This window comes from Equus asinus, chromosome 20, assembly GCF_041296235.1.
Source record: "Equus asinus isolate D_3611 breed Donkey chromosome 20, EquAss-T2T_v2, whole genome shotgun sequence".
Classification (NCBI taxonomy): Eukaryota; Metazoa; Chordata; class Mammalia; order Perissodactyla; family Equidae; genus Equus; species Equus asinus.
Genome location: NC_091809.1, coordinates 95,515,093 through 95,734,887, shown reverse-complemented (window position 1 = coordinate 95,734,887; position 219,795 = coordinate 95,515,093). Strand labels below are relative to the sequence as shown.

The window sequence follows — 219,795 nt, the reverse complement described above, 5'->3', positions numbered from 1 at the left end:
TCGCCTCCCGCAGACTCACGCTAGACCCTCTAACCTGGCTGTTGTGAGGGTGGCAGGGGCCTTCTGGTTGCCAAGTCTACATTCTATTTCTAGCCTTCATCCTCCTTGATTTTTTTTGCAAAATATGATGCTGTGGACCACTCCCCCTTCTTGAAACCCTCTCTCCTTTGATTCCAAAACACCACTCGTCCTCTCTGGCCGCTTCACCTCAGTGTCCCGTCCTGGTAGCTGCCCCTCCTGTTCTTCTCCCTCCACATCTCTCCTCGCATGATCGCACCCATTGCCCCTGCTCCCACTACCGTTCAGACACCAGTGACTTCCAGCTCTCTCCTGAATTCCAGATTCGTATGTTCATCTGCCCATTGGCCTTCCTGCATGTCCTCAAGACATCTCCAATGCCACATGTCCAAACTGAATTCTCCAAAACCCATTTAACAATCTATAGTCCTAATCTCACTAATGGTATAGCAACAACCCAATTTCCCAAACTAGAATTTTGAGAGTCATCGGTGATTCCTCCCTCTCTAAATCTTCTTTTCCAACTGGATAACAAATCCTGACAGTATACTTCAGAAACATCTCTTGAGTTCCCTCCCTCCTATTTACCCTCATTGCCACTTAGCTCAGGTCCCCAACATCTCTCAGCAACTACAATAACCTTTTCTCTTAAGTCACATAAATCCTTTCCATAACTGTCAGAATTGTATTCTTAAAATACAAAAGTGAGCATCTCATTCTATTTAAATATTTCTATCTCCTAGAAGACACAGTTAAACCCGTCCCCCTCACCCTCGCTGGTACTGATTACCTCCTCATGCTCAGCTCCCAGAACATACCAGACCTGTCACAAAGCCTCCACTCCCCGCCATGGGCTTCTTGGCGAAGCTGCCTCCAATTCCTGGCCCCAGAGGTGGGACGTACGACCCAGGCTGAGCCAATCAGTAGTCTCTACCTCACTGGCCCCAGCAATTGGTTCAGGTCGAAGTCAGAGCCAATGAAACACAGTTCTGGGCTTTTATTTGAGCTATGAGGAAATCAGACCTCTTCTTTGCACTGGACATGAAGAAGGAAGGTGCAGACACTGGACCTGCTGCAGTTTGCAACCAAGGGGAGCCTGAGAGTGGAGCCATCACTGGGGAAAGAGGAAGACCTCACCCTGGTGCCATCTTTTGAGACCTGGATCAAACCCTACCGAAAGCCATATAACCCTTTGTCTCTTTTAGTAATGTAGGGCAATACATGCCTGTTCCCCACGCCCCACCGTTTTTCGCTTAAGATAGTTTGAGTTGAGTTTTGTGTTACTTGCAAACCCACTCCCTACTCATTACCCTTTAAGCCAACATTTCCCAAATTTTGCCGAACCTTAGAATTGCCTGGGGATCTTTAAAAACTCCCAGTGCCAATTAAATCCTAAAGTCTAGGGTTGGGAGCCAGGCGTCAGTGGTTGTCAAAGGTCTTAGGTGATTCCAATGCATAGTGAAGACTGGGAACCTCTGCTTTAAGCAAAGCAAGCTGCTTCTTGCGTGCCTCCCCAGCTCCCGCCCGCTGCTTACCAGAGCTCTTTCACACCACGTTACTGCCTCCTCCCTCCTTGGGTTCTGAGCATCTTAATGGCAGATATGTGTCTTTATCCCTCTGCCTTGCACACGGTAGACCCTCAGTAAGGCTAAATAATCAACAAATGAATGCATGAATGCATGGGACACGTCCACGCCGTCTTCTCCTGTGCTTTTTCCTTCAAGGCACCTTGCATTGGGTACAAAGCAGAAGAACATTCAGGCTTTGGAGCCAGAGTGCCTTTGCCCTAATCCTGATTCGATGTGACCAGGGCAAATACTCAACTGCTCAGTGCCTCCTGTTCTCATCTGTGAAATGTAAATAACAATAGTATTTACGTTACTATGTAATGTAATGATGTTACCTTACATTATAAGTGATGTTGTCAGGATTTCAGAGTTAATACAAAGTTAACGAAAAATTCTTAGAATGTTGCTTGGTACATAGTAAGCACATAACAAATATCAGCCTCTTCCTTCCTTCCTTCCTCCCTTCCATTCTTCTTTCCATTCTTCCTTCCTTCCTTGCATCCACCCATCCGTCTTTCCTTCCATCCATTCTTCCTTCCTCCCTTCTACTCTTCTTTCCATCCTTCCTTCCTTCCTTGCATCCATCCATCCATCTCTCCTTCCATCCATCCTTCCTTCCATCCATCCATCCTTCCTTCCATCCATCCTTCCTTCCTTCCTCCCTTCCATTCTTCCTTTCTTACTTCCTTCATACACAGCTGAATATTAAGCATAGGATGCCTGGGCTGGTAAAGAGGTACATGGGAGGTGAGGTGGGGGACACAGTGAGTACAGATGACTGCTTGCAGAACATACAATGTGGGAAGAGGCAGAATAGAGGGGGGCTTCAGATGTTTTAAATTTTAGGCTGAAAGTCTTGGGCATGTTTAGACACTGAAAGGAAGAGCTAGGTGAGAGGGAGAAGCTGAACTGTCAAGAGGGCAAATTCAACCTGTGATGGAGCCAGATCCGCAGGAGATAGGAGGAGATGGGGTCTTGACCAGAGGGGGCTGGGTCTGTCTCGGAGAGGGAGGAAGCACAGAAAGAATGGAGGCAGAGATCTTCGCACCTGTCTGCGCTTTGGAGGCTGTTTTTCTCTGCACGCAGTTGGTTAATGTAGGTGAATTTTGTTCAGGTGGCTGGAAGTTTACTATGCTGGGGTGGAGAGCCAATTACTGCTCGGTGGCTGAACAAAAGACTTGTAAAGTTCTCCCTACTGCAGGGCTTGCACTGCCCACAATGCCAACAACACACAATGCCAACAGCGCACAATCGAGTGTTTTCAGAGCCACCTGAATAGAGGCTGTTCTTTGGTCTGAGGCCAGGCGAAGGGCCATTGTTGTGTATTATTCATCTCAGAGAATTTGTTCTGCTTTAAAGGAACTCTTTCTGCCTAAGGGGAAGGGAAGCGCTTCCTTATGAAGGACACAGCTCTATAGCAGGATTCGGTGTAATGGAACTTTACCTGTCCAGCTTTGTCTTCAAAAGCCTGTGTGCTCATGAATGTGTTAGCAGAATGGCCACTGGGCTCTTTGCTGTTTTAGAGAAAGACAGGAGGCTTCCAGCTAAGGATGTTCTTGAAAACATCACTCCCATCTCCAGCTCTCAGCTTTCTTGTCTGTAAAAGGCGGGGTCGGGCCTGGGGGCCTGCCTGCTGCTTCCTCCCTCCCTTCCATCAACGGGTGTTCCTTGAGCTCCTATCAGATGCAGGGTACAGCTGTAGGCGCTGTGGGGTACACAGAGATAAAGCCCAGTTAAGCCATTACTCAGTTAATTCGCAGTTTTCAGGGAAACTATAGCCGAAATCACTGAGTTGTAGTTGAGGTTTTCATCTCCTCTCCCTGACACACTTTCAATGGCTTCCTAACAAGTCTCCCTGACTTTGTTGGGTTTTTCCATCCTTTACTGCTGCCAGAGCATCTTTCTGAAGCACATGTCCAATCTGGATGCTGCTCTCTAGCCCCATAATAGAACAGGCGTGCCCTTGCCTTGTTTTCTTTACTCGCACTGTACTCTCCTCATCCTCTATGTCTCGCAAACTCCTACCCAAACTTCAAGGCCCAATTCCTTGCTTTCTCTCTACCCACCTTCTTGGCAGAATGAATTGCTCCCTCCTAATGTGCTATCCCAAACGTTTTTAAACACATCTCAGTTGTGGCATTTGTCACAGTATGATCAATTACCTGTCTGTCTCCCCTAATAGCCTACAAGCCTGTGTATTGGGGAGGAATGGACCTTCATTGTTCCCCAGTGCACGGCACTGAGCCGGTGCTGAATTGATAACTGTGAAGTCACTGAATGTCATAGGTGAGAAGTGTGTTGGGAGAGGCACAATGTCTAGGAAAACTGCTGGATATACACATAGGTGCAAAAACATTTCTGCCTTTTGCTCTCCCAAGCCATAGCCATGCATTTGGGGGGAACCCAGAGACCAGGGATCTGGGGTTTTTTCCTAATATTTCAAACATAAGGAAACAGAGCCTAACACAGCAAACACTCACTTAGCCACTGATAAACAAATGGCAAGCAATAGGATATGCTGGAGTATATGAGGAGGGCATTTGGTGTAAACCTAATTTGGCCTGACCTTGTTTTTCCAAAAAGACCTGACACAGTTGAGCATGCATTGTATATCTGCTTAAGCATTTGCTGTGTCCCAAAGACAAGAACAAATGTCCTTAAGATAAAGATGCAACTTCCCCCACATTGGCATTTCCTTCAGGATAAGCTTCTCTCCCTAGGCCAGGAACTGATTGCTGCGCCCACCTGTGACCACCCAGCTCAAGACAGCTAGACATGCTACCTGCTGTGTCCATCAATCGCTGTGCCAACAGGGCAGTCTCATTAGTATTGTGAAAGGGACATTTCAATCTTATGTGATACATGCTCTTTGACGGTATATAAGCACTCTGTACACCCCGACTTCTTTTGTGCCCTTCCTTTCTTGGGGAGGGAAGGCCCCAGGCTAAGCTAGTCCTCAGATCTGGCTCAGAATAAACTCACCCCAATTTTCATTTATAGATTGATTGTGGACTGTTTTTGTCGACACCACCATACAGCTTTAGCCGGTCTTGTCACTTTGCCGTATTTTCTTCACATATTTTCCTTTTTCTTTTTTTAGAAACAAACATTATAGTTCATGCATGCTCTGTACCCCAAAGAGACCCATTCCCTTTACTCCTGAATTTGGTGTTTATCATTCTAGTGTATGTTTTTACACTTTTATTACAGAGGCATATATTTCTAAATAATGTTTTGCACTGTTCTTCATGTTTTTAAACATATTAACTTGATATAGACTCATACTGTATGTACAAAATTACAGTGTAGTTTTCCCCTTAGCATTATGTTTTTGGGATTTATTCATGAGGATACTCTAATTTGTTTTGACTATTGAATAGCGTTCCATTAAGTGAATACACCAACTTTATTTGCTCATTTCCCTGTTGATAGATGGGGTTTTTTTTGCTATTATAATTGACACCACAAAGTTATCCTTGCACGTGTCTCCTTTTGTACATGTGAGAGAATTTTTCCTGTGTATCTAGAATTGGTGTTGCTGGATCTCAGGGAATATTCATTTTCAGCTTTGCTGCCTGGTCACACATTGCTCTCCCAGGTGGAGGTGCCAGCTCACCCTCCTCAGTGCTGTTTCATCCACATGCCCCAGCCGTCCACGCTGGGTGTGCTCAGACTTTAAAAGTCTTGCCCATCTGATGGGGATGAAATCATAGCTCACTGTGATTTTAATTTGCATTTCCCCAGTTTCCCTGGAGGGGAAGCTTCTTATGTTTCTTGGACTTTGGGTGTCATTTGTGAATTTCCAATTCATGCCCTTTGTTCATGATTCCACGGGGTGGCCTTTTCCTTACAGATTACAGGAGTTCCTGATATATTCTGGATATAGTCTTTGACTAGTCTTTTTACTTGATTTATTGTGTCTTTTCTTGAACAAAAGTTGTAATCTTAACTTAGGCTAATTGATTGTTTCCTTTATGGTCTGCAGGTTTGTTGTTCTTCTCTTCTTTAAAAAATATTTCCTTACCCCAGTGTCATAAATATATTCTCTTATATTTACATTCTCTTCCCAAAAGCCTTACATTCTACTTTTATTTTTTTTCATTCCATCTTGAATTTTAACTTTTCCGTATGGATAACCAATTACCCAACACCGTTTATTGAGCAGTTTGTGCTTTCCTTGTTAATGTCACCTCTGTCATATATCAGGCACTCAGACACATGTGGGTCTATTTCTGGGTTCTCTTTCTATCCCATTGGTCTATTTGTCCAGTCCTGCACTAACTCCTTCATATCAGCGCCTTCATAATAGCTCTTAATAGCTGGCAGGGTCAGTCTCTCCTCCTTGTTCTTCTTCAAAATCATTTAAGCTTTTCTTTGACCTTCTCTCTTCCATATGAATTTTAAACTCAGCTTGTAAAGGTCTGGGACAATTCTTATTGAGATTTTGATAGGCATTTCGTTAACTTTATATGTTATTTTAAGAGAAATTCTATTTATAATACTGACTCTTCCAATCCATGGGTCAAGTATAGCTCTCCATCTCTTCGGGTTTCCTTTTGTGTGGGATGTGGCAATGAACCCCAGAGCATCACTCCCAAAGGAATCCCCAGTGGAAAAGTAAAGAGCATCTGAGAAAGCTATCACTGGGCGTGTGCAGAGCCGAGCCAGCAGGAAATGAAAGTAGTCTGTCCAAACCGATTGCCAAGGTTTGGCTGACCACCCAGGGATGGTAAAGAAGTTCTCGCTTCCTAACCCCTCTGTGGCAGGTTCTGCTGGTCGCCCGTGGCAGGGCTTCTGAGCCTGGGGTTCTCAGCTTCTGTCCCAACCTGGCGCTTTAGGCGGCCCCCCAGATTAGTCAGAGCTGGCATGCCAAGGGAAACCAGCCTTTCTAGCAGACAGGCATTTGCTGGGATCCTATGACACCCCAACACTGGTGGCTCCTGGGTACTTCACAGGCCTGCCCAGGGCTCTGAGCCTGCGGCCTTCCACAGACAGAAGGGCAGCCACATCAGACATGTCACCTCGTCCCGTTTTAGAGATTGCTTTCCCCTGGAGAAAAGGCAGATTTCTAGATGAACCGATTAGCTGAATAGACTGAATGGAGACCTGCTTTGCCGAGGGATCTGGTTTTGACTTTTCACTCCGGCCACCAGGCTGCTCTGTGTTTTAAAGTGTGCAGAAGCCCTGAAGTCTGGTCCCTGAGCGCCTGGCAGTGGAAGCTGTTTGTGTTTCTCTAGGCCTTTTATGGGAAGAAATCATTAGAACGTATTATGAAAAGATTACGACAGAGGTTTCTTCAAGGGTCTCCACCTTGCTCCCTTCTGTCCCTTTTGCATCTGGCGCACAGTAGGCGCTCACCTGACGCAGATTAGAGTCAGTCTACATTCAGTAAGAATCTGTCCTGTGTCAGGCACTGAGTTAAGTGCTTAGAAGACAAGATCCCATTTGTCCTCACCACAGTGGTATTGTCATCTTTGTTTTGAGATGAGAAACAAAGGCTCGGGAAGCTAAAGTGACTTGCCCCCTTGTCCCCTGGAGATCACATGGCCAGTCAAGGATAGAATCGCAAGCCTAGCTCTGTCTATCCCTGACTGAGGAATCCAGGTCCAGTGCCACATACCCACTTCTGCCTGTCATGGAAAGGAAGAGAGGAGGGAGGAAGGGCAGAAAAAGGAGAGAGGAGTGAGAGGGGCAGGGAGAGACAATGGAAGGAAGAGGTGAGAAGAAGGAAGTTGAAGGAGGGGGCGGGAGAGCCGAGGGAGGGAGGCTGGTGGAGTTGGAGACTCCAGGCCCGCCCTCTCCTTCCCCCCCAACCCCGGGTCTGTGTCCTGGGGCCCCTATGGGTCTAGCAGCCCCCCTGCAACAATCTTTCCAGAGTGTCCCTTGGAGGAAGGAGAGCAGAAGGAGGAAAGGAGGGCAGAAGTTTCACAGCTGAGGATCCTCCACAAAGGGGGAGGCAGGGTTCTCTGAGGCTGGTGGGTGTGGGAGAGGATCCTGAGACCAGTTATGAAGGTGGCCCTGCCCTTTATGACCAGGCAAGAAAAGCCACAGCAAGCCCATGACCTCTGTCGCCTGGGAGAGCAGCTCAGTTAAAGACCAAAGGGGGCACCAGAGGGAGGATCAAAAAAGTATAATTTGGTTAAACATTAAAAAAAACCTTTTCTTGAGTATAGAAGATATTTATCTCTAGCGGTGGAACTCTGGAAATTTTCTGGTTTCTGTTCAAATATTCTATTATAAGCACGTATTCCAGTGACTATAACTCCCTTTCTTTTGCTTGATTTGCGGGATGATGTTCAAAGATCACCTCCCCCTCTCAGTGGTTGGATGTGATGGGACCAGGTACGTATGGGCAGAGGGCGTAACTGTCACCCAGGGAGGCCACTGCAGGGAGGGGCTGGCACTCCTGTGAGCACAGATGCTCAGGTGAGCTACCCCTTACATAAGACTCATTCCTGGGGATTTATCTCAGCCGGGAAGGAACCACTCTGGACTTTTGACTTCACTTTCTCCTCCCGCCTTCCTGCTCCTGGCTCCCTAGACCGCCTCTCTTTTCTGAAGGCTTCTGAAGGCGTTCTATGAGGCCATCTCTTCCCCCAGGCTCTCTAGGGTATGGACTTAATTAAAAACCCGTCCAGTTTGCCCCTCAATAGGAAATCGGGCAGACAGGATGTTGGTGCCAAAGCAAGCCAAAACCCCAGTCAGCATAGGAGGCATCCGCAAGCTTCCTGTCCCGACCTGCTGGGCTCAGCTACAAGGCACGCTGGGGCAGGAGTAGCCAGGGCTGGGGCCCTCAGGGGAGTTGACTAGCTGGCTATAGACCTGGCACGGGCTCCCAGGCCGGTGGGCGGGGCTCTGACAGGAAGAGTCTCTGGTATTTGCCAAGGATCCGTGTCCTCAGGTGGGCAGCAACAAGGATCCGTGTCCTCAGGTGGGCAGCAGCATCTCACCTCTGAGGTGAGACAGGAGCTAGTTCTGGATTCAGGAACAGAGTCCAGCCAACAAGGGACAAGATGGGAGAAATTAACAAGGCCTTGGGATCCCAGCCAAATGGGATCCAGGAGACTTCCCATTCAGGGGGAAACCTGTAAGAATTGGAGCAGAAGTTCAGTCACACAGCCTGGGCTGGGAAAAGGCTGGAGCTGAGAAGGTAGGTGGGAGCCCCATGAGGGGGCTTCCTCAGGAACACTTGAGTCATGAACAGATCTAAATCCTCTCTCTCCCTCTGCACAGATGGGGCTCCTACTACTGAGTCAGGCCTGGTTTCCCAGGCTCACGAAAGGAGGTAAACGGCAGTTAAAGATCTCCCGCCACTGCAGATGGTCTGGCTGGGGGTGAGCAGAGGCTGACCTTCAGCCTCACTGTGTGCGTAACAACGTGCGAATCTCGACTTGGACCTGTTAATCGCCAGATTTTTCCCTCCACCGCACCTGGTATTGGCAAAGCCCTCGGCTGCCGTTGCCTCTGTTCATTCACCTTTGAGATGAGATAAGCGCATTTTCTCATTGCCATACCGAAGACCCCTTAGAAAAATGAAAAAGAGGAAACCGAGGCACAGAGGCTAAACAGTCCCAGCTAGTACGTACCAGGGGGGCCGCCTCCTCCCCTCCTGGGCCTCGCCAGGCAGGGATCACCACGCAGTCGCTGCGATCCCTCCCCCTGAGTCCAGAGAGCTGACAGGCTCCGCAGGGCTCCCTCTCCTGCTGCTCAGCCTTTGCCCATCCCCGTGTGATAACATGAGGAGCCCGGGAGGATGGGCCATGCAGAATAAAGCGTAGCTGCCTCCGTTCCTCTTTGCCATGATAATGCTGTGCAACTGTGGCAGATCTTTCCCGAAAATGGTCCCAACAATTTCTCCCATCCCACCTTCTCTCTTGAAATATGATCTTGCCATTTCTGCATCAAGACGTGGCATCTATTTCTTGACCCTCTTGAATCTGGGAGGATGCTGTGACTGTTTTGACAATAAAATAGGGAGGAAGTGATGTGCATCAGAGCTGGCATAGCCCTTAACTGGCCCAGCAGCTTCCTCTTCCTGCCTCTTGGAAGCCAGTGGCCATATTGTAAGAAGCTCATGCAACCTGGAGAAGTCATGTACAGTCCATAGCCCCAGCTGAGACCCCAGACGACAGGCAGCATCGAGTGCCAGCCATGTGCACAAGCCGTCTCAGACACCCGGTCTAGTCAAACCTTCAGATGACTGCAGCCCCCACTCACATCTGACTGTGATCGTATGAAAGACCCCAAGTGGGATTGCCCAGCTGAGGCCAGTCAATGCCCAGAACCATGAAAGGTCATAATAAATTAGTATATAATAAATTGTTTGAAGCCACTAAGTTTTGGGGTGGTTTGTTCCCCAGCAGTAGGTAGCTGGAACAGAAACAGACTACCTCAAAACATACGCCTTAAAGCCACCACCGCCTATTATTTCTCGTGAGTCTAGTGGTTCATGCGTCTCCAGTCAGTTGGGAGGTTGGCTGGGAGCTGCCTGATCTGGGATGGCCTCAGCCAGGCCAACTGGGCTCGTTCTCAATGTGATCTCTCATTCCCCAGCAGGCTAACCAGGGCCGTTCTCATGGCAGAAGCAGAGGTTTAACAGACAGAGTAGAAGACACAGACTCCTTAAGACTTAAGCTTGAAGCTGGCCTACTGTTGCTTCCACTAAATATTGCTCAAAGCACATCTCAAGGCCAGTGCACGTTCAAAGGGTGGGAAAAGCAATTCTGTCTCTTGAGGGGAGGAGTTACGAGGTGACATTGTAGTGGCTGTGGATACTGGAAGGGGTGGAGAACCGTAGCAGCTTTTGCAATCAGTCTATCCCAATAGCTGACGAAAACGTTAAGAAGTCTGCTGAGGGTCGTGAGATATAAATCCCCCCTCTGTTTTGATGGATGTCTTTAGTTAAATCCTCATTGCTCAATATTACTTTGCACTATTTTAGCTTTCCAGCCTCTGCGTGGAGGAAGGTAAGGAGTAGAGGGACTGTGAAGAGCAGCTTTGAAGTGGCCGCCACACTTGTCAAGTGCTCTTGTCCTGTGGTTTTCAAACGGTGCTCTGTGAAGCCCCAGGATCTGTAGTGGCTTCTCAGCAGCAGCCGCGAGGGGAGTGGGTGTGTCTAAGAGCGTGGTTCCCACCTTAACCAGGACAGCTATGCTCTTTCGTGTGACTTCCTTTGGAGAAATGCTATGCAGCTTTGAAAAAATAAAGGAAAAGATTTGAAGTGCGTGGAAATAGATCAACCTCTCAGTCTTAAAGAGACAGTCTTGGCGAAGTCGAGTGTCTACTCCAAGTTGCTCAGCCCCTGCGTGTCTTGGCTGGTATTAGAACCCCAGTCTGCCAGCCTACCACTCAGTCAAAGGCTGGAGCTTCTAGCTTCCTCTCTCCTCCCCTTGCTGGGTTCAAGATGGGTAAGGACTGCTGTAGCCTGATGGATAGGGGGAAACTGAGGGAAGCAAAGGGACATTCCTGACACTTTTGTAATTCCCTGCTTCCCCAACAAGTGAGACCATTCATAATCCTTGAGCCCTGAGTCTCGGTGACCCGCACGCACACACATGCACACACACATGCCCTCATGGGGTCTCTCTAAGGCTCGATCCCCAGAACCATAGACAATCCAGGGCAGTGTATTGGCAGGCGGACTGGGCTAAGCAGGGTACACTTGGTGGAGCTGACTCCTACAAGGGCAGAGGGAGCTTGAGCTAGAAGAAAAAGCTCATTTCCCAGGAGAATCCTGGTCCTACTTGGAGCCTCTGATCTCCTTGTTCTCCTCCCAGCGTGTTAATTCCATTTCTTCTCAAGTTAGATTTTTAGGACATGGGCTATTTATAGCTCCTCCTAAGCCCTTTCCAGTCTGTTTCCTGTTCAAGTACTGCATTAGTCACCAGAAAGTGTCTCAGGCGATCTCAAGTCCCCGCTTGATCTCAGCAACAGGGAACAGGGATGCTGGTCAGACTCAAGGCGGGTCCCAGTGGGGAGGAGGCATGCAGGAGGCAGGAGGCCGGGCAGAGAGGCAGAGGGAGCATCTCCTGTGTCCATCCTCTGTGACATGAGGCCCTGAGGCCTCACAGCTTTCTGGAGTTTACTCAGCCCTTGGAGACACAAACCCTGCAGAGCCACCTCCATTTGGCTGCATATTTTTGCCATTACTTGATGACCTATTTGCATGCAGCTCCTTGCAGAGAATTTCCTCCCAAGCCATATACGGTGATTTCACTGCACCACAAACTGAGGCTTCTATTTGCAGTCAGTGATAGAGGCTCCTTCCTGGCCTCCCCCAGCCTGTCCCTGCATCCCTCCCTTTTACTGTAGCCTGCCTGGGCTGCTCTGAGCTTTCTCCAAGCTCAAGTCTCGCCAAGCGTGTTTGGTCCCAGGAATTTATCAGCTTCAAGTGAGGAGAGGGCCCCTGATCTGAGCAGAGCTTTCGTATCCACAGCCCAGGGAGCAGTGACTTCTGAGGCCAAGGGGAGGAAGAAGCAACATCAGACAAGGGAGTGGGCAAAGGAGACAGCCACCGAGCCCTCCATGCCTTTCACCTTCCTGTGCCTTTGTTCACGTGGTTCCCCCAGCCTGAAATGCACACCCTAGACTGGGTGAATGTATCAAGGGATCCATTGCTGAAATCTTCAGCAGGCCATCAACATCGCCTGGCCACCCTGAGTGCTTTGATCAACCTCTACAAACCCCTAGTGCAGGAGTGGAGCATGGGGTTTCTGACCCTGCCTTGCTGGGGACAAAGGAGGGAGAGGTGGAGGGATGTCGGAGCTTCTGTTTTCATAGCAAGTCAGCAGGTGGCCAGCACCCCAGAGACTAAGAGCTTTCCAGCTGGAGCTTCATCACTTCTTGAGCCCCAAACAAGGGGGCTCATGTGCCTTGAACACAGCTCCAAGGGCTTCAGAGGTGACTCACTCCAGGCTCTCCTCGGGGACAGTGGCTTTCTCAGCCCCAGCCCAGGGTTGCCCAACTCAGGGCAGCAAAGGACCACCTACGACCAGCCGGTCACTGAGCACCTGCTTTATGCCAGGCTGCCTGCTGAGCTCTATGGAGACAAACACTCTGAACACTCAGAAATGGTCTTGGTGAGAAGGTGCCGCAGCTAAAGGCGACCCTCCTGGCTCACTCAGAGAGCTGGCATGCACACCAGCGTCCTGAGTGGAGGAGGAGGGGGAGCAGGAGGAGGAAACTGGATGTGAGACATGCATCCCAGGTGCCAGCCCCAGCCCAGGCGTATCAGGGCTACTCCTGAGCTGTGCTGCTCACCGGCAGTCTGGCACAACTCTTGATTTCCGTTCAGTTCCCATCCTAGGAAATTCATACAGACTGTCTCCCCACAGACCATGCTCAGTTACATCCTCGGGATACAAGCGCCCAGAAGACGCCATCAGGGATGGCTGAGTCAGGCTTAGTCAAGGAGGAGGTTGCTTCTGCCAGCGCTGGAGACCTGGGGACCAATTTCCAGGGCATGGGTGATCCAGGAGCAGGGTGAGAACGTTAGGACCAAGCAGGCACATCCCTCTTCCGGGACCATGATGGTGGTTTCTAAAGCAGAGAGCATGGGATTGGGAGACCCTCATCTAAGATCGTCTTAAAACAAGGCCTCCTCTTGCTTCCATTTTTTACATAATGAAAATTAGCACACATACAGAACAGTGCGTAGAATATCATATATCCTATTAAATATCTATAAAGCAAATGCCCACGTACTCACCACTCACATCAGGAAATGAGACACTGCCAGCGCTCTGAAGCCCCTTGGGTATCCCTCCCTGACCATACTCTCCCTCTCCCTTAGACTTTCAAAGCATATACTGCCTTCTCTTTTAGTCTTACCACTTAAGTCTATATCTCTAAAGAAATAGTTTTGTTTTGCTTGCTTTGAGCTTTATCTGAATAGAAACATGTTTGGAGTTTTTTTGTGTGTGTCTGGTTCTTTTGCTCAGTTATGTTTATGAGATTCATCCATGTTGTCATGGGTGGCTGTGGTGCATTCATTTTCATTGCTGTATAGTATTCCACTTCATGGGTGTGCTGTATTTATTTATCCATACTACTGTGGATGAACATTTGGGTTGTTTCCCAGTTTTGACTACAATGAGCAACACCACAATAAGCATTCTTAGTGCAAATATGCATGAATTTCTCCAGGGTTTATACCTAAAAGTGGAATTGCTGGGCCAGGGGATATGCATGTCTTCACCTTTGCTAGATAATAATAAATGGTCTTCCAAATGGTTGCACCGCCCCTTGCTCCCTCTCTGTTGCACAATCGCAGCAGCTGTGCTGAGGGAATTACTGGTCCCACAGAGCTGCTTCAAGGGGAAGAACTTCTGTTGAGAAACAAATCCATGTGCGCCTTGTTTCTTTCTGTCTCATGCATGGGGCCCGTCAGCCCCTGCCTCACTGTCCCAGCCTCTGCTGTGCCAGCTCCCCACGGCTGAACCCTTTACGCCCCAGCCTCAGCCTCACCTCACTGTGGTTCCCAGACTAACCTGGTCAAGCATGGTGGGCGGTTGTCATCTGAAGGTTAGCGCCAGGTTACTGGGACTCCAGCCATCAGACAGGAAGCCTGAGACGATGATACAGAGTGGGGGCTTGAGCAGGCCTGGTGGCAGGATGGCACTGCCAAGTCTAGGATCTGAGGCATGATGATTCCTCATGGCATCCTGGAACAAGCAGGGAGCAGGAGATCTTAGGACCCTCAGCAGGCCCAGAGGCCTGGGGCAGATCCAGGACTGACTTCAGCATAGCATTTCACTTATGACTCTTATATTGCAACGAAAACCCAACTTGAATACTCCTAAACAAAAAGAGGATTTTATTGGCTTGTAACAAAATGTAATGATAATCCTGCCTTCAGGAGAAGCTTGATCCAGAAGCTCCAACATCATCAATGGAATATCTTGCCTCTGCTTTAGGAGAGTCAGTAGTTGCTAAGAAGGGTAAGCTGAAGCTCCATAGAAAAGATTAGATTCTGGAACAGGAATGGAAACCAGCAGCCCTGGCTGAGGCCAGGTCCCAGCAGGATCTATAACTGGGGACAACTCAGGGAGTTAATCCTTGTGTCTGGATGCAGTGGGTGCCCCACAGTGTTCCTGGTGCCTAGTGAACCGCTTAAACTTGGGGACTGGCAGACTCACACAACCTTATAAAGACATGTTTGCATCCTCAGATTCCTGAAAAAATTAATGTATTACTATTCTGAGCATCTGGGAGGGTCCTCTCAGAAAGGAAAGGAAAAAGTGAATGCTCTTGCTAGATGTGAAAATTTTGAACGTATTTGCTAGAGTAGAAACTGGGAACCGAGGTCTGACTTCAGATTGGCACTCCTTCCAGGTGGGTGAGGGAGTTGAGATCCCAAGAGGCTGTGAGAATTGCTGGAGCATCTCTGTGGTGTGTGAGACCAAAGGGGCGGGACATCTGAACGCAGGGCTGTCTGGGAAATCTTACAGGTCCATAGCTGCATTGATTTTTAATAACATTTATAAGTTTTTTTAATACAGAAAAAAAAGTAAAAGTCTATTGGCCCCAGATTTCACTGATAAGAGAACCTCTTTGGCATGTTTCAAAAATAACACCTCTGCATGCTGTTTACACAGAAAGGCATAAAATGAAACAGTGAAATCCGCTTCCTTAGTGCCCCTTTCCCACAGGGACCCACTACTCAGAGTTTCTTAGACACTTTCCAGAATGTTATTTCTTCAGCAGTCAGACCCAGGGAGAGAAAGGCTGGAGAACTGCTCTGTTAGCTGCCCCACCTAGATGAGGGGAGGACCAAAGCTTTCCCCGCCCCCGCCCCCTCTCTAGCGGGCCAGCAGCCCTGGCTCCAGGTGAGAGGGGCTCAGCTTCCCGGCTCCAGGTAGCCTCCTCATGTCATGTGCGGCTACCCTGACGCGCCTCCCCCTCCAGGCCCAACCCCACCCCGACGCCCGCCCCACCCCTACCCTTCACCAGAGCACCCCCACTGAGGAATCTCACAGCAGGGGAATGTTTACTGAATGAGAACACCCTGAAGGGAAAAGTTTTCCTACTGATTACATGTCTGGCTCTCTAGAACATCTTCTCTCTATTTTTTCCCTGGTGATTCATCCAGGATCACCAGAGACAGCCTGCTGGGGAAGATGCCATCGTCCCTCCCAAGCTTTGATCAGGGTTATACAACCCTGTGCTGATTTGCGCTTAGAAGCCGCCCCGCTTCCCCGTGGCCACTTGTCCCCAGAATTTAGGGAAGAAGAGGGTATAGTGCCTGGGGTTTTCATTAGCATAAAGTCCTTTTGCTTAAGCATCAAGTCATGTGTATCCATAAACACGACTTTGCATGACATTGAACCTGGAAGAAAGGGTCAGGTTCTCAAACATTCTCATTTATTCCTTCATCGTATAATCACTGAGAGTTTACCATATCCGAGGCACTCGGTACCTCTGTATTAGGCACTAAAAGAGACCCAAGGTTTTCTGAGGCCGAGAAAGACAGAGAGGCAGCCCAGGCGTAAGGAACGGCATGCTCAGAGGTGCGAATGTCTCAGGGTAAATGCGAATGACTCCTTCAATGAGATTCTAGAGTAAGTGAAGGCCAGCGGCAAGAACCAGGCTGGAAAGGTAAAGGGGGGCTGGAAGGTGAAGGACTTTATTTATTTTTTAATTTTTTTGTGAGGAAGATTGGCCCTGAGCTAACATCTGTTGCCAATCTTCCTCTGTTTGCTTGAGGAAGATTGTTGCTGAGCTAACATCCGTGCCGATCTTCCTCTATTTTATGTGGGATGCCACCACAGTGTGGCTTGACGAGCAGTGCTAGGTCAACGCCTAGGATCCCAACCTTCGAACCCCAGGCCAAAGCACACAAACAAACCACTACGCCACGAAGCCAGCCCCATGCAGGACTTTATTTTAAAGGGTGGCAGGAACCTTTGAGGGTTTTGAGTCAGAGAATTGAATCATTCAGGGACCCAGCAGAAAGAGATGGCACACTCAGTGAGGATAATTTAAGGAGTGTGAAATGAAGGGACTGCTTACTAAGACTCGGGCAGCATGAGGTAAAGCTACAGGCTGTTGGGCAGGAAGGGGTGAGGGGAAGGAGCAGCTGCTGAGAGTCATGCAAAGTCACCTTGCAAGGAGCTGTGGCCTTTGGTTGTGGTGACTCCACAGCAAGGGAGCCAGGGTATAAATACCCCAACCTACTCTCCTCCCTTTTGACCTCCTGCTGGTGCTCCCCATTGGCCAAAACCAACCAGAAGCCAGAAGCTGAGGGAGGCCATTGTACTGGTCCGTACGCGTCAGCTCCCCGGGCCAAGAGCAGGATAGAGTGGATTTGCAGGGACAAATGGAAGATGTCCCGCACAAGAGTGGTGTGATCAGACGAGCTGTTCGACAAGACCATCTTGGGCAGAACGGACATGAGTTAGAGGCAGAAGGATGAGGACAGGAAGAGAGTACAAGGGTTGGAGCTAACATGGGGAGGAAGAGAAAGATTCCAGCAATATTGAGGAGGCAGAATTGTCACGACCTGTTGAAAGGGACTAAGGACAAAGGAGTGTCTAGGGTAGGCTAGGTGCATGGTGACACCCGGGAGAGGGTGCAAATCCAAGGGCAGGCAGTGCTACTGGAGAAAAAGAAATCACTTTTTCCAGTGGCAGTAGCAACCGTGGGCAGAAAGACAGAGGGCTCCGAGTGCCTGCTCTGGGCGGAATGACAATGGCTTCTGGCATCCTTCTCTTTCCATTTCTGTATCCTTTTTCTCTACCACTTAGCAGCCCACAAACACCCACTTTCACAGGAAGTGTCCGGGCTGCAAATCGATTCTTGTCTCTGCTGCTCTCCACTTCCCACTAGTCAAAAAACCAGTCCTACTAAAGGGGGAAAAATTGCAGTAAAAAGTGACTGATGCTAGCTCTTTGTGGAGAGAGATGTACATTTTTTAAAAATCTGCTGGGATGAATTTCTAATCCATAGACCATGGGGGCAGAATTTTATTTTTAGCTCTGGACCCACCCAGGGGCACGCTGAAGCGCCAACTCCACCCAGCCCCTCCACCACTTAAAAAAAACAAGGTAAGCAAGTTAGTGCCTCCTTTATAATGCTGGGAACCCCTAATCTGGCATTATGTATTACTCAGGACTTTCAATGGTGGGTGCAAATTTTAAGTTTGGTTTCTAAGAAGCGTGTGGTATGTTTGGGGGTAGGGTAGGCCTAAACACATTCCAAAACACACAAAGCAGCTTGAGAGAGCTTTGTGAACAGGGTCTCCAGGAGTGCCCTGGGCCTCCCCAAGGGAAATCCAATTGTCCTACCCAAGGAGAACCACCTCGAAGGGGAGAGAGCCCCACACGGCAGAGGGGTAATGGAAGGTGAGTGCAAGGGAGGCGGCGTTGCTAGGCAGCCAGCTGCTGTCCCGCAGTTGCCCTGGTGATGATGGTTTGTGTGCACGAGGGCGGTGCTTGTGGGCACTTGCTGAGTGTCTGTATAAGCAGGCTGGACTTTTTCACCACAAGGCATTCCTGGAAACCATGTCGTAATGCGGTTTGTCAAAATTTCCCAGAGGAACGGCGTTTGTTCTCCTTGCGGGGTTGCGTTCCTCACTAAATACGCAGCCAGAGACAAATCATAACTGTGATCGACAATCTGTCATAAGCAGAAGGCACCAGTGCCCAAATGTCCTCAGTGTGCTCCAGGGCTAAGATGGCACTCCCAGCCACACCGTGAAGCTGTCACTGGACTCCACCTGAGGCCCCACGTCCATGTTCACTCATTCTGTCATTCATTCATTTGAGGGCTGTCGGGCTCATTGTGGTTCAGTCGCAACATTAGTTCCACTTCAGGTGATTGGTCTTCCGAGCCAACGTCATGAGTTGTGGTCCCCAAAAAAGATACGTTGACGTCTTCAGCCCCACTACCTCAGAATGTGCTCTTATTTGGAAATAGGGTCTTTACAGAGGTAATCAAGTTAAAATGAGGCCTTCACCCAGGATGAGTGGTGTCCTTATAAAAAGGGGAAATTTGGACAGACAGACAAGCACCAAGGAAAGAGGAGGTGAAGACACAGGAAAGGCCGTGTGAAGATGGAGGATTGGAGAGATGCATCTACAGGCCAAGGAATGCCAAGGATTTGGGGCAAACCACCAGAAGCCGGGAAGAGGCAAGGAAGGTTCCCCTACAGATCTCAGAGGGAGCCTGGCCCTGCTGACACCTTGATTTTAGACTTGTAGCCAGAATTGTGAGACGATAAATTTCTGTGGCTTCGTGCCACTTAGCATGTGGTACGTCGTTACAGCAACCCCGGAAAACTAATACGGCCAACCCGGTAATCGCACCCTCTTGGCCCAATGCTGGCCAAGGAGTATAAGAGGAAGACTGCTGGGCTGGATTCCGAGGAACGTTTCTGCTTTTCCCTCTGCGTATGCCTGGATGCGACCCTGGGAATTGCTGCAGTCATTGTACCATGTGCCTACAGGGCACAGCCTCCCCGAGGAGGCCAGAAAGGAGATGGAAAGGGCCAGGACAGGTGACCCTGTTGAGTTGCCATTTCCGCTGAGCTGGAGCATGCCTGGCCTCTGACCCCTCTGTTATGTGAGATGATATGCTGCCTGTAGCTTAAGGCAGAATGGGAAGTGAAGCCTCCTCGGTGACACCAGTGTCCTCCATGTGTGGACCGACTGTCACCTGTGCTCAGCCTTTCCCCGCCACCTCCCTCATGCTAACTGAGCCTCCAGCCCCTCCCAACCTCTGTGCTGCATCTCAGCCTTCACTGGGGTAGATCTTTGGTGAGGATGGCTGCAGTAACTCCTCCGAGTCTGTTCGCTTTGCAATGTGACCTTGCCAGCCCTCCCATCAAGAGGAGGAGCTTGTCTCTCCACCTCTTGAATCCAAGCTTGGCCATGTGACCTGCCCTGGCCAATGGGAAACTAGCAAATGAGACACAAGCAGAGGCTTCAGAAACACTGGGGAATTAGGGCTTGCTCCTTTGGTTGCAGGAGGAGAGCTCCGAGGCTCATGCAAATGGGCCTGAGCTAGCCTGCTGGAAAGGCCACGTAAGGGAGACTGAAGCATCCAGCTGACAGCCAGCACCAACAGCCAGACGTGTGAGCAAAGCCATCTTGGGTCATCTAACTTTAGCCAACTGCCCATAACTGCAGCCGCATGAATGATCCCGGGTGAGGCCGGCAGAAGATCCACTGAGCTGAGCCCAGCCTCATCTGCTGACCCACAGAACCACAAGCAGATAAAATGGCTGTTGTTTTAAGATACTCAGTTTTCAGCTGGTTTGTTGCACAGCAATAGCTAACTGACACACTGACAGATAATCCGCAATCTGGCACAACCGTCTCAGGCTCATTCACATGCCAGGCCCCGTGCAAGGCACTGTGGATACAGTGGAAGAAAGAACACCAGTCTCTGCTCTCTTCGGAGCACTTACGCTATTACCATGTGCCAGACAGTGTGCCAAAGGCTTTCGATGCGTTAACCCAGGTGAGTGCTGTTACAGTTACTGCCACTGTCTTCCTGCTAAGGAAACCAAATGTCAGAGAAAGCAAAGAAATTGCCAGATGTGGCAGGTTGTGTTTTCCAAAGATGCTGCAACAGTGTCGGCCGTCTGCTGTGCTCCCCTAGAACACAGCCGCTCCCCCATCGAGAGCAGAATCCAGTGCCCCTCTTGAATGTGGGTGGGCCCGAGGTTTGATTGTAAACCAACAGAATGCAGCAGAAGAGACGCTGCATGACTTCCGAGGCTCAGTCTTATGAGAAGCCACAGGCTCTACTTTAGGAGCTGGGGCACTTGACCTTGAAGCCCTGAGCTTCCATGGAAGGTCATTGTGCCGTGAGGAATCCTAGGACATGGGGAGAGGCCACGTGTACATGTTCCCCCTGACAACTCCGGCTGAGGGCCCAGCTGACAGCCAGCCCATATCAAACTCCAGAGGATTCTAGCCCCCAGCGGTTGAGTCATTCCCAGCCTTGGAACTTTCCCCCTCGAGGCCCAGAAATCACAGATCAGAGACAAGCTGTCCCCACTGTGCCCTGTCCAACCCACAGACTGCATGAGCATAATAAAATGGTTGTTTTACACACTAAGTTTTGGGTGGTTTGTTAGACAGCAATAATAATGGAACACCGAGATCACACAGCTTGGTGACAGGAAGGGCGTGAGGCCAGACTTTGAACCCTTGAGATCTGACTCTAGCCCCAGCTCTCCACCACTACCCCTTCCTCAAAGGAATGGGCATGCCTCTAGGCCACCACTGCCCGTGGTTCCTCCTTTTTGGAAGCCCGGCCCCCTCCTTTCCCTGGGCTCCATGACAACACTCTCCCAACCTTTAGACACAGCCCCACCTCCCTTGACGACTTCAGCTCCTGCTTCGCAGGTCTGCTTGGCTCCCTGTCAAACTCCATGTGCCAACGCACCAACTATGTGAACCTACTGTGGACCAGGCACACAGTAGGGATACAAAGTAGAATGAGCCCTACATTCGCTTCCTATGGCTCTAACAAGTTGCCACAAACTTAGTGGCTTAAAACAACACAAATTTATTCTCCTACAGTCCTGGAGATCGGAAGCCCGAAATGGGAGTCACTGGGCTAAAATCAAGATGTCTGCAGGGCTACATTCCTTCTGGAGGGTCTAGGGAAGAATCCTTTCTCTTGCCTTCTCCATCTTCTGGAAGTCACCTGCATTCCTTGCCTCATGGCCCCTTCCTCCCTCTTCAAAGCCACCAGCGTAACATCTTCAGATCTCTCTCTCTGACTCTCCTGCATGCCTCTTCCACTTCTAAGGACCTTTGTGATGACACTGGGCCACCCCGATTATGCAGGAAGATCCCCCCATCTCAGGCTCTTTAACGCAATCGCATCTGCACTGTCCCATTCGCATGTACGGTGACGTCCTCACAGGTGCTGGGGATTAGGACGTGGACATCCTTGGGAGCCGTCATTCTGCCGCTTCCAGCTCTTGGAGGGAGCTCACACTTGCATGAGGTTATGTAGCCGTAGCAGAAATGGCACTCCTCACCAATATTCATCTTCTCTTCTTACTGGACACAGACATCATTTCCTTGCGTTCAGGCGTGACGACCGTGCGATTGGGTTCCGGCCAATGAGGTGTAGGCAGAAGTGATGGACACCCCTTGCAGGCCTGGCCCACGCAAACCCACTTACAGGCCTGGCCACAAAACCTCTCATGTGAGCTCCTGACTCTTCCTGTCCATGAACTAAGTGAAGACGACTCTGAGGACCCAGAGGAAGGTAGAGCCCCCGAGCGAAAGAGTCAGGGTCGCTGAATGACAATGGAACAGTCTCCCTGTTCGCTCATGTTGCATTTTTTTTTTAAAGATTTTATTTTTTCCCTTTTTCCCCCCAAAGCCCCCCAGCACATAGTTGTATATTCTTCGTTGTGGGTCCTTCTAGTTGTGGCATGTGGGACGCTGCCTCAGCGTGGTTTGATGAGCAGTGCCATGTCGTCGCCCAGGATTCGAACCAATGAAACACTGGGCCGCCTGCAGCGGAGCGCGCGAACTTAACCACTCGGCCACTGGGCCAGCCCTCACGTTGCATTTTGACATAAATTAAGACATTGAAATTTGAGGGTTGCTCGTGACAGTGATTAGTCAACACTGATAATATACAACTATGGAAAGGTACTTTAAAAGAACTTGTATAAATGTATTTCATAAATTTTATATGGTATTCAATTTTATAAGAAAATATAACACTTGCTTGTTATAATAATAGGTTGATCTGTGACATAGACTCTATGTGAACAAGAAGGTTGCTTGACAAACACAAAAAACCGAAATCAGGGACTATGCTCTCAGCTGCTGCAGTCCTCTGCTCTGACTGACTTCTGTGTTTTGTATTGACAGGCTGCACTGGGGAAGCCTCATTAACACAAATAAGTAACTGCATATGATAACAAGTATATTTTAACCTCTTGAAATCTCTAGAAACTCTTCAATAAACAAAGATTACCAGAAAAGCTTGATTCCCAGGTCAACACAGAAACTAGTTAACTGGGGAGCACAGGTTACTGTTTTGGAGAGCTTCTGCATGGATTTATTTCTATGTTGTTTACTTTCAAAAGTATCAATGGCGATTTACCCAAAAACCTGCAGGATAAATGAAACCAAAACCAGGCAAACCAGCACAACAAGATATGAGCCCAGTGGTCAAGAAGCTGGAGTGAGGAATTTCATGGGCCAAGAAGCAGGGGAATGTATGAGTGTGTGTGTGTGTGCGTGCATGGTGGGGACTGGAGGAAGGGGGACGCCAAAAGATCCTGTGGCCTTGGAAACATGTGACCTATTTTCCAAAGTGGTCCTTCCGAGCAAATGATTGCAGGGTCCCAAGTCTAGATGGCCACGTGCCCGGCTGGAGTAAGAGCTGAGGGTTCCTGTGATGGTTCAGTCAGAGAACAGAGCCTGGGCCCCAGTGCTGGTGTACACAAACATTGAGCGAGAAGCTGGGGAGAACTGGGATCCTGGAGCAGTTACTTCTAGACAGTGGTCAGTATCTGGACCTGTGACACATTATGGGACGTTGGGTCTGTGGCCCCATAGGGACTGGGTGGAAAGTGAGGCTTGAGGAGCCCCTCTTCCCTCTGGCACCAAAAGAGTAGAAGGTTCTGGAAGCCCAGCTAAGAACCAGGCAAGGCAAGTCTGAGAAGTGGCCCCACTGCGGAGCCCAGGACTGCAGGAGAAGACAGCTTCTCCCAGACTGGCCTGGACAGCCCACGCCATGAAGGAGCCCTCTGGGGGAAGGACACTCTCATTGACCAAGACATACTCCATGCCAAGCACCGTGCTCTGCCCTTTACGTATAGCTCAGTTTGAACAACAACACTGTGTGGTAGGTACTTTTAATCCCCAATTTAGAGACGGGGGAATTGAGTCTTAGCAAGATTAGGGAAGTCAGCCCCAAGAGCACTTGGACATTCCATTCGAGGCAGAGCTGACATCCGAGCCCAGCGGAGACCATGAAGCCAAAGTCCCTGTGCTCGGACACCTGCTGAGAGGGCATCCGCGGCAGCCCTCAGGCTGGGCACACGCCGCTGCTGGCAGATCCCTTCTCTGCTGAAAGAGAGCACCAGAGGGACGCATTGTGGCACTCAGCACCACAGTGAGAGCTATAAATATCACCAGGGAGGTGAGACCACTGACTCTGGCTGGGCAGGAGGGAACCAGGGAGCCGCGAAGCCAGGGTACATGATGTGCACCGCAGTGCTCACCCCGGGCACCAGGCCGACGGGCACAATGTGCTCCCATCTTCATCACCTTTCGGGCCTCAGATTTCATAGGTCTCCATGCCACCGACCTTCTGGAACAGCCGAGGGCCCTCAGAACACTCTGAACTGCACACTGTTTAGACCACAGTGGCTGCTGTGAGCTTCCCGAGGTTAATCACTGTGCAACCACTCATGCGAGAAGTGGGGAGACTGAGGCCCCAAAAGGTTTGTGCCTAAACTGGGATTCTGAAAACAGTGAGGGTTGATAAACAGGTGGGCCATGGCCTCCTAGCATGTCCATTAATGTCCGATGCACTGATTGTGGGCTCCAACGAATAGTAATAGCGTTGGTAGTGGCAACCATCTTCCAAATAAAAGTTTGACTTCACTTCTCTGAGTCCTGCCATTTGCCGACCAGGAGGAGAGCAGTGGGTGGACGGGCAGCGCTGAGCTCTGGACATCGGGGGTTCACTGGTGGAAGAAAGGGCTCTTGTCCGCTTCCCGAATCTAGGAGTTCACCTGCCAGAACAGACGCTTCCCATACCCACCTGGCCACGTACACAGAACGGGCTCCTCTCTTCCTTGGCACAGCAGATGCAGGTCCGCATAAGCTCCCCAACAACAACCGTTCAAGTTTCTGTTCATGTGTGTTCATTTTGGGACCGTGTGTGATTGTAAGTCACCTTTTCTTTCTAAGTGACATTGACGGTCACCTGAGTCCCAGCAGCCCAACCAGGGTTCCATGGATGATGAAACCCATTCTGTTCTGTTCTTTAATAAAGTTGTGGCCTAGACCCCTTTCCCCTGCACTCTGCCCTGTAAAACAGGTCAAGCTGTGACGATTTTCAGAACATAGACGTGCCATGAGAAAGGACTCAGGGCTTTTCATTAGACTAGAAATTGTCAGGAATGTGGACTTTTCTACAGAACTCCACTTCTGGTACTTTATTATTTAAATAAAAAAAATTAAACAGCATTTATACACAGTTGGCTTTTCCTAGGCATTTAGTTTTTATTGTTGAATATTTTATTTAGAAATTTCCACAGATTTCTTAGAGAAGGAGATGAAGAAGAGGGAAGGGTCCTGGAGAGAGGGGACCAGCCCAGGGCCTGGCTGCAGTGGACCCAGAACACGTGTTCACTGAGTGAGTGAGTGAGTGCATGGATGAATGAATGAATGAAGTTATTATCAAGCAGTGAATCTAATCCTGTGGATCTGATGCTTGCTTCTCCCTCCCCTCCTTGTCACCTGCAAAATAGTGTCCAGAAATCTTCTGTACTTCACCCAAACACCCACCTATTCAGTCCTCAGGCCCATCTTGAGAGAATGGGGACTACCTGGGGCCCAGGCCGAGAGCAGTGGCTGCTGTGGGCCAGATGCCCCGAGGCAGCCACAGCCCTTCCCCACCTGGGCACCTCCTGGTTTTTCAAGGACCTCCCTGGTTTCCCTCCTGGGCTCCGAGGATCCTTCTTGTTTACACTTGGGGTCCCGCCCCCAGGGCTGAGAGGGCCACAGTGGCCAACTGGAGGTGGTGCTGCCAGGATGGACATACCAAGCTGGACGGCAGCGTGGTGAGTCCGCCCCAAGCTTAGGGCAGCTGAGCGGGTGCAGAGTCCCAGCCAGCTTCCCACCCGTTATAAACTCACTCCCCAAAGATGCTTGCACTTCATTTTCTCTCCCAAACAGGAAAGAAAAGTGTACTGAGTTTAGCCTTGTAGATTAAGTTATGAGAATAATAAGAGTGCTGTATATTCATTTTCAAATAATACATCCCCTTCCTCTCAGACTCTGGTAGCACCCCCGAGGGTCCAGAGGACCCCACTTCCCGGCCCTCCCCAAGGTGGGCTTGCCCTTGAAGGAGAGAGGGGCGCTTCCCTTCTCCTCTGCCTTCGCTTCGGCACCTCTCTCCCTGGTCCTAAGAGGTATTGGGGGAGGGGTCAAAGTCAGTAGAGCCATTTGGCCCCCAAGATCCCGGGGTGTCCTATTTTAGGCTGCTGTTCACCAGGAAATTTGGGCAGAGGAGCTGCGTGAGGACTGGCTAAAACATCAATCCTCAGTTAAATCCACTGACTCTTTTTCTGGCTAAAACATCTAAGCATGAAGAAGCCATCTAAATGGGGGAGGGGTGTCTCAAAATCAGCACCCTGCCAAGACTTGCTCAGGGTCTTAAAGGGGTTAGCCTAACTTATTGAGGGCCAGTGACCCACTAGAGCCCTTCAGAGGTGGGTGACTAGGATGGCAGTGGATGTGAGAGACAGCCCCAAAAAAACGATGACATTCATCTTGGAAAGCTTGTGGGCAGCCACTGTTTTCAACTCTCTGCAGGGCTCCTATGGGGAAGAGGAGTGGGCTTGTTAGAGGCCCGACAGTGAGGACAATGAAAGAAGGCCACATGGAGGTGGAAGGCAGCAAGCTGAGGAAGAGCCACCCAGACACAGGACAGGCTGGCCTGTAAGGTGGTGAGTCCCCCACCCCTGGAGGTATCCAAATATCTATTTGTTCATTTACTCTGTCAACATATATGTATTGCACTCCAGTAATGATGTAAGTGCCAGACAGGCAAGCTTCCTGCTGTCAGGGAGCTTACAGTTTAGTGGGGAAGACAAACCACAAAAAACTAAAAAAGAAAAAAACTCGAAAATATATATTCAGTAGAGATAGGGTTATGCAAAGAAATTAAATAGGGTCATGGGAGAATGCATGCTGGGTGTCTCCTTTGGACTGGGTGGTGGGGTGAACATCATGCAGAAGCAGAATGGCCTCTTAGCAAGGAAGGGGTTAAGGGAGCATCAGGTGTGGACCTTCCACTCTGAGTCCAAGATCTCACATAATACAACTCTCCCATTTGCTCACTAATAACTGTAGGTGGCCCCTCCCCAGAAGGTGCATATGGCTGAAGGAACCTTGAAGCAGGGCCCCCATGGGTGCATGGCTGGGTCCAGGGGTCCCTGGCGCAGTGCAGTCGTGGCTTCCCTGTCTCCCACCTGCCACCCCCTCGCATCCTGCCTGCCTCACAGGCTTGATTGCATAACTGCTGGGCCTGGATTCAGAGTTCACCGCCGCACGGAGCTTGTAAATCTTCTCACACATCATGAAATGCCAGCAATTTCACAGCCAGGGATTCCTGTTCTCAAAAAGTCCCCACACCAGCAGACTCGCATCTAAAAGTGTCCTCTGGACTGATGGATTGATGTCAGAGCCGCTCTGGAGCCAAACGCGTGGGCAGGCAGCCTCCACCACCTGCTTGGCTCTCCTGAAGCCCCCAGAAGCCAAGGTCGTGATTGCCAGGCCCGGGGGCTGGGGCTCTGCCTGCACAGCGACCCTCAACACAGCTTCCCCAGGAGCAGAGGGACAGTACCGGCAGCCCCATGCTGGGAAACAAGGCCACATTTGTGTTCAAGACTACTCGAGGGGCAAAACATACTCCTAAGGAATATGCACAGCGGTAATCCACGGGGGAAAACATCCTCTTATATTTATATTTGCCAATGACTCTCAACTTTGGCTTCCTTTAGAATGACCTGTGGAGTTTGTAAAAGACAGGCTTACAGAGCGAGGCAGTTCTGAACCCAGGGAGATCCTGCCCCAGTCGAATCTAGAATCTAGAAACGGGCCCCTGCATCTGTGCGTTCCACAGGTAGAGATTTGCCACCTAATTCACAAGAAAAACAGAAAACGAACAAGAAGGACATCGTAGCAGCCTTCTAAATTGGTCCCCAGTGATCCCCACCTCCTGGGGTTCACACACTTGTGTAATCCCCTCGCCTTGAGATGGGCTGGACCTAGTGACTCACCTCTATGAATAGAACAGGGCGCCAATGATGGAATGTCACTCCTAAGACTAGGGTACAAAAAGGCTACGGCTTCTGTGTGGGCACCTCTCTCCTTTTCCTGCTCTCAGGGAAGCCAGCTGCCATGTTGCAGTTGCCCTCTGGAGAGAGGCATGTAGCAAGGAATTGATGTCCCCAACCAACAACCAGCGAGGACTCGAGGGCTCCCAACAGCCACATGGGTGACCTTGGAAACGCATCCCCGTTGAGCGTTGAGATCACGGCTGCCTCCCAACACCTTGATTGCAGACCTGTGACTAAAGGCACCTCGACTGCTGCCAGATTCCTGATCCACAGAAACTCGAAGATACTAAATGTGTGTTCCTTTAAGCTCTTATGTTTTGGCGATAATTTGTTACACAGCAATAGATAACCAATACAGACACATGCAACAGAACATGAATCGCGGCTTGTCTCTGGGCAGCGGGGTTCTGAGTGATTTGTATTTTCTTCCTCTTGCTCATCTCCATGTTCTGATTTTTTTATATTACCAGGGGTTATATTCAAAATGAGAAAACAAATAAAAGATAAACAAATGAAAATCATTTTCAAATTATGTTCAAGAAAACTTCCAGAGGAAAACATAGAAAATCTTTGTGACCTTATGTTAGGCAAAGCTTTCTCAGGCAAGTCATGCCAAAGAGTGATCCAAAAAAAGATAAACTGGACTTTATCAAAATTAACAACTTTTGCTCTTTAACAAACACCATTAAAAAAATACGAAAGACAAGCCCCAGACTGTGAAAAAAGATTGGTAAGTCATATATCTGATAAAGGACTTGTTTCTGGAATATATAACAAACAACAAGAAGACAAACCACCCAATTAAAAAAAGAAGCAAAAGATTTGAATAGACATTTCTCCAAAGAAGACACAAAAATGGCTAATAAACACATGAAAAGATGCTCAGCATCATTAGTGATTAGGACAATGCAAATTCAAACCACAAAGAGATATCAATACACAGCTATTAGAATGGCTATCATCAAAATGACAAGTGTTGGTGAGAATGTGAAAAAGCTGGAACCTTCACATGTTGCTGGTGGGGATGCAAAATGGTGCCTCCACTTTGGAAAACAGTTTAACACAGAGTTACCATATGACCCGCTCCTAGGTATCTGCCCACGAGAAGTAGAAAGATTTGTCCACACGAAGGCTTGTAGGCAAACATTCAGACAGTATTATTCTTTTTTTTTTTTTCTGGCTGATGGTATTTTGCTTTAGTTTTTAAATTTTATTGCAGTAACATTGGATTATAACATTACATAGCTTTCAGATGTACATCGTAATATATTTTGAATTCTGTGTAGATTACATCGTGTTCACCATCCAAAAATTAATTATAGTGCATCCCCTCACATATATGTCTAATCACCCCTTTTGCCCTCCCCACCGTTTCCCCCATGGTAACCACCAATCCAATCTCCGTTGCTACGTGTTTGTTTGTCATTGTTTTTATCTTCTACTCATGAGTGAGATCATATGGTATTTGACTTTCTCCCTCTGACTTGTTTCACTTCGCATAATACCCTAAAGGTCTATCCATGTCGTCACAAATGGCCGGATTTCACCATTTCTTATGGCTGAGTAGTATTCTATTGTGTATATATACCACATCTTCTTTATCCATTTGTCCCTTGATGGGCACCTAGGTTGCTTCCAAGTCTTGGCTATTGTGTATAATGCCGCAATGAACATAGGGGTGCAGGTATCTTCATGCCTTTGTGTTTTCAAGTTCTTTGGATAAATATCCAGCAGTGGAATAGCTGGATCATATAGATCTATTCTTAATTTTCTGAGGATACTCCACACTGCTTTCCATAGTAGCTGCACTAGTTTGCACTCCCACCAGCAGTGTACGAGAGTTCCCTTCTCTCCACATCCTCTCTAATACTTGTTGTTTCCTGTCTTGTTAATTATAGCCATTCTGACTGGAGTGAGGTGATACCTCATTGTAGTTTTGATTTGCATTTCCCTGATAGCTAATGATGTTGAGCATCTTTTCACATGCCTGTTGGCCATCCGTATATCTTCTTTGGAGAAATCTCTGTTCAGATCTTTTGCCCATTTTTCTAATTGGATTGTTGGTTTTTTTGTTGTTGAGCTGTATGAGTTCTTTGTATATTTTGGATATTAACCCCTTATCTGATATGTGGTTTGCAAATATCTTCTCCCAATTGTTAGGTTGTCTTTTCGTTTTGTTGATGGTTTCCTTCGCTGTGCAGAAGCTTTTTAGTTTTATGTAGTCCCATTTGTTCATTTTTTCTTTTGTTTCCCTTGCCTGGTCAGACATGGTACCTGAAAATATGCTGCTAAGACCGATGTCAAAGAGCAGACTGCCTATGTTTTCTTCTAGAAGTTTCATGGTTTCAGGTCTTACATTCAAGTCTTTAATCCATTTTGAGTTGATTTTTGTGCATGGTGTAAGGTCATGGTCTACTTTCATTCTTTCGCATGTGGTTGTCCAGTTTTCCCAACACCATTTATTGAAGAGACTCTCCTTTCTTCATTGTATGCTCTTGGCTCACTTGTCAAATATCAGCTGTCCACAGATGTGTGGATTTATTTCTGGGCTCTCAGTGCTGTTCCATTTATCTTTGTGTCTGTTTTTGTGCCAGTACCATGCTGTTTTGGTTGCTATGGCTTTGTAGTATATTTTGAAATCAGGGAGTGTGATACCTCCAGCCTTGTTCTTTTTCCTCAGGCATCCTTTGGCTATTCGGGGTCTTTTGTTGTTCCATAAAGACAGTGTTATTCTTAATAGGCAAAAATGGAAATAATCTACATGTCCACTGACAGGAGATAAACAAGATGTGGTATATCCATACGATGAGATCCTACTCAACAATAAAGAGGAACAAAGTCTTGATTCACGCTGCGACATCGCTGGACCACAAAGGCAGTAAGCTGAGTAGAAGCGGACACATGGAAAAGAATACAATTTGTGTGATTCTGTTTATAGGAAATGTCCAGAAAAGAGAACTCTATAAGGACAGAAAGTAGACCAGTGGTCCATCTACAAATGAACACACGGCAATGTTCGCGGGTGATAAGTGTGTTCTAAAACTGGATGATGGGGATGGTTGCATGGCTGTATAAATTTACTGAAAATCACTGAATTATACACCTACAATGGGTGAATTTTATGGTATGTAAATTATACCTCAATAAAACTGTAAAAAAGTTATGTTTGTAACCTTGGACCCAGTAATTTCATGCTAAGGACGTAATCAGAAATGTACACAGACTTACGTCAAGTGTGCTCATAAAAGTGTTTGTTTTTTAAAGTTAGTGAAAACCTGGAAACAACCTGAGTGCTTAGTAATAGATACTAAATGATTCATAACTGGTGATCCACTCGATAGAATAGTATGCAGCTATTAAAAATGCTACTTACAAAGAATTTTTAATGAGCTGCAGAAATGCTTAGGATAGAGTACAAAATTGTTCCTATGGCCAGATTTCTCTAAGAGTAAAAAAAGTGTATGTAGAAATGTTCGTTTTTAACCAGAGTTGAATTTGTTCTCTGAATGTATGAGTCTATTACGCATATAACCAGATGCGTATATGGATATTGGTTTTTCTCCTTCTGGACATTTATAAACAGTAAACTGCTGGTGGCTGTATAAGTAATTTAAGTTTTCTTCTTTGTCCTTCATTTTCTTTTCTGATTTTTTTTTTTTCCAAAAGCACGTATTCACTTTAAAATCAGGGGAGAAAAGTGATTAAGGAAAGGGAAGCAATGGGAGGTCCCTCCTCTCCTGGTCAGAGGAGAGGCTGTGGTTTCTCCAGTGAGGGATGCACCCTGGCCTCAGCAAAAGGATGCAGAGGGTGCATCAGGAATGCAGATGTAAACGGCAGGGAGCACACCTGGAAACAGCTGTCTGAGTCCCCGTCATCCCACCTTGGACTCACCAGGCCGTCAGAGATGCAGGAACGGGGCCAGGGCTGAGGCAAGGACACTCCCTCCACATTAGCCAAGAGGAGGAGGGGCTCCTGCCATCGAGAGGCCCCAGAGCTGGTTTCATTGTCACTGCAGGGTGACAGGCATGGAAGGCAGCAATGACCTTAGAAACAGAAGTCTGGGACTTAAGGGAAACCCAGGCCTACAGGATGCAGCTGGGGCATCACGGAGAAAGCCTAAACATCGCGGATGGAGAGACCAGGGTTTGAGTCCCGGCTCTGCTATGGAAGCCATGCTCTGCAGGGCCTGCGGCAAAGCACTGATCTCCACGGAATCTCAGTTTCCCCATCTGCAAAGTGGGGACAATTAGATGGCCCATTTCTGAAAGTGGAAATCTATATGTGTAGTTAACAAGATTCAAGGAATAGCATTAGTTCCCCACACAACTTGGGTGACGTAAACAACAAAAATTTATTCTCTCAAGTTCTGGAGGGTAGAAATCCAAAATCAAGGTGTTGGCGGGGCTGTGCTCTCTCCAAAGCCTGTAGGGAAGACCTCATCTGATTTGTTCATGACAGAATCCCCGGTGACTAGAACAGGAACCCCTACATGCTAGAAGCTCAGTAGAATCCGTACAAAGAACGAACTGGTTAATAATTCAGAGGACAGTAGATTCTTTTTTGTTTTATTTTATAACTTCTTTTTCCTAAAAGTGACATGTATTCATTTTATAAAATATCAAAAACACACACAAGCAGAAAGATTAAAACGTGCCAGAATCACACCTTCTAAGCTACTGCTAATATTTTTGCATACAGCTATCCAACAGTTATATCATATTTTTAAAAATAACATCATACTGTAAACACATTTTTGTAATCTGATTTTTACACTTAACCTTTTATGAACGTCTTTCTGAATGATTCTATTTTATTTGACTCTATCAATTTTCTTGGTTGCATAGCAGAATGACATTTCGAACTATTAACCAAGGTTCCCCTATGAATCTGAATGTCCTCTTTTTCTAGGACCCTCCACCCAATCACAGGGCAGCTGAACAGAGCTGTTGTCATTGCCTCAGGAAAGAGATGATGTCAGAGAGAAAGACAGACCATAGTCAAGCTTTGGGATGGCAGAAAATCTATTCCTTCTCAGTGGGTGCAATAGATTAAAGATGACTGCCAATTCTGCGCCGCTGCTCCCATGAAGAGCCAGGTGAGTTTTACGACTGCTTGACCAATAGAATAAGGTGAAAATGACCTTGTACCAGTTGTCAGGCCCAAGACTTAAGAGACTGACAGCTTCCATTTCCTGTTCCGGGGGCCAGGTCCCAGAGCATCCCTGGAAGAAGTCTGGCTAACCTGAGGCTGCCTTTCTGAGAATCCTTCCAGATGTGGAAAAGCCCTGGAGGAGGAGACTTCAATGTGAAGAGAGGCGTGAGGCCATGGAGCACCGAGGCACCAGACATGTGCATGCAGAGCCACCAGAAAAAGCATCCCCAGCTCACCAAACCCTACCCACATCCCTGACCCACAACACTGGGGCCAGAGTAGGATGGCCAGATCCAGCAAATAAAAATACAGGACGTCCAGATAAATCTGGATTTCAGATCAACAAGGAACAATTTTTAGTATAAGTATGTCCCAAATATTGCATGGGACATACTTATACTAAAAAATTATACATTGTCGATCTAAAATTCAAATTCAACTGGGATTAAATTTTTTATCAGTGCAGTATTTAAACATAAATTTTGATTTTTTAACATTTAAAGTATTTGTGGGCAAAATATCCATCATATTTTGTCTGGCAACCCTAGACCAAAATAAAATGTGTGTGTTTATACCACTAAGTTTTGGGGTAGTTTGTCGTGCAGCAAGAGACAATCAGAGCAGTGGGAGGAGGACAGATCTGAGATGGATAATACAGCAGATTTGGAGGCCTACAGTTGCTAGACAGAGCTGTTTTTCTCACCTGTGAAAGCGAAAAAAGAAAAAAGACTTCCTTGATGGGAGAAAAGGAGAAATAGACTAGGACAAGAGCGAGCTGCTGTCAGTTTCCTGAAAGGGGCTCCTGCACTACCTTCTGACCCCACTCCCCTCCCTTTCCCAGGCAGAGGCCCTTCATGGGACATGCCCCCATGTCATGGGGACATGACAGCGGTCACAGAGAGATGTGGCCATTGGTCTCAGAGCACAGAGGGAAACTGAGCCTTAGATCTCAGCACGGCCGGGGCGTCAGGGTGATGCTCCTGCCTCCCAGAGGGCCTGGGAGTATGCTACAGAGCCAGCAGCCCCCAAGAGGACCTGGTCAGGATGGGGAGATGGTGTGGACAAGTGACCCAGCAACAGATGGCAAGGGGGCCCTCTCAGTGGGGACACCCTCCCACTGCCTTGCCTCGCCCCCAGTGTCTGACAGTAAACACCCTCCTTGGCCCTAGGAGAGGGTCAGGGCAGCCCCTGCAATGACCGAGATTAACTTCCTTCATTCAGTGAGATACATCTGAAAAGAAAACTCACTTCAGGCCACGGAAATTATGAAATGTATGTTTCTAGCCCAACTGAGTTAAGAGATTAAAATTTCTACCTGCTATAGCCATAAGCCATTTTGTACCACACTGCTGTTGATATATTCAAATTCAAAAAGCCTACATTTTTGTACATTAATACCGACACCCCTGAACTCCCTTTCCTACGCCACAGTCAGGCTGTCATCAGGCAGCTGTGAGGCTATTTCTAGGAGTCGCTCGGGCATTGCCAGGCTGGCTGATCAGGAGCATGCACTCAGGAGCTGCCTAATAGCTGTGTGTCCTCGAGCAAATCACTTAACCTCCCTGGGCCTCCACGTCTTTCTCTGTCAAATAGTAATAACAGCAATCATAACTACCCCATAGCCTGCTGTGAAGAGGACATCAGCCTAGTCCATAGTACGTGTTTGTAAGCGTAGCCACTGTTGCTATTCTTCGTGCACTTACTTGGAGATTGCACTGGGTACTTACTATTTTCTAAAAACTAATGGAAAACAGAAATGTAGGAATGGTGATGCAGCAATCATTCAACTGTGACAAACGTCAGAACTCATGGTTCTCAAATGAACACCCTCCGGATTGGTTTGCTACCTGTAGGTTCAACAGTTAAAGAAAAGAGCAAGATTAAGGAAAGTGTACAAAATCTAGAGACACACCTTAGCAGCACCACACCACACCACTGGTGTTGAGAATTTGCACAGCACTGCAGCCTGGCTTCCCACCACCAACCCCGCCGCGACTCGCCTCTCGGCTTTCGCGGGGCCACAGAGCCTGCTCTGCCCGCATGCGCAGGACAGGCAGGAAGTGCTGGGAAGCCACGCCCCCAGGAGCACGCCCCCCCCAGGAGCAGCCGCAACCAATGGCTGGTGGGAGGTGGTGGGTAACTACCCCAGCTCCCCCGCCCCCAGGAGAGGCACGCTCTGCACTGTTTCCAGGAGCCCTTGGAGTTAAGCTCCAGGTGTCTGCGGTGGTAAGTTGCTGGACCAATCACCCTGTATCACCTGTCTTTCCTTCCCTTTTTCGTTTCTCTACTCCTCCATCAGCGTTTCCTGGGATCACCTCGCAGATAAACTACCTGCCTTCAACTTTTTGTCTTGGGTGTTAATTTTAGGGAAACCCAAATGAAGATGTATTATTAAAGATAGTATCTAAAAAGTTAGGCGTATTTAGTGATTTGATGTTTTAATTTGGGGGATGGAATATAAACATCTCTCATAACATGAAAAGCTACTGTTAGCTTTAAAAATAAGCTGCTGTCGAAGTTTCCAACATTTGACATTTGGATGGATTCCTGGGAACACTCACTACGTGTGAAAGTCGAGGGCAGCCTCGCCTCCGTCTCTCCTTCTCCTGATGGACTTTTGGTTTATTCTCAGCTGTTGCTAGACAAACAATGCTTCAACTCATATCCTTGTGGCAACATCTGTGCATACATTCTTGACTTTTCTTTTTAAGATTTTTTATTTTTTCCTTTTTCTCCCCAAAGCCCCCCAGTACATAGTTGTATATTCTTTGTTGTGTGTCCTTCTAGTTGTGGCATGTGGGACGCTGCCTCAGCGTGGTTTAATGAGCAGTGCCAAGTCGCACCCAGGATTCGAACCAACGAAACACTGGGCCGCCTGCAGCGGAGCGCGTGAACTTAACCACTCGGCCAGGGGGCCAGCCCCATTCTTGACTTTTCTTAAGCACAAATTCCTTGGAGTGGAATCATTGTGTCAAAGGAAGTGTATCCATATTGCCAAATTGCTGTCCAGAAAGGCTGTCCCAATTTCTACTCCACCCCTTCCCCAGGTCTGGTTTCAGAAGTGTTTTCTCAACTCGATTCTCTGCTCAGCTGTGGCTGTGCAGACACTGCCTTTGCCCCTGGCTGAGGACTCTGAAGGGCAGGCAGGCTGCAGGCAATGAGCTCGTTCACAGGGGACACCAGGCAGGGCAGCAGGTCAGGGTCCAGCCCCAGGGTTAAGAGGCTGAGATGAATAGGAATCAGGGCCCAAGTCAAGGCTGACCCCAGGAGCAGGGCTGTAGCTACTAGGGAACTGAAACTTCACCCCGTGACACGGAGGGTGAGGCCTCACCACACAGGTGGTGCCTGCAAAGGCTGCGTCTCCCCGAGCCAGGGCAGGGCCCTGCTGGCCCCTATGGCACCTTCATCCAAATTTGGAAAAGATGCCCCTTCGTCAGGTTAAAAAAGAAAGTCTAGTTAGTATACTTCTTCATAACCTAAACAGCTCTGCCTGGTGGGGAGCAGCCCTTGTTCCACGTACACACACACCCCGGGGGCACACTTGTGGCCAGCCGCAAACACACTCTGAGCGCCACTCTCCCCTCCCCAACAGAGTAAGCAACCATGTCAGGTTCAAAGTCTCAGGGGCCTGGGAATTAGGCATTGAAGGGCATCAGGAGGCAAGATCAAAAAGCACAGCTGGAGTACAGGCGGGACAGGACGCACATGTGCGCAGAGAGTTTGTGCATAGGTCCAAGTGCCATTGTGAATTTAGGTCAAAGATGGCTCTCCTCTGCTACCTTCTGGAGACTCAAAGTCTCTGTGCCATCCAGTGTGCTCTCACACAAATTAGTGTGCATTTACCATGTGCACAATGACCCTTAGACATAGTACCTTTGAGCAGTGCACAACCTGAATTCCTGAACATGAGCTGCAAGGCATTGTCCATTCAAGGTCTATGACCTGCACCTGGAGTCACAGAACCCACCTGAAGGTGGGCTGCACCTCCTGGAGACCTCCTAGCCCGGCTCAGCATAAGCCCAGGGATGGAGCAGAGACTTTCGTGACTTGAATAGGGCGAGGCTAGGGAGGCAGAATCCATTCCAGTCCTCAGCAGTCTCCTAAGGTAGTTCTGTGGGCTCAGACCTGCCAATTAAAGGTCTCAAAGATGAAAGGAAGTTTTCGTTGAGCAGCTGGGTGAGATGAAAGCCGAGCCATGCCACGTGGTGTTTCGGGCTTTCTAATGGGAGGATTCTTGGTGCTCCTCATTACGCTCCATCATGAGCTTGTGATGACAGAAGCCCAGGAGACTCTCACCGAGGCGAGGCGGCGCCTGGTCTTGGCTTTCACTCCTGACTCGCTTTGACAAATCGTATGTTCTCATCTCCTCCCCAGCAGGTATCTGGGGAACACAGAACTAGCCCCAGACTGCGGGCAGCAGGCCCCACGCCCTGCCACACCTGACACTGCATACCCGCCCCCTCCCAGCCTTAGCTGAGCCTCAGACCAGGTCTGCAAGCATCGGGCCGGAGCAGCCCCCGGCCGCCCCTCAGCCGTGGGGGCATGAGGAGTGGAGGTGCCCGTGCCTGGGGGACAGCAGACTGACAACTCCATCCAGCGTGCCCCCTGCTGCTCCGTCTGTGCTCCCTGCCCCGTGGGAAGGAGAGGGAAGGCCAGTCCCACGGACCTGGATCTGTCTGTCTCCTGGTTGTCTGTCTCCCCTGTAGAATGTGAGCTCCATGGGGATGGTCTTGCAGTCGTTTCTTGCTGCTGCTGTGACAAATTCCCACAGCCTTGGGGCTTAAACCCCACGGATTTACCCTGCTGCCGTTCTGCGGGTCAGAGGTCTCACTGGGCTAAAATCAAGGGCAGAGCTACGTTCTTTCCTGGAGCCTCGGGGGCAGAAGCCGTTTCCTTTCCTTTTCCATCTTCTATAGGCCACCCTATGCGTCAGCTCGTGGCCCTCCACCGTCTTCCAAGCCAGCTCTCGCCTCACACATCCTCTCTGCCTCTGCCTCTGCCTCCCTCTTCTACTTAGAAGGACCCTCGTGACTCGACCCAGGGAATCCAGGAGAATCTCGCCATCTTTCCGGTCAGCTGATGAGCAACCTTAATTCCCCCTGCCGTGTCACATGACATATTTACAGGTTCTGGGATCAGGACGGGGACGTCTCTGGGGGTGCCATCATTCTACCGACCACAGGGCTTATTGTCTCTTGTTCACAGCTATTATCCCAGCACCACAACAGTGTCTGGCACATAGTAGGCCCTTAGTAAATAGTTGTTGAATGAATAAGTGAATGAATATGTGAATAAATTATTAAGAATAATATTTAACATCATAGGAAACAGTAATCATGCTTATTAAGGGCCAGACATGGTTCAAAGTGCTTGACGTGTATTAATTCATTGAATCCCCAGCGGTCCTATGAGTATGTTTGCTTATTACCTGCACCCTACAGATGAGCAGCCTGCCGCGGGCTGCACAGCTAATGGGTGGGGAAGCCGGATTTGATCTCAAATTGATTGAGTGCTTACTGTGTGCCCAGTCCTGGCTGGCACATTGCATTTCTGATCCCATTTTCTCCTCAAGAGAGGCCATGAGGATGGTGGTGGGACGTGAACCCTGGCATTAACAGGCACAGAATTAAGTCACCCACTCAGCTGAGCGATTCTGAGAGTTGGGGCAATGGGTTGTGTGTCGTTTCTTGAGTGTCCTTTGATGCCAGTCAGACCCAGTGGCCCCAGGAGATGGTGGTGCTCCTCTCCCCACCATGGTACAGTGCTCCTGCCTCAGACGCTGCTCTCTGGTTCTGCTCTTACTCTATGCAACCAGGCCCCAGGCCCCGGCAGGCCTCCAGCAGACCATGACCTTCACCTGCAGCTGAGCCAGGCAGCCCTGCCTCCTGGGAGCCTGTCCTCCTCCAAGAGACAGGAGCCTGCTTCAAACCTCACCCCGAGCTGAAGTAGCATTGCCCATGCCCTTGATGACAACTCCAGGGACCCCCATAGCTGGGTCCCATCCATGTTTTGCACGTGCTGGAGCTGCTCACTCTCTGCATGCTGACCCCTGTCACTGGCCCTTACGACAGGCTGGCCCTCCCCGGCTGCTGTGATTTCCCTTGCCAGCCTGCTTTTCAAGGCCGGGAGCACACAGGCCTCGGCTCCCCCCATCTCTGCAGGCAGGGTGCTGCTCAGGCGGGGAGGCGGCACTGCCGGCTCTCACTTGCATCTTAACCTTTGCAATCAAAGCCAAGAAGACAGAGACTCGCGTGTGCCTGCCAGCACAGTGGGGTATCGCGCTTTCTGTGCCCGCCAGCACATTTTTCTAGGTCAATGTCAGATCAGGGAAATCCAATACCACATGTCCCAACTTTTTATTTGAAAACAGAGAAGTTGCTTTCCAAAATAAATAGTGTTTACAAGCAAAGCCTGGAGAAGCCTCCATCAGAAACGCACTCAGTGCCCAGGCAGGACAGACGCGTCCTGGCCTGGATGCTGAAGCCCCAGCGCCAGCCCCAGCCCCAGCCCTAGAAGCCTAGGCTGGGTTGGGGGAGAACACGTGTATATACACATGTGTGCTGACGTGTGCATTTGCACGATTGTGCGTCTGCATGTTTCCTTAAGGGTCTCTGCGTACGACTAGCATGCATGTGTAAACTGGGGGGTTATCCGTGTGTGTACAGGCATGTGCACATGGGTGTGTGTGTGTGTTTCTGCCTGATGAGTTTGCACCCCACCCTGCTTCTCAGACACAGTTCTGTCTACAGACACCTTCCTCCTCTCCTCACTGCTGCCTCCAGTCTCAGCCCGCGTCCTGTTCTTTTTCTCAGCTGACTGAGGAGCTGGGCTCAGATTTTGATAAGCTGTAAATGCACTTCCCCATCCTGTCCTCCAGGTGCCCACCCACTGCCTACCCCCGGTTAGATGTGGGCTTGTTCTACAGGCCGCCGGGGCCGTTTCTGGTTACTGTGTTGGGATCCAGCAATTTGAGCTGACAGTATGTTCACAGCTCTCGGTCAATGGCACTTCATGCTGCCCCAGGAAGGCCTCTGGTGTCACATCTCTCTGACAGTCACCCTGACTTCAGGGGCTCCCTCACAGCCCCTCCTACCAGGCTGCCAGCACAGTGTTCCCCTGTTACTGCCTGTGTCTCAGCTCAAGGCCCCCCCTGCCTGGGCACCACCTGCTCCATCAATATTGAGCTACTCAGCCTGGCTTCCGAGAGCTGAGCAAACCCTCCTGGTTTCTCCAGGGAACCCTCTGCCGGCCTGCCCCTCACTGTGCGTCGCCCACCTTGGAGCCTGTCTTTGCTCATGCTGTCCCTCTGCCACCACACCATTCTCCACTGCCACTTCTCTGCCATCAGCCCTGCTGGTCCACACCCTCTGTGGCCTTTTGGACCAGTCCTATTCTCACCCTCCCCCATGCAGCCTCCTCAGATGAACCTCCCGCACCATGAAATGCCTTTCCCGTTGGGCCCTGTTTCAGGGGTGACACACTGCCCTGTGGATTGCCTAAGAATTGTTTTCAGGTTGCTTCATGGCCCTTATCTCGGCCTCCTGCCTAGATTGCAATCTCCTAGGTAGGACTCAAGCCCTGTGCTCTCACTGAATAAGTCATGGGACCCAACACAGGTCTGGACACAGTGTAGTGACAAGGGCTTGTGGGTGAGTGGATGCGAGAAGATGAATTGGGGTGAGGGGTTGTCAGGCCGTGAAACTGCGTGCCAGGCCCTGTGTCCGATGACTCATTGCCCTACATCATTTAATCTCTGGATTACCGTGGGAGCTGGGTAATGCCACTCCCATTTCATAGATGAGAGAACGGAGGCCAAGAGAGGCGAAGTGACTTCTCCAGGATCAGAAAACTAGTCAGTGGCAAAGTCAGGGTTTAATTCCAGGTCTGTCTGACTCTGTTTCTCTATTACCTTGGGACAACCATAGCGGAAAGCAGTGTGCCAGAGAGCGGAGAACTTCCTGGAGCTCTGAAGCACGCCTCTCCAGAGGAGGTCGGAGCAAGCTCTGCAGTGGTGCTGTCCAAGAGGACTTCCTCCAATAACGGAAATGTTCATTTCCATGCGGTCCCACATGGTAGCCACTAGCCACCGTGTGGCCGCTGAGCACCTGAACTGTGGCTCGTCTAACTAAGGAACTGGATTTTGAATTTTATTCAGTTGTAAGTAATTTAAACTTAAGTAGTCCCCTGTGACTAGTGGCTACCCTGTTGGATGATCTAGCCTGAGGTAACTGCTTCCCAGCCACGTTCATGCTGGGCAAATATGGAAAATAATAACAATTGTACAACGAACGAGGCTGCTTGTTGCTGGGGGCCCTTCTGGCCCCACCCAGCCACCCTGAGGGTTATGACTCGTAGGATCAATGTTGCAATAAACTTGTAAGCCGTTCCAGGCACACCGGTTCTTAATGATGGGATGGCCCCGTTCCCTGCTGGCTCCAGCTTCTAAACCTAGGACATGGAAGTCGTCGTGGCGATGAGAAACCCCAGCATAGGAAGGACACAGGACCTTGTCAGTCCTTACATGGCGTCCTGTTCCTCCATTCCCCGCAGTCAGTGGTGGGCCCTGGGCAGGGGCTGGGGTACAGAGGGTGACAGAGTCCAGCCACGCTGAGCACGGACAGCAGTAAGGAACGGAGGCTTCCTGGCCCTCCCGGTCAAGGAGCCTGCAGCCCATATTTGTCGGAGAGCAGGGCCCCACCCACAGCAGCAGAAGCCCAGGCCAGCCCTGGCCCGGTGGGATGCGAGCGCAGGCAGCCAGCGATGGAAGGATCCCAGCTCCCGGCCGCCCTTCCTCTTGGCAGCACTTTGGCGCCACCTCCTGGGCACCTTGCAGAGTGCCGGTGAGTACAAACTGCCAGGAGGAAGCCAGGACTGGACACTGCTGACGGATGGGGGCTCTCAGAGGCCACCCGGGCCCCCCTGGCCGGCAGAAGGGGAATGCCTGGCCGCTTGCCTAGGCCCGACTAGGGCACAGCAGCGGGGTCAGCCCCCTTCCTGCAGGGCAAGGGCACTCTGGGATGGAAGGGAAATGGGCGAGGCCAGCAAAGCAGAGGTAGCTCCAGTGCTGTGTGTGTCTGGAATGGAACATTCCAGAACCCAGGATCTTGTTCACACCTCCGTCATTAAACTGAGCCAGCCCTGGAGATACAGAGAGAAACCAGACATGAGCTTGGCGGTGGCCGTAACAGGGTGACTGCAGGAAGCAGGGGAGGGCGTGATGTCGGGGCTGGTCCCCGAGGGTGAGGAGAGGTGGCTGAACAGAGAGGAGTTTCTGGAGGAGGGAGCAGCCTGGGGGAGCGAGCCCTGGAGGTGAGAGGAGGATGGTCTGCTGGGGAAGTGAAGTGGCTCAGGGCGTCCGCAAGGTGGAGAGTGCGTGGGGAAGAGGCTGGAGGTGAAGCAGCTGGGATGAGGCTGACGGGGCGGCAGAGTCCAGCTCACCCAGGCTCTTGTTTTCTGCAACCCCACCCCATCCAGCAGACCCCAGGGTCAAACCCCCAGGGACTTCTGAGTTCAAGTGGTTTCATCCATGGCTACTCATGACAGACCCAGAGAGGCCAGCAAATGCGGCAGCTGGGCACAGGCCTCACGGTTTGATGCTGGGGAGGGGTGCGGGGCGGTGAAGGGAGAGCCCCAGGATGGGAGACAAGAGCTCTGTGACCTGGCTCTGGGCCTCAGTTTCCCCATTGGTGAACTGCAGGGGTCGACTGATGGTCTCCATCAACTCCCGCTTAACCAGTCTGGGTCCTAAGGGACAGGAAGGGAGTGAGGTATGGAGAGGTTTGTGCCCTGGGAAATGTCCCCCTGCCCAGCAGGTGTGTGGGTGAGGGGCTGTCCAGCCCGGCTCCAGTTACATGCACATACTGAGGGGGCTTCTAGGCTAACTGAGTTCTCCCAGTGGGAGAGCTGGGGGGTGGGGGGAGGGGTGCCATGGAGGGTTAGACACCTGGCTGACCCACAGAGGCTTGTGGGGGAGGTGTCTCTTATTCAGACTTCAGCCTCTCACGACTTCTCCACACCACAAAAGAGGCCTTCTTTCAGGGTGCTCGGGGGGAGCCCAGAGCTCTGTCTAGCTCCAAAGGACAGTGGGGCCCACTACAGATTTCTTCCCAAGATTCCCAAGCCCAGGAAAGAGGGAAGAGGCCCCTGGAGGAGCCTGGGGAACCCTTTTCTGGGAGTGGCAGAGTCAGCAGCATCTTTAGTGCTGGGGTCTTCAGGGAAACAAGTCAGGACAGCTTCTGGCAGTCCTCTGGAGACACAGATAACCGACGTCCCTCTCCTTCTGAGACACTTCCTGGGTATCAGCAAGCTCTCAGAGGCTGGCCACCCTGCCGAGCCTCTTATCAACCCCTGAGGGAGGCAAGGCCGGGCTGGGTTAGGCCTCATTTCATGGTGTAAAACTTCCCTCCGGGAGGAAACATCAAAGGTCAGCTGTCTAGCCCCATGTTTCACAGAAAAAGACAAGACCCACGTTAGGGGGCAACCGACGCTGGGCCACAGGGTATGCTGGTGACTCAGTGACAGACAAATAGCCCCGATCTCCTTCGGGCTGGGGCGGGAAGGTCCCAGCAGCCTCTGCTTAGGTGAGGCGGAGGGAGGACGGCTGCAAGTGTGGACACAGCATTTCAAAGACTTAGTACAGGAAAAAGGGAGAGAATATCTCCTTATTGACTTTTATTTTAATTACACGTTGAAATGACAAGATAGATATTGGATATGTTGGGTTAAATAAAATGTATTGTTAAAAGGCATTTCACCTGTTTCTTTCTGCTTCTTTTCACGTGCGTGGCTACTAGAAAACGTAAAATGAAATGAGTGGTTTGCACTTGGGGCTCATGCTATGTTAGTACCGGGCAGCGCTGCACCAGGCTGTGAGTTCTCCTGCTGGTTGTGTGGGCTCCTTGTTGTCACCCCGAGGTCCAGTCCCCGGAGTGGGTGAGGGTGGGGCGGGACATGGGAACCTTTGAGGACTTCCCAGCACCCAGTGCGGGGCGTGGGGGGGCAGTGAGAGGCACAGGGCAGGAGGGCTCATTCAGGTCCCCGGACCGGGGCCAGGGTGAGGTCACCGTGAGGGGTCGAGCCCTCTCTTGCTTTCATGGTCCTGAGTTTCTGGAAGGGAGGTGCCTCCTCTTGCCCTCCTTACACGTACTTTCTGGTCCACTGTCGTCCCCCCTTTGGCCTCAGCCGTGTCAGCTGTGAAATTAGTCCTCTCCTCTCAGGCTCTGCTCTCCTCTTCCGGATCCAGACCCTGTCCCACCAGTGACAGCACACATCCCCCAACCACCACCACACACCCGGTAGCCTTCACGGGCCCGGGCAGCGCGGCAGCTTTCCGAGAAGGGGTCCCCAGTCGTCAGGCAGCTGGGCCTGCTGCTGGGCAGGGGCCTGGGCTCGAACGCGGGCTCTGGTCTCGGAGAGCCTCGGGCCCCTTCCGGGCCAACGCCGCATCCCCAGTTCCAGGAGCGCCACCCTCGGGGCCGCCCTTAGCTCTGGGGTCCGCCAGGCCCTGCTCAGGAAAGTGACCACGGGAACCACAAGGGGGCGCTGTTCCCACAGCGCGCCGCTCCCCGCTGGCCGGTCACACCTGCCCCTAGAACGCGGTCCAGCGTTTGGAAGAAGAGGTTGCCCTGGACCGTGACTGAACGGCTTACTCAGCCTTCAGCTGCCAAAGGTTATTCCGACTCAGGAACGCTGCTACGAAAGACGGTCATCTCTGAGTCCGACCCAGACGCCCCCTCGCACACCGCACACATCCAACAGGCACGCACACACGTGAAGCAAGAGCACACAGGCCCACGTGAGTGTGAACACGAGGCCAGAAGGATGGTACGGATTCGTTAGCAGTGAGGGGTTGTTCTTTTAGCTCTTGGATTTTTTATTCAAAAAAAAAAAAAAAGAAAGAAAAAGAAAAGAAAAGAAAAGCTTATATAGAAGCCAAATACGTAAAGTGAGGGGAAAGAATTTTAAAATTGTGGCTGCTCTTGTTGCCAGATGTGGAGTTAGAAGAATCTCTTGCCAGTGAATATTTCTCTGGAGCATAGTTCGAAAACCATCAATCTGGTCCGGCTGCCTTATTTCACAGGAGAGCAAACTGACTCAGGAAGGAGAAACGACTTGTTCAATGTCACACAGCTACTTTCAAATGTTTTCATTTTAAATCTAAGTCCTGATGACCTAAATGAAGAGGTAAACTGAGGCAAGCTGTAAAAGATGCATTTTTTCAGAAATAGCAGAGGAATTGCAATCGGGGCCAAGCAAGCTTTAGCAGGCTACAGGCGAGCCCGTCGGGGCTTGGGGGTGGGTTGCATTTATGGGCAGGGAACGTCAAGAGGAGGGAGTTCAGTTAGAGTCAGTTAAAGTAAAAAACAAACGGATACCAGCCTTGAAAACTTCCTGAGCAGACAAAGCCTGTCGGGTCACACAGAGCTCCATTCAGCCCACTTTGTGAGACCGATCCCACCTGGGTCGTCTCCTGTCTACGCCGCCGGCAAAACTTCCCAAGGGTGATGTGCAACAACCTGTGAACAACGCCCCCTCATCCAAGAAAATCCCAACGTTATCAGCTTTCTGTAAATCAGGCATCTGTGGGAAATGTGTCTCTTAGTCCTCAATTTTGTCTTCCTGGGGGCACATGAGTGAGACTCTCCGCTTTATATCCTCCACTTTAGATTGAAATTCTTTCATGGTCCCGAGAAGCAGGTGTTTCCACTGAGAAATAAAAACAGTTTCTATTTTCTCTGACTTCTGTCCAGATTCTCTTCAAATTGTGGTGACAACCCAGGACAGAGCGAAGTCATGCACGACACTTCCACCCAGCTCTATTCATCCCCAGCCCTTTTGTACCCCTTGTCCTGCACAACCCTCACAATGCCCCTGGAGGTGGGAAGGGCAAGTAGACACTCCGTGGATCTGAGGAGAAACCGAGGCATAGCTAGGCAACTTGACTTTCTCTTCAGCACACAGTGAGTGAGTGTCATTGAAAAAAGTAAAGTAAAGGACAAGCACCCAGGACTCCCATGACAATTCTACACAAGTCTAGAGTTGAGATTATTCTTGGCTTGGTGGAAAACATTTAAAAAAAATATTAAAGGAAGAGGCTGTTAGATATCGGTGCTCAAGCCGGAGAGAAGGAAAAGTGAGGACAAGAGACTGTCCTGAAAGACAGGACCTTGACTTCTTGTTACATCTTCAGCGCCAGGCAGAGTAGCTGGTACGTTGTAAGCCTCTAAATATTCAAATGAATAAATACATGTGACATAGATGCAAAAATAGATACATTTGGTTCCTGAGACAAGTAATTAAGATTTTGCACAGGTTAATACCATTTCCAAAATCCACATTGACAAAAAACCCTTGACAGATGTCCCGAGAGGAGGACAGCTTGTAGCACACAGGCGATTGCTGGTCTGTCTCTCCTGTCCCTCTGGACAGCCAGCCTCTGGGGAAAGGCAGGCTTCCAACAGTGCTGGGCTCCTGCAGCATTTTTATTGCTTAAATCATTCATTTAGCTAATATTTTATAGCCACCTACTAAGGATCCCTGTGCATTAGGTCCTGAGGGGTATGGAATAGACAAGTCAAATAGCGTATTTTTAATAGTTTAATATTTTAGGATTTAGATTTAAAGAGAGCTGTGTGATCTTGAACAGGTCATGACTTACAGTGTGGGAGGTGACAGGGGAAGCAATAATTAGCAATCCAATCCAGCAATGATTTATTAAACCCTAACATGCCTGAGAACAAGTGCTGGGTAAGTGGGGAAACGGATGAGTAAGGCAAGCCAATGGGGCTCTCCAGGTAGACGGGACAAGTACGTCAATAACGACTTCATATATCATTTATCCATGTTGGAGCATGCGCCAAGACTTCATTTCTTTTTAGTGCCAAATAGCATCCATTGTATGGATACGCCACATTTTATTTATCCCTTCATTAGTTGATGGACATTTGGGTTGTCTCTACATTTGAGCTATTATGAGCAATGCTACTGTGAACATTCATGTACAAGTGTTCATTGGACATATGAGTTCATTTCTCTCAGGTGGAGTAGAATTTCAGGGTCCTATGCTCACTCTCTGTTGAACCATTGAGGAGCTGAGGCTTTTCCAAAGCCCCTGCACCATTTTGCATTCCCACCAGCAGTGTACAAGGGTTCCAATTTCTCCCCGTCGTCTCCCACACTTGTTACTGTCTGTCTTCTGATCACGGGAGCCCGTTTGAGAGTGCCCTGGTCAGAGATTTTCTCCCGCCTTCTGTGGGGCTGGACACTGAGAAGGGACACCAGCCCACAGGTGGGGAGGTGGCTCTGGAGAGGACCTGCTCGTGTTTCCGTGGTCCCGGCCCATGTGGTCAGGTGGGGGCGGCTACCCAGGGCTGCAGTCCCTGGCTGGGTGTAGACCCGCCTCACCTGTGAATTACTGGGGTCTGCAAAGCCCAGATGATGGGCATCCCCTCCAGATGGGCAGGGGCAAGAAGGCAGCTGATAGAGCGGCCAAAGAGAGTGGGAAAAGGCTGGTTCTAGAAGGGCCCTACTCAGGCAAGGACCAGAGTGGAAGAGATCTTAGATTCTTTATGTCTGTTGCACAAACCGTATCCCCCAGGCAGGACACACCCATTATCTCATTTAATCCCCACCACAGGCCAAGGAATAAGAGTTAAGATCCCTTCTCAAGATGGAGATTCGGACTTCTTTATCTGCTCCAGGGTTTCTCAGACTTTTCTATGATGATGATGATGATGATGATGATGATGATGATGATGATGATTATATCCCTCCAAGAATCTTTTTTAGGCAATGTTTTCTAACTATCCCCCGTGAAATTTTAATACGGCAGATACACTGTATATCTGTTCATACACTGCAAGTGTATCTGTGCTTTATACATAAACTTAAGATATTTTTGTCCCCCAAGAACCAATTCTTGCCCCCTCAGGGATGACACTGCTTATGGGGAAGGTGCATCCTCTCACACTGTGGACTGAATGATAAGATGAGGCCCCCACCCCCAAGATGCATGTTGTCCAGTGAAGGTGATCACGCAGTCACAACCCAAGGGACGAGTTCCGAGCACCACAACAGGAAGGGAAAATGGAGCAACCATTTGTGCTGGAAGTCAGAGCCTGGACACCAATGGCCAGCAGAAGCCACAGATCTGCTCTCTTGGGAGTCCCCTGAGTCACCCAAGGCTACATTCAGCCCATCCTTCCTGATGCTCTCCACACTTCCCAGCTGCTGAGTAAGCTCCTCTCTTTCAGGTCACTCCCAGGATGCTGATTTAGCAACACAGCAGAAAGTCCAGGCCGATGCGGAAGCATTTCACGCTGGGTCCCAGGATCAGGAGGATCAGGGGGCAGAGGATGGGCCTGTGTTCAGAAGACGGCAGCTGCAGGAGTCCCTCATGCACAGCAAGGCTGGTCCAGCCAGCCCTGTGCCCCCCGCCTCGGGCTTCAGGAGTACAGCCAGGCTGGGCAGCAAAGAAGGGCATGTCCTTTAAACTCAAGTTGATTTTAAAGCAAAGTTGGCTGGCTTTCTCAGTCCCTCTTAAAAATATTTCCATGTCCACCTGGCTACAGTTTGGTTTTACTCCAGTGTGCGCTGGCAGCTCAGGATGCCAGCCGTGGCCACCTCTCCCAGCCTCAGACTGCATCTCTGCAGCATCTCTTTGTCGTTCATTTTTGCCAGTTTTACTACTAGGTACCTTGCAGTAGGTCTTTTTACATTGACAAATCTAGGAGATCTGGAAGCCTCTTCCACACTTATTTCCCTCTCTATCTCTAGATTAGGGAAGTTTTCTGCTGTTATTTCTTTGAACACACTTTCTGCTCCATTCTCCTTCTCTTCACCTTCTTGAATACCTATAATTCTTATGTTGCATTTCCTCATTGAGTCAGACATTTCTTGGAGACTTTCTTCATTTCTTTTTAGTCGTAGTTCTCTCTCCTCCTCTGTTTAGAGCATTTCAACATGTCTGTCTTCAGTTATCCTGGTTCACTCCTCTATGGTGTCCACACGAGCATTCAGGAAATCCATATTTTGTTTTATCTCTTCCATTGTGTCTTTCATCTCTAATATTTCTGATTGATTCTTCTTTATAGTTTCAATCTCTTTTGTGAAGTAGCTCCTGAACTCATTGAATTGTTTCTCTATATTCTCTTTTACCTCATTGAGTTTTTTGATGATAGCTATTTTGAATTCATTTTTGTTTAGCTTATATACTTCTGTGTCCTCAGGACTGAGTTCTGGGTGCTTGTCGTTCTCTCTCTGGTCTGGAGATTTGATGTGGTGTCTGATGTTGGAAGGTCAGCTCTTTCTCATTCTGATATTATTTGATTGCAGTTACAGCCTATCACCACTGGGTGGGGATTGAGACTGCCTATTCTGAGCCCTCCACCTTCAGCCGAGATTGGGTTGGGGGGGCAGTGGGTGGGGGCGCTTTCTCCTGCATGCACTCTGGGATTTCTCCATCAGTTTAGCTATCTGCTCTCCTGGATCTTGGCTTGATGAGGTCACCCCACATGAAAGCTTTCACCCCATTAGAGGGCTTCCCTCCAGGCTGCAAGGGTCTGTGGGAGTCCTGGGTGATCCCATGGACATGCGACCCCTCCCCCAGTCCTTCCCTCATGGGTCCTCCTTTGGTCCCTATTGCAGTCTTTAGGGGAGGGAGCAAAGATCTCTCTTACTCTATTCCTGCTCCTCTGAGGGTGGCTGCAGCCTCCAGCCTCTCCAGCCTCCATCGTGTGACTGCATCTCTCTATGAGGTTTTCATGTTGTTAGAATGTCTTCTATTGGAGTATGGATGTCCCTTTTTGTTGTATGTTGGAGGGGAGAGAGTTCCAGGCAAGTTCACTCCGCCATGATGCTGACGTCACTCTCTCTGAAGCGTCTCTGATGTGTGACCTCACCTTCCTGGCGGGCAAAACCTCAAGTGCTCTTCCCCCAGTGCTCCTAGCAAAAGCAAGAAAGCTGCTTAGATTTGAGAAGCAGGGTTTAAGTTGTGTTTTTCCTGCTCTCTTTTCTTTGTTCTTTTGACCATCTGCCTAATAACCTGTTGTACCATGGGAAATATATATTTGGTCTTTGTCCTCACTTCTTGACACACAGCTCCAAAAACTCTCAGAATCTCCAGAGTGATAAGATTGCCTTTTGTATGCTAATGAGATGACTGATGACTGGGGGACCCTAGGTAGCTTCAGGATGAGGGCTGATCACCAGAAAGACCAAGCCACAGTTAGAAGGTTGGAACTTTCAATCCCACCCCTTGACCTCCAGGGAGGGGAGAGGCTCCGATTGGGACTGAGTTAATCACTAATGATCAATGATTCAGTCAATCAAGCCTCAGGAATGAAGCCTCCATAAAAACCCTTAAATGACAAGGTTCAGAGAGCTTCCAGGTTGCTGAATACATCAAGGTGCTGGGAGAATGGCATGCCCAGAAAAGGCAAGGAAGCTTCACCCCTTCCTACATACCTTGCCCTATGCCTCTCTTCCATTTGGCTGTTCCTGTGTTGTATCCTTTATAATAAACCAGCAATAGTAAGTACAGCTCATTCCTGAGATATGTGAGCTGTTCTAGCAAATTATCAAACCTGAGCGAGGGGGTCATGGGAACCCCCAATTTATAGCTGGTTGGTCAGAAGTGCAGGTGGAAACCTGGGACTTGCAACTGGCATCTGAAGTGGGGGCAGTCTTGTGGGACTGAACCCTTAACCCGTGGGGTCTGCACTAACCCAGGTAGATAATGTTAGAATTGAATTGAACTGTAGGACACCCAGTTGGTGTCCAGGGTGTTGCAGAATTTGTTGTTGTCAGAAGTGGTGTGAGTAAAACCCCACACATTTGTTGTCAGAAGTGGTGTGAGTAAAATCCACTCACCATTTATTCAGCATTCACAGTGTCCCATGCGCTGTGCCCTCCACATGCACAGTCTCACTAACGTACTTGACAAACTGGGGAGGAGGTACAATCAGCGTCCCCTCTTTACAGGTGTGGAACCTGAGGCTGAGAGTAACACCAGCTCATCAGCTGGTGCCTGTTTGAGCTGGGATTTCGACCCAGGTGTGACTCTGATGTCAGCACTGTGTTTAAAAATCATTCATAGGACAGCCCTGATGGGCTAGTGGGCAAAGGTTCAGTGTTTGCTGCTTCAGTGGCCCAGATCCGCTTCCCAGTCATAGAACCACACCTGGTCTGTCAGTTGCTGTGCTGTGGCAGCAGCTCACATAGAATGAGAACAACTTACAGCTAGGATAGTAGAAGCTGTTGAGGGTCTTTTCATGTGATTCTTGGCCATTTGTTTATCTTCTTTGGAGAAATGTCTATTCAAGTCTTTTGCTCATTTTAAAAACTGGGTTGTTTGTCTTTTTGTTGTTGAGTTCTGAGAGTTCTTTACCTATTCTAGATTCTACCTATTCTAGACCTTATCAGATGCCCTTCCTCACTTTCTTCATGTCTGCTCAACTGTCACCTCATCAGAGAAGTCTCTCCGAAGCACATATAATATAGCCACGCTCATTCATCCTTCTCAGTCCTCTTTCTGCCTCATTTTTTTTCATAGCATTGATCATTATCTAAAATATAAATATAAAATATTGCTCCTCTCTCTCTTTGTACATGTGTGTAGGTTTGGAGGTCTCTATCCTGTGGAAAGTAAACTCTGTAAAAACAGAGACTTTGCTATTTCATTCATCTCTATTCCCACCTTCTAGAATAGACCCTAGCACATGGAAGCACCCAATAAATATTTGTAGGATGAATGGATAAATGAATGAATGAGAATAGATAGAGCTGCCTCATTCTTTTGATAGGGGAAAATACTATCTCATTGGAGCTTTATAAAATATGATTCTTAAAACATGATGTCTCTGCTCATCTAACTCTAAGTCTTCAGAGAATTGTTTAGTCCTGCCTGGTCCCTCAAACCATCAGCAGCCCCCTCAAGGATTTATCTAGCCATCGGCTCATAAAAGCAGGTTGCTCTCTAGCATCCATACATCCTTTACCCACTTGGGCCTGCACTGCCTGTCCTAACCTGTGTCAGGAACCACATCCGAACCTGTTCCTCATCTGCTCACTTTTTATTATTTTCCTGTTTCTGACCTCCCTTTACCTTGTATGGGACACTCAGCACTGTTTTTTCAGCTCTGCCGTGTGAATATCAGTTGTGTTCTGTCAACATCTTTCTTTGTCCAGCTGGCTTCTGGGACTGTCTTCAGTGGTGCATTTCCTTGAGCAGATCTTTTACCAAGTCCTCCTTTCTTGATCCTGTAATGTGAACCTGATCAAGAAGGTCTGGTGGGGTATATGAAAAGATGCTCATCATCACTGATCATCAGGGAAATGCAAATCAAAACTGGACTAAGATATCACCTTATACCTGTTAGAATGGCTAAAATAACCAAAACAAAAAATAACAAATGTTCGAGAGGGTGTGCAGAGAAGGGAACCCTCATACACTGCTGGTGGGAATGCAAACTGGTGCACCCACTATGGAAAATAGTAAGGAGATTCCTCAAAAAATTAAAAATAGAAATACCATATGACCCAGCTATCCTGCTACTGGGTATCTATCCAAGGAACTTGAAATCTGCAATTCAAAGAGATCCATGCACCCCTATGTTCATTGCAGCATTATTCACAATAGCCAGGATGTGGAAGCAACCTAAGTGCCCACTGACCGATGATTGGATAAAGAAGATATGGTGTATATATACAATGGAATACTACTCAGCCATAAAAAAGAATAAAATCATACCGTTCACAACAACATAGAGGGACCTTGAGGGTATTATGTTAAGTGAAATAAGCCAGATAGAGAAAGACAATCTCTGTATGACTGCACTCATTTGTGGAAGATAAACAAACATGTAGATAAAGAGAACAGATTAGTGGCTACCAGGGGAAAGGTGGAGTGGGGGGTGGGCACAAAGGGTTAAGTGGTACACCTACGATATGACTGACAAATAATAATGCACAACTAGAATTTCGCAAGATTGTAAACTATCATAACCTCAATAGAAAACAGAAAAAAAAAAAAGTATGTCTGGTGGCAGCTGCCAGCAGAAAGTAGAATGGAAAACACTTCCGTTTTCCCTTTGCTTTTATCCACAGTCAGAATCTTTTAGTTGGGCCATTTTGCTACCAGCAACCCTATCGCCCTCTTCTGGTCATGGCTGAAGCTTGTTCCCTCCCCCAAGAATCAAGAATAGAAGTGCTAAAGGTTTGGTGCCCGAACTGGGAGTATTAGCATCACCGATGAACTTGTTAGAGAGACAAAGTCTAGGGCCCCACCCAGGGGCCCCCCGCCCCCGGTGCTGCTGGCCAGCCTCAGGGCCAGCAGGATGAATTTTCAAAGCAGCACAAACTAGCAAGGGGTTATGGTCTTTCAGTATATTAAGCAAATGGACCCACCCCAGTGTCTGCTTCAGATCAAGAAGGAACAGACAGAGCATGACAGTGACAGAGTAATAAAAATGAGGAGATGCAGTTTTAGCAGTATTTATAGAAATTGCTCCAATCGCAGGAAGTCTTCCCCTTGTTAACAGTAGGACTCTGAACAAGGCCCTTCATTTGAATCTTGCTCACATTTCAGCAGAGGGCTGGATGGAAACCATATTGTAGGAAGGGATGTGCAGACCCCGAGTGAGAAAAAGAGAAGGAGGCTAAACCGTGAGAGCCTCAGCTACAGGATCTCAGCAGAGACGGGAGCATGTTCTGGGAACGGAGCGTGTTTATTCTGTGAACTTCTTCTGACCCAGCCTTGCTGGCGGCCCTGTGCACCAAGGCAGATAAAAGGTTTGCGTGCACAAACAGAAAGAGCTGTCTGCACCACGACCCTCTCTAACCCTCTGTGGTCTGAGCAAAATGGCTGTGGACACTGCCCTCGCCCTGCTTTCCCTTGAGCCCCTGCTGAGCGGACACAAAGGCAGCTCTGTTCTCTGCTTTGTTGGCCAGACCTGGTAATGATGCTGAGGATGATAATATGGTAACAGCTAACACCCACTGATGCTCATTAAGCACCAGGTGCTTGCTAAGTGCCTTATGGAACTATTTCTTGTTAGACCCATGACAGTCCCATGAGATCTAGTTCCTGTCCTCCTTCAATAGACGGTCACCTGGCTGGGGTGGAACACAGGCTGGGGTGGCCCCAGGACCCCTGCCCTTTACAATGACACTGCAGGGCCCCCCAACAAGGACTTGTTTCTCAAGGTCAGCTTTCATTGCTGTCTTTTAACAAGGGAGAAATTATTTAAAAGATGAGAAAACCAGAGTTTAGAGAGAGAAATGAGCTTTTCCAAGATTATAAATCTAGAAAGCAGCGAAACCATGACTAGAACACAGTTCTTTTCCATACCCCATGATGTCCCCACCCTGGCTTCTTTGTCTGACGTTCCTGACCCCAGACAAAGCCCCTTCCACTGTGGGGCTGTCTGAGGTCTGTGAGTGGCCCCACTGCAGAGCAGTTCAAGTCTGGACCGAAGAGCTCAACACGCCCACTTGAATCCCTGGCACTGAGCATGGGCAAGCTACTTTACCTCTTTTTTTCCCCTATTTTCTTTTAATTTGGGTATAATTTAGGTATGTTAAATTTATTCTTTTTACTGTACAGTTCTACGAGTTTTGACATATGTATACCAATATTGTGTGCCTACCACCACAATCAGGGTATGGAATCCCCCAAATGTCCCTGTGCCCTTTCACAGTCCACCCTTCCCCATCCTAGCCTCTGGCAACCAATCATCTATTTGCAGTCTCTATAGTTTTGCCTTTCCTAGAGCATCATCTAAATAGGATCAGTACATAGCCTTTTGAGTCTGGATTCTTACACTTAGCATAATGCATCGAGATGCATCCATGTTGTCATGGGTATAAGTAGTTCGTTCCTTCTTACTGTTGACCAGAAAAGATCTTAATGTCGCAGAAACCCACAGCAGCTACCCCACTTAACTGGACACACCCTGCCAGGACGTGGAGAACATCACCTGATAAATGCTGGCTTGTTATCTTCAAGATGGCGCAACTATTTTGGAGATGGTGGTAGAGGAGGCCACTGGAAACCAGGACTGAATCTCAGAGGCACAAACACATTCCTTGGGGACTTCCCAGATTATCTTATTAGTGACAGCAGGTGTGGGCTAAGAGCCCTGTGGTTTGGGCAGTAAGGTGCCTGTAAGCTGGAGAATCCTGGGACATTCAGGTCACTGCAGGGAGAGTCAGAGCCACAACTCAAACCCAGGACTGTCTATCTAGCTCCAAATCCAGCCTTCTTTCCACCACTCTAGCAGCTTCCAGTGACTTCTATGGGAAAGCAAGCACTGCTGGGCCTGACCACGCTGTCTTGCAGGTTGGGAGAAAGCTTGATGCGATGGGAGGAGAGCTTTTTGGTGAGGCCTGAGGATAACAGAATCCTTAGCAAGGACCACTTCAGAGTGTAGCCTGAAGGGGTCCATCTCTTACCTACTGAAGCAGCCTCTCCAAAGATGGCACCCAGGCATCTGTATTTCTTAGCAAGCTTCACAGGTGATTCTGCTATGTAGCCGGCATTGAAAATTGCTCCAGGGAAGAGATCCACACATCATTATGTAGCCAAGCAGTGGCAAGAATTGCATGGAAATACATTTCTAGATATTCTTCTTTCATAGTTGCCTAATAATATCAATTCTTTGCTTTTCCTCTTTTGGCACTGGCTCTGCCAAAATTCTCTTGCTCCTTAGTCATCCTCTACTTTAGCCACACTTGCACGAATCTACAGAGCACATGAATCCACCTGCTAAATAAAAAAACAAGACAGCCAGGCTCGGGGCTCACCCCTCCTGTGCTGCGTTCCAAGCGTGATGGCCAGGAATATGGTCCTCTGGGTCTCTTTTGTTCACCCACCCATGGAAACTTGGCAAATTAAATGTATGTTTTGGATCTTCAGTGGCTGTTACTCATGGAAACCCTGAAGCCATGCGAACACTCTTTCCAAAGCCAGATGGAGTTTCCATTCAGAAAAATCTTGGCACCAGTTTCTTCAGAACAATTATAAGTTGTAGGCAGGACCTGGGAAGGCTCGATGAATTTGGTGGCTGGCACTGTGGGTCAGAGGTCAGCTAGCACAGGGGCAGATGCCCCTGGCTGACATTTCCCTGTCCTGCAGGACCTGGTGGCCCTGTTTCTAATTCACAGGTCTCAGAGAGGGGCAGTAACTTCCTCTAATAAAAACCTTCCTCGAAGAGGACTGCCCTGTTAAAATATAGGCACCCCCTCCCCAGACATTTAGAGCAGTTTGGCAGCCGGCAACAGAAAGTCACTAAACCCAGCTCCAACAAAAAGGGAAGTGATGAGAAGAATCCAAAACCATGCCACAGTCTCAGGGCAGATGGTGTAGCTGGATCTCAGACTCACGAAAGACTAGAACCAAGAACCAGAATGACATCACGGAATGAAGCAGCCACTCTCTTCCTTCCCATCCCCCCATTTCAGGCTGGCAGAACCTCATTTCTCTAAATGTCTCTCTCCCTCCCTGTCTCTCTTTCTTTCTCCATATTGACTTTTGTCCTCAAGCAGATGAATGGTGTCTCTAGCATCAAAATCCAAGAAAGAGCTGATGGGTCAAGAATCCGGTGGGTTAAGAAAGAATCTCTCTGGTCCAACCAAAGGGATGGGAGGGGTGGGTCATCCATGTGGATACCACATGATCTCCCCCTCCCACCAGAGTCAATTGGACTAGGGATGGGCACCCCCATGGACATTCTGGAAAGAGTCAGCTTTTGTTATTTCTTCCCTTTCTTTAGTTGCCAGTTTCTCTCTGTCTTTTTCTCCATCTTATTGTCCTGGCATTATCTGCTTACTTCTCTGTTTCTTCATACACTGTAGATTCCTCGTGGCCCGGGACCCCAGCCCCTAGCAGGCCCACATTTTTTCGGCATATCTTTACTGAGTGCTAACCCTCTGCAAGCCCCCAGCTGGACTGGAGATGGCTGCAGGAGCAGAGTCCTGTGCAGGAGCGGCGTCCTGTGCAACCTCCTGTGGCTTACATTCTGGCAGGGAAAACAGATACTAAATAGCCTTGCAGGTACGTTATCTCTGAGCCAACTCTACATTTTTTTCCCAGGTCATATTTAGTATAGTCTATTTATGATGGAAGGGAAAGAAAAAAAGAGAAATGTGTACCAAACCCTCCCTGATGTAATTAATTATTCTGAGTGGTTAAAGTTTTACAAATCCGTGTGTAACAGTCGCCTCTGCAGACTGACTGCCTGTCTGCTCTGGGTCTTGGGTTTCCCTTGTTTGAGTAGGGTTTCCTCCCACGGTGGTGGGGGGGTCGACAGATAAGCCCCATCTACTGCCCAGAGCAATTACCTGGCTCCAGCTTCGCGATCCTTCCACCCACCCCAGGAGGAAAGGTCCTAACCCTCCGAGCAGACAGAAGGGCCTTTTATGAAGAGAGATGCCCCTGCCCCGGGGCCTGAGGGGGACTGTCCCATCCTGCATCTCACCTCACAGCCAAGGGGGCCACTGCTGGACCTTGTGGAGGAGAGCATTTCTGTCAAGAACACATCAAAGAAAAGTCTGTTTGGCCATAAGAGTTTTTTGTTTTGTTTTGTTCTGTTTAGGGCGGGGGAGGAGGGGCTTGCCTTTCGCTTTTTTTGGTTTCAATTTATTCATAAACTATTTCAAATATACTGAAAATAATACAACAGACGCACCCATATGCCCACATGTAGTTAATCAACTGTGATGGTTAAACAGACGTATTTGGACACCTGCTCAGAACTCCTCCACGCTGGTACACTCTCTTTCTTAAAGAAATAAAATGCTATGAGTACAACTGAAGACTTTCCTCATCCCTCCCCCGCCTTCCGCCTCAGAGGCAGCCTGCGTGGCTCTGTATTTTTTACTGTATTTGTGGCATATACAAACAATATATACCGTTGTTTTGTGTTTTCTAAAGATGCACAAATAGTATTCTGTGCATATCATTTTGCAAAGTGCCTTTTCCACTCCACATTATGTCTTTTGAGATTTATCCATGTTGTTGCACAGAATTTTGCTCATTACTTTAACTGCTATAAAGTCTTCTGTTGTTTGCAGAAACCAGCATATCCATTCTCCTGCTGAGCAACCCTAATAAGCGGTTTCCAGGCTTTTGCTACTGTAAGGCGTGCTTCAGCAAACATCCATACATGTGTCTCCTTAGGTACCCGGTCACGAGTTTCTGGAGGGTGGACTGCCAGATGTGAAATTGCTGTGGGTGCTAACTTTGTGGTAATTTTCAGCAGGTTATAGCCACTCTGCTGCCACTTTCTCCACCACGAACTGGGACCCGATAGAGAAAATGTGAGAACTTAGAGTTTTTAAATGATAATTCCAGGAACTGCTTCCAATACTCTAAAAGAAAAACCACATGTCCTAATTGATATAGAACTTAGGCCAGTGATATAATGGACACTGTGGAATTTTGGAAACTTCCCCTCCCTAAAGAGGATTGATATGGACAGCTCAGGACGTCTCTGCCTGCTTTGTGTGCCCCTGAACCCCTCCCCTCAGAATGCCATCCAGAATGTGACCCTTTCTCAACTCAGGCCCCAAACCCACAGGGCTTCCCCTTCCCCAGCGCCCCGGCCTCTCAGAGCCCAGACCTCTTGTGCATCTGGCCGGGGCCCGTCTCCGCAGCTGACCCAGGGCCTTTTCTCATGCCTGTGGATGCCTCCGGCTGGGGACAGGCCTGGCACGAAGCTGAGCAGGAAAGGCGCTTATATTTGAGGCCTGTAGGTCTTCTTAGCTTCCCTTTCTTTTTTCTCTCTTTCTTTGCTGGTAGTTTCACTTAATAACATAACTATTGATACATTCCTACATTTAGGAGTACACAATTGGGACCCCATAGGAGAAATCACGTAGCCCTTCGCCTGACACTTGGGGCAGCTCGACAACTGTTTTTTAAGTTCAGTCTGAAAGTCAAGACCTCCAGGTCTCATGGCAAAGGCGTAAGGCAGAAGACAAGTCTTACTTGGGGGAAATTCCTGGTCCTCTAAGCCAGCACTGTGGAGGACTGGAAGAGCATGGTTTGCTGTGTAAATTTGCACCATGGCAGCTCTTGGCGTGGCCCCAAAATGTGCCTCCTGGCAGCAGCCTTCAGTTCTGCTTTAGTTTCTTCCTAGAGTACGTGCCTGGACTGGCAGCGTGGGGCATCTGGAGATTCAGCTCCAGGTTCCTTGCATCGGCTCAGCCAACCCCAGAAAGCTAAGGAGCAGCTGTGCCAGGAGTGCCAAATACCCAGGAAACAGGGCAGGGCACGCTGGCGCCAGGGGGCCTTTCCCTGGATTTTCAGGAGGGCTCGGCCCAGAGGCCCAGAAGTTGAAGAGAACATGGCTAGAAGCCACATCTTGGTGATCAACGGTGATTTGGAGAGTTCTGCAAAGAAAAGCAGTCATGAGAAGTAAGGCACGAGAGCCCCGACTCTAGAGTCAGCCACACTCGGAGTCCACTTCCAGAGCCACCGTGGACTCGCTGTCTGGCTCTGAGGGCACGGCCTGACTTCTCTGGGTGTCCACACCTTCACCGTCGACTTGGGTGTGTGCAGCGCCCGATGCCAAGAAGGCCCCCACATGCTTTCTCCCCAACTGACACTCTGCCGTGGACTCGAGTGTGTGAACACAACAAAGAGGCTGTGGTCCCCTGAAGGGAGGGGAAATTTCTCCTCTCCCCTCTCAGGGCCTCTGGCTGGGCCTACGAGTTAAACTGACATGAGACAGATTAACGGGAGAAAAGCACGCGCACTCTATTAAAACTCTACATGTCCACGGGGGCCTTCACAAGAAAATGAAGACCTGAGCAACTGACCAGAGCAGAAAGCTTATATATCTTTTAGACAAAGAAATGATAAATTTGCAAAGAAATGACAGGCCAAGGGGGTTTGGGTGACGGACAGCAAATTGTGGGGAAGTGACTGGGGATGTATGAGGGGAAACTAGTGGAAGATAAGAGTTAATTTAGTAGGTTGGTTTGTACAGCTCCCTTCTGGCACTGACTCCCGGTCTCTGGTGACAGGCGCGTTCTTCTCCTCCTGGTACGGAGAGGGCATCTCGCTCATGGGAAATTTTGCGGCCTGTTTTTAGCTAGAAAAGGCCAGAGAGCCCTTCCTGCATCAGTTGTTCCTCAAACGCCTTCAGCTCGAAACAATCAACATGCCAAAGCCGCATATTTTGCAGTGGCATGTCCTGAACTTCTTCCCCAGACACATGTTTTCCAGACACAGACATCACTCATCTCCTGCTCCAAGTAGCCTCCAACACCTCCTGGCAGGTTAGCAGCCGAGAAGTTTGGCAGTGACCGGTGAAGGCTATGGAGCCAGAGTCCTGGGCTCAAATTTCAGTTCAACCACTTACCAGCTATGTGCCCCTAGCAAAGTTTTCTTATTTGTAAAATGGAAATAAAAGTTGTAGTACTGACCTCGGAGGTTGTTGAAGAATTAAATGAGTTAATACCTGTTCCTGGTCCATAGTGAGCGCTCAGTAATGGTACTGCTATATTGAAACTTCAGTAGCTATTGTTATAACGGTTAGCCCATCCATTTTTCAGGGACCAAGTGTGTATTAGGGCTGCGGCCCTGGTGACACAAAGGTGAGCGAGGCAGTCCCTGACTCACAGGAGCTCCTGTCTCTGGCAGAAATGGGTCGGTGAGCAGACAGACCCTGGCAAGTCATGGCTGGGATGGAGAAGCACGTGGTGTTGGGGGAACCTCGAAAGAGATGAGGAGGAGTGGGCACTGGTCAGCAGAGACTCTGAGTCATGAATGAGGGGGAGGAGTTAGCCAGGCCAAGGGGAGGAAGGACGCTGTCCAGACAGGAGGAGTACTAGGAGGAAATACGAGGTTTGACAAATGGAACACCCATTTGTTCAAAAAATATGTGAGTGCTCCCTGTTGTAGGCACGCACATATTTTAAAAATTATTCAAAAATAGTGAGCACCTCCTGTTCTAGGCATTGGGGGAGACTGCTGGGAGTAAGACAAAGTTCTGCTGTCCTTGGGACAGCTAACACTTGTATCCCACTGACCACGTGCGCCACGCTGCCCTGCACGTCACATGCTTGTTAACGACGAGGTCCGCTTACCGCTATAACCTCCATCTTACATTTGCGCTAACTGGAGAGCAGGCAAATCTGGAAACTTAGCCAGATTGGTAAGAGCCTAAGGAGCAGAGCTGGAATTGCACCGGGCGGTCTGGCTGCGGATGTCTGGTCTTAACCACTGTGCTGCACCGCCCTCAAGGAGCTTGCTGACATTCTCAGGACCTGTTCCCGGAGCTACAAGTGGGTTTTCTTGGCGGAGCACGGCGTCAATCGTGGCAGACAGATTAAGGCCAGCCTGTGATGAACCTTGAACGCCAGGCTGAGGGGCTGAGATTTTATCCCGCAGGCTGGGCAAGGTGGGAAGCAGGAAGAACTACCCTCCCCCTGCCTCCCAGAAGCGGATGCACCAAACCAGGCCGGAGATGACAGTACACTGGGATGCCGCAGGGCAGTGGGATGCAGGGAGGGGGACGGCTTCCTGTTGAGTCGACCGCGAAGGCAGAGGAGGCAGGCCCGGGGCGTGAGGTCGCCGGCGCCCGGCCGGCCAATAGCGGCGGGCTGGGCCGCGGCCCCTCCCGCGGGGCGGGGGCCTGGCGGGCGGGGCGCGCGCTGCCGGCTTGCTCGGGTACCAGCGCTGCCGCATCCCCGCCGCGCTCCCCGCACCCGGCCCGCCCACCGCGCCGCTCCGGCTCGCGCAGCCCTACGGCGGCCCCCCGGCGAGGCCTAGCAGGTCCAGCTCGGAACGCAGCTCGGTCCAGTCGGGGTGGGTGAGGGGCGGCGGCGGGGATGGGGGATGGCTCAACTCGGTCTCGCCCGGGTGGTTGAGGGGCCAAGAGCTGGACTTGGTTTCGCCCCCGAGCGAAGGGTGCGGACCTGCTCTCTGACCGCCCCAGAAGGGGACTGGGGTAGGGTTGGGGTGGGAGTGCTGCGTTCTAACCTGGTCCGGGAGGACTCAGGGCTGGAAGCCGGGAGGGAGCTGGGGTGAGCTGAGCTGGGGGCAGTTAGCGTGGAGAGCCCAGGTTCCGATGCTCGGGGGAGGGAGCCATCACTGGGGGCGGGGGTAGAGCTCAGCCTGTGTACTAGGATGGGGGTAGGGGTACCGCGGGGATCGGGGCGCTGGGGCGCGGGCTGGAGCGGGTGGGAGGCTTCCCTGTGCCCGGCAGCTGCGTCCGGAGGGGACTTGGTTTCGTCCCATCTGGGGGTGGGTGCGGGGAAGAGGGACGCGGGGGGCGGGCGGGGCTCCGAGTGCCCGGGGCAGCGGGGCGGGGCGGGGCGGTGGGGCAGGCGAGGGGGTGGTCGGCGGCCTCTGATCGCGTTCTGGGACACACGCAGGCGGCGGCGGCGACGGGCGCAGAGCGGAGATGCGGCGGCTCGGGGGCACCCTGCTGTGCCTGCTGCTGGCGGTGGCCGTCCCCACGGCCCCCGCGCCGGCTTCCACAGCGACCTCGGCTCCCGTCGAGCCCGGCCCGGCTCTCAGCTACCCGCAGGAGGAGGCCACCCTCAACGAGATGTTCCGCGAGGTTGAGGAACTGATGGAGGACACGCAGCACAAACTGCGCAGCGCGGTGGAGGAGGTGGGTGCGTGCGGAGGGCCGCGGCAGCTGGGGGAAGCAGCGCTCCGAGCGCTGGCCAGCGTCCTCGTCCCCTCGAAGGGGCTGGGAAGGGCCGGCAGCAGATTCGGAGTAATCAAGAGACAGCGCAGGGTGATCCCAACTCCCACCTCTTTCTGCCTTCCTGCCAAAAAGATCTGGCTCTGAGTCTGTCCACCGAGAACCTCTGGCTGGACCCACCCAGCGGCAGCCAGGCCGCCACCTGCTTGCAGGCTCGCGGCCACCACCCTGCAATTGTCTGCGAGTGTGCAGTTGTCCCCGCCCACTGTGTAAGCGGACGCTTGCGAGGCCCCTGGTTTTCCAGCGCTGCGGTTTTGCAGAGAGGGTGAGGAAGCTCCGGGCATCTCAAGTTCTAGCCTGTCGCTTGGGCTTTGAGCTTGTACCATCTTCCCAAGACACAGGATGCCGTGTGGGGACAGAGCCCTGAGCTTTGCTAGTGATCTGTCTGGGCTTCCCCAAATGCATAGAGGGGAGGAAGGAAAATTGGAATCCTATCTCCCGGTGGGGTACATCGACAGAGGGCGTCAGAGAGAGGAGGGGCAATGCGAAAGACATCGCACCTCCCCTGAAGGGTGCTTTGGAGTTAGTCTTGGGCTCAAGGTCCTCCTCTGCCACTCACTAGCAGGCTGACATTGGGCAAATCCCATCACATCCCGTACCTCAGTTTCTTGTGAGAATTGAATGCCATGATATGTGTGGGCACCTGGCATATAATAAGTGGGCAATAGATAGCAGCTGTTAGTGTCAGATACCAGATACCTTAGCAAAACTTTGTCTGGCTTCTTCCTTCCATCACCTCCCGTGTCCAAACACTGTGGATGGCATCCTCTGTGGTAGGCACCTGAGGATTGCCAGGGCTGCCTGGGCAGGAGGTGCAGCTGGCCCAGCTGGCCCAGCCCGGGTGTGGGGAGCTGTCCCTGGTGCCTGGGGTCGGTGGGCATGGTCACTGTTGGACCTGGCTCTAGCTGCAGCCTGTCTTTGGAGAGAAGCCAGCCATCCCAATGAAGGAGTCAGCCAGGGACCAGATGTCCAGGCTGGAGGGTCAGGTGTCTCTGCATCCCTGTTTCTCCACATTCCATTTGGGCAAAGCCTTAAGTGCTAGCTCTGGTCGACCCGAAGAGGTTGCTTTCTCCCCCCATCTCTGAGTAGTTTGGGAATATTTCCCCTTCCTTCCCACAACAGTCAACCTGATGGAGTGTGCCATGAAGGGGACTCTGGATTGGGGGGCAGCTGCTTGGGCAGCTGTACCTGAATATCCACTGGACAGGCCACATTCCAAAACCCATGGACGTTCTGTTTCCTGTGGAAGCAAGAACATGGAACAAGACATGGAACAATTAAAGCGCGAGGGGAGTCACACCCGCTCCAATGTCTCTTAACTCTGCACCTTCCAACTAAATTGAGCCGTCACGTTCCAGGGTAGGTCATCTGCTTTCCTCATCTGGGCTCCAGGACTTTCCCTCCTGCACACAGATTCCCGATGAGACTGACTAGCTCACCTCTGTGTTTTTGTTCAGTGTATAAAGGACCATGCGGCATGGTCCTCTGACAGTAGCTCCTGGTGAGGGAGAGCAGCAGGGACTGCTTCAGTCTCTTCATTGAGCAGAGCATCTGGGGGTCCAGTGGGACCTTAGTGGCAGTGTCCACTCCTTGGGAGTTGTCCACATTGGCTCTACCAGGGCCCTGGCCTTCCCCCCTCAGACGTGGCTCTGCTTGAGTTGTGCACATGGACTGGTTGGCCAGATGGACTGGTTGAAGTTTGCCACCAGGGGACACCTTGGCTGCTACCTCTGCCCCACTTGTGGTCATGTCCCGAAGAGTGTCCTTGCTGCCGTGGGCACAGGTTGAGAGAGGCTGAACACCTGTGTGGCAGGAGAACAGGCCATGGGGACCGACCTGCCTTCATGCGATCCCAGCTCTGCTACTTACTAGGCACCCATGGGATTCAGCTGTGAAATGGAGGAAATGTCCACCCCGCAGGGTAAACGGGAGGATTAAATGAGGATGGATGCAAGGAAAGCAGGTTATCGGGCCATCTAATACAGGGTGGAGTAAAATCGGTGTGATATGAGCAGCTGCCTCAAGAGATTGTTACAGGGGATACAGGAGATTGCTGGTTCTCAATAAATAGTGGCTATCATTATCATCATATTAATAGTACTAGTATGAATGATAACAAAGAGCCATGGGTATCCGATATGTAATAGATTCTCAATAGACTGTGGCTATTAGTATTAATTTATTTTTTATTTTCCCTTCTCCCCAAAGGCCCCGGTACATAGTTGTGTATTCTAGTTGTGGGTCCTTCTAGTTGTGGCATGTGGGACGCCGCCTCAGCATGGCTTGGTGAGCGGTGCCATGTCTGCGCCCAGGGTCCGAACCAGCAAAACCCTGGGCCGCTGAAGCGGAGCATGTGAACTCAACCATTTGGCCCTGGGGCCCGCCCAGTATTAATTTTTTTAAAAGAGACTGCCAGAAAGTCCCTTAAATCTCATAAACACAGGATAGTTGCTATTTACTTGCTGGCTGGGTAAGAACCAAAAAGGACCAGACCAGATGCATTAATTGTTTACATAGTTGCGTCATGAATCTGCTTTCAAGTAACTTCCTGACATTTTAAATATTCCAGCTGACTCAAGCCGTTGATTTCTCTTAAGGGGAAAGATGAAGTTAACTCTACTTCAAATGTTCAGATGGTTCCATCCAGCTGTTCCTATTTTCCTGTCTTATTATTTTATATGTTACTGATAAATGTGTTTTGAGGATAAAACCACTGCCTCCCCCTGGCTCGTTGCCATGTCTGGAGTAACTGGCCTTTTTAGAATGTTTTTATCACCTCCCCTATTCCTAGGAAGAACCCCAATACAAGCCTGGCTTTATCTCTCCGGTTTTTCCTACTATGCCCCTTTAACAGACACACAGATTCAACCAACTAAAAATGCCATTTTTAATAACATTCGCATTCCTCCTCTATGAGACAAGTCCTATTGCTTCAGGCTTAAATTTCTCTTGCTAGTGGCAGTAATAGTTGTGGTTGAAATTTCCGCTGTAAACTGTAGTTTGAGTTCATAGTACCATTAAAGAGCTGTTAGGTCATTCGGCTGATACAACCACTGGTTGAAAGGGAGGAGGTTTTAGAAAGAGACTATCTGCTCAGCCCAAATCAAACTCTAGATTTGGTAACTTGTCAATTATTTGAAAGCCAAACTGGAGGATTCAGAGTCCAATGGGAATTTTAAAGACACGAAAACATTCCCCTCTCCTTCTGGATAGAGCCTCTGTAGCGTGTCCAGTCTCCTATTCTTGTCCAGCTGTATCTCTTCCATCACTAAACAACATGCCAGGATCTCTCGCTTACAAAAAAATTTTAAGTCCTTTTCTTGCCCATCCCGTCTCCCATCTTAACGCCATTCCATTTCTTCTCGTTTCGTTAGCAGATTCTTCAAACACATGATACCTACTGTGTGCTCTTTCCACTTCTCCCCAGTCATTCGCTGGCAAGCTGGCTTTTTCCAAACCTTCTTTCTTAAAGGACAATAGTATGAAAGTGCCTGTTTGTGACGCCTTTGCTGGGTGGCAGCTACTGTGCAAGCACTTGGATTTTGTGATCCTTAATTCTTATATCCACTCGGCAAAGTAAGATCATCCCGATTTTACAAACAAGAAAACTGAAGTTGAGAGACATGTGGTGTCTTGCCCAGAGTCACACGGCTGCTTCTCAGTGGCAGAATCGGGAGTGGCCCCACCTCATCTGACCCTGGAACCCCGGGACCTGCTCCCGTGCTGCCCTCTGATGCTGGGGGCACCTTCTTGCCTAACCCACTGGCTCGGTCCTTTTAGACTTATTTGGAGGCCCCTCCCCAGATATCACTTCCTACCCCCACACCCGATTCTAGCCCATCCCCTGACTCCCCTCTCTTCCTTCTCTAGACTCTATATTGTTTCCCAACTAGGCTTCAGAACTTGCTGCAACCCCCCATTGCCTGGAGCCGAGGTCCTTTCCTGGGGGCAAGTGATATCTCATTGATATCTGAGGTTCAACCCCCAGAAATTCTAATGTGTCGTGTCTGGGAAAGGATCGAGGTGTACATATATTTTTAAAGTTTTGGGCGTGACTTTGATGTACTCTCCTGGTTGAGAACTAGGCCAACACCCTCTGCTTTAGAACGGCCGCTGCATCTGCCTGTCGATCCCTCTCTCCATCATCTTCCACCATTTTCTCCTGTGCCCAGCCTGGACCCTCTGCGCTAGCCTGCAACACGCACCCTTCTTGTCCAGGCTGCACAGCTTTGTGTCCCCTATGCTCCTCTCTGTCGAGATCCTATCCGTCCCTTGAGACCAGCCCAGTCGTGCCTTCTCCTCCTTCTGGAAGCCTTTCTTCTCTCTTCTTTGAACCCCTGACTTGCTTCCTGAGACCATCATAATCATCCTCAGACTGGTTTGCGTGGGGCTCTCCTGTCTCCCCAGTGAAAGCATAATCTTCTGGGAGGACGGAATCATGTACAGGGAAGGGCACGTAATTTGGAGTCAGGCTGACCTGAGTTCTAATCTGAGCTTTGCCGCTTTCTAAGAAGGTGATGACCTTAGGCAGATCCCTCTGCCTCTCTCAACTTTGTTTTCTTCATCTGCAAAATGAGGGTAATAGCACCTTCCCCACAGGGTGGCTATGAATATTCAAGGAGATGTGGGAGGTGTCTAGTGCAATGGCTCAGACACAGCCGATACCCAAACATGGAGGCTACTGTGGTGATGATGATGATGGTGGTGGTGATGATGATGAAGCTAGTGATCAAGTTCCAAGCATCTCAGCAATCGTCTCAGTCACTGACCAAGTCCTTATTTGATCATTCGAGCCTTTGTGCTTATCACACTTTCTTCACTCTTCTAGTTCAGTGTTTTTGTGCTGCATTGGGACATGGGACTTCTTTCCCCATAGCCACCCAGCTCAGCCAGTCTGGTTGGGAGAAGTGGAAAAAGAGGGGCCTCATCTAGTACATAAGGGGATAGAGGACAGTGATTTTTTTTTAAATAGAAAAATGAGGATTAGTTTTAAGAAATAAAAATAGCCCAGAGTCAAAGATAGCACTGTTAGGAAATTGCCAACCCCCAATTAGAATTTCTCTTGGTATCTCTCATTTTAAATTCCTAGAGAGAGTATGTGATTGGCTCAACTACTCCATGACGTGGCCTTTCTTTGAGTCCATTCAAGTGTGAAGGGATCATTTGTCAACTGCCTGCCCATCAGGGCTGGGGTGGGACAAAACATCTGGGAGAGGAGATGGGTGCAGACGTGAGTTGACTGACGTCTGGTATAGAGGTCATGAAGGCTCATGAGACTGGAGGACTTGAGGACAGCAGCCTCAGAAACCTGACACCAGCGAAGGACATGGGTCAAGAAGAGTCAGAAGGAGGGTAGACCCCAAGAACTAGTCAGCTGACCCTCTACAAGGGTCCCTCTTGTGCGCAAGAGGTGGGATGGGGAAGGAGATGGAGCAGTGGCCCTACCTGCAGGGGTAGGGCACTGCCTTAGTTTGGGTCCCCCTCCACTGCCACCAGACCTGGCAGTGAGAGTTTGGGAACAAAGAGTTTATTTGGGAAGTGATCCCAGAAACACTAGGAGAAAGAGGGAAAGTGAGAAGGAAGAGGGGAAAGGCAATAAAGGCTGTGCTCATGAGCACGTAGCTGCCAGGTCAACTGGGACTCAATCCCGCAGGGTCCTCGGGGAGATGGTCCATTGAGCGGGGAGAGAGCTGGGGTACTCACCCCCACAGCCTGTCCCTCACTGGATGAGGATTGTTCCTGGGGTGTTAACTCCCTAGCACCTGGGGCCTGTGCAGACTGAGCATGCTTTTGGTGCCAGAGAATGCCCTCAAAGAGAGACAGAGTTGGTTGCTGGCGTGTAAGGAAATCGAATGCAGGTGACCCCGGTTCAGGCCACAGGGAGATGGCCGGGGCACCAATAGCATTTGTACAGGGGCCAAGAGTATTTGATGAGGACATGCTCAGACCCCAACTGTACTCTTCACTGAGAGTCTTGGGAAGTTCTCTAGTCGCCCTGAGCCTCAGTTTCCCCATTTATAAAATGAGGACATGAACACCTGCCTCACAGGGAGTTTGTGAGATTTAAGGCTGTAATATATGTGAAACATTAGCACAATGGTTTGTCCTAGTAGGTACCTGTCATTACCACCATTATTTGTAATTTCAGAAGAGCAAAAGGGAGGTAGTTCTTTTTTTCTAACGGACTCTGATTTGTATCAAGAGAAAACCATTTTGCTCATTAAATTCCTTGATTTAATAGATGGAGGCAGAAGAAGCTGCTGCTAAAACATCATCAGAAGTGAACCTGGCAAACTTACCCCCCAGCTATCACAATGAGACCAACACAGAAACCAAGGTTGGAAATAACACCATCCATGTGCACCGAGAAATTCACAAGGTAAGGGGGTCCCGGCCAGCACTTCCTCCTTTCCGTAGTGCCCAGTCCGGTCAGAGAGCTAAGGTCTTGTTTACATGTTTGAGACACAAGCCCAAAATATAAATGAGGATGTAAAATATAGATTAAAAACCAGAGGGAGTGAGGGAGTATTTGAAGGAGAGAGATATGCATCAAAACCGGAAATTGCTTTTGCATTTAAGCAATAAATTGAACTCTAGGCTTCCTGCCAGTCCAGTTGCAAAGGAATGTTCAGCAGTCTTTATCATTTGAAAAAAAGGAAGCCAACAAATGTCTAGAGAGATGCTTTCCTAGTATCGACTGTGAGGAATTGGTCTCCCAGGTTTTTATGTTTGTTTCAGTAGAGTTGAAATAGAGTCCACGTTGTGACAAGGAGATCATCACCGTTTCCTTAAGAGGAACTCAGATGCCATATACTCCATCTTCAGAAGGGGCAGGCTCCACTGCCACAAGATTAAGCGTTCGTTCGTTTGCTGGATAGTCATTCAAAATTCTCTAGCAGAGTTTTTCCCAACCTACCACATGTCTGTATGAAATAGGGATAGCACTATCCACATTACATCGTTGTGAGGGCCAAATGACCTTAAATGTGTGAGAGCTCATTGTACACTATAAAGTGCTATGCAAAAGCTAGTTGTGCCTATTGTTACTGTTGTTATTATAGCAAAGCTATGTTATCAACACAGTGCCGTAGTTCCCAAGTGGGTCCACGGAGCACCTGTCTTGTGCAAAGCTTCATGAAAGGGGGCTTAGTAGTGGCGAAACGTATTTGGAAAGTATTGTATGTATTTCTCCTTCTAGATACACAAAAACACACATTAGTATAATAAAGGCGCTGAGAAGTCCTGCAACCTATATGTACAGGGCCATAGAATTTTTTAAAATACAACATTGGTTAATCTTGTAAAAATCTGGCATAGAGGAAGAAGACATCATCTTTTTGCTGGGGAGAGGAATTATTTAGATAAAAATTTTAAAGTATGTTGACAGACATGATCCTGACTTCCTCAGAACTGGAATTTGATCCACCACTGCAAATTAAGCTAAGCGTTTCCACTTTGTTCTGGCTGCAGGCGCCTGTAATGTTAGACCTGGCAGGAGCTTTAAAGATGACCTAGAAATGAGAAAATTGTGAATCAGAGAAGAGAAATGACTTGTTCCAGGGTACATACTGGATGCTTGTTGGCAGCTGAGCCAAGGCTCACAGAACACAGATCCCCCAGCTCATGGGGCTGGCGTCCTTTCTGTTCTTTATCACCAACCCAAACATTAGACATGGCCTTGGGTGGGGCAGGAATGGCCTGGGTTCTGTGTCAGGATTCTAAGACTCAGCTTTGAGGTGCCTGTTCCTGGTTACAGATTCAGAGGCAGAAGACAAAGAGAGGAATATTGGGCCAAGTAAACACTTTACTGAGGAGAGAAAACAGTTTGCCAGAATGAGGAGTGGGGCAGAGGTGGCTCCAAGCTGCTTGTTCCTCATGGAAGATGTTGGATTAGACACCCACACCTGCAGTTGTTGAAAAGAAAGTTGACATTGAGTTTCCAGTGACGAGCCGGATAAAAATAGCGGATGTTGAATATTTTCTGGGCGATAGGCTGTGTGCTGAGTGCTTCACACGGGCCACCCCGCGCTCGCATAGCAACGCCATGAGGTCGCCTCATTACATCTCTTATCGCTGCTCGCTGCTCCAGGGAAGCTGTCTGACGGCTGCTGGTGGAGCTCAGACAGAACGAGAGGGGGAGGGGCACTCCGTCTACGGCGGCAGATGCTCCTGCTTCACAAAATGGGAAAACAACAAAACTTCTATGTCACATTCACTGTCCCTGCTCTCCTGTAGGTCACCAACAACCAGACTGGACAGACCGTCTTTTCCGAGACAGTCATCACCTCTCTGGGAGACGAGGAAGGCAAAAGGAGCCACGTGAGTTATCTTCCCGGTGCTCACCTCCCAGTGCTCACCCCCAAGGCACACACAGCCTTGTTTGGCCTGCCTAGGGTGATCCAGATCTTAGCCCCTGGGCAGGAAGGAGCTACCTCGGCACCTCCCCTGCCTCGTGCCTGCCAAGATCCCCAATTCCTACTAGACCGATGTAATCTGTAACAGGCTCTGCCTACACGCATTTTGTATCCGAAACGACAGAGAAATTAATTCAGCTGTCATTTGCATGGCTTCAGCACAGCCTTGAGAGGGGAACAAGGGAGTACCAGGTACACTGATTAGGGACCCTGGTAACAAAACCCGGTGCGTCCGACTGTGGGATCCCCTACAGCCTCGGGCCTGGCCCCAGCCCTGGTCAGGCAGATTGCGAGCAAACCAACCTTAAGTGGAACCCAGTGGCCTAAAGGGAAAATGCTGTCCTGCTCCAGGCTTTGCGCCCTGGCCCCCTCGTGATTGCACCTGCCCCTCTGTCGCCTAGTCCAAAGGTGGGGTTGTTTTTGTAGAATTATAGAATCCTAGAATTGAAAGGGGCATCATTTCACAGAGGGAAGACCCAGGCACAGGTCAGGGGATGACCCAGTTGGAGTCACTGGTGTCCAGACTCCCAGGCCAGAGGTGACTCAGCTGCACTTTATCTTCTCAAAGAGGTGGCTGGCCTCAGATGCAGATGCCTGGTGAGGAGTGGGCCAGGGCACTGCCGCACGACATGGTCGGCAGCAAAGATGTACCTCCTCTGTGGGGACTGTAGCACCAGCCTCTCTGTACCCAGGCGCCTATGCAAGCTTCCGGCTGTGAGCTCCTCCTCTCTGAGGTGCAGAATGCGTCCCTGCATCCCTGGCCTTCTGAGCGGATTCAGGATTCTTCCTCACCTCTTTGGCCTTACCTCGGGAAGAGAACCAGAATAGTCAGGGAGGTGGTGCGGACGTGGTTGGTGAGAGACTACTCAGGATGCCAAGAGCATGCCTGGCTCACGGAGCCCCTGCCTGCACGTGTGGACTGCAGCCAGTGGGTCCATTCTCCAGCTTTCCCAAGTGTGCGTGGCCTTTGTGCCTATGTGTGTCCATGCTTCAGACTCTGCTAAGGGCCCAGCATCCCCACCCCTGCCCACTCAGTCTCACATGTCCATCATGTGATGGACATACATTCAGTATCCTTGTGCAGTGCCGAATCTGCACTCCTGTGTACGATGGTCATGAGGATGCAGGGGGTTGACAGGGAGAGACAGATCCAAGAAACCCAGAAGGTAGACCCACTAAGTTTTTCTTGATTTCTGCTCAGGCTCTTGGGATATTAACTCATTGAGTTTCTCTGTGAGAATAAATTCCAGTTTGATTGGCTGGAAGGGAGATGTGGGGCATCTGATGCTTGACTGGCCAGTGTCTGGCCAATCCTGTGAGTCTTTAGAGAACAGACTGGAGACCTTTCAAGCCACCTTGAAAGGGATATCACATGGTAGAAATGGCGGCGTGTGTACCTTGCGACAGAGCCTCGCTCGTTGGCAGTGTGGCTTGCCAAGAGTCAGAGAAGAGAAATCCAGTTTCAAGTGCCCACAGAATTCTTCCATTCACCTCCCCTTTGGTTCCTGGGCCACCATCGTCCCAACACAATTGAGCTGGGGCTCAAGTATCATCTTTACAGAGAGACTGGGCTCCTTTTACTGGGTAGGACACTGGAAAGACTAGATTGCCTTCAAAGGCATGCAAAGGGTGGAACATTGTCACCACTGCCCCATTCTGTAGTTTTGTAATTTAATGATTTTTACAGTTGGCTCTGAAATGTATAACACGCTGAAGAAACTTTCTCTTAAATAGAAAAGGGGGATTTGCCATTCAAAAGGACAAAATCATATACTCTTCAAACCTTAAAATACTGTAAAAAGGGGCTAAATTTTCAGGATTTAAAATTCCCAGATGAATTCAATTGAAAATAATCACGAAGCACCCCGTATTTTCCTTTCTTCAAATGCTGGTATGTGTATTAATATGTATGGTAACCCGAGGAGGTTCGTGGAAAGTTACAGACAGTAACATTATATGCCTGTCTAGAAAACTGAGCGGGGTGTGTGCAAGGTCTCGGTCTGTTTTTACATTCAGATGGGGAAGGGGAGAAGGACATGGCGGCTTGTTATTGCACCTGAGTGCGCCGGCGATGGTGATGGGGTCTGACGTCTTTCTGTGGGGCTTTTGTGCTGCGCCCTCGCCTGTCTCCCTTCACGGGCCAGTGGGTGGGCTGACTGATGTTGTGCTCCTTCTGTGCAGGGGGTTAGGAGGAAAGTGGCATGTTGGAAGCTGGAGAGTGGACAAGCCATTATGCATAAAGCGGACGCTTTTATTTATAGCGCTGTGTCCACAAATATGAAGAATCTGACCCAGTTAGCCAAGGCACCATTCTAAGGGACATCTAATTAAAATAGAGCTCACAGCTACCGAGCTCGGCACGCCATGCATTTGTTGTCTTTTCTGTTTTCACATTAGAATATGATATAAATGCGAAGGTCCCTTGGTTTTTCCAGCTGAATATACCTAGTTTGAACCTACAGGTTCAGTCACATGCAACCAACTTGACCAAGGTATTGCCAAGACTTCTGAGGCCACAGGTAAACAAATTTCACAGCTATCATCCAGGTAGTAGCCATTCGAGTGACCCAGCGATTTCCTTGACCTAGAGAATGATGTGCGCAGACAGTGCCTTTTTGACTGGACACGGCAGACTGTGGACAGTGACGATGGCATTCTCAAGTGTGAACCAAATGTCTTCTCTGTTGTGAGGATGCTTTGTCTGGTATTTGTGTTGAAGCCTGGGGGAAGTGGGAAGGTAAACTGGCTGAACTTTCGAAGATTAGTGTTTGTTTGTTTCCCACTAAACAGTACGCCTCCTGTCACCTCACAGCCCAGAGCTAGCCACCGAGAGTGAGGGAGGAGAAAGGGGTTGAAGGACCTCCTTCTCCATTAGGCCTCGGTGCTTCCTTGCCTCCAACTTGTCCATTCATCACTGAGTACCCTCAGCTGGGGTGCTGGCCTCGTGTGCTCCCTATGCCCTGATTTCTGATGCTGGAATCGCTCTTAGCAATTTAATGGAATTGCAGAGAACGCTATGATGTCAAGTCATTGGGGGGTTATTTTAACAGAAATGCACTAGGGGAGGGCATGGGCCCCTTAGAGAAACTCAGTCAGTTCCCAAAGGCCCTGCCTCCTGGAGTCCCGCTGGGTGCAGGGAGGCAGGGCTGGTCTCGTCCCAGGAAACGCAGCCCTTCCCTGGCTGAGTGAGGTTGTCCGACCTGGTCCGAGGCCGACCTGGGCTCGCACCCTGCGCTGGCTCTTAGAAGCTCTGCCTTCTATGATTTGGTTTCTTCATTTATCAAATGGGGTTAATAATCCCTGGTTCACAAAATTGGGTGAGAATCTAATAAGGCAAAGTTTGTAAGAGCTCTTTGTGTAAGGCTCATTATTATTGAAAAGTAATTAAAGCTGGATTCTCATTGGCTTCTTCCCGGTTCCCAGGCAACCTGCTGCACAAAGGCTGGAATGTGCCTGGAAGCTGGGATGTGTTTAGGGCTCCACAGGAGTCTTCTGTGCTGTTTGTAGCCTTGGGCTGAGTTCTGCAGAGCCCTGCCTCCCCTCTGAGTAGTGCATTTCATCGGGAGCTCTGTGCTCTGGCCACAAGGTTGACTCACCCTGCTGGTCTTGTCCTGACCACGTGGGGTTTGGGTGTTGGGGATACAAGCAGAAGGGAGGATGGGCTGTAATGAACAATGAGAAGCACAGGTGACGGTCAGGTGCTGAAAGTTCCAGGACGGGGCCCAGGTTGGCAGGATGTATACTGGTTTCTACAGAAAGCAGCAGACTTGTGGTTCTCAGAGTGATGACGGAGTCTTGTGGGAATGTACAGTTCCACAGTCCTAAAACCAGACATTTGGGTACATTTGGGTTTCTAGATTTATATTTTGAGTTGATTTTGTGATTTCTGGCCAAGTATAAGGCTCGCATGCTTTAATCCAGTGGGAGTAATTATAGGGAAGATGGGAGAGCCCTGAATCATCGTGAGAAATGGATAAACAGTCCTCAAATAAGTAAAGTTGATGTGGGTGAGCAATTTTTAAGGAGTAGGCATTTCCTTTTGAGCTATAACCTGGCTGTATTAAATTGTACTCTCCTCAATTTAAATATCCTTCAAGAAGGAATCCATTAAAGATACATGATTCCAGATCCCAAATCAAAGTGCTATGAAGTTAATAAATGAGTTTCATATAGGTTTCCTATAAGTTGATATAAAACAATGTCTTCGGTAAAATGTTAAGTGAAAAAAAGCAATTGCAGAGCAGTATATATAGTATACAAACTTTATGAAATATTCTTTTTTTTTTTTTGAGGAAGATTAGCCCTGAGCTAACTGCTGCCAATCCTCCTCTTTTTGCTGAGGAAGACTAGCCCTGAGCTAACATCCGTGCCCATCTTCCTCTACTTTATACATGGGACGCCTGCCACAGCATGGCATGCCAAGCGGTGCCATGTCCGCACCAGGGATCTGAACCCGCGAACCCCAGTCCGCCAAAGCAGAACGTGCTCACTTAACCGCTGCGCCACCGGGCTGGCCCCTGTAAAATATCCTTTATATATACATATAAAATATCTCACTTTTAGAAAAAAGTATGCATAAAAAAGCTTGGCAAAATATATCCTAAATCATTAATGGTAGACATCCCTGGAGGAATTGAAACTAGCAGAGACTTTTCCTTTATAAATTTCTATATTTCTTGAATGTTTTAAAAAGAGCTTGTGAATTATTTACACTTTTGCTCTAAGCATCTATCTATATTTTTGAACGACTTTGCAAGTATTTTCATTGTGTAAATCCTAGAAATTAAATTGCTAAGTCAAAGTGGGTGCATATCTAAAATTTTGAAAGACACTGGCAAATTTTCCTCCAGAAAGAATGTGCTCATTTTACTCTTAACAGCAATTTGAGACCGTATTTCACCAGCCCTCACCTGCGGTGGGTGCTACTGTGGGTGGTCTTTGGTCTTTTTGTTTATATTTCTTTGATTATCAGTAAGGTCAAGGGCAATGGCTGTTTAAGAATTGGGAGTTGTCCGCAAATTTATCTCATCCCTTCCTCCCCGTTTCAGGGAGAAAGGTCAGTTTTGCATTCCAGGCAGTTCCAAAGACCAAACACCATCTGCCCAGCGTGGGACAGATTAGAAAGGTGTGACGTTCCAGTAGGAGGTGGCTGATGGGCTGTGAGTCACGCTGTGGAGTAGGTGATGGTGACAGTGACGGGCAGGCTGGTGCCCCCGCCCCGGTAAACACAAAAAGAAAGCCACTCCTTCCTTCCTTCTGCCACCTCCACAAACACCGCCCCCCCTCAGTGGAGGGGCTGAGGGCTCCGGCACAGGCACATCCAGTTCTATTGTTTATGAGCCGTGTGACTTTGACTTCTCTATATGTACCGTTAATAAAAGTACCTTCCATATCGTGTTATCATGAGGATAAAATAAAATAACCGGGGTAAGAATCCCCATACAGTGCCTAGAATGTAAGAGTAAGCAATCACTAAATGTCAGCCATTTGTTATTATGATTATTTGATCACTCCCAAACCATGGCTATCCCAATTCCTAGTCTTCGTTATTTGACTCGTTCATTCATTTGCACATTCATTGAGCATTACTGCGTGTCTCATGGCTAGTGTAAAAGACAGTCCCTAACATCAGAGAGCACCCAGGCTAGTAGTGGACCAAAAAAATAAATAGGTCGTTACACTGTGGATTCATATTTCTGAAGGTGGAGGTTGCCCAGGGCACGGTGGGAGCATTGTGCGGGCACCAGATCAGGTAGCCGTGGAAGACTTGGTTGGGAGACAGTCCTTCATGGTCTCTGGCATTTCTGCCCATTTTATAAGCAGAGGCACTAATTTCCCTTTGGTTCCAAACCGTCTTTTCAAGGATGTTTATACAGCAGGCAGCCCTGGAAGACAGAGCTCTTCCTCCTTGGCAGAGGGCAGGATTAATTGCAGCCCATTGTAAAAGGTTTGGGTTCTCTAAGCTTGGCACTCCTCAGCTGTGATGCACACCGACTGCATGCACAGCATCCTCCTGGGCCCTCCACGTTGCCCCGTGTCTCTGACCCAGGAGTCTCCTGTCTTCTGCTGGCATCTATGAAACTGGAAGGCTCACTTGTCTCCTTGCAAACAGAGTAAAGTCTCAGACAGTTCGTAATCCTCGGCAGGCTTTCTGGAAGAGGTGTCAGTTGAGCTGTCTTTTGAACATCGCCTGGGAGTTTTCAGTGGTGGGGAGGAAGGGCATTCGTTGCCGAAGCATTCTTTGCTCAAAGTCAAGGAGGCATGTGGAATAAGAACATGTTTGAGGCCCACTAGCTCGTTTAGAGTGCCAGAGCTGGAGGTGCGCTTAGGGGAGCAGCAGATGAGCCTGGGGAGAGGCGGGAATTAGATCATGAAAGACTTTGAGAGCCCAGCCAAGGAGTGAGAGACACATGCTGAGTCAGGAACATATCCTGCATCTGAAATGTTTTAACGTGCCCTGAACCGTGTGTGTAGCGTGTTGAGACCCTGCGAAATCCCCAGAAGGAAGAGCCAGGAAGCCGTGGTTTGGACGGCAGAGACGTTGGTGGAGAGAGGGTTCCTTCATCCTGCTGACGCTGGAGGCCTAAGTCCTTTGCGTCCTGTAAAAAGCCTGGCTTCAGGGCTTGGAATCTGGAAACTTTTACTTAGAAATGGAACACTCTGCCTTTGCTTGGTGCGAGTAGGCAGGCCAGATAAGTGACAGTGATTGCACTTGAAATCTCATTAGGCTGACGGCTGCAGAACAAGCTGATTTCTGAGCAGCCCTAGCACGGCAGGAGCTGAAGAGTCCCCTCTGCAGATGTGCGGCTGTCCACTGCTATTAGGGCCTGGGGATCCGTCCAGAGCTGCCTGAACAACATTCACCACGGGACCATTGCATCCTGGCTGTAAGACATTTGGCCCTGCCCTTCCTTGATTTTTGGCATCGTTCTGAAAAACTCACAAACCTCCTGAGTCAGTTTTGTTTTGTTTTTAAAATAACATCAAAGACCACAATATTCCCTCATTTGGTCACTATGACTCAGAAAGTGACCAGATTAACCACCCCCTCTGCAAAGCCGCCTATTTCTCATTTCCAGGGTAAATCCTGGTAGCAGTTCAGACCAACCCATCGGTGCTGTGACATGACTGAGAGCTCGATAATTAATGATCATAATGACATTAACAGTAACAAATGATGATGATGACGGTAAGAGCTGCTGTTTATGGAGCCCTTGTGTGGCAGGCATAGTGCTTGGGATCTGACCAGCTTCCCCTCGTATAATCTGCATGACGACCTTACAAGGGAGATACCCCAGGGACCCCATTTTGTAGGTAAAGTAACTGAAGCTCAGAGAAGTCATACAACAGAGCCAGTTGGCAGAGCCACTGCTAAAAGAAAAAAGCAAAACAAATCACTTAGGTCTTATCAATTTCACAACTTCCAAAACCTGTTTTCCTAATGGAACATTTTTTTTAATTGTGATAAAATATATATAACATAAAATTTACCATCTCAACCATTTTTAACTATATAGTTCAGTGGTAAGTACATTCATGCTGTTCTGCAGCCGATCTCCAGAACTCGTTTCATCTTACGGAACTGGAATGCTTTACCCATTGAACAGTGACTACCTACTGCCCCCTGGGCCCCACCCCCGGGCACTCACCCTTCTACTTTCTGTCTCTGAATTTGACTGCTCTAGGTACCTCGTACAAGTGGAATCGTACAGTATTTGTCTTTTTATAACCGGCTTATTTCACTGAGCATAATGTCCTCAAGGTTCATCCATATTGTAGCATGTGTCAGACTTTTCTTCCTTTTTAAGGCTGAACAATATTCCATTGTGTGTGTGTGTGTCACATTTTATTACCATTCTTCCATTGATGGACACTTGGGTTGTTTCCACCTCTCGGCTATTGTGCATAATGCTGCTCTGAACATGGGTGTACAAATATCTCTTTGACTCCCTGATTTCAATTCTTTTGGGTATATACCCAGAAATGGAATTGCTGGATCGTATCGTAATTCTCTTCTCCATTTTCTGAGGAACTGCCGCATCGTCTTCCACAGCAGCTGCACCATGGTACATTCCCACCAGCGAAATGCGAGGTGGGATGTTTTCTTAACTCTTGCTTTCCATGACTGTAGGCACTAGGGGACTCAAGGGCCCAATTTGAGCTGAAGGGCTGTACAGAAATCCCCAGGCTCTGCTGGCCTTGGTCAAGGCAGTGCCTTCCCAACACTGTCCCAGCGGTCGCCTCTGCATGTGGCAGCCACAGTCTCAGAGGATGTCTCTGAGGTGCAACGGATGCCACTAACCAGGGGTTCTCACCCAGGCCCCAGCCTCTAGCCAACATGCTGAAAACTGCCCCCAGGCTGGGTGTACAGGCTCAGGCTGCATCCTAGAGATTCATCTCTAGGATCCAAAGATGTGATTTTCTTGACCGTTAGGAATCCACGCCCTCTCCACGCTCTCCTTTGTGAGGTCTCCCCTCCCCCCCCCCCCCGCGGTCTCCTAAAAGAATTTCGGAGGCTTTGGGGGCCTCCCACTTTCCTGTTAGGGCACTGCAGACTCCCGGGGGCTCAGGCCTCCAGGGAGAGGGTTGTGTGGTGGTGGCAGCGGTTTCTCGGTGGTGAGGAGGGCTTCCCGGGAGGAGAGCCAGTGGACAGTGCCCGTGGAGGCCTTCGTCCTGCACTCTCCTCCTTGGGGGTCAGAGGCAGGACCAGGGGAAGGGGATGGGGTCCGGATGGGGGTTTGCGATGCAGAGGGACCTGTTTAATGCTTTCAGGAAATTCACAGTCATGCCCCAAATCTGATGAGCTGAGCTGGCCTCCCAAATCAGGCAGGAACGTCTACTCTTGGTCCCATCCCCAGCCGACTGGAAGAAAAATGATGGATGGGGACTGAGTCATCTAAATGATTGTCCAGATCTCATCGCTCTGTCTAGACCTGCTGTCAGTTTCATTTTGCACCTCTGCCTCCTGGAAGAGAAAGAATAAACAAGACATTTGGGTACATTTTAGGGGAGCAGGGTGCAGTGGGGTTGGGGTTCGAAGTGCCACGGCTGGAATGCCTGCTCTTTGAGCACTGTCCCTCACTGCTCTGAGCACTGGCCCCTGCTCTATGAAAGGAGGATGGGGTGATGCCCCAAGGGTGTTTGAGAAGTAGGAGACAATGAGTGGAAACCATCTGGCACTTAAGAGATGCTCAATAAATGTAAATTCTCCTTTCTGACGTAACTTCCTGGACTCCTGGGGGCAGGAAGCAGTAATGTACTGAATATGAGTGTGGTAGGTCAGTAATGTGTTTATTTTGTTGTAAGGTTGCTGTGGCTTGAAACACAGTAACTGAGAAAAGGTGCTAGACCAAACCGATGAAAAGGCTGCTGTGTGTGAAGAAAGGCCTCTTGTCAAAGATAAAGGAAAGCAATATTTCACTGAGTCACGGAATTATAAATGGCAGAACTCACAGGGTCCTTTAAGCTCTTGTACAGCAGGGATGACAACCTGTGGCACATACACTGCCCTCCACCAGCTGCCATGCCTGTGGCAGACATCACTAATCAATTGCAGTTATTTCCTAATGAGCCCAGATGGGAACCTCAGAACTTGAGACAACACAGCACTTCAAGCACCCGCTGATAGTGGAAAAGCAGTGTCCTTGAAACCCATTTCTCATCCCTGCTCCGACCAAAACTCTCATTTCACAGGTGAGAAAACAGACATGGGGATGCATAATTTTCTCCACATCGTGCAGCTGTGGGAGATGGGACCTCACATCCAGTTCAGTTCGGATTGTAATACACTGTGGACCTAGAGGGTCCTGTTCAGGAAGCAGGGTCTGGCTGCCCCTGTTTTTGTGACATCTCGTAAGATTGGTACCTGGAAAGATGGTCTACCGGATGCTGAGAAAGATGGGGAAGCCGCCGCGGAAGGGACTTCACGGCCCGGGGAGCAAAACCGGAAGTTCATAAAATGGCGGCCGGGAGAAGCGCCCAGAAGACCTTGAGCCCCGGGGAGGCAGGGACTTCGTCTGTCGTGTTCCCGTCTGTATTGACATGCGGTGGGCACTTAGTAGTTGAACGGATGAGTCTCATGGACGAAGGCTGTGTGATCAGGGAGTTAACGGGAGCGTAAACAGAAGCAGAAGTCCTTGAAGGTAAGATGCAGCCCAGAGCCTCAAGGATGTAGATGAGGTTTATTTACTTGAAAAACAATCCTATGTTTTTCTTGCCTTCATTCTTTCATCTACATTATTAAACAGATTGTTTGTTGGGCTGTTTTTACCTTTTATTTTCTAATTCTTATACTGAGAAGTAGATATGATTTTACAGATGAGGACACTGGAGTTTAGAGAATTTAAATTCCCCAAGTCATGGTAGATGGTTGAATGGTAGAATATGAACCCAGATACGAATTTTGGCCCTTTCAATAAAAAGATATATTTCTGAAAGAAAAAGGCATAGAAGTTTGCAGCCACGATTCTGGGTTCCTTTGAAAAGGGTCTCACGAACCTTCCACCACCTGGTTACATTCCTGTCATTTTATCGAGTCGTTAAACACCCAATGCCCAGGTGAAAAACCAAAGTCACAAAAGGACCATATGTGGCAGTAAACACGGAATCTTTCCCTCCGGGGGTGGCAGAGCCCCAGGGGCTCCGGAGAGGACACCCATGGAGGGTGGTTCGGAGACTGTGGAATCTCTCACGCGCTCTCGCTTGCTGTCGCCACTGATTGGGACTGAGACCTGGCGCCAGTGAAGAGGAGAACGTTCTAAACCACTGAAGAGGAGCATTTTAAGTGGGTGGCAGGCACCCGGATCCGAAGCAGTTGGCCACTGACACATTTCAATGCTGTGATGTGGAAAATACGGCCACAGGGAAACAGCCTGAATTTTCCATAGCCTCATAATTCGGGGCCTCCATGAAGAGGAAACACGTACAAAAGGCAGAGAGAGCCCACAGCTTCGCGGGTAGTGGTGAGGACGGAAAATGGAGGAGGGCCAGCAGGTCCCCGGTGGCTCGAGGTGGGCAGAGGCCGGCGGACTCCATCCTTTCCAGCGCTGGAAGCAGTGGGACTTAGCCTGGGCCCCACAGGCACAAGTTTCCCCTTTTGCGTTTTCCGTTGCTTTGGGGGTCCTGTTTTTCCCGATGATGTCTACAGGGACCTCCTTCCCCAGAGGGAACACACACCCCGTAGCAGAAAGGCCAGATCGAAGGCCAGCAGTCATCCTCAGCGCCCGCCTTGACAGAGCTGCTCCCCTCCCCCACAGCTTTGCTGGGAGGATGGGAGAAAGACAAGAGAACTAAGATCTACTGAGCACCTACGGTGTGCCAGGTACTGGGTGACCATTTCATAGAAGCTCTTTTTCTTAACTCTTACCAAACCCACCTAAAACGGGGGTACTCGCCCATTTTAAAGAAACAGAAGCACAAAGTGACTTGCCAAGGTCACACAGCTAGTAAGTGGCAGAGTTGGGTCTTGGGACACAAGTCTGTCTGACTCCAAAGTCTGGACTCCTTCTACTGTATAACACTGCTTTACAAAGGGTCAGATGGGACGTAATTGTGACAGTAATTAAATGTCTGGCACATGCCATGATCTGTGGACACACTTATCATCCTAATTTTCCCGGCAACGTAATTGGTTAGGTTTTATCATTCCCATTTTACACATGAGGACACTGCGGCCCAGTGATGTTAAGTGACTTCCCTAGCCTTGCCCAGCAGGGAGAATGGAGGAAGGAAACACCCTTGGGGAGCCCACCATGGGGGAGTGGGTCCTTTTGACAGCCCGTGGCCTGGGTCTTGGCTCGGAGAGCTGGAGTGACTGGTGGTGGGTAGCACTGGAGCCATTGTGATGATGGTGGCTCCAGGGTGTCTGGGGCAGGAAACCTGGGTGTGCCCAAACCACCTTCCCTACACCGCTGGGCACAGCTGCAGCTTTCCGCGTCCCCCGCCATCCCACCAAAGCAAAGCGAAGTAAGACGCTGCCACTTGTGGACAAAATGAGGCTGAAGCATATGTTTTTGCATGCCTGAAACATATTCAGGCTTTTTCCAGGCTCATTAACATAAATGGTTCCACTTGAAAGGCTTAACAATTCCACAAGCCGCTGGTGCCATGCTCGCTGCAGTAGAACTCAGTGGGAGTGTTGGGAGGAGAGAAAGAATCATGACTAAGGGCAGGAAGAGGCGAGGACGAGGGGAAGCTCATTCGAGGCCTGGGGCGAATGCCAGGCTGGTCCCCCCCGCAGCCACCGGGCTGTGGGCTGAGGAGTGACTTTTTTCTGCTTAGGGGGAAACAACTCTGAGTTTATTTTCTGTTGTTTTAAATTTTCTTCTTTTCCAATTTTTTTTTTGAAGGAAGTTGAAGGAATTCTTTGAGATGCATTTTAAAAAGAGGGCGACAGATCGGAGGCCTGAAGGGGTGGTTCTTCACCTTGGATGCGTATTAGAATCCCCTTCTTAACCTGGATAGAACTTATGGGAAAAGCTATACTCCTTTGTTTTCACTAACTTTTAAGTTGAACTGGCACTTTCTTCAGTCTTGAATGTGGATAGCACACCTCCGTATCATTAGCTGTGCCTTTGTTCCCAACAGCAATCATAGCTATTTTCATGTTCTCTTGCACTTGTTGCAGATGCCTTGAAATTGCATTTATGCTCATCATTACCTAGAAATTAAGGTTGTTGTTAGACCTGCCAGTAGCCCCTCTATTCAGTGTGTTAGTCAAGAAGCCCATAAAACACGGCATCTTAACTGTATTTCAGTGCAATTTTTTGTAATCTTGCATGTTTTCCTTTATTCATCTAAATGCATGATTCTGAGCTGGAGTCCATAGGCTTCATTTAGCTGCCATAGGAATCCATGGGACAAAAAGGGTTAAGACCTCCTGTTTTAAAAAAGGCCACTGGGGGGCCTGATGGCGTAGTGGTTAAGTTCTCGCACTCCGCTTTGGCCGCTGGGGTTCGCAGGTTCGGATCCCGGGCGCAGACCTAGCACTGCTCATCAGGCCGTGCTGTGGCAGCGTCCTGCAAAAAGAGGAAGATTGGCAACAGATGTTAGCTCAGGCCAATCTTCCTCACAAAAATTTAAAAAGTAATAATAATAAAAAATTTTTTAAAAGACCAGTGGCCAGTGCCCACACTGGATGGGGTCACCCTCAGAAAGCAAAGGCGCCCCCCCAACCTGAATCTCGGCTTTCACAGTGTGAGTCTTGGCAAGTCTCATAAACACCTGTCGGGTCTTTGAGCCCAAATGTATTCCTCTCTCCACTCGCCTGTTACTGGGGTGAGTGCTGAGGGCGGGGTACCTAGGAGACAGGTGCTAGCTGCCCAGTGGGGAGAGTCAGGGAGGGCTTCACTGGGGAGGAGACGTTTGTGCTGCTGCTGAAAGGTGAATCAGTGAGGGCATTCCAGAAACAGAGACCAAGACTGGGTCTTGGGAGGATCAGGAAATCAGACTGGAAGGCAGGTTGGGAACTGACCGTGCAGGGCTCCATGTCATGCAGAGTCTGGGCTCCAGGTCGTGGCTGGCAGGGAAGGTGGAAAGACAGTGAGCTGCAAGGTAGAGTGTCCTCAGGGAGAAGGTCTTGCGGAGACTCAAAACCTCAGTGAATTTGCTAGAATCCAGGACCCCTGAGGCCTGTAGATCCAGAGATTGGGTATTCCCTGCCCTCTTGCTAACTAAATTCAGACCTCATGATGCGTAACCCATGCATGACCCATCTGGGACACCCTCTATGCGGTGTCAAGGTCCTGGGGAGCCAGGCTGGTTGTCTGAAGGTTGCTTGGGGCGAAGTCAAGCCATGGGAGACCAGTATCATTGAGGGTGGTTCACGGGTTCCAGGCACTGCCTCCCGCAGCCAGAGCAGAGAGCTCCCCAGTGACAGAACCCCAGGCCCCCTCCCAGGTCACTGGCGGACACAGCTGTTTTTTTCCTCACTCCTCCTTGTCACATTATTTTATTACACCGGTGTCACAGATGCAGTCTGGCTGTTCCCCGGGCCCAGAGGGCGGCCTGTCTCCTCCCGTTAGGTGTCGATTGAGTTAGTATGACCTTAGCCTCCAGACTGGAGCAGCTTGCAGAACAATTAGGATTAGAGACGTGTGTCATCAGGTCTGTGTTTTAGGAAGACAGTTTGGGCTGCGGCGCGGAGGCTGGTGGCTGGAGACCAGCCTCTTTGCTAGAATGAGGTGTGACCGCAGCCGGGGGAAGGGATGGGCCTTCGAGGGCAGCCAAGCCCTCCCCGCCCTGGGAGGCAGCCCCCTCTTGTGCCCCAGTCTGCGAGTGAGCCCCTCCCTCTGGTTTCCAGGCCCCGGCAGGAGCTGGGCAGGAGCTGGGCAGGAGTGGGGACCTCGCCGGAGCCTGGATGGGGACAGGAGTGAGGCCCGCTTTGTTTCTCCCTGGCACTCAGCGTCTCCTGGGATCCAGAATGGATTCAGTTCCTGGGAACCTGGCAAGCCTTTGGCTCTCTGCCCGTTACTGGAAGCGTTTCTCCGAGAGTCCCGTGTGGGACTTCAGACCCACCAGGGCCCGGCCCCCTGAGCGGCCCCCAAGGACTGTAGGCACCACAGGGCTTGCAGCAACCACGAGGCCTGTGGGTCCTGAACAGAAATAGCAACACCGAGAGGGGCCCAGCCTCCACTTCCCTGACACACAGGCAGTTGGGGCCCCCTGTGGATGGAAAGCCCTGGGCGAGGGGGTGTTACCCCAGCGGGTGAAAGAAGACTGAGCAGCGGGAGAAGTTAGGGGCTCACTTGCATTTGTGCTTTTCTCTGGGACCGGGGATTCTGCCCCATGTTTCTGTTGCGGCTCATTGTACCCCACGGGGAGGTGCTCATGGGCAGAGGGCAGGGCTGGTGGGGAAGGGCGGGCCCTGCAGGACACTCAGCCTGGGCGGCTTCTGGATCCCGCACCCATTTGCTGCTTGACCTAGTGGAGGAGCCAGCAGGTCTGGGTTCACATCCCAGCGCCGCCACTCACTACCTGCGTGACTTTGGGCAGGTTACTTCAGCTTTCTGTGCCTCAGTTTCCTCATCTGTAAAATGGAAAGGAATAATAGTACCTCTCTCAATTGTAAAGATTTCATGAATCAATGCTTAGGATGTAGGACAGCTCTGGCGATATAGAAAACACGATATAAGTGTTGGCTGTTAGGATGTTTATTATAATCACTAGCGTCATACGCAATCCAGAGGCTTTTCTCCAAGTTCAGAAGCTGCACCTGTGCACGGAGCCCCCGATGGACAGGCCAGACTCTGGCTGGTCTTCTGCTCCTAGCTGAGGGCCCAAGGTCACGAGGCCTTGTTGGCTTATCTTCATAGATGTCTTTGAGGCCACTCCTCTGCTGTGGTCGCTGGCCCCTCCGCTTGTCCTTCTCCTGTCTGAGGCCAGCCCCACTCTCTCCCTTCCAAGAGACACACCTGTTCAGTCTTCCCCTGTTGATGGGGTTGACAGATAAAACACACGATGCCCTCATAATACTAACATAATGTTTAGTATCAGTCTGTCCCATGCAATATTCGGGGCATTCTATACAATTATTCATTGTGTATCTGAAATTCAAATTTCACTGGGCATCTTGTATTTTTATTTGCTAAATCAGGCAGTCCTATTGTGAGAGCCCCAAACTATGGGGTCTCTTGCAACCCCAAACAAGAAGATGTTGGGGGGTCAGGACTGGGCCCTTTCCTCGTCCTGGGAGACCTGGAGGTGTGCAGGATCTGGCGCCGTCACATTCTCGGTGCTCTTGGACCCAAAGTTCCCGTCAGGCTCCCGGAGTGTTTGGTGAAGGTCAGACCCAGGCGAGGCCCAGTGGTTCCTCCCCACTGTCTGCCTGCGGAATGAGGGGCGAGGGCTGCGCAGACCCAAAGGCCCCGGAAATGCTGGGGGGTTGGGGGGGCTAGCTCCACTGCTTCCAACCCAGGCCGGATGACAGCCCGCATTTGGTTAGAGGACTCGGGCCCATGCAGAAGTTTCCTTTGGAATTAAACACGGTGTCAGTTCTCCAGAGGAAACATCGCTCAGACTGAAAGAATGTGCTGGGAAGTCCTGTGAGTGTGGGGCTGGCTGTCTGTGGCCTGGCAGCAGGACAGGGTCCTGGGGGAGGGAGCAAGCTTTTGCCTAGAACGCCCCCTACTCCATCCCTGAAGACGTGGGTGGGAAGGTCTCCCGGGGAGGCTGGGTCTGGGGGCCGGCGCCGGAGGAGAGAGAACTCCAGGCCTGTTTCCCGAATGATCCAGGCACTAAAGGGTAGGGAGCGGGCGTTCCCGTGCCTGCTGCACGAGCCCAGCCGGGGGATGCGTCCTCCTCTTCCGTGGGCCGTGGGACTTGGGACTTGAGGAAGGAAGAACTGGCTCGAGCGGCCCCCAGAGACCCAGGCTTTTGCAGACCTGGGGCCTTCAGGATACTAAAAGCTGGCGCCTGCCTGGGTTTTCCCACAGGGCAGTCTCTGCTTTGGGGGTCAGGCCAGACCCTTGGTGAGATGTGGAGCCCCCACCCGCCCTGAGCTGGCTGAGTCTCCAGTGCAGCGTCCAGGAGAGGCTGGGGGTGCCCGGCTGTGTTCCAGCCAAATGTGCATTTTACAGGCCCCTGTGATCAGCCTGTTTTAAGGTCCAAAAAGAACTCTGAGGAACGGGACAATCTGACTTGGAAATCCCACAGAATGAGCGGAGGTGTCCTTCAGCTCCCCCTCAGCACCTCTCCTAACTCTCGGGCCCCTGCCAAGATGCCAGTCCCCAGGAGCAATCAAATTGTATTTTTCCTTGCCCCTTGAATGCCCACTTGTCCTCCTGGGTCAGATGGCCATCCCTGGAGCCCCTCGTAGTTCATGTGACTGTCCTCCTTTCTCCTGTCTTCCCCCCATAGCAGAGGACTCCAGGGGAAGCAGGAGGTTGCCTTGTAGAGCTCGAGCAAGAGATCTGATATTCCAGGCCTTTTCAGTGGAAAGGTTATTCATTGATAGAATGGGATCCACTGGCCCAAACTTAAGCTCAGAAAGTCACTCAAGCCTCCCCAGGGCTGCCTTTGGAGCACCTGCTGTGAGTTAAGTTGTGCATAGAGGCGTGCCCCGGGGGTGAAATCCTAGGGGCCAGGCACTGATCCAGGCGCATGCTCTTTTCATCTCATGAGGTTCCCCATTTTACAGATAAGGAGAAAAAGGCACAGAGAGGCTCAGTAATTTGCCCAAGATCACCCAGCTTGCAGTGAACCTGTATTCAAACCAGGCCTGGGCTTCGAAGCCTGTGTCTCACCCTCCTGCCGCCCCCGGTACGCTTGGTGGTGCCACACAGTGACCCCCAGTGTGGTGAGGGCAGCGACAGGGTTGGAGAGGGGTGTGGGAATGTGTGCTCCACAGGGCGACCTGCTCTCCCGGTGTGCCCAGGACTTTCCCGCTGTTGGCACTGCAGGGCCTGAATCCCGGAAGCCGCCGGTCCTGGGAAAATCAGGACAGATGGTGTGCACAGCCCGCTTTTCTCTGTGGGACCATCTCTGCTCAGGAAGACCAGGGGTCAGAGAAGAGCCCACATCTGGGAGGGACGGTTTATCTCAGACTAGACCTCCGCTCATCCTGGGAGCGTTCAGGGCCCGGCACACCACCCTACACCCAGGCCAGGAAATGGCCATACACCCAAACCTTGAGTAACCAGAGTGTGGACCTGGGGAGCCAGAGCCTAGAACTTTCTGGCTGATGGGGGGCTCAACCAGGAAACCCTGTTCTGACCCCTGGGTTCAGCACCCCTCACAATGCGCCCATGTCCTCCCTTGGCCTCTGCTCCATTGCCTCCCTCCAGGGAGAAGCTGGAGCTCAGGAACTGAGGCTGAAGGTGTGTGGAAGTTCCAGAACAGAGGGGATCCGGGCTGCAGGCTCCTGGGGTGGGGCAGGCATTAGACTCCTAGTGCTGCCGGAACAGAGTCCCACACACTGGGTGACTCAACAGTGAGCAATGCACCGTCCCACAGTTCTGGAGGCCAGAAGTCTGGAGTCCAGGTGTTGGCAGGGTTGGTTCCTTCTGAAGGCTGCGAGGGAAGGGTCTGTGCCAGCCCTCCCTCCTTGGCTTGTAGACAACTGTCTTCCCTCTGTATCTTCCCTCCACGTGTGTCTGTCTCTGCGTCCAAATTTCCCTTTTTTATAAGGACACTAGGTGTACTGGATTAGAGCCTGATGACCTCATCTTAAGAAATTACATCTGTGATGACCCTATTTATTTACAAACAAGGTCACAATTCAACCCATAACTGGGCATTGGGAGGCAACAGGGTGCAGTGGAAAGAGCGAGCTCGTCTTGGGGGTCTTAACGGACTTGAGTTACATCCTAGCTTTTCAAACTCCCATCAGTGACCTTGGGCCCTGAGCCTGTTTCTTTATCTGCAAAATGGAGATTGATCAACAGTTCATCTGTTCGTCTCTTCATTCGTTCTTTATTCTTGTAGCGACTTGCAACTATGCACCAAGCACGCGCTGGGTGATGCATAGTCAGCAGCTGACCTCACAGGGTGGCACCGAGCAGGTGCAGACAGCACCCCTATCTGCTGGAGCATGCAAAGTTCTGTGGGTGAGCGAGTTTCAGTTGGTGGAGGTCCCCCGGGCCTCCATTCCATGTGCCCTCGCTTCTTCCCCTGAAGATGTTCTTTCCAGACCCTTGGGCTTGAGACTGCAGATGCCCTGGCCCTGGATGTCCACCTGGGTGGCCTCCTCCTGTGGGCCTCACGATATGAGAACGTCTGGATGGCCAAGGAGTGTGGGCAAAGTGCCCCGGCCCGTGTGAGAAGCGAAGTGTGGCAGCAGAGGGGCCACAGAGAAGCCGGTGCCCCCGCGCCCCCCACAGACCCTGAGGAAAGCCTCGCAGTGTCATGTGCTGCCTTCTGCCCTCCTCTGGGCTTCTGCCTCCTTGGGGCTGCTCTCCTCTGATCAACTCTGAGCTGGAGAATCAAAGACACAGAACGGCTCCTTTGCCGTTTTCCACTATTTCATGAGAGCGTCGAAGCACCAGGGCCGTTTCCAGGCCCAGCATCCTGCCAAATCCACGGCGAGTTCCCCGCCAGCCCTGCTCCCGGCCGCCGGCATCTGAACACAGTGCTGTGGGGCCTTGGGCCAGAGCTGCTAAATATAGCTCCGTCCTCGGCACCACAAAGACCAGATCCTCTGGCGGCTGCCGTCCTGACAGCCGGCTCTAGGCTGCTTGTCTGACTTCCCTACAGGATGGCAGGGAGGAGTGGGGACACACAGGGAGTGGCTGGGACGGGAGAGGAGCTGTCACTTACGAGGCCTTTATGAGGCCGGGTCATAGGAGACATTGAGGCCCAAATGCCCAGGGGCCATGGCGTTGGCCCTGAGTTCCTCCCTCTGTCTCCGGGCCGGGTGGTGCCAGGGGCCCTGTCCCAGGCAGGCTCTGCTGAGCTGTGACCGAGGGACAGGAGACTGGTTAACATTGAAGGGAGAGGAAAGTGATGATTTTTCTGGGAGGAGATGGAGAGAGCCTGTCTTTAGGGTCAGACTGACTGTCTGGACTCCCGTCTCCACCTCTAAGCTGGGTGACCCTGGGCAGACCCTTCGCCTTAAACCTCAGTGTCCACACCTGTGAAGTGGGCGATAACAAGGCCCAGGTGGAGGGAATCTGTGCACCTCATCCTGCCTGCTCGGTGGCGCTCGGGGGACCCCTGCATTCTGCACTGGTGTGTGTGCGTGGCCTTCATTTCGCCTCCGTGTAGCACGGAGTCCCTCTCCCAGTCCTAACCTCTAAGAGGTGCCCCAGACCTGGAACCCCCACGGCCCCTTAGACAGGAAGCAGCCCAGTCTCTCCCTCCCCTCACGGGCCTCCTACTTCAGCGCTCCCCTCCTCAGACATCCTGCGCCCAGCTGGGTGCTGAGGCCCCTTTAAAACATCAGCCCAAATAGGAGCATAACCCTTGAGCACCGGTAAGAGAAGCTGGAATTCCTGAAGAGGATGAAATCCTGGATTTCCCACCTCCAGGCCTGGCTCTGCGTGGGGGTCACCAACCGTGTCCTCCCTTCCCACTCGCTCTGTTCTAAGTGGGAGGGTCTCTAATGCCGGGCAAGGTGGGACCCTGCCCCCTACTACTAAGAGGTCCTCAGGAGAGACCCCAAACTAACAGCCTTACCCTATGGAGAGCCTGGTCTACATAGAACTGGAGGCCACTCTGCCCCAGGGCTTTCCTCCTATGGCCTATAGGCCGCTGCCCACCCATGTGACGCTCTCTGCATAGAGGGAAGTCAGGACAAGGTGTGAAATCCCCACGGTTGGCAGAGATGGAGACGGAGAGCCGTTGGTGGAGACAGCATCTCCTGTGATCTGGACCTGCCCTTCTGCGTTCAAGCTGGTCCCCTGGCAGGGGCGCCCCGCGGGGATCAGGCCTCGGATGGGCGTAGGAGCAGATGCACAGCTCCCGTTGCCATGGCCACCGTGCAGGGAGCACTAGCTCAGCACCACGGCCCTGTGAAATAGGTCACACGGCTTTAAGTGACAAAACCAGGATTCCAAGTTTGTGCTCTTTTGGCCTCAAGTGTCTCATCACACTTTGAAGTTTGAAGGTTTCCAAAATGGTCACAATGCTTCAAGAGCGCTTCTAGGGGCTGCTGGGAATGTCCATCCACAACAAACGAGCTGGCAGACGATCAGAACAAAAGCTCCGAGCTTTCTCAAGGGCAGGTCACGCTGAACTCACCCGTCAGGGCTCTTGCGGGTAGCGAAAACATGGCGGCAAAGGATGCCAGGAGCTTTAGGGCATTTAGATTTGTCAAGTCTTTGGCAAGGTTCCATGCCAAAAATTTTTTCCATATCTAGAAAAAAATTAATTGCTTCACCGTGGCTTTGCAAAGCGGGCTTTGTCACACGTCTAGGAGCCAGTTTAGGGCAAGGAGGATATCCTTAAAGATGAACATGTATTTTTCTTGATGGAGGATTGTAAACAGCAGGGCCTCACAGGGATTGGTGCTGGAAGGGTCTTAGCTCATGTTTTTTTAATTAAGGATCTGGAAGTGGAAGCAGATAGTGAAAATTCCAAGTCTACAAGATGCTTGGGAAATGAAAAACCAAATTAGTGGAATGTGTGTTTCTGCTTTGGTTCCCAAGTCACGGCCAATGCTCAGCATTTTGTTAGCCTGTTTGCCACAGTGACAGGGAAGTGGCCTCAGCCATTCAGCGCTTGTCTGTCGTGTGCCCGCCGTGGGCACCTGCTTTACAGCAGTGGGGGTCTGTGGGTCCTCTACTTGCTTGTTTTACCTGCTGATGTATTGTAAACATTACAACACAAAGGACTAGCTCATTCTTTTCAGTGTCTGCCTGGCGGCATGTCCCCGTGAAATGACTATACCATACTTTAATCAGTTTCCTCTTCTTGGGTATTTCCATTATTTCTGGATTACAAATAATATAACACGTAGCCTTAAACATCCGTGTACACAGATATTTACCCATACGGACAAGGGTTTCTGAGGATAGTCACCTGGAAGGGAAATGAATGGGTCAAAGGATATATGCACTTAAACTTTTGAAAGATGCTGATGAATTGCCCACAAAAAGCATCTCCTTCAGCTTTACCCCCAATGTGTCTGGCAATGCCCGTTTCCTCAAATCCTTATCAACACTGGATATTATATTAGTTTTCTGTTGCTGTGGTAGCAACTTCCCCTAAATTGAGTGGTTTTAAAACAACCCAAATTTAGTATCTTACAGTTCTGGCAGTCAGAAGTCCGACACCAGACGCCGGTCTCCCTGGGCTGAGAAAGAAGTGTGGGGAGGGCCGCGCTCCTCCTGGGGGCCCCAGGGGAGGGTCTTTCCTTGGCTTGTGGCCCCTTCCATCTTCAAAGCCAGTGAGGCCTGGATGACCAGTGGAGTCTGTCTCACAGGGCATCACTCTGACACTGCCCCTTCTTCTGCCTCCTTTTCCATTTTCAAAGCCCCTTACAATTACACTGGGCACACTGGACAATCCAGAATTCTCTCCTATCCTCAGGTCAGCTGACTAGCAACCTTAATGCCACCTGTGGCCTTAATGCCCTCTTGCCATGTCACGTGACACATCCACAGGCTCCACGGAATAGGATGTGGACATTTGGGGGGCCAGGGCTCTGCCTACCATGGAGGTTACCAGCCTTTTGAATTGTTTCCATTTTAAGTGAAAACACAATACCTTGCTCCTTTAAGTGGCATTCTCTTCATTGTCACCAAGGTCGAACATCTTTTTCTGTGTAAAGAGGCAAAACGATTTCTGTTATTGTAAGCTGTCTGTTCGTATCCTTGGTCTCCTTTTCTATCGGGTGCATTTTTTGGTTGTTTTCGATGGAATTATGGGTTCTCGAGGGCCAGGACCTCCTCATATTCACGTCTGCATCCAGTGCCTCAGAGAAGCCACTCGCTGCCTGTGGGCCTCCCCTCCCACCCCGTTCTCTTGCTCTTCTGCTTTGGAAGAAAGGTCAGAACGCTTCCTTCCGGCTGAGTGGCTGAGCTGAGTGTGTCTTCGAGGGCGTGGCGGCCGAGACGGGGCGTCGTGTGGGTGACCTGCAGCCCCGTGGACTCTCAGGCCGTCCAGGCTCTGAGCGCCTGGACCCCGCTCAGCCCTTATCTTGGGCAGGGCCTGCGCCCCCTCTGAGCCTGTTTTCTCACCCGTGAAATCGCTGACGTTTAAGGGTTGCTGGGATGGGAGCAGGACGAGCACTGACCCCTCCTTCTGCGAGGGACGCCCCACTGGCTGAGCTGCCCCACTTGGCCGTGGTGATCAAAGCGGCGGGCAGCACGGGAGGGGCTGCGGGGCCGAGCTGAGTGGGACTCGGGGGAGACAGAAAGAGTGATTTTAGGTCATTTTGCAGGGTGTCAGGCAATGTGCTCTCCTTTGACATTTTTAAAGAAGTTACAGTAAAGATTTCAATTGCTTTTCAGTTATTCTGGGTGTCAGCCCTGGTCTCTGCTGGAGCCCATGGTGAGCACAGGGCGTGGCTCATGGGGCTGACTGGAACCAGCGTCTCCGAGGTGGCCTCTTGCCCGTCATCCTTCAGAGGGGGCTGTGGGAAGATGGTGTCCAGTGGGACTGATGGTCTTCCTGGCCGGCTGAGTCTGGCCTGGTGAGCAGAGCAGGACCCACGCTCTGAGCTGTGCCGGGCTGGGGTCCGTGCCTGTCTGCGGTTGCGACGGTGCTGTGCAGAGGCTGAGCCTGCAGCCCCCTGAGCAAATGCCCATCCTCCCGGGCCTGCAGCATTGGCCAGGGGACAGCCAGCCCTGGACCAGGGACACAGCACTTCCCAGCGACAGAGCTCCTTTCCCTAGGTCACCCGGCCAGGGCCTCCCTGCTGAGCCCCAGGCCTACACACATGCTCTGGCCCCCAGGGTCCCTGGAAGGCTTGGTGGCAGTCTCCCTGTCCACACCTGTTAGCACTGCTGCTTCAGTTCACAGAGCAGGAGTTGGGGCCAGCCCCGGCCACTCAGCCCAGGGCCTGCCCATCCAGGCCTTTCCAGTCCAGCTTCACACCACTTTCAGGATGGAGCATGGCCTGGTCAGAGGAGGAGGCAGGTCCCCCTCTCCCCCTAGAACCTTCTGGAAGGTGTGCAGAGGCCCCAGAATACCTGCCTCAGGAGAGACTTTCTCATCTACACGTCTCTGAGGGCTGTGTCTGGAGCCCTGAGCCCCTTCATCCTAGGGCTGGTGGTGGTCAGCATCCCCCGACGCTGAACTAGCTGTGCCATCTGGGCGGCTCGTGCCTCCTCTGAGCCTCCATTTCCCCATCAGCGGCATGGGGAAAGTAATCCCTGCCATCGCCTGCTGGGAGGAGGCCCGAGGTAGACTGGGGAGTCAAGCCCACCCAAGGGATGCTGGCACCAGGACGGGGTCCTCGGTGGGGGTTCCTGTCACGGCCTCCCACTTCTCCCGCCCTTCTTTCCCTCCGCTGCTGTCGGTTCCCGGGCCCGAGCCTGATGCAGCCCTGCTCCTGCAGTGAACAGTGACCAGGGCAGGGCCGTAGTGGCCTCTCTCGTGGCCTCCCTCTCTCCCCCATTTCTCCGCCGAGCAGCGCTGGCAGCCATGAGAAGGCACCCAGGCTGGAGGGCCGAATGCCAGCCATGGCTTCCTCCCATTTGGATGCTGGCAGCTGCCATGCCTGACAGCCCAGGACCCCAGCCTGCTACCCTGCGGAGGGTTCCCTGCGGCAGCCAGCTGCACGGCCCCTGCAGCCCTTCTCCTTCAGTCCGGTCGGCAAGGCCGCGGGCCTGGACCCTAGCCTCCTGTGCAGCTGCCCGGGGCCTGGAACTCATTAGCTCCTTTGATGACATCCATCTGCTCTGTGCTGAAAAATGGCCCTGGGGCTCTGTGCACCCGCCCTGGGTGTGTGAGGGGGAGGGCTGCACACGGACAGCGAGTGTGTGAACTGGGTGTGGCATCCTGGAGGGCAGAAGCCCAGGTGTGCTGTGTGGGGAGTGGATGCTGCACAGCGTGGGCTGGGCGGGGCTTGGAGTCAGGAGTCTAGAGACAGTTCCTGCCACCCTGGAGCCTGTGAATCGAGACCGGGAGTTGGGGGGCACTAAAATGGGGCTTTGCCCCTCCAGGGCACTGTGGGCTTGTTGTGCTGCCTTTCACTGACACAGCTGCCCTCTCCCCTCCTCCCCAGGAGTGCATCATTGACGAGGACTGCGGGCCCAGCAGGTACTGCCAGTTTTCCAGCTTCGAGTACACCTGCCAGCCGTGCCGGGACCAGCAAACGGTGAGTGTGCCCAGGGGCCTCTGGGGCTGCAGCATCAGGGCCATGGGGACCAGAAAAGGGGCCCTGGGGAGAAGGACAGCATCCCTGTGGTTCTCGACTGGGCTTCCCAGAAGCCTCCTATGGGGCTCCATCACGTCCGTGCTTGGAAGAGCCCCTCCGTGATGCCCAATGGGGCTGAGTCCAGGAGTGACCAGGAAGTCATCCCAGGAAGCCATCTGCAGACCTGCTGCCACCACCCCTCCCACCCCCGCCCTGCCCAGTGACCTCTGGCTCCATTGCCTGCCTCATGGATGACAGAGCTGGAGGAAGGGCAGAGGAGGCCGCACACCTGTCCCTTCCCTCCCTCCCTTCCTTGGGGAGGACCCTTCCCAGGCGACACAGCCAGTGACTCCCCCCAGCCTGCAGCCCAGATCTTTCTCCCAGTCTGCCCAGTCAGAGAGGGAGGTTCAGAAGAAGCCGGAGCGCTTCCTGGATGGAGATTCCACGGAGAGGCACGAAGCCAGGGGAGCGGAGCCTCTCCCTCCACCCAACAGATGTTTTGGATGAAGCCATATGGGCTCACAGACTGTTCTTGTCCTTTTTCATTATTAAGACAATAACACAGCATGACAATAAGTTTGGGCTTCCACATGCTAACCAGTGGAGGGTTCTTACTACCCCGCCCAGCCCCATCCTGGTTAGGCAGCCACAGTTCCCGCTCCTGGTGGGCCCCACTCGGCGCCATCGCTGAGCACGGCCGTGGGAACCCATTTGCTGTCCAGTCACCAATCCCTGTGTGTGACTCCAGGCCCGCAGTGCCCACGTGCCCGCCCCACCACATGGCCTTCCAGGGCTTGGGCCTTAATTTAATCGACTTATCAGAGTCACACTGTTGCCTGCATCTGTGGGCCCTAAGCCAGCTTCCTTCCCACCCTTCCTGACCTAATAAAAAGGATGCAAGGCACAAGTCTGTGGGGGGACTGCAAGGACATGGTACCATCCTTTGCAAATCTCAGGCTGCGTAGGAAGACTCAGACACATGACTCCCCCCGGGGCCATCTTTCCAGTGCTCTGACCCCTCATGTCTCACCAGCCCAGCTCCCACCTCTGTCCCTTGACTTCCTCGAAAAGCCCCACGGACCTAGGACCTCAGTTCCCTCCTCTGTACAATGGGAGGATGTGGGTTAGCCCACCTGTGGTCTCCAAGCTTTCCTGGGGGGGTTGGTGGTGAGCTGGGGGGCTCTTGTGTGGCCCACCTCTCTGCAGCTCTGCACCCGGGACAGCGAGTGCTGTGGAGACCAGCTGTGCGTCTGGGGGCACTGCAGCAAATCGACCACCAAAGGCGGCAATGGGACCATCTGTGACAACCAGAGGGACTGCCAGCCTGGGCTATGCTGTGCCTTCCAGAGAGGTGGGTGGCTCCCCTCGGGGAGCAGGGCATGCCCTGTCCCAGGCTCCACCAGCCTGGGCCTCCTGGGGCCCCCGTCCATGCCAACCACACCTTTCCAGGGCCCCGCCTCCCGCCAGCTCCCACATGCTCACTCCGTGTGTCCCAGCCCCACGACCCCGCCTGAGAGCTGGCCCCACAGGGGCTGGAAGACCATCTCTTTTCTTTTCCCTGTTGATGCCTAGAAAAGTTAAATTCCTTCCGGATGTATGAGCCAGGGCAGGGGGAACACACCCAGACGGGTGGGATTTGAGCAGCCCCTCCCCAGCCCAGCCCCCGCCCACTCCCCAGGCCTGAAGGTACACCTGGCCCCATCCTGCCCCTGGGAATGGCCCCCTTCTCCCCTCTGCCATTCTCACTGCTCCCCCCGCTCCACCTCCCAGCCCCTAGCCTACCTGCACCTGCTGCCCCAGCTCCTGTCCTCAAGGATGGCTTCTGGGCACCGCTCCTCTGGATGCCTCTGCACCCACTCCTGCTCTGTCACTTCAGCTGGACTCCTCTGGCCCTCCAAGCCCTCGGCTCACCTGTCCTCCTTTACTCTCCATCACTCTTCCACCCCTTTGGGACTCTCACTTCCCCAGCCTTTTCCACCCAGCCCAACCCCCGGCCTTGGTTGGTTCTGTGCCTCAGCCTCAAACGCCTTTCTTCCACTCTTCATTTCTCTAGACCTTGGGCCTTAAAACCCAGCACAAGCCCACCTCTTCCAGGCAGTACTCCCTAACTGCTCCAGCCCTCCCCACTCCTTGCCTCCTGAGCCCACGCTGCCCTTCTGGTTTCCTCTCATTCCACCTCTTCAATCCTAACCTCCACTTTGGGGTGGGAGGTGGGAGGTTGTGCCCCATCTCTTGCTCCCTCCCCTGGTGCCTGCCTGTCTGGTGCTGGGTGCACAGAGGTGACTTTCTGCTGGTTCCAGGCCTGTTGTTCCCTGTGTGCACACCCCTGCCCGTGGAGGGTGAGCTCTGCCACGACCCCGCCAGCCGGCTTCTGGACCTCATCACCTGGGAGTTGGAGCCAGAGGGCGCTTTGGACCGATGCCCATGTGCCAGTGGCCTCCTCTGCCAGCCCCACAGGTGAGGCCCCAGCTGCCCTCCCTGTCAGGGTGAGAGCGGATGAGACGCCCCTCTGTGGGGAGGCAGGAGTGGGGATGTGGACTCAGTGTAGGGTAGGTTTAGTTTGAGGTGTCCTCGGGTCTTCCAGATGGAGGGAGGGGTCCAAGGGCAGTCAGCTCTGCAGGATGAGGGCTCAGGAGGTGTGGCCAGAGGGTGCAGAGTCGGGGCTCATCTAGAGGGTGGCTGGAGCCCCGGAGTGGATGACCAGGGGACAGGGTGTGTAGGGAGAGGTGAGGAGCTCCGAGGAGCAAGGCCAGCCCATCGCAGTGAAGGGCAAGCTGAGAAGGAGCCGCGCCATCAGACCCGGAGAGCCGGCCACCGAGGTGGGGGCACCACCCACGGTGCAGGGGCTGCCAAGGGAGTGTGAGGCGTCAGGGCTGCGCCTGGCCTTTCCCAGTGCACATCTCGCTGGATGTCTCAGCAGCCGCTAGCCATCTTTTCACCCAGCAGAATCCAGAGTGGCAGGGCAGACAGAACTCCCCTCCCTGCCCCACGGGCCCACGGCTCCCATGGGCGCAGCAGTCAGGCCGGGAGGCCCCCCACCGTCCACAGCTGCTCCTGCCCCGAGGCCCTGGGTGGGCAGAGGCTCGGAGAGGGGCACCCGGGGCTGTGAGCTCTCAGAGCCCCATCCTCAGGGCCTGCCCCTGGGATGCGGAGCCCCGGAGAGTCAGCGGCAGGGAGACAGACCTGCAGCTCGTGGTGGGGGAGCCACCCCTCGAGCCCCTTCTCCAAAGGTGACCCTCCCGCAGCAGTCTTCAAGGTAAGATGTTGACACGAGGTGAAGACTCCTTTGAAGAGGTGTTAGGGGAGGTTTGTGAAGGTGAGACCCACAGACCCACAGACAAAGGGCGCTGCCTCTGTTCCAGGCCTGGCCTCACGCCCAGGCTCCCCCACCTTGAGATCCCGGCTGTGCCCCCAGGGGAGACATGTGCCCCGAGTGGAGACATGGCCCTCGGCTGAGCCACAGCCCCATCTCTCCCCAGCCACAGCCTGGTGTACGTGTGCAAGCCGGCCTTCATTGGGAGCCGCGACGGGGATGCAGAGAACCTGGTGGCCAGAGAGGCCCCCGGCGAGTCCGAGGCCGGTGGCCTCATGGAGGAGGTGCGCCGGGAGCTGGAGAACCTGGAGAGGAGCCTGTCGGTGGAGATGGCTCTCGGGGAGCCCGGGGCCGCCTCTGAGCTGCTGGAGGGAGAAGAGATTTAGCCCCTGCCTGTGCAGCGGGTAGACGTGCAATAGAAGTAGCTAATTTATTTCCCCAGCTGTGTCCTCTAGGTGTGGGCTTTTCCATGGTCTCTTCCCAGTGCCTCACCCTCTGGCTTGAAACACAACGAGATCCTGCACCCCTGTCCAGCTCCCCGAGACTCTACAGCACGCATCCCACTTCTGGGGCCTGGGAAGGGCTGGGGGCGGGAGGCTGACGGCGGAACAGAACTGCTAAACTGGTCCGAATCATCGGCCACTCTGCCTCTGCTGGCTGGCAGATGGCACGTTGCATTTTGTTCTATATCGCCTCAAGAACTGTTGGAGGGGAGGGGATGGAAAAGGATACAGAATTTCCCCGTGGTGGGTTTTGGGGAAATGTTGACTCTTACACTTGTGGAGAAGAGTGCCCTGCTTTGCTCACAGAAACCTGGCGAAAATGCGACAGATGCATTTTTCATGCAGTCCTGCCCGCTGCCTGGGCAAGCTGTGCCTTCTGCTGCTGCGGCTGACACGTTGTGCTCGCTGCGTGTTCCCTGCATGCATCCTTCCAGCAGTTTTACTCCGCTCCTACCTCTGCGCCGGGGCAGCGGTTTTATATCTGTGATTGGGTCATGCCCTCACCACAGCCGCGAAGGGCACATTGTTCCCCGTCCGTCCGGATCTCGGAGGCTCAGAGATGTCAAGTTGCTTGCCCAAGTCACACAGCTAGTAAAGACCAGAGCAGGATTTCACCCAGGTGTGACGCCAAGCCCAGGGCTCCCCACCAGCCTCAGTGCCACCAAAAGTACCCCCTAAAAGGAGGAAGGATGAGATTTTTCTTTTTTTGAGGCACATCTGGAATTATGGTCAAACTAGTTCACTCATCCCTGTAAGACTAAACTTGTACCGTTAGAAATAGCAGCGTTCTCCCCAGTGTGGGGGCGGTCATCGTTCTAGTGGAGACAAATGATACTGACACCGTCCCCTCTGGCAGTTAGTTACATTAGTAACTCTGAAGGTACGCGATGGAGCATGATACATAAGTTAAGTTGCCAGAAACATACTTAGGTAATTGTCGGGCCAGGATGGTAAACGAAATTTGCAAAATCGCTTACTAGCAACTGAGGACCATTATCGTCCACATGGAGGAAATCAAACAAGTGAGGCCCTATGAAATACGGTTGTAATATCCAAACTCAGCGCTGGCTGCATGCTGTCCCACAAATGATATTTTCAGGTGCCATGGACCATTTCCATCATGTATTCATCCAGAGTTATTAAATTTTAAAATTGCACACGATTGTATAAGCATGCTTTCTTTGGGTTTTAAATTATGTATAAACACATATGTTGCATTTAGAAATCAAGCATAAATCACTGTAACTACTCTTTCATAGTTTTTGGACTTCTTTTTTTTCTTTTGACTTTGAATAAATGTAAAACACTTTTAGCCAGAAAACGTAAAATAGAATGACCTGCATTGTCAAAAAAAAAAAATCCCTTCCTTATAAGTAAATTTTCCAGACAACGGAAGCACATCTCTTTTAGCATCAAAATATTTAGAAAGGTTAACCATTTGGGGATGGAATTAGTCTTAAGAGTGTCAGTGCATCGGTCTCCTGAAAGAGAAAATGGGTGTCTATGGCCCTTTCCTTGGGAACCCTCTTTAATTAATGCAGTTCTGGGCCATAACACAGCAAGAGCTCCAGGGACTGTAATAATAAAGCTACTTTATATTCAGGTCAGCTGGGTGGCAGGCACCGACCAGACAGCCTACCTATATTAACTCAATTCATCTTCCTTGAATCCATGAGGATTTTCTTCATTTAATAGAGGAAGTAATGGAGGCTTGAAAAGGTTAAGAGATGGAGCTGGAAGTCAGACAAAAACAGTGTCTGGTAGAGTATGCCCAGGCTACACTGAGCATCTTAAGATCAGATACAGAGCCGTTCTCTAGTCAATGTCAAAACCCATCCTGCCCACTCGACATCCTTATTTTTCAGCAGCTACTTCCTGAGAGCCCGCTCAGAACCAGGTGCTGTGATATGCTCTGGGGGTGCCAAGGTGACCCAGAGAGCGTCCCTACCCTGAGACATTGAAGCCTACCGAGGGAGATGCAGCGAACCCAGCACCAACAAAAGCAGTCAGCCCGACATCAGAACACAGTGTCGTGGAGCCTCAGAGGGGCACGTGGCTTGGGACAGTTGGCTCCCGAAGATGCCAGGAGTGTATCAGGAGGCCAGAAGGAATAGGAAAGGGCATTCTGGGCCATGGGCAGAGGGAGGGAGCCAGGAAGGAGGGATGGTATGGAGGGGAAACTGCAAGTAATACACAGTGGCTGGAAGGCAAGGTAAATCTGAGCAAGTGTTTGGAGAAGAGGCTGAAAATTAGTTCATTCAGAAAATTTATTGAGCACCCACTATATGCCAGGCCCTGTATTAGGTGCCAGGGAGCCAGTGAAAATGAGATGGAACTAGGTCCCTCCCTCATGGAGCTTACAAGTGGGTCTATTATCTTGCTCCACGTTGTTGTCATAGCCACAAAAATGTAAGAACATGAGAGGCTTTGCCAAATCCTTGGCTGAAATCCAATGGAGTGGCTGGTGTATATTCTAATGGCCTGTGGTACCGGGCAGGTGGAGGTTGGTACTTGAATTTTACTGTCTGCCTCTCTCTGGGATCCAGAGCTCCTGCCAAGGAAGCCTTGGTGGACGCTGTCGTTTCAGCTACCCGACAGCCGTTCCCAACCCTCTTTCCTTGCCCTTGTCCCACCACCAGAGCCTGGAAAAGCCAGCCCCCCTTGCAGCTGGGATGGCCCCGCAGCCCAGTTCTGGCCCAGGAAATGCAAGGGGAAGGCTGCCAGAGAGTTTCTGAGAAGGATTTTTTTCCCTGAGTGACAAAAGGGAAAAAGGATACATGAAGAAGACCCCTGCCCTCCGCCCTCTTTGCTGGTTGCCTGCCTCTGAGCACAGCACAGGCGTTTAGGATGCGCCGGTTGGCGCTGGGGCAGCCATCTTGCGGTCATGTGATCGAGATCCAGGCGCATCAGCAGGTCGGCCTTCTACGGAGGCTCTGGGGAAGAAGCCATTCCCTCGCCCTTTTTAGCCTCTAGAGGGCGCGCTCCACTCCTTGGCTCCTGGCTCTTTCGTCTTCAACGCTGGCCATGGCAGGTCTGGTCCTCTCTGGGTGCCCTCTCTCTGGTTCCTGCGGCTGGGAAAGGTTTTCCACTTTTAAGGACTCATGGGATTAGATTGGGCTCACCTAGATAATCCAGAATAAACTTCCCACGTCAAAGTCCTTTACCTTAATCACATCTGCAGTCCCTTTTGCCGTGCACGGTAAATGTTCACAGGGTCCGGGGTTTAGGCTGCCGACATCTTTCAGGGGCCATTATTCTGCCTGTCACGGAAAGGTAAGACTCCGAGTCCTCGATGACATTGAGCCATCCTGCCATCAGCCATGTCTGGACTCCGTTTTAAGTAGACCACCAACATTCTTATAAAGTTGCTGTCAGTCTTTTCGTCATTTGAAGCCAGTGGCATTCCTGATAGAGGAGATACTTGCATGACGAACAGTAGCCCAAAGGGGAACAAAATACAGCCTTATCAGTCCCAGCCCACCGGCTTCCCCACCCGCAGTGTACAACTCTGGAAAAGCAAGATTAGCAAACGAAGCGTCTGGGCGGGTGGGGCAGCTGTGAGTCTGTTCCCGACCTTCCGCACAGACGAGTGGCCCGTCCACCCCCACGGCCTCAGAGCCAACAGGAAGAGCAGCGCGATGGGGCGCAAACGGGTGCTGCCGACTTTTCCCAGCTTCCCCTCTTCCTGATCAGTCCCTGCGCCCTCTCTTTCGCTCCAGGTGTCTGGCTTCTCCGGCCTCACCAGCCTGGTTCTTTGGGCCTTTGACACCGACAGGAGAAGGGCTGCGGGCGGAAGGACGGAGGTTGAAGAGGCAGCAGCGGCCTGCTGGGTGTGAGGGGAGAGGTGGGTCGAGGGAAGGGGCCTCCAGTATTCCGGCGTCTGTGTACCCCCTCCAGATAGTTCATGCAACTGGATTACTTGAGATTGCTTTTTCAAAGCTAGACTGGGTTTCTAAGAGGCCAGCCGCTGTGGGGCTGGGCACCCTCGGACAGGGCTTGCCAGAGGTGCCACTTCAGCAGCAGCAGCGACACTTGCCCTATATAAAGACTAGAGAGGAGGTGAGAAATCCCTTTTAGGGAGATTGCAGCCTTTGGAAAACAGGTTATTCCTCTTTCCGACCTCCCACGAGGGAGGGGAAGTTAGACTTATTCCTCTGCCTAAAACCTGGATGGGGGGAGCTTTTCGGAGAAACGCTCATAAAATTTGTATGGGAGCTATTGACACGTCTGCTTGGAGGTGAGTTCCTGCCTGGTGGGACCCGCAGGGCATCCGCCTTCAAGTCTGCAAGAGTTAACAGTGCCCAGTGGAGGGGACAGTACTGTCACCATGCCCATCAGGACGCTGCGCACGCGAGGGGACGTCTCCCCCTCCTCCTCGCCTCGCCCGCTGCGCGCAGAGCCAGTGCAGGAAGAGGCGGGCGATGGGAGCACTGACCACACCCGCTTCCGTCTCCTGAGAGCAGCGCGTCTAGTGGGCCCTGGGGTGGGGGTGGGGGTGGGGGTCTGAATCAAATACCTGAAACTTTAACAAGATCAGACTGTTTTCATAATGCAAAGTGACTTGAAAGTTACAGGACTGCACTTAGAACTTGATAAGAGCCCGAAACCGGGTTCGACAGAACACGGGTGGCACAGTAACTGGAAAAATAGAACCCCTGTGTATTTCTCTCTCGACAAGTTGATGCTCCATTGAACAGGTTGCTTAAGCATTCTAAAAGAAGCTGGAAACTAAGTGGGCCCTCTGTCCTGGGGGAAGGGGCAGGCTGGGAGCAAAGAAAGCAGAGGGGGAGCCTGGTCCCCACCTTTCAGGCAAGGCCATAGGGTCCACTAATCACTCCCGGCCTGGGGAATCCTCGGGCTCTGCCCAGTCAGAAGACCCGCTGTCCTGTACCGTTACCTGGTGACGGGGAGGCGGGCTGCTGTCCCCGGAAGGGGCGGAGCATTCCTCCCCCTGCTTTTCTGGCGGCCCGGCTCGGCCCCTAGGGATGGCTGCCTTCTTTTCTGAACAGTCGCCCAAGCTTTAACGCACTCTTTTGTCAAGTACTCTTGAGAGCTTCTGAAAGCCAAGTTTGGAAGTTCACACTCCATCTAACCAGACGATCACAGCCCGCCCCCGGCAACGCGGACGACCCTGAAGCAGCATCTTGATTTCCTGTGCACTAAGCCTAGGTGGCCGCAAGCTTTGTTCGGGCCGTGAACTCCTGGGCAAACCTGATAGAAAACATTTTACTGGCCCCCTAGAAAACTGTACGTATGTACAATTTTGCATTTAAGGATTCATGGCCTTATAAGGCTTTTGACTGCTAGTGACCAAAATGTTGCCGTTTTTCAAAAATTACACAGAATTGTTTAGATGGAATAGTTTTATTTAGCAAACACAAAATTTGCTAATTCAGATTATCTTCTATTCCATATACTTTAGACTACAATTTGCAAGTCACAAGTGCGAAAGAGTTGGTTAGGGTTTTGACGCTCAGCAAAGGGACAAAATTCAGAGGGAGAATTACAGTAGCCAATTGAAAAGGAAATACTAGCGAGAGAGCCAGAATAAAAGACTTTATTGTATTCCATACATTCACAGGTCACTTCCAGGGTCAGTAACAACACTGCAATGCTGTGAGGCGGCGCCTCGTGTAGCTTAGACCACATTGTAGGTCTGTGGCTCTCTCCTCCTCTCCTGGCCTAGAGATGGGCCACAATATGGCTCCTAACACTGCAGCCTGGCAACCAGCAGCTGCTTGGCTATCTTCTAGCTGTGGCACACGTTCACCCCATTTTCTCAGAACTTTACAGTACTTTCCATTCCAAGAGATCACCACACACTCTAGTGAGGGCTCCTTCACTCACTATTTTTCTCTCATCCCGTCTACTATCCCTGACTGACACTTCCTTAGTTCGAGCACCTTCAACTAGCAATCTTCTGTGCAGACCAGCTAAACACGGCCCGGTCCTGAACCGGTAGCCGTTGCCCCTTAGGCCGGAACACACACTCGCCTTCAGCACCCGCCTCAGCTACGCAGGTACAGGTTTCTCCAGCTATCCGAAGGCAGAGCGTTCCTATGAAACCTTTCCTAAGCCGAAACGGCATAAAGCGAAGCGCCAATGATCACTAATTTATATGGGAAAAACTTTTGAGCATCCTCAGGTCCACAAAATAACCTGCAAAATAACCCGCGAGGAGCACAGCCGCTCCCAGCCGCGGCGGCTCACGCGGAGGCGCTGAGCGTGGCTCCCGGGCCGCAGCGGGGCGGTGCCACGCGGCTCGCCGCGCGACAAATGCTGAAAGCGACTTGCACTTTTAAAAGCAAAAATCCTCCTCGGATTTCTTTCGGTCCGTGAAAACAGGTACTAACGTAGGCCTTTTGTAAAAGCGAAGTGGCGTAGAGCGAACTGTCGGAGAGCGGAGGAAACCTGTACTTGGTGCTCCTGGGGCGTGCCCGGTCGTCACAAACCCATCCGCCCCAGGGTGAAGGCTCCTCCAAACCTTGGCGTGAGCCATGGGGACCAGGGTCCCAGTCCCTTGCCCGTGGCCCGCCCCAGCCTCAGGAGACTGAGCGGACGAGCGGTCAGCGGCCGCGCTGCCCTCGATGCACAGCGTTCGCGCTCTGCCTCCGGCTGCCAGGCGCCCCTGGCTCTCTGCGTCCGCGGGAGGCGGGTCCGCACGCACCGCCCTCACACCCGTTTCTGTTCCCCTCGCCACAAATCCAGTTTGAAAAGTTCACTACCCCCTTTACGGAAATCATTAAAGTGCAACACTGGGTTTCACTCTTTGAGGCACTGAAAAGCTAGAAGCTTTAAATTTTTCTTTTCTATAATGAAATATTTTCTTTACTCTTGTTATCTGTAATATGCCTGCAATTAGCAGCAGCAAATGCAAAACAAAAACTGGGCTGAAGGCACAGGAGGAGGAGCAGGTGTGAGAAGAATTTTACTATTTACTCCTAGAGGAACACAAAACCAAACCAAGCCCCATTTGGTTTACAAATCGGCCTCCTCTGCTCCACACACAATCAGTCCTTGAAAGCAGAAACCCGATTTATTAACCCCTATTTTCCAAGTAAGCAGGCCTGTATGGAACCAAAGAGCTGTCATGCTACATCAGAAAACCCAACGATCCGAAAGGCAATTCCCACAAACGCTCTTTTCCTCTGAGGACACCACCAAGCCCACTGATGCAAACTCAGAACAGCACTTCGAATTTAGCAGAATGCCACAGTTTACAGGGAATGAAAGCCAGAAAAATACCTTAGAAAAGATTTTTTTCTTATGGATTCCCAGAGACTTTTAAGATATTATGGAATTCTCAATCATTATATTCAAACTGCAGAGCCAACATCTGCTAATACTATTTTCTAATTACATCTGGGTAAAAATCTGATTTTGAAATATTGACAGGATCCTCCAAAGTTAAATATTAACATCTCTTATGAGAACTTTACTGTAAACATACCTTATCATAGAAATAATTTAATACACGTTACAAAATGTTATATTTAAAGAAAACAAGTCTATTCTTAACCCAGAGTCTTCATCCACAGAGTTTAATGACTAAAATAACACAACAGAATGAACAAATGTTTTATTGGCGTGTTCATTGTTGTAAACAGCATCTGGCATGAAAAAGTTTTACCAAAACCTTTTTATTGATTTTTATAAATTAGATGGCATTTTCAAAATTTACGTAGAATTGTGTTCATTGAATAGTCATATTCAGCAAAGCAAAAACTTGCCGATTCTGATAGATTTTGCAATGAAATCATGTTGACTGCGTCAGCCTGTGCCACGACCTGACTTACCACCAAGTTTATTCAACACGATGTGAAGACCTTTCCCCAAAGTTAAACTACATGTAACTACAAATCAACTCCAAAAATTAAAGTGGGACTTACAAGGGTTCTAGAAGATTCAAACTTGAAGTAAATCTTCAAAAACAAATGTACAAAAAGAAAAAAACTTGAAGCTGCTGAACAGAACCACCTCATTAACAAGGGCAAATACAATCGTATGGGACCAGCACTGAGGAGCCTCACTGCGGATGACACTCACACGGACTGCGCTACTTCTCAGTGGACTCACGTGTCAGTCACGAATGATATGTGAAAAGAACAGCCGTGGGAAATAGCTGAACTGCACTTATGATACCTCAATAGGATCAATTTTATTTACATGCTGAATGAACGAGTGAAATGTATTCTCCACATCCATAACTTAAGTACAATCACTTATAATTACAATATTGCAGCAATGTGAGCTGCCACCTGCTGGGAGCCGTCTAAGGGAAGTGTTTTGATGTTCCAGAATAATGTTCTTCATACTCTGCAAAAAATGAAACAAAACAAAACACAACTTCACAATTCTTTACTGGGTTACGGCTGGTTCTAAGAATTTCTTTTTTCAGCTCCTACTTTTGCTGCTTTCCAAGAGTCAACACACGTTGCATTTACTTCCGAATTGTCAATGAGGTAATGTGTGTATCAGTGAAATAAACAGAAAATTCATTCATTCATGGCCTTTGCACAGCTTTTATTATTAAGCTATGAGCATCCTGTTTGAGGCTAGTTTTACTAGCGGCTATGTGCACATTTGTCCGCAATAAAAGAAGTTTACTCATTCCCCTTTCCCCTTTTCTAGTAGCAAGTTTTGCTTTTTGTTTTTGTTTTTATTTTTTTGCACATCCCTTTTCACTTTACAGTACATCGACTATAGTGCACAACATGATTCCAAGTCAAAACAGTGGCCCATTGGGCACTGAGCTTCTGATTGGTGAAGGGCAGTCCAATCAGTGCTGGTGTCACGGGGTGACCCCTGACCATGTCCGGCCATCACGGCACTACACAGTAGCAGAGAACCGTCTAATTAAAACCGCAACTCCCCCAGGGAAAATGCTCCACTAGCAGAGTCAGTCTTGAGCCAGATCTTTATTTGGTGCTCCATCCAGATATATTTTTAGTGCTTTCTCTTTCCGAGGTGAGTATGTTACACGATGTCCGGTCTTCTGGAGTCGACTGCTTTCTTTTTTCATCAGTTCGTTTCTTTGCTCATCCGTCAACTCCATTAATTCTTCTGTTTTATCCCTACATTTAAAATATTGATGACATATTAGACCAGTATAGCCATTTGCCTCTATTAATTTATGCTTCAGTGTTACAATGCTCCTCGGTGAGAAAATGAAATCTTACTGTCATGAGTGAAGTCAAATAATCCCATATACTAAGATGTCCTAGACTTCTAATGTGTTTATTCTATTAACATAGCACTCACTTCTAAAAATGGCATAGAATAATTTCCACATTATTGTTAGTCTAACAATAGCTACTTATGGAACATCTATTTATAACAGGCACCGTGCCAGTATTTTTTAATGCAATAGCACTAATTCTCATAAAATCCTGCAAGGCTCACATCATTGTCACCATTTTACAGATGAGGAGCCAGGTAAATAACAAAGCTAGATCTGAACCCGTATCTGCCAGCTCCAAAGGATATTCTTTTCCCTCTATATCTGTGTTGTCCAATACAGAGGCCACTAGCCACATGTGCCTATTAAACACTTGAGACATGCCTCATTCAAATCGAGATGTGCCGGAAGTGTAACATTCACACAGTATTTCTAATACTTACTGCAAGAAACAGAATATAAAATATCTCATAAATGATTTTTTATATCGATTACATGTTATAATGTTAACATTTTGGATATACTGGGTTAAAAATATTTTATTAAAACCAATTTCACCTGTTTCTTTTTACTTTTTAAAATGTGACTTCTAGAAAATTTCACAATGTAATGTGTGGCTCTTGCGCAGCTGCTGGTCAGAGCCACTCTATGTCACAACACAGTATAAAGGTATTTATGGAAAACAAGATATTTAGGCATAACAAAAATGTCCCATCACTAGAAATAACAAAAACACTGAGCGGTACCTATAAAATATGACGGCACCATCATCACAGATGTAAAGAGGCCAGACGTTCAGGGTAGAGACTTTAGGGTTCCAGTCCAAGTCCTGGTGAATGTCGAGGACAGAAATGTCGCAGGGGAAAGTTCCTCTACCCTAAGGAAGAGACAAAGGAATGAGAAAACTGCGCCCTTGGCCACGTTTATGGAGCTCTAGTCTCCAGATGCAGGCATTCTCAGGGACTTACCTTGACAAATTCAATATCTTCCAAAGGAATTCCACTGATTTCAGAAAGCTGGAAAAGGAAACATTTTATAAGAGTTCATTTCAAAACTAAATTTGCTTAGAAAAGTTATTTTCCTTTTATCCCACGAACATAGAAATAGCTTCATTTTTTCAGTTATATCTTTGATATAAAAAATTAGAAAAAAAAGCAGAATGCCATGTCCCAGAAATATCAACTTAGTATATTCCTTCCAGACCTTTCCTATGCGTATATAAACTATATACACACATTTCCAAAATACGTAAAATTATACTTATGAACTATCTCCATACAATAATTGTATATAGCCATTCTCTTCAATAGCTGAACAATAGATCATTTTATTTCCTCTTGATGGATAATGAGCCTGTTTTTAATTTTCCTAGTTACAATGCTATACTATATACCTTCAAGAATATCCTTTCATATTTCTGCAAATATTTCTTCAGACTGAATTCTTACGTGTGGAACTGCACATCTGAAATGCTGATAAACGATGCCAAACTGAACCCTAAAAAAATTATATCAATTTAACCACTTATCACAGGTGTATGATATTGTCTGTTTACCCCAAAACTTGATGTCTCAAGGTCTTTTTCTTTTTTCCTTTGCTGAGGAATATTGTCCCTGAGCTGACATCTGTGCCAATCTTCCTCTATTTGTATGTGGGTTGCACCAAGTGGGGTAGGTCCACGCCCAGGAACGGATCCTGGGCTGCTGAGGCGGAGTGTGCTGAACTTAATCACTAGGCCACGGGGCCAGCCTCTCTAGGTATTTTTTGAATTTCTAAATCTTCACCAATTTGAGGTGAAAAATGCTATTACTCTTTTAATGTGTATTCCTTGTTCTGTGATTTGTCTATTCATGTTCTTTGCCTATTTTAACATTAGATTGTTCACCTTTTTCTTATTAATGTAGTAGCTCCTTATATATTATAGACATCATGTTGCATATATTTTTTTCCCTTTCTTGGATTTTACCTTTGTTTATGGGTTGTTTAAAAAAATTTGGGGGCGGGGGGCACTGTGCAGAAGATTTAACTTTTATGTGGGTCTTTCTCTTCTTTTTTAACTTCTACCTAGTATTACACTTACAAATATCTTTTCCTTTCTGGGATTATAAAAATATTTTCATCTAGTACATTTATCATTTTACTGTATTTTTTATATAAATTTAATACATTTAGAAATTATTTTTGTGTTTGATGTGAGGAAATAAATTTTTTTCCCAAATGCCAACTAGCAGTTCTAGTACTGCTTATGAATAATTCCCCTTTTCCCAAGAGATCCTTAAAATTCCCACCTTTAAAATGCAATATGCAAAAGAGCCCTTCATTTCAGTTCCTTTTTGAATTCTATCTCATTTGGTTTTTTTAATACATACAGCAAGTTACTTTAGTAATTTCTAACTAATGCTAACTACTTAGGACAAAGCTGATCCAAGTAACAGAAAGTGAGGGTCCACTCCTGGATGGACAGAAGCCAATGTAATTTTTCAAAGCATCAGGAGCCTGAAGAAACGATGAGTGGGTGACACAAGGTGTGGCAGAGACAAAGAAAGAAAGGATGCCACATCAGTGTTTGGCACTCGCTTCCTAGGCTCTCTCTTATGCAGCACAGGGAAAAACGTGTATTAGCTTACTTGTGTAAAAGGAATTTACCTTCTCTCGCAACTCATCAACACTGCTGCTCTCCAACACGACCTCCTGGAAGGGATCCAGCTTCATCTCTGAAGGCCTCCACCGTCTGGACAAGACTGCAAGCTGTGACATGGATTTCATCTTCTCCACCCCTAGGAATATGCAAGATTAGGCCATCATTCTATTTTCTCTAGAGGTTCAAAATTTGACTTTTCCTGTATTGCATGACTAAACAAAAAGGTTTAAGTGTTATTCTTAAAAACTGGGCATTATCCCAAGGAGTTTTTGAGAAGGAAATATTTGCTCTCTTCCGTCTGGTCTCAAAAGATAATTAGCACTTTTGCAAGCCCTCCTTCCATCAGGGCTCCTAACTCCACTCCCTCCTGACTCTTGCCGGACTCTGCTCTGCCACCTGCTCTCTCCTCTGGATCTCCAATCTCTGCTTCTCTGTTGGCTACCACCCCCCAATCCAATCATAATCAATCATCTTCACTTCGCCTTCTTTTTTCACTCAAGCTCTCATTAATCCTTCTCTTTTCATTTACTCCCAAACTGACTGATCCTGCAAACCCTGTTCAGCTGTCACCTTTCCCTCTGGTGTCCACACGAGCAAACTGTACTGACGTGGTCCTTAGCAGCTATCATTTTGGAATTACGGGTGTGCAGTTCTGGTTCTCCCATAGAGTGTGTGCATCTGGAGGGCAATCACTGGTTCTCATTCATTTCTGTGGCACCAGAGATTAGCAGTGTGTGGTAAATTACAGGTCATAAATGTTTCTTGGATTTAATCACATGACTCATTTCTCACTCAGCTAAAACACATACAGTCAAGCATCGCTTAATGATGGGGATACTTCTGAGAAATGTGTTGTCGGACGATTTTGTTGTTGTGCGAACATCATAGAGTGCACTTACACAAACCTAGATGGTATAGCCTACTACACACCTAGGCTATATGGTACTAATCTCATGGGACCACCATCATATATGTGGTCTGTCATTGACCCAACACTGTTATGTGGTGCATGACTATACTGAAAGGATGCTGATGCAGGTGCCCACCATCCAGTAACATTTTCTGGCTAATCCATCTCTGCTAATACATACTCCATCCTTCCTATGTGACTTCTATGTCCTTCTTGATGTCTTCCTGGCTTACCCAGACAGTCATTCTTCTCTAAGGCCCCAGACACTCAGAGAAGGAATTCTAATCTGGAGCACCTGCCTATACACCATGGTAGACATGTCCTGGTTGTTCCTTGTTTCTCTAGTTAACTTGTCAATTAATCAGAAATTCAACCACCAAAATTTAAATCAAATTAGATCTGAAACAACCTAAAATAGGTGAGGTGTTGGTATTATTGAACTTTCTGAAAACTATCATAATCTTATACAAAAATATCCAGGACTTATGACCTTTTATTCAGTGGAAAAAGAAGGAAAATCAAAATCTTTCTAAGCAATAGTAAGTCACAAAAAAATACAGAACTAGTTGCTTCCCTTGATACGATCTCCCCAAAGCCATTTCTTCCCCTACAACTTCCTCCAGAAAACAGTATTTTAAATGTACCAAGTTCATCATTAAAACCAGAGGCATGATAGACACGAGTGCTCTTCTAGGTCACTGTTAGGAGTTGAGTTGTGTCTCCCCAAAGACATGTTCAAGTCCTCACCCCCAGGACCTCAGAATGTGACCTCATTTGGAAATAGGGTCGTCACAGTGAGAATCAAGTTAACATGAGGTCACTTGGGTGGGCCTTAATCCAATATGACTAGTGTCCTTATAATATGAGGAAGTTTGGACACAGACAGACAAGCCTACAGAGAGAACATCATGTGAAGATGAAGGCAGAGATCAGGATGACGCATCTACCAGCCAAGGAACACCAAGACTGCCCACAACCCACCAGAAGCTAGGAGAGCAAATTCTCTCTGGCAGCCCTCAGAAGGAACCAAGCCTGCCAACAACCTGATCTCAGACTTCTAGCCTCCAAAACTGAGAGAAAATAAATTTCTGTTGGTTAAGCCACTCAGCTTGTGGTACTTTGCTGTGGCAGCCTAGGGAAATTAATATAGTCATTGTTTTCGAAATCGCTGATAAGTTATCAGTACCACATCCTCAAAATAAAATAAGCCATAATGAAAAAAAAAGTAAATAACAAACATAGCTAAGAAAATATTAGCAGAATTTCCTGTAAAAAGTACTAAAAATACAACTTGAAATTGCAAATTCTCTGTAAGGAGGAATTAATCTTCTCAAAATTACAGAAAAGAAGAAATATTTAAAAGGCAAATGGGACCCAGAGAAAAGATAGAAGAAACTCATGATTTGATAAAAAATTATAGGCTTCTATTAGTTTTAGAGCATTTCTAACTGATATTTCTCCACAAAAATATTGATTAATACCATCAAGAACTTCAAGGAAAACCTCCCAGTTGCTGGAAATATTAATATCTTCTTCATAGATATGATAATCCAAAAAGACAGTGCCAGGATTCTTCCATGTTTTTTTCCTTAGACGAAACCTACAAATGTGATAAGACATTTAAAACTACTTTAATTCGAAATTCTTAACTTTAATAAAATTACACGAATCTGACATCAAGAAAAAATGAAGTACGCTCAAATACAAAAGTCAAATGGTTAGTTCATTAAACTTTGGAGAAAATATAGTGAAATGCTCCCAAGACTTCACATTTAGTATCCTACAGAGGAAGTTCAAACAAAGTCTAATATTTTTGCTTAGTTCTATTAAAGTACTCTGCAGTACTAAAATTCTGAACAGTACAGGAATTTTTAATCCTTCTGGTTTTAGAAAATCACACCAATCCTTGTCAGCCGCCCACAGTCTTTCTTCAAGCTGCTGGCGGCACTGTAATTTGTACTCTACCTGTCAATGCTGAGCTCTAAGCCACATTGCTCCCTGAGTTGAGGAATTAATTCCTCTTTTGATTGCCGTACAGTCATTCCTTTAGCAAACACAGCATCGAGCAGAAACTTGCATGGCTGGGAATACAAACATAAACAATCAGAGCCTGAATTAAACTTTAAAATAAGGATTAATAAGACATTTTATTTACACTTTGTAGTCTGACAGGGGCCTGAGTTTAGGGGCCTATCTCCTTCCTAGGTTCAGATCTTGGCTCTACTACTTAACTTTGCTATCTTGGGCAAGTTTGCTTCATATTTCTGTGCCTGAATTTTCCCATCTGTAAACTGGGGACAGTGTCTTCTCACAGAGTCATTGTGAAGACTAAATAAAATAACACATTCATATTTCCCTTCTTATAATAAAATGATCACAATTTTGAAAGAAAAAAGAATCACTTTTATGGACTAAAATGAGGGAAATGCAGACTAATTCTCCAAATACATTCATGATTTGTCTCAAAAGAGACACAGTCCCCACAAGCCCCAAACTTAGAAGAAACATATCAGTCAAAATAACTGCAGTGGATCACATGTAAGAGAGAGGCTGGGTGCCTTATAAATATTTGTTGAATTTGAATGAAAACGTTTTATGAAAAACGTCTCCCCTTATTTGCTATGTGGTTTTCACATTTGTCTAGGTCCTCAATAAGATGTTACAAACATCCTGAAAACTGGGTCTCTGCCTTATTCTCCTGGGTATTTGCCACAGCCTTGTATATCACAAGAACTAAGATATTTTACTTATTATTGCCAAAACACATGGCCTGTTTAGATCCTTAATCCACCATTTACAAGTTGTATGACCTTGAGCAAATTACTCAACTTCTCTGTGCCTCAATTTCTCTATCTATAAAATGGGAATAATAAATAGTTCTTATCTCACAGTTAACTGATGAGGATTAAAGGAGCGAATACTGGCAAGCAGTTGGAGCACGTGGTCAACACTGGATAAACGTCTGTGGACTATCGCCATGATGCTCTGAATGCGGGGCGCACTCACTCTCCCCGTGCAGCACTACACAATCATTCCCAGAAAACCAACACCAGCAAACCCCTTTAAAGGCAGGAAATTACTGCCTCACTTCAGAATTTGTAGCAACACTTTAGAGCAGGGCAATGACAAAAAAACGGCCCGAGGCCCACCTGTATCCACTGCCTGTTTTGTAAACAAATTTTTGTGAGACATGGCCACTCCCCATTGGTTCCTGTACTGTCTGCGCCTGCTTTTGTGCTACAATGTCAGAACTGAGTAGTTGCAACAGAAGCAGTGTGGCCTGCACAACTAACAGATTTCCTAGAAAAAGTGTGCCGACCCTGCTTTGGAGAAAGAGAAAGAAATGACTAGTAATAAACCTCTGCACTGTATGTTTTTAATGACGACCAAGAGAGACCTTACCGTGCTAAGAGTCTCACGTACCTCTTGCTCATTGACTAGAAGCTGGTACACTTTAACTCGGTACTCTCCTTTCTTAAGTGCTCTCCCCAGTCTAATCGTAATCTAGAAATTAAAAACATTTGTTTTTCAGATGGTCTGTCGCAGCAGAATAAACAACCCATCCTCACCCCATCTTTAGTTTGTTTTCCAAAATTCTCTAGATTATGGCTCTTTGAGAACAGGTCTATCTTTTACCTCTGACTCCCAGCACCTAGAGCAGTAACTGACACATAGTTAACACTTCAATGTTTGTTAGATGAAGAAAAACAACAAAAAAAGCCAAATAACTGCTAAACATCAAAGAAAAAGGACCCTTTTAGGGTGTCTATTTCACCTTACTTGGAAGTAGTGCAAGATGTTCTCAAATCTATCATTTAAAACAGACTCTAATTATTCAAAATTATTGTAATCAACCTTATTGTCATCTGAAAATGACGACAGGGTCTCATTCAGGCGGACACTCTCAAACTCTTGATTGCTGGCATACACTCGAAAGACCTTGAAGTGAGAGGACAAAACTCCAACAAAGGGCTCTAAGTGTTGTTTGAAAGCGGCCAGAGTAATTCTCTTATCAACGTGCACCATCAACCCTAAGCACAAAACCAAAACAAAACAGAAACAAAAAGGTGTAAGACGACCTCTGAGCATGAAGAGAACAGATCATATACTTATCACACTGTACGCAGGAAAAAGCACCCCTTTTCAGTTACTCATATCCAACACTGAATGGACAGAAACAGACACTGACTATAGGATAGGGATGATCTGCCGGCTGCACATGTGCTGACAGTGCAGTGTTTTTTTGTTTTTTTTTTTTTAAGGAAGACTAGCCCTGAGCTAACTGCTACCAATCCTCCTCTTTTCGCTGAGGAAGACTGGCCCTGAGCTAACATCCGTGCCCATCTTCCTCTACTTTATATGTGGGATGCCTGCCACAGCATGGCATGCCAAGCCATGCCATGTTTGCATCTAGGATCTGAACCAGCGAACCCTGGGCTGCCGAGAAGCAGAACATGCGCACTTAACCGCTGCGCCACCGGGCCGGCCCTGCAGTGCTTATTTCTTTATTTGACTGCTGAGTTCAAAGCGAAACTTCTAAGAATCCTTTTCAAATACACACAGTCTAGTTCCACTGGACTCTGGCCGTGCCTCTTCTGCTTCCTGACTGGCTATGAGCCCCAGAGCAAGTCCCCAGCTTCTAGACCTCTACCTGTTCATTTGAAAAACGGACGTAATAATAGCACCCCCCGCAGTACTGCAGTGTGAATTCAGTGAGGTAAGATATTTACCATGCTTTTAGCTCAGTGCCAGATATATGCTAATTGCCTCAAAAACTGTTAGTCTATCCAGTTCTGGGATTTCTACTAGGAAAAAAATGTCAATACTAGCACGTGAAGATGTCTGTTTTATCACGTGGTTGGACTGTAATAGGAACAGTGTCTAAATGGATCAGAAGTTTCCATCTCCTTCAAGCTTCAATTTAAGCTCTTGGCATTGTAATAGGATTATCTTTAATGAGCTTAATTTTTTCTAATGCTTCTATTTTAATCTTTTGTCCTTTATTTTCTAAGCCGCTCATGAGCATACTTCTGGAATATATCTATTTACTCTGGTCTTCCTATTCTAGTAAAGAGCAAAAACTTTACTCATTTTTCTTGCTCTTGCAATAGGCAGTGCGGATATGCGAGCTGCCACGCCGCCTCAGGCCGGGCCCCTCTGCAGCCCTAAGGCTCTCTCTAGGGTTAGCCTTGGTTTGCTGTGAATGTTACACCAAAAGTCAGGGATATGACCCTAAGACGCTCGTGCTTTATGTTCTCAGGTCATCCCAACTCTTAGGTTGATGAATTTTTCTGGGTGGATTTTTTCAAATAAATTAATGTTCATTTACTGTTTTCCTGATTATAAGACACAGGTTCACTACAGAAAATGTGACAAGTACCAATCAGAAGAAAATATAAACAGGGTAATAAATTTTACTATTATATATACCTTTTGAGGCAGCATTTCTTTTAATTTGTTTAAAATGTCCATTTCTAAGCTTTAAGGAGTGCCCCTAAGTATTAATCATCCAGCTTTTGGCAAACAGGTCTTTATTTACGTCATCTGTCAAGGTACTGAATTTCTTGAGGGAAGGGTATAATGAAAGAATTACTTGATTAGAAATCCGAAGTCTGTGGCTGGATCTGTTTTGCCGCTTCAGTCTGAGAAGCGGCTGCAGGGCGTCATCCAGCCCCCCTGGGCCTCAGGTCTCTCATGGGCTCATTACACTAGTCCCACTGATTGTTACAACAAAATTCTGAAGTGCTACTCAAATGCGAGCTATTACTGCCATTTTGGTCTCTCTCACAACTCGTAGTAACGTTCTACCACAGGAAGACACAAACGGGTTTGCTTATTGATTTAGCTCAACATGGTGATTAGGACCGAGTGGTTCCGGAGCTGGACGGCCTGGCCTGAATGAATTCCTGGCTGCTCCGGGTACACTAGACTAGTAACTCTGACTTCTTAACTTCTCTGTACTTCAATTACCTCTATTAGTAAACGGAAAAAACAGTATTTACACCTCATAATGTGTTTTTGGATCAACACATGTAAAACGCCTAATACAGCCCTGGCAAAAAGTGTCAGCTTAACTGGTTGGCTATAATTATTTTATAGTTTTAGAGCTTACCATTGTACCATTTTTCCTATCTACCTCTTCAAACTGAAGAGTTCAGTCTCTTTACAGTGCAACCTCAAAATATCTTTAGGGTTTTTCTTCTTCTTTCCTTTTATATATTTCTGGGATGAGGTGGTAACCAAAACTGTATAAAGAGATTTCAGTGCAAAAGCACTACCATTTTTATTACCTTGACCTTCCTGTTTATACCCAAGGGGCTGCAGACCACAAGTCGGTCACACTGGAAGAGTATTTTCAGAGGAAGGTCTATAATTACTCCCTGAAACAATTCCTGGATTCTAACGGCTTAAAGACCATTACTTTAAGTGTAGTTTGGTTAGTCCCTAAATGAATCGCCTATACTGTGCACAGAATGTTACTCTTCAGACATCAAATTCTTTGTTATTAGACCTTGCCATGTCATCCCTTTGAAGACTGTATTAGGACTCGTCACCCACATGTCGCAGGCACCTGCTCTCAGATCACTGAGGACTGTGACGAGCCAGCCCTAGCACAGACCCCTCAGACACCCGGCTGCTGGCCACCATCCTTGCTCCTCTATCTCTAAGCCAGTTTTCTAAACATGAAAAGGCATTTTCCAGGGTTTTCACTTTTTCTTTCCCAACAAGCCTTGTGTAAGCCTAACTAAATTGTAGTAAACGGTTTCTCTTCATCACCATGTTTACCATTTCAATGAATGCTAGTAAATTAGCCCGCTATAAATTTCCAAAAAGGTTAAAATGGCCAGCAGTCTCCTTTTTAAAGATGTCATTAACCATTCTAAGATGGAAACGAGACTCTTCAGACTATAATTCTAAGCATCCCCACTGAATTCTTAAGGTTGAGACTATCATGCAGTCAAATTTTCAGCGCATGATTCTAAAATCAACCACTTAAAAGAAATTTCTAACCTTTTCCTAAAGAGGAGCTACTTTTAATTTCTCCAACGCCCCTGAATGGGTGAGGATGGTGAGAAAGCAGAGTAGCTCCTGGCTACTTTTCCTTTCCTAGGACTGAGGAAAGTAAGGAACGAACAAGACAGCACTTATGGGGTGGGGGAGTACATACCAGGCTTACAATCAGAATGCCTGAGCTTGATCACAACAGTGTGACCTCAAGGCAAATTATTTAAGCTGTTTGAGCCAGTTTCTTTATCAGTAAAAAGTGTCTATCAACATTAATTTCACACAGCTGTTGAGAACTAAATGAGATAATGTAAGTTAATGAGCCCTGTCAGGTAAGAACTCCATAGAAATTGAAAGTATGATTATAATAGAGTTTCTGTGTCTCCATTTAAGCCCACCAATCCACATTTTCCCACTTGAGTTTCTGCAAGATATATGTGTAGCTGTCACATGATTCCAGCTTTACTTGGACCTGGATAGTTAAAACACAAATTTACGTATTTTTACTACTGATTTCATAATTTCTACCACTTCCTTTTAAAAGACAAAATTTTGAGAGTATAAGCATCATAGCATTTGTGGTTGATTGTGCGCCTTCTCCCCACTGGATGAACCACAAGGCTGCATCCCAGTCATCTCTACTTCTAATAGCCACAGAGGGCCTGGCACCTAGCATACATTCAGGAAATATTAATTGGGTTGTTGACCAATGGATGGACGAAGAGTGGGACTCTCTTCCAAAGGTAACAGGAGCAAGTGTATTCAATCAGAAGACTTAAATTCTAGTAACGGTTCCACTACTTTCTACTGTGTACTTTGGGCAAGTCATTCATCCTCTATGAGTTTCAGTTTTCTTATTCGTCAAATGAGGATATCAATGTTTGCTGTATTAATCTTGAGAAACTTCAAGTGAGAACAAAAAAGTGTTTTGAAAACTAAAATATACAAATATAAGGAGTAATATTAATATTTGCCTTGGTGAAGACTAATGCAAAGTATTTAGTTTTTCAGCTATGTCCCTTTCATACTTGAAGAAAGATTTTTTATCTTGACCCTGGCTGTCTTGCTAATTCTTTGGCTGGTTTCAATCTAACGTTTTATAAAAGTTGTTTTATACTAATTTTAATGTTGGTGTGCATTTGTTGTTGTTAACCTGTCTCAAATGCACACACTGATAGATCTCTTCCACCTTTTTGAGATTACATAATTCAGACTTTCTTGTTTATACCCTGCCTGGAGCTTACTTCAAAGTATCAACTTGAAAAAAAAAAAAAAAAGAGCCTCTTTCCTTTCTCTGACTTTCCCCGTCAGTTATGGACTTTTTAGGGGTGTGGGAAGGACCTGTTTGCATTGGGGGATGGAGGAAAGGGAGGGGATGCACAAACAAAAATTTTCCTGGGCACTAAATATCAGCTTTTCTAAGGCGTCTAGTCTTTTTTTTCTTGGTATATTATTTACTTTTTAAACTATTTCTTAAATTTTTACTTATTACTTTTATCATAATTCTTTCCTTTTTTAAAAAATTCTTTTTTACTTATCTCACTAGAGTTCTGACGTCATGCCTGTCATGGGTCTGACGTATCTAAGAACACTGGTCACCATAACCACATCAAAAATGAAAGCAACGGCGACAGAGAAGACTCATGGTTCAGCAAGCTACAGGCGGTCTTAGAATGAAGTACCTAACTCTTAGCTGATTCTTTTCTTAACTGAAAACTTAAACTGAGAAAAAACTGACGCTGCTTCAAGGAGCCTTTTTCTGTTCAAGTACATACATTTGTGTCCTTCCCCAGAGCCTGCATCTGCAGCATAGGGCTCTGCTTTGAAATACATGTACTGTGTCTCGCCCCTGCTCTTGCCACTCTCATCATATTCACTGTCAGTTCCAGAGTCCTCTTCTGCTGTATCCCACGTCTCTTTTTTCCCTTCATTTGCTTTAGTTCTTCTGCTACTCGTGATGCTGTGGGAATCAAGTCCATTAGCCAAGGGGATCTGAGCGTTATCCGCGTTGCACAAAGTATCACTGCTATGACTGGAGCTGAGGATGTCACTGTCCACTGAACTTGTACTCCTGTCATTATTCACATCTGAGTCAGATCGTTCTTCAGACTGAAAGTTTTCAGGATCAGAGGTTTGAATATGCTGTTCAAGGTCTCTGTTCTCCACCGATGCTGAGGAGTCCCTCTCATTGAGAGGCGATTCGATGTTTTCAAAGTCACTTGTCTCAGTACTTTTGCTGCTATCCCCATTCTCTCCATCTTGCTGCTGCTGGAGTGACAAGCTTTTGAGTTTTTCAGTGCTTTCTTCTAGAATAGCTTCCACAGACTTCAGGCTCCCCACAGGCCCTTTGACTCTTTCACAGTCATCATCCACATTACCAGAATCGCCCCCTGCTTTCTGATATGCTGTCCTTTTGGAATAAGATCCTGGGGATTGCTCAGGTAACAAAACAAATAATCTGATTGTATTTGCATGCCGATCCAGGAGTTTCCATAAATGAGAGTCTGTAAAGGCCATCTGGTAATCCAAAGTCTCTGAACTTTCAACAAACACCTAAACAGTAAGGCAAAGGGTATATTACATCATTAATTTTAGTGACCTTCTCATTCATCATAAGAGTAACATCACATCAACACACGACAGTGCATAATAAGTTATAAAATTTGGGATGGTAATGTTTCTAAAGCTCACGTGCACTGTTTTTGGAGACTAAATAAAATAAATATTCTCTTCATGTCTCTGTAATTAGCCATAAATTGTGCTATGACAGACGGGACACACACACATACATGCAGATATCTTGTTTATTAGATTGCCTATTTTCAAAAATTTTTGCATTCCACATCTTGCTCTTTAGGAAATCAAAGCTTAGTATGAATATAGATAAAGAAACATGGATAAGAACATCTTGGGAAGGCAACATCAAAATGCAGATTGTAGAAAAAGTCTAATGGACAAACGACTTGGTTCTACAGCAAATAAACTGCACAGAAACAAACAAAACACGCAGGGGAGCCTTCAGATGGAAACAGTCTGGAGAGAGACATTATGGACTTTATTTGGATCCTGATTGGAACAAATAAATCCCATTGGAAAAAAATCTTGTAAGATTATCAGGGAAATCTGAACACTGACTAGATACTGCTTGATATTAAGGCATTCTTGTTAATTTTTTAGGTGTAATAATGCAATTGTGGTTACAGTTTTTAAAAAAGATCTCATCTTTTAGAGATATACACTCATGTTACTTATAGATGAAGTGACATAATGCTGGGGATGTTTGTCACATAATCTGGGTGAAGGAGGTGGTTAAACACAGACGAAACAAGAGTGGATAAGTGTAGAAACTGGGTGATGAGTACATGGGGTTCACTATACTATTCTCTCTACTTCTGTGTATGTTTGAAGTTTTACATAACAAACTTTTTTTGAAAAAATGAAATGAATATACACAAATCTGGCAATCATGAATAGCATTTTGAGTTGAGAATAAAAAGATCATTATCATTCAATCAATATTACACATCAGGACTTACAGCTAACCATTTAAAGAAAAAAATAAAGGCAGATCCCTCCCACTCCTTACCCTAAAACAATATTAGGGTGGATCAGAGATTTTAATGTTACCCACACAAGCACTAAAGTATTAGAGGAAAATAGAGGTAAATAAAAATTACATACTAGGATTAATAAAACAATACTAAAAAAGGTTAAATGAGATAAAAGACTAGACTGCACCAAGTTGAATGAGACTGGAAAAGGGGATAATAAAAGAGGACAAATAAGGAAATTTTGGATGCAATTTATCCTGAGTAAACCAATGGGGTTAGGAAAAAACACATAGGAAAAATGATAAATGATGGAACATGTAACAATATCAAGAGATGAAACAAAAAGATCAACATGAACTTTCACTTTTCTAACAGAGATTAATGAGTAGGCAAAAGGGAATAACGTTGGGTGAATCCAAGATGATAATTTTCTCTGTACTAGGCATGCCTCTGACATTCACTATGAAGCAGTGCTTTGTGGGAGGAGCTCAAGAACGAACAAAATTCAAAGGACAGAATCACTGTGGACGGAAATAGTCATACAGGCTTCGCCAAAGAGACAAGACCAATCTGGGGCTGAAGAAAAATTCAGGGAAAGGGGGAAGAAAATTCCAGGTGAGGGTAGCTCATGAACAAGGCAAGGAGAAGACCCAGCAAGACTAACTCAAAGGAGAGAAAGAAGCCTGATCTGAGCTGACCACAAAGGAAGATAATTAATTGTTGGCAGGATGTGAGAATTTAAAAGGTAAATTACAGACAGATGGTAGATAGCTCTAGAGGCCAGGCTTATAATAGTAAACAATTTCATTTACTCTTACCAGCATAGAAAATAGTAACGAAAAAATAAAAGACATACCTTGTTACTTCTAAAAAACCCTTCAGCTTTCAGGGTCTTACTGGGCGCGGTGAGAAGACGCAGATCATTGTAGCAGCGCTCCAGCACTATTCTCATCGTCTCCGCAGGTAAACGGACGACGGTCTACGAGGAAAGCGAGTCAGTAAAAAAGGACTCTCCCAAGAGTAATTGTGCTTGACTTGGAAATATGGGAAAATAAGACACTGCTGAGTTTCTCTTAAAAACAGCAGAAAGAAAATTAAGAGGAAAAATATTTTTAGTAGAGGTTTACAAATTTTTAAAGAATCTATGGGAAAAATTATTAGTCCCACCCATTAATTATGCTATAAATGAGAACAAAGTATTACCTATAAATATATGCTCTGAAATTATTTTAAAGGAAACGGTTTTTCACTGAAAATTCTATTCCTGTCAAATTTGCAAAGTAAATGAGGTGATTTGGTTCCAAAAAAACTGAATAACTGACTTGTTGAGAACTGATGTCAAACCAACACCTATTTAACTTCTTGACTTTTGACAGGTTCTTTTGTATTCTGTGAATATTTATTAATACTTTTACTAAGTCAATTTTCTTATGTGTAAAATGAGATTAAATTAGGCAAAATTTAAAGTTATTCTAAAATTCCACATCCTTAATTTTTGGTGTCATTTTATAAATTTTACGTGAAATGATCAGATAAAAATAACTTACATTTTAAAAAACATAATTTGTTCTCAACACAACTAGTGATAACTAATTCTTAGCCAGTCTAGTAACACTTTAAACACTGTATTTCTCGGCACCATGTTTTGTGACTGCCTTTATTCTCTACAGACATATTTTTCCTCAACAAAATAATTAGCTTTCTCAGGGAAGAGAATGTCATGTGCTTCTTTTGTATTCTGCCTCAGTGCTCATACTCTAGATTAAACTATAATAAAGAGCAATTACACTAATGCAGTCTTTTTTATGAGCAATTTAATCATAAAATATGACATCATAATATGATTTATTTCCTCCAATTATTACTTTGGCAAAAGTGTTGGGAGTCATTGTTGTCTTTTTAACATAATAGTAATTAAAACCCAACTTTTACATAATACATACCTTACAATTTTATTTTCACAGAGCATTTATTTGTTTTATAAACATTCACAACAACCCTGTTAAAACAGATATTAAAAAACCCCAGACACAAATGCAAACGGGTGCAGCCACTATGGAAAACATTATGGAGATTTCTCAAAAAATTCAAAATAGAAATACCATATGACCCAGCCATCCTACCTACTACTGGGTATTTATCCAAAGAACTTGAAATCACAATTCAAAGAGATTTATGCACCACTATGTTCATTGCAGCAGCATTAACAATAGTCAAGATGTGGAAGCAATGCAAGTGCCCATCAACTGATGATGGGATAAAGAAGATGGGGGGGTGTGTGTGCGCGCGTGTGTGTATAATGGAATACTACTCATCCATAAAAAAGGACAAAACCGGTCCATTCGCAACAACATGGATGGACCTTGAGGTTATTAGGTTTAGCAAAATAAGCCAGACAGGGAAAGACAAACACCATATGGTTTTACTCATATGTGGAAGATAAACTGACACAGGGACCAAGAGAACAGCTAGTGGTTACCAGAGGGGAAGGGGGTTGGGGGTGGGCACAAGGTGTGAAGGGGCACATTTATATGGTGACTGACAAAAAATAATGTACAACTGAAATTTCAGAATGTTATAAACTATTATGACCCCAGTAAAAAAAAAAAAAAACCCAGATGAGATAAAAGATGAGAATATCATAAGACAAATGACTGGAAACTGGACTCAACTTCTTGACTTGAGATTACAGAATAATTTCCAAGACACCAAGGGACCTTAACCTGGGGTTTAGGAACCCTGAAAAATTTTGCTTATGTCTGCGTGCTCAATGTTCTATAGTATACAGGACCCCTGAAAGGATAATAATCATTTCTCTGGAGGGGACTAGTTTGTTTGTCTGAGGAAATCTGAACGTTTTCATCATCATATTTTTCCAGCTCAAAAATTCCGAACGAGCCAATGTTCTTTATCATCGACTCACATAATGTGGCCAATATTTAATTCATCACCTTCCCTGTCAAATCTGCTCCCCCACCTTACCCTTCTATTTCTATTGACGTATCACTACTTTCCTGGTCACCCAAGTTTGAAACTCCTCAGGTCACTGATGCTCCTGCGTTATTCCAATGTCTACCAATCGCAAGTCCTGCAGACACTATTTATATGATCACTCTTACCAATCTATACTTTCTCTCATTTGTGGTCACATGCCTTCACTGAATCACTTCCTCAACTTCCTCATCTACATTCCTGACTCCTCCCTCAGTCCATCTGGAACACTAGTCTAGGGTTGTCAGACTTTCCACTCTACGGCACAGCTCTCATCATGCCACTGCTGTACTTAGAAAACAACCAACCTACTTCTATTGCCTCCATCAAAGAGCCCAAACTTTTGTGCTTACTACTTAAAAACTCTCCATGAAATAAACTGAACTTATGTTTCCAGGCATATATTTTATAATGATCCAGCCCAACACACATGCGATTGTTATGTGCACTTGCCTCCCACTTTCTTTCCTCCATAACTTTGGTCTATCTGTTTCTTGTATTTGCAGTGTCCTTCTCTCCTACCTATAGCTGTCTCCTAGCTATAAATATTGCTCCTTGAGGTAAATATTGGTTCCTATATCTTACTCATAACTATCACACAGTGCTTTGTAGAGAACAGGCACTTAAAAATATCATTGACCAATTTTAAAACTTACCTTTGAAATAAGCTGTTTGAACTCTGTGACTGTTTGATTTAAGTAAGCACGAACAGTGATAGGAGCAGCTACAGATTCTGCCTTTAGATCCACAACATGAACCTTCACCATCACTTCTGTCACATTTGAAAAACATAAAAACATAACTTGGGGTTATTTCTAAAAATGTACTTTACGTGGGCAACGCACTCAACACATTTCTAATAGATGGCAAAGATAACATTCTTTTAATTATCAAAATGGTAGACGTATGTTATACATGTATAATACATGTTAAAACTTCTTATTCACAATTATGAGATTATAACTATGCATAAAGAAATGGAAATGAGGCTGACAAAAAAGTTCTCCTAGATTTCTTTAAAAAATGAAAAAAGTCAAAATGTTATTTTTAAAAATATATGCTTTGTTTCCTTGTAAAACATAACATCACTGTCAAATTTATCAAGCATATTAAAAATACATATCCAAAGTTCCAAAATACAGACAAAAACCACAACACTAAATACATATAAATAACTACAGAATGCAAAACAAATAATAAAGGGAACATGGCAACCCTATCTGCTTTTGAACAACCTTCATTAAACCATTCAAGGTCTTGTTCATAATCACAAACTTCCTCTCCTCAAAATAATATTTTCTATAACCTATGGAAAATGCTACAGAAAAACTGTTTGGGTTTACATATTTATTTTTGCACTTAAAATTCTTTATATCACAATTTAATCCCATCTTCCCCTCTTCTGTTTTAAGGAGATCATATTAACTAAACCTTCAGGTACTAGAAAGATAAACGAGCTTCAAACACTACATTTAACAGACACCTACTCTCCAGCTTAACTGTTTTATCTTATATGTAGTATATGTCAATCCTCAGTTTTTCCCCTATGTTGCTAACCTAAATATGACATAATAATCTGCTAAAGTTTTGATTATTAATGAATCAAAGGAGATTAAGTTTTATAATCCACACTCACATTTAGAATTCTCTTTTACTTTTTTTTTTCTTTGAGGAAGATTAGCCCTGAGCTAACTGCTGCCAATCCTCCTCTTTTTGCTGAGGAAGACTGGTCCTGAGCTAATATCCGTGCCCATCTTCCTCCACTTTATATGCGGGACGCCTACCACAGCATGGCTTTTGCCAAGCGGTGCCATGTCTGTACCGGGGATCTGAACCAGCAAACCCCGGGCCACCAAGAAGCGGAATGTGCGCACTTAACTGCTGCGCCACCAGGCCAACCCCTAGAGTTCTCTTTTAAAAAGTGGTTTTATCGCTGACTTCTGTTATACTTTAATCATAATCTTTGCTACCTAGTTAAAAAATAATCTGCAAGGTAGGGGCCGGCCCGGTGGCACAGTGGTTACGTTCGACATAATAACATTAAGTGGTTAATGTTCCGCTTCAGTGGCCCGGGGTTTGCCGGTTTGGATCCCGGGTGCGGACATGGCACTGCTTGGCAAGCCATGCTGTGGTAGACATCCCACATATAAAGCAAAGGAAGATGGGCACAGACGTTAGCTCAGGGCCACTCTTCCTCAGCAAAAAGAGGAGGATTGGCAGCAGATGTTAGCTCAGGGCTGATCTTCCTCAAAAAATTTAAAAAAAAAGAAAATCTGCAAGGAAATGTTCCAAAGGGATTCTTTACAAATAGCGCAGAATCTGACTGAAAGAGCCCTTGAAAGAATACCACTCTTAATCTACTCCGGAAAGAGGAGCCTTCATAAAAAAAACGAGGTGTGTACATGAGCCACAGAGGAACAGAAATTTGAAAGGGTAGAAGATTTTCTAAGTTCAAGTTTTAGGAATAAAAGCAGAGAACATAAGTCTGAATTCTGATTAGTGACTGATTCAAGGGAGTTAGGGTTAAGACAACAACAGCAAGAATTTTGTAAAATTATTAAACATCGTGATTTCCCCTTAATTCTTACAGTTTACACATAGCGATAACTAGAAGACTCCCAACATGTAACTGTCTTTAGGGTGTACTTTGGTAAAGTTGGGGGCATTGAATTTTGCTTTCCAGATCAGTCTCAAACAAAGAAAAAAGCCCCAAGTTTCTGAGGAATGAGACAAATTTAATGAAAACAGAAAAAGCTGAAGTCCCTAGGACCTGTAGAAATGGCGAGGACAGAGAAAAACAAAAAACGTTCGCAGTGATGGGTTATAAAGCCACCTCTACAAGGAGAGGAAAGCAGACTCTACTGCGACTTTATGGGCATGTACTTTTTGTGGACCAGGGCCTTCTCTAGAAGGTAGAGGCGTCGGGGGGGGTGGGGGGGAGGATGATTCAGTACTGAGGAAGAAAATCCCACTCAAGACTATAAACTACAAGTTTTCTTGTTTGGTTTTTAAATTTTGTGTATAACTCTTTGAAAGTAATCTATAACTTAATTCCCAATTTGTGGCTGACTACTTCGCAACTTTTCAAAATTATTCTACATTTTAAGATCATATAAAAAATTTAAAATTAAATTCATTTCCAAAAACAAAAAACTTTCTTATAAAAATTTTAAGTCCAGTACAACTCAAAATACTGTAAAATTCCTTACCTCCAGGCTTGTAAGACTGGAAAACTTGATCAGGTTTTCTTGTCTCCAATAGCAGATCAAACATATACGTTGACTTGACTCCACCTAGCAGAAGTCCCATTGGTGTATCTTCTTCTCCCTCATATGACCGTTCAAGATAATCATGAAACTCATCATATTTAACAAGGCGACAGCAATCCATGGGTATTACCTCTTCCAAATCCATCATCTAAAAGAAAATGACCCCCAAGAAAAAAGAAAAATATACAGTATTTCAGTCTGGCGTGTAATGGGACTATCAATAGGCTCTAACAAGCAATAAAATCCATATATTTATGATTTGCATAAAGCTCAAAGACATCTAAGTTAAAGGCATGACTTTGGTTATTTTTAAATAACTGTATTTCATCTTCCCTGAAATCATACAACCAATACACTAACATATTGAAAAAAAGACACTTTTGGTTTTAAAAAAAGTTAGCATTCTAAACTTTAGATGGACTCAAAACCAGTGTACAAGGTATTATTCTCTAATCACTAAGTTGGAAACATAAGGGGAAAACAACCAACTAGAATACGCATCTTTTGTTTTCTTAATTCGATTTGGAGAAGAACTGATAACTCAGGTATCTAGTAACTATCTTCCTAAGCACAGGAGGACAGCACGCCTTGTAGAGCCACCACAAAGGCGATGGCTTGTGGGTCTCTCAAGTGTTACCCCATTCCTCTCTGGACCTTCCCCTTCAATATTAGCCTCTAGAATACCTAAAGCTCAGGAATTTCTATTACAAAATTTCCCTCTAGCCCATGTCACTAGTAGATGGCATACCCTGGGTGTAACATCTCTTAAGTGGGAAATGAATCTCCTGGAGAAACATAGTAAGATTGCTCGGAAGTATTCTTTTTTCTTTTGAGGAAGATTAGACCTGAGCTAACATCTGCCACCAATCCTGCTCTTTTTGCTGAGGAAGACTGGCCCTGAGCTGATATCTGTGCTCATCTTCCTCTACTTTATATGTGGGACACCTGCCACAGCATGGCTTGACAAGCAGTGTGTAGGTCTGCACCCAGGATCCGAACCAGCGAACCCCAGGCCGCCGAAGTAGAACGTGCGAACTTAACCAGTGTGGCACTGGGCTGGCCCTGCTCAAAAGCATTTAATATTTATTTAAGGTTTGTGATTATGATTTTAGAGAAAGATGTGTAAGCCTGGGTGTGTGTCCCCATTGACCTCTACGCAGCCCCAACTCATCCCCAGAAATACAGCTCCATTTCTGGTGCATAAAATAGATATGTTTCTCTCTTCTGTTTGTTTGACTTTTTATATTTGTGAACTTTTACTTCCTATTTGTAAGACAGTATTTTCTTCTCGCATTAGAAACTGAGGGAATATAAATCACCTTTACCGCTATAACTGATTGACCTTACTATGGATAACTGTTAAGACGTTACCTCTGTTTTAGTCTAACGTGGTTTCACTATTGTTTTGTAAATATGCTCTTGCAGTCCACCCTTCTGTTTAAAGGACTTTCACTTCAATGAGCTTAGTCCAGAGCCATCCACCCACTGTTGCTCATTCATTTACTCATTTACACGCCCACCCAGTTCTGACTCTCCTACACACCAGGCAAGAGGACTGGAAATGCAACTGCGAGCAAAACCAGAAACCTCTTCGCCCTTGTAAGTGCGTACAGTGTAGTGAGGGAAAGTGACGTTAATTAAAATAGTCACACAATTAAATGTAAATGTTCAATGCTGATAAGTACTATGAAGGACCAGGTAAACAATACAAAGTGGTTCTCAAATTTAGCATGCCTAAAAATCACTTGAAGTACTTATTTAAAATGCATATTCCCAGCCAGCAACACAGAAACTCAGATTCATTTCTGGAATTAGGTTTCTAAGAGGAATGTGATTCTGGTGCAGGCTGTGTTGGATCACACTCTGAGAAACAATGTCAGCTATCTTGTGTACTATTTTTAGTATTCTCATTGATTCCATATACAATTAGAAATGAAATAATGTAGTATGTAATTTTTCTGTAGGTAACGACTTTAATTTTAGTCAAATGATGTTAATGTATATAAGGAAAGGGCAAAAAAATTTAATTTGTCAAGTATCACAGATGACATTTAGAACAATCTGGTTAAAGAATGCTTCTCTCTCTATTTGCCTTTCAAAATCCACTAATAACTTCCCATTATTCTTAGAATAAAACACAAAATTCTATTCTTACAAAGTCTCTAATTCCATTTCAGGCTACTCTATTCTCATCGGAAACAATCTAAAACACAATGCCCCTTTTCTCAGTTTCTTGATCATGCCAAGCACTTTCTCACCTCACTTTTTACACATGCTGTTACCACTACTTAAAATATTCTTCCCCAACTTTTTGCATAGCTGTCTCCTTCTCATGGTTAAAGTCTCAGAATAAATAATCCCAATATACTACTGATTTACTTTACAGCATCTAAATGATAAGATATTTGCAAATTGTGATGTTTAAATATTTTTGGTCTTTTTTTTCCCCAATGAGGGCAATGTGTCTTGTTCCCTCCGGTGTCTCTAACACACCATATGGCAGGCACTTAATAAATATCTGCTAAATGAACATAAAGAATAAATAAGTATTTCTGTTTCCAACTCTAACTCTGAGTTCTACAAAGCTTAGCTGGCTTTCAGAGTGAGAAACTGCTTAAAATCAACTGAGTATGTTCCAAAGGAGAGGTATAAATTACACTCTTTGAGAGACAGATGATTTAAATGGGCCATCCAAGTTACCTCAAGTGCTTACTCACATTATTACCCACTATAATAAAAACTTTGGAAAATATTTTAATACTGTTATCTGAGACATCAATAATGAAATGTCAACAGTGCACATAAACATACCTTATACGCCATTTCTACTGCTTCCTTTAATGTCTTATCCTTATGAACCTCCAATTTATTTTCCATCATTACTTGTTTCACAGGATGCAAACAGAATAATTTTATCTAGAAATTGTAAAATATCATCATCAACTCAGCAGGACATCAGTCAAAGCTTAATTCTTTTGTAGACAGCATTTTTTTTCCTAATAGTTAAAATATTATAATTTTTAAAAAACATTAATTGGGGTCATTTTCTCTCATGTCTATTTTTCTCACTTAATAATTGATAGTAACTATGTCTCATGTTACTAAAAAATTCAAAAACAGTAGTTTTAACAACTGTATGTTTCTTTATAAGCATGTATCATAATTTATAGAATCATTCTCCTACTGAGGCACATTCAGGTTGTTCCCAATTTTTTCCTAGTTTGGAAAATACAGTGATGAATGTCCTTTTGGTCAAAATTTTTACATGTTTGTGATTATCTCACTAGGAAATATTTCTTTGAGATAATTATATAAAATAATATGAATTTGCTTAAGGCTCTGGATAAATTCCACTAAATCTCTACGCAGAAAGGTTTACCAATTTGTCCTTCTTGTAGCAGTATGTGACAACATTCATCTCATTGTAACCTTACCAGCAGTGAATATCACCACTACGTTAGTCTTTTTATGCATAAAATAAAATCATATCTTATCTCAGTAATATAGCTGATGACATTGCTTAAAGATCATGATAGCATAACTGTCTACAGAATCAACCCAACAAGTTAGTTATGAGAAGGGCAGTTAAGCAAATTCAATAGCACTTTTTAATTAAAAGTAAAATTACGACATCTAACCTTGCATGTATTGCGCTCAATTTCTCGTTGCCTCTTTTCTTGTTCTTCCAATTCTCTCTCTCTCTGCACCAAGCTTTTAATATGTTCTGGATATTCATCTACTTCTAGAAATTCTATTAATAAAAACAAGGTAAGACAGTGTCACCAAAATTGAGGTTCTTTTATTTAATGTTGTTCTACTGTGTCCCCACAGTACATACTTGTACCATAGCTCTCATCAAAATAGACCTCAATTCCATCAATCTCTCAACTTGCAACATGAGTTTCTTTCAGACAAGGGTGAAGAGGTAGTTGATAATGACACACAGTTAGGTTTCATATTTTAAAAAGCCATATATTTATCCATAAAAGCTCTTGGCTCCAGGACAATTCTAGCATGCAGACTGATTTTTAGAATGAGAAAGCCTGTCTGAAATTCAGAAATAAAACAACTTCTGATTTCAAATCGTGCTACTGCCGTCAAATTGTGTGCCCTCGGGCAATTTTACTTCTCCAGACCTTGGGTTCTTCAGCTAATTAATAGCATCTGCCCCAGAGTTATTAACTGATAAAATAAAATGTAATAAATGCTGTCACTGCCATAACTACCACAAATGCTATCTATTTACTTATTGCTATTCACTAATATGATTATTTTTCCTTTGTCCTCAAAGCAGTCTTTTAGCTGCCTTCTGATCAAAGAACTTCAGATGTAACTCAAAGCATTAAAAGTGACAATATGAGGTTATGACACTGCTTAATAAAGCCAACAATTATTAGGCATTAAACAGGGAGAACAATTTATATATAAAAAACAAATCATGCCTCTGTGGAAGGTGAAAATCCACTGTTTTTAGAAATGAGCTCTAATTCTAAAAATATTCCATAGCATACGTACAGCGCCCTCTGGTGCTTCATCATAGAACTAGAGCGGGGAAAATGGATACAGGGAAGTCGAGTTACAGCAGCCCTGAAACTATGGGAATGCTGGGCGCCACAGAGGACACAAGAACTACGACCCTGGCTCTGCCTCCAGGCAGCTATGACCTTGGAGAAATTACTCTTTGGAGGTTAGTTTCTTTATCTGTAAATTACGATTCATTACTTCTACTCTGAAATCTCTGTTCTGAAATGACTTCTTGTTATAATTTCCATGTTTTTCATTAATTCCATAATAAATTATCAACCAGCCACTAAATGATAGATTCTGGACTATACCACTGGTGAAAATATGAGTAAGTCCTAAGCCTTGTACCAAGTGAACTCCCAATCTAACAAAGGTTTACAAAAATTTAAACAAAAGCACTGAACTGCTTAAAATAGATGTACTCATAGTATAGTAGTTTCTAAACAAAGGAAATATGCTGAAATCAGACAGCGATTATATTAGTTTAATTACAAAAAGAATATGTGCAAACACATCACCTGTGTGCGTATCTGTATGTACACGCACAGCACACTCCTACCTATTTGTAATACAGCTTCAGTCAGAGTCAGAGCCAGCAAGAAAAAACAGGAACTGCAATTTTTTTTTTAAAGATTGGCACCTGAGCTAATATCTGCTGCCAATCTTCTTTTTTTTTTTTCTTTTCTCCCCAAAGCCCCCCAGTACATAGCTGTATATTTTAGTTGTGGGTTCTTCTAGTTGTGCTATGTGGGACGCCACCTCAGCATGGCCTGATGAGCAGTGCCATGTCCGCGCTCAGGAGCCAAACTGGCAAAGCCCTGGGCCGCTGAAGCAGAGCGCACGAACTTAACCACTCAGCCACGGGGCCAGCCCCTAACTCCAGTTCTTAAGAATGTCTCTAAAGTGGTAAGTTGGAGGCTTACTTTATCTAGGGTCCCTATCCAAAGTATTTAGACACTAAAATACTAAAAAAAGCTTGTAATTAAAAAAAAGCAATAATAGCCAAATTTGAGTTTTTACTATGTACTAGACATGATGCTAAATGTTATTTCACTTAATTTTTTTATAACAATCCTATAAAATATTACAATTATTCTCATTGTACAGATGTGGAAAGTAAGACTTAGAAAAGTTAAATAACTTGCTCTGGGACATGCAGCTGGTGAGTTACGACTGCTACACAGGTCTGAGCACTTATCCTCACTGACCCCAACTGCATATGATACAATTTTACTGCAAATATCCAATTTATTTAATGTAGAGTAAGTTTTGTCTCTTAGTGTATTAAAAAATGGTTCAACTTTTTTCCAAGTGTTTTTATCAGTTGGTATTATCTCCTAACAGTCTTTATAATCAATTCTTCCAGGCATAAAAAAACTTAATTGCCCTATCATTTAAAAGTGGTTATCTGGGTTTGCAAACTTGCAAAAGAAATTAGTTTATAACACAGATTAAAAGCAAATTAATTATATGTTAACATACTTGCATTTCTTGCTGGGTCCTTCAGTCTATATATCAGCATGTATGCATTTGTGGAGCTAGTAGAAATATAAAAAAGATTAATGGGGACAAAAAGTAGATTGGAAAGATTCCATTTCCTAGCATCAAATATTTACTTAAAATAGTAGTTCTTTGTTATTTCAAACATTAGAAAATCATGTAACTTTCTTGGACAGATTCAAATTTAAAACATTCTAGCAAGAAAAGGAGAATCTACTTTGCTTTTTCTGACACACTTATGAGAAGAGTTCATATCTCCTCTTGGTAACACAGTAAAGTTTTCAAAATACCTGTGTCTTAGAAACGATTACTACAGTTAAGTCAAGAGTCAGCAAACTTCTCTGGAAAGGGCTAGACAGTAAAAGCCTTAGGATTTGTAGGTCAAATGGTCTGGGTTGCAATCATTTAACTGCGGTTGTAGTGGGAAAAGATCCACATACAATATTTAAACAAATAAGTATGGTGGTATTCTAACAAAACTTTATTTCCAAAAACTGAAGGCAGGCTGGATTTGGCCCATGAATTATATTATGCCAATCCTTGGCTTAAATCTTTTTAATGGTAAAAAATGTTAAGAAGCTATAATTAATTCTAATTTATAAACACTAAAAATTAGCAAGTTATTTACCTTGCAAAAGCACTGGAGTAATATCCTCTGCTTCCTGAAGATCCACCATGTGTTTTCTTAATGTCCTCTTGTGTTATCTAAAAAGTTGTGACACTATTTACTTTTTTGTAAAATCTGTAACACCATTACCTTTATGTCAATGTGTAACCCAATTTTTTTTCAATCTTTTTTTTTTCTGCTTTATCTCCCCAACCCCCCACCCCCCATACATAGTTGTATATCTTAGTTGCATGTCCTACAAGTCGTGGGATGTGGGACACTGCCTCAACGTGGCCTGACGAGCGGTGCCATGTCTGCGCCCAGGATCCAAACCCTGGACTGCTGCAGCGGAGTGCGCGAACTCAACCACTCGGCCACGGAGCCGGCCCCTGTGTAACCCAATTTTTAATGTCAGAGTTAAATGGACCACACAGATACCAATTCACAAAATTTAATCATAATCAGTGGCTGCTACTGGCCTACAGTTCTAGCAATCCTAAATAGGCAGCCTGCATGAAGGCTCAGGGCAAGAAGAAAACTGGAAGTCTATCTCTTTGAAACAAGAGAAGCCTCAAACAAAATAAAGAAATAACAGTAAACAAAGCAGGAAATTTACTGAAAGCAAAATCAAAAGACTGATTTGGTATGAGTCTTAAAATGCTACACTAGACAGACCGAACCTCCCCTTTTTAATGAATCCCACTATCAATTAGAAACATCCCTACTCTCGTCTTTCAGAATAATCATCTTAAAAACCCCTCCTTACCCTGCTAACATGTTGATCATTGAAGCTGTACCACTGTTCATCACTGAAGGACTTTATACAAGCGTAATAATGGCCACCGGCAGCGCTCCCTGAATGAACCATAACTGAGAAGAGCTCATAGATTAAGGAATTCTGAGGGGAAAAACAAAAGCCACTCAGAGAAGGGGAGAAACAGAAAATCCTTCTTTGTATATTTCCTATTCTTTATTAATACATAGTGAAGTAACATGTTAGCTGTCCTATATGTTTATCGTAGGTCAACTTTCCTCTAAGATAATCAAAATGGCAAATCATCATATAATTTCATATACCACAAGTTTCATCCAGTGTATTTCTTCGCCTTTTAATTTTGCTATAACCCCTAGAACTATGCATATCTTACGTATAAATTTATTCATTTATATAGAAAGAAAATAAAAGTCTGACATTTTAGAAGCAAGTGCTACATATAAGACTTCCGATATGCACAAGATTAAGAAATTCTGAACAACATTGTCTTTTATTCAAATAAGATTCTATTTCCTTTACAAAAGAGCTGAAGGATTTAATGATTTAGAACATCTTCTAATGCATATATGTACTATTTGTGATCTAGTGATCTATATCTGTCAGGTATGCAAAGCTGGTTCAACATGAGTAAATCTATCCATGTAATCCAGGGTAAAAAATCACATGATTATATCAATCGACTCAGAAAAAGCATTTGACAAAAATCCAATACTCATTCATGATAAGAACTCTCAACAAACTAGGAAGAGGGGAACCTCCTCAACTTGATAAAGAACATCTACAAAAAACCTAGAGCCAACATCATATTGAATGGTGAGAGACTGAACACTCTGCTCCTGAGATTGGAGACAAGGCAACAATGTGCTCTCACCACTCCTGTTCACCCCTAGATGGGAAGTCCTCCCTAGCGCCATAAGACAAGAAAAAACAAAACTCAGACACAATTGTCTATGAAGAAAAACAGGCAGGGGCAGGATTCAGCCCTGGAGCCACAGTTTGCCAACTCCTGCTTGAATGCAATCTTCTTTATACTAAGTTACAATGTATCCACTAATTACTCATTCCATAGCATTTCACACTCAGCTATGCCCTCAAAGAAACAGAAAATTTTAAAAGGTAAACGGTAGTGGTGATGGAGGTGAGAATCATGGTCTTGGTCCAAAAAGAGATTTATGTAAGCAAAACTCCATTCTTAAACACTGCCTAAAAAACTCTGTATTTAAGATGACTCTGTAAGACTCAAGCTAGTGATCAGTCCTCACGCTAGTGATTTGTTGTCACACCATGCTCAAGACATCTGACCTGTAATTCCCTCAATAAAGCAGATTATAGGAATGTGAAAGAAATAGTTTGATATGATCTTAAAAATCATGATGCAGTGACAAAAAAGATTCTACCCTAGAGATTAATGAGTTTTGAAAAATTATAATCCACGGAACTGTATAACTTTTTGAAGTGCCTTAAGGGTTGTCGGGGAGCAAGGCTGGGGGCTTTGGGTTTCCCCTACCTCAAAAAGATCGGTTCTATTATTAATGGTTTCATAAAGGGTTCCATACCCAGAACTTTTTAAATCAACAGCTCTAGTCTAATACTTTCATTTTGCTGTATGAGAAAACTCATCTGATGTAAGATTTAGAGGTTTGCTGCAACTTCAAAGGCAGAGGCAGTTTCTTGACTACCAGGGCGCACCCTTTCCACACCACCTGACCCAGCCGGCTACTGTTAAAGTTCAGCCTCCCAGAAATTAATGCCCCCGCCCATAAGCAGTTTTTCCTAAGGTTTAATAGTAATCACAAATATGCATAAAAACAATACCTTAAAAAAGTTTTCTTTTTTTTTTTTGAGGAAAATTAATCCTGAGCTAACTACTGCCAATCCTCCTCTTTTTGCTGAAGAAGACTGGCCCTGAGCTAATATCTGTGCCCATCTTCCTCTACTTTATATGTGGGACGCCTGCCACAGTGTGGCTTGCCAAGAGGTGTCATGTCCACACCCGGGATCCGAACTGGCGAACCCTGGGCTGCCGGAGCAGAACGTGCGAACTTAACCGTTGTGCCACCAGGCCGGACCCTTAAAAAGAGTTTTGACTCTCAGAAGTTAAATTTCTTTTAAAGAGAATTTTATCAGTCACAACAGCTAGAGAATTATATAGCACTTCAGAGGTTACTTGATTCTCTCTTTCAAGAAAAACGTACAAACCATAAAAGGTACCTTTTCAAGTCCGGGTTTTGAAATCTTTTCAGTTCCACTATTGTTTTCGAGGCAGATTCCTTCATCCACCCCATCATCATTGGAGAAATCATTGCTCATTTGATCACTGTGGCAACTGCCTTCATTTTCTGCTCCACTGTCAGTGCAGCTTTCAGTCTGTGGAGATTTCTTAACAAAACACAATGATCGTACAATTATAAGCTAAATAAAGGGAAAATATATACTCAGTAAAACTTTTTATCTATATGCTGCTAACTTTTCACGTAATTTAAAATATTATTGTTAATAAAAATACTTATTTTACTTTAAGTAAATGTATTTTCTCTCAAAAAATGAGACCTTAAATAAAATTAAACAAAAAAGTGCATTTTAAAAGCATTTCTATTAATGTCCTTAAAATCCCAATACAACAAATTAGTGATTCAGAATTCTATTAAACTCCATTTATGTTTATAGTTACAAAGTAACAATATAAAATTACCATTTCTTTCACCAAAATCCATAAAAGTAGAGAAGCTAAGCTGCAAAATGAGCTTATTTTGTTCTCAAATCCCAAAAGAATATCATCTTTTTTTAGGAACAAAAAGTTCAATTCAGCTTATCACTGTGCTGGGTATTTCAGACAATTAGAAAGAAAAGCAAGACACTGTATCCATTTTCAAGAATTTTATACTCTAGTGGAAATGTAACAATAGCAAATCATACTCTTCCAGGCTTCTATGATTTTTAAATCTCTCTCATGCAAATTTAATTTGAAGAAATCTACTTTTTAGAAATCCCCAAACAACTCTTTCCTTCCTTTTCTTTTAATATTTTATATACATACGTAAAAATGCTTTCATTTAAACAGTTTAAGAATTCTTCTCTAAGATGTAGGCTCTTGGCAAGTATAAGGCATTGCATAGAAGTTCTTGAATTACCCAAGCAATATATAATAAGCACCAACTTTTTATTTATTTATTTTTATTTATTTTTTTTAAAGATTTTATTTTTTCCTTTTTCTCCCCAAAGCCCCCCGGTACATAGTTGTATATTCTTCGTTGTGGATCCTTCTAGTTGTGGCATGTGGGACGCTGCCTCAGCATGGTTTGATGAGCAGTGTCATGTCCGCGCCCAGGATTTGAACCAACGAAACACTGGGCCGCCTGCAGAGGAGTGCGCAAACTTAACTGCTCAGCCACGGGGCCAGCCCCAATAAGCACCAACTTTTTGCCAAGAACTTTGTTGTAGGGACTGCATCTTAGTCTCCATCCCTCAAGAGTTTGGTTCAAGGAAAAATGGAGGTGAAAACCGACTTGAGAACTCTACACCAAGTCCAGAGAGATCATTTCTGAAACTCTTTTAACTAAACCAGAACATCTTCTCTTCTCCCAAGAAATGGACCTAGAACTTCCTAGAAGTTTCTGTTAAGCTTTCTATCTAGATTTTCTTCCCTTGGAAAAGATTTCCCTTTTCAGGAAACACATTAGGAATATACAGAAGACCAATCTAATATTCATCTCTGTTTGAGGAGGAATACTACAAAGATTATGTCTCCTTTGAAAGTTTGGTATATTTTGGGGTAGATTGTTTAGTTTACACACAGCATTTAAGATATTATTTTAAATTAAACCTTTCAAAATGTTACCTGGTCATAGGCAACATTCAATGAACAATCGACTTTATCTAAGGTACTCCCTTCTACAAAAGCTCTAAAAAGCAATTACTCTCCTTACTTCACAGAAAGGAAAGTGAGGCTCAGAGAGGCTGCTCACATTGCCTCTTGCTATTTAAGAGCACCAAATAAAACCTGATGAATGTTTAAAATTATTTTTGACCTTCTGGGAAAAGGCATTTTTCTAACTATAATCATCATTTCTAACCACAAAAAATGCTTCATGGTAGTTTTGAGAATAATAAAGATTTATCACTCTGTAATAACTATGTTAAGTGATTGTAAACATTTCCCATAATGAAATCAGAAGAGTTTCCAAAAGAATAGAGTAGGACATTATGAATCTTCTACTGGAGAAGGACAGAGGAACCAGAGAATTCGGGGAGGTCAATAGGTGAAAGAAATTGATGAGTATTACTGGTGTCCTTCAAAGTTCCATTCTCAAATTATTTAGTTTTAATTAAAAAAATAAAGACTCATTAAATAAGGAAAACAGACAAATACCTTTATTTTCTAGCTTTCTAACCTAGCCAGTTTAAGAGCTGACAAACCTGAAGTGAGAACAACACAGAAACCTTAATCCTCAAAAAAGACACAGGCAAATAGAAGAAATAAGGCCATACTACCCAGTTTTCCTGTTCACTCATTGATTCATGTATATTTGTTCTGTGTTTATTATGTGTTTATTACCAGAAACACACGTGTACCCCATGTCTAGAATGGTTTGTTTCAATAACTGGGAAAGTGATGAAACATAAGATTATCACTCAAATTAAAGAAATAATTTCAGAGTTTGAGATCCTTTCCGTCTTTTCAAAGAATATAAATTACTCTGATCAAGCAAGAATATTGAAATATAATTTACAGGGGACAGGAAAAGCTTATACAAAGCTAGGTCTTTTTACGGAGCTTGGCATGAGACAATAAGGAAAGCAAGGAAAAGCTTCCATCAAGAAGACAGTCTCAACAACATCAGGTTAAGTTACCCCAAATAGCTCTTTTAAACACAAGACAGACCAAAATGGATTAACAAAAAAATAAGGAAAAAATATAATAAATATTTACCTCATCTTCAACATCAATAAACGTACTCATATCTAGCTCCTCGGGAAATGTCATCCGATCATTCAATTTAATCCTGTGCATGGTTGTATAATCAAAATCAAACCTTTTCAATTGTAAGGTCAGTAGATAAGGGAAATGCAAAAACCGAAGACCCTGGGAAAAAAAGGGACCTATTAAATATTGCATATTATCTCAGATAATTAAGTATTAATTTCTACATAGCATCTACCTTTCGTGCATCACACTTCTTCTTACAACGTTCACAAAAATATTGATTTGGGCCATCCAGGATCTCAGGCTGAATAAATGCATGCAACGCTTCTTCCTAGTTAGAAAAAAAATAACTTTTATAATTACTTAAAAATATTATAATATTAATGACAAAGCCCTGAATATAAAAACACTGCAGTTACCAAATACTTATAAGTAGAATGGCTAGAAAATTAGAAACTCAAAGTGCAAAAAGGAAAAAATTATCCTTATAAAAACTGAGCAAAAAAAGAATTCTTTATTTCATGCTGCATGAGATCTGCCTTTCCTAGTATTGCATACCACAGTTGTTTCTAGCTAATTTTTATTGGCTTTACATTGTGGTGTTTGGCTAAATAATCTAATAAAAATCCTCAATCTTTAGATTGAAAAGGAGTTCGGTGCTTCTCAGAAAAGCAGGCACATGTATCACTGCAATCTTGTAAAAGGAGACGACAGTCCAATAAAGAACACAGAACTCTGAAGGACTCACACTGTCCATCCATGGAAAAACCTAATAGACATGTTTAAGCACTATCTTTAGGGCCAGTCAGTAATCCACCACTGCGCTAGTTACAAAGACTGGAAAACACTGCAGTCTTCTCACTGCATGTCAAATACTGCTCCATCTGAAAATGTGCAACGAGAGCTCCTGGGCTGTTCACCTAGTGCAAGGAACTGTGTGGTTCTTTTTCTCCATACAACCTTAAGACAGAAGCAAGAAACTCAGCATAATTCCTGTTGAAGAATCAGTGGGCATAAAATCAATTTTTAATTTTTAATCACTGATTTTTCACAATCAAAAAAACAAATTTTAGTTAACATGTAAGGTAAGATTGCATAAATCTCAAATTTTGTTTGATGTCATCTTCCTTCACACGTGGTCTAAGCAGAACTACTGACAATATTTATTACACATAAAGAAAAGAAAAGGAATCATTAAGACAAACAAAATATCTTCAAATATTTTTCTTTTGGTAGAGAACAAGTTGTTCCTCAAAAGATAAATAAAGGAGGTTGATCTGGCAAAACGGACTTAATTATAAAATAGCTGGCAAAGCTTATAAAACTACTATCCACATATTGTTTGATAAAATATTTTGGAATAAGACCAAAAATATGAAAAGATATTAAAAATGCTTGTAACTTCATCTATCTCCTATTTTGTTCTCAGAACACCAGGAATCACCAAGGGGGTGGGGAGAGCATTAGCTGTTTTCCACGTGACCAAGCATTTTACTGGAGGTCATAGGAAAGGACACATGCAGAAAATGATTTTTTTTCTCTGAAGCATATTTTAAGCATGAAAAAAAGCAAATTCTGTACAAACATAACAGAAAAAAAACCTTCCAGGGGCCAGCCTATGGCACAGTGGTTAAGTGACTGCACTCCACTTTGGTAGCCCAGGGTTTGTGGGTTTGGATCCTGGGTGCAGACATATGCACCACTCATCAAGCCACGCTGTGGTGGTGTCACACACAGAAAATAGAGGGAGATTGGCACAGATGTTAGCTTAGCGACAATCTTCCTCAAGCAAAAAGAGGAAGATTGTCAATAGATGTTAGCTCAAGGACAATCTTCCTCAGCAAAAAAAAAAAAAGCTTTCATATAAATCACATCTATAGCTTAACACAGTCCGATATAGGTTTCAAATTTGTCAAACTTTCCAATAGACATAATTTGAATTGGTAAAACACTTAACATCTAAGAAAAGAGTGGGGGAGAGTGAAAACTTATGTAATTCAAATTCTATTTTACTAAACTAAGGGGTATTAGTCTCTGGCTTACAGTTCATAGCTAGAGCTGTCTTTTTGTTGTTGTTTAATTTAAAACTCAGAGAAAAATTTAAAGAACAGAAAATTCCCATAAACTTTCTACTTAGACTCACCAAGTTCTAACATTTTGCTACGTGTGTGCTTCATCATTCTCCTACCCACACACACATTATGATGTATTTTTCTGAACTATTTGAGAGTAGGTTCACACATCATGCTTTTCCTCTTAATACTTTAATGTGACTTCTTAAGAATAAGGATATTCTTGGGGCTGGCCCCGTGGCCGAGTGGTTAAGTTCGCGCACTCCGCTGCAGGCGGCCCAGTGTTTCGTTGGTTCGAATCCTGGGCGCGAACATGGCACTGCTCGTCACACCACGCTGAGGCAGCGTCCCACATGCCACAACTGGAAGGACCCACAACTAAGAATATACAACTATGTACTGGGGGGCTTTGGGGAGAAAAAGGAAAAAAATAAAATCTTTAAAAAAAAAAAAGAATAAGGATATTCTTACATATACAGTAGAGTTATCAAACTCAGGAAAATTTAACACTGATAAAGTGTTTTTTGTCAGTCCATATTTCAATTGTCAATTCTCCTAATAATGTCCTTTATAGCATTTCTCCCTGTCCTGTATAGAAACAAATCCAGGATCACAGATTGCATGTGGCAGTCTGTCTCTTCAGATTTTCTTTGTCTAGAACAAAGGAAATGCCTTTCTTTCTTTCATGACTTTAATTTTTTTTTGTAGGACCCGTTATGTTCTTCATGATTAGATTCATTCCTTATTAGACTAGCGATATGTCCTTCTAAGGGTGTCACAGTCACAGGCCATGATGTCCCTAACTCTTTATCGGTGATATTAACTTTAATCACCTGCTCAAGGTGTTGTCCTGTTTTTCTACTATACAGCTATTATTTTTTCTCCTTGCAGCTAATAATCAATCTTCATAAAAGACCCTTGGAGACCACTCAAAAATCCTGAGCCTTAAACTTTCCACCCTGGCTTCAGCATCCACTAATGGATTCTTGCTTAAACCAAATTTTAATGTGATGTTTGCTTTATGAGCCAACTTGAAAATCTTTTTCTTTTCATAGGCAATTTAAGCCCATTTATATTTGATGACTGATATGTTTTGTTTCATCTCAGTCACTGCTGTATGCTATAATTACTGCATGTATTAAGTAATATTTACTGTGTTCCTTTCTCTACGTGGTGTGTTTTCTTGCTACTTATTACATTTTCTTTTGGTATTTAGGAAGGTTAGTAATTTGGCTCTAGTGCATTTATACTCGTTGATGCCCTTAATACTCTTTTTTCCCCCCTTTTTTCCTACTCAAGCTTTTACTGCCTAGTCTGCCAGTTTTAAATGGTATCCTGTCTCTTACCCACTCAATAGTTTATGATCTTATTCTACTTTCCCTTTCCTTCCCCCTTCTCCTTTTTAAGGAATGGTATTCTTTGTACTTTTCTAACACGTAATCTTTCATATTATTCTTCTACCCATGTCCCCACTCTTGTGTTATTTAGTCCTTAACTTTACAACTGCACAAACGAAATGCTCACAGTCCTTTAGCTGCAGCTTCCCCGGGGATCTCTTGGTTGGATGGAGCTCATCCTCTAATCAACTTCTCAGGAAGGGCTCATGGTGATGATATTCCATGTTCAAAACTGGGTTTCTATTGCCATCATAATTGAAGGGAAACTCAGCTGGAGATCAAATCTTTGCCTGTACTTTCTTCCCTTGAGTTTCTTGAAATTGTTATCCTGTTGCCATGACTTGCATGTTGCTCTTCAGAAACATGACGCCAGTCCAACTGACCCTTAAAGTTTAACAGTTTACTAAAATATGTCCAAGAGATATCATCCCAGGTCAGCTGGTCCAGGTACATGGTGGGTCCTTCAAAAGGCACAGCTAAATCTCCCTTATTCCTAGAAAGTTTTCCTGGATTATAGCTTACAAATTTTGTCCCACTTGTGTTTTTATTCTTCACAGACTCTTAATTATGTTGGACTTCCATTGCCGGTCTTACCTTTCAATTATTTTCTTTGAGATATTTTTAATTTCTTTATCTCATTTTCATTTGATGTCCCCCCTTAGATTTTCCTTTCATTCTATTCTCTTGAGCACTTTATAATTTACTCTTTGTTTCTAACATAGTTTTGTCTTTTTCTTCAATTTCTTTACTGAGTTTGATCAACTCTCGTGTTCCTACCCGTTTTTTTAATCCGTTTCTCTCCTTAAACTTTTGGATACCAGGTTTCGTTTTGCTTGTTTGAGAATATTTAATTTAGTCTAGACTACTGTGTTACAGTACCCTACTTTGTGGTTATTCTCCTCAGTCTTTTTTTGGGTGGGGGGGGTTTTCATAAGGTGGAATACTTTAACACATATTTTCTGTTTTCTTCTAACGGTGGTGCTAAGTTTGGTTCATTTTCCCCTAGTCATTCTGTGGAGAGCAGTCTTTAGCTAGAGTGTGCCTTCTCTTGTCAACTTAGTGAAGGGCAGCCTCTTGACCGGGAAATGGGAGGGGAGAGGCTGGGATCTTCTTTCATTTGGCAGGACCCTTAAGTTTTCTCTTTCTTCTTGTTTTCTCTTCACTGCTATGACTCAGAGGCATCACCCCTGCTCTGTTCATCTCCTTCTTCCCCCAAAGGAAAATTCCTCCAAGGCCAGCACTTCTAATTCTGTGCACTCGAGAACCCCCTCCTCACAGCTGCTGGTATCAACTACCAAGTCTCAGTCTATGTCCACGACTTTGGCACGCCCTGTTGTACTTCCTCTTTTTGAGGATGCTTTTGTCTCCATTTTATGTCCTTCAATCCCCTCTTCTCTGTTTCATAGTCTCTAAAGTTTCCCACTTCCCACTCTCCACATACACAGGCTTACAGCAGCAGTGGACGCTCTCTTAGAACCTGGTGATTATTTTGCTGCTCACAGGTAATTTGAAATTCAGGATATTCTGTCTCCTACTAATGCGGAAGGAACACAAATGAAACCCAACTACCCCGTACCTTCTACAGTGTTTTGGGAGGATGTGTGGAGATAGACAGATTCAGGTGGCCACCATTATCTTTCAGATTGAGAAACCAGTTAAAGCTATACTAACAATTTCCTATAGCTTCCTTACTATAGTTTCAACAATTTGTTACCAGGATAAATATAATTAAGATTAGTCCGTTAAAAATAAATTAGCTTCAATTCATCCATCCATTCAACAAATAAATTATGTAAATGATGGGCTAATGTGGCTATATACTTCCATCTTCACTTAATATGATGTACAAGATAACTAAAAATCATGCAAAACAGTATTTTAGATGTTAAAAAATAAGCTATGAATCATAAAAATGGAACAAAATATTATAAACACTTTCCATTATTAATACAGACAAAAAACCTGCACTGCTTACTATGAGCCGTCCTCATGAGTATGTTACATTCATGCGTCAAGCTTCCAAACCAGCTTTGGGTTGACTATGATGGTTTTTCATCATTCCAGAGTGAAAATATTTTCTAGAGCTTATTCCTCCTCATTTATTATACAAAATGTAATTCTGCACTTTTTTTTAAGATTCTGTCATTTTCACAGTTCAGAATAGAACACAGAGAATTCTTACATCCTTAGTTCTCCAAATAAAAAATACTTAGCACAATTTTACAGTTAATGCAAAAAATCTAGGCACAGTGCAATCAAAAGATATAACCAAGAAATTATACTGCCTATAAATCCTCCTGCTTTTTTAAACTATTAACCTAATAAAATTCTTTATCTATCATTCATTGCCTATTTTATTCTGAATGGAGAAATGAGTGTTAAAATATGATACTTTATCTTTCAAATTGAACAAAAAAAGATAAATCAGAACCACTGACAACTATTTCCTAACCCATTTTGAGGTACTTAGCGATTTTGTGCTAACGATATACATCAACAGATATACTCAATCATCTTTCCCAGACACACTTTAAGTTGTGTTTTTGTTTTGTTTAACTAGGAAAAGAACTCTAGATACTTTTGCCTAAGCCATCAACTTTTTTAATTGCAATTTTTGAGATACTTGTAGATTCACATATAATTCTAAGAAATAATACAGAAAGAACTCTTGTACGCTTTGCCCAGTATCCTCCAAAGGTAACATTTCGCAAAACTATAGTATACTATCACAACCAGGATATTGGCATTGACACAACACACCTATCTCACTCAGTTTCCCAGTTTTAGTGTACTCATTTGTCTGTGTATTAAGTTCTACACAGTTTGATCAGCGGCATAGGTTCACGTATCCACCACTAGGCAAGAGACTGAGCGGTGCCTACACCACAAGGATCCCTCGTGTTGCTCTTCTTTAGTAACCACCTACTCATCCTTCCCCCGGCCCCAGAAAATCTATAAGCTCTAGCAATGATTAATCTGTCCCCTAGTTTGAAAATTTTGTCATATCAAAAATATTATATAAATGGAATCATATCATATACAACCTTTTGGGACTGGCTTTTTTCACTCAGCATAATTCCCTGGAGACTTCATTCAAGTTTTTATGTGTATCAATAGTTTGCTCCTTTTTATTGCTGAGTTTTATTCTATGGTTTGTATGAGCCGCAGTTTGTTAAATCATTCACTTCCTGAAAGACATCTGTGCTGATTCCAGTTTGGGGATATTAAAAACAAAGACGACACTATGCACATTCGTGTACAGGTTTTTGGGTGAACATAAATTTGTGTAAGTTTTCGTTTCTCTGGGACAAATAACTGCTGGAGTCTATGATAAGTGCATGCTTAGTTTTACAAGAAACTGCCTGTAACATTTCACATTCCCAGCAAGAATGTACGAGTGATCCAGTCTCTTTACATTGTTGCCAGCTTTCTGGACTGTCATTATTTTTCATTTTGGCCATTCTGGACGTAGAGAGTGCTATCTTCACTGTGCTTTGAATTTGCAGTTCCCTAGTGATACTGAACATCTTTTCCTGGATTTATCTCACATCTGTATATCCTCTTTGATAAAATGTTATGTCTTTTGCCAATTGTCTAAATCGATTTCTTTTACTACTATATTTTGAGACTTCTTTATATATTCTAGATTAGTCCTTGGTCAGATACGTGGTTTGCAAGTGTGTTCTCCCAGTCTGTGGCTTCTCTTTTTATCCTCTTCACATGGGCTTTCAAAGAGGAAGTGTTTTTAAATTTTCATGAGATCCAATTTGTCAATTTTCCCCTTTGTGAATTGTACTTTTGGTATCAAATCTAAAAACTCGTTGCTTAGCCCTAGATCTGGAAGAGCTTTTTTAAATGTTTTTTTCTAAAATTTAACTTGACATTTTACGTTTAAGTCTATGATCCATTTTAAGCTAATTTTTGTACAAGATAAGAGGTTTAAGTAAAGGTTCATTTTTGTGCATAGAGATGTCCAGTTGTTCCAGCACTATTTGTTGAAAATATCATCATTCCTCCACTGAACTGCTTTTGTGCCTTCTCAAAAATCAGTCGGCCATATTTGTGTGGACCTATTTCTGGGTTTTCTATTCTCTTCCATTGATCTATAGTTCTATCTCTCCACCAATACCACTGTAGCTACATAATGAGTTGAAGAGCAGGTCAAGAAATCAAGACTGAATTCTTCCACTTTATTCTACTTTTTCCAAAATTCTTTTAGCTATTCCAGCTCTTTTAGTTCCTCTGCCTCCCACACTAAATTTTAGAATGAGCTTGTATGTAGATCATCACAAAATGTTGCCATATTTTAAGAGGAATTGCATTAAAACTATATAATTTTGGAGAGAACTGCTATCTTTACTATGTCGAATCTTCCAATCAATGAGCACAGTATGTCACTTCATTTATTTAAATATTCTTTTCAGAGTTCATAGTTCCCAGCACATAGGTCCAGTACACATTTTATTGGATTTACATCTAAAGTTTCCTTTTTTTCACAACTGTAAATGGTATTGGATTTTTAATTTCACTTTCCACACATTCTTTGCTAGTATTTTGAAATACAATTGATTTTTGTAGGTTTATCTTATATCCTGCTACCTTGCTAAACTCTCTTAGTTCTAGGGGGTTTTTGGGTAGATATCTTGGGATTTTCTCCATTAAAAAATGTTATCTAAAAAAGGGGTAGACAATTTTATTTATTCCTTTAATTGGTATGTCTTTTATTTCCTCTTCTTGCCTTATTGTGTTGGCTGGGACTTGTAGTTCTATGGGAATAAGAGTGATGAGAACAGACATCCTTGCCTAGATGACCTTGACATTCTAGGGAGAAAGCATTCAGTCTTTCACCATGAAGTATGATGTTAGTTGTAGGTTTTTTTAATATGTTCTTTACCAAGTTGAGAAAATTACTCTCTATTTCCAGTTTTCTGAGAGTTCTTATCATGAGTGGATATTGAATTTTGTCAAGTGCTTTCTGTGAATCAAGTGATGTGATCATGCAAATTTTCTTCTTTTGTCCGTTAATATTTCTCTGATAGATTACATTCATTAATTTTTTTTTAACATTCACCAGTCTTGAATCCTTGGAATAAACTCTACTTGGTCATAGTATATAACCCTTTTTATATATTGCTTAATTCTAGCTGCTAATATCTTGGTATGGATTTTCCGATCTACATGCATTAAGGATATTGGCTTGGTCATAGTTTTTTCTTTTTAGCTGTCTTTGTCTGGTTTGGGACAAATATATTGGGAAGGGTTCCCCCCATTTCTATTTTTTGGAAGAGACTGTGTAGAATTAGTATTCGTTGTTCTAAAATGTTTGATACAAGTCTCCAGTGAAACCATCCTGACTTGGGGATCTCCTTTTTGAGAGATTTTTAATAATTAATTTAATACCATAACAGTTATAGGGCTATTCAAATTATCTAATTCATACTGGATGAGTTGTAGTCTGTGCTTTTCAAGGTATTGCTTCATTTCATCTAATTTATCAAATTTATACGTGCAGAGTTGGTCACTGTAGTCTCTTATTATCCTTTTGATATCTGCAAGGCCTGTAGTGGTATTCACTTCATTCCTAATACTGGAAATTTCTGTCTTCTCTCTCTCTTTTTTTCTGCTGAGAAAGATTTGCCCTGAGCTAACATCTGTGCCAATCCTCCTCTATTTTTTTGTATGTGAGACACCTCCACAGTGTGGCTGGTGAGTGGAGTAGGTCTGCCGCTGGGGATCTGAACCTGTGAACCTGGGCTACCAAAGCAGAGTGTGTGGAAATTTAACCACTAGGCCACGGGGGCTGGGTCCTTCTCTCTCTTTTTTTTTTTTGTCAGTCTTGCTACTGGTTTGTCAGTTGAACTGATTGTTACAAAGAATTAGCTCTATTTTATTGATTTCCCCTATGGTTTTTCTGTTTTCAATTTCACTGATTTCTACTCTTTTCTTTATTATGTCCTTCTTTCTGCTTGCTTTGGGTTTCTTTTGCTCTTATTTTTCCAGGTTATGTGAAGTCTAATTGATTCAAAACTTTTCCTCTTTTTTACTAATGTAAGCATTTCACTAAAGGTCAGCATTTAATGCTATAAGTTTCCCTCTCAGTATTGCTTTAGCTGTGTCTCAAAATTTATGATATATTTTCATTCAGTTCAAAGTACCTTTTTAAATTTCCCTTGAGACTTCCTCTTTGATTCATGAATTATTCAGCAGTGCATTGTTTATTTTCAAGTGTTTTGTAATTTCCAGTTATCTTTCTGTTATTGATTTTCAATTTGATTCCATTGTGGTTGAAAAACACACACTCTATTATTTTAATTCTTTTAAGTTTGTTGAGGTTTGTTTTACAGTTCAGAGTATGGTCTATCCCGGTATATATAGTCCACAGGCACTTGAAAGGAATGTGTACTCTGTTATGTTGAGTGGAGGGTTTTATAAGTGTCTATTAAATCCTGTTAGTTGATGGTGTTGAGTTTTATATCTTTGCTAATTTTCTGTCTGGAGGGTCTATCTATCAATTATTGAGAGAAGGGCACTGAGGTCTCCAACCACAATTGTAGATTTGTCAATTTCTCCTCTCAGTTTGGACAGTTTTTGCTTCATATATTTTGCAGCTCTATTATGTGGTACACATACATTTAGGATTGCTGTCTTCTTGACAGATTGACCTTTTTATCATTGTATAATGCCATTCTCTGTCTCTAGTATAATTTTCTTTGCTCTGAAGTCTACTTTATCTGATGTTAATACAGTCATTCCTCATTCTTCTTGATTAATGTTTATGAGACATTATTTTCCATCCTTTTACTTTCAATCTGCCTATACCAACACATTTAAACAGAGTTTTCTGTAGATAGCATACTACTGGGTTCTGTTTTTTTAATCTAATATGCTGATCTCTGCCTTTTGGTATAGTTAGACTATTTACATGTAACTAAGTCCACTACTTTAGTTTTTTTCTTTGTTTTCTTTGTCCTGTCTTCCTGTGGAGTACTCGAACATTTTTTGAATTCTATTTTGACTTACATATAGTGTTTGCTTTTTTTTTTTCCTTTTTTCTCCCCAAAGCCCCCCGGTACATAGTTGTATATTCTTAGTTGTGGGTCCTTCCAGTTGTGGCATGTGGGACGCCACCTCAGAGTGGCTTGATGAGTGGTGCCATGTCTGTGCCCAGGATTCGAACAAACGAAACACTGGGCTGCCTGCAGCGGAGTGCGTGAACTTAACCACTCGGCCATGGGGCCAGCCCCTACACATAGTGTTTTTGAGTGTCTCTCTTTTTCAGTGGTTGCTATAGGTATTATATTATATACACATAACTTTGATCAGTCTACTGGTGCCATCCTGTTATCAGTTCAAGTGAAGCATAGCAATCTTACCTCCCTTTATGTCTTTTTACTCTCTCCCATTTATAATATAATTGTCTTAAATATTTCCTCTACATATATTTAGACCCACATCAGACAGTGTCATAATTTTGGTCCAATCATCAAACATAATTTAGAGAACTCAGGAGGAGAAGGAAAGCCTAATGTTTTTATCAGATTTTTGCTTACTTTGGTCTTTCTTCATTCCTAATGTTCCAAGATGCCTTCCTTTTATCATTTCCTTTCTGTTTAGAGAATTTTCTTTAGCCATTTCTTAAAGGTAGATCTGCTGGTGACAAATTCTCTTACTGTTCCCTCATCTAAGAATGTCTTGATTTCCCCTTCATTCCTGAAGAGTATTTCCACTGAGCACAAGACTCTAGTTGACAGTTTTCTTTCAACACCTGAAAAATGTGCCACTTCCCTCTGGCCTCCAAAGTTTTTGATAACAAATCTATTTTTGAGAAATCAGGGTGTTTTTCCCTTATAAGAAAAGCTACCTTTTCTCACTCACTGCTTTCAAGATATTTTCTTCATCTTTAGTTTTCAGAAGTGTGACTATAATTGGACTTGTTTAGAGTTCTTTTGGCTTATCTGGTTTGGGGTTTGCTGAGCTTCTTGGATCTGTGGATTTATGCCTTTTGCCAAATTTGGGGAGTTTTCAGCCACTATTTCTTTGAGTATTTTTCCAGCCCTGTCTTCTTTTTCCTCTCCTTCCAGGACTTCAATGACACAAATGTTAGATCTTTTGTTATAGTCTCATAGGTCCCTGAGGACCTTTTTCTTTTTTCATCTATTTTCTCTCTGCTGTTTAGATTGGGCAATTTCTGTTACTCTATCTTCAAGCTCACTGATTCTTTCCACTGTCTCCTCCATTTTGCTGTTGAGCCTATCCATTGTGTTTTTTATTTTGGTTACTGCATTTTTCATTTCTAAATTTCCATCTGACTTTTCTTTTTATCTGCCATTTCTTCCCTTAGACTTTCTATTTTCTCATTTGTCTCAAGTGGGTTTGGAATCTCTCACTGAAGTACTTCTATGATGCCTGCTTTAAAATATTTGTCAGATAATTCTAACATCTGTCATCTTAGTGTTTGTGTCTACTGATTGCCTCTCCTTTCATCCAAAGTGAGATTTTCCTGGTTCTTAATATGTAAAGTGATCTTTTTTTAATTGAAACCTAGATATTTTATTGAAACCTGGATATTATGCTATGAGATTCTGGACCCTATTTAAATCTTCTGGGTTAGCTGGCTTCCTTAGACACTGCTCCAGCCGGGCAAAGGGTCCCTGCCTTACTACTGTCAGGTGGAAGTACAAGTCTAGGTTTCCCACTTGGCCTCTGTTGACACCCAAGGTGGGGAGGAGTTCCTCATTACTGCTGAGCAAGGGTGGGGATTCTGGAGGCTCAGTAGGCCTCTGCTACTATCACCTCGGCTGTGAGGGGCAGGAGTGTCTCATTACTGCTCCCCTTGTGGCCTCATTGACACCACAGGTGGGAGGGGCTAGCCTCTTTACCACTGGGAGGTAGTGAAAGTCCTGAATCTCCACTAGGCCTCCTCTGACTTCACTCCAGTGGGGAGGGAAAGCAGCATCTCTTTACTGCCAGGTGGAAGGCCAGGCTTCCCATGTGGTCTCCAATGACAGTGAACCAGAGAAACAGGAGAATGGCAATAGGGAGGTTTATGACTGCCGGAAAGGGATGAGACTCCTGGCTCCCTACTCAGCCTTCTCTGAAACCACCCTGGTGGGGGCTTGCAAAACCTTGTTACAACTTCATGAGGGTGCAAGTCTAGGATCCCTACTTAGCCTTGGCTGGCAGGGGTTGGGGCGGGGGCCACAGTCTTTCTGTGATGTTTGGCTAGAACAGAGTGGTTATAGTCTAAAAGTTTTCTGCCCTGCTATGCTGTCCCTTTCTTGGTCTTTTGGTTAGAGAGAGCAGGCTTTTTAGTCTGTGCCTGTTACTGTTTCCTGGCTGCCAATTTCTTCAGCTCCAAGTCTGGGATATATTAGGCAAAAAGAAAACACAGGGAACTCACCCCATGTCATTCCTTCAGTCCTGAGGTCCCTAGTCTTTATGCCTTTTCTCCACCTTTCAGAGTCGTCTTATGTTTATTTTATATATAATGTTCAAGATTTTCAATGGTTTTGGGGGGGGAATAGGGCAATGTACATCTACTCCATTTTCCTGAAAGCAGAAGTCCCCACTTTTTAAACTGGTTCCCACTACGCCCAACCACACAAATTTCTGGAAAAATGAGGGTAGAGTCTGTTGAAGAGATTTTTCTCTACGTATTGCTTACATATTTGGACAAATTTGGACCGCTCTGCTATCCAAATGAGTTATGTGGCTGAGTCAGCCATATAAGAACGTCCAAACCACCTGTTAAATCAGGGTAGGACTTATGATATAAACTTGTGTATATTAAACACTTGAAACGGTTATGATTTCATAAATACTTATGAATTTAACAGTTTTCTTTTCAAAATTTTAAAATAATCATCAAACTATGTTTACTTAGGGAACAAAAGTCTTTTACATAATCTGATCTTCCCAAAGACACTGTATGGAACTGTGAGGCTAAACCCAATGTCAGACTTTTGAACATATTTTGTAATAATAGACAGATACTTAAATAAACTTACCCAATAAAAGAATAAAAATATCCTAATAGAAAATGGCCTACAACAGTGCCTGCCACAGAGTAGGCAACTCAATAAATACGTAATATGACAAAAGATACCCATAAAAATATAGTGTCTAAAATTTTACTGTTAAATAGAAAAGCACTTCCCTAGTTAATGTCAAACATATAAGGCTATATTCTTTTTGTCTTACTTATGAAATATGCTTTCCTAATTTCATAAAAAATTATAATTCCAATTTTTATGTATCATTAGAATATGTTTAAGACTGTCTCCTTATAATAATACATTCTCAAATGTGCTTGGCAATAAGGTTTTTTGATTATGAAATTCAGAGATTGATTTTATATAGACAGCTCTAATCAGTGAAAAGAAAAGGTTCCAATTACCTAATAAATCATTAAGAACAAAATTTTTAAAGACTAATACAGTAATTTTTCAGCTGATATTAATATTTTAGGATTAATAACAAAATACGTAAAACAATTGGAAATTATAACAAATATTTCAGTATTCTCATTCCCCCTCAACATCCCAAGGACATAAATGTTAATGTAACACAGAAGAGATATTCCTTAAATCACGTTAATCTAATGTAGAACTTCCCAAAATACGTTCCTCAGAATCCAAGCGTCCCTTGAAATATCAACAGATATCCCATAGAGAAAGACAACGCTAAGTCAAACACAGTTAAATTTCTCTACTACAGGAATCTTCTGGGCATTTTAAATAAAATATGTACTGTGAACTTCCCAAAGAGGATTATAGTTACACAGTTTCCCAGATTTATTTAATCAAAGAAGTTTTCTCCTGAACACCTGTTAAATTCCACTGCAGACCAGTGTGGAACAGAACCCAACCTGAGAGGGGGAGAGAGAATGGCAGAAGCGCCTTTAACTATTGATTGCCTACTTGGCCAAGTAAAACGAAGATTAGAAATTTAATAAATATCATAGTTACAAGAACTAAAAAATAATTCAATAAAAATATTGTGATGAAAAGCTTTTTTTTCAACTTTAGGCAATTTTTAGCACTCATTAAAAAAACAGTCTATCAATCATGCTGGAAAAGACCATAAAAAGCGACTATAGATGTTATAATGATAAATTAGCTAAGTGCTAATTCCATTCATATTTTAATCTGAAATACTATTCTCAAGTTAATTTATTTGCATGGAGATAAAATGACTCTAGAAATTGGATATTTCAGATAAAGGTTAAAAGAAAAAATTTAAGTTTTTAACAGAACCTCACACTAACTGAAATTAAGCATCAGGTATTAACTTCACTATATGCACATATCTATAATATTGAGACTCACTGAACAGAACATACAATAAACAGAGCATGTAACCATCGATGTTGTGTGTGTATGTATGCAGATATGTGTATATATGTGTGTGTATATCCAATAAAACAAAAATGCCAGAGTCCATTAATAAATTAGGAAAATAAATTTAAAAACAGTTTGGTTCACATTAAGGCCAAATATTATATATAGTCTGAACAAGATTTTATAACGTTTCTTTTAACTAGATTTTTACAATCCACGTTTATACCAAATTCTTTCTAAAACACATAGAATTTACAAAATACACAATGGCACACAGTGATATAAAACAAATTTTAGATGCTGTGTGATGATTTCTGCAGATTAGGAAGTGTAGGTTATAGGTTTTGAATTCAGAAAACAATAGGAAATCACTTACCTCTAACTAAAGTTCTCTGAAGGTAGTATCCTCCTTAGAACCCCTATCTTGGGTAGTTTCACCTGCTGTAATTTCCCTCAAGAGATTCTAGCAAAGTTGAGGAAGTTTTAAATTCCCTTCCGCAAGCCCTATTAGCGCATGTGTGTTATAAACCTGCTCACAGACTGCTTCCCAGCTGTAACTTCCAATTCCCACTGAATCACCACCACCCCTACCACCACCACCATACGTCCAACAAGGGAGGACTACCTTTGGAGAAATCCATTTAGAAATGTAACTTTTTTTACTTTTCCAAAAGTATCCTTCCATTTGCTCCACTGCTGTTTCTATAACGTACTTGGAGAGTGGTGGCAATTCAGTAGCTAAATAAATAATGACATAAAGATTTAGCTAAGCACTTATATTTGTTGAATACTCAAATATAAGAATGCAATATAACAACACAAATAAAACTAGCCTCCTCAACATTCAGTTAATATGTAAAAAAGCTAAACTGAATGTATAAAAGAAAAATTTTTCATAAAAAATACTTTTACAAAGTAGAAAAAATATCCTATAATGCTTGGGACTATCAAATATTTCCCTTGTATATTTCACTAATGAAATGCCAGTATTTAAAAATGAGTTAGCAAATAAGTCATTGAAAGACAAATATTAATCAATTTTCAATGATTTTTCAGTATGTCACTTCTATCTTAAACTGGCAAAATAAATAAAGTAAAAACAAAAAACAAAACTCGCCACTGGAAGCAACAGCAAGCTCACATACCTAGAATGGCAGTTTACAAGGGTACTATTAAACATTAAACAACATTTTTCAAATCTATTCAGGAAGCGGACTGAAAACTAGTGGAGGAAAGGAGACTTGATCTTCCACTATCCAGAAAAGGTCTCTTACTTTGGACTCCACTGACTGACTCCATAATTTCTTGCTGATTATTTCCTGATAGCCATATAAAAGCAGGATAAAAAAAAGCAAAAGGAATCAATCATCCCAGAGGCCAGAGGACTAAACCATATCTGGTTTAAAAACACTGATTTTAGCTACGAGCCCCCATCAGCTTGTTAACAGCATAAACAAGACCCAAAACATCATCATGATGAAATTCTGCTTTTTTAAATGTTTTACTTAGCTCTGAAAGTTTCCCTTGGTTCATAATAAGTTTCAAACAACTGTTTCTGAACTCTCTAATTTTAAATATCAACTTAACTCCTTCCAAGACTCTCCTTTTGTATAAGTAGTTACACACACTTAAGGATAAAATGCAATAATAACATTATCAAAAAGCAATTAAGAAATGGATAACGAGAGGAAGAATGAGAAAATCTTAGATAATCTCCCAATTAGATACTCAGTATATAAATAATTAAACTAATTATATATAGTTCTGATTCTTCAAATTACCTGTGCTGATATAGAAAGTATGGCTTTTAAATTAAATTTTAGAATAGGGATGCTCCTTTAAAAAATATGTCCTCTGATTATCCAAAAATCAAAGATTATTTTTCCAATTATAAAAGTGTATAGAACAAAGCAATGTCCCTAAAACAAAAAGTACTTTCCAATCCAAAAGGTGGTCATAAATACAACATTTATAAAATATACTGTTTACAGGTAAAAAAAAGATAAAGTGAAATAAGTTAGCCCCTATCAGAAAGAATAAACCCTGAGCCAAGAGGCAGTACATCTGCATTCACTTTCCCTCTTATACATGCACTATTAGGACTCACTGAAGGGTCAAAAATCTTCTAGATCTTGCTAGTTTAAATGCAGGAATGACTAACAACCCAAGAAGGTGTATCTAGGATGATACTTACCTTATGACAGATTATACCACTGTGCTATTATGTATTCTGTGTATGGATACACAAGCAGTCAGCTGAAAGGTACACACCACACTAGCAAACGCCTGGCTGGACCCATAAGGTCGGATGACCAAAGGAATATCAAGATATGTGTCGATTCTCCAGCCCTCATAACCACATTCCAGACATCTCACGTAGTCCTTCAGCTTGCCTTGATATAGTTCATTTATAAGATCAGCCTAAAAATAAGAAATTTAAAATTTACATTTTAGAAAGTGTTCCTTAAAAATAATTTTTTAAATATGTAAAAACACAATGATTCATGTTTTTAAAAATGAGTTTCAAAAGGACACTCATTCTTACTGTTGAAGTTTTAGAATGCTTTAAGATTTATCTAGGGGCCAGCCCTGTGGCCAAGTGGTTAAGTTCCCACCCTCCACTTCGGCGGCCCAGGGTTTCGCCAGTTTGAATCCTGGGCGCGGACAGAGCACTGCTTGTCAGGCCACGCTGAGGCGGCATCCCACATGCCGCAACTAGAAGGACCCACAACTGGAAAACACAACTATGTACCGAGGGGCTTTGGGAAAAAAAAGAAAAATTAAAAAAAAAAAAAACTTTAAAAAAAAGAAGATTTATCTAAAATTCTATTAAAAGATCAAGTCTTGACAAAAATCAACAAAATTAGATTAACATTAAGAATCAATGTGCAAAACTTAACTATCTCAATTCTCATATTACTAAAAACTCCACTATTAAAATGTTTTGTTGAAATCATTTCTTATGTTATTAAACTTCATATGATCTTTTCATTAGGATGAGAATACATCCTAATCTATCACTTTAGGCACGTTGATATTACACAGCTAAATAACTGCCTGTTTTTATAGCTTTACATACGCAAATCATCACTCTCACAATAACTTCTTCTGATTTCTAAAATCATATCTCCCAGCAAAACTTGGGAACTCAGGAGGAATTTCCCCAGCTGATCCTAACGGAGGTGCTGATCCACAGAGGGATGTAACAAGGGGAAGGGTAACTTCAGACCCTGCAAAGAGGAAACAGCCACTAATACTGTCTACATAAAGTTACTAAAATATAATTCCATAAGGCTATGTAGAGAAACCAGAAAACTAAACAAACTTAAAGATTTTTTTCAGTATGTCTTAAGTAAGAATAGACAAGAAGGAAGGCATATTACAGTTTACCTTTTTCATAAACTTACATCCCTTCAAATGTCTAGGACTTAAAAGCCTTCAAACTAGGATCCACCATCATGTCTATTCAAATACTCTTTATTTAATGAAGTCTTCTTCAATCACCTGCCATATCTGATTATGTCTTCTGCACCGGGAGAGCACTGCTAAGTGCTGCACTCCACTGTTTTTTCCGTTTTGACAGCAACCCACAGTAAGAAACTAACTCACATCGCAACCCAGTACACGTAACTGTAACAAAAGTTGCATAAAACAATACTTACCCTTACTTATGTGATTCTCTCTTCTACTTTTCTATTCTATTCCATTTTTTTAAAGTGCTGGTGTGGATTCACTAAACTGATTTCATAACCCATGAATGGATCACAATCTACAGTTTGAAAAACTCTGGTCCAAGCCATCATAATAGTTCCAATCAGAGAGCAGACCCTCTCGGCTATGTTCCAGATTCTTCCCCTACACTATCCCTCTGATCCCCTATCACTACATTCAGTATAAACCCTCCTCTGAGTGGGTCCTGAGCCCTACCCAGTTCATCCCAATGATATGTCTAGTGTTCTGCTCACTTCTCACCTCTTCCTCTTTCCAGCTGGTAAGAAGAATAGGGTCAGATTAACAAGGATTCTAAATGTCAAAAGAATATGACTATACCTCATTGGTCAAAACAAAGGTAAAACTTGATAAATATACATTATAATGTGCTACAGATTATAAGACATATAATTTACTTGGTAAATATCTGAAAATACTGTTCAAAAATCATCCCCCCAAAATGTATATAAGCACACACATATATATGTATATATATAAATTACATAGTTTTTAGCTAAGAAGAGACCGTCTAGATAATAAGTTCCAACTTGCTTATTTTAAAGATGAAGAAACTGAGGTCCAGGGTGTTTACTGAGGATCTTTACGACTCAGTGAATGGCCAAGTGAGAACCCAGTACTTTCAATTCCTCATTTGGTACTTTACCAACTGACTAATGCCCAAGGTTTAAGACGCTCCACGAGAATAAAAGCCACTTTAAGGTAATGAATGATTTATTAGAAAGCACTCGCCTCCACTGAGAGAGGTGACTTACCTGTTCTGTTTGTTTCCATTTCTGCTCTAAAGCATCAAACATGACTCTGCACAGTTCTTGTACATCATGCTGCTGCCAAGCTATTTTAAGACAAAATTCAATAAAAATAGCAATAAGTGTAATGTAATAAAACATTAACTTGCTGTTTAAAAGCAAATTTGTCAGAAATATGGAAAAGTTTACACAAAATAATGTTCAACTTAAAAAGAACACAAAATATACACTACAGTCATGAAAAGGCAATCACAAGGAAAAGAATCAAGAGATATCAGCATTTTATAAATAACATGCTTTATGGTGCCACACTATTTGCTATTTCTGCTTTTTTTTCACTGTAGAGTTAAAAAATATATTAAGAAAAATCTAAGATGACAAATTTTAAAAATTTTAGTTTAAGTACATAAAAATAGAGTATAACTAAATTTATTTTACAAGAACATTTTAATTCATGAAAAATTTACCCTCAGAGATTAAATTTCAAAAATAAGCTATTTTTAAATCCCAGCAAAAAGCAATGAAAAGGTTTAAGGTAAAGTTAATTAAGCTGTTACTATGTATTATTTGTTTATAATACTGTCTCCCAGAACCCCTCTGAATATTGGAAATACTTAGCATTACAAGAGAATTAGTACCCTCACTACTATCCCATCCAAAGCTCCTTGTAACATCTGTGGTTTCAATTGCTCTCTTTTTGCTGGTTTGTAACAAAACAAAAAGCCTCTGAAGTTGGTATGGGATACTTGTCACTGGATCTTCTTCAGATTCTTCAAATTCCCACCTATTGAAATGAAATGTTTGAAAATTATTTATAAAATACTTTTATTTTTTAAAGCATAATTGACATTAACATCATAATACTGTAGGGTCTTAACTCTGAGGCTGTACAGGGTTTGGATATTAACTAAAGCTGGTAATAGCTAATGAGACATTAGTCTTTTTCTATTTCATAAAATCAGAAGAAATTTAGACTTTAACAAGAAAAGGCATAAGAAGGCAACACGAATGAAAGGCAAAGCACGTTTAGAAGTAATCTTCAAACTTCAATCTGATCAAGACTCTTGTCCTAACTATGAATTCACAGAAAATCCAGGGAACAGAACAATATCAAATGACACCATGGCATTCACCTACCAAAACACAAACTGTGGAAAACTACAGGACAGATGACATCAGTTTTCCATATATATTTATTTTCAAGAAATAAATTGCAAGGGGGGAAAAAAGATGGAAGGGGATTAAAAATAGATTAAACAGATTAAGAGCCTTATCAATCAATTCCAACGTGTGGCTCTTGTTTGGATCCTGATTTGAACACTGTTTAAAAAAAATTATGGCGTAATCAGCGAAATCTTAGCACTGACGAGATATAATTTACATATGACATGCTGGGGGTGTGCTTCCAAACAGAGTGGAGGGTTACAGAAAAAAAAGACTGACCATGAGTTGTTAATATTCAAAGCTGGGTGATGAGTACAGAGGGATTCATTACACTATTTCACTGTTTTTTAATATGTTTTAAATTTTCCATAGTAAAAAGTTTTAAAAAAAGAGGGGCTGGCCCCGTGGCCGAGTGGTTAAGTTCGCGCGCTCTGCTGCAGGCGGCCCAGTGTTTCATTGGTTCGAATCCTGGGTGCAGACATGGCACTGCTCATCAAACCACGCTGAGGCAGCGTCCCACATGCCACAACTGGAAGGACCCACAACTAAGAATATACAACTATGTACCGGGGGGCTTTGGGGAGAAAAAGGAAAAAAAATAAAATCTTTAAAAAAAAAAAAGTTTAAAAAAGAGAATATAAGTAAATAAAATCATTGAGATAAGACTTTTACCCTCACAAACTTATAAACATCAGTCTAGCTGAGCTACAGGGACTGTCTCAATAACAAGCAAATTCCTAACTAAAAAGCAGATTCCTTACAGAACACGTAAGATTGGGGGACTAAAGTTGATAATGTACCCACAAAAGACCTTAAAATAATTTTATATTCAATAAAAGAAAATGTTAAAGACAAAATATTAAATAAGAATAATATTAATGATTCTCTATATCTTAAGTTGGCGATAAGATCATTACTAATACTTTCTACTTCCTCACTAGAAGGTTTTTAGTTTCAAAAAGGAGGCTGGAGCTTTAATCTTCCTCTGCTACAGTTTACAAACTTAGTAAAAGGCTTTTTTTTCTTCTTTTGGTATGGCCCTCTGTTAAAGTTGTGAATATTTTTCTTATTTTAGGGCTTAGAAGTTGCAGCTCTGTGATCCCATCCCGTTTTTTGCACACCGGAGCTCCCTTCTGCCTCGCAGACATCAGTGGAACACATTTGACTTTTTTCTTCTCAAAGCTTCCCTGCAAACACCTACTCATTATCTGACATCTGCTTTAACCCTCCACTCTTCTATATTTAACCCCTAGCCCCCTTTATTCTTATTCTTCTCAACAGAAGGGACTTATAATTGACATTATGGATCTAAATTTCTCCCAGCAGCTGTAAAGGAACAGTCAAGTCAAAATAAAGAATGCTCAAATTTCTTGCAAGGGAAATTCACTAGTGGGGAGGAATTACCGTAATATAAAACTGAATTCTCACCTGTCCTTTAGCCCTGGTACAAATACCTTAAAAGGTTTTAGATCTTGCTGGTATTGGAGTTACTCCAGTCACCTAAGTGGGAAACTTTGGTGCCATATTTGATTCTTCCCTTTCTTTTACTCCTAAATAAAATGTGTCACTAAGTCGTACTACTTTTCAACCTGAAACATCAATAAACATTGCCCCCATCTTCATTCTGACCCCCATCTATTCATGCCTGGTTTAACAACAGACTCCTCCAGGGTTCCCTATCTTTCAAATCAATCCCGCACACTGCAACATATAAACTTTGCTAAATGGCGTGTTTAACACATCACTTACGTGCTTCTACATCTAAATGAGTAGATTCTCACTTGGCTATCATACAACAAGTGAAGAAAATAGACAGAACTTATCCTTTCATGCTAGCGCGACCCTGCCTGCAGTCCAGCAAGGTCCAGCCGTTCTAAGGAACCAAACCTTCCTTAGCTCTACATTATGAAACATCATCAGGCCCTCAGGCTTTGTTTCCCCACCTGCAACTCTCACAATCCCCAAAGCATCTGGCCTTCCTCTTTAACCTTAAGTCTTACGGCCCCTCCTCACTCACTGGGCTCCAGTCACAAGGGATTTCTTTTGTTTCTTGAAGGCCTTTGCACTGTGGTTCTTCTGCCTTGAATGCTCTTGGCCCAGATCTTCACAGGACTGCCTTCTGTGGTCTACTGACATGGCAGTGCCTTGGAGAGGCCCTCTCTGACTTCCCATCCCACCTCCTGACAATTGCTTTCCACAATGCCCTGCCTTATTTTCTTCATGGCATACATGACTGTGTGAAATGAGCTCATTTATATAGGCTGAGCTATAGAAGGTCTAAGGCAGGGACATTGTCTTCTCCACCAATGTAATCTCTATGGCTAAAAGAGTGCTTAGCACACAGTAAGTCTCCAATATACGCTTGCTGAATGGATAGCCCTGGCTATGCTCTTGCTCTTCTCCACAGTGCTATAAATTTACAGACCACTTTCAGGGTGTCAGAGCGCATGGTGAATCAAGCTCCCAGGATCCTCATTCCTGTGCACCATTTGCCAAAGCAGGCACATCACCCTAGGCTATTCAGTTAGTTCTAGGTTTGAAGGCAGACTCCAGATTCCATCTATTAACCTCATCTCCCAGTACTGTGACAAAAACTCTACTTCGGCTGATGTCCCAAAGGCCCCTGTGACGTATTATATTTACTGGCATCAGCTACAATAAAGGCAGAATAGGGAATGGATTCTGGCATCTACTGTGTGCACCACTTCTAGCATTGCGGCCTTTGGCAAAGCACTTAACCTCTACGTGCCTTCAGTTACCTCCTTTGTAAAATGTGGATAATAACATCGCATAATTCATACAGTTACCATAACACTTAAATGAGTCTACCTGTGAAGTGCTCAGAACAGTGTCTGATACAAACTACTAATAATTAACATTTAGGCAGCACTTATTATTACTCACTTTTTCTCTTGAAAGTCCTCCTGTCTGCAACGTTCTCTCTTCCTCCTCAATATTGCCAAATCATACCTAGCTTCATGACCTACCTCAAGTTCTACATTCCATGCTAAGCCACTTTTCCAAGTTTCATCAATCTCCCTTCTCTCTAAACTCTCACGGCATTTAGCTGTCCTTAAATGTTATTTAAACTATTTCATACATACACATGTTGCTATTGTGGAGAGATCTGTAAATTACTCAGGAACAACGACCTTATTTCTAAGTCCATCTCTAAATCCACCAACTGCCTAGCACATAAACACTACTGGGTAACAAATACTTGCTGAAAAGAAAACATGTCAACTTGTACAAGTAACCTCAGATGATGGGCTTACAAATGAATGCAATGGTAACATAATGTTGTTTGAGCAATTCAACTAATATTCAAGTTCCCAAAGTACATTAAATTCATATTTGCAGCAACTTCAAAGATATTACTCAAAAGTAACCCAAAAAAGGAAACAAATCAGTTCCCACAAATTTTTCATATGCCAATCTCTCATAAAATCCTTTTCTTGTGTACTATTCAAGGTTTGTCTTATAAAGTGAGAAATGCCCCAAAGTTTACAAATAACTGCAAGAAGGTAAATTAGATTTTATTAGATAAAAACCTTATTTTAATTCTTAAATCAGTTTTATTTATAGAATTTTTTCAAATACTCACTTATATAATGCATTCCTAAATTCAGGAGTCATAAAAAGTGTTTGCAAAAGGCTATTCAAATAGCAAGTCATTGCTTGGTTTACTAATCCCACATATCCTTTAAAAAGAAAACACAAATATACATAAATCAGCATTTACATTAAAAATAACAAAAGGAAAACTTAATAAGAATTTAATACACAGCAAAAATTGAGAGCTTAAGGTTACTTTGTTGGAAATTATTTCGATTTTTTCAACAGCATCTAAAAAGACCCCTTTTCTAATATGCGTGCTATGTAAACCTTGTTTCTCAGAAAATGCAGAATATCTTGTTATACGTTATACATATGTTATATATACACAAAGATATTATATAGCATTTAATAAGATCTTAAGAGGAACATATTTAATATAATATGTTTAATCGACATAAAAATAATCTTTGTTCCCTAACTCTAAAAGTTGTATATTCAGATGGAAAAGTATTAATATATTCACTTTAACTATCATATATACTCAATGCAGGAAGACTGAACTGAACCAGTTAGTCCTGTCATCAGACCCCGTAAACCAATTTCTACTAAGAACTAACAACATATAAGATAAATTCATTATATGAAACCTCTGAGTGACTTCCTCTATTTTAACAAGCCTATAAAGTATGAGATTCTATAGATCAGCACGCTATGCAAAGAGTGACTATAAAGTAAGAAGAGGAGCCAGAGATAGAAGCAGGGAAGAACAGAAGGAGGGAGGGACAGAGGGAAAGAAGGAGAAACTTACATGAATTTAAAATTCAAGTGAATGATTAAAAGTACTCAGCTTTATATATCTAATTGGATATGGCTACCATTGTTGAGGACATTTTTGGAACTTCTCTTTTCAAATAGACTTCAGATCCAGTTTATGAGATACATATACACAAAAAAATCAGTCTCATCATTTTAGTTATACCTCACTATTTGAGCAAAACGTGGTCAACTCCTTGCTTAGAAATTAAACTTGTTTACTTCCACTTAATACTGAATGGTTTGGTTGTCTCAAAAAGCTTAAATCCTTTTTCAATAGATGCCAAAGGTGTTCACTGAAGCTTCTCAAAATACTTTTCCAATTTCCCAACAATTGTCAAAAATGTCTTGAGAAACGGTGGGCTCTGTGGACAACTATATTGCCAAAGAAGGTGATGAAAGGACCAAGAAATATGCAGGATGAACCTCGGTCAGTTGTAAAAAAGAGGAATAGATTCCACACTCTTGGCACGTGTACAATTCTAAGAAGAGATCAAGAGGCTACCCACCCACCTTTCACTTTGGGCTAAGATTCAAGCTTTGATTTCTAACGCCTTTCATCTTTATTTTAAGAACACTGTGTTTACATATTTTGCTCTGCATTGTTATATAATTATAAACTGCTTCAATTCCTAACCACCCTCAACCTGAGTTGTTCTCCTAGCACCCTGTCCTTAATCCATATCGGAGCCTGTCTCTCACTGTCCTGTAATACCTATTTACCTACATGCCTTTCCCACCAGACTGTGCAGGGCAGGAGCTGAGTCTGATTTCTCTCTCCTCTACTACTTAGCACAGCAGCAGGCGCATATGAGGGTGAAGTGCATATGACCTATAAGAAACTCAAATCTGTATGATATCTGGCCTGATTATTAAGTGGAAAGCATTATTTCATTCTTAGTTCACATAAACAGACTTCCCCACAAACAACAGCACTTTGGCCAGAAGACCAGGCTGTTCGGCCCTTCTTTTTAGCTGAGGCTGCCTGGGATTTCCCTTCTTTCCCATCTCGTTCCCTCAACTCCTGAACAGTCAGGGACAACCACTGTACCTGTAGCCTTAAAAAGTAAATGAATACTACCCTTGTCCTTTGTATACCTATAGACCAATCTTGTATCATTTATTTGTGACCTTGTTTCCCTTCCCTGGGCCTAAAAAGAGTGGTAGGGAGCAGAGGTTGAAGGGAAGGAGGGAGTAACAGCAATTCATTTTTGCCATTGGAGTAACAGCAATTCATTTTTGCCATTGTTCTTTATTCTGCCATTAGCAATAAAATCATATGGAAACCTATGGTCTTTTGTACTTGATTTAGCACCAGATTTAAACAGAATGAACAGTGTCTGACATAAATGTACTACTATTTTCTGAAAGTATAAAGACTTTAGTGAGACTAATAAAAGTGCTACTGAATTAAGGAAATCTCTTGTCATTATGCATTATCTAAATCAACAAACTTCAAATGATAACTATTATCCAGAAGGTCCTATATCTGAAATAGTTGTGAATCAATATTGTTAAGTATAAGCCAGTAAGGGAGAAGGATGTGAGAACACACGCCATTCTGCAGAGGGCACATGCAAAAAGAAATCCTGAATAGAACCAACAGGTAATAAAGCAGAAATCAAACAGGCCAAATAAAGTCTAACGCAATAGGTCAACTCCTGGTGTAGATAAAAGGAAAGAATTGTTAAAGAAATTGGCCAAGGACAGATATTATGGATTTAAATGATGAAACATGCCAGTCACATAGTTCTATTCACCTGAGTCCACATTAGCCTTCAATACACTCCTTACTCCTCACAATTCACACCCCCCACCCCATCTCCTATCAACAGTGGCTGGCTACCAGAGGGAGTTGGTAGGCAAGGAAGACAGGAAAAAATGTTAAGTCCCCAAATCCACACTGCATGATAGAGAAATGTGTTCCCAGAGCCCTGAGTTGAAATCATGAGAGCATTTTCCAATGAAAAAATTTTGTACACAGCGCCAAGATTTACAGTTACTTCTTAAGGAAAATGCAAATTCAATAGTTACTAACAAAAGCTTTTGAACCACAATTCCTTCGGATGGTTATAGACTATTTTAATTCAGAAAGGCAGTACACAAGAACACTGGAGGAAAATGCACAGGTCGAGAAAAGGAGTGGAGTAAAGATTGTGAGAAATAATAGGCAGTGAGGACTATGATTACGTGGTAATGCATATCAAACACCTTTAAAACCTTTTTAAATAAATTTCAACTTAGTAATTCAATTTCTGGGAACTTACCCTAAGAAAATAACCGAGATGAAAATAAAACTTATGCACAAGAAAGTCCACAATAACATCAGTAACAATCAGACAGTTTAAATATTTAAACCATACAACAAAACACCATTTTTCAGCCATTTAAAACTCCATATTAAAATACTATTTAATAGCATTGAAAAACGTTCCTCATATAATATTAAGTGAAAAATATAGATTAAAAATCTGCTTATAATATGATTCTCCCATTTTCTTAAAAGCATACATACTGAGGAAAGATGAGATAAAAAGAAGGAAAATCACTAGAAGTAGTTTTTGCGAGTAGTATTGTCAGTGATTTTCATTTTACAGTATGACAATGAACATGTATTACATTTGTATAATCAGAGCAAGTACATTTTTTAAAAAATATGTTTTAGTCTCTAGGAAATTATAGACCTCAGAGAGCCAAAGAGTACACTGCATAAAGTAGGAGTTCTATAAATACTTGTTGCATAAAGGACTGAATTGGTTGTCAGAATACAAAGGAAATATTTCAAGAATCCTGATTTGTTAAATGTGGAACCTTCTCTAAGTATTCCAACTATCTCAGAATAATCTAGGATGCTTATCTAAAACAAAATGCAATTTATCTAGCCTACTCCAGAGCAGCTAAATCAGTATTTTGGGGAATAATGCCTTGTAACCTACGTTTTTAACAAGTATCTCCAAATGATTTTTAAAGAAATAAAAATCTGAGAATCACTATTATAGACAGTGTAATGAGAAACAGCTTTACTATCTCCTATTATTTGAACAGAAGATAATTTTGCATTTTCTTTTATTCTTAGTAGTTTGCTGCAAAAAAGTTCTACTGATATAAATATTCCTAAATACCATAAATATTGCTATTTCCAGAACAAATACACCATTAAGCCTGCACAAATAGTCAGCTATGAGGAAATTATTCCACTTAATTACAAAGTATAGCACATGGAAGCTTACAGATCACATTAAAACCAAATCTGCAATGTAACCTTACAGTTTTCTTTTTATACTAGATATTTGTATGTGATATTTAAAATCATCTGTTTTGAAGTTCTAAGGGTAAAAGTTCTGAAGTTATACCTAGTATTAACCAGCTGCGCAAGCAAAGGCTTCCCTGAGCCCCAGTTTCCACTTCTTCTAATATGAATAATACTATATGCTTCAAGAATTTGTTGTAAGACGAAATGATATGTAAAAGTATCTAGATTCTATTTTTAGGCAATTAACCAATCATATATAAATGAAGAAACTTCTGCATAAATAAAGCGATTTCACTAGCTCAACTAATTGAAAAAATCAAAAGTCTAGGTTTAATCACGTTCAGAAAAAAATTAACAGGGATTTTTTAATTATATGATTAATTTCAAACATATAATTAGATTCGGCTAAAAGATGACACAGTAGGTCTAATAAAACAAGCCCGGTTCATCTGCTTCAAAATGGAAGTATCCCCTGTAGTCTATTCTAATGCAAAAGGAGATGACAGAGACATCCCTTTCCAGAGAAAGTCAACTTGAAAAACTTAAGATTAATTAATTTCAAAATACAAAATTATCAAAAAGAAAAGTTTTCCTTCAAAATATTTCAATATTTTTACTTTATTACTAAATAGTAGCAGTAACAATACAGTAAAAACAACAATGGGTTGAGAGAAAGAGAAACTACATTCTTGTTCCAACTTCGCTTCTGCCAACTACTGATCTTGCCCTGGGTCTCAGTTTTCTAATCCAAAAAATGAGGCTTGAGATCTCTAAGATTACTCTGGGTCTAATGCCCTATGATTTTATGAAAATACAACAACAACAATAATAAATCTTACCAGTTTCTGATTTATTTAAAATAGATGAATAAGAGTAGCTTTGGCTGACATAGTCACTGGTAGAGCCCACAGAACCTTCTCTTGGAAGTGGACCTATAAATCTGTCATGGACACTGTCATCTCCAGCACTGGAATCCTCCTAAAATGCAGCATAACCAATATTTACTGAATGGCAAATGTTGCTGAAACAATGAAAAAAGGTAGACTAACAGCTGAGGCAATTAAAAAAAGATGAGGCATTACTATTACTGTTACCACCAAGACATTCAAAGGGGTGAACACCCTCACCATTTCCTACGGGAAGGTCTGAAAGATTATCTGATACATAAAACACTTTGGAGAGGTGCTCATGTCTTCTTCCAAAGTTCTTACTTTCTCAATTTTCTTTAATTCTCTTTCAAATTTTTACACAAGAGGAGACTTTTGGTACTAATAAATCAGAAGTACCATTGCAAACTCCTTGATGACACTGTCTGTCATTCATGTTTACATCATCCTTGCCAAGAAAGCCTGGCAGGTAGGGGAGACTCAGTAAGTGTTGGATGAAATGGGCAGTATCCTACCATCTCCAATAAGAAATTCCTATTAATGAGAAAGATGTTGAAAAGGATTAAGGGATATAAAATCAACACAAGCAATTAAGACAGAGCTGAAGAGTAATTATTATGCATTTTAAAACATGAATTCCCATATTGTAAATCCAGAGTTCCCTAAATTAACAGCTAATTTCAGTGTCACTCAGACTAATCAAAATCTTCTCATTGCGTCATAAAAATGAATGGTAAGATTAAGGAAGAAGGCCACAGAGCACGAGCTGACACCGCTTCAGGATGGGTGCCCTATGTCTGATTACTGTTTACTGTCCAGAGAGTCTAACTCTCAACAGACTTCTAAATGAAAAGCATCAAATGGAGCTTTTCCGGAGGAAAGAAGAGAAGGGTTCTGAAAAAGTCCATAAACTCCCTGAGCCTTAGGTTCCTTAGTCTGCAAAATAGCAAGGTTAAATCAGACCAGGTTTTCTCAATCTTTTTTAAGGAATGCCCCTCAAATTGGGAGTTACTGCATTAGGCAATCTCTAAGGCCACTGGACCACACAGGAAAGCCTACTGAAATATGAATCCAAGTAAACACTGAAAAAATAGAAATAAAGCATGTAACTTACAAATTACTCATTCCAAAAAAAAGAAAGGGGGGAGTGGGATGAAAAATGGCAGAGTAGAGAATTCTGGGTGTCTGGCTCTCCCTCAAAATACTGAAAAACCTAGGCAAAACTGCCAAAGACATAAACCAAGTGAATGCTCAACCAAAGGAAAGGCCACTGAAACACAGTAGGAGATCTTTGTGGCATTTTAACTTTTCCTAGACCCACCCCAATCCCTGCTGTGGTGGTGGTCTTGAAGATGGCAAGCCGCGTTCCCAGTGCAGCAACGGACTATTACACAAAATAACAGTGTCATGGATGCCCAGTGTAACTACGTTAACATAGACACAATAAACCAACAGAAAACAGAAAAATAATTTTCTATATATAAATTACAAAACATATTTCTCCTCCTTCCTTTGGAAAATTGCTTTCCAAGTAGCAGGTGACAGTGCATAAAAATTATGAATATAGGGCATTCTAAACAGTTTACCAGCAGTATTTGAGGCTGTTCACCGTCTTTATCTGTCAAATGCAGAAAGTTCTTCTTTCCTGGCTCAAAATTAGCATCAAGAAGAGACTTGTCACTGGTATGATCCAGTGGAGCCTATGGGCATAAAATAAAACACCTCACATTATGAGAAACACTAATTGTAATAAAACAAGTAATATGTAAATAGACATATATCCACAATTATTGGGCTCAAACAGTACTTTTTTCAAATAAAGATTCTGGCAAATTCTGTTAATCTAGACTTGGAATTAACTCATCTACTCATGTACTGGGATGGCTAAGTCCAGGACAGTGCATACACTGATAGGCACCCCAAATGTTCACATTTTCCAACATCTAAAAAACTGAAGAGAGAAAAGGTAAAGATTAAGAAGTAATGTTAAGTACTACATAAAAAAAGAGAACTATAAAATTTGTGTTTGTATGTTCTCTAAAATGTATGTGATATAGTATTCAATAGATTTTCATGAAAATTAGCTAAAGATAATTTTATATAATTAAAAACTAGAAAAACATGTTTTGATACATGAATATAATGAGAGTCCCCAGATAAGCAACATACTATAATAATCCAACCAAAATAATTATGTAATATAACAAAACGGGCACCTTCTGAAAGACCCCTTAAGGTAAAGCTTGTCCTAGTAAATGATATCTATTTTAAGTTCACTGCCAGGATCCAGATGATCCGAGGGAGATAGAAGTAATCACGCCTTTGAAAACTAAAGATCTAAGGTATTTAGTCTTTACTTAACTCTTTTATCTGGTAGGGCAATTTCAACCCTACCTGTCATTCTGATACACTCTAGTTGGTGGATGAGAGATGGAATCTGTATGCCCTAAGCCCTACTCACCCACACTACAGTCCATTATTAAGAAGAATGAATGATGGAATGAATACACTATTATTTTGTTACACTAAGAAATATTTTTAATGTTTCAAAGACATAAGGAATGTCTCCTTAGAAGGACTTACTTTATGGAAACGTATTTCTTAGGAAATAAACATTATATAAAAGTACGGGCATTAAGGACAAAAAAACTAACTGTAAGAGATTCTGCCACTTGCTATTTGTGTGACTTGGGCAAGTTTCTTCACTTCCCCATGACTCAGTTTCCTCAGCTATAATATGAGGCTGTAATAGCACCTACCTCACAGAGTGGTTATATTTGTATAGAACGTAGTATTAGAACAATACTGGGCACCCAGTAAGTGCAAAATAACTGTTAAGTAATAAAATAACAAACTACATGATCTATTTTTTAACTTCAGCTCACATCTAAAAATCCATGAGAAAAATAGGAAATAGAAAACCTGAAGCTAAGAGAAGCCACATGGATAGAGGAAAGGTGTCTTTAGGTCCCTTACATTCTCTGGCAGGACATAACAGTCAGATAATATAGCTTGAATACATAGAGGTTTTACATCAATAAATGTGTCTGTGTGTAAGAGGTAGTGGGTAGCTAAATGGGCTAGGTTTCCAGAGAAGCATGCATATATGCAGCATTGCACAGTAAGCAGGTGAAAGAGGATAGCTGAAGAAATGTACAGTGGGCACATAAGAATACAGAAATTGAGTACTTGAGAACAGTCATAGCTGAAGAAAGAGAAATAGGTAATCCTGATAGAGAGCTATATAAAGCTATTGTAGAAGTTAATTTAATAAACACTTTTTGAGTGCCTAGGGGGTATATCTATGGAGGACACAAAATTAATACTATGAGGTCCCAGGCATCAAAATACTTACATTCTACCAAGTGGAAAGTCACAAATGAGTAACAACTATAATAAAAAGAGACTATGATAAGTGGCATAGCAACAGGAGGACAAAGAGAAGGAGATTACTTTTAAAGTGGCGTGAGAAAACATCAAGTAGGGCTTCTTAAAAGGAAAAGATAAATAGGACCTGGTAGACATATACGGCAGTACCACAGACTATCCTTTAAACTGAAAAAGTGGTTAATACTAGAAGTTACATGGTGCTGTAATGTGGAGGATTCAAAGTTTCAGATTAAATATTGTTTCTCTTTGTGTATCTTGTTGGAGTAGCAATTTTACTGATCAATTTCAGAGGGAAAATGTTGACTAACTTAAAACATTAGTTCTATATTTTAAAAAATACATATTATGAAGTAGAAAGCAAAGTCTCATGAATTTTAAAGATAAATTAGGCAACATTCTTCTATGGGGCCAATTAAAACTATGCCTTCCATATACCACAGAGATACATAAGCAATTTCATTCAACATGAGAGCTATTTTTCTAGAAAATTTAAGAGCTGCAATAGCATAGGACAGAAAGAGGCAATATAAACAAAAACATGGAGATAGAAAAGTATGAAAATCTGTGTTAAGAAAATACATTACTCTGGGATCTGGGAGTTAAGATTCCAAAGATTTAAATGACCAATTGTAGCTTGTCTTGAATGCTAACCTAGGGAATCTGATTTTTAATCAGTGGGCAGTGAGCAGTCACTGAGGGTTTCTGGAGGGGAAGGTGACACGAGTGCCATCATTCCATCATTTAAGATGACTGAAGATAATTCTAACAAGAGTATGCAGGGTGAATTCGGACTGAGACAGGAAAGAAAAGAGTACTTGTGCAGATGAAAGCCAACTCAACAGATTCCTTTGCCACTCTCCCATATGAAATTTATCAATGCCTCCTCTTTGCACTCATAGTGAATTTATACTCAAGTACTCAAAACATGCTAGTGTAATTATTTGTTGATACATCTATCTCTACAACTGGATTGCGAGATTCCTGAAGTAGAAGTCATAGTACCACTAAACTTCCTGATCAGGGGCCTACCATTCTATCTGGTACATAATCTCTGTTAACGTCAAAATGTGTATCTTTCCACTAGTTTCTCTATCGATAGACATTTTTTATTCTTTCCCAAAACTCAGATTACAATATACATGATTTTATACTGTGCTTTTTTTACTTAAAAATACAAGATGAGGGGCCGGCCCAGTGGCACAGTGGTTAAGTTCACATGTTCTGCTTTGGAGGCCTGGGGTTCGCCGGTTCGGATGCCGGGTGCAGGCATGGCACCACTTGGCAAGCCATGCTGTGGCAGGCTTCCCACATATAAAGTAGAGGAAGATGGACACAGATGTTAGCTAAGGGCCAGTCTTCCTCAGCAAAAATAGGAGGCTTGGTGGCAGATGTTAGCTCAGGGCTAATCTTCCTCAAAAAAAAAAAAGGGGCCAGCCCCATGGCCGAGTGGTTAAGTTCGTGTGCTCTGCTTTGGTGGTCCAGGGTGTCGCCAGTTCGAATCCTGGGCGTAGACATGGCACCGCTCATCCATGCTGAGGTGGCATCCCACATAGAGGGACACATAACTAAAAATACACAACTATGTACGAGGGGGTTTTGGGGAGAAAAAGGAAAAAAATAAAAATTTAAAAATCTAAAAAAAAAAAATATATATAAGATGAACATCATTCCATTCAGTAAATATTGGAAAATTTCCTGTAGTTGACATAATACTATGATAGTCATCTTACATGAATTAAAAAAACTGATGAAATGACATTAACCAAACTTTAGGATAAGCAAATGCTGAATCCAGAATGAAGGCAAAGGGACAAAGGGATCCAATCATTGAGCTGCACATAGGCTCTTAATGCAGTTGTTACAGTTTTGCTTACGATATGAAAGAGGGTTCCAGGATTTCATATACTCATTTAATAACAACAATGACTATAACATTATTAGTAGCTTAAGAGAAGACGCTTTAAGTCTAGGATTTTACCGTATCAGCAGTATTGATTCCATTTCCCCACACCAAATCAAAGGTTCCATTTATGTAGCCTACTTTGTTGGCCACATCTTCAAAGAGCTTTCTGAGTGGAGTAGAAGCTGGTAAATTTAAAGTGATCCGTTCATTCACTGTCTTTGAATTAGTAGTATCTTGTATTATACATAAGACTCTAGGTTCTTCAGCAGCATTTTCTATCTGAAATTTTAAAAAGACATATATTATTTACCTTTAAAGGAAAACAAAACAACTACAATTAGCCGTAGTTTCTATGATTAAGTGTAAAACAACCCCCACAAAATAATATTTTCTCTGCACTGGTATTACTATTTTGTTACGTCTGAAATACACTGTAATAAATATGTCAAATATATAAAGCAGCATATATGTTTGTTTTGGAAAAACTGGGGCATATTTAAGAATCAAAAGTCATTCTTGTGAGGAGCTGGCCCCGTGGCCGAGTGGTTATGTTCGCGCGCTCTGCTGCAGGCGGCGCAGTGTTTCGTTGGTTTGAATCCTGGATGCCGACATGGCACTGCTCATCAAACCACGCTGAGGCAGCGTCCCACATGCCACAACTAGAAGGACCCACAACGAAGAATATACAACTATGTACCAGGGGACTTTGGGGAGAAAAAGGAAAAAAATTAAAAAATAAAATCTTAAAAGAAAAAAAAGTCATTCTTGTGGATATTTGCTTTCACTTTTTAAGGCTGTAAATCAATGGTCAACAAGCCATAACGACAGTATACTGAGCAATTTTCAGTTGAAAATAACAAAATCTAATCCTTAAAAATGTGTCATCAGGGCCAGCTCCGCGGCTCAGTGGTTAAAGTTCAGCACACTCTGCTTTGGGGGCCTGGGTTTGCGGGTTTGGAACCTCCATGCTGTGGAGGCATCCCACATACAAAAAATAGAAGAAGACTGGCACAGATGTTTGCTCAGGGCTAATCTTCCTCAAGCAAAAAAAGAGGAGGATTAGCAACAGATGTTACCTCAGGGCCAATCTTCCTCACCAAAAAAAAATACCCAAAAAACAAAAATGTGTCATTACCAAGCTAGCACAGCCAATCAAACTAGCTTGACCCAAATTTCTGGGTCTCCTGAAGAAAGAGAAAGGGAATGTGTAGAAATGCAGTGAGAATTGAGTAAAATTCTCAATGACAACATCCATAACTAAAGGACACAGACAACGAGGTCTCCTGACCATTATGCTGCTGTACCCATAAACCAGATGTCCAAAAAGTCTATTATCAAGGTGTTGGGAGCTGACAAACTTATCCAAACAGATCATCCAGCAGAGGCGGAGGGAAAAGCAAGGGTAAACTTCAATTACCAACTTAAAATAGAGTCAGGGTCACAAATTCTCCTTCCTGCTTTTTCATTTAGTGTATAGCTCACTAATTATCAAGACAAAAATTTTGAAAAGGAAACTTTCTCCAAGAAGCTATGCCCTCCTTCAAGCTGTTGAAGGACAACTGCTTTTCTTTTCCACTTTCCACAGGGGTAATAAGCTGCATCAGATCCCTTAGTGGAAGAAGTTCTTTCCCTCCTTCCCCTGTTAGGCCCACCTGAATGAATGGCACCACCATGTACCAGCTGCTGAAACCAGAGAGCAGAGCATCCTCCTGTCCCCTCCCTCTTCTTCACCTCACACACTGTCAGTTCTACCTCTTGGAGATCTCTTGAACTACCCCCTTTCTTTTCATTCCTGCCTGCAGCAATCAGAATCTTATGCTGAGATTACGGTAATAGCTTCCTGAGAAGTTTAACTTCCACCATCTTGTCTTCCTTCAATACAAAATAGTATTTTACTACGCAAATCTGATGACGTAAATCTCTTGCTTTCCATCAAAGTCAAGTGCAGCATTCATTTAACTGGGGGACCTCTCACCACCCCCATAATTGGGTTTTCAGAAATATGAACTGTACAAACTGAGGCTGTTTACAAGAATTCATTTCTTTCCTTTTTTACTGAAGACAGGATAGCCACAAGGGTTTCTTGTTTGTTTGGATGGGTAATACAATTACAGTCATGTGCTGTATAACAATGTTTCGGTCATCACTGGACCACATATACGATGCTGGTCCCATAAGATTAGTGCCATACAGCCCAGGTGCATAGTAGGCTAAACCATTTTTGTAAGTATACTCCATGAGGTTCGCGCAATGATGAAATCACCTAATGACGTATTTCTTAGAACATATCCCTGTCGTTAAGCAATGAATGACTGTATAATTTGTTTCTGCCATATACAATTTTAGATTTGCAAAAGATTATTTAAATTAAGGTTAATCCAATGAATTTAGAACAGAAATAATTTGCTATAAAAGAATTATAATGCTTAAAACAGATTGGCTAGCACTATGTTTTAGACAAATCAAACTGCCAACAAAAATAATCCACAAAAATGAAAAAGAAAATACATTTCTATAAAATAAACAGGATAACAAAAAAGAACTTTACTAATATACTTCTCAGAAAGGAAAAAGAGCCTTCACCTATAAACTTAGGGTGTTACATTGACACATGTAACAGATTGTTTCACATATTTTAATCCCTAACTGAGAAACATAAAATGGACCTATTTTAAAACTCTGGTTTACAATAAAAGTGTAAGCAATTAAAATAAATTTCAACTACAAAAGATTCACTTTTATAGTTTCAATAGTATACTTCAGAGGAAGAGCCAACTTTCCAGGTATAAAATATTATAGCGGCCAGATTTTAAAGCTTTAGATAGGTTTGGAGGCAGTGCTTCAAGGAAGATGACCCTACCTAAGAATTCAGAAATCAAAGTGCTGCTATAGTAATATACATTAACAATGGTGATGTGCCAACATCATATGGCCAGACATTAGTAGTACCTGGTTCTTTCCCTAAATATGTGAGCACAAGCCTCCTATCCTTCTACCCAAAAATGTGGGCAAATTATCCCGAATGCCATCTCATCTGAAGACTAACTGTACTATAGTAAACACAAAATTTAATCTCATGTATGCCTTTTCTTCTTTTTAATAACAACAGCTTTCTTTCTCTGCATTGCATGTAAGTAATTTTGCCTTTTTTTTTTAAGAGAAAGAGTACACAGGAAAAAGTGGAAATCATTTGTAATCTCATAACACACAGATAACTATTGACATTTTGCTGTATATCCTTCCAAATATTTTTCCTATACACACACACACAGACATATACATGCACGCTTTTTAAACACAAACACTGGGTTAGAATATACATGCTGTTTTGTAACTTCTTTCTTTACTTATTACATACCATGTAATCTTTCCCTGTCAAACTTTAACTCATCATTTTAACAGCTGAATAGTACTTTATTACATGGATTAATAATAATTTGTTCTATCAATTTTATTTTACTGACTCTCAGGCTAGATTTTATCACACTTTAGAAATAATTCTGTGAAGAACACCTACGTAAAATTTTCTGCACTTTTCTATTTCCTTAAAATTCTTATAAGCAGAATTTCTGGGCCAATGACATTTTACTCTTGAATTCAATTCTAGGATCATTTAAATAAACAAACAAAAAGCTCTGTTCTTCTTTAAAGGTCCAAGATAGTCACTTGTAAATCTCATTACTTTAGATCCAACCTTCTGGCCAATTCTTTATTTTTAATTTAATCTAATATGTGGTTATCATCCATGAACCACATCTAAATTTTTGATATCACTATTGCCAAAACTAATTACACTGAGGTGAAATCTCTCTTCTCCACTCAACTCCCCAATTTGGAAACTGATTAAAAAACATTTTTTTTAAATTCTAAGGTATCATCAATAAGGTATATCAATAATTTTATAACAGCTTTTCAAGAGAAAAAAAACTTCTACAGTATTATATTAAACATGTAGATTTTTCTTAGAATTGGGAATATAGGGTAGCTATCTTTCTTCTTAATTTTTTTGGAGCTTTACCCTGATTGATTCTACTTATGCCCAAAGAAAAAAGCAGTATCATCCTGAGGTGAATAAAGATGGCTAAAAATTCTTTGCCATTCTTTTTTCTCTTTTTCTTTTTCTTCTTCCCATGAACCTAGACTGGCCTTGTGACCAGCTAGAATGAACAGAATGTGATAGAAGTGATACTGTGTAATTTAAGAGGATTTTAAGAAATCAGCAGATTCTGCTTTTGCACTCCTTGGAACATTCCCTCTTATAAGGCAGCCACCACAAAAGAAAACCAGTTACCCTGGGACCACCATGCTGTGAAGAAGTACCAACAATGCTAAAAAAGAGAGAAAGCAGCCACTTAGTAGAGCAGAGGTGCCTGATATGTGAGAAAAGCCTTCTTGAACATTCCATTCAAAGCCAGCCACCAGCCAAATGGAGCCAAGTAATGATTCTAGATGATGCCACGTGAAACAAAAAAACTGACCAGCTGAGTCTTTGCCCAAATCCCATCCCATAGAACTGTGAGCAAATAAACTAGTTGTTGTTTTAAGCCACTAAGTTTTGGGGTAGGCTGTTCCATAGCAATAGACAACAAAAACACACCTAAACACATTTAAGCACACGCAAGCTCTACTTGGGAAGGATGTGGTAATGGTGGTGTTAGTGGTGGGGGGAGGGAGTCCATTTAAGTATTACACCCAACGTTAAGGTATGGTATCTGAAGATACATCATAATTTAGGGAAGGGAGCACAATTTTTGAGTCAAGAGTTCTATGATGAATAAGAGAAAACAAGTGCAAATTTTACAAAAGCCTAAAGCATATTCCACTAGGGAAAACATTTAATATATCTTAGGTGAGCTATTAGACGGGCACAAAGTTCTCCCCACAGAAAATCTGGCCAAGAACAAAGAAGGCATAAAGCATAAAATTAAAACTACTTATTTTATGGGCAACTCAGAGCAATATTACACTTGTGAGAATAAGGGGAAAGTCAACAGCAGTTATATCAGCACTGTATATGCTAAGAGACTGCTCTGTCTGTGTTTGTCTACGTTCACTGTGGAAACAAAGCTAGGTTTCCTAGCAAAGTGTGAAGAAAGAATCCTTGAAAAAACAGAGTCAAAAAAGAATAAAATCAGTCTTCTTTACAAAAGGTAAAATATATTGGGATAAAAACATATTTTTCTTCCAATATATATATAAGTAACATATATTTCTTCCAGATAGGTTTCCTGGTAGGAACACCTGCAAGTGGTTGAATAGTTCTGTCTAAGAAATCTCAGCGCCTGCTAAAGGCATGTTTGGTTGCATAGTAAGTCATTTTGTCTCCTTTTCTTGGCATTCCTAATAGTTCTAACCTCAAATCTGAGTTCTCTGAAGTTAATTTTTGTTTCATAAAAATTACTTCCTAGGTGTTTCTTATCAAAAAACACAAAACAAAGTGAATAATTGATGGCATATATTCAGAATGGTATTAGCATGTAGAAAACAACATCATATATAATTCAAAGTTATCAAGATGCAGATTTTTCTGAGAGAAAAAATTAAGATAAAGAATTTTAAAACATTATGAAGAGAACTTCTTTACCTCTAAATTTAATAGTCAACCCATTTTCTCTCAAGACTTTCTTCTCTTCAATGGAATTACAAAGGATAATACTACAGTTGTAAACTTAAAAACAGACACACCACACACAAGTAAGCCTGTTTCATCTACTTCTTGAGACAGGAGCTGCTAAGAGCTAAGAAATGTGTCCTAGCACACCACCCTTCCAGATAGCCATAGTTCATGGTGAATATACTGCCATCCCTTTACAAAGAGAATTGATGGTGTGAATCTTTTTGCTGATTGAAATTTATCAGCCTCATTCAGACTGTGCATTTTCACTCTAACAAGTGACAACTCCTGGAGATGGGAGTCCTAACTTGCATGAAAAAGGATTGCTTTAAGATCTTCCCTCCACTCCACTCCAAGTGCCCCAGCAAACTGTTGTTGTATGATTTTTTTCCTTAGCGATCTCTTGCCACAGATCACTTGGAGAGGACAAAAGAGATTAAAGGAAGAACCTTGGGGAAAAGTTTAGAGCCAAAGGGACCTGAGGAAAATGACATATTAGGTAAAGGTTAGAATGGGATGTTACAGCACAGGAAAGTTCAGGTTTGCAGTGTATACAGGCTGTCAGGAAGCTAACAGTTTTACTTAATTCTTCAAATAAGATTTCTGGGTTTTGATTCTGCACATTATTAGATGATTTAATCCAACACTATTAATATTTCAGAAAATAAATATATCCGTAAAAAATAGACAACTAATATACCCAAAGTCAAAACTAAGGGTTCTATGGTTTTTATGTCAGTTTTACCCCTTAATCACTTGTTAAAAACAAGCAACTATGAGACACATATTCTTTAAGGTCACTTTCTCATTATTAAAATCGGGTAGAAATAAAATAGCCAAACAAGCATAAAACTTAAGACATGCCTTGTTATTAAATAAAAATACTAACATGCTGTTACTGGCTCTGCTGATTACTACACTAAAGCAAGTACATCAGCAGTCTACCTGTAAAAATTTCTTCTTCATTTCATCAAAGATATTTTGTCTGCATCTCCAAAACACATCCTATGGTATATAAGAACAAAATGAATTACAAATTATTTCTTTAAAATAAAGAGGTAAGACAGTGAAATGAGAACAATTAACCAAAAGACATTTTTGCAACAAAGTATGTATTACTTAAAGTATTATGACATCATCCAGGATTTTATTCATAAATTACATTTATAATTTGTATTGTAGGCCTCAATTACTCATGTAAGGTTACTGAAAATCTGTGCTATAGTGATAAAGAACAACATTAACATGGAAAACAACCACATTTTAACAAAGAGCAATAGCTTAAGAATTATGTATAAATCAAATGTTCTAAGTCACATAATTTTTTTCCCAGTTTTACTGAGATATAACTGACATATGACATTGTATTAATTTAAGGTATACAACATAATGATTTGATATATGACAATATTGTGAAATGATCACAATAAGTTAACATCCATCATCTCACATAGTTACCAATTTTCCTTCCTTGTGATGAGAACTTTTAAGATCTATTCTCTTAGCAACTTCCAAATATACAATACCGTATTGTTAACTATAGTCACCACACTGCACATTACATCCCCAGAGCTTATTTACCTTCTAACTGGAAGTTTGTACCTTTTGACCGCTTCACCTGTTTCTCCCACCCCTCACCCTACTGCTGCCTCTGGCTACCACCAATTGTTCTCTGTTTCTATGAGTTCGGTTTTTTTAGATTCCACATATAAGTGAGATCATACAGTATTTGTCTTTCTCTTTTTAGGTCATATAATATTTTGAGTCTGTTAAAAGAGTTCTGCAGGGAAACCAAGAGATCTCTGATTCTGTTACTTTATAAATTTGGATTTTCCACATGATAGATATTCTTAAAGTAAGGTTGCTTAACATTACTCCCATAGCTATTTTCTTTAATATAAATCTCTTCCCTATTATGAGACAAGCTTATTTCAACAATTAAGAAAATACAGAAATAATATAAAAGGAAATAAAAATAACCTATAATCAAGAGATAATCTCCTGAAAAAATCTTGGTTTTACATCATCCGAGACTTTTTCTGTACAAATTTTGCTTTCCTCCACCTTTTAATTAATAAAAAGAGAGACTAACATATTGCTTTAAACGATGTTTTTATCACACATAATAGCCTGGATACTATTCTACATCAATTAAAAAAAATTTATGTTATTTGCTTTTACAACAGAAATATATTTATAATAGAAACACATAATTTTTTGAAAAGCAACTCTAAAATAACCCCTGTAGTAATTATTAACAATTTGATATACATCCTATCATATTCCATTCCATCCTACGCATATATTTATTATAGACATTATTAATTATTAACCAAATAGGATCATTCTGTATACCATTATTTGAATTCTCTGCTTGTGCCTCAACACTCATTCATCTTCCTGTGCCCAAAACATTTATCTTAAACACTGCAGAGTTCCAGGGGCCGGCCCTGTGGCATAGTGGTTAAATTTGGTACACTCTGCTTTGGCATCTGGGTTTGCAGGTTCAGATCCTGGGCACAGACCTACACCACTCATCAGCCATGCTGTGGCAGCAACCCACATACAAAATAGAGGAAGACTGGCACAGACGTTAGCTCAGGGCTAACCTTCCTCAGGCAAAAACAAAAAACAAAAAACCCTATGGTGTTCCGTTAATTAATTGACAACTAATCTGCTATTAATGGGCATTTAGGCACCTTCAAATTTTCACTACAGTTTTGCTTATTTGTACATTTCTTTTCCTGAAGATAATTTCCTAAGGAAAGAATACTAGATCAAAGGTTATGTACTTATTTTTAGGAATTTTGATACATGGTGCCAAAATGCTGACTCTCTCTTCACAAATAAGAGTTGAACTACAAGTATCTGTCAAACACTGTTCTAGGTGCTGAGAAAAAAAGCAGTGAGCAAAACCCCTGCCCTCAAGGAGCTGACATGGCACAGTGGGAACCCAATCGTGAGCAAATCTGAAGCATCAGGCATCTACCAGCCTCAGAGTCGCCACAGTTCTGTTCACTACATCAGGAATGCTCTTCTCCTGGATATGCTCATCTTCTTTGCTCAAATATCATCGTGGTGACTTTAAAATACGTCCACAAATTCTTTGACATGCCTCTTGGCAAGAAGAGAAGTCTAATTCCAGTCCTCTTTCACGTGGCCAGCTTTAGTGACTTCCTGTGATACACAACATGACTTCCAAGGCTAGGTTAGAAAAGGCAATACAGCTTCCTCCTGGTTCTCTCTCAGATGCTTGCCTTGGAATCTAGCCACTATGCTGTGTGAGAGCCAAGTAGCGACATGGAAAGGTCATGTGTAGACGTTCCAGCCACAGCCCAAATGAAATCCCAGCTGGCAACCAGCATCAATCACCGTACATATTGAGTGAGAAAGCATTCAGATGATTCCAGCCCCCAGCCTTTCAGCTGCCCCAGCTGACGCCTAGCAGAGCAGAAACAAGCTGTCCCAGCCCAGCCTTGCCCACACTGCACACCCGTGAGCAAAAGTCACTAAGTTTTGGGGCAGACTATTATACAGCAAAAGATAACCAGAACAGTCAATTTTTCAATCTGGTCCTTCTCTCACCACCCTGTTTAAAATGAAAATTCACTTGATACTCTTCATCTCCCTTCCTTGTTTCAGTTTTCTCCATAGTATTTATAGCCACCTGATATTTTTGTTTATATTTTACTTGTATATTGTCTATCTCCAAAAAACTTCCACTATGAGCCAAGATGAAACAGCAGACTGGACTTACCCTCCCCACCCTAAACAACTAAAAATCTAGACGAAATATACAAAGGAACAGTTTTCAAATATTAAACAACAGGCAACACAGTACAGTGATCCCTGTGAAAGCAGAAACAAGGTAAGCCACCTTTCAGGCTGCAGTGCAGGGAGGGAGAAGCCAGGTAGAGTCCAGCAATCCCCCTGAGTTGAAGAGATGAGCTGGGGACTTCAAGGGGGCCAATTTGGCTAGAATTTACAGGGCAGAATACTGAAGAGAAGAACATTGTACAAAAGGAAAGCTCCAGAGATCTGCAGAGTGGTCCTCCTTGAGTATTCAGCTGAGTACTCATCAGTATATGAGTGTGAATAAATTATTTACGGCAGGGGAAAGAACCACAGGAAAGAATCTCTAGAGCTCAGTTCAGTTCCCACCAATGAGAGTGAAAAAACCTCATAATACCCAGGGCATCAGAAAAGAGTACTCAGAAGAGTACTGTCTCAGCAGTGGGACCAAATTAGGCCTAGTCTAAAGGCTACCCTGGTCCAACCTAAGAAAGCTCAAAAGTAAGCCACAAAGGATCAAGCTGTTTACAACTAAATTAACTGCATCTGAGAACAAAGCTCAGGAGTATTTATGGAAATAAAAAAATACCCAGCACCCATTTAAGGTAAAATTCACAATGTCTGGCACCCAACTGAAAATAAACAGGCATGCAAAAAAGCAGGAAACTATGACCTATAGGTAATATAAAAATCAAGCAATGAAAACTAGGATGATAGAATTAGTAGATGAGAACACAAAAAGTTTATAACTATATTCTATATCTCAAGAAAGTAGAACAGAGTATGTTAAGAAAAAATATGGAAGATATAAAAAACAATCCAACTCAAATTTCTAGAGATGAAAAGGACAATATCTGAGATGAAATACATAATGGATGGGATTAAGAGACTAGGTAGCACTGAAGAAAAGATTAATAAACGTGAAGACACAGCAACAGAAACTATCAAAAATGAGACACAGAGAGAAAAAAAATGACCAAAAAAAAGAGCAGAAAGTAGGACAACTTTCTTATTAGAAACCATGGAAGCCAGAAAAAAGTTGCACAATATTTTTCAGGTGCTTACAGAAAATAACTGTTAATCCAGAATCCTATAACCAAAAAAAGGTCCTTCAGGAATGACCCAGGAATTGCTTTAGTAATCAAGTAAAATTCAATACATTCTCAGATGAAGGAAGACTAAAAGACTTTGTCTCCAGTAGAACTACCCTAAAGGAATGACTAAATACAATACACTTTCCTTCTCCTCTTGAGTTTTTATTAAATGTTTGACAGTTGAAATAAAAATTAAAAGACTGCTTGATGTGGTTATAAATGCATGTAGAGGAAATAATTATATTATAAACAGTGGAGGGTAAAAGAATATAGAGGGAGGAAAGGTTTCTGCATTTCAATTGAACTAGTAAAATAATGACGCCAGTAGACTCTGATAAGTTTGTCTACACAATGTAACACCCAGGGGAACCACTAAAAAAAGCTATCACAAACATATACAATCAAAATGATTATAGATAAATCAAAAGGGAATTTTAAAAAATGTTTAACTCAGGAAGGCAAGTAAAAGACAGCAGAAAAATAGAAAACAGAAAACACAAAATAACATGGCAGACTTAAGCACTAACATTATATTAATTGTTGTTAAATATAAATGGTTTAAATACATCAATTAAAAGACAGATATTGGCAGAGTAAAGAAACATGACCCAACTACATTGCTACCTCTAAGAAACTCACAACACAAACACACATACACACAGAGATATATACATATAATATATCTTATTTCAAATATATGATATGTAAAAAAATATTTTCACATAAATTTTATATATAATGTATATATTTCATGTAAAATATTTTATATGAAAGTAAAAGGATGGAAAAAACAAACCAAGCAATCATTAATCAAAAGAAAGCAAGAGTTACTTTTAAAAATTAATATCAGATAAAGTAGACTTCAGAACAAAAACAATGATCAGAAACAGAGAGGAACACTATATAATGATAAAACAGTCCATCCACAGAGAAGACATAGCAATTCTAAATGTGAATGAATCAAACAACAAAGTTGCAAAATACATGAAGCCAAGATTGGTAAAACTGAAAGAATCAAATAAATCTCCAATTACAGTTAGGAGATTTCAACACCTCTTTCTCAACAATTGCTAGAACAACTACACAGAAAATCAGCTAGGACAGAGAAAAACCCAAAGATACCATCAACCACCAGGATCTAATCAACATTTATAAGACATTCCAACCAACAAGGACAAAATATACATTCTCTTCAAATGACCATGGAAAGTACACCAAGACAAGACCATATTCTGGGCCATAAAACAAACTTCAACAAATGTAAAAGAACTGAAATGATACAGAGTATGTTCTCTGATCACAACGAGATAACAGAAGATCTAAGTAAATGGAGAAACAATGTGTTCTTACATTGGAAGACTCAACATAGTAAAGACATAAATTCTTTCCAAATAGACATACAGTTTCAAAGCAAGTCCTATCAAAATCCCAGGAAGCTTTTTTTGAAGATACAGACAAAATTATTCTAAAATTTATATGGAAAGGCAAAGGAAATAAAATAGCTAAAAGGACAAAGAGGGAGGATTCAGTCTACCCAATCTCAAGACTTATTATATAGCTACAGTAGTCAAGACTATGTGGTATTGGTAGAGGGAAAGACATCTAGATCAACAGAACACAACAGAGATGGTACACAAATATACCCAACTGATTTCCGACTAGGTATGAAAACAATTCAATGGAAGAAAGATAGTCTTTTCAACAAATGGTGCTTGAACAATTGGACATCCACAGGCAAAAAAATAACCCTCAACCTAAGTCTCTCACTTTATGCAAAAATTAACTAAATATGGATCATGAACTTAAATGAAAACTATAAAACTTTTAGGAAAAAACACAGGAAAATTTCCAGAGCTAAGGCTAGGCAGAGTTCTCAGATTTGACATCAAAAGCATGATTTATAAAAGGAAAAAATGATAAATTGGATTTTGTCAAAATTAAAAATGTCTACTTTGCAAAGACCCTATTAAGGATGAAAAGACAAACTATGGACTGCGAGAAAATATTTCAAACCACATAACAAACAAAAGACTAGTATTTATACTATATAAAGAACTCTCAAAACCTAACAATAAAAAAGCAAACAGTACAATTAGAACATAAGGCAAAAATCATGAGACTTTTCAATGAAGAGCATAAACAGATGGCAAATAAGCACATGAAAAGACGTTCAACATCACTAGCCAACAGGGAAGTGCAAATTAACACCACAGTGAGATATTATCACACAGCTATCAGAATGGCTAAAATTAAAAATAGCAGCAACACCAAATCCTGGCAAAGATGTAGAAAAACTAGATCTTTCATACTTTCCTGGTGGGAACATAAAATGGTACAGCTACTCTAGAAAACAGTTTGGTAATTTCTTAAAAAACAAGATATGCAACTACCATACAATGAAGCAACTGCACTCTTCAACATTTATCACAGAGAAATGAAGAGTTATGTTCACATAAAACCCTATACATGACTTTTTATAGCAGCTTTATTCACAATAGCTCAAAACTGCAAAGAATCCAGATGTCCTTCAACAGCTAAATGCTTAAAGTGTAGTACCTCCATACTATGGAATATTACTAATCAATTAAAAGGAACAAAGTACTCATACTTGCAACAACCTGGATGAACTTTCAGAGAATTATATGTTAAATTTAAAAAGTCCAAAAGGTTACATATAGTAAGATTCTATTTATACATTTTTGAAATGACAAAGCATAGAAATGGAGAACAGATTAGCAATTGCCAGAGGTTAAAGAGGGGCTGGGAGTGGGAAGGAAGTGGGTGTGGTTATAAAAGGACAAAATAAGAGATCCTTGTGGAGATGAAAATGTTCTGTATCTTGACTGTATCAATGTCAATATCCTGGTTGTGATATTGTATTATAGTTTTACAAGATGTTACTATTGGGAGAAAGTGGATAAAGACTACACAAGGTTTCTTTTTTCTCACAACTACAGGTGAATATACAGTTATCTCAAAATAAAAAGTTTAATTTAAAAAATAATAAGTCTGCCTATCCTACTACTCTGCCACCTCTCTTTCCCAGAGACTGAAAGAGGAATCCCTGTTTTAAACCTTGGAGCTGAGTTTGGGTGGGAGGTGGAGTAGGGGTGGTTCTCCTGAGAATATGTAGCCACAAGCTAGCCCTCATGCTGATTTGCAGCCCCAGTTCACAGTCTGGGTAGTATGAATAATCCCAAACCAAGAATTACATTGAAAACAGTTCTAGAATAGTAGTATTCCCAGGTACCTGGCAGAAAAAAAATCACAATTTTTTTCTGGAAGAATCCATCTGTATCCCAAAGCTCAAATAATTTCCATAAAAATTATTTTCATAATTACAAGGAAAATGAATAGCTCAAAATTCCTTTTAAAAAACAACTAAATACATAAGGAAAAAGGCATCATGAGTGAGAGTCAGTAAAGAATAAAATACAGCAGATGACACACAGCTAATAATTGGAACTATCAGTCAAAATTATAAAATACATATTTTTTAAAAGATTTTATTTTTTTCCTTTTTCTCCCCAAAGCCCCCCCGTACATCGTTGTATATTCTTCGTTGTGGGTCCTTCTAGTTGTGGCATGTGGGACGCTGCCTCAGCATGGCTTGATGAGCAGTGCGATGTCCACGCCCACAATTCGAACCAACGAAACACTGGACCACCTGCAGCAGAGCGCACGAACTTAACCACTTGGCCACGGGGTCAGGCCCTAAAATACATATTTTTAATATGCTTCAAGAAATAAAAAAGATCTTTCAAATTATGAGATGTTAGCAATTAGAAGGCTTTTTAAAAGTACCAAGCAGAATTCCTAGAAAAGAATAAAATAATAGAAATTAAAATACAAAGTTTATTTAAAAAACAGTGTATTTAAAATATGTGAAAAAAGAATTAACGAACTCCACAACAGAACCAAAATTTTCTAAACTTTTAGTGACAGAAATGTAAAACATTCTGGCATTAAGAGAAATGAAGGACACAGTAAGAAGATCTAATACACATTCAAGAGAAGAAAGAGAATGAAGGCAGAAGGAACACAGATAATGGCTAAGAACTTTCAAGAACCAATGAAAGACATCAAAGCAGATTCAAGAAACCCAACAAATTTCAAGCAAAGTAAATAAGAAGAGTTTAAATGCAGCCAGAGGGAAATGACAGATTACCTTAAAATAAACAACAATTAGACTGACAGCTGATTTCTCAACAGCACAAATGGAAGCCAGAAGACTGGAGCATGATCCCTTTAATGTTCTAAAAAAAAAAATAACAACTCTTAGCCCAGAATGCTGTTTCCAGCAAAAATGTCTTTCAGGACTGCAAAAACAGATTTCTGTGAACAGTAGATCCTCAGTAAAGAAACCTCCAAAAAGGTATTCTTCTTCTCTACCAGTTCTTATGCTTAGGCACACAATGTTTTTTCTTGTCTAAGAATCTTTTCGGAGGGCTAAAATCCGAGTCAATGTCTGACTGCAACCACACGAGGACTCCAAGTGAGAACCACTGAGGCAGGCCAGTTCACAGGTCTGTGAAAGGCTGGTATCCTCAGCATCACAGGGCTGCAAAAGCTTGAGGCATCATATGCTCTTAGAACTTCACTGAAGGACAGGATATTTTCCTCATCTGTCTTCCTGTTTATATTATGGAAAAGCATATTTCACAGTAACCTCTCAAAAAGAAAACTGTACTACAGGCAGAAAGAAAAGTGATCCCAGAGGGAAGGTAATGACCTCTGATCTAGACACCTAGCCTACTGACAGTGAAGCCTACCTCATTTCTACTGAACTACTGTAGTGCCATAATAATGAGCACCATAATCACGTTGACCAGGAAGATGGATTTCTGGTAAAAACACCGCCAGCTCAGTGCATATACGACGTCTAACCAATGAGCTCATATGCTGTCAGCTAATCAGAGGCATGGAGAGGCTCTGCTTATCTAATATGGGATAGAGACTATTCATGGATTTCAGCTTCAAAAAAACGTACCATTTTCCCTCCCCTGAGCCTTGACTCTTATCCTCACCCCATCCTTCTTTACTGGATCTAGTTCCCTCCTTGGCAGTAAAATTTTTCTCAGTGTTTAAACTTTGGTCCCAAAGCATTTAGTTTCAACAAGGGAGTGAGATACAAAAAGAAATGAATAGCTGCAAAACTTAATTCAAAATGGATGAAAGACCTAAATATAAGAACTAAAACAATAAAATTCTCAGACGAAAACAAAGGAGAAAAGCTTCATGACAATGATTTCTTGGATATGATTCCAAAAGCAGAGACAAAAAAAGAAAAAATAGATAAACTGGACTTCATCAAAATTTAAAATTTTGCACATCAAAGGACACTATCAACAGAGAAAAAGCAACCCGTGGAATAGGAGAAAATACCAGCAAATCATACACCTGATAAGGAATTAATATCCAGAATATATAAATAATTTTAACAACTCAACAACAACACAAAAAAACAAACACCTTCGTTAAAAAGTAGGCAAAGGACTTGAAGAAACATTTTACCAAAGAAGATAGACAAATGGCCAACAAGCACAGGAAAAGACGCTTAACATCACCAATCATTAGGGGAATGCAAATCAAAACCACAATGAGATACCACTTCACACCTATTAGGATGGCTACGACCAAAAAAACAAACAGCAAAATCAAACAAACAAAACCACAAAATAAGTGTTGGTGAGGATGTGGAGAAACTGGAACCCTTGTGTACTGCTGGTGGGAAGGTAAAATGTTGCAACCACCGAAAAATAGTATATGTTTTAGCAGTATGGCAGCGTTATTCACAATAGCCAAAACTAGAAACAACCTAAATGCCTATTAATGGATAAAATGATAAACAAAATATGGCATATACATACAACGGAATATCATTCAGCCTTAAAAAGGCATGAAATTGTGGTATATACTACAACATAATGTCTTCAAGACATTATGGTAAAGAAGCCAGACACAAAAGGACAAATACTGTAGGATTCCACTTATATAAGGTAGCTAGAGTAGTCAAATTCAGAGAGACAGAAAGTAGAATGATGGTTGCTGGCAAGCCGAGAAGAGGGGGGAAATAGGGAGATGTTGTTTAATGGATACAAGGTTTCAGTTTGGGAAGATAAAAAAAGTTCTGGAGATGGATAATGGTGATAGCCCAACAATGTGAATGTATTTAATGCCCCTGGACTGTACACATAAAAATGGTTAAAATGATAAATTTTGTTATGCATATAATAAAAAATGAATAGCAAAGAAAGTAATAAATATGTACGTAAACTAAAAAATGTTTTCTGTGTTTAAACAAGAAGAGATAAAATTAAAGTATACATCAACTATACAATATAAGTGAGGGTATTATTGGAATTAAAGCATTCTAATATCCTTACATCACTCAGGAAGAAATTAAAGATAATTAATTGTAGACTTTGGTAAATGTGCATATTAAATTAGAAATACACTTACACTAAGAATACAAACAGTATATAACTTCCAAACCAACAGAGAAATAAAAAGAATGAAAAAGTAATAATTTGAACCTAAAGAAATAATAATGGAGTATGTTGAATCATGGCCCCCAAAGATAACAGATTGAAGTCTAAAGAGTTTATAAATGTTACCTGGCAAAGACTGTAGATGTGATTATATCAAGGATCTTGAGATGAGATTATCCTCGAGGTGATGGTCCTAAACACCACCATAAAGGTCCTCATAAGAGAGAGGCAAGGGAAGATGTGACACACACACAGGAGGAAGTGATAAAAAAGACAGAGCAGAGAGAGAGATTTGAAGATGCTGGCCTCCAAGACTGGAGTGATGCACCCACAAGCCAAGAAATGCCAGCAGCCACCAGATGCTGGAAAAGGCACAAAACAGATTCTCCCCGACTGCCTGCAGAGGGAGCACGGCCCTGCTGACACCTTGATTTCAGCCCAGGGATACTGACTTCAGGCTTCTGGCCACCAAAACTGTGAGAGAATAAATTTCTGTTGTTTTAAGCCTCCAAATTTATGGTAATTTATTATAAAGGTGACAGAAAAATAATACAGAATATATTAAGAAAATAGTACCTCACACGATGGTGGAAAGCAAACACAAAATATTACTAATTAAAATAAATATATGATCTAGTTAAAAGATAAAGATTATAAGGCTGTATTTTTAATATAGAGATGTTTACTAGAGACTAAAACAGAATATAAAAATGTTGAAAGTTAAAGAATAAAAAGGGAATATGAAAACTAAAAGAAAGTTGTAGCTAATATGGACAAAAAACTGCAAGGCAAAAACCAAGTCTTACTAGAAGGGTCAAAATATAATGATAATAGTCAATTTCCAGAAAGATCTAGCAATTTGAAACCTGAATACATCAAATAAGACTGTTTAAATGTACAAAGCAAAAACTGATAGTATAATGAAAAATACATAAATCCAACATCTTAGTGTGAGAGTTTGATCCACATCTTTGTTATTGTTGCTATATTGGACAAACCAAAAAAATCAACAAAAATACTGAAAAAACAGACATCAAAATGAACAAGCCCGATCTAATGGATATATTAAAAGACTATCCTTAACAGCTACAAAATATATATTCTTGCACAGCACACACAGAATATTTATAAAAACTGACCTGATATTGGGCTTTACTATAAAGCAAGCCTCAACAAATTTCAAAGGACTAGTATCATACAGAACACTTTCTTTCACTGTAATGCAAGTGAATTAAGTATCAGTAACAAAATGGTAACTAGGAAAACCATGTATAATTACAAAATTAAAAAATACACTAAATCATGGGTCAAAGATGAAATAATAATGGAAATTAGAAAATATTTAGAACCAAATGATAATGAAAATATTATATATCAAAACTTATACAGAGTATTGAGGGGAAAAGCAGGAGAATTTTCCAGCAGAATAGGTAAGTCTGCATGAGACAAGGCAGAGGTACGATGAAGAGTGATCTGCCAGGAAGAACTCCAACAACCTAGAGCTGAAAAAACAGTCAGTTCCCTGCTACTAATGGCCTTTGGGGCTGTGGCTGGTCCCCAGAAGGCAGAAAAACAACAAAATCTGTGCCATATAGCTAAAGCAGAAGAGAAGAAATAAAAAGGTAAAAGTAGAAATTAATGAAATAGAAATACCATACAGGAAATTATCAAAGCCAAAAGCTGGTTTTATTAAAAAACAACAATAACAATAACATAAAAACCCTAATGATAAACCACTAGTAAGACCAATCCCCTAAAAAGGAAAGCACAAAAATATTATGAATAAGGGGAGATAACTATAGATACAAAAAAAAAGATAAAAGAATGTCACAAGCAAATTCACACCAACATATTTGAAAACATAATGAAATGAATAAACTCTCAGAAAAATATAACTTTTCAAACAAACTCAAAACAAAAGAAAACCTCGATAGTCCTAAAGTCATTAATCAAATTGAATCAGTAGTTAAAAATCTCCCAATAACAACGAAAAAAATTCCAGGCCTAGAAGATTTTACCAAATACTCAAAGATAAACACTTCAAGTTTTATGGAAATTTTTCTCAGTTACAGAAAATGAGGAACACTCTCCAAATCATATTATCATACTATGAGTCTAGCATATGATATTAAACTCTAACAACACTAAAACAAGAAAGTAAACTTATAAAACAATATTACTCATGAAAACTGCAAAAAATCTGAAACAAAGTATTGAGAAGTTGAATCTAGCAATGTATTAAAGCATAATACATCATAACCAGGTTCATTTAAAGTTGGAAATATCAATTTATATAATGCAACACACTAACAGATTAGCAGAGAAAATCATGTCAATACATATAATATGGAAAAGGCATCTGAAAAAAATTAAACATCTTTTCATCATAATTTTCAGGATAACTCCATTAACATCCTTTCATAACACATAACAAAATAGGAAGAGAATTTCCTTAACTTGATAAAGTACATCTACAAAATTTTACAACAAACATATTTAATTACGAAATGCCAAATGCTTTCACTTTACCAATAGGAACAAAATGAGATTGCACACTAGTCACTACTTTTGGTCAACACTGTAACTGGAGGGACAGTGTAATAAGGAAGAAAAAGAAAAACAAACTAAAAGGATTGGAAAGAAAGAATATGGTCGTTACACATAGATGTCATGATTGTCTACCTAGAAAACCCAAAAGAATTTACATATAAATTATTACTATTAATAATAGCTTATCAAGGTTTCTATGTATTAAAAAGCCAATACACTAATAATAAATTAAAAAGCAATGAAGATGCTATTTACCATAGCATCTCAGAATATAAAATACTCAGGAACAGATCTAACCAAAACTGTATGATTTTTATGAAAAAATTATACCCTTGTCAGAAATTAACAAAGATCTGAATAAATGGTAAGATAATGAAAGATGTATCGTGTTCATAAATTGGAGGACACAATATTGCAAAGAAGAACTCTCCCCAAATTTATCTACAGGTTCAAGGTAACTCCAATCAAAATTCCAACAGTGTGTGTGTATGTGTGTGCCGAGGGGGTTAAGGGAGGACTAACAGGCTGATTCTAAAATCTATATGAATGTGCAAAGCTACGAGAATAGCCAAGACATTCCTGAACAACAACAAGGTTGAGGGACTTATCTTACCAGATACCAAGAATTAATAAGAGGCTATAGGAATTAGGATATGGTGGCATTGGTGCAGCAAATTACCCCCAAATCAGAGCCAGATATATATATATATATATATATATATATATAGGCGCTCTCTCTCTCTCTCTCTCTCTCTATAGGAACTTGATATGAGAAAGGATAAACTTTTCCATAAATGGTCCTGGGATAAGTAGGTATACAAAGAAAAAAAAAACCCACAACCATTTGACACATATACCATACATTAAAAATAAATAAATAGGGGCTGGCCTGGTGGCACAGTGGTTAAGTTCACACATTCCACTTCGGTGGCCCAGGGTTCACTGGTTCAGATCGTGGGTGTGGACCTATGCACCGCTTTTGGTTGTGGCAGGTGTCCCACATATAAAGTAGAGGAAGATGGGCACGGATGTTAGCTCAGGGACAATCTTCTTCAGCAAAAAAAAGAGAAGGATTGGCCGCAGATGTTAGCTCAGGGCTAATCTTCCTCAAAATAAATAAAGAAACAATTCCAGGTGAATTTAACACCTATATATGAAAGCCAAAACTATAAATCCTTTAAAAGGTAATATCTTTAAAATCTTGGGAGAGGAAAGAAAAATGTTAAGTATATAGGAAACACAAACGAAAAACAGTTATTAAGATCAATTCAAATTAAGGACTTCTTGATTTTAAAACATTAAAAGGGTAAAAAGATAAGCAAATTGAGAAAGGACCTTTACAACAAACATGGCTAACAGAGACTGATATATTAATAACAAATTCCATAAATCAATAATAGAAAGACAACCCAATAGAAAAATGGACACAAGACATGAACAAGAGATTCTCAGAAAGGAATGGTTAGCTCACAAAGAAATTTGTGTGTGTGCTGAGGAAGATTCGCCCTGAGCTAACATCTGTGCCAATCTTCCTCTCTTGTGTATGTGGGTTGCCACCACAGCATGGCTGCTGACAGGTGGTGTAGGTCAGTGCTCGGGAACTGAACCCAGGCTGCCAAAGCAGAGCATGCCGAACTTAACTTGTATGCCACACAGCCAGCCCTCCCAGAGAAACTTTTTAATGCACAATATTGTTAACAAGCAAAAAAGATATACTTCAAACTGAGAACTCTCACTCACTGTTAGTAGGAATGTAAACTGATATAACCCTTTTGGAAAACAGTTTCACACTACTTATAAATCTGAAAATGTTTACCCTACAATCCACTGATCTCTCCACTAAGAATATCTATCCATCTGTGTATCTGTTTGCCAATCTATCTATCCATCCATCCACCCACCCACTCATCCAGCTTCTCCTAGAGAAACCCTTGCCCCAAGTAACAAGAGACATGCCCAAAAATGTTCATAGCACCATTGCTCAAAATAGCACAAATCTGTAAACATCTCAAATGTGCTTTAATGGATAAACTGTAGTACAGTCATAGAACGGAAGACTATATAACAATAAAATGAATGAACTACCATTATGTACATCAACTTGGACATATCTCAAAAACATAAAAGTGAAAATTTTCCCTTGTCAGTAAATGTCATATAGCATTATTTTTAAGGGCTGCATGGTATTCTACCTCATATATTTATCATAATTTTCTTATAAATTACTCCCTTATTTGGCAAGTTAGAGAGCTTTTGGTTTATTCCTATTACATATAATGTGCTGTTGAATATCCTTTGACGTTCATGTTTGCACACTCCATTTCCTATATCTTTGGATGAATTTTAAAGGTAAAAATGGTGGATTATCATGTACGTCCAGTTTATTTTTTGAACAAAAATAGTAGATTTTCTTTCTTTTTTTCTAAAGATTAGCCCTGGGGCCGAGTGGTTAAGTTCACGTGCTCCGCTGCGGCGGCCCGGGGTTTCACTGGTTCGGATCCTGGGCGCGGATGTGGCACTGCTCATCAGGCCATGCTGAGGCAGCATCCCACATGCCACAACTGGAGACACCCACAACTAAAAAATATATACAACTATGTACTGGTGGGATTTGGGGAGAAAAAGGAAAACTAAAATCTTAAAAAAGAAACAAGATTGGCCCTGAGCTAACGTCTGTTGCCAATCTTCTTTTTTTCTTCTTCTTCTTCTCCCCAAAGCCGCCCAGTAGACAGTTGTGTATTCTAGTTGTGGGTCCTTCTAGTTGTGCTACGTGGGACGCCGCCTCAGCATGGCTTGATGAGCAGTGCTAGATTGGCACCCAGGAGGTGAACCAGCAAAACCCTGGGCCACCAAAGCAGAGTACGCAAACTTAACCACTTGGCCATGGGGCCAACCTATATTCCTATTATTTTTAATCTTTGCTTTGGTCCCGTTTAGATAGTGGTCAAAAAAGAATTACTGTTATTTACAGTCTTCGAGCCACATACAATATTTTACTCTTTAAAATATCTAACACTTCCATTTCTGGGACAAGAGGGAGTAGATGCACTTCTTCCTATTCCTTCTGTGAAATACAACTAAGAACATTATGTATAAAACAAAGACAAGGCTTGAAAGGTGGAGAGGAAGCAGACTAGCTAAAGACCTCAGGACCCAAGGACCCAAGGACATGGTGGTTAATTCCCTGGATTTCTTTTTGCCTAACACATCCTGGTGTGAGTGGGTACACACTAAATAAAAAAGTCGCAAGAAAAGAATGTCCTTATCTAGCTAAATGATCAGGAAAGGAGCAGCCTCACAAAACAGGAAACTTTTAGACACTAACCACACTACTCCAGCCAAGCACCACAGAAAAAAACTGTTGCCCCACCTCCACTCCCATCTTCAAAGTCCAAGAAAGAAGTCTAGATTTCCACCCTTGGCTGGTGGTAACAAGGCACTCGTCCCCCTCCCCTCAACCAGGGCAATGTCAAAGAAGACTTAGTGGGCAGTGGAGACTTCCATCACAGCCCAGTGGTAAGGAGCACCTCATCACTCCTCTATCAATAAAGCCACATGAGGAGGAATAACAAAGTGCCCCTCTTCCTCCCAGCCAGACAGGTGTCCACAGAAGTATAAGGGGAGCCTGAACTTCACCCCCACCCTGCAGTAACAAGGCACCCCTCCCACCCTGGATTGTAAATAAAAGTGGGATGAGGAACCTGGACTCCCACCCCCACCTTGAGAAATGAGGGAGTGCCTCCTTTTTTCTGTTGGCATGGTATCAGAGGAGGCCGGTTAAAACGCAAGATTTGAATAAGATCCAGAGTCTCATAACATAATACCCCAGATGTCTAGGATATAATGAAAAATCACTTGTCATATCAAGAACCAGGAAAATCTCAATTTGAATGAGAAAAGACAATCAACAAATGCCAAAACCAAGAAGATACAAATGTTGGAACTGTCTGACAAGGATTCTAAAGCAGCCATCATAAAAATGTTCAACAAGCAATTACGAACACACATGAAACAAACGAAAAAACAGAAAGTCTCAGCAAAGAAACAGCAGATAAAACACAATAACCAAAATTAAAACTTACTAGTGACTCAATAGCAGAACAAAGATGACAGGGGAAAGCATTAGTAAACCTGAAGATAAGAACAGTAGAAATCTTTATCTGAACAATAAATAAAAAAATAGACAAAAAAAGAGCTCAGTCTCAAACACCTGTAGGACTATAACAAAAGATCTAACATTCATGTCCTGGAAGGAAAGGAGAAAAGAGGGCAGGCCTGAAAAAGCACTCAAAGAAATAATGGCTGAAAACGTCTCAAATTTGGCAAAAGACATAAAACTACATATTCAGGAAGCTAAGTGCACCCCAAACAGGATGAACCAAAAGAAATCCATGCCAAGACACATCATAATCAAATTCTTTGAAAACTAAAGACAAAGAGAAAGATTTTGAAAGTAGTGAAAGAGAAACATCATCTTACCTATAAGGGCAAAACAACTCAAATGTAGCAGATTTCTCATCAGAAATCACAGAGGCAGAGGTAAGTGACACAACAGTTTCCAAGTGCTAAAAGAACAGAACTGTTAACTCAGAATTCTATATCCAGCAAAAAATATCCTTCAAGAATGAAAGGGAAATCAAGACATTTTCAAATGAAGGAAAACTAAGAGATTTATTGCTGGCAGACTTACCCTAAAAGAATGGCTAAAGGAAGTTCTCTACAGACATGATAAGAATGCTAAGAAACCACCTCGTATTAAAATGAAATATGACTATTACATTCTATGATAATGTATAAAAGCTATCTTAGGTAGGTAGAGTATTGCCCTGAGTAACACATCATGCAAAACTCTACACTATAAAATAATTTAGAGTTGACTCAATGTGATGATGGAGTTATTTTCACAAAAAGCTAGACATCAGGAGCTCTCAGTCAAGTCGACAACCTCCTGTTACACCAATGCCTATGCTGCAAAGTCAAATTCAACTTACATCGTTTCAGCTTACAAGAAGTTTTCCAAAAATCTGCCCCTCTATGAGTATTAAAACTGCCTACTGATCTGGCAATTTCACTTCTGCGTATATAACCAAAAGAACTGAAAGCTGGAACTCAAATAGATATTTGCACTATCACATTCATAGCAGCATTATTCACAGTAGCCAAAAGGTAGAAGTAACCCAAGTATCCACCAATGGATGAGTGGAAACAAATGTGATACACCTACACACAGACACACACACACACTACGGAATATTATTCAGCCTTAAAAAGCAAGGCAGGGGCCAGCCCGGTGGCACAGCAGTTAAGCGCACACGTTCCACTTTGGCGGCCTGGGGTTCACCAGTTCGGATCCTGGGTGCGGACACGGCACCACTTGTCAAGCCATGCTGTGGCAGGCATCCCACATATAAAGTAGAGGAAGCTGGGCACGGATGTTAGCTCAGGGCCAGTCTTCCTCAGCAAAAAGAGGAGGACTGGCAGCAGTTAGCTCAGGGCTAATCTTCCTCAAAAAAAAAAAAAGGAAGGCAATTCTGACACATGCTACAAAATGGATAAAGTCTGTGAAATAAACCTGTTACAAAAGGACAAATACTGTATGATTCCACTTATATAAGGTACCTAGACCAGTCAAGTTCATAAAACAGAAAGTAGAATGCTGGCTGCTAGAGATTGGGGAGTTATTATTAATGGGTACAGTTTTACAAGATGAAAAGATTTCTGTGGCTGGATGATAATGAGAAGCACAACAATGTGAATGTACTTAATAACACTGAACTGTACTTAAAAATGGTTAAGATGGTAAATTTTATGTCGTGTATTTTACAATTTTTAAAAATATTAAAATTTAATAAAGAACTTATGACCATAAACTTGTGGAAGTAGCAAAACTGTCTGCAAATTGGGTTTCTAATGGTGCTGCATTACAAACATGTAATATGCATAAAAATATACTATGGCTATATGTAAATATATGTCTATGCATGAAATAAATTTCTATTTTTCTTACAATGCAAAAAATTAAGTCTGCCTATTTATTAAGGGCTTTCATATGACTTGAGTGTATATATGCATACATGCAAAGAGAACAGATATTGAAATAAAAATATTTCACATTTATATACGTGTGTGTACATATTTTCCAGCTCCTTCCACTGAGAGGACTTAGAAGTAATGACATTCTTGTAGGAATAAACACATCCAGCACTCAGGTCTTGGTTTCTGAATACCATTCTTCAAACAAAGGTCCAGAGGTCTGTGTAGAAGTACAGGGCTGGGAAAGCACAAGAAGAGTTTAGAATACCTTGCACTGCCAGAAAGCAAGGAAGTCCTCCAAGAATGGCGGGATATGTCAAGAGGACACAGGAACCAGTTGAAAAAGGCCAAATCTGGAATACTTTAAACATCAAAATCAATAGATGATTTATTCAATTTAAAATTTAACATTGAAAAGATTGCTGCATAGAATGGGAAGTAATCAAATGACTAAGATGTATACATAGGTATTTTGAAAATTTCAATAGTAAACATGCCCTAGTTCCTGAATAATATTAAAATACTGATAACGGGCAGTTAGGATTAGAGAATGGATATAACTGGCCTAACAGTTCTTAAGGAACCCTTGGAAAAACTTATTTTCAATATTTAAAACTCACTTTGTTCACTTAAAAGCTAAAATGTTAGCTACAGAAGTTAAGCGCTAGGAAGTTGTGTTCCTAAATCAAATATTAAAACTTTGATCATATTTTTGAAAAATCTGATTGTGGGGGCCGGGCTGCCGCCAAGTGGTTAAGTTTGCACGCTCCCCTTCGGCGGCCTAGGGTTTCGCAGGTTTGGATCCTGGGCACGGACATGGCCCCGCTCAGCAGGCCACGCTGAGGCAGCGTCCCACACAGTAGAACTAGAAGGACCCACATCTAGAATATACAACTATGTACTGGGGGCCGTTGGGGAGAAGAAGGGAAAAAAACCCAAAAGGACTGGCAACCGATATTAGCTCAGGGCCAATCAAAAAGAAAAATTTGATTGTCAACTTTTAATTCAGCGTATTTTAAATATTCAATTTAGAAACGAGTAGGTAAATAAAAGAGAATTAAGGGTAAAGATGTTATCAAATTTGGTATGAATCAAGTTAGAATTTTTAGCACTTATTTCAGTTTTTAAACTTTTGAGAATTAAATCATTTACTGTTTCCATTTTTGTGATTTCATGTTTTCAATGTTTCCATTCTAATGTTGATGGAAACTGAAGTTAAAGTATATCATTAAAATATACCACATTTCCCATTCTGTTTAGCACTCCTAAACAGTCAAGGCTTTTTAATAAAATATCTCTACAAATCATTATAATCAGGAAGTGATACAAACTACATTTTACTAACAAAAACTCAAGACTTTCCTAGTATCTACTTTAAGTCCATTCCCACTACTATCCTCTGTAATTTCCCCCAAATGGCTCAGTCTTCTTAACCCTAGCTGTTCATAAAATTTAGTTTTAGGCTCGAATTTGTAAAAAACACCTTCTTTCATATATCTAGGATTTGTATCTGTTTCTTAAAAAATAGAATTTAGCTCTTCTTAAATTCAAAGAAAGCACATATGTCCAAGGATTTCAGATTAGTCAGGAATATATAAATCTTTCAGAAAATCATAAAGATGCTGTATGAACATGAATAAAGACCATAACAAATGTATAGGAAGAAACGTAAGCAGTTTCTTATGCACGATTCTGCTTAGGTAAGAAATGAAAATGCCTACAATCTTTACTACTGAACACAAACCACAGAAGCAGAAAGTCTAAGTCCTTTAGGGAATTCTCTAAACAAAATTCATTCAGGGAAATTTCATAATACGTTACAGCTGACGCTTTTGGAAGCTTAGTGTACTCCTAAAACCTTTAAGTAAATTTCCAAAAACTTGATTTTGAAACTTTGAAAATTTTCCAAGCTGATTTTAATTTTGAAAATGTTTTTAGTGCAAAGGCTTTTACAATTTAAAGGAAGTCTGATAACAATCACTCCTTGCTTTAACCTGCTTTGTAATTCAAATCTTCACACAGGGATTTTCTAAAAGACAACTGTTCCTGTTCTAAAAGCTTAGTTTAAGGCATTAAAAAATTCTAAGTACATTCTACTTTGCTATTTTAGTTAAACACAAATTCTGTGATAAACTAATTTGCGTTATTAACAGGTGCTTGTTCAATATATCACGGTATGAATTTTTTGAATTTAAACTAATATACAATATGTCATAACATCAATCACCCGTCAATATATGACGTTTGTTTTTAAAATTTTCTAAAAACACACATTTTCATACCTGCCTGTGCACTCTAGTATTAGGGTGTCCCTCGGATACCTGCACTCTCTTTTCTTCTAAAATACTCACAAAACAAACGCCCAGAACCTCATAATATTATAATTAGAAAACTATACAAAACTCTTTGGAAACTCTGTAACATTTTTACCTGTAACAAATTACACTCATTCAGTAGTAGGAAAACAGCACTGTAAAAAGTTTCAGAGCTTTAAAAGAATAGTTTACCATCTATTTAACTATGACCAACACATTTAATTTGACAGTTAAGAACCAGTCAATGACTCATCATACATGACACAGAATTATAATATTTAAAGCTGGACAGACCTTTGGACATCAGATCAAGCTCCTTATTTTACAGATAAATAAAAAGAAATTCAGAAACCTGAAGTGACTTGCCTAAGGTCACATATGATCACAGACTGCCTAAGAAATATAGGCTTTCTGATGATTATAATGTTGACATATTTGTGGCATTAAAATTAAAATGACATTATTTTTCCTCTTGTTTCTAACACTCTTTCCACTTTTGCCTTACTCCTTTTAATAGCTGTTCTACTACTGGTAATGGGTAACCCACTAATAATATACTGTAGGTATCTAAACTTAGAAACTAAACAAACTACTCTCAGGAGGGGAAACAATATGCCCTTTACTATTCTTGTTATCTTTATTTTTGATTACAGCTACGTTTTCTTCTGTGACTAGGCCGTTGCTGACAAGGAGTGACTCAGCTTGTGATACAACTGACTTGTTTACGGGTCTTGAATGTTCTGCTGAATTATTACTAAATCAAAGAAGCTTGTTTATATTATCTGTTACCATGCTTTTTATTTAGAAGCATGGATAATAATTTGAACATAAGAATATTAAATTCTTTATAATACTCTGAATATGAAATCATACAACTGAAAAAAAATGTTAAGTTTACTTAAAACTATTTAAAGACTTTATTTTCTACTGGCGTGGCCTATGGTACAAAGAGCAATGCACTGCAGTGGCAAGAGATCTAAGCTGGGTCAAGGTGGCCACTTTTCTTTCAGCTGTGTAATCCTACACAAGTCACTTGTCTCTGACTCACAGCGTCCACAGAGTTTTTCTGAAGATCAAAAGAAGAGAGTATCTTGAAAATGCTCTATAAATTATTATAATACTATACAAAAGGTATTATTACAGAACTATCAGTTACTATCCTTATAATAGATTTAAGAAATATATAATTCTCTACTATAATGAAATTTATATTATAATTTGTATTATTTAGAATTTCAAAAGATGCTATTTTTTGGGTAATAAGAATTTCATCAGACAGGAAAAAAATCTGCAAAGATCTTTTGTTTTCTGATTGCACGGCCTTCTCACAAAGTTTAAAAACCTACTACTAAAAGAGTAGTAAAAACTCTACTACTACAAAGTTTATGTAAATTTATAATTTAGAGATAAATCTTATATTTTATTGGGTCCAACTGCCTCATTTCACAGACGAAAGAAGGAAAAAAAGGCAGGACCAAGAAAGGTTAAGCAACTCAGGTAAAGTCAACCACTGAGTTTCCTGATTCCCAAACTACTGTCCTTTCCACCAGACCACCTACTATGTGAACCCCTTTCTCAAGGGGCCTGCCAAAATTATAGCCACCACTTTTTAACACAATGACCAGTTTCCCCTATGTAAATCATAAATAAACTCCTCGAGAATGAGTACTCTTTTTATTTCCTATCTCCTATCAGTACCTACAAAACTTTACGCATATAATACTTGCATAAAGTATCTGTTTCAGATCAGGCTTAATAAAAACTCAAGCCCATGAAAAGACGCTCTACATCATTAGTCACTAGAGAAATGTAAATTAAAACCACAAAGAGGTATCACTACACACTTACTAGAATGGTTAAAAAAACTAAACTAACCTAAACAAAAAATTGACATTCTGAAGCACCAACAAGGGTGCAGAGCAACCAGAATGCTCACACACGGCTCACTGAAATGCAAAACGGTAGAGCCATTTCAGAAGAGTTCAGCAGTCTCTTCCTAAGTTAAACATACTTATATGTATGTTTACATATATGTAAATTATATGTGCATACTTACATGCACTTACCATATAAAGACATAAGTCCACTCAAAAAACTATACACAGTTTGTAGCAGCTTTATTCAGAATCCCAAAAAGTGGAAACAACTCAAATGTCCTTCAGCCAGTGAATGGGTAAACAAATTGTGGCATTCAGTAATAAAAAGGAAGCCTGCTGATACAGGCAGCAACATAAACAAATTTCATAGTTCTATGGTAGATGAAAGAAGTCAGATTCGAATGCTACACACGATATGAATTCCAGTTATACAATATTCTGGAAAAAGCAAAATATGAGGGCAGAAAACAGATCAGGGGTTGCAGGGAGACTGGAGGTAGGGGAAGAGGCTTATTGAAAGCGGCATGAGAAAAATTTTTTAAGGTGATGAAGATACTTCATATGTTGACTGAGGTGGTGGTATAAATTTGTCAAAATTCATAAAACTGTATACCTTAGAAGGACAAATTTTACTGTTTACAATTTATACCTCAGTAAATCTGACTTTTTTAAAAAAAAGGTTTCATTCTAGCCCTTTCGCTACCTGAGACCTTGAGTAAGTTACTGAGCTTTATGTTTTTCTCACCTAAAAATGAAGGGGCTGTAATACCTAACTGCTCTCACCCTCCCACTGTTAAATCATACTACTGAATCATAGAAGCATTTTCTGTGTCATCTCTGTTTTTCTTAGAATTCTTAAAGTTATATTTGTGTTAGGTTAATGGTAAAGAATGTAATGGTAAACAAATGTTTCAAGACCTGTGAATTTAAAATATCAAAACTAAACCAATAATATCTCTCAGATGTTTAATAAGAGACTTCATTGTTAAGTATCTAACTTTTCATTAATTTTCTTTCATTACTACAAAGCACTATAAATAAAGTAACAAATTATACAACTTATGTAAACTTAAAATTAGAGGCAATAAAATTAAAACATCTAAACACATAAAAAGGTAGATATTTTACACTTATAAAATGGAAGAAATGTATATAAATTCATAGATACTTTATATTTACTAAAGCAATATGTATCTTTACAAGATGAGTCATATAAAAATTCCACTTTCTGAGGCAATCTGGAACTGGGGTGGTAATCAAGAGTTCCTCTCAGTTAAATATTAAAGTCAATACCAAAGCTATTGGATTCACTGTATACAAAAAGATTTAAATTCCAGAACTTTGGACTTAATTATGTCACTTAACAGTTCTTAATTTTTCTACTGGAAAGCCACTATATTTATTGAATATAAGCATGCTATGCTAACATGTGAAAGACCCTGCAAGTCTTACAGCAGTCAACTACACAGCATCAAATCTAATGTACAAGCAATAACACAACTCACAGGGACAAAGAGTCTCTTCCATCCATGTTAACTGGTTCTGTTCCAGAGTTAGAGAACAAGAATTATCAAACACATTACGTTCTCTCAGAAACAAACTATTCTTAACATGGATCTTGCTTTAAAATAACATTTCACACTGAATCTTACAAATAAGTAATTTGTTAATCTAGTAAATTATTTTCATAAATATCCATATATACACTAAACCAATTTTTGTCAGGACCCCACAAGACTCAAAAATTTATTTTAATATTTGTACTTTGTTATATGTTCTGGTTCTCAAAGCACTAAGAGTAAGTCTTACTTGATGATATAAAAGAATCTGTCAAATGTAACAAGCGTTTAGGATTTGTGCTATACACATAAAGATATTTAGCTGACAGGTCATAATCGGAACTGTAACTTCAAACAATCAGCATATTTAATAACTAAAATGATTTCATTTTCATTTAATCAATAAATATTTATTGGACAACAATAGCATACAGCACATTGTGCCGGCCCCCAAGTAGAATTCAGGGTAACGGTAATAACAGTACTGAAGGCAGTAACAGTAATGACCGCTAACAGTTATATAGAGTGCTTATTATGTGGAAGACACTTTACATGCATTACCTCATTGAATATTCCCAACAACCCAAGGAGGCAGTTACCAGCATTCTCATTTAACTAAGGTACTGAGAGGTTAAGTAACTTGTCCAAGGTCACAAAGTTGGTATTTGAAACCAGGAACACTGGCTGTTGTGTCCTGACTTTGAAGACCCTCTAATCTAGTAAAGGTATTAATGTGAATAACAAGTAACTTATAATAAAGGGGTATAATTTTTCAAATGCCAAAAGTGTTGAGGGGCTTCAGGGTTAGGAAAATGCAATCTGACTGAAAGAGGAGGATCAGGACAGGTTTCTTGCAGACTAAGAGAGGCTGGATTTTGCCAGTTGGATAGGATTTTAAGAGCATGTTTTTAAAAATAATCAAAATTCAAAACATATATCTCAGTAATTTTCATAAAAACAGTAATCTCTCAACAGTGGATTGTAGCAACAATCCACTGAATGAAATGAAAATGCTCATATCCATGGCTACTTTACATATGCATGGTTCAGTTTAGTTCCATAAAACAAAAGAATAAGGCAATTATTACTGCTCCCACCCTAGAGACAAAATAAATGGAAGGAAGCAGTAGGGCAGAGAGGAGACATCTGTTCACCTACACTAACCTACGTGCATCCCTTCTTTCACTAGACCAACAGAAAACCAGGCTCAGGAGAAATGGGTGCTCTTTAAGAATTCTGATGAGAAAGGTCACATCATTTTGCCCATCATTTGTCAACACTGTCACTCTCAATCATTTTGCCAAAGACTTTTTTACAATGCAGAATATTTGTACAAAATTAGATTTTAAGCCAGAAATACCTAGACAGAACACTCTGAAATCTGTGTAATAAACTTTATAAAAGAATATGTCTCTGCATATCATCATACCTAAACATGTTGCCTGAACTGAAGAAGGTCCTTAATACCAACTGATCAGTTTTAAAAGCAGATATCTTCTGGAACTTTAATTTACAATAGGTACTTAAATATATATTTGATGCTATGTTTTTCGCAATCCCCTATTTTCGACACAACCTCTTCTTTGCAACTTGGGCTAAGATTGTATGCTAGCACTCTGGAAAGGTACTAAGCCTCCTCCCCACCACCCCACCATTTCAGCAAAAAAATTACAGTATCTGGGCACTAAGATACAAAGTTTATGTGACTAATCCAAAAAATGGAAAATAAAAAAGAGGTAAGACTCAAGAAATTTCTTAAACAGTAGTTTCCATGTAAAATCAAAGTTCATCCATTTAAATTCCCTAAAAAACGGATGATAAAAAAAATGTCATATTATTCACTCAAGACACGAGCACAGAAGTGACACATGGAAGCATATAGCACACGTGGCAACAGCAAGTGATGTAGTCAAATATGGCTAAAACAAAATCAGCTTGGGGCAGGAGACAAAAACATTAAGTTAAGAAGTTCTGGTTAAAGAGGGTAGACTGAATACAAGCATTTAGCTCTGAAGCTTATTAAAATATCTCTGTAACAAGAGTAAAGAAATTTTTTAAAAAGCATAAACCCATAAGAAACCAGAAACACAATTTTAGAATCTGAAAAGAACAACAAATGATAATGACTACTACACCTGAGAAGGTTTAATCCTACATTAGCCTAGAGGAAAACCAAAGACACTTGGTTTATATCATGCCTGTATTTACACCAAAAGATCCCTAAACTCCTTGGAGAAGTGGTTGATTCCAGGGTTGAGGCAGGGAAAACGTAAGATGGGCTGCAGCATCACATGGTGCCAGAAGGTAAGGAAGTGCTCCAGAAGCAATGATGAACACAAATGGCAACCGGAAAGAGTTCCCCCTGGCTGAGATTGGAACAGTTTGAGCAAGAAAATACTGTAAATAACAACAATATTGGGTTATAATCCAAAGAATAAAATAAATATCCATAAGTCTATACTGACATAAATAAATAAGTAAATAAATGGAGAAGAGACAACTCTTCCTCACAGAAGAATTCCCATTAATAAATGGAGAAACAATGAAACAGAAAATCACCATTAGAATGAAATAGTAGTAAGAGAAGATCCATAGAGGAATGCTAAATCAGTGGGCAGAAGTTTAAGCAGAAACAGGATACCTGCACGGTATCAAAGTATTTAGTAATTATTAAAGAGGAAAATAGCGACTTCACAGTGGAGAAACCAAGGAGACACCAACTTAACAAAGTGATCAAGATTAACATCACCAGCAGCACATATCAGTATCATGTGCCCCCACCCCCTCCACATGATGCATTATTGAGGACACCTCACGTTTGAGATTCTTCTCTTTAAGTCATAACCTCAACCTAATCATATGAAAATACGAGACAAACCCAAACTGAGGCCCATTTTACAAAATAACTGCCCAGTACTGTTCAAAAGTCTCAAGCTCAGGAAAAAGAAGGAAAGACTGAGAAATTGTCATAGATAAAAGAAAACTAAAGAGACACGACAACTAAATTTAACGTGGAATCCTGAATTTGGATCTTGGAACAGAACGTTAGTGGAAAAACTATTAAAATCTGCATAAATTCTGTGGTATAGTTAATAGTACTGTACTAAGGTTAATTTCTTACTTTTCATAAGTGATTGATGGTTATACAAGATGTTACCCTAAGGAGAAGCCCGGTGAAGAGTACATAGGAAGTCTCTACATTCTTTTTGCAACTCTTCTACAAAAAAAGTAGAAAGAAAAGAAAAATCTAAAAGGCTCAGGAACTGGCAGTTGCAGATACTCTGGGAGAAGGGTCGAGTGCCAACTAGGAGAACAGATTGAAGTCTACTTATGAAGCACTTAGAACCCCCAGATCCCCTCTTTTACTTTCTTTTCCTTTTTTTTCCTCTAAAGATTGGCACCTGAGCTACAACTTTTGCCAATCTTCTTTTTTATTTTTTTTGCCTTTTCTCCCGAAATGCCCCCAGTACACAGTTGTCTATTTTTAGTTGTGGGTCCCTCTAGTTGTGGCATCTGGGACAGCGCCTCAACATGGCCTGATGAGCGGTGCCATGTCCTCGCCCAGGATCCAAACCGGCGAAACCCTGGGCCACCGAAGTGGAGCGCACAAACCTGACCACTTGGCCATGGGGCTGGCCCTCTTTTACTTTCTGACCCTTCCTTGCAAAAGACTAAACAACCTCTGGAGAGCATAAAATACTGTATCTCTGGACAAGGGGACATTAGGTTCAATTGAGTCTGAGGATGTGTTATACTGAAAACTAAGGAATTAAATGAAAGTGTATTTGCATACTTAATGATGAAACCCACACCCCCTTTTCCTACTTAACTCCCAAGCTTGTTCTCTCTAGGCAAAAGATCAGAACTCTTTTCTGGGAAATCAATCCAGCACCAGAGAAAAGATGTGACACTAGCAGTCTGCAAGCAAGGTATCCAGACACATCAACCTACAGGGAAAACCATAGCCACCCACTGGCAGAGCTCCCATTCAGCTTTTTAAGGTAGCTCTTTTAAATAAGCGTTGACTTCCAAGGATCACCAGACATCCAAGGAAAGCAGCTAATATGAAAGACAAAGCCCAAAGCAAATAAACAGAAATTTGGAGGAAAGAGAGAAAAGGCAGAGAAGAAAACCAGCTATAATTTCCTAAGAGAGAAAAGAGAAGGCATTTCATCTATAAAACAAAAACAAGATATTATTAAAAACCTTTTCGGAACAAAAAAAATAAGAGTGCTTGCAAATTATAAACCTCAATAGAAGAATTCGCAGATAAAGTTAAGAAAAATCTCCCAGAAAGCAGGGGACAAAGAAATGGAAAATAGATGAAAACAGACAAGAAAATTAGAGAAATCAGTTAGTAGGCCCAACACCTAAACCATAGGAATTCAAGAGAGAGAACAGAGAAAATGAAGGGAAGGAAACCAAAGAAATTACTTAAAGAAATGTCCCAGAACTGATGAGATAAATTCCAGATTGAATAAGACTACTCTGAATTCAGCAGAAATGGATAAAAACAGACTTAAACCAAGGCACATAATACAGGAATTTCAGAACTCTAAGGAAAAAGATTCTCCCAGCTTCCAAAGAGGGAGAAAAAGGTTTCAAAATAGTGCAAAAGAATCTTTTAGGCATCTGATGTCTCAACAGCAACACTGAAAAAGAAGACAATGGAGCCACGTTTTCAAAATCCTGAGAGAAAATTATTTCTGACCGAGAATTCTCTGCCCAGCCAAGCTATTTATGATGCAAGAAAGTAGAACAACATTTTCAGATACGTGAGGTCTCAAAATAATTAGATTCCATCCCGAAAGCTACTGAAAATGGTCCTCCAAAATGAAAAAGCAAGCAAAGAAAGATAAAGACATCCAATGCAAAACCAGGGGCTCCAACACAAGAGAGAGCTGTGGGGACCTCCTCAGATAACAGCAAAGGCAAACCAAGAGAACAGCTGCAATTCAGGGAAATTCAAACAAAAAACGGGTAGGTGTGAACACAATCAGAGGAGACTTATACACTCGAGAGAGAGTCTGGACTAACTCAGGGTTTCTCAACAGAGGCACTATTGACATTTGGGGCAGCATAATTCTTTGCTGTGGGAGGCCGTCCTGTGCAGTGTAGGATGATGTTTGGCAGCACAGCTGGCTTCCACTCACAAGGCAGTAGCACACCACCTGCCCTCCCACCACCTACCCAAAAGTCCTTTGGGTTGCCCCCAGTTGAGAACCCCTCGGCTAAATTAATGATAATAAAGAGAAAATGAAGCAAAAGCAAATTTTAAAAAAACGTTAACTAAGGGAAAACAAAATGTACAGGAAAATAATCACAGTAAACTATATGGCTCAACTATGAATAGTTCACAGTCACACTGATATAAACTTTGAATACCAATGTATCCAAACATCTTGCAATATGACAATATTGGTCAGGATTGGGCAAGATTGAGAAGTGTGTCTGCATATGGTTGGGGATAGTGGTAAACTGTTTCTTCCATTGTGGGAAGTCAGTGGATAATCCCTTAAACCGAAAAATCAAGAAGGAAAACTATAAGCATGCTATTTTGAGATATGGAAATAAATATCAAAAGAATGAGTTAAAAGTGGTTGCTCTGGAGAGCCCGAAATAAAGGGGAGGGAAAATTTGCACAGGACGACTGTTTTTGTAAATAATCCTGCAGAGCTATTCAACTCTTTTAAATATGTGCATTTATAACTTTGATAAAAATTAAATTTAAAAAATCAATTGAGGCAAGATTATGAAGGACATTCCTACTGGTTAAGGCCACGTTGTCTTAGAATCAAGCAGCTATACAACTTTGAGCAAGTTACTTAAGCTCTTTAAGCCTGACTTTCTTCATCCATAAAATAGATAATGAAAAATAATAGATGCCTTAAAGGGCTGTTATAGGAATTAAATGAGATAATGTATGTAAATTGTTTAGCATAGTGGCTGGCACATAGTGTTTATATAAATAGTACCTATTATTTAATTTTCAATCAGAGGGTAATAATTATAAACTTGAAAGCAGGTAATTCATAATCTCATCTCTTTTATGGCAGCTGCAGAGAGGATGGCTTAGCAAAGAGAAGAGCCTAGAAGCAGAGAGACCATTCAGGAATACATTTCAATGAGAAAATACAGAGAGGCAGAGTCATGGAGAGAAAGGTAAGGATACAAGAGATATTTTACAAGTGATAGACTATATATGAGAAAAAAGAAAGAGGAGGAGGAAACAAAATGTTCCAACTTAAACAATTAAATAGATGGTGATGACACTAACTGAACAAGAGGATACAGAGAAAAGACGTATGTTGGGAGAAGAACGTGAGAAAAGGGAGAGGAGAGAAATGAGGGTGATACTACCCATATTTAATTTGTGGGTCTGAGAGTACAAGCAAGTAGAGATACCCAGTATGCAGGTGGAAATCTGAATCTAGAAGAAGAGAGGTCAGGGCTGAAGATATAAGTGTGTAAATTAAAATCAAAGGCTGAAGCCACACACGTGGATCAGATTAGTCTGTGGCAAATATACAGAACAAGAAGTCAGGAAAATGAAAACCATGAGCGCAAAAAACAACAAAACAACAACCTCAAAAACTACAATCCAGATCATCGAAATTTCTTTTTTTTTAGTAATGTACATGCTCATTGTTGAAATATGTAAAGAAGAAAATCTAAACGAAGCCCAATAGTCCAGATATCCAGAAACTGCAACTGTTAGTATTTTACAGTACTCCTTTTAATGTTTCAATGCATATAACCCTAAATTGTCCATTTTTCCCTTGTCAAAATTGGAATCATATACAACTTTGCATTCAGCTTCTTCACTTTATTAAATGAGCATTTCCAATGATATGTGAAATACTAATGATTTTTATTAAACACTTCAACTGATGTAAACCACTGACAAGTGTTATTTGACATACTTGCCTTTTACTGGTAAAGGAGAATCAATACCCCAAATTTAAGAAAAAAGGCTAATTTCTAAAGAACTAGGAAAAACAAGAGTTACCATTGTAACACATTTCCTCAAGTAATTTAATGAAGAGAAATAAAATTAAAAGAATATTCACTCAACACACTCCATAATAGTATTGATGGATTTTTATTTAAAAAACTGACAACAAAGATGAAAAACAAGTTGTTCTAACGTTTGGGGGGCTCTCGATATCAATGGCCCTTATATATTTGTGAGTTCATTGTGAGGCTCAAATGAGTTAAGACACACAAAGCACATACAATGGTATTTGACATATAATAAATGCTAAATAAATACTGGACATTACTATCATCATCATTAGTTCCAGGCAGAAGTGGTGTGTACTGCATGGAAAAGAAAGGCAGAAAAAAAACCCACTGAGACATGGAACCACACACTCTTCTTTTTCTTTCATGTTTCTATCTTCTCTGCATTTATGTACTCCTTGGACACCACTTTAAGCACTGCAGTGAAAGTAATATTTTAAAAGCATTAGTCAATATGTACCCTATCTTTAATTATAAGATACTTGAGGGAAGAATAAATTTCTTCTACTTTTTCTAAATTTTTCCTATATAGCAGAGTACAGTAATATGCATAGTGAGTACTCAATAAATATTAATGTCACCAATACTTACAAGGAAACAACAATAAAAATGACAAACAATATATCAAAATTGGGATAATATTAAAAGCAAGAGATCTCAAAGCCAGTATCAATATACAACAATTCAAAGACATATAGTAGAGTGAAAAAGTGAGGTAAAAGGCTTTGTTGTTAACCACAATGACAGACCACACTCTCTTAGCTTTTCTTCGGGTACAACAATTTAGGAGGAATACTAAAAACACTAGATTATGTCTAAAAGAGAGCAACTGAGAAACAGTTAAAGGACTGAGGATGCTCAGACTATAGAACGGAGAGGGTTGGCCCTCCTGCTCCGCTTTCCCATCTTCAACAATGAGAAAAATGTACCCTACAGAAAATGATTTAAGATTTCTCCTGTTGTCCAGAGGCAACTATCAAAAGATGGCAGCTATAGAGATCTAGACTTCTCTCAACTCAAAAACTTAAAACAACAGATCTCTTCTAAAACAAAGATGTCACCAGAGATTAGTCATGAAACTATTCAAGTAAAGGCTGGAAAACATCCAAGCAAGGGATAATCAGTTAGAATTCTAAGTTTCCTTACAACCCTATAACCACATCAACAAATATTAATGAATATCTGCTCCAGAAAGGACACTGCCCTAGACTTATAATATATACAAAAACAAGAAACAGAGAGAGGGGGGCCAGCCCCCTGGCTAAGTGGTTCAAGTTCCGCGTGCTCCGCTTCTGCAGCCCATGTTCGCAGGGTCTCGTCCTGGATGCAGACCTACTCCACCGCCATGCTCTTTCCCACATACAAAAAATAGAGGAGGATTGGCACGGATGTTAGCTCAGGATGAATATTCCTCAAACACACAGACACAAAAAGAACAGAGAGAGAGAAACACACAAAGATCTTTCCTGCCAAGAAATTCACAACAAATAAAATATAAAATGTATAATACAGGTTGAGATCACAGTAGATGTCACAAAGAACTAATTATTAATTGCCAATTCATATACAAAGGTCTTCTAAGGAAAAATCCCTAAGGTTAAAATGGTCAGAAATGGGTTTTTAGAATAAATGAGATATGAGGTACTTATGGAAAAATGTGTATGAAGGTTCTGAACAGGCGGAGAGAAGTAGGAAAGAGGGAATAGCACAAATACAAGTGAAAAGCAAGTTAGAGAGAAACCTGTTTGGCTGCACTAAAAACTTGTTTCCTGGGAGAAAAGATAAGCTGAAAGGGCAGGTTGTGGCCAAAATCAAACTATACTAGGCCATGAGTGCGAAGCTAAGTAATTTCAAATTGATCTTGCAAACAGCATCTGTAACAACTACTCAACTCTGCTGCAGCCACAGACAACAGTGAATAAATAGGCATGGCTGTGTTCCAATAAAACTTTATTTGTGAATACTGAAATTTGAATTTCATATATTTCCATATGTCACAGACTATTCTTTTGATTTTTTTCAACAAGGTGAAAATGTAAAAATCATTCTCAACTCATGGGCCATACAAACACAGGCTGTGGGCCGGCTGTGGCCCATGGGCTGTAGTCTGCCAACCTCTGCACTATACTAAGCTGCCTTCTTCAGCAGTGCTCTAAGGTACATTTGTCCTTGAGCTTTGGGGACCAGAATAATCTATCATTCATTCGACAACTGCACACACGCACGAATGCACACACACCTAACCAAGGTCTAAATCTAGTACGATTCAGAGGTTCCCTATATAAAGGGCCTCAAAAAAAAAAAAGATCCTCCAAATTGTTGATAATAAGCCATTAGAACAGAAGCAGGAAATTTTGTAATTCTGTAATTTATTTTCACATAGTAACTGTATTTAGAGAGTTACACACTATTCTTACAGAGCCTCTCGATTACGTGGAAGGATCTGTAAAATACAGTAAAATCAAGGGGATGTGAGTTCTAGTCCTAGCTCTGTCATTTACTCATTATGTGACCCTAAACGAGTCACCTGCAATCCTCTGGCCCTAATTTCTTCATGTGTAAAGTGAAAGGTCTAAGTTACTAGATGATCACTATGCTCTCTCTCAGCTTTAGCACCATGATTCTACTCCTACTTAAAAAAACCACACAGGGGATGACAAAGTCCAGACAAAAGTGATAATTAAGGACACAGAAGAGAAAGGTGGCCAGACAGGACAAACAGGTAGGGAAAAAGAGCAGAAAATTACAGTATTGCTAAAATCAAGGAATTTTTTTTTAAGTATCAAATGCAAAAGAAAATTCAAAGAAGAGAAGCAAGTATTCAAGAAGAGGAGTATGGCCATCAAGAAAGAACTAGTTAGCTAGCTAAAAGAGGTAAGGACTTCAAGTGACAATCTTAAGATGCAGAGTACTCTGTGTGCTTCCAGGAATTATGAAAGGAGCCAGGTTAAAAGAAAACACTGAAGATGAGTCTAGGGAACAGAAGATAAAGGCATATAGTCCAAAAAAGCAGGGGGGAAAAAGTTAGGATGAGCTTGAAGCCTCAGGTAAGGAAGTTAGTCTTAAAGGAGAGGTATTTAACTTTTAAAATCCAAAAGGCAAAAGCAGCATTATAGTACCAGTTTTTACACAGCAGATATGTTTCTGCAAAGCTGAAGATCTATATCACATTTTCTATAAACCAAATTATTAGGGAAATAAATCCAACGTTGAGTTTTCTTAAAGCAGAGTGCCACCTATATTTTCTAATGGTCAAAAAATTAAGAAAGGACTAATTTTGCTTTTCATAAGAATGAAAACCAGCAATATGTAGCTCTAAAAGAAAATGCATGTTTATATCTTTCCTATTGCACCTATCACTTCCATCCCTAAGAGCTACTACTTATGTAGTAAAGTACCTAGCCCCTAATTGGAGATCAACTACTAGCGTTCCTTTTCCTAGTAGCTTTGAAAACTCCCAAGGCAAGAATTCTGATTAATTCATCTGTTTATCTGCTTTGCACGGAGTTGGTGATGCCTGATGAATAAATACTGACACATGATAACTGAGTTTTAAAAAAACTGTCCTTGCAAAACTATCATCTGATAGAGTTGGAAAATATTTGTATCAGAGATACATAACTCCAATATCACTTTTGCAGTGTCAGAGCTTAAATAACAACAAATTGCTACAAAGCAACTAAAACAAGTTTAAAAAGTAAGAATTTTTACTGAGTATCGATCATAAATATCAAGAACCTAAATAGCTAATTTCAACCGACACTTGCCCCTATTTAAGGTATACGAGAAATAAAAATCCAAACTATCAGCCTGATGATTAACCAGTTAAAAATACACATTTGAATACGCCGAAGATATTTATAAAGCCAAGAGAGATACTATTAATACGTTGAAATTCACTGGCCAGTGCTGGATTCTACCATTAATCTTCTACTACTATTCAAGAGAAGCCAAGAAGTCAAGGCTTCTCGTATCACTTGCTTTTAAGAATTTAAGAAGTCGCCCAAACTGGCATACACAACCCAACAACAAAAAAAGAGTTCAGCTCCCCATATGGCAATGTTCAGCGATCGCCCACCTTCCCGTGAAAGTCACATTTACTACTTTTCGACGATCTTCGGTAGGCCCCACTTCGGCAGGCCAACAGGACTACTAAGTAACAGGAGTTCAAAAAAGTCGTAACAGTTAACTCTGCCCTCCCACAGGGTGTCGATTTCACAAGCCCCGAAAGCGCTGCACCGCCACTGTCAAAACCAGAAGCAGCCCCGTCACCCCGTCGTGCCCATCCGCAACTGTTCCAGAATTTCTCCTCCCAAATTACCTCTCTGTCTTGGCTCGACGTGGTAAATAAGTACTTAAAAGGCCACCTCCTCCCCCGGAGCAGGACCTGATTCCTCCCCGTCCGCTCCTTTATTTGTCCAGCCCCACACCCCCCAGGGGGAGGTCTCCGCTCCCCCGGCCTTCGGGATCCAGTCGGGGCGCCCAACTGCTCGCCGCACCCAGCAGACACCCCGCGGCCGCCACGCACCTCCTCCTCGCCCCCGCCGGGCCCGCACCGGCCCCTAGCCCGGGCCTGCGCTGCCTCGAGCGGCCGCAGGCCTCGGGCCTAGCCTCCTCCGCTGGCCCCTCACCTCTTTCGGGACCAGTTGGTTCTCCTCGCCGGGCACCATCGCTCAGACTCCGGCCGCTCCTCTCCGCCCTGCCGGGGGAGGGGGAGGGCGGCGGCGGCTCTCTGGCTCAGGGGAAAGCGGCAGCGGCCGTCATCCTCGCCGCGGCCCGCTCTCCGGCAACCGCGGAGGCCTCAGCCCGAGCCTCAGCCCCCAGCGCGCAGACACCGACCCACGGCTCCGCCGCCGCCGTCGCCTTCGTCGTCGGCCCCTCCCCCAGCCCGCGGCAATCAATGGAAAAATGGCGGCGGCCGCTCTCGCGAGAGTTCGGGGCTTCGGGCTCCGAGCCCGGCGCCTGGCGCCCAAGGTGCCGAGGCAGCTGCCGCTCGCGTCTGATTACCTCGGCTCTTACTCCGCCCCGGGCTGTAGCGCGAAATTGAGGGAGCGGCCGTGCGAACGCTTTTCGTTAGAGGGCTTCTGGAGCGTCCGTCTCGGGACTCCCTCTGCCCGCAGGGGAAGGACCAGGCCTGAGTCCTCCATGCCTTCTCGGGCTCTTCGGACTCCCTGCCCACCAGAGAAAGCCTCGAGCGAAAGCCCCTGCTCGGACCTTCCCTCCAAGACTGCTCTCCCTTCCCGTTGGGAGGGCGCCGGAACCTCTCCCCTCCTCACAGGCCCCTGGCCTCTGCTGGAAGAAAGCACACGGGCCACCCCCGGCCTCCGCCCTCAGCCAGAAAGGACTGCGTCCCCCCACCCCCACCCCCGGCCCGCCCCTCCCGATGGCCTCGGCTCGAGGGACCTCAAGGCCCAGGTCCTGCTAGAGGAGGCAACAGCGCTTGTCTCAGAGAAATGGTGTCACATCTCCCCCGCCACACACACCCTCCATGAGAGAGACACTCTCCTGCCGCCCCCCCCCCGCCCCCAAGGGAGCTTCCTTCTCCGACAGGTTCAAATCTGGGGCTGGGACGGCTTCAGAGTAGGGCTCCAATTTGAATTTATGATCATCTTTAAAAATGTTTTTAGAGTGCTTTAATCTCCTCTGGCAGTAGATGCAAAACAAATTGTTATTGCAAAAACAAATTTTGCAGTAGTTATTTTTCCAAATACTGTTCATTCCTCAAACCTTCCTTTATGAAGACTGGTGGGGTGGCTTTCCTGAAGACGTCCATGGGTGCAGTGATTTTACAACATGCTGACATCATGTAATCCTGCCACGTTCCTAACACCCACAGCAT

At 43.5% G+C, this 219,795-nt stretch overlaps 2 protein-coding genes across 7 annotated transcripts; one reads left to right on the top strand and one right to left on the bottom strand.

Annotated features, from left to right (window-relative positions):
- The first annotated feature begins 61,419 nt into the window (after positions 1-61,419).
- DKK3 (dickkopf WNT signaling pathway inhibitor 3) lies at positions 61,420-100,730 on the top strand. 4 transcript variants are annotated; one of them, XM_044752425.2, is made up of 8 exons: positions 61,420-61,573; positions 62,176-62,417; positions 68,755-68,892; positions 70,749-70,832; positions 95,532-95,624; positions 96,870-97,014; positions 97,964-98,120; positions 99,143-100,730. In XM_044752425.2, exons 2-8 carry the CDS (start codon positions 62,205-62,207, stop codon positions 99,360-99,362), a joined length of 1,050 nt encoding a protein of 349 aa, XP_044608360.1. In that variant the 5' UTR covers positions 61,420-61,573; positions 62,176-62,204; the 3' UTR covers positions 99,363-100,730. The 4 variants fall into 4 exon arrangements, with proteins under 4 accessions (XP_044608360.1, XP_044608359.1, XP_070347224.1 ...); XM_044752424.2 differs by having other exon boundaries at positions 61,420-61,606; XM_070491123.1 differs by having other exon boundaries at positions 61,467-61,748.
- Positions 100,731-107,979: 7,249 nt separating this feature from the next.
- Positions 107,980-219,451, bottom strand: USP47 (ubiquitin specific peptidase 47). Of its 3 annotated transcripts, XM_044751615.2 has the most exons (29): positions 218,588-218,841; positions 182,168-182,227; positions 175,684-175,887; positions 171,902-172,015; positions 170,268-170,406; positions 165,409-165,505; positions 161,279-161,424; positions 160,647-160,726; positions 158,434-158,583; positions 141,590-141,685; positions 141,361-141,513; positions 138,642-138,809; positions 136,422-136,553; positions 135,677-135,753; positions 135,031-135,086; positions 132,663-132,775; positions 131,836-131,940; positions 128,965-129,172; positions 126,412-126,527; positions 123,621-123,743; positions 120,989-121,766; positions 116,064-116,239; positions 115,632-115,712; positions 114,174-114,289; positions 113,690-113,808; positions 111,304-111,434; positions 109,626-109,673; positions 109,404-109,534; positions 107,980-108,553 (listed from the first exon to the last, which is right to left on the bottom strand). In XM_044751615.2, exons 1-29 carry the CDS (start codon positions 218,624-218,626, stop codon positions 108,379-108,381), a joined length of 4,131 nt encoding a protein of 1,376 aa, XP_044607550.1. In that variant the 5' UTR covers positions 218,627-218,841; the 3' UTR covers positions 107,980-108,378. The 3 variants fall into 3 exon arrangements, with proteins under 3 accessions (XP_044607550.1, XP_070347223.1, XP_044607552.1); XM_070491122.1 differs by lacking the exons at positions 182,168-182,227; positions 218,588-218,841 and adding an exon at positions 218,964-219,451; XM_044751617.2 differs by lacking the exon at positions 182,168-182,227 and having other exon boundaries at positions 218,588-219,332.
- Between the last annotated feature and the right edge of the window lie 344 nt (positions 219,452-219,795).

What these genes read in the sequence shown, in the direction of transcription:
- DKK3 (XM_070491123.1), top strand. Translation starts at nt 61,637, where the DNA reads ATGGCTCAACTCGGTCTCGCCCGGGTGGTTGAGGGGCCAAGAGCTGGA. An exon ending in TGCGCAGCGCGGTGGAGGAG is followed by an intron (nt 62,418 to 68,754) that starts GTGGGTGCGTGC and finishes TTGATTTAATAG; the next exon opens with ATGGAGGCAGAAGAAGCTGC. An exon ending in AGGAAGGCAAAAGGAGCCAC is followed by an intron (nt 70,833 to 95,531) that starts GTGAGTTATCTT and finishes CCTCCTCCCCAG; the next exon opens with GAGTGCATCATTGACGAGGA.
- USP47 (XM_044751615.2), bottom strand. Translation starts at nt 218,626, where the DNA reads ATGGTGCCCGGCGAGGAGAACCAACTGGTCCCGAAAGAG. An exon ending in ACCAACTGGTCCCGAAAGAG is followed by an intron (nt 182,228 to 218,587) that starts GTGAGGGGCCAG and finishes TATATACCATAG; the next exon opens with GATGTGTTTTGGAGATGCAG. An exon ending in TTTCCTTGAAGTTCTTGATG is followed by an intron (nt 111,435 to 113,689) that starts GTATTAATCAAT and finishes GCATATTCCTAG; the next exon opens with GGGTGGAGAAGATGAAATCC.